Source organism: Malus domestica, chromosome 11 (genome assembly GCF_042453785.1).
Source record: "Malus domestica chromosome 11, GDT2T_hap1".
NCBI classification, from domain to species: domain Eukaryota; kingdom Viridiplantae; phylum Streptophyta; class Magnoliopsida; order Rosales; family Rosaceae; genus Malus; species Malus domestica.
This window is the reverse complement of record NC_091671.1, coordinates 405,435-684,523: the sequence shown is the minus strand read 5'-3', so window position 1 is coordinate 684,523 and position 279,089 is coordinate 405,435. Positions and strand designations below refer to the sequence as shown.

Below are 279,089 nucleotides of genomic sequence, written 5' to 3'. Positions count from 1 at the left end.
CTTGTTACCTATGCGACGGCCCTCACATGATGCGAGATTGCCCACAAAAGAAGGCCCTTAAGGCCATGGCCTTCAAGGAGGACAAGGCCGAGGAGAGTAACGATGCAACGATGGGATGCATCCGTCTACTGAATGCCATCCAGACAACCCTCCCACAACCTAAGGCTCAAGTTGGGGGAGGATCATTGTTCGTCGACGTCAAGACTGGTGACAAGACGACGCGTGTGTTGGTGGACACGGGAGCAACACACAACTTCATGACGTCGGAGGAAGCCACAAGACTTGGCCTCCGAGTCACCAAGGAGCCCGGTAGCGTGAAGACGGTAAATTCCGCTGCCACCCCCATTGTTGGAGTTGCGCGCAATGTACACGTAGACATTGGCACATGGAAGGGAACAATCGACTTCACCGTAGTCAAGATGGACGACTATGGCGTAGTCATTGGGTTAGAGTTCATGGACAAGGTACGAGCCTTTCCCATTCCATTCTACAATATCTTCTGTATCCTATCCGACGGAAGACAACCTTGCCTGGTGCCATTGGAAAGGCAAGCCAAGAAGTGTACCCAGCACTTGTCGGCAATCCAATTTGCCAAGTCTTGGAAGAAAGGCGAGGCCACATTTCTTGCAACCCTAATGTTGAATGAAGGGGAGGAGAAGCACGGGCCTTTGCCGAAACAAGTGGAAGACGTCCTTGTGGAGTTTGCGGACGTGATGCCTAAGGAACTGCCAAAGAAGTTGCCACCAAGGAGAGAGGTCGACCATGCAATTGAGTTGGAGCCTGGTGCTAAGCCTCCCTCCAAATCACCTTATAGGATGTCGCCACCCGAGTTGGAGGAATTGAGGAAGCAACTCAACGAGCTGCTTGATGCTGGCTACATCCAACCCTCCAAGTCCCCATATGGTGCACCTGTCTTGTTCCAACGCAAGAAAGAAGGTAGCCTAAGGTTGTGCATCGACTATAGAGCATTGAACAAGATTACCATCAAGAACAAGTACCCACTTCCGTTGATCGCCGACTTATTCGATCAACTTGGTGAAGCAAGGTACTTCACAAAATTAGATCTTCGATCGGGATACTACCAAGTGAGGATAGCCCCTGGAGACGAATCGAAGACGGCGATGGTGACCAGATATGGAGCGTTCGAGTATAAAGTCATGCCATTTGGTCTAACCAATGCCCCCGCAACATTCTGCACATTGATGAATAAGGTATTCCATCCTTATCTTGACAAGTTTGTCGTGGTTTACATTGATGATATCGTTGTCTATAGCAAGACATTGGAGGAGCACGTCAAGCACTTGCGCATAGTGTTCAAGACCCTTCGGGAGCATGAACTCTATGTCAAGAAGGAGAAATGCTCCTTTGCCACAAAAGAAGTAGAATTTCTTGGCCACAAGATAAAGGAGGGGAAACTTATGATGGAAAAGGGCAAGATCAAGGCCATTCAAGAGTGGGAACCGCCGACCAAGGTACCAACACTACGATCCTTTCTGGGGCTAGCCAACTACTATCGGAGATTCATAAAAGGGTATTCAGCTATAGCGACACCCTTAACAGACCTTCTTAAGAAAAACAAGGCATGGGAATGGACGGACCGGTGTCAAGAGGCCTTTGAGAGGTTGAAGAAGGCCCTAATGGAGGAGCCTGTACTAAGGTTGCCCGACCTTAGTAAGCCATTCGAGTTGCACACTGATGCTTCCGACTTTGCCATAGGAGGAGTGTTGATGCAAGAGGGACATCCGATAGCCTATGAAAGTCGCAAGCTAAACAATGCCGAGAAGAGGTACACGACCCATGAAAAGGAGATGACCGCCATCGTCCATTGCCTTAGAGTTTGGAGGCATTACTTGCTTGGTACCCCATTCGTCATCAAGACGGACAACGTTGCCACTAGCTACTTTCAAACCCAACAAAAGCTCACACCTAAGCAAGCAAGGTGGCAAGAGTTCTTAGCGGAGTTTGATTACAAGCTAGAGTATAAGCAAGGAAAGGAGAACGTGGTGGCCGATGCTCTGAGTAGACGAGTAGAGTTAATGGCTACGGTACTCAAGCCGCAAAGCCATCTCTTGGGCCGTGTCCGAGAAGGTTTATCACATGACGTCCAAGCCAAGAACATTGTGGAGTTTGTCAAGGATGGGAAGACAAGAAGGTTTTGGCTTGAGGACGGCTTGCTATACACCAAGGGCAAGCGGATCTATGTCCCAAAGTGGGGAAGCTTAAGGAAAGAAATCCTTAAGGAGTGCCATGACTCAATGTGGGCAGGACATCCTGGCACTCACCGCACGTTGGCTTTGGTGAGCGATGCTTATTATTGGCCACAAATGCGAGATGATGTAGATTCATACGTGAAGACTTGTCTTGTGTGCCAACAAGACAAAGTGGAACAAAAGCAACCGGGAGGACTGTTGGAACCACTTCCCACCCCATCAAGACCATGGGAATGTTTAACCATGGATTTCATCACACATTTGCCCAAGTCTGATGGATGTGGATCTATCTTCGTCGTGGTCGATAGATTCACCAAGTATGCCACTTTCATACCCGCACCTGTGGAGTGCACAGCCGAAGTAGCTGCACGCTTGTTTTTAAAGCACGTGGTGAAGTATTGGGGAGTTCCGAGAAGCATAGTCAGTGATCGAGATGCTCGCTTCACGGGTAGATTTTGGAAGGAGCTCTTCAAACTACTTGGCTCGAAGTTAGACTTCTCCACAGCTTTTCATCCCCAAACTGATGGACAAACGGAGCGGGTTAATGCATTGTTGGAGACTTATTTGCGGCACTATGTTAGTGCCAATCAACGAGATTGGGCTAAGTTACTTGATGTTGCCCAATTCTCTTATAACTTGCAACGTTCGGAGTCGACGGGGAAAAGTCCGTTCGAGTTGGCTATAGGGCAACAACCCTTGACCCCGAACACGGTCGTGACTGGCTACACAGGGAATAGTCCAGCCGCTTTCAAAACCGCTAAGGAGTGGCAATTAGCCCACGAACTTGCTCGAGCTCATTTGGAGAAGGCTTCAAAGAAGATGAAGAAATGGGCGGATCGCAAGCGAAGGAATGTGGAGTTCCAAACTGGCGACCAAGTCTTTGTGAAGCTCAATGCGTCTCAGCACAAGAGTACTCGTGGCTTGCACAAGAGCTTGTTGCGGAAATATGAGGGACCATTCCCTATCATCAAGAAGGTTGGCAAAGCCGCGTATGTTGTGGAACTCCCACCCCGCCTCAAGTTTCACCCGGTGTTCCATGTAAGCAACTTGAAGCCTTATCATGCAGACAATGAGGAACCAAGCCGAGGTGAGTCTCATCGAGCACCCCCTTTGATGACGGAGGCATTTGACAAAGAAGTGGAGAGCATTGAAGCCAAGCGTGTCGTGGTGCGACCAAGACAACCAAAGCATGTGGAGTACTTTGTCAAATGGAAGGGGCTACCATACTCCGAAGCAACATGGGAGAATGAGACATCCTTATGGCAATATAAGGACTTGATTCAGACATTCGAGAGGCAAGAGTCGACGAGGACGTCGACGGCTTAAGTGGGGGAGGATGTCACGGACCGCATGTTAAAAACAAAGAAAATGCCCAAGACATCATATATCTAAGCCCATGAAGCCATGTCTTCATGGAAGCTTCTGGAATGTCCCGGAGAAATCAAGAACGTGGCGGAGCATTCAAGATAATCTAGGGCATTCCTGAACATTCCACACAAGTGTACATATTTAAGCCTCACCTAGAATAATCTAGATTAGGCAAGTTGTATCTAGAACTATGCTAGATATTTTTGGATGTAAGTAGGGGATTCTAGAACCCTCCATTGAGGAGGTGACTTAGGCCTATAAATAGGAGGTAAGGTCATTTGGCCAAACCATCCAAGAATTGTAAGCAATTGTAAAGCTCTCTTAACTTTCAATACAAAACTTCCTTTCTCCCATCTTCTAAGTGATCTTAGCATTCTCCAAGCTATCTTAGCTTTCTTTGTGATTCAATCCGGGGAAGCGAGGCTTCGAAGGCTTACTTAGCTTGTTCATCGAGGTATTCAAGTCTAAGTGCCGCACGGGCGGAAGGCTTAAAGAGTCATCCCGTGACACTGGGAACAAGAACATAGAAGTGTGTCAAAGCTAGCTATTGCCAGAGGTTAGTCACTCAATCTACATAGTTATTAGCGGCTTACCTGACAAACATGAACCGAAAAGCCGGTCAAAATCACACCCATTGTATAGTTTAATCAACTCCGTTCAAATTATAAACCATATCAGTACTGTAAGACTACTCAAAACCATAAAAGAGCAGAAAAACGGCCTTCTCCAGATACACGATAAATGAAGAACTAATGGGTTCCCACGCATTCAACTTTAACAATACACAAAAAAAATAGACCTCAGTAATCGTGCAACAAAATCACAAACCAAGGGATGCAGCAATTAGGATGTGCTCAGTTATCTTTGAGGAAAAATTCTACATGACCTGCTACAGAGCCGACGTTGGGGGAGTGCGACTAGTTCCATGGCACAAGGTCCCAAAATTTTGGGGGTCCCGAAAAATATTTTTTATTGAGTATAATAATATATATAAAATAATATTATATAGAAATACTAATCAAATCAAAATATATACATATAAAAATCTGATGGGCCAAAAACCATCAGACTACCACCTAAAAGCCATCATAGTCAAACTACTACCTAAAAGGCTAAAAGCCATCAGACTACTAGTAGAATTACCTACAACCTATACGAAAATATATAAAATAATAATTAACGAGGGGCAAATTAATCAATTAAAGTGGAAAACCCATTGACCGAGACAAACAATTCAAAAATAGACTACTTCTCTCATGCCAAAATCTCATCGCTGCGTTCCATTTTTCTTCTTTTCACACCAGACTACCGTCACTACAAAGGCAAACAATTCAGCGCAGAGCACCAGAACGTGTGCCAGTGTGAGTGTCCCAAACTCCCAGTGTAATTCCCTTGTCATATTGTTATATTTCCCATAAATTATTAAACCCTAATTTATAAATTTATGAAATTAAAGAGAAACTTCCAAATCATGATGACAATTCAACTGATCAGAGTGATGTAAACTTCGATCAAAATAAGATATTTACTAATTTAAGTATATTGACTCGCAATTTGAAGATTTGGGTATTTCTCATCTATAATGATTTTTTTTTTCTTTAGTTATTAGTACTATGGTTATTTTGTACCTTTCCTTACATTTAATAATATTTAGAAACAGATGGTCAGTTAGTTTTAAAGTTTATTTCGATATTGTTTTTTAACATCAATACGTTGTTCAATTTTTTTTTTTAAATGTCTTATAAGGAGGGCCCCTTTTATGAATTTCGCACAAAGCCTCCGAAACCTCAAAGACGACCCTCACCTGCCTACCCATCACGCCAGACATGCCAATGGAAACCCCTTTGCCGCAGTCGAAATAAAACTCAATCAACTCCAAATCCATGATCAATATAATGAGTTGAAAAACGAATAAGCTTGCTTGACGCGCACGCTCGAAACCTAATACAGATAAAATGACCTTGGCAGAAGTCTGAAACAAATCATGTTGCAGCACAAATCACTGAAATCAGTTTACGAGTTGAAAGAGGAGAAAACAGCAAAAATAAAAAATAAAAAAGTAAAAAAACATTATATCAGAGCCAGGTTTCGATCCTGGGACCTGTGGGTTATGGGCCCACCACGCTTCCGCTGCGCCACTCTGATTTGTTGATGGTGGAGGCCGAAATGACCTACATATTCCATCTACTGTAGAGTTGAACTCAAACTCATCAACCACCCAAAACTACCAACTTGAGGTACAACAGGATAGCAAAATTTCAAATTTGTACAATATAGAATATGACAGAAAACAAATATTGTTCAAACGACACGAATTTAAATAAGTAACTCAACTATCACCCACTATCAATATATACAATAAATTCATTCATATGTATGGGTAATGTTTTCCTTTTTTTATTCAACATACGAATTTAAAGCTCTAAACTACTATTAAGAAGTCACTTGTAAGCAAGGAAGAAAATATCGGTAATATCGGAAATATCGGTAGTCCGAAAACACGGAAATATCGATGGAAATATCGGGATAATATCGATATCGATAAAAATTACATGGAAACCACGGAAATTGTAAGAAAAACTTGGAAATTTTTATTGAAACTTTGCAGGATGTTTATTTAGTCAATTATCTATTAGTTTATCACAAAAAAATTGGAAGGAAATGCATTGCATGATGGATTTAACTGATTTAAGTTGATTATATAGCGAGCTGGCAAACATTGTAAGTGTAAAAAATATGTAGTAATTAATGAAATAAGTTTAAACACACCATAATCATTTATATATAATGAATTAGTACAATATTTTACACTTTATACATTGTATGGTAAGATATATGAGTGACTTAGTATCACATAGAGTGAACGTGGTGAGTAGTTCAAAAGTAGATACTTGAAAAGAAATTAATCAAATTTTAGTATGATGTAATTATTTGGACTTGATTTAAAATAGAAATTTATCATATATAATATATGTAACTGAAAAAAAAATAATCAAATTTTAATATGATGTAATTATTTGGACTTGATTTAAAATAGAAATTTATCATATAGAATATATGTAACTGAAAAAAAAATAATCAAATTTTAATATGATGTAATTATTTGGACTTGATTTAAAATAGAAATTTATCATATAGAATATATGTAACTGAAAAAAAATTAATCAAATTTTAATATGATGTAATTATTTGGACTTGATTTCTCTTTATACATATATTCTTCTTCCTATTTTCTAGTATTTCAGTTTAGTAAGTGATTTTAAATTTCGGAGACGAAATTCTTTTAAGAGGGGTAGATTGTTACACCCACCCCAATTTAAATTGTATTTTCACTAAGTTTGAGTTTATCTTGCTTTTAAAATTATTTTTAGATCTTAATAGGTGTGCCCAGGGGGCCCACCTTGCTTTTGTGTCCCCGTCTCTCTTTTCTCTCAGATCTCTCTTTTCCCTCACTCTCTCATCTCTACCGTGCTCTCTCTTTGCACTCTCTGCACTCTCTGCACTCTCTCCTTCTCCCCGTGAACCAACCCACACGCCACACCCTCACTTCCACACCACTTCAACGGCAACACCTCCTCATCGCTCTCTGCACTCTCTGCACTCTCTCCTTCTCCCCGTGAACAACCCTCATTCTCCCTCTTCGCCCTCTCTGCACTCTCTGCACTCTCTGCATCTCTGCACTCTCTCCTTCTCCCCGTGAACAACCCACACCCTCACTTCCACACCACATCAACGGCGACACCACCTCATCGCCATCTCCGTCTCTACGTCTCTGTCTCTGCCTCGGTCTCTCCGTCTCCGTCTCTGCCTCGGTCTCTCCGTCTCCGTCTCTCCCTCGGTCTCTCCGTCTCCATCTCTGCCTAGGTCTCTCCGTCTCCGTCTCTCCCTCGGTCTCTCCGTCTTCGTCTCTCCCTCGATCTGGATCCTTCTTCTTCGATCTGGTTTCTGGATCCTTCTTCTTCGATCTGGTTTCTGGATCCATCTTCTTCGATCTGGTTTCTGGATCCCTTTCTCACCTCCCGGCGGCGGCGACGACGACGAATATCGCGATAATATCAGTAATATCGCGATATTTTAAAGATATTTTATTTTTACTAAAAAAAATATCGCCGGGTCAAAAAAACGATATTATCGGTGATATTTCGCCGATAATATCGATATTTAATTCCTTGCTTGTAAGTGAAAGATCTTAATTTCAAAGCTCAAAAATAGTGAATTGGTAACCAGTTTCTTACTGATCCCGAGCCAACTTAGCTATACCCAGCTTTACTTCAATACGGATTATGTTATATGTGCAAACAATGAAAAATTGGTTGCGGGGAGGATAGAATTAGTTTTTCATTGATAAGGTACAAATGAAGTTCTAGTTAAGTTGGTCCGAAAAAATCAAGGTCTAACCACTACATCAGAAATGCCTGCAAAACGAACTACACAAAACTCCCGAGAATTTGCAGAGGTGAAGGAGACAACCTCAGAAGTTGGAAACATAAGCCAAATTAATGAAACAACGTGCGGACATTTCCAATTGTGTCACCAAGCTTGTGCTGTCATACGCCTCCCGGGTCTTCTTCAATCATTTTGATATCTCGAATGTGGTTCTATAACTACGCTCCACGGTAAAAGTAAACTGGATGGAACCTCAAGTCAAAGCAATAGCAATGCGAGAAATGCTGCCGGAATGAGATATTGAAGATTGGAAACTTGTCGATTCGAACTCCAGCCTCCAACAGCGGTTGAAGGTGCAACTGACGCTGGTGTAAGTCCCGTAAATTTGCTTGAATTAGAACTGTATCATAATAGGGCAAGTTTAGAGCCAAACTCATAATTTATCATACAAGTTCTAAAGTTATAATTACGAATATCTGGAAGAGGGTGAGATACTCACCTTCCGGAAAATTTACACGCGCCATAGCCTGTGAACGAATGCCCCAACAAAACGAATATTAGGAGGATAAAGAGAAAATCAATGGAAGGAATATGCTTAACTGTAGAGGTAGCAGAAATGTACAAAGTAACCATGAAAAGAAACAAAAACGAAAAAACTTCTAGGTTGACAAGCAGACCTCAATAGTCAATATTACAATCAGAAACATGAAACCATTTTTCATGTTCAGATGCAAGAGTAGCGCTAATTTAAAAACCACACCGTAGAAACTAGTTAAAGCTGCATTTGCTACAAGCTTACTTTTCTCGGAAAGGTTCTGCAAGCCACTAAACTATTGTTTTGTTTAACCGGAAAACCAATATAAGAAGCATGAGCTTCATTGCAACAAAAAGAGAAACAAAAAATAACGATTGTCGACATTGCAGTTAGGCCTGTTTCCAACTGATAAAACAGCGTAGCTTAATGAAAGGCAATTCAAACTACATTTCTTTTTCTTCAGAAAACTTGTCTTTAAAACTATCACAAAAACAGTGCTTACTGCATCCAGATTCCAAACATACTCAATAGTCGAGGGATAACAAGATGTTGACAGAAACTTACTTGGATCAACAGTAGATATTATGGCGGTGTCATCAAAGTCACATGTTCCGCCAGCACTTTTCATCTTTTGATAATAGTCATTATAAGCATATGAAGCATGATTTACAATAGTATCGGGGAGATAACACCGCTGCCCTCGTTGAATGGGAGTGCAGTTAGCCCCACCTTGCCCACAAGCCCAGTTTATGCCATCCTGCAACTTATCTGGATCTGCATTAGCTTTCGCCGTGCAGAAAACCCCTGAAGAATTCCCAGTAATTTGACTGGAATCACTCAAACTTAAAGGATACACAGCAGACCCATTCGTATACAGCACACCCCAGTTTTTCTCTGACACTGGCCCTGGCCTCTTGTCTTCGTTGAACAACTCGTAAATGTACGTGTTGATGGGCAACTTTGGCTGGCTGGGTGGACCTGAATCATTTAAAACTCGTCGAATCAAATTATTGGTGTAGGTCTGAGCATTTCCTGTGTTGGCATCGGGCTCTTTGGATCCGCCAAACCATGGCCAACCAGTCTCGGTGACAACAACAGAGATCCCAGAGAAATTGAAATCCTCTATAGAATAATAGGTGGCGTCCACCATAGCATCAAACATGCTGTTATAGTGGAAAACAGTGTTCGGGTCAACAATCTGCTTGACAGAGGGAAGTGGTCGGAAAAGAGCATAATCAAGCGGGAAAATTCCATCCCCATTGGTGTAACCATAATAAGGATACGCATTTAGCATGTAATAGGAATTCGTGTTTTTAATAAACTGAAGGATTTGGTAAATGGTGTGTCCCCATGAGTAATTAAAGGTGGCAGTGGACGGGGGGAAAGGCTTTGGGATTATATCCATGGATTGTGGAGTTGAAACTTTGACCTGAAAATTTAGGTTTGAAGCAACTAAGGCTTTATGAAGGTAGTTCATAGCATCGACCAAAACTGGCGCAGCATGAGGGATTGAGGTAATGACCTCACTGCCAACAGCAATGGCGGTAATATTGGTTGAGGGCAAATAAGCTGCAACATTTTTGTTAATCCAGGCAGCTGCTGCTGATGAAGACTCTCCAACACTTAGGACTTCCTCATTTGTGATACCTACCATTACTTCAATTCCACTGTTTGAAAGGGCTTTCAGTATGTGAGCATCAGCATTGTAGAGGCGCACATGTGTAATTTGATGGGCTTTAAGGAGTGCAACTGTATCTGTCTCAGATGGAAGGTCCGAAACATCGGTCCCAATGTTTATCCCTATGAATGCACCTATCAATTTGAAATTGTGATTTCAGTAACTTGTTAGAGTGATAAGACTACAACATGGAACATAGGTATCTCAAAATTCCAAATGGTGCGCTTCCCTTAAAGTAAAGCATTAACATATCAAAAATCCTGAAAATATATAATATCATGTGGACATACTCTAAAATTTCCTACGACCGCATATACCTACAACAGAAAAGCCTACAGATCAAGGCAGGCCTGGAAAATAACATTTTACAAGCAGAAATACGTATTACCAAATCAGAGAAGGTAAAGGGAAAACGACATTCTTTGCAAGTATGAGTGAAATACTATGTAGATGTATGCTTTCCAATTATAACAAGGGCAATAAAAATTTGTTTCTTATTATACTCACTTATCATAAGCCAAGATAAGGATGTACTTTGGAATGCAAATCAACACTGTAAATGATACAGCGCTTAAGAGTAGTAACATAAACATGATGTAGGCAATGAAATATTGAAGAAGTCGATAACAGACCAAAACCTCACGACGAGGAATTCCAAGCAGATGGGAGCTCGAAGTTATACTATATAAAACTGGAATCAACAGAAAACAGAACAAGGTTAGTATGTTACCTTGTACATCAGTAAACATGCCAACTAGAAGGAGAAGCACGCCTCCAATCCATTTTTCACGCATCATTCGTGCTAATAAAACTTCAAATTACACCTCCAGTGTCTTGCGGTTAGCTCGTAAGTCCTAAGCTGCAAAAAATGAACCATATACAAAATGCAATGAGATCCAGATCATGACAAACAAAGCCAAAATTCAGCTAAAGCTTTGGGTATCAAAGACCTTCGTAGTCTGTAATGTGCGGATGAAAAGTGAATTACAAAAATGAGTGGAACAGATTGCCTTCGTAAGCACAACTCACAACAACATTGGCTCATCAGTAGCGAATTCAATTTCGAAGATAAAATGCTAGACGCTAAATCGCATCCCTAAAACCAGAAAATTAAAACCGAACATTCCAATTTAGACATGATATACTTTTATTGTCAACAACTGACAGACAATAGGGAAGTAAATGAGCAACATAAACGAAATCCAAACCAAAACTTGTAATCTCAAGCTCTCAGCTTGAGCAAACTAAATTCCACACAAAACTAAACAAGCTTCGATTTTTCGTGCGAACACGGCACGAGAAATGGCTAGCCAGAGAACACAGATGCAGAAAACCATGAAAAAACCATAGCAGAAGCAACTCGACCACAAACAACACAAACAAAAAGAACCCAGAAACTGAAATTCAAAGAAAAATGACCAGAAAAGCAGTACCCGATTCAACTTCCCCAGCTGCAAAGCAGCCACAAAGTTTACTTCCAACGATTCAAACCAGCTAAGAAAAACAGTAAGGCACACAAGAAACCGAAGCGCCTAGAACCAAGGATCTAAGAAAGATTGTTCATTTGCTTAAAGTTAAAAAAGTAACTCCCTCAAATGTGGAAGCCAGAAGAGCACTAAACCCACATTTCTAGTATCCAGACCCTACAGAAACCCTACATTCACGAAACAATAAAACCTTTATTACAATTTACATCCCAGGAACAAAACAAGCACGATAATTTCCGACAAAATTTGCCCCCACCAGTCCAATCATATTAGCATTATTCATTTGCAAATAAAAAACAATTATAATAATATCAAAAAATAATAGGAAGAGGAAGGTTGTAGGGAGAGAGAGAGGACCTGTAAACGGAAGCTTGAGTAGCAAATGAGCAGCTAATGGAGAGAGTGAGAAGTGAGAACTCAACTGAAGCCAAGTCTTGGAAACTCTGGTTGCTTTGTTTCTTCATTGGTTTGTCTTTTTCTGCATTTTGTTTCTTTTTCTATTTTTATTTTGATTTACTTTTTCGCATAGAAGGGAAATATTCTCTTTTTCAGAGTCATAGGGATCGTTGCCATCTTCTTCTTATTAATTATTTAGAGAAATGTTATTAGTATTTCAAAAATTTTATTCTACACTATTTATAAATGTATTTTTCTTTCCTAATATAGAAAGTTTGAGGTGTATAATGAAAATTTTAAAGTGCTAATAACAATTCCCGTTATTTAATGTATTGATGATTTTATTCGGTTTTCCCTCCAAAAGCCATTTTTCTCAGGTTGAAAGAAAGAAAAAGGTGATGAAAAGTCATCAGATTAGCCGCGTGAAAATGAATGGTGTTTTTTTGTCAAAAGGCAAATGTACGCGGCTGTGGCCCAAGCACAAGATAGACACAAAGGAGATGAACAGTTTTGAACTTAAAATTCAATGCCCTTTTACCAGATTTATAAGGAGTAGGATTCTCTTCCTTTTTTTTTTAGACTTGAATTGTCTGCCCTCTTTCATCTCATCCTTTTATATTTTTGTGGTCACGGTTAAGTCATATCAATATTTTATATTGATTTTTTTATATAAATAATAAGACAAAAAGCAATGAGAATATAAAATATTAACGTGGCTTAACCGTGACCACAGAAATAAGAGAGGAATGAGAAGGGTATGAGATGGGGAGGGCAGATAATTCAGGTTCCTCTTTTTTCCCCTCCCTTCACTTCTCTTTTATTTGAACGGTCATGGTTAAGTCACGTCAACATTTTATATTAATTTTTTATAACAAAAGAAAGATAAAATAAGAAAATGTGAGAGGATAGGATGAAAGGGAATGGAAAGATGAGGGGAAAGAATTCTAATCCGATTTATAATGTCATTAGCACTACAATTATGGCTGAGAGGTGTCAATTCGATTCTTGGGTTTGATAACTAATTATGACTAATATGTTGTGTGATTTAATCTGATTACTTCATATGATCAACAAACTATTATCTTAAAACATGACCTCTCAAGCATTTTTAAAAACGAAAGGCAGACGATTGTAAAAATAAAGTTGAAAATACAGTCACATCACTTCAAAATTAGACATAACTAATACGCGACAATGGATTGAGATCCCAATCGTCAAAAAGTTGTCTGCTTTATTTTGAACAATTTCTGTGCTGACTGACAAGACATTACACCGGATTTGGGTCCCATCCGGATCCAAGTTGTGGAATTCTCACGTCTTAACCATTTATCGTGCATCGTGCGATCATAAATCATTTTAACTTTTTTTATTTAAAATTAAAGACAAATAATACCTGTCAAAAACTGACTACAAAATGTATGATCAACCGTTAAAATGTGAAGATTCCTAAAATCCCCCCACAAAGTAATTTCGGAGAGGATCATCTTCCTATTACACCAAGCCTGAATGAGAAACGCAGGATGTGGAGATTCTCAGCTATTCCTGGTTGCACCTCTCTCTCGCACGAAAAGAGAGATGCCACGGGAGATTGGCTCTCAATAGAGACTGAAACTTAGCAGGACCAACAGAATTTAATGGAACAGAATCGCAAGCTTGACGATAACCAGAAACTCAAGGCAAATAAAAAGAAGCCGAGACAAATAAGATTTGAGTTCAAAATTCTGTCATACATGTCATTCAAATAAAAGCATAAACCTACATATCTTAATCCGAAAGACTACCATAGCTACATATCTTAATCCGAGAGACTACCATAGTCACCCCATCAAACAGTAGCGTCAACATCGCACAGACCAAAATACTATACGAACTCCAACAACAGATGGCATAACAAGTCACTTTCCGCTAACTTAAAGAGAGCAATTTATCTTTTCACTTTTCATGGACTAGGAGATCTGTCTCCAATTGGTGCCCTCGGGTGACCTTCATTGATAGGGCTTCGGCTTCTTCTTATGTTCCGCCTTGGACTATGGCTTCTGCTTCTGCTCCGGCTTGGACCCCTAACTGGGCTCTGACTACGGCTCCTTGACCCCTCATATGGTGGAGGAGATCGAGAAAACGACTTCTCCCTGCTGTACCTTCTCTCTTGGGGTGAGACAGATCTTAAAAAAACAGAAGCGGCAGGAAGCGCAAGGAACCACACATCAGAATAAATACAGGGAACCGCTAGACAGAAGCATCTAAGTAAATACACATACAATATGAAAGGGATTCAGATACAAGAGGTCTACCATATAAAAATGTTAAAGCAGCATTTTTTATCAAACGTCTGGAGGAAATACTACAAGCAATCAATATCGGTATGAATGATTCCACGGGAACCCTTTATTTTTTAAAATCACCGCCGGACAATAGAATACTAGCCATAACCCTAAAGGTCGTACCCAGTGCACAAGGCTCCCGCTTTACGCAGGGTCTGGGAGAGGTGAATGTCGGCTAGCCTTACCCCCATTTATGAAGAGGCTGCTCCCAAGTCTCGAACCCGAGACCTACCGCTCATGGGCGAAGGCACTTGCCATCGCACCAAGTGCGACCTCTCAAAAGTCTAAAACCGAAAAATATATATCTATCTCAAAAGTCTAATGCATCTTATTTGGACTCTAGGAATGACAAACAGCAGGTTGCATAACATGAGTAAGTAGTTTCCACAACCAACATGAAATTGCTTTACCGGAAAGAAGACACAGCTGAGAAGAAACAGAACTACTACCTGGAATAATCCCTTCGTTTTGGAGGAGAGTAATAACCACGGCTGTGAGATCGAGATCTTGCACGGCGTGGAGGTGGAGAACGGGAATATCGTGGAGAGCGAGAATAGCGAGGAGGAGACCGTCTTCGATCACGATATCGACTAGTAGTCCTGGAGCTAAGAGAGAAAATATTTGAAAAGTTAGATGATGATGCAACTCAGAAGCAGAAAAAGTATCATACCAGTTTCTCAATTATACATTATCAAATACCATCTCAATTCACCTTGCACAATGTGTGCTGAATCAAACAAGATAGCAGAACCGTTGCAAGCAAAATTACTAGAATGACTAATTCAAATTTTACATATGATTATCAATATAATATGTATATTCTAATGCATGATCTCTATCATTTCCATTATTGAGAATGAATATGGGCATTTTTTACACTTCCTAAATTGATATACACAGATTGGCAATCCCTTGGTTTTTTTCTTGTTGAAAGACTTTGGTATATGTTAATATACATCGACAAGGAATGTACCAGTGACTTCTATGTTCTTTTAACAAGTTCACAACCACATGAGATGATTACACAAAATTTTGAAGGAAAAGAACATGCAAATAGACATCCAGAAGATATATTAATCGAATTAAACAGCAACCTAACAAGCAATATGAAAAAAAGCAATAGGCAGGTTTGTACCTTGAACGCTCCCTATGCCTCATATCAGATGGCTTCTTCCTGTTCTCCTCTGCAAATACAACAGTTACCTCCCGACCAAGAAGAAGCTGACCATCCATTTGATATTTAGCCTCTTCAGCATCAGCAGGTTCAACAAACTGGACAAAACCAAAGCCACGAGGCTCCCTGTGAAAATAGATGGAAAGAGAAGAAAAACAACAATAGTCACAAAAGGAGTTATACTGAAAAGCAAAATTATGCAAATACTTAAACAGACCCTAAACCTTTCCTAATAAATTTGTCAAAATAATCGCCAAAATATGGACGGTCACTATAAAGAAGCAAGCACTTGGCTGCTGACCTTGCAAGTGTCAGTTTTAAGATGAGTTGAAATTCTTCAAGACTTGGAACATCTTCACAATGTACTCAAATCCAACTTCCTTCAAATCTTCACTACCACTAACATCATCTTCAAAAGAACTCTAATTACTTGATTCTTGTCTTCAAAACTTTAATTTCACTGTTAAACCTCACAAACTTTAATTAACACACCCAACCAATGGTAGCAATTAGAAAAGATCACGTAAAAGAAGCCCCCGTCTTAAGGACAGTATCTAAAAGGAGCAGAGCAGGTCTGCTAGGTAGTCCAATATTGAATTGATTCCTTTAGAAAATAATGAAAATAGCATTGAACATGTTCTCAAAAGCTATGATTTTCTTTAAAATAAAATGTGGGCACAGAAGCATGCAAAAAGCCATCATAGCAAGCACGTACAAGAGAAGTTCAACCGTAGAGATTACATCTACATATATCTAAACTTAATCTAAATTTGCTAAACCAGTGCTGCAAAAGCTTGCCAAATCGTGCCATAGTTTCAGAAATCATGAAAAATAAGCAAGCAGATAACTATAAAATTTCTAATCATAAGGTGAAATATACGTACACTGTACACAAAACAAATAGTTTAACTTATGCAGAAAAACAAAATTATTATCTCAACAAGACATTCGACCAATGTTACTCTGATATGCTCACCCAGTATAGTAATCCTTCGGCAGGTAGATGTCCTTAAGCACGCCAAATTGCCCAAATGGCCTGCGGAGATCTTCTGGCCTGTGATAAAACACATAAAATGACAGCTCATTAATTCATAAATTCAAATGACTTGCCTTTTTCATGCTTTCCCCTTTAAAACAGCCAACACACTCCCTTACGCAAAATTTGCAATGCAATTTGACCATTCGACGAAAAAAGAGATGACATATGGGTTAACCACAACAAACCTGCAATCATGGCGAAGGTTACGAACTAGAAGGCTTGTAGGAAGATCTCTACCACTACCGCGACCACCGCTATAGCGACCCCTGGGGCTAGGACTTCGTTGTCCCCTCCTACCATATCCTCCCCTTGGGGGTGGTGGAGGTGGTGATGGACTGTAACTCCGTCCCCTCATTATATAACTGTCAGAAACCTTCTGAAATTTTTCAAAAATTCATTAGAAACACCAAAGAAAAAGGTTCTCCACTAATCTATAAGTCCTACTATCAAGAAATAAAATTTTCAGGCAAAAACATCCAAACTTTCGAGCCCGGCTATGCATAAAAAATTACTACAAGAACAACAATTCCAAGAAAAAAGCCCCAATTTTTACTTAGATCTTTTCTTCAAAAACTGAAATCGAAACTGAAATTGGCTGCATTAATCACGAATTAGAACCATATACTTGGGAGAAAAGTTACCAATTTGACAAAACTCCTTGCGATTACATAAACCCTAACAGACATAAACTCCCGAACCCTAACCCTAACAATGTGTAAAAGTATTGAACGAACGAGAGAGCGAGAGAGACCTGAAGGCGGAGAATCGGAGAGGATGGATTGTGGTAGAGGAACTCGAACTCGACCGCGGTGCTCTGGTCTTGCTTCGGTTCTGAAAACGCCCAGGCACGGCGTCGATATAGGTGATACGTTTGCAGAAGATGTTATCCGTAGTCGTTTATATAAAAGTGTCTGGGGGTAACAAATTTACGAAACCCAAGCCGCGCGTGCTTTATCATGTTCCCCGTTTTCTTTTGTAGCTTTTATCCCAACAATACCCTTCATTTACAATTCTCCGTCCACACCTCTTTTTTTTGTTTTTGTACATTCCGTTTTTGTGTCTCAAAATTGAACTCAAGAGTCACGTCCTCCTATATAATTATGTTATTTTGTTATCGATGATATGATCCCATTCCCATGGGAAAATCAAATGATATTCCAGTCTTAAAATTTTACTTGAAAACTTCAATTTAAAAAAATTTCCAATTTTTTAGTTCAATTTTAAGGCTTTTCATAACGAGTCGAAAAATTAAGTGTGATGCTAGTGGTATAAGAATCAAACAATGGTCAGAATGATTACAATATAAGAGTGATTTTTATTATTTTAGTTCAACATATTGAAATCACAATATTACCCACATTAGGAGTAGGAGAGTAGATTAAGACTCACAAAACAATAAACTAGTAATAATATAATTTAAATTTGCTTTTGACGAGAATCGAAGATAAGACATCTCACATACAAATAAAACAAAATATCACAAAACTGTAATACAAAATAACAAAAATATTTAACAAATTAAGTAATGTAATACGAATCAAAATCACAATTCTTGTTTTTTATTTTTATAAACGGGCCCTTATATTTTAGTATTTTACCGGTTCTTCTTAAATAATTTTATTCCAAAAATACCATTCTCAAATTCTCCGTTTCATAATCTCCTTCCTCTTTATTGATCATACGTGAGCCGGGAGCAGAGCAGTCCCATTTCTTTCCTTCTGACATTGATTTTCTCTCAGGTAATCTCTCAGGCACCGAACTTGTGATTGAATTTCTGAATTCATTGTCGTTTACTTCGCATCTAGGGTTTTGTTTCTGTTTTTGTGCTTGTGATTCATGCTGATCCGGTGCCGTTTTGTGGCAGTGATGGAGGAGCAGTTCGTGCTCAGAGTCCCACCTTCTGTTGCAGAGCGACTGGACCGCCTTCTGGGCGACAACGCTTCTACTGACGACAAGTCGTTGGATTTGTCTTTCGAAGGTCAGAAAGAAACTCCCTTTTGCTGGATTGAATTGCGTTTTGGTATCAATTAGTTGTAAATTAATCTGTTGTATTGAATGCGTTTTGTTAACGAGGGCCAGTTGATATGAATTAGGGCCAATTGTTATGTAATTAATCAGTATTTAAGGATTAAGATGTTTGTTATTGAGCGGCTTCATTAGCGATTGTATTGGGGGTTTGATTTGAGGGGTAAGAAGCACTTTTGCTCACAAGCGCTTTTATTATAAACAACAACAACAAAGCCTTTTCCCACTAAGTGGGGTCGGCTAAAAAGAAAGTCAAAAATTTTATTCCAAGTTCTTAATGCACTTGCTTTCCCCAGAAAATGATTCTACGACCCACAAACACTTCTAAGTTAGGAAGCGCTTTAGCTCTTTCAGGAGCAGTTCCAATCAAGCCCTAGGTTTGTCAAAAGTATTCTTTGTCGGTTTGAAGCTTTAGTTACGTTGTAGTTTTGATGGTGGCATTTGACAGCCATTTGGTATGTGTGATATTGATGTTATGCATTGTCTTGTTGGATGTGATTCTTGGTCGTGATTTGTGTGATGCCTGGTTTGTATTAATCTTTTCTCCAAACTCGTGAACTGTTAGTGTAATGCAGATTCATGCTGGGTATCGTGCACCTTTTGAGTTTAGTTCGAGCAGATATGTGAGATTTGTTCAAGGCTTTTTGCAGTTATAGAATTTAGGCATGTGTGGAAAGAAAAATTTAAATAAATAAGTCAAATTCATTCTCCACATTCAGGAACCTGCCCATATTCAATCTTTGCCTACTTTTGACTTTAGCTATTTTTTTTAAATCAGTTTCCTGATCAACTTTCATTTCTAGTATATTTTATGGACATGGCACAACTAGTCAACTAGTGATGAACAAGTAACAACGATGAATTCTAGTATATTTGTTTAATACTTGTATTTTTTTCCTTGTTTCACCAAATGTTTCACTTGTAAACTTGAAATATCTTGCAGAGGATGGCAGGACTGGCACATTTGTCGTTGGCAATGACCATTTCCCTGCATCACTGTTTGATCTTCCTTGTGTTGTGGAGTCCTTCAAAACATATGATGATAGCGTGTTAATTAAGACTGCAGACATTGGTCAGGTGTGCCTTGTATATCACTATTTAATCAGCTAAATATAACAGTGCTTGATTTCTAAAGGATTTATCCAAACGTTTGCGGTTTTAACAGATGATTATGGTTAGAGATCCGAGTGATCCAGCTCCAGATACAGTAGAGTACAGGCATGGTCTCACCCCTCCAATGAGGGATGCTCGAAAGCGAAGGTTTCGCAGGGAACCTGATCTCAATGTATCTTAGCCTCTTTACATTGGATTTTTTTTAAGCTTTATCTTATTGCGATGTCCTTTCATACCTGGATGCTTTTACTGATTGCAATATTATTGCATTTTTCCAGCCTGAGCTTGTCCGGCGTGTTGAGGAAGATCTACTGAATATTAGTACAAGCGGACCAGCTGATAATATTGATATCCTCACATATTATGTTTCATTACTTTCTTGTTATCGGTTTGTGCAAAAGGCAATATAGAATTCTTCTGTCAAGTGAGAAATAGGATCCCCACTGCTATTCTTAGGCCTGATTGAATGCCATTTTCTGATGTTTGAGGCTACTTAAATTGCTGACATGCGTTTTACTGCTCTGTTGAACATGTTTCCTCTTTTCCTTTTTCCGATGATACTTCTTTTAAAATTATCATGTTTGTTAGCTTACAATTTGAGATTGTTATGTCAAAGCATGTGACACGTTTGGATTGTCAATGGAGAAATTTCTTGAATGGTGGATTTGACCATGTTGTCTTGTTGCGACACACTAGATTAGTAGATATGTATCATATGTGCAGTCTGCATGGTCTGTTTTACTTATCCTTAATTGAGTAGGCTCACATGTTGAAGCAGCTGAGCAAGAAAAGGATGGAGACGGAAATGCTCGTAATGCAAGTAAAAAGCCTGTTGAAGAACCTGTATCACAACCTGATGTTCCAGAGGCAGCTACAAATGCTGGAGATCCCGATAGAAGTGACTCTGATGAATCCGACGATTCAATTTAACCCAACGCCTCCTGCGGATATGTTTTTCCCTTCAGTCTGCTTGATGCGGTTGCTGAAAACATACCCGAGATTACAGGGATGCTTATCATAGTGGTTTTGTCACTTGGAAAATCTTAAAGAAGAAATGCTTTTGTAATTTGTAGGGTTTGTATTTTATGCAATGGACAACTTGTCCACAACTTTGTATTTGTACAACTTTGTCAATAGATTGTGTTTATCATTTGAATACAATCGATATTCCTACTCTAAACTACAATGAGGGGTGGGGGAGGATTCAAATTCGAGACACAATGGGTTAGAAGATGAAAACCTTAACTACTAAGGAAAAAGAGGAAACAATAACGGGAGCAATTATATGTGCGCCAGTTGCATTTTGGGGCTGGACATTTGTGCTGCGCTGTGCTGTTCATGTTTGGATGACATTACATTTAAAAGGCAGGCCATATGCAATAATTTCCAATGGATGAGAATTATATTTATGGAACTTCAACTAAAACCTATCAGTACCGTTCATTTTAAAAAAAATCATATTTTTACACTAAAAAGTCAATCCTAGTACTATTTACTTCACCCTTTGTTTTGTCCTTATCATTAAAACTCAAAGTTTTCAAGCCATTTTCATTAGTTTTCCTTTATATTTATGCAATAGTAATTAGATCTGCACATTCAAAACCCTAATTCATGTTTTTCATCCTCACAGTTTGACACGTACATAAATTTTTCTTTTTGTTTCTATAAGAAGTCGCTTTGGTACATCCGTACATGCGTCAATGACTCCTTACCAGCAAGGAGTAGTGTTCCGAAAATAAGAACAAAATTTATAAAGAATTCTTCGGTCATAAATCCCCCACCCCCCACCACCCCCCTCCTCTTATTTTGTCATATTCATCCGGCTCCATTTATGTTCCACGGTTCCACCCCCCTCACACAACATAGAATGGCCCACCACCAACCAACGGTAGCCACACCCAAAACCTTCTCCATGAGCAGGGACTGCAGAGCCAGCTAGTATTCTGAGCAAATTGCTGGAAATCATACAGCTTGTCATGAAGACTTAGACATGGTTATCATTATTTCCATGTGATCCATATGCACAGCACAAGCCTAGTTATTAGCAACTTTAATTAATTTCTTTTGCATTGGCAGATCTGATTTTCCGTAGTACCTCATCTCGTACCCTACTTTAACATAAAACTTCGGATTCCTTTGCAGAAACAATGCTCATTAATTCCTAACTTTCAATGTGTCATGCTCTACTTTTTTCTCGAAACCAAACTATAGAAAATAAAACAAATAAGACATCCTGTAATTTACCTTTAATTAAGATTTCTCCTCTTCTTTTTGGGGTGGTGATTAGAATAATCACATGAGACTGTATAACAGTATAAGCCTAGGTAGTGAGAAGGTAAATATATAATTAATCAAGAGCGTTAATGCATGACACAAATTATTTGGTAAAGCTCGTGAGACATATATCTTCCGGTTACTATGCATGCTGAAAGTGTTGAAAACTGTAAAAGTCTCACATTGAGAAATTGACAGGATAAACTATAGTATCTATATCAAATAGTTCTACTTCTAATTGTACAGAAATTTTTTGTGATCAAATAATACAATTGGTCGATAATATTAACGTGATTAGTCGGTATTTTTTAATTACTGTTCAAACTTTTGAGTTTTATTATCTCCGTCTCCATGCAGTGTGAATGGGAATGGGATCGATGCATGGTTGGTGGTTTAATTTATGAAGCATGCCAGCTTGCTCAGTAGGTAAGATCGATCTGCAAGTGTTGACCACATCCACATCCTCTGAGCTAGCTTGAGAGGATGCAATTCTTTTAATTAATTTCTCCAAACTCCTTCCAAGCATGCCATGCAATCTGAATCATCTGATATCCCAAACCACACGGTATCGTTTTTTCTTTATTTTCTATTAGAGATATTTTCTTAATTCCTACACCATCTGCACAGTCAAAACAGATATTGGTTAATCAATAAGAAATAAACACGTTAATTAATATTTAAGTAACCATTTAATCATCAATTTTCATATCATTTAGTTTACAAAATTTTATCTATAAATTTAGTATTCCTAACATTACCTATATACAAAATTTTATGTACAAATTTTGTGCATCTCTGAATGATCGGTCGTAAAGACATTATGTTCAATAATTCTCGTCCTAAAAAGTATCTGATCGATAACAAAATTTTATTGAGGAACAAGAAGTTACAAGAGGTGTCAACATGGTACACCTATTTAAGTGATCAATTCTTTGATTTGAGGGCACAACAAAGAGAGTTAAACTCATACGTATATGGCTATCACATGAAACAAGTACGAACAATATAGATCTGTCAGTAATGATAAATATAACAGATTTATAACCAGAGATGCACAAAATTTATTGGCTAACAAGTGATGCACATCAAGTAATTTTACCGATAATGTCAAGGCACAATCGATGATGAAGCCAACCAAATAAGAATCTGAGAGAAGTTTAAAAACGTAAACAGTAGTTATTCAGAATGAAAATAAAAATTGCTCCTAGATACAACCTAGCTAATGGTCTTTTTTTTTTTCTTTTTCTTTCATACATGTGATTATTAATAAATACAAAAGAAGATTTCCCACCAACCATAATTTACAAATTTCAACTAAGTTGAATAATGAAACAGTTTTTGAGATTGGGTGAAGATAAATTCATCACCTATACGTTTGATAGGTGACAAAATTATAGGTCACTGACCTTTATGTTTTGTGATGCTTAATTTGTTATGTACACATACAATATTAAGTGACAAATGCGGTGTCACTGAAAATGTGTCACATATAGTCAAATGTGACGAATTTACATTTTTAAGTGATGAATTTCTATCATCATGTAATCCATGTTTACTCGTAGTGTCCTTAGTTTATCTCCCCCAACTAATTCAGAGACATGAACGAATTATAAACGGGATTAGGCATAGATCATGACCATGTGCAATTCTGATTGATACAGCCTGCAGGTACAACTATGAAATAACAGAGTACGTTGCCTCAACTTCTTGTTCTTCCCATAGTTTTCAATGTTTTTCTAGTATTATTAGAAGACATCATTAGCATTTATAATTAGTTCAATTTTTCAACTACTAAACATGTTGCTTTGTTTAGTTGTTGGTGTTATCGCATAACGCATGCATGCATGCTCTCTGCTAATTAAGTTGCTGTGTGATTCCGTTTAAGTTCTTAGTTAGTATATTCTTTCATTAGTTAAATTATTTTCTATCAGCTAAAATCGAACTTATACGTCATAAAAGCATAATTATGAGTATTTATAATTATTTCAACTTATTGCTTTTGGTGTGTGCCCTTGGTACTACGTAATTATAATGTACCCTAACGCATACATAAGCATATGGAAATTTCAATTACAAGCCAAATGATCACTTGGCGATGGGATTACTCTCGCATGCATACATCTATATAAACTTATATCCTTTTGATAATATATATATATATATATAATAAACACATGTACCAATTGAAGAACAATTGCATGAGCATATTGCTAGCTATATATGTGAACTTTTAAGTGCATAACTTTGACGATAATATTTTTTATTTGTCAATAAGAGGTTTTAAGTTCTAATTTCGTGAATGGTAAGTTCAAAACTAATTTATTATACCATAATGTAAATATACATCTATATAAACTTATATCCTTTTGATAGTGTGTGTGTATATATATATAATATACACATGTAATAATTGAAGAACAAGTTGCATGAGCACATTGCTAGCTATATATGTGAACTTTTAAGTGCATAACTTTGCCGATAATATTTTAGTGGTAGTTTCCTTCATTTGTTAGTGAAAGCTTTGAAGTCCTAATCTTGTTAATGGTAAGGTCGAAACTAATTTATTCCACCATAGTGTAAATATATCTTTGTATCAAAAAACTTGACAGATAATGTTGGTTGACCTATTACATATATGTAACATGTTTTATATTATATTATGCAAAAACTCTACAAATTCAGTCCAACGACTATCAAAGAAAACTTGAGCCCTAAGGTCATCTCCAACCGAAAGAAGGGCCAAAGGCTCCCTTTAACCCTATAGCCATGCGATAAATTATATTTTAATGAACATTGTCATACCATCTCCAACTGAGGGGGCTAAAGGGCCATAGGCCAAACATAGCCCTTTGACAAAAAATCATCTCCAACCAAGGGGGCCAAAGAGTCATAGGCCAAACATAATTTATTATTTTAATTGAATTAATATAGTTAATTAAATTAAAATACTATATTAAAATAAGGTTTTCGGACATATTTTGAGTGCCACTTGTCACCAAATGAATAATCCTCTGGATTTCTTATCTTTATATAATCTCAATAATTTTTTGGATATGATTTCGAGTAACACGTGTCACTAACATGAGTAACTCTCCAGATTTCTTATCCTTATGTAATCTCAATAATTTTTCGGATAGAATTTCGAGTGACACGTGTCACTAAAGTGAAAAGTATGTGAGAAATGGTGTAGGAATGACTTAGGTATTTATAGGATTTTTTTTTTTAAATTCGTCCAAAAATTTTCAAATTCCAACGGTAACCTGACGACAACATGACGTCAACTAGCTGTTGACGCCAGGTAGTCGTTGGCATTCTAAGCTGAAAGGCTAGCAAAATGTCAAGCTTAACATTCTGGCGCTGGAGGGCTGGCAAAATGTCAAGCTTGACATTTTTGGGCTTGCTGGAAATTGCTAGCCCGCTGGCCTAATTTGGGGGTTTTGGCCCTATGGGTCCACAAGCTATTTGACCTAGCCATTGGTTGGAGATGATTTTCGTGTCATTCAGAGTTATTTTTAGCCGAAGATGGCCTAAGATCCAATTCTGACCATCGTCAAAGAAAAGTGGACAATTATTAGATTGAATCTAAAAATTTTAAGTGGCACCCTTGTAATCGGGTTGTAATTGTGCCTTTGTTTAATGGATTATCGCTAGCGCTTCGGTTCCCAAAAAAAAAAAACCCTTCAAGTGGAGGAGTATTAATTATATGAACCCCGTTCACTTTATATAATAACTCTATCAGATTGAAGTCAAACATAAGCTATATATATATAATAAATCAACTTGGGTGACTATTTGCAATATTATCAATATAACACTAGCTGCATTCAATGTCAACCAACACACACAACTTGTTTGAAGGGTTGAGCTATATAATGCCATGCATCATCAAGTTTTATAAAGATAACTTTGGAAGCAAGTGGCTATGGGGTCTCTGTAAGACTGTCACCACGCATATGACAAGCAAATACACACACACACACACACAGAGGGTGGGTCGAGCATAGCTTATAGCATCTCTAAGAGTTGAGCAGAAATTTTCTTTAGAAATGTCATTTGCTAATTCATTTGGCTCTTTTAGTTTACGTTACGTTTAACTATAGTGGTGGACAAAATATTGACGATATTATCCACAACTATATGCAACTACATATTGACATGTGTAAGTTTATATTAATGAAATAATATTGACAAGATATTAATTATTATTTAGCCTGTTTTTATGCCATGTCCGCATTTAAAAAACTACAACGTAGATAAACTTTATATGTATTATGTATAAGTACAAAGGGGTTTTTCTCCTAGCTAGTTGTTATTAACTACATTGCAGCAATTGATAAATTAAAAGAAGACGAAGAAGAGAATAGGAGTGAAATCTGTGTGTATTGAATGTAGAATGAACATCTTAAAGTTACAAATGAAACTTACGGAGAAAAACAAGTTAGAGAGCACTAGATCTGCTATAACAAACTTACTAACAAAAACCTATACATATTGAGCTGATCAAATCCAATTCACTTATAATCTAACCACTCATTAATCACAAGCTAATACTTGTCAATGGTTGTCCATTTGGAGAGATTTTTCAGTGTAGAACACACTATATATAAGTGATGAGATACTTGTGTTAAAAAATTAACAACTTGAAAATAAAATTTCCCTCTACTTATATAATGATACATGGTATACCACTCATGTTCCGAGCACAATAAAAAATTAATGATCCCTTTGAGGACATTAGAGTATACATGTGTTTGAAAATTTTCAGTGAACCCTTTTGTTACTCTTTTACTTGGTTTATGTTTCAAAAACTGACTTGGTCGCGGTTTTGACAAGCTCTTTGATGGGTACGTGCTGACTTGCTTGACAAGTTATTGTGTTTGTGGATTGGAATATGAATTGGGATTAAATCTAATTTCCCCGACACTGAAACTTAGTTTCTTGGTAAACACCCTTGAAAATTATAGAAACACTTGAAAATTAACCAAGACCAGATGGGTCCCCATGAATGGCATTGAAGAGGTTGAAACAATGTCAACGATCATGACACCACACCCTTACCGACTACCATATGTAGATGGATAAGATATCTTTCTGTGTTGTGTTCGGTGCTACGAAAAATTATGCTCAAAATATAATATTGTTAATGTTGTTCTATTCACACTTATTTTTACTTTCTACATATTCTTGTTAATTTTTATCAATGATTCTCTAATTCATTTAATTCAACGGCTAAATTAAGAAGTTTGTGTGTGAAGTAAAAATCGATGTCTAAATAGCACCAACTCTTGTTAATTTACGCGTTTATAATATAGAATGAATAATTATGTGTGTCTTGTAATATAGTAAGTGAACTAATAACATCATCTAAATATCACATCCTACTGTATATATTTCCAGTCAGTGGTCCAAGTCAATTAATCCATATTTTGCTTTAGTCACCGTCCAATTTTAATAAGTTCAAGCTATATATATATATGGGTGTGATATCCACACATCCCATTTTACTTCTCACATATTTTTTAATTTTCGACCGTCGGATCGAATGAATTGAAGAAGATCAACGGACATAAATTATCAAGGGGTGTGTGAGAAGTAAAATGAGGTGTGTGGATAACACACCCCTATATATATATATATATATATATATATGATGATGTGCAAATTGAGATGAGAATATTTTCTTGGTCGGTCATATGTGGTAAGTAATCGGTAATGTGTATTGAGGTCAAACTTGCCTGTGCGCTTCTGGACCGGTTGGACCGGCAGGATCAACCACGACACACCAAATTTCAAAATGCCAAATCCAGCAAACGTCAACATAATACGATCAATTTTAATCATCGAAAAGCGGATGCAGAATAATTTACAAGTCGAGCTGACTTTTACTTGGTCCGCACTCCTACTACTACGTAAGACCACCATAATGTTTTAATGCAGCAATACATATAATATGTCGGTGCTGTCAAATACTACTCAGTTAGAAACGCGTTTTTATTCTTTGTTTCTTTGGGACTTTTGAAAGTATGGGAGCTTTAGATTTCACTGGGAGTGCCGAAAGGGCACAAACAATTAAGTAGTCAAAGCTTGGCAATATATATGTCCTTTTATTCTTTTTTTTCTTTGGGACTTTTGAAAGTATGGAAGCTTCAGATTTCACTGGGAGTGTCGAAAGGGCACAAACAATTAAGCAGTCAAAGCTTGGCAATATATATGTCCTTTTATGCAAAGTGATTTCCAATTTTTTGGAAAAAAAATGGGGTTTAGGTATTGGGCTCGAACTTCAACGATCCTAAATTTTTATTTTGTAAGTTTCGATTCATATATCATTTTTGCAAAAATTCAATTTAATCCGAAACTATTTGACTATTTAAAAAGCTTCATATATATATATATATATAATATGTATGTATATATAATATGTATGTATGTGTACATGTAGCATGCAGCATATGGCTATATATATATATATATATATATATGTATATATAGCAGCTGGCAAATAATATTTATAGCACCGCGTGCTCTCCAGCTATGTTGTTATGGTCTATGACGGTTACTTACCACCTCAGCTTAATTAGGGATGTATTATTGCTATTTGGATAGCAAGTAGGAAGATGTTATATTATTGTTCATCGGATTAGTAAATAGGAAGACTTTTATTTGTTAATTAGACACCATGCACATAGTTTCCTATGTAACCCCAACTCCATTGAAAGGAAAAGGAACACAGTTTTATGGTTGGTATGAAATGGAGATATACCATTTTCATTAGATCTCAACTCATAATTACATGGACACCTAATTATAACTTTATAACTAATCAAGAAGGAGATGGAAGCTATTGTTGGATATTCTCCAAATAAAAGTCAGAACATGGTTCTTGTGGGCGGTTTAAGAAAACATGTACCAAGTACAAAATCTGCTTTCTATTTGGTACACTTTCTCTTTCCGGTATTCCACCCCTCCTTTATACTCGGTGAATATTTGTTGGTTTTTCCCTAGGGTTCAATAACTCATTCAAGGATTGTTTTTTTTTTTTTTATCAAATCCAATAGAAAAGGCAAATTCCTTATGAGACACTAGATTCAGCTGAATCTTATATAGGGATTTTCTATTAGCAAGAAAAAAATTCCAAAGCGAAGTTACTTGTATACCTAATTGTTGAGACAATGTAATTGATTTACTTTTCTTTATAGTTTTTTGTAATTATTATGATTCAGTTAATTGTATTAGGTTACTTTACTTTTCTTCATACGTAACTGTTATATATACCTCTACAGTGTGACGAATAAGACAATCGTAAAATTTTACCCCAAAAGTTTTGTTGGTATATAATTCTATAGCAATGTGTTACAAATTAAATCTAATGCTTTAACCCACAAACATATATGTACTTAAGCATTTGTTAGGCATCTTTGTGATTATCTAGGGTAGGGTAGGTTTGGCTTAAGTATTACTTCCTCTAAGATTTTTGAGTCATTACACATGGAAAAATGACATATCTCTACTTGTTGCTGTATGAAAGTTCAGTTGTGGAATTTATATACATGTATGCATGTGTGAACAGAAACCAGTCCCGTATATATTATTCAGATCCCTAACATGAGGTGAGCTAAGTGATCATTTATTGCAATCCTTAACAAGAAAATAATGTGGACGAGCGTATAGTCTATAGCAAATGTGGTAGCTACATCGATCTACGTATGAGTGTAATTTACAAAACGAGTGATGGAGAATGAAAATAAACATTGATTAGCTACAAAATAAACATGTACAACACAAGAAAGCGGAACATTTTTTAATATGATAGAAACACGGTCCACTTGTATAGTATTTAATGTACTATAGTGTGCTTTCCGCGTACTGAAAAATCTTCCGGAGCAGATTATCATGGGATTTAGTTGTCTGGGTATTGGGTATGTATGTACCACTCATACCAGGCAGCACATCGTGGTTGACTAACAAGCCAACACGTGTACTGATGCACCAGTAGTCGGCGAGTCCACAGCTTGTACGGTGCAAAGTACCCTTCACCTTTCATGTGCATGGAGATCCGAAAGTGATGACAGTTGGAGGTGACGATGTTATGTCTGATTCACTTTGATTTTTCAATAATTTAATCTTAATTAGCTAATAGCTAGGGTTTTAGCCGGACCAAAATCATAAAGGCTGTATTTTGGGTTGGGGCGGGTGACTTTTGACTTATTAGGGTTTCGAAAACAAGTACAAAACTAAACTAAAAACAGCTGCGCAGTATTTAAGGACGAGGATTTGTTAAGCGGTTCCATTTTCTGACAAACACGTTGCCGATTACAAAAAATGAGTTCTACAAGACTATTTTATGTTCATTTTACAGATCAGACATATATGTGCCAAACTAATGGTACATATATTTTAAAACCTCCATATCCAGAAGGAAGGAAAAAAATCTATATCGGTTTGCGTTTAAATACACTAAGATCTCATATGGATTTGTTAGAACATAAATCTTATATAATATATTGTTGATTGTGTGTCTCATATTACCATTGATTATGATGATCCATGGTGAAACCCCAATTATTTGCCTTATTTGGTGGTTTGTATGAATTGGATTTCAAATCTTGTTCGATTTAAAGTTATAAGATGAAATAGACATGACACTTCAATTTAAAAAAAAAAAATTAAAAGTTGACATCCATTTTTTACTTCAGTATACTTTCATTTAGTGCTCATTCAAAACCAAACGAGGACATAGGATATTGACCTTAACACTTCCATTCCATATGATCTTATGCAGGAGGATTGCGAGTGCATAAACGAAACAACTTAGAGTGCCAGTACTAAACTATAAGGTTGTGTTTGGTATGTGGAAAAGGAGAAATCATTTTCTTTCCCATGTTTGAATGAAAAACACAACAATGCTCTACAAAATGATTTGAAATGCTGATAATTAATAACATTTCCATAATCAAACCCTTTATTTGTCTTTTGGTTACATCGATCGCATCGACCTCCTACTACAAAGTAGTTGAGACTTGGGAAGGGCAGATCTTCTGAACATTTAAATTTCATCTCATTAAAAGCAACATTTTTTAGAGTTTTCATACGGAACTTTTGTATTGAGTTCATGAACTTCGTATACCTAGCTGTCAATGGGTATAACATATATTTCAGAGATATATATTTTGTTGGTGATAGTACGTACAGCCTATTGGTATATGATACTTTACTAATTCATATGCTTTTGTAGACTACTTTCCCACACACACACACACACACACACACACACACATATATATATATATATATATATATGTATATGTATATGTATATAAACTAAGGTTTTTCGGCTACGCGTATATGCACTTTACATGGTTATTCTACGTATGCATGCAATAAAATAATTAAACTTTGATGTGGATAGAAGTTTAAAAATATATAGTACTTCTTATTGAACTAATAAAATCCACTTAAACGAATCCCTTTTGTTGGCCATTAGAGGGCAGATATTCAAAAGTTGTATGTCCAATGGCAGCAAAAATAGCACAAATTTGGCTTCATTATCCATGGCAACAAATACCTATTTCTACTTTTCACACACCTCTCTTAATTTTCGAAAAATTAATAACAGTGTGTGGGGTAAAATTGGGTGTGTGGATAGCAATATCGTAAAAGAAATGACTTTGATTTGGAAAGCACAAGTTTCAATACATGATTACGGCTCGAACCATTTTATGTAACATCCCACATCGCCCAGGGGAGTGAATCCTCTAAGCCTTATATGTATATTCTCATCTCTACCTAACACGAGGCCTTTTGGGAGCTCATTGGCTTCGAGTTCCATCGGAACTCCAAAGTTAAGTGAGTTCACACGAGTGCAATCCCATGATGGGTGACCTACTGGGAAGTTCTCGTATAAGTTCCCAGAAACAAAACCGTGAGGACGTGGTCGGGGCCCAAAGCGGACAATATCGTGCTACGACGGAGTCGAGCCCAGGATATGGTGGGGGCCTAGGCCGGGATGTGACAATTTGGTATCAAAGCCAATCCCTGGCCGAAAGTGTGCCAACGAGGACGTCGGACCCCCAAGGGGGGTGGCTTGTAACATCCCACATCGTCCAGGGGAGTGGATCCTCTAAGCCTTATATGTATATTCTCATCTCTACCTAGCACAAAGGCCTTTTGGGAGCTCATTGGCGGGTTCTATCGGAACTCCGAAGTTAAGCGAGTTCGCGCGAGAGCAATCCAATGATGGGTGACCTACTGGGAAATTCTCATGTGAGTTCCCAAAAACAAAACCGTGAAGGCGTGGTCGGGACCCAAAGCGGACAATATCGTGCTACGACGAAGTCGAGCCCGGGATATGGTGGGGGCCCGGGCCGGGATGTGACATTTTATATATGTCGTTCAAGACACAAAGAGTGATTAGTGTTATACTAATTATTTATTAGCTAATGCTTGAACATTATGGTGTATACACACACACACACACACACACACACACACACACACAAACACATATATCCTTGTTAATCTTTTTTTAAAAAGTAAATGCAACATCCTACCTCTCTCTCCTTATTATAAATAATATCGTTTGTTAAAAAAAAAGAAAAAGAAATGCAACACAAAGAGCACACATTTATATGTATCTCACATTGATTATTAGTGGGGTATAAAGTAGGTTGGCATAACTTAAATAGAAATGTATCGTACCAAAATACATATAGTAGTGTATATATATCATATATGTATTTTTCACACAGACAACCTATATATGTTTAGTTTTTTTTATGGGATACTTTGGATGTGGTCCCTAGTCCCTAACACTATTTGACTAAAACTTTAATGGTATTCAAAGTTTGATCAAAGTCCCTTGACTTTGTACACCTCATTATATTACTATTAATATTAATATTTTTATTGTTTTGACATTAATTGTTTGATATTTTATGAGATTTATAATCCTATAAATTTAAAATCCCTCATTATAATAGTATTAGAAACGGCTACAATAAAAAAATTCAAACATTTTGATTGAATAAATGGACAAAAATTAAGTAACAATAAGAAATAATAAATGGCAAAAGAATATATCCATAGTGTTAAAAAAAATTGGTACATTTTACAAAAAAAAATTGGTACATTTCACATATAACAAAGTGGTACATTAATAAAGAAGAATGGGTACATTATAAATAAATTAGGGTCCAAATAAAAGATTAAAAAATTATGAGTACAAATGAAATTTTAAAATATATGGGCGCAAAAAGAATTTAATACATGGGTACAAATAAAAACTAAAAAGAAAATACTACAAATTTTTAAAAAAGGTTGCAAATTAAAAGTTGGTACAAACTAAAAATATAAATATATGATACAAAGTTTAGCCATAAAACATAAATATACCATATGTAATTTTTCTATCATTGATTAATTATACAATATCACGTGACGGTATGTAACATCTCACATCACCCATGTAAGTGATCCTTAAATGTATATTCTCATCCCTACCTAGCACGAGGCCTTTTAGGAGCTCACTGGCTTTGAGTTTCGTAGGAACTCCGAAGTTAAGCGAGAAGGAGGCCAGAGCACTCCCAGGATGGGTGACCCACTGGGAAGTTGCTCGTGAGTTCCCAAAAACAAAACCGTGAGGGAATGGTAAGCCCAAAGCGAACAATATTGTGCTACGGTGGTGGAACGGGCCTGGGATGTGTGGACCCGGGCTGGGATGTGACACTGTAAACACATGGACACAAATACAAATAAAACTTTAAAAAATATGGGCACAAAAATAAATTAATATATGGGTACAAATTAAAACTGAATTGAAAATTGGTACAAATTAAAAATAAGTACAAACTAAAAATAAAAATATATGATAAAAAATTTAGCCATAAATATAAATATACTAATTGTAACATTTTTAACACTAAAGGAATATATTTAAAAATAAAAAATATTTTATTATTGAAATAATTAATGATGTTATTAATACCCAAATGAATAAGATTTTAATCAATAGAATGACAAAAAGAGGGATGAGAACCTAATTTCTTCTTTTTTTTTATCTTGGACAGATAATATATATATATATATATATATATATATATGTATTTGTAATAATTAAAGATCCATATATTGCATAAGCTTGACTGTTTCTTGTATATGTGGATATTAAACAAAACACAAGCTTTAGACTTTTGAAGGGAGTTTTGTTGTTATTAACCCATCAAACCCCTTTTGCATTTTGGTATATTCAAGTCAACTTGTGGGACATATATAGCTCTAACTTTAGAAGCGAATGCATGGAAGTTTCAAAGACTTTGAGCTCACCCTTTCGAATAAATATATATACACATATATAGAACAAATTCAACACAGACCAATAGAATTAACACAACAATGCAAATTAATATACTCTAACAACTCATCATATCCATCCAAAACACTTCCATCAAACCAACTAATTAAATGCCAATTAGCTAGCTCCCTCTAATTAATCACCATCACAATTTATGTATGAATAGATAGAGAGGGATGTTATTTAAAAACACATTAATTAATACGCGCTAATACAAGCAAAATTTATATACAACAAAAAAATTCACCCATATTAAAACACGTATTAACAAATGCCGCCAATTAAAAGCTTGCGAGTTAAGCAACGTTACCCATATTAGTTGGAGGTACGACGGTTCTATATAATGACATAAATGCTGGCGACTATATGTGAAAGTCAATCTCACTTTGTAAATTAACTATGATTTCAAGTGAAACTGACTGATATATTGTATATAAACAATAAATTATGTGTGAGTTTCCATGAAAATTAGGTTTGATATATATAACATATAGTTCTTATAACTAATTACTTAATTATAATGGAAGAGTGCAAGAAAAGATTGCACCGTGTTCCTTGATTAATTTAACCAATTGTTCAATATTTAAGATCGAAACATCACTATGACTACAAGTCTACAAGTAATCTTTTTTAAATATAATTAATACTTAATTTGTACAAAAACAACAATGTTGGAAAATTATGTTACGCGTATATAGGGCTTGTTTAAATTATGATGAAGTCAAAGACTTATATTTGCTTGAAAAAAGAGGATAATAGGTGACAAGTCACGGTTATCTACCATTTTCGGGTCCAGAGAGGCTATGAAGAATTTCACCCTGCTCGTGGCCACAGTCAAATAAACTCACCAGCTAAGAGCATCGAACCAGGGACCCCCACAATTTTTTTGTCTATTGGGGAGCCGCAATCCGTGCTCTTACCACTGGGTCACTTGTTGTGATTAAGAAGTCAAAAATTTAGAGTAACGCTAAATCAACATGAAAAAATAAAATAGTAAATATTAATCGAAACAATTTTTAGACTTTTTTATTCTAATTGATGTCATACTGTTTTATTTGTTTATGTATATGTAACTTCATCGTGATCTTCATTTTAGTCTATTTAGAACGAGTAATATGTTGTTTTATTTTGTCATTTGTATGGAGTTTGGGGCACATACAAGATTTGCCTACATGGTTAAGTATCAAAATTAGTATTTGTATATGAACTCTTACAATTTCTTAGAAAGAGGGAAGAAGGAAGAGAAAATAGATATACTAAATTGTTTAATATTTAATCACAAGAATAAAGTCTAAAAACCAAAACAACAAACAAACAAATACATAAATTAAAGTTTTTTGGGTAGAACAAAAATAGTTTTAGTTTAGAAGAAAATGAAAATGCTTACAAATTTCGGTTCTTTTCCCAGTAAACCCCCCATGATCACGTGCTTGGAAAATGGACACTCCCTCTCTCCTCTGTGTAAACTCTCTCTCTCTCTCTCTCTCTCTCTCTCTCTCTCTCACTCACCTGTTCCTATATATTATTCATCAATGGAGGGTAGAGTTTGAAAAGCACAAGAGCTTTGTAAGGAAGAAAGAGAGAAACTAACTCCTTTTTAATCCAAACGAATCCTCTCAAACCAAACCAATCAAACCCTCTCACTCACCATTCAAATTCCAAACCTTCACTTCTATTTTTACTCAAAAATCTGTTTCTGCTCCTTCGTTGGCTCGCAAAATCCTCCTTCTAAGGTAACAATGCCCGGCTTTTAATTTCTTGGATGAAAGTTGGGATTTTTATGCTGTTTTGATGAAATGGGTTTTCTGGGTTTGCTCTTGGTTTCATGGAAATGTGCTTGTTTTTTTCATTGATTTTGTGACCTTTTCCGTTGTATACTCAATATTCTTGTAGTTTTTGTAGATCTAATCTCATGGTGGGTTTGTCTGATAGGTTCTTGTTCATGTTGGGATAATTTAACTGCATGCTTACACGGATAACAGCTCGATTTACGTTCATTAATGCTTTTATGCTGTATAATGGGTCGTCTGATATGAAACTAAAGCTCGTTCTTTTTGTTCTCTCAGGAGTCTGAATTGTCTGGGTTGCTAAAACCGAATGGGAATTTCCTTTTCTTGCCCATTTTCGCAGTACAGTGATTTGGAAAGTGGGTTGGATTCGATCATTGTGAAGTCCATAAGCTTTGGAGACAATGAAGTTAAAACTCCGGTCAGATCAGTTAGTTTCAATGGTGGTGATGCAGAACCCACAATAATGAAATCCTTAGGTTCCGGAAGGATGACACTTGAAACTTCTGTTAGCTTTAAAGGTAGAGAGTTGGAGAAAATGATGTTGCTCAAGGTTCCTTCGTTAGAAAAGAGCATGACCGTTGCATCAGTCAGCCCTCTCAGCAAAGAAATGAACGTTCCCTCCCCAAGATCAGATAGTCCTCTGGGAATGATCAGGCCCTTGCAACTTTTGGATCCCACCAGCCCCAAACACATGGCAGCAATTAAGTTGCAGAAAGTATACAAAAGTTTCCGAACCAGACGAAAGCTAGCAGATTGTGCAGTTCTTGTTGAACAGAGCTGGTATGCTTTTCATTATCATGCTCTAATCTTTCCATTTATGTAAAAAAAAATTAATGTGATTTTATCTCATTAATTTTAAATTCTTTGAAATAATGTAGGTGGAAGCTGTTAGATTTCGCTGAGCTCAAGCGGAGTTCTATATCATTCTTTGAAATTGAGAAACATGAAACTGCCATGTCGCGTTGGTCTAGAGCAAGGACCAGAGCCGCCAAGGTAAGACCAGATTGTATACTTACACTTCAAGTTTCTCATAATCTTTTCAGAAAAACTAAGTATTTCTTTGTCACTGCAGGTTGGAAAAGGTCTATCAAAGAATGAAAAGGCACAAAAGCTTGCCTTGCAGCATTGGCTCGAGGCGGTAAGTTGATTGCATTTGACTGTCAATTTTGTTCTTCTTCTATCTGTTATGACTCGAGCCATTACTGATCTCGATTCTTTGTTATTGATTAACAACAGATTGATCCAAGGCATCGGTATGGACATAACCTACACTTTTACTACGTTGAATGGCTTCACTGTCAGAGTAGAGAACCGTTCTTCTACTGGCTAGACATAGGAGAAGGGAAGGAAGTAAATCTTGTTGAAAAATGCGCTCGATCGAAACTTCAACAGCAGTGTATCAAGTACCTTGGACCGGTGAGCTTTATGTCCTTAATCCTTATTGATAATCCTTTAATCTGTTTCTTCTCCCATTTTGTTTACTGATTTTTGTTCTGCTCAATGTAGATGGAAAGAATGGCCTATGAAGTTGTTGTGGAGGATGGAAAATTCTTCTACAAACAATCAGGGGAGCTTCTCCATACAACCGGAGAATCCGATGATACCAAATGGATTTTCGTTCTTAGTGCTTCTAGAACCTTATACGTTGGCAAGAAAAAGAAGGGGACGTTTCAACATTCAAGTTTTTTGGCTGGAGGAGCCACATCTGCTGCCGGGAGATTAGTTGTTGAAAACGGCATCCTTAAGGTATGGCTAGAATACGTACTACTCATAAGATCTTCCTTCTCTTTGCGTACATACCATCGTTTCGACGGCTATCTTTAGATGTTTTGATTGCTTCTAACGTTGATTTATTGTGAATTTCTACAGGCAGTTTGGCCTCACAGTGGTCACTATCGGCCTACAGAAGAAAATTTCAGAGACTTCGTCTCATTCCTTCAAGAGAACAATGTCGATCTCAAAGATGTTAAGGTATAAATTAAGAAAAATAAAATTTTATGTTCTGATTTAATAGGTTTCAAGAGAAAACTAGCGGAATATTTATCCTAAAAAGCTCGCTTTTCTGTATTTTCAGTTAAGTCCGGTTGATGAGGTAGAGGAGGGTTCACTTAGCAAGAAAAGAAGCAGTGCTCATATTAGATGCAACTCATCTGAAGAGGGCTTGATCCCAAATGTATGTGATTTAAAGGCTGAAGAGACCATTGAAGAAGACTTGATTCCGGAGGAGAATGATTCAATAGAACAAGCTGCTGCAGTCGAATCTCATATGTCAAGCCGTCTCCGCTGTGTTAGCAGAAAATTGTCTAATCTTGCAATACCAAACAGGGAAAGGTATTTCGAGAAGGTAGAGAGCGCAACTGAACCCGCTGGTTCAAGTTGCAGCGGTATTCCAGTGGAAACTCCAGTTGATGGTTATGAAACGGTGGATGAAACTCTCCCATCAGAGCAGGATTACATGGTTTCGAAGAAGAACTTGTTCGACGAAAACAATGATGAGACCGAGGGAGAAGCCATTCCTCAAGAATCAATTCTCAAAAGGATTAACTCACACAAAGGAATGAAATCATTCCAACTGGGAAGGCAGTTGTCTTGCAAATGGACAACGGGAGCTGGACCTCGCATTGGCTGTGTGAGGGACTATCCCTCGGAGCTCCAGTTCCGAGCTTTGGAGCATGTGAACTTGTCTCCAAGAAGTGCTGCCCATTCGAGGTCATACTTCTCTCCTCGGACCACCAGAGCGCTGAGTCCAAGGGTGTTGACACCGGCAAAATGTGGCGGGGAGATGGAAGCACGCATAAGCTCCCCAGCACTTGAAAGAGTGAAGCTTTCTGTAAAAAGCATTAACCTTTCTAGAACTCGGTCATCCCAACTATCTACAGGAAGTACAGCAACCGCCATTGCTAATGTCTCGTGACTGAAAAATATAGATTCATATATTAATTTATTCTTTTGTGAATAAAAAAGATGACAAAGCAATTCTTTATCATTCTTTTCCTACACAAATCATGTATAAATTTATTTTTCATTAGTTCATCTTGTACAAAAGGAGATGACAAATCCTAGAATTTTGGTGGGTTTGACGCCCTTTTAATACAAATGATTCAAAATTTTCTTTATTAGATGTGTTTGACACTAATCATGAAATGTGTTGATGTTCTTGTTCAAGGCTCATTTAGATCTCAGAGGTTTTTATTTTTTACAATGATAACGTTAGTGAATTAAATAGTTAAATGTTAGAGGGGTGGAAATCGGTGAGGATTAAACTCTTATCAAAATGCATAGACATTATTATTTTGCACCACTACGGTAAACATTTTGTGTTCTATTTTTACTCTGAATAAAGCCCATTGCTTAACTCCTTTGTGCAAACCATTCTCACCAAGAACTCACGTACACTCGTGTCACTGTACGATATTTTGAACAAGTAACACATTATCACGTGTTAAAAATTGCCCGTGATACAACAATAACAACAACAACAAAGCTTTTTCCTATGAAGTGAGATCAGCTATATGAATTCTAGAACATCATTACGCTTGATTCTGTGTCATGTCCTCCGTTAGATCTAAGTACTCTAAGTCTTTTCTTAGAGTCTCTTCCAAAGTATTCCTAGGTCTTCATCTACCCTTTTGGCCCTAGACCTATGTCCCGTAGTCGCATTTTCTAACCGGATCGTCAGTAGGTCTTCGTTGCACATGTCTAAACCACAGTAATCGATTTTCTCTTATCTTTCCTTCAATTTCGGTTACTCCTATTTTACCTCGGATATCCTCATTCCTAATCTTATCATTTCTCGTGTGCCCACACATCCAACGAAATATCCTCATCTCCGCTACACCCATTTTATGTACGTGTTGATGCTTCACCGCTCAACATTTTGTGATAGTCTGTTAAAATTACATAATGAAATATTTACACACATATGAAACTGTAATTTGTCATTCGTGACATAGAGTCAATTATTTTCGGAAGAGTAAACTGCCGATTTGCCCCCTGAACTATCACCTAACTTTCGATTTCCCCCTGAACTTTTTAATTGGAAAATTAAAGACTTAAACTAATTTTTTTGGCCGATTTGCCCCCTGCTGTTAATTTTGCCCCTGTTGTTAATTTTGCATTCATTCCATCCAAATTTCTGTTAAATAGAAGCATGTGCACAACATGTGTGGGTAGTTCGGTCGCTTCATTCTTTAAAATAATTGAAAACCTTATATTTCTATAATATAAACCTATGCAAATATGTGTGATTCTATATCTTTTGTGTTTGAATGTATAGTGAAGTAACGTTTTTGTTCACAAATGAGAGTTATGTGGTTTGCACATGATAAAAGTTAACGTTAATTTGGATGAAATCTATTAAAAACTAACGGTAGAGATGAAATCAGCCAAAAAAATTAGTTTAAATCCTTAATTTTCCAATTAAAAAAATTAGGAGAAAAATCGAAAGTTGGGTGATAGATCAGAGGTCAAATTGGCAATTTACTATTTTCGGAAAAACAGAAAACGCACACTCTAAACTTTATGCGGTTGGGCATGCATTGAATAGCAAACCAAAACATTATGACCAGTTAAGTCTTGAACCACTTGTCATGTTATCTACTACAGTAGACAAAATTCTCATCCCAAATCTGAACCTCAAGTTTCTTTTTACCGCATGCCAAGTTCAAAGCTTTACACTTTTGAGCCTCCAAGTTCTTACCTTCTTGAGCTCCACACGTGGCAGCAGCCATGGAAGCTCTGAGAATTTCATCTCTTCCCTCACCGCAATTTCCTACCAAATTTGACGAATCCCAACCCAAAAAACTTACCATCTCAGGATTTAACCCATACCCCACTTCGTCTTTTTCACCGTTGAAAGGAACCGCGTCATCAGCGTTCAAGACTTTCACCGCCGTACAATCCTCTGTTTCGACCGAGCCTGCAAACCCACCCGACCCATCACTCGAAAACCCGACCCAGGAGGAGAAATTCGACTGGTACGCCCAATGGTATCCGTTGATGCCGGTTTGCGATCTCGATAAGAGGGTCCCGCATGGAAAGAAGGTTTTGGGGATAGACGTGGTGGTGTGGTGGGACCGGAACGAGAGTGCTTGGAAGGTGTTCGATGATGCTTGTCCCCACAGGTTGGCGCCGTTGTCGGAAGGGAGGATTGATCAGTGGGGCAGGTTGCAGTGCGTCTATCACGGTTGGTGTTTTAATGGCTCCGGTGACTGCAAGTTCATCCCTCAAGCACCAACTGATGGCCCTCCGGTAAATAATCCTTGACTGAAAACCTTCATGCAAGAAAGATATAGATATACGTACAGCTAGTTATTATGGTAAACCTTCGTACAAGTTAATTAGATAGATTGCTAGAGATGTCAAATAATACCATAGTTTTGCATAAAAAGTATGATTTTCCACTTTGATTGCTGTAGTTTCAGTGGTTGTGATTTGACGTCTTTGTGCTGTAGTTTATTAATTGTTGCAGTTCAAGGACGATGGCTTAATTATGTTGGATTTTCAACGGAATTGATGCTAGCTTTTTACACCTCCAAAAAGTCTAATTTTTCCTTTATATATGACGATTGTATGCTAATTATGTCGAAAAAATGACACAATTAAGTCATTGGCCTTCAATTGCAACAATTACACCACTCTTGGTGCCTAGAACGGGAAGGGATAACTTCCTTCGTGATTAATCCATCTAATTCCTAGACTATGACAAAAGTTGGAAGTTGGGGTTCATTTCTTATTTCAGCATTCATAGAATCTAGTGAGTTATCACCCAATCCTAGACACGAACTGTGGCCTTCGTAAACTATAGGGATTAAATCACGTCAATTGAAATATAGGGACCAATTTTAATGAACTTTAAACATTATTTATAGTAATAGTATTCCAAGTTTGAATCGAAACTCCTCTCTTGTTGTTCTTGCAGAAGTGGTTCTGTGGCAATAAACTATATGCTGTGCATGGTTTGTAGTTTAAATAAGATGATAGGGATGACACTTTCAACTTGCAGATTCACACGAATAAGAAAGCATGTGTAGCCGCTTATCCAACAACTGTGCAGAATGGCATTGTGTGGTTTTGGCCAAATTCCGATCCTCAATACAAAGATGTTCTTGCAGAGAAAAAACCTCCCTACATACCTGAACTAGATGATCCATCGTATAGTGGTCCAATGGGAAACAGAGAGATTCCTTACGGGTATGTAAAGATACTTTTTTTTCCTACCAGTTCTGATATGAAACTATTTTTCTACTGAGGCATAATGCTTCTTTATAAGAAACCTTGTGAATCTGCATCCAGGTCTTATTTTGTCTTTCATGTTCAAGAACTTTTAGGTGTATCAATCTGAAATATTGAATTTTCATTTTTCAGTTTTCCTCTTAATAACTTCGCTTAATATCCTTATTGCAATTCCAGGTACGAGGTCTTGATTGAAAATCTTATGGACCCTGCTCATGTTCCATATGCGCATTATGGAATAATGCAAATGAGACAACCCAAAGGCAAATACTAGTTTATGCATCACTTTCATGAAGTTAATTTCACTTTGTATAGGAGGTTCAGGATGATTTAAAGTTCATTTCTTTACAGAGAAAGCTGATAGAGAAGGGGGTAGACCATTGGATTTGAGAGTTGAGAAGTTAGACATAAATGGTTTCATCGCAAAGCAGGAATGGGGTTGGAGTAAATTTTTGCCACCATGTGTATTCTACGGTACTCCACTTGATCCACTTGAGCAGGGTAATGGGGCTGCATCATCAGCTGAAACCAAAAAGGTAGAACATTCTGTTTTTGTTCAAATCCTTTATCTTTAAATCCTTTTGTACATCTCTTTATGTGTATGGTGATTTGTGTAGGTGTCATCAGCCCAGCGGAGAAGTCTTCTAATTTTTATTTGTATCCCAGTTAGTCCGGGTAATAGCAGGTTGATATCGACCTTCCCAAGAAACTTCGGCATTTGGATTGATAAGATTGTTCCGCGGTGGATGTTTCATATTGGACAAAATCTGGTTCTGGACTCCGATATATATCTTCTTCATGTTGAGGTGACTTTTAACTCTTGATAGTAGGTTTAGAAATCTTCTCAAAAAAAATAGTAGGTTTAGAAATTATCTTGCTTTTCACTTGCTGAATGTGTAAGACTTGGTTGAGGCTTTTCTTCTGAACAATAAGAAAAACATTCTATTGAGTTAAAGTGTGCAGCTGCATGACCACAGAATACGAGTCTTTGGTGAATCTCTTATCGCACTTATTCTTGCCTGAGTCTTGAGTTCTTCGTACAGGAACGTAAGATAATGGAAGCTGGCCCTGCCCAGTGGCAAAAAGCATGTTTTGTGCCAACAAAGTCAGATGCCCTTGTGGTTGGTTTCAGAAAATGGTTAAACAAGTACGCTGGCGGTCAGGTAGATTGGAGAGGCAAGTTCAGTGGGGCTCTTCCCCCCACTCCTCCTAGAGAACAGTTGCTGGACAGGTAACTTTCACATAGTTATGAAGCAGGATTCAAACAACAAATTGATTACTTAGTTTCAGAAAATTAGAACAGTTTATATGGGAAATTCTGATGGCATCAAAGTAGATCATAGCGGTCTCGAAAATATGCTAAAATTTGGTGTTCCTGCAACTTTTACAAACCTGATCTGTTATAACACACCTTCAAGCATCTCTCAGTTTGTTCTTCGAGTCTTCAGGCCAGCAAAAGATATAGAAATTTCCAGCACACATTCGAAAAATTTGGGTTTATTAGTTGAAATGCAAGCATTTGCTTTGCCAGGTTGTGTCATGGCCATAAGAACTAAGTTGGAGAGTGTTAAAACTTAAAAGTCCTCTTATTGTTGAATCATCATCGACGGGTGTTTGCACAACCTTTTCAGGTACTGGTCCCATGTGGTAAACTGCAGCAGTTGCAGTGCCGGATACAAAGGTCTGAAAGTGCTCGAAGTTGTATTGCAGTTTGCCGCTTTTGCTGTAGTGGGAATTGTTGCTGCAACCAAGCAGGCTGCCATATCAGTGGCTGCAAGAACTACGCTCGTTGCAGCAGCTATACTATCATTTGCAGCTTCAAAATGGTTGGCATACTTTATCTACAAACAGTTTCACTTTCATGACTACAACCATGCTTTCCGGTGATCTGGTTAATCTTCGCTCACCGTGCGTTTAGCTTAATACAACAATAAACACCGCGCGGGGTAATGTAATTACGAAGCATACGTGATCCGAATGCATGTAAACTAAACACTGTTGAGCATGAGTTTGTACGCCATACAAAGAGTATCATGCTAATGTCAATGTTGTCTATTGGATAATGTGGATCATCTCTCAGTTTGGTAAATGGTTGCATTCCGTATCGTTCGTTGCATAGAGTTAGTTATTTTCCTAAAATCATCACCTAAAAAATAAAAGAAAAAGGGAAAAACAGAAAAGGAACAAAACATTATGTGGTTGGGCATGCATTGAATAGCAAACTAAAACATTATGACCAGTTAAGCCTTGAACCACTTGTCATGTTATCCACTTCTGTCGACAAAATTCTCATCCCAAATCTGCACCTCAAGTTTCTTTTTACTGCATGCCACGTTCAAAGCTTTACACTTTTGAGCCTCCAAGTTCTTACCTCGTTGAGCTCCATTCGTGGCACCAGCCATGGAAGCTCTGAGAATTTCATCTCTTCCCTCACTGCAATTTCCCACCAAATTTGACAAATCCCAACCCAAAAAATTTACTATCTCAGGATTTAACCCGCACCCCACTTCATCTTTTTCACCGTTTCAAGGGACCGCATCATCAGCATTCAAGACTTTCACCGCCGTACAATCCTCTGTTTCGACCGAGCCTGCAAACCCACCGGACCCATCACTCGAAAACCCGACCCAGGAGGAGAAATTCGACTGGTACGCCCAATGGTATCCGTTGATGCCGGTTTGCGATCTCGATAAGAGGGTCCCGCATGGAAAGACGGTTTTGGGGATAGACGTGGTGGTGTGGTGGGACCGGAACGAGAGTGCTTGGAAGGTGTTCGATGATGCTTGTCCGCACAGGTTGGCGCCGTTGTCGGAAGGGAGGATTGATCAGTGGGGCAGGTTGCAGTGCGTCTATCACGGTTGGTGTTTTAATGGCTCCGGCGACTGCAAGTTCATCCCTCAAGCACCAACTGATGGCCCTCCGGTAAATAATCCTTGACTGAAAACCTTCATGCAAGTAAGATATAGATATACGTACAGCTAGTTATTATGGTAAACCTTCGTACAAATTAATTAGATAGACTGCTAGAGATGTCAAATAATACCATAGATTTGCATGAAAAAGTATGATTTTGGTCACTGTAGTTTCTGCGAATTTTCCACTTTGATTCCTGTAGTTTCAGTTGTTATGATTTGACGTCCTTGTGTTGTTGTAGTTTACTAATTGTTGCAGTTCAAGGACGATGGCTTAATTATGTTAGATTTTCAACGGAATTAGTGCGTGAAAGCATGCAGTAATGCTAGCGTTTTACATCTCCAAAAAGTCTAATTTTTCCTTTTTATATGACGATTGTATACTAATTATGTTGAAAAAATGACACAATTAAAGTCATTGGCCTTCAATTGCAACAGTTACACCACTCTTGGTGCCTAGAACGGGAAGGGATAATTTCCTTCGTGATTAATCCATCTAATTCCTCGACTATGACAAAACTTGGAAGTTGGGGTTCCTTTCTTATTTCAGCATTCATAGAATCTAGTGAGTTATCATCCAATCCTAGACACGAACTGTGGCCTTCGTAAGCTGTAGGGATTAAATCATGTCAATTGAAACTATAGGGACCAATTTTAATGAACTTTAAACATTAGTTATAGTAATAGTATTCCAAGTTTGAATCGAAACTCTTTTCTTGTTGTTCCTGCAGAAGTGGTTCTATGGCAATAAACTATATGCTGTGCATGGTTTGTAGTTTAAATAAGATGATAGGGATGACACTTTCAACTTGCAGATTCACACGAATAAGAAAGCATGTGTAGCCGCTTATCCAACAACCGTGCAGAATGGCATTGTGTGGTTTTGGCCAAATTCCGATCCTCAATACAAAGATGTTCTTGCAGAGAAAAAACCTCCCTACATACCTGAACTAGATGATCCTTCGTATAGTGGTCCAATGGGAAACAGAGAGATTCCTTACGGGTATGTAAAGATACTTTTTTTCTACCAGCTCTGATATGAAACTATTTTTCTACTGAGGCATAATGCTCCTTTATAAGCAACCTTGTGAATCTGCATCCAGGTCTTATTTCGTCTTTCATGTTCAAGAACTTTTAGGTGTATCGATCTGAAATATTGAATTTTCATTTTTCAGCTTTTCCTCTTAATAACTTTGTTTAATATCTTTGTTGCAATTCCAGGTACGAGGTCTTGATTGAAAATCTTATGGACCCTGCTCATGTTCCATATGCGCATTATGGAATAATGCAAACGAGACAACCCAAAGGCAAATACCAGTTTATGCATCACTTTCATGAAGTTAATTTCACTTTGTATAGGAGGTTCAGGGTGATTTACAGTTCATTTCTTTACAGAGAAAGCTGATAGAGAAGGGGGTAGACCATTGGATTTGAGGGTTGAGAAGTTAGACATAAATGGTTTCATCGCAAAGCAGGAATGGGGTCGGAGTAAATTTTTGCCACCATGTGTGTTCTACGCTTCTCCACTTGATCCGCTTGAGCAGGGTAATGGGGCCGCATCATCAGCTGAAACCAAAAAGGTAGAACATTCTGTTTCTGTTCAAATCCTTTATCTTTTTATCCTTTTGTACATCTCTTTATGTGTATGGTGATTTGTGTAGGTGTCATCAGCCCAGCGGAGACTTCTTCTAATTTTTATTTGTATCCCAGTTAGTCCGGGTAATAGCAGGTTGATATGGACCTTCCCAAGAAACTTCGGCATTTGGATTGATAAGATTGTTCCGAGGTGGATGTTTCATATTGGACAAAATCTGATTCTGGACTCCGATTTATATCTTCTTCATGTTGAGGTGACTTTTAACTCTTGATAGTAGATTTAGAAATTATCTTGCTTTTCACTTGCTGAATGTGTTAGACGTTACTTTTTCGGTTGAGGCTTTTCTTCTGAACAATAAGAAAAACATTCTATTGAGTTAAAGTGTGCAGATGCATGAACACGGAATAAGAGTCTTTGGTGAATCTCTTATCGTACTTATTCTTACCTGAGTCTTGAGTTCTTCATACAGGAACGTAAGATAATGGAAGCAGGCCCTGCCCAGTGGCAAAAAGCATGTTTTGTGCCAACAAAGTCAGATGCCCTTGTGGTTGGTTTCAGAAAATGGTTAAACAAGTACGCTGGCGGTCAGGTAGATTGGAGAGGCAAGTTCTGTGGGGCTCTTCCCCCCACTCCTCCTAGAGAACAGTTGCTGGACAGGTAACTTTCACATATTAATGAAGCAGGATTCAAACAACAATTTGATTACTTAGTTTCAGAAAATTAGAACGGTTTTTATGGGAAATTCTGATGGCATCAAAGTAGATCATAGCGGTCTTGAAAATATGCTAAAATTTGGTGGTCCTGCAACTTTTAGAAACCAGATCTGTTATAACACACCTTCAAGCATCTCTTAGTTTGTTCTTCAAATCTTGAGGCCAGCAAAAGATAGAAATTTCCAGCACACATTCGAAAATTTTGGGTTTATTAGTTGAAATGCAAGCATTTTCCTTGCCAGGTTGTGTCATGGCCATAAGAAGTTAAGAACTAAGTTGGAGAGTGTTAAAACTTAAAAATCCTCTTATTGTTGAATCATCATCGACGGGTGTTTGCACCACCTTTCAGGTACTGGTCCCATGTGGTAAACTGCAGCAGTTGCAGTGCCGGATACAAAGGTCTGAAAGTGCTCGAAGTTGTATTGCAGTTTGCCGCTTTTGCTTTAGTGGGAATTGTTGCTGCAACCAAGCAAGCTGCCATATCTGTGGCTGCAAGAACTACGCTCGTTGCAGCGGCTATACTATCATTTGCAGCTTCAAAATGGTTGGCTTACTTTATCTACAAACAGTTTCACTTTCATGACTACAACCATGCTTTCCGGTGATCTGGTTAATCTTCGCTCACCGCGCATTTAGCTTAATACAACACTAAACACCGCGCGGGGTAATGTAATTATGATACTACGTGATCCGAATGCATGTAAACTTAAACACTGTTGAGCATGAGTTTGTACACTGTACAAAGAGTATCATGCTAATGTCAATGTTGTCTATTGGGTAATGTGATTGGGTAATGTGGATCATCTCTCAGATTGATAAATGGTTGCATTCCGTTTCGGGAGAACGTCTCGTTTCATATACCCCGAATCTCAATCGCCATTTCCGGTGGAAGATCTTGGATAGTCAAGTGATGTTTAGTAGTCGAACATTCAACTTTAACCAACACTTTCGAACAAAATCTTGCACGATTTTACGAGGTCTTGTTTAGGCCCAAACAAAAAGTATGGTCTAAATTTTAGGCCCTCTCAAATCCATGTATCCAAAAGGGCCCTAACAAAAGTACTTGTCCTACTAGACGACCGACGCGGGCAAATGCAAGCAGTGCAAAGTGGAACATTCACAAAGTCAAGCAAACTAATGTCATCTCCAACCGAAGGGTCTAGAGGGTCAAAAATAACTCGAAAATCTTCTCTAACAGTGGGTCAAGCCAAAGGGCTGGTGGGTCCCAATAAATAAAAAAAGGTCAAATGACCAACCGACTGACCATCTTTAATCAGCTAGCCAGCCCAATAAATAAAAAAAGGTCAAATGACCAACCGACTGACCATCTTTAATCAGCTAGCCAGCGGGCTGGCTAGCCCAATTTCATTTGTTTTTTTGTTCTTTTCCATTTGTCTAGATTACTTTAGGGTTTAGGGCTCAGGTCTTTTTTTTGTCCTAGCCCATTATTTGTTTTTTATACCCAGCCCACTTTTCTGTTTTTTTTTTAATTTGTAATTTTTTTTTCTTACACAATTTCTCACATATTTTTCATCATTTCATACTATCTTACCTCATTTTATTTCAATTCTTCACATTCCATATTATAGCCCTTTGTTCCTTGGTTGGAAACGGTTTTTTGTGACAGGTTTAAAATGAGCTATATGGCTCTAGATTGAAGATGATAAAAAATATAATCCTAAGCTGTTCGTTAAAATATTAATATATTAATTTCTGGAAAAATTGCTTAACCGACAGCTCCCTCGCTGTCGCTTGCAACTGAAGCTCCCCAAGTCCAACGCACTCCTTTACTTCCTCACTCCAAATCTGTCACGCGCGACATTAACAGCCAACCCACCGTCCTCAAAACAAATGTAAACAAAAAAACCAGTGAAGTAAAACTAAAGTAACACACTTTGGTGTCTCTCGCTGCAGATCTCCATTAATCAACTGTAAGTAAATCCCCAGCTCCAAATCTCTGCTTTCTTTCCCCATTCATTTTCTTCCACTTTCTCTAAAAACCCATCATTTTTTTTCATGCATTCATAAGATCCGATCGGTTTTCCCACCTGGGTTTTCTCGATAACCCATGAAAGAATCGAATCCGGCCACCGAGCCCATCGGGCAAAACATCATCAAACTCATCAGCAACCTCTGTTTCTCAGTTTTTGTCTTTTCGGTGCTTATAATCACTGTAATTGCCATCACCTACCAACCCCCAGATCCGTGGCTGGAGTCAGCTCCGGCCTTAACAAAACTCTTCACCGATTCCGAGAACGCCACTTTCAAAGATGACAACTCTGTCCTCACAACCGGCGAGGATTTACCTCTTGCCCCCGCCGTAGCCCCGGTTTCTTCGGGTTTTGCAGTCATTACGGAGTCTGTGATTGCGAAAGCCGAAGCCGAGGTCTCTAATTCGACCAATTCGACCCTGTCGGACGGGTTGAATTGTGAGGATTTGGAGAGAGTGAATTGCTCGGACCCACGGGCTTTGATTGCGGTGGAGAGATTTAATTTGAGGATATTTAAGAACATCGTGTTCTTGGAGTATCAGACGCCGGTTAATGGGTCGAAGGCGGATGAATGTGATGTGTTGTGGAAGTTTAGGAACAAAAAGGAGAAGTCTTGGAGGAAGTATAGGGATTTTAGGAGGTTTAAGCTCGGATTCGGAGTGAATTGTACTTATAAGGTGGTGCACGCCGGAAGGTGGCATTCGGGTATTAATGCGAGGAGAGCGAGGAGGATTAGTAGTAATGGCACCAGGGGTGGTGGGAAGGCTAGAAGCACCCCACCAGTTCGTGATGAACAGATCAATGATACGATCCCTAGCCTGGGATCGGATAAGAATTTTAGGAGGGGGAGGTACTTGTACTATTCGCGCGGAGGGGATTATTGCAAGGGGATGAATCAGTTCCAATGGAGTTTCTTGTGTGGTTTAGGTGAGGCTATGTATTTGAACAGGACATTTGTGATGGATTTGAGTGTCTGCTTGGCAGGGAGTTATACTCTGAGTAATAAAGATGAGGAAGGGAAAGATTTTCGGTATTACTTTGATTATGAACATCTCAAGGAAACTGCCTCAATTGTGGATGAGGATGAATTTCTGCGGGATTGGAAGAAGTGGGATCAGAGCCATAAGAGGAAAGTGCCCATTAAGAAGGTTGCGAGCCATAAGGTGACGCCAATGCAGCTCAAGAAAGAGAGGAGCACTATTATATCGAGGCAGTTTGATGGGCCGGAGCCAGAAAATTACTGGTACAGGGTGTGTGAAGGACAGGCTGCTAAGTACGTTCAGAGGCCGTGGCATGCCTTGTGGAAATCGAAGAGATTGATGAATATTGTTACGGAGATCAGCGGGCGGATGGACTGGGATTTTGATGCTGTTCATGTTGTGCGAGGAGAGAAGGCGCAGAATAAGCAGCTTTGGCCTCACCTTGATTATGATACGTCCCCAGAGATGCTTCTTAACAAGGTCAAGACGATGGTGCAGCCTTGGAGGAATCTGTATATAGCCACTAACGAACGGTTCTACAATTACTTCGATAAACTGAGGTCTCAGTACAAGGTTCATTTGCTTGATGACTACAAAGAACTTTGGAGTAACACGAGTGAGTGGTACAATGAGACTTGCAATTTAAACAACGGACGACCAGTTGAGTTCGATGGATACATGAGGGTTGAAGTCGATACCGAGGTTCTTTACAGGGCAAAGACGCGTGTGGAAACATTCTATAATTTGACGGCAGATTGCAAGGACGGAATCAACACATGCTGACCAGGTTGGAGAAAAATCTAGTTCCCTATTCCATATTTTGATTCGCTTTTCGAATGATACAGTTGAATTCGTGTGAGGCTTATAGCTGTTATTTGCTTGTTCTTCTATTATATTGGATGTTGGCATTTCTTATTCATCACAGCAAAGTCTATATATGTTGTATTATAGATTCAACTCATTTTGTCTTTCACATCAATTTTAGCTCTTACAAGTTGTAGTCAATTCCATTGAACAAAAAACTGAATTGAAAAGTGGAGTCGAAGGTTTAAAACTTTAGATCGATGCAACACATTTAGATTTTCATTTCAACCTGCAGATTCTGAAACTTTTTTCATCGGTTTAACTCCGAAATTCCTCATGTAGCTTTAAATGCTATACTTTTTCTTCAATGCCATATCGTTACTTAAAGCCATCGTTGGCGTCCATAGTTTTACAGAATGCTTAAACAGGTTGTAGTGTTATGCCTACGGGAATGAAGAATTATGATTTAAGAAGCACATTTGTTACTGCATATGAAAGGAAATACTATATATATATCAGTTACATCCCAATCTTAAGAGGAATATTAGATTTCAGAATATCAAATATAACTAAATTCAACCCTTGCTTTTTTTCTAAACCAGTTCATTTGTAAAGTCAGTCATAGATCATTTGCATGGTTTTCTCCGACTTTCCAGTTTTGGGCTGGAGCCACTTGATTATGCAAAGGTATGTATTCCTGCAGAAATAAATAAAAACATGAACCGCTTTTAAGGCGAAAGGCGATGTAAACAAGCTATGTTTTTAACTTCATTTTCCCATCAAAGGTGTTTACACATTGAAGTAGTTTTGGGGTGGGAATGCTTTTGTAAGGGCTAAAAGTGCTTACAAATAACCAAAAAAGCTGTTTTTTTGGTGGTGTACAAGGAAACACCAAGAAGGAAGGAAGCACTTCCGATATTATTTATTAAATATTTGTTGAGCTTTTATGAGAAGCGTTTATGAGCAGAAGTATTTTCTACAAAAGCAAACTAAAACGGGAATTTGATATGGAACAGTATGAAAGCAGAGAGTGATGTCAGTACCTCCATCTTCTGTATCAGCTCTGTGGCAGTTTTTGCAGATATGACAATATTCCTAGCAGATAAAGTGATAAATCCCTCTTCCACACCTTTATCAAACAGACGAAGCAAGCAATCATAATACCCATCAATGTTCAAAAGACCCACCTGATTTGCAGACAAAAAAATGTAAATGTCTTTTTTTTAGAAAATTGGTTCATATGTTAAGTTCAAAGTTACAAACTCAAAAATGACATAAAGTTGGTGGATTATTATGATTTAAAAAGGTGAAATGTCCTTTTCCTAACGCTTTTTTTCTTCAACTTTTGTCCCATAATTTTTACAAGAATATACGAGTGTGAAACGGTTGTTGTGACAAAGGGCATGCTTCTAACGATTTGTCAAGGGAAAGAGTAAGCCTCAATCATATTATATATGGGTTTAAAAATGGTTACCAAGTCTTATCATGGCCATCCGTATCACATATCCTTATTGCTATCAAGCTAAAAACAAAGATCTGACTAGTAACCAAATACAGCTAAGTACTTGCTAGCTAATTCGGATGGATGACAGTTAAGAAAGAGGAGTATTAGGGTCCGTGGTGCGTTGGCACATGAGTACTTTTTGACCTTAAGATGCACCTAGATCTTATACTGACGCGTATATATGATTGGAAATTGTGCACTCATTCAAAGCGATCGATTGTGGCAAGATTCATTTAGAAATTGAAAGTTTATTAGTTTTGAAGATTCTACTGTTTTATCACAAATGATAAGACAATGAAATGTTTGCGCGTGAGCACCTTTTGACTTTGGAGAAATGTTAAGGAGATTCTCAAAGTGTACTGTGATTCTCTGTTACCTCACAATTTAACGTCAATTTTCGTGTCAACATTATAAAATATTGTGCAAAAAACAGGAGGTGATCAGAGATCCATGGAGAGTCCCACTATTAAAAGAAATATAAATTATTAGCAATTATAAACAGCTCAAAAGTGACTAACCATTACAAAATTCATTGAGAAATTGAAAGCTCTATCACCTAAGATCCAGTTCCCTCCATTGCATAGAATGCGGAATGATTTTTCCCACTCAGACCAATAGATTATTTTACTTGCATGCCATCATACAATTTTCAATTCAAGAAGCCTAGGAGCTTATGGGGTGAATATGCATGTTGAAAGAAGATGGGGAGAGCTAGGCAGCGGAGGGCATCATTGTGGTGGATGCAAAGTGGCTAATGCACTACATGAATGTGTAGTGTGGGGTTCTTAGGCGTTACCTTTAGGATGACCCTTTTTATAATCATTTCAAATAAAAAACTTATATAATACCAACAAATTTTCAATTTTAATGAACTTCCACATGTTTGATTAATTAATACTACAATTATAAATGTGACTTGCAAGTGATTGCACATGTTCGAAATTTACATTAACACATTATATCGATGAATAAAATGTTATGCGGTTCTTTGTCACAAAAAGAACATACCAAGTTCTATTTTCTTTTTCCAAATTTGGTGAGACAAATTGGATAATAGTTATGATTAAAGCAAGTTCAGAGTTCAACTCTCTCTTATGTTTAACATTAATTTCACACAAAATTACTTCATAAAGATAACTAGATTTTAAAACGCTTACATGAATTCATTTTGTGCGTACGATAAGATAGCTAGGGGGAATCTTATTGTTTTTTTACAATCATTTTGAAGTTGAAAATTTGTACGAGTTATTTAAATTTTCCAAATATCTGAGTAAACAATAATATCATTGAGGATGCCTATACTTTAGGGTTATTCGTCCTATGGCTCATGCAATCCATGATATATGCTAATTAAATCCAATAATTCTTCTTAGGTTATTGGATACCTAGTAGATCCCAACAAAAAGTTACAACTTTTAACTACTTTGGAGACTATTTACTTAAATTATATTTAACAAATTACGTAACGTGATTCTTGATAATTGAATTATTATGTAAATGTTTGTTTAACGAGTTTATTTACATTAGCTACACAACATATAGTCTGCAAATGTGGTCTAAATAAATAAACTCCCTAACATTTTTCTTTTTGCCCTAAAATAATAAGAGGAAACAATTAATATGTATCAAACTTACTGGTTTATCATGGATTCCAAGCTGAGACCATGTTATCATCTCAAGCAACTCTTCCATGGTTCCATACCCACCTAGTTATTCGCAGATATAAAAAATCCAGGCAAATAAAGAAGTAATTACTAATGAAATGCATGGTATATATCATGCATGCAGTTTAACAATTAATTTATTAATTACCAGAAGTTTAGAGATACTGTTATAATTGTAACTTTAATTAATTTGTTTTTGCTGGTTATAATTCAAATTAAAATTGTTAATAATGAAGGAAAGCACATGATGTATGTGTATATATACCGGGCAATGCAATGAAAGCATCAGCTCGACGAGCCATCTCAGCCTTTCTTTCATGCATGTTCGATACAACGAATACTTGTCCTACTGAATTGCCTGATATCTAAATAACATTCAATCACAACACAAAACAATAATCATCAGTTAGCATATGTATTATACGCACGCAGAAAAACTAGGAGAGAGAGAGAGAGAGAGAGAGAGAGAGAGAGAGAACCTCAAGTGGAATTAGGGCTTTTGGGATTACTCTAGCCAAAGCAAAAAAGAAGAACATTAATCACTTGATTAATTAATTAAAGATTCAAAAATCGTACTAGCTAAGCATATCTTTAAAATCCAAACTCTTGTTTTTATAACTTTCATGCTAATAATATAGTTTGAGGTAGTTATTATTAATTACTTGATCATCCTCATTGGTTAGTTCTTACCCAAGAACATGACATCCGCCATCATAAACCGTTTGAGAAACCAACCCCATCAACCCTACACTTCCTCCTCCATATACCAAATCCATCTTCCTCTCCACCTGCAAAATTAATCGATTAACTAAAAACCCTTGCAGTTAAAACCCTCAAATCCATCAAGCAAATTCACAATAAGTAAACAAAAAAATTTAATTAACTAATTAACCAGTGTGTTTTATCAGCTATATATATCGAGGTTATAAGTACCAACCAGTTCTTTCCCAAGTTGAAGAGCTGCATCACTGAATATCTTTCTGTGCCCAGAATTACTCCCACAAAATACACACACCGTTTTGAACTTACCCATTAATTATTTCTGCTGAATAAGTCGCAGGCCCTCTAACAATAAGAAGTCTACCTATCTCCACACACACACACATATATATATATACTCGATTTAACAATCCTGTACTGTGGAACTTGCATGACACGTGATAGGTGATGTTAACTGATTGGTACATATATAGGCCCCATGTATATGAAAATAATGCAAGTATTGTTCAATTTTCAGTCAAACAAGATTCTGCCTTTCTTTCAATCTCTTGTATTCTATATCTCATTTGTGTTTGGTGGGTGCACCAATAATATATTCCCTTCTCGATCTGCACCTTCATAGAATTTATGTAGAGGAGATTCATCGCTTGCTTTGATTTGGAAAAATCTTAATTGATCAACTATTGAGCTCTTTTATTGTATTCAAATACCAAATGTTGAACTCGTTGATTCTCTTTTCATCAACTATATCGGAAGAGGTTTGAAGTTTGAAAACTCACTCTTAATTGAAGAAAAAAAAAAATCTCTTTTGTTATTTGAAGATAGTTAAGTCGTACCCTCTTTCGCCTTGCTTATATAAAAAAGAAAATATTTATAAAATTACATTTTAATATGATATGGTCTTTTGACAGACCCATCTAGTGGCTAAAAACATATTGACTCAATCGTATTAACTAGTTTAAATGGTATACCTTAATACCTTTTAGTTTTTCATCCTATTGCTTGTTACTACTTTGGGTTTAGTTAGGATCATGCTTCAATCCTTTTTGATAAACTTCATGATTATGGTACTTAACCCCATTGTATAATTTGCAATGCATGCGTGGTTCTCACAAGTAGATGTTTTCTTCAATCCAATATAGGTCAAGGAACTTTAAAGCAAAAATGAAACTTTTGCTATGAATATGGAGAGCAACTTACATCGATCGCAATGTCACAGTAGTGGTTTACCCAATGCATAGATAAGTCTCTCTCATGAATCCTTAAGAACCACATATAGCTCCCATTGCTTGAAACACTTACCAACTTTTTTCTTTTAATATCTTATACTAAATGATCAATGGTGCACACTTGGGCCTTGACCATCCATGATTTAAAAGGCATGATACTAAAATGGGGGAAGAGATTCTCTCTTCCACCAAGGCCATCAGATCAAGTGATCCGGGCCTTCCAAATTTCATCCAACAACAACAACAACAAAACATTTTCCCACTAAGTGGGGTCGGCTATATGAATTCTAGAATGTCATTGCGCTCGGTTTTGTGTCCTTCCAAATTTCAACCAACAGCCAAAAATTATCATAGCTTTTAAGGGATCAAAACAAGTGGGCATTTGGATGAAATTTGGAAGGCCCGGATCACTTGATCCGGTGGCCTTGGTGGAAGATTTCCAGAGAGGATCTCTTTTCCTAAAATGGTGTTCAAGCGTGCATTATTTATGATGATGATGTACAATCACTGTGAGCCCACAACAAGGATTTAATTGAAGAAAATATTTTTGTTCACCAATCTAAAGTGATGGTGATGCTCACTATCTTATTTTTTATCATTTGATGAGTATCACCATCACTTAATTGGGATGGTGGCAAAAATGCACTCCTAATTAAAACGGAACTAGATCCCCTCCAGAGCTTAGGAGGCTGAGCCTCCTGAGCAAAGGATTTGAGCCGTTGAAATTTGATCTAACTGCTGCAATTATTATAACTTTTAAAGGAGTCCCCTGTTTGTAACCGTTGGATCAAATTTCAACGGCCCAGATCCTTTGCTCAGGAGGGGATCCGGTCCCAATTAAAACATCTCTCTCGTGCTTTATTATGATTATGATGCTTGACTAATCATGTTGAAATGCCTTTGGGCTTTGGCAGGCTACCTATAAAGAAATGTAAAACAAAGAACAAAGGCAGGAACCAAAAGAATTCACTTTTCTTTTTTGTTAGGATTGTGGAAGTCGACGTTCCATACCAAATTCATTGTCATTAACTGACAATGAAATGGACAATTTTTCAGTGTAGAACTGCTTTTCACGTCCTCACAGGTGTGTCCGAGGAATACCGTCGTAAGCATGACGGGCCTCCTCATGAGTCATGATCAATCTTTTTTAGTTGGGGTTGGAAGACATACAGTAAAACCAAGGACACATGAACATGTTGGTGAAATGTCTCTGGCTTAATTTTTTCTATTTTTTTCCATTTTATTATGAAGCGGCATTGCTGACTTTATGGCATTTGAATCCTTGAGAGTCTGCATGGATCGTAGTTTTCAAGTGGGAAAAGAAAATACTAAAGGGGACAGTAAAAAGCAAGCACAAAAGACTAGGATCAATGTAATTCGAATGATTGATATAATGACTCAGTTTGTATTAATTGTATTATACTCCTGTGTCCTGTGAGTCCAAGATGCCATGCTTTAACCGGACAGAAACAGTAAAACGCCATATATATGCATCCTAACATGATCTTAACTCTTCAAGTGTTCAAATCATCATACTAGGGACTAACAATCGGGTACTAATTTGAGTGCTAATGAGCATTTATTTTGTTTCTATGAACGGCTCTACAGGAGAGATTCTGTTGTGTCATCGCCCGGTGACACTCCATACTTTTTTCTCCTGCAGATGACATTCAAGTAAACCTATCAACATTGTTTGGAAGTAAAAAGAATAACAAAAAATCCCTTAATGTGATTGTAAGATATACACAAAAACCCCTAAATGTGAATCTTGATATTATATCATTGACTGAAGAGGTGTAAACAGCCATTTTACAAATGTTATTACAAAGAGTGAAAGCTAATGAAAACTTCGTTTTTTTTGGTAAAGAGTACTGTACAACTTGTAAGTGTAAACACTAATGGTGGCATGCCGAGTTCCAGCAACACTTTATTAGTATGCCACGCCATGACCCCGTTAATAAAACGTCAAAATCAATTGCAATCATCGTCATCAGCTATTGCTTCTGGGGAGTAATGGCCTCCAAAAAATCAGCATCTTTGATACATAAAGAAACTGCAACGAGGTGACACGGTATGCATCAGGTAGTCGTGGAAATGCTGGCAGGGAGCGCAGCGTGGCGTGCCACAAAGGACTCGATCAGCGGATTTACAAGGTCAGGTGCTTCATCCTTCAGATCAGACACATTAACAAATTACAAAATCAGCATTTGTTGTCAATGGGAACATTGTCAGTGTTTTTTCTAATCAAAGTCTGGAGTGGGTGATTAATTATATCTGCTAATAGGAAGTCTTTTCCCTATGCGTTTACAATTGGACTAACAAAAACCAGTTTCTCCGAGTCCTTCGGATTTTAGCATGCAATACAGAACCACATTGCATAGCCAACCGTCACAAAAACATATTAAATGACTCCATTAACCTTCATGCATGCAAACTTTTCAAGAGCTAAATTATGACGTCAGAATGTTTGTGAGAGAGAGAGAGAGAGAGAGAGAGAGAGAGAGAGAGACCTGAGGGCAGTGGCCAACATTAGGAAGAACAACGAAGTCTTCTACAGAATCAAATTTTCCATACTCACGTCCGAGTTCAATGGGCTCCCACGGATCCTTGTCACCCCAGCCAATCAAAACAGGGCACTGTAAAGAGAAGGGGGAAAAACAAGCTCCATACGTGTTAGTAATGGTAACTTTGATTGGTGTGACGGTTGGTAGCACACTTAATCATCTGGCGAGACTAACCTTCAATTGAGGCAATAGTTCCTCAGGAAGGGGGCCGCCCGAATAACAAATGAACTCCAGAAACACATCTACAGCACCAGGCTCAAGTCCTGGAAGAAGGATTTTTTGAACTAGTTCCTCTGTCACTTGGGAGGTGTCGTGGTAGCACTGAAATGAAAGTTGCTGTATCAGTAACATAATCAAAGCCAAAATGGCAAGAGTGCATGTTCATAACTTTATAGGTTCTCTAAGGGCAGAAGATAATTTGGAAACAGGTTTCCTAAGGCCAGATGAAAGTTTCTGAGATGTACAATTTGCGCAGCTACATGTTGCTTTAGAGTCTATATGCACATATCTGTTTTCGCTTTGCAACGAAGTTGCAGTACAAAGACTACATTCTTTGAAAAATTCCCGTTGTCTACATAAAAATTTCTGGTCATATGCTATGAATCTATGATTCTCAACCATGACAGAGTCATTAAAACAAAACTATATTTGCTTATCAGATCACCTTGGTTAATGCACTCGTATATTATAAGCTTATGAAAAAATACAATCTTGATATCGAAAAATACCTGGCTAAGGATATTCCTGACAGATTGTGGTGTGGCAACAGTTTTGAAGAAGTATTTGCCCACAGCAGTATTTCTGTCACAACACATGACTATCTTGAAATCCTTTTTTACACTCTAGAACTCTAATATGAAAAACAAACTATTTAATCCGCCTTTACCTCAGCAAGTTCTGAAAGGATTTGATCAATGGTCTCCCGTACCAAGGCTGCTTTGTAATATGCAGCATACGAAGAGAAATATTCAAAAGCATTATGCCCTTGCATAACTGTGGCTCCATAACTGCTGCCTGAAGACCGACAAGTCCTATGTGAAGCCATGAAAAGCACTTGTAAGGTTAGATCTTTTTTTATATCATTCAAAAGAAAAAGTTCAGAAAGATCAAGGGCTCCAAATATCTGTACCTCCGATAGAGTTGCATATAAAGAATGCTTCACCCTTGACAACATCAGTACAAAAATCATTTAGCTGGCTGGCCCATGTCTCAAATGTATAAAACAAAGTTTCCCCGAATTGACGAGGATTTGGTTTGTCTGAGTACCCATAACCAATAAGATCGATAGAGTATACCCTGTGTGATTTTGAAAGAACTGGAAGATTTTTCCTCCAATGATCACTGTAAAGGATAAAATGATTGTCATATGTACCGAAATTGACAAGTTAAAGCATGGGATGAAAGAGATCATGGACAAGATGAGGGTTTAAGTTCTAGATTGCAACAAAACCCAGAAATTCAGAGTTTGGTCTGTTGGTTTGTTCTTAAGCATTAACAACAGTTTCATCAGCTAATGATCTGACTAATTAAATCTAGTTAGCAAAGAATTAACTCTCTCCCAGTTGTGTACAAAATAATCCTACTAGCAAACTAACAGGCAACCAATGTAAACAGTAAAACCATGTACAAGTAAATTTAATGAAACCTCATACCATGCGTCGAGCTAACAAAAATAGATATGTCTCTTGTCTCTGTGTGTGTGAAATCATGACTGTAATTAGCAATTTGTGCATGTAATACCTATAGCAATTAGTTGTCTGCTTATGAGAAGTAATATGTGGATGATGTGGACCTGTTTGCTCCAAAACCATGAATCAAAACTAATGCCGGGCCACTGTTGCCAGCATGCTGATATCGGATAGAATAACCCCTCCAGTTCCATATACTACGGCACACAGAAGAAAGATAGCATTAGAAATATATTCATAAAAATTTCAAATAATTCATATCAATTACAATTCTCATGAATTAAAGGATCAAAGATACAATGCAATGGCAACCGAATCTGGAATACTCTTTAAGGCAACATCTGTGTTCAACTCTCATTAGCGGAACCTATATTGCGTCATATATCAAGTGGGGGATCAAGAACACAAGCTTTATAAAAGCATACGAGCAACTCGATCCGGGTTCACGAGCAACTCCGGGTTCAAGTCTTACTAGAATTCCAACATGAGGCAGAGGCAACTCATCCAAGTTTCTCTTTTCTTCCCACTTCTACTAGTTCATATGAGTTCCATTTACTATGGTTCGACTTAGTTTGCATACGATGTTTTAAAATTCAGCTACCTTCTGTCTCATCTTTTTTCAGTTCATACCGCTATATATGCTGATTTTACCACAATTAAACTTAATATGCATAAATCGGAGTATGATTTATACCAAGTTCAGTCAAAGGTTGTTCAGAAATTTAGTACGAAGGCTTTTTACGGCCTACAAAATAGTTGTCATGCACTCCTTCCTAGGGTGGAGCTATTTCGGAGTACCAATTACAGCTCCCTAACTAAGCTAAATTAAAGTCGTATAATTTGATGATTTGATCCCCAAAGTTCTGTTTGGTTCCCAAGAAACCGGAAACGAAGGACTTCACAAGTGCTTCTGGTATTCCTACTTTGTAAAACCAAACAGAACCATGAAACAAACGAATATGAGAAACTGAAAATATGGTACCTGCTTTGAACTTGGACGTCAGACACATTGTTTACTGAAGTGGTTGCTTCAACACTTGGAGGGTTGGTCTCACCAGTTTGACCATTCAGTGAAGAAAAAAGGATAAACCCGTTTGATTTAGCCCCAGAAAACTTCGACAACCTGCGAGGAATCTTAACTTGATGGAGATTTTGCATTTTTCTTTGAGAGGAAAATAGTGGAAAATCCAGTTTTGACAAGGACAGGGCGGGAGAGCTGGTGCTTGCCATGGCTTTGATGAGAGAGAGAGAGAGAGAGAGTGATGAAGTTTCCACTGAGAGTCTGTGATATGAAGCTCACATGGCGAACATAGATGATTGATTCTTGTGAAAGACAGAAAGCCAACGGTTGTCTAGGCTCGCTCCACGTACCCTACTTGCAACGTACCAATGCCATTGTCCTTCTTATCTTATTTTTAAAAGAAAAAAGTTTGTGGGCTCTTCATTTCTGTTCTCGAAAGTTTGATTCCACCGTTATGTTAGATATTTTTCATTGTGTTCGAAATATGGACAGATATTAAAGTGTAATTATATAAGTGGAGTGAAGTTTTATTTTGGGCAAAAGATAGTTTACTACCTTCATGTTTAGTGATTTTCAACATTTAGTACATTAATTTTTTTTCATCCCAGAGTCATACCTAAAGTGTAAATTTTGGGACAGTCTCATACATCCGTTAATCAAACTGTTAGTTCTCCCGTTAAATGATGACGCGTCACCCTGATTGGGCGCCACATGTCATTAAAAATTTATTTAAATAAAAATAATATTAAAATAATAATTAAAAAAAATTATTCTTCTCTTGTTCTTCTTCTTTTTCTTCTTCTGGGTTCGGTTTCTCTCTTCTTCTTTTTTTCTTCTTCCTCCTCCTTCTCATTCCTCCTCCTTCTTCTTCTCCTTCTTCTTCATCCTCAATAATATTTATAAAAAAAAAAAAAAAAAAACCCACCTGCAAAGAAGGAGAAGGAGGAGGAAGAGAAGAAAAAAACATAATACCCCCAGAAAAAGGAGGAAGAAGGAGGAAGAAGAAGGAGGAGGAGGAGGAGCAGAAGAAGAAGAAAGAAAGGAAAAAAAAATCAAATCCAGAAGGAGGAAGAATAAGAAGAAGAAGGAAGGAGGAGGAGGAGAAGAAGAAGAAGAAGAAAAAAAAAAAACAACCGAATCCAGAAGAAGAAGAGGAAGAAGAAGGAAGAAGAATGAAGAAGGAAGAAGAAGGAAGAAGAAGGAAGAAGGAAGAAGAAAAAAAAAAAAAAAGAGAAACCGAACCCAGAAGAAGAAGAAGAAGAAAAGAAGAAGAAGAGAAGAAGAAGAAGAAAAAAATATATTTATTATTATTATTATTTATTTTAATATTTTTAATATTATTTAATATTATTTTTATTTAAATATTTTTTTAATGACACGTGGCGCACAATCAGAGTGCCACGTTTGACTAACGGATGTATGAGACTGTCCCAAAATTTACACTTTAGGTATGACTCTGGAATGAAAAAAAATGGATGTACTAAATGTTGAAAATCACTAAACATGAGGGTAGTACACTGTCTTTTGCTCTTTTATTTTTTAAGTTGTTAAATTTTTAACACAATTATCTCACTAGTTGTTTAATGATACGGCCACAAGTTTGTTGTTCCTAAATTTTGTGTCTCCTCGTTATCTCTTTTCTAATTGATTGACATGTGTCTTTTCAACTTAACAAAAATAACACTGTTAACTTTTCATTAAAATTTGAATTTCCAAAAATCCTCTGGACACACCCACCTCAACCACCGGGAAAACATAATCATCCTCCAGTCTCTCAAAATCAACAAAAAGTCTTACATAAATTTTCAATACCTCACGGTACGGTAAGAGTGAAAGCAAGTAGATTTTAAAATGATTTTTTTCACAAATTTCCAAAATCGCCTAGAAACCATGATGCGTTACCAAGCAACTTTGAACACCTAAGTTTGTACAATATCTATTTTGTTATTTATTCATACTATAAGTTTATAACACGTGAATTAGTAACATCATGTAATTCTATATTAGTTACAAGTTTATAAATTTGTGAGTGTAAATCAGGCCAATTAGCCAAGGCAATGTTTTCGTCCCCTTACACCAGCGTCGAATCTCTAGCCCTATAAATTAGAGTAGCTCATCAAAAGTACCAATTCTTCAAGTTTGGTGCTATATAAACTTCCAAATATAAAATATCCCTCAAAACTTGTAAGAAAGTTGCGATACAAGCGACAGACAATCATCTTTTATGTCTTGTAAGTTCGAAATCTTGAACAAAATTGATTACATGCAAGGACTAAACTGATGCTACCAACTGAAATCAACATAAAGAAGAATCAAGTCAATCCTATGCATCCCTACCAAAAAATAATAAAGGAAAATAATAAAAAATATCAATCTGGAATGCAGTCATCTCGAGCTGTGGTTCGCATTGTCCAGCGAGATCCCTTCATCTTGATCATGGGACAGAACGAAATCGGGCACCTCTTCAATATCCTCTTCAGGCTGATGGACAATGAAAGGAAGGTAATTAAAAACGGAAATCGTGTTAACGCGGAAATTCAAAGAACTTGCACAGAAACTTTACAACCTTCCATAGTTGCAACAGATGCCATAACAGAAAGTCAATGATCATAACCAAGCAGAAAATCTTTCCAGCCCAAGCTCCACACGAGAGGTATCTACAATAAACAAATTAAGTAATTAGCAACCCTTGCCCCTAAGATGTTTCTGCATTCTCGAGACATCAAGATGGATGAATAATGACTCGAAGTTCTAAATCCATCACTGCCTCCTGATCAAGTTTACGTCTTGCCATCCAATTAAGGCAGCTTAACTAAAAAGCGGTGTCACATTTTATAACAAGAAAGTACACAAACACCCTCTCCTATGCTTGCAATCACTATTAAGCTAATGGATCTAGAGATACAACATTCAGCCTTTGGGATGCAAAAATAACCACTGGTGCATCCTTTTCACCCCAAATGATGAAGAAAAACTCGAGCAGATCACTCTGCTTTTACAGCAATTGATGTGATGAAGAGAATAGATGATCACATTTCTATGCACAACGAATTTGTTATAATAACCAGACTCAGCCAAACATCTCTATGAGCATGCAATTTCGATGTAAATTCCGAAAACACACCGTGAGAGTCGTTGTAAAAGATTTTGATTTGAGCATTTCAACGCACGGTCATAAACAATTTCTGTCCGTTTCGCCACATCATGCCAATTGTACAGTTCCTTCATCTAGAAACGAAGAAGCACGTTTTAACCACTGTACAAGTAGTAATCCTTGTCTAAAGATCACAATCAATGAAAGAGTGCACTCACACGATTGTGCATTTCTTGTGGGTCAATTGTAGGAAGTATAGATATCGCCTTCTCTATTGCTTGAACCATATCACTAGGATCTGGTTTTGCAAGTACAACCATGTCATCTGGAAGTACCTGTGTACAGAAATGAGGTTAGCTAAAAGCTCTAAAAGCTCCAGATCCACAAACACTATTCTACTAAGAGGTGGAAGATTTCACATTTCATACCTCTGGGACACCTCCTACACGTGTACTGACTGTTAATAATCCACAACTGGCGGCCTCTAAGATCGCTATGCAAAAAGCTTCTGTTAAAGAACTGCAATAAGGGTAAAATCCGCATCAGGAAAACATACAACAGAAGCAAATACATGAGAACCATGCCAGTCACAACTACAACTTGTTTGGCCTGAGTGGCGTTTCTCCCTAGTCTCCACAGTAAGCTAGTCAGAAAAAGAACTATGCTCCGATGTATTTGCATGCTATTGCAGCTCCTAATTTACTCATGTTTCAATTTGTTGGTAGGATCACCGCCTTTGGAAACACCACTTTTCAACTTCAGATAGAATCCAATTATAGCTGTTGTGATATTTCTATTAAAGAAAGAGAGAGCCAATTTGACTAGCGGTTAAAGTAAACGACCAAATCCCAACAATTAAAATTTTTTTTTTCACATGATTTGGTGTAGTTACAAAAGAAATTACAGAAACTGCTCTCCACTTCTTGAAGGGAGAGGAATCATGTGAAAGAATATATATACCTGTTTAAGAATATATGGCCAGAAATTAGGACGGATCGTACTTTAGAGTGTTGCACAGCACCTAACATTTCAACTCGATCTTGAAGAGAATGCTTTTCCCTCATTTCTTCCAACCTCACACGTTTAGGTCCATCTCCTCCAACAATGAAACGAACCTAACCACACATTTCTGAATGAGATGATTGAGTGCTAAACAACTATGCCAATAATTACATCCAATAATGCTACGGCTCAAATTTCGAACTACTCTCAACATTTTCGTTATAATAAAAGCACTCCCCTTAGGTTACAGCTTCATGCACCAAAATTGTTTTACAGGTAATGCTGACAAGTTATGAATATATGAACATTTCAATACGCAAATAGGGAAAATATTAGAAATGCAATATTTCATCTAATGCCATGTTAAAATACTCACATTGGGATATAAACGGCATACTTCTGGAATTACTTCAACAAGTAGATCTGCACCCTTTCGGTAAACCAATCTACTTATAACAACAATTACAATTTCATGACTACTCAGTCGTTCGGGTGCAGGCTTGAACATAGCCGTGTCAACTGCATTAGGTATTACAAAGACCTTTTCAGGTGGCAAACCTGACCTTAGCACTGTGTTTTCCTTGCTTGTATGAGAAACACAAATGGCCTGACTTACTTCTGCCAAAGTAAACTGCAATACCTTGTTCATGTGTATGCTTCCGGCATCAGCAAAACCATAGAGTGAATGATCAGTAAATACGACTTTGTACCCCATTGTGCGTGCGTGCATCAAAGCCTCATGGCAAAGAGTTGAGAAAGCTTGATGTCCGTGGACCAGCGATATTTTTTCTCGAATAAGGATAGTCCTTACAATTGGAAGTGTCCCATAAAAGGTGGGAAAAGTATTCTGCATGAGAAATGGTTTCCATGGTACATAATACACTTTCAGACCACCTGTCATATATCTCACACCAGAACGATTGTTGTAGGCATGAGTCATTACCACCACCTAAATAATCAAACAATGAAATTTCACTAGTCAACAACTAATCAAACAAAGGAAGCTGACTTGTATCATGAAAGAACTTCATTACTTTAAATAACTCAAATCACTTGGCAGAGACAATGTTCGGATCATATTAAAAAATAACAAGTATGTATCTGATACATAAGGTGACACCAGCCCCCTCTCATTCCATCGATCGTTACTCTAAACAAAACAGAGTTCCATCCAATGCCCCCCATTACCGAGATGTGAGCTCTGACATCCATGTGATGCAAAACCAACATGATAGTATTGTGAAATAAATCAAACAGCAGTTTCAATTCGAACTTTCGCTTTTCAGTTATATCAAAATAAATAAAGATAGAAGAAACACAGATACTGAACCCAGAAAGTGGAAGTGACAATGTGTTCTGACCTTGTGACCGAGCTTGAGAAGGCATTGTGAGAGATAATAGATGTGATTCTCCACACCACCGAAATTGGGATAGAAAAAATCAGAGACCATCAAAATTCTATGCCTTTTCCTCTCACCCATTTCTTCAATTCAGTTTCCTGCAATTAATTCAACCAGAAAAAAAAAATCAATCTTTATGAGAAAAAAGACACTACCGCTTGTTGTAAATAATGGATTTTTATTATGATCCGAACCCAGATAAAATATATGGCAAACTACATTGCAATTATGTAAAATTCTGTAAAATTCTGAGCTTTGATTAGTCGATGAGCTTAAAAGTATGAAATGGGATTTGTGAAAGAGAACGAGAGAAGCCAAATTACCTGAATATTACAGGGCAGCTGGATCGGAAAAGCTGAAGGCTTCGGTGAATTTGATAAATCGCATCTCAAATTTAAAATCCCTAATTTGAGAAATCGGAATTGGGGGCGGGCCGATGGAGAGAGCGCGCGCTCGCGCGCATGGTCAAATATGGAAGTTCAATTTTTGTGACATTATTTTACGAGTGCTGCTATACGCTCCCAACCAAGATTTAAAATATTGATGATATCGGAAATATCGATAGTCTAAAAACACAGAAATTTCAATGGAAATATTGGAATATTATCGATATCGATAAAAATTGAATAAAAACTACGGAAATTGTAAGAAAAACTTAGAAATTTTTATTAAAACTTTTCATGATGTTTATTTAGTCAATTATCTATTAGTTTATCACAAAAATCGGAAGGAAATGTATTGCATGATGAATTTAACTGATTTAAGTTGATTATATTAGTGTAGAAAATATGTAATAATTAATTAAAGAAGTTTAAACACACCATAATCATTTATATATAATGAATTAGTACAATATTTTATACTTTATACATTACATGGTAAGATACATGAGTGACTTAATACCACATAGAATTCTTATCAAGGTCTAAAATATCGATGATATAGGAAATATCGGTAGTCCAAAAACACGGAAATTTCGATGGAAATATCGATATTTTAGATCTTGCTCTCATCGTCTTTATTTTCTCACTCACCATAAGAATGTGAAAACAAAACTATACCTTTCTTGTTTTGTTCAAAAAAACAATGCCTATGCTCTTTTCCCACCCACCATTGCGAGAGATTACACGGAATGACACACCACGTGTCATTATACAAATTGTGGAATATGTGTGCTAAAAAATTAATAACTTAAAATAAAATTTTCACCATTTCTATTAAAACATGTAATATACCACTTATATTTCCGTTAAAATGAAAATTTTCTCTACCGTTGCCCCCAACACCCTGCTCACTGGCATCCCCATCCGATCCCAATTATTGGCCGCTTAAACAACACCCAATCATATCCTTCTCTTGTAACATGTTTTTATTCTATTTTAAATTCTTTAAATAACATTTTATTATTAATTTTTATTTTAATGTAATTAAACTAGAAAGAAGCAAGACCGCAACCACCATCCGAAACATCTCCAAGATCGACCACAAAGGTGATGCAGTAGGTGAAAAGATAAGACATCGGATGGGTATAGAAGCACTCCATTTTATAGAGCAATGTAAAATATTTTCTTAAGCGAAAAAAATGTGAAAATAATTTTATTATTTTAGGATGTAAATTAACTTTAATTTTTTTCCCCTACTCTCAACAGCTGTATTTTTCAAGTAAAATACTAAAATGCTTTTTGATTGGTCTAACAAAATATTGAAATGTTTATACTTGTCAACTTGTGTACTTATTTTATTCATATAAAATTCTACAAGCTTTGCCAAATAACGTTGTCCTTGTATAAATGTTTTGATGAAATGACACTTTGGAGTCGACAGAGCACACATCTGAGAATTATTTACTTTTAATTTCTTTGAAACGAGTTTATAGCTCAATTAAATACCTAGTTCAAAGGATATATAAAAATTATTTTCCGTTTCTCCTCTCTCAATATCGCATCTTAAAACCTGTTAGGGGGACAATTGTTGAGTAGGGTTCTAAAATTGGTGGCAATTGGATCAAAATTTAGAAAATACAAAGAACCAACTAGTTTGGTAAGTGCTTGGATTTGTGGTTGAAACATAGATCGTAAGAATGTAGAATGTTTCATCAAATTTTGGCATCCCGTATCTAAGTGGGAATTGTATGTTGAGCTGTAGAATGGTAGGTTCCCATGTCCTTTGCTTAGATATGTTTGACTTTTGAACATAAAATAAAATTCTGACTGTCGGTTGAATTGGTGCTAACATGTAAGTACATGCATAAACATACCCAACAGGATCTTTTCCAGATCCTTTTGGTGAGAATCTTGATATCGTGTGGTCAGTTTTTGTCAAGTACTGTTTGTATTTAATTTTAAATAAAAATATTTAAAATAATTTCTGACCGCATGATTTGCGATAAACGGACATGATTCACGAATTCTCGAAATCCTGATAAAGAGGATCCGGATTCTAAGCATACAACATGCAGTTTTCTATAGGCAAGCCAATTTTGGAGCATTGCTCTTTAAACTGTAAGTATTCCAGCAATTGGTTCCATAGTACTCTAATTTGTTCAAAAGTTAATTTACTTTCTCATTTTATAATCAGCATTTTTTTTTAACTTTTAAATCATTCCACATTAAATATATTTAGTTGTCATTCGTAAGCCACGACATTATTGTTTCTGATTTTTCGGCCTAACTGTTATTAAATAACAATTAGGCCCAAAAATTTTAAATTGTCAAGAAATGGGATAGTAATGTATATGAAGCTAACAGTCTCCCTCACATCCAAACCCAACCCGGCCACGGGTCTGCTGTCCCCAAAATATATGTCTCCTTGGTGTCTCTTCGGTAATTTTGCGACACATGTCCAACACTTAACAGAGAATTAACACTGTTAAGTTCCCTTAACAAACCTCCTCTGCTATTTCTTCGTTTGCAACCACGGGGTTAGAGCAAAACCACTTTTTCAGTTTTCATCTCCTTCAGAAATTGATATATATTGGAAACTCAAATTCTACAATTTCGGATTCAAACATAATGTTTTCCAGTCTTTCCAGTTGACCCAACCCATCCTGAGTTGCTTGACTTATTGCATCTTAATTTTATGTCAATTCTGATAACAAAATTTTTTATTCCCTTCCAATTCGCGAAAATTTGTGTTGCTTGAGAGAGATTAACGATAACCGAAAAATTGATTGATGGAGAGATAAAACGAGTTTGAAATTTGAAATATTGAAAGATACAATGACTTGTTTTGACAAATTCGTTGAGATTAGCAGAGTGGACGTTCCTGGTGGCGTGTGCTCGTAGCTGGTGGTCGCTATCTGAATTGAAATCGTCGTTTTGAATTGTGGGCTCTTGCTGGCGGCGGTGAGGTGTGGAGGAGTAGGTGGGGTCACATTGGTATATAAACACAACACTGTTTTGTTGATGATATGAAGAACAAGGCGGCCGGAAGATATGGAGGATGAGTCCATCGGAATGGTCTGGTACCAGTGGGTGCCTTCATAAGAGAGGACTTAAACGTTCGAACCAAAAATAAAAAAAAAGATTTAACAGTGGTAATTATCTGTTAAGTGTTGGACAGGTGTCGTAATATTAAATAAGAGACATGAAGGAGACATATATTTTGGGGACAGCAGATCTGTGGCCAACCCATTATGCCTTTGGAGATCGAAACGACGAACATACACAATGGAAATAAGTATAACCCTTAAAAGGATAACTGAAATATTTGGGGCGCAGGGGTTGGAGGTTTAGGACCTTTATGAAACCAAATCTTTAATACTTGTTAGAGAATGAATCAATAATGTATATCAAACTAACAACCGCTACATTAGCCGAAAACCTAGTTAGGTTAACACATGCACATATTTGAAAGTTAGGTACACATATGGAATCTAGAATTAAATGTTGAGGCAAGTGTTTGACAAGTGTGTAGAGTTCATTGCACTAAATTCTAAAGCACCGAAATCCTCAAATCGAGCAGTTTGGTGCGGACTGCTGAGAACTGCAGAGATAGGTTTATCCCTGCAACGTAGTACACAAAAATACTGCAAGCACATGTTAAAATGTAGGATCTCAAAAAAAATGCGATACAGACTGTGAGTTGATAGGCGGATGGAAGAAGGAAAAGTAAGAATTTGGCAGCAAAAATTTAGACTAGAAAGTTTGGTCCGTCTAACAAAACACTCTTGACCTTTTTCTTTTGGGTTAGAACGTTTGGTTGGGTTTTACATTTTGCTCAGAAATACTAGCCGGTAATCCTCTTGTAAACAAGACAAAATCTACCGGTCAAATCCCAGACATACAATTCCAACTATAAGCCCCCATTGCAATGGCTCTAGCCTCTAGTGAGCTGCAAGTTTTGGCCTGCAACACCTGAAAGACGCGTGTACTTCCCTCTCAAAAACTGCAAAAACTGGGTGCTTAAAGAAAAATGATTGTAAGAGCTTTCTACAACACGAAGTTTCTTTCTTACCACTTTTTCCAGTTTCAACCTTTATTTTAAGTTACTGAGATTTCCATGACCCCATTTGATCATTGCGTCAGCCTCGTAGAGCAGCAATGCATTCGGCGAAGAGGTCTCGAACCACGGAGACCGTGTACAGTTTCCGAGGACAAATATGTTTCGGTAAGTCATGAAAAACTTATGCTTCTTGTTTTCTGTTTAAATGGTGTTTTGCTTTCATCTTGTGATGATACTTGTTTTCTTCAAGTTTGTGAATGTTAAGTGCTTTTTTGAGAAGCTGGATGGATTATGCATGGACATGGTATGCTTTTGCTTATTATCTAAGTTAGCTAGCCTGCCCAACAACGTTAATATCATCATTAAGTTAAATGAGGCTCAAAATTTGTAGCAAATTTCTACCGTGTTTTCTCTCTTTTATCTGTTTTTTCATGTTTATATGTTTTTTTTAGCTACGAGAAAACTCTTGCGAAGCATTCCATCGTCTATGTTCCTTCTTGTTTGCTTTGGTGGTTGTAGAAGTTTAAGATTTGAGGTTAAGAGTTCTTGTGGGATTTACCTTGCTTTTCTTAATTTCGAAGACTTATTTGCATTAGCATGTATGAAGAGAAAAAGCCACACCATGCGTTGTTAGATAAGAAATATAGTTCGAAAAGGATACATATATAGGGTTGGTTAATCCTATCAATAAGAAGAAATTCATGTTATCATTCTATTACCAAATATTTGAATGGAAACTAAATATTTAATCTCATTTTACCATATGAATTACATTTTTATCACCTTTTTGGAATCATTTTTCCATACTAAAAAAATCAATATCACGACCACACATATGATAAAAGTACGCATTGAGCTATTTTTTCACTTTTTAATTTTTTTTATTTTTGGGTTGTTTTCTACCATTTATCCTGTGAAAAAAAAAATGTTATTATAGCTTGAAAAAAGTGCACCATTAATTGTGCCCATTTAAGACCCATTTGAAATTATGACCCACCATAAGACAAATTCTCAAAGCTTGTTGCCTTTGATAAAAAAATTTCAAAGTGCTAGGAATACAAACACGTACACCTAGTGTCATAATACAATTGATTGATATTAAATTTTAAAATTTAAAGTAATTGTATTGTTACATCTGGTATACCGATTGTGTACCAGCACACTGAAAAATCTCTCGCCTTTGACCCCACAAATTTTAATACAAAAACAAGATGATACTCCTTTTTTATGTTCTTCATGAATTGGAATTGACTTGAATAAAAATTTTAACCCTTTACTCCTAGAAGAGTACCCCAAGAAAATAATTTGTAAACTGCAATTTGCTAAGATTACACCTTGATGCATGTTAATGATGATAAGGAACTGCAATTTGCTAAGAAAAATAAAATGACCCTAATATTTGTAAACTGTTTCTTGTACAAGCCATGTTGAGAAGGAAAACTCGAACAAATGGTCTCAAATATAGAGTAGTGAGAGTAAATTTGTTTAATCACTTGAATTGCAAGTCTGTAAATAACAATGAAAAAGAATATCATCATAAAACCGCGTTTTTGGTTGGAAGCTTTCCCACCCAATAGTTGACTATGCAGATATAGGATCTAAAGAGCAAACACGAATGGCTAGCTTAGCTTAGATTGGTAGTTGATACGCTTGTATCAATGTTCACGGACATGGACATCAATGGAGTGTTAGATATATATATATACACACACACACACAGATATATATATATATGTATATGTATATCATGAGGAAATAGAAATTAAGAGAACATAAGTTTTAAATAGTCAAACAAGTTGCAGTAGAAGCTACTGAATTGGTATGCAACAGGTCAACCATCTACCAATCGCAGAAGACTGGTAGTTTGAACCTTAAGGGGAGGGTCAGATGCAACAATTTTGGGATACACAGGTCACCCCACAACGGAAGCCACTAGGAATAGCCTAGTGGTGAGGGTGTGGGTGAGGGGTGGGGTAGATTAGGTCCCAGGATCGAGGCCCGGTGTGGGTGGGGTGGGGTGGAAAAAAAAAAAAAAAAAAAAAGAAAAAAAAAAAGGGTCACACCACAATGGTCCTCAACAGTTAGGAGCCAACAACTATTGTCAGGGCTAAACGGCCCATTTAGAATTCAATGTCAGTTAAAATCAGGCCACATACCCAATACCAGGTAGGCTTCTGTTTCCTTCCCTTCCAGTTTGCTGGAGCTCCAACTCCACCTGGTTAAATTCTTCAAAAATTATTATAGGATAGTAGAAATAAAATGATTGCATGTGCCTCGACAAAGGGATCAAATGCCCTGTGTTTGAGTGAGGGACTTTAGTCCCAAGGAATATAGGTTAAATAAGGAAGAAATAGACTAAAACAGGATTAAAAAAGTAGTGCATAATCATTATGAAGATATATATGTGTGCGTAATTCTCATGGATTGCTTTTGTAATACCCTTTGGCAAAGTTTGGGTAAGGGATTTCCAAGTCATGGGATTGAAAGCCAAATTGTAAAGAGAAAAAAGGTCGTACCCAGTGCATAAGGCTCCCGCTTTACCCAGTGCCAAATTGTAAAGAGAATGATCACAAAATGTTGGATATAATGGATTAGGAAATGTACCGTCCATAGAACATTACAAAGACATGTAAGAGAGATTTGTAAATGATATATTCCACGAATGAATTAGCTAATCCTTCCTATCCAACATTTTGTGATCTTTTTCTTTATAATTTGGCTTTTAATCTTATAACTTGAAAATCCCTTGCGCAAACATAGCATTTATATAATGGTTCATAGTTTTGTTCTTTACTAATTTAGCCTTAATGCCTTGATACTTTGTAAGTCCCTCATCCAAACACAACCCAACCCAACTAATTTTATAGCTCATATTAAAAGACATGAAGTTTGTGAGACCACATGTTTAGAGGAGGTGCTCGTGAAAATATTCAGGCTTTTTATCAACAAAAAGAAAAGTTAGGATTTTAATTGTTGTAATATTTATGGTACATCTATAAACAATATATGCTTTTAGAAGCGAAGATGTAAGTTAAGTTATATAGGGTCTCAGAAAACGAGGCGTAAGCCTTGAGGCGGTGAGGGGTGAACATGTCGTGTCCTTGCTCTATTATGAAAAATGGTAATGTTAAGAATACCAAATTTCTAAGAGTAATGTTAGGAGGTTAAATTTGTAAACAAATTTTACAAACTAAATGATGTTTCATCAATAAGAAATGAACATATTTATCAACGTTTAAGTATTAATCAAATTATCAACTTTCATGTCACTTAGTCTAAAAAAAATTTATTACAAATTTAGTCTCCCTATCATTACTCAATTTCTAAATCAAATTTTGTAAACCACACGACGTGAATGTTAATGATTGGATTATGACTTTGTGTTGATTAACGTGTTTATTTTTTATTAGTGACACATCATTTAATTTAAAATTTTAGTCTCCTAGCATTGTCCTAGCTATGATAAAATATACGAGATGTCATAGAGGGAGATAGGGTGCAATAAGCCATTAGCCAGGTGTGTGAGCCATCTTCTATCTTAAATAATTAGAACGACCATGTTGATGTTATCCAACGGTCAGGATATGATTAACATGCATATATGCATCAAGGGCGTACACTCCACTGATTTCGTTTTATTCTCCATGCATGGTTCTGCAGGAAGCTCACACGACGATCGCATCAGAAATGTTGGGAGGGAGACTGATTGAAAGTAATCAACAAAATCTTGTTCCATAGATGATCAAGTCTACACATTGAAGAATTATATCATGTTCTGCTACGAGTAAGTGACTTTCATCCTTGACATGTATGCATATTGCATAATATTGCATAATATTGCACGATGACTTAATTATATAGCTTCTCGATTATTGGGGTTTGCTGAGAACCTACATATATCGTGTGTGGACTTAACATACTGCGTACTAATTCTATCTAAACACAATCTGCATACCAAATGTTCTAGAACACCCCAAAAATACACTGTTCTGGAAATGTTCATGCTGCAAACCATTTAGCATTTAGCATTTTTACTACGATAGAGATATTTCAGTACCACAGAATAATTCTCAAATATATATGAGTGTTGCTTTAACAAATACCATCTTTGCCTATCAATATACCCTCGACCGCTCACACTCATGGCAATTTAACTGTCACTTTATATTTAACTCCCTATGTTATAGGCTTTGAGAATCGCAACCTGTGTTTTCTGAATGCCATTTTTGTTTCCGATAGCTTCCATCTTTAGTTCTCTCAGTTACCTTCACAATACCCACTTCACTCAAACACGTAGATGAATACGGGATAGATTACGATGTTACACTAATGCCCAAAAATACATGCACACTGTTTCAAATAGACAAATGGCTACAAAAATGCATACCAGAATAGAAAACTGACGAATTATTCATAAAGTAATTGATCACAAGGTTATATATGCTAAGTACCTTTTCATATTGGTATGTGGCCTGGCCTGTGGCAATTGGCCTATGGCCATAGCTATCAGTGGTTTTAGGAATCAGTAACAGTGGCTTAATTAACCCCAGATTTTTCGTAGTATAACTAGCTTGAGTTTAAAGTTATATATACGGTTAGAATTCAAGCCTTTAATAAAATTAATGTCTTCTAAGGTGTATATGTATTAATAGGTTTGAGTACTTATGTTCAAATTACACGGTTATTCACCTTCTACTAATAGAATGCACGAATACGTGCTCACTACTAAAGGTTGCACCAAAACATATTTCTAACTAATACCATGCATTGATCTTTCATTTATAAGAACTTTTTAATCTTTCTTTCTCTTTCTCTTGTTCATTTTACATCAGTAGTTGTGTCTATAACTTTGATACATTGTTGCAATATTCCCTATCCTATCCGTTTAAGTTTTTGGAGCTAGTCATGTATAAGGAAATGATAAACACTACTATGTTTCATGTTTTTGTTATCGCCTCAAATGTTTTTGATGATTTAGATTGTGAATGTGACATCTTATTAATATCTACAATGATTATAACCTTTTATGCACGCATGATCTTTGCCTTGTAACGTATTTTGGAATCATATCTAGCTTCATTTACTCATTTTTCATGCTTACCCTCAACGATCAATTTGTTTAAAATATGGTTGTAGAACTATAGTCTTTTATCTCCCAGATGCATCATATGCTACATGTAATAAGATTTCAGAAAGATGTCAAATATTTACCACGCTTGTGCACAAAATGAAAGCGGATATACCAAAAAACATTAGTACAATATTTATTTAGGATTTAAGAAAAGGAGATTTTTATATGTTCATGTCATATATATGTATATCTGATTGTCATAGATCATTTGTTTCTAATTAGTATATATATGAGATATAAACATCAAAGAATAGATTAAGTCCCAATATTGACCATGAAAGTAAAGTGAAAGCTTCAATGTTTAAGAACTTTCGGGATATTTTGCACCTTCTTCTTCTTCATTGAATTAACATATCGATCCCCCTCCATGAACTTGTGCATGCGGTGAATATCACACTTTAGAAAGAATGAACAGATATATAATTTCCTTCCATGAAGATTAACTTTAATTAAGCATCTTACACTGTATGGATATATGCATGCAAAGTGTTTAAATTCTTTTGTGCATTTGTCATCAGGGTTACAAACCCTATATATGTATGGAAAGTGATAAATGTGGCAGATGTATAAAACATGAAATTGATTCACGCATAAATTACTCTATATACTTCTAAATACAAATTAATTAACATTGATCAAATTTATGTTTGTTTTACAACACCGGTAACATATATAGATAGATAGATGATATTACAAACGTGATCGACAATACATTGATATACGCCCCCATTCGTAGAGCGATGTTGGGGTAGTCGAATAATTAAGAATAGAGATAGCACACACAAAATCACATTTCATATGATATTTCAAACCCTAGCTAGGACTAATTTCTACATATAAATTAACTAATTAAGCAACTGCATTGCTTGTTCAACATGCACAGTGAGATTGATCAATCAAACAGGTGGCTAGCTGCTACTCCGTTTGATCATTAACCCTCTGGTGATCATTTTGGATGAAAGCAGAAGACATGAGCACAGCAGACTCCCAGCCAAATGTTGATGGCGCCGTAGTAGCACTAGTCATATTAATCAAAGGAAGGTTCTCGGAACGAGCAGCAGCTGCGTGTGCACTAACATTCCCATTCTGCAGTACTTGTTGCAATTGGTGTTGTCCAGGAAATGGATCCTCATTGATCAACGAATTCAGAAACGAAGAGAAGACGTCGTCCTCTTCATTTCCTCCTCCCGCAAGTAGTACTCCACCGTGGCTGTTGTTGCTCCTCAAACTCAAAGTACCCGTTGCCGCGGCCGAAGAAGAAGCATCGGGATTGTTGATGGACGTGATCATATTTGCAAAGCCATGGACTATAGTGCCCAGATCATGATCAGCAATTGCGATGTTTCCATCATTACGGCTGTTATTTGGATCCCCTTCTTTATGGACAAGACGATCAGAAGGGGGACTAGGGTTAGGGTTTGAGAACCGATCATTGGCTTTGGAAGAAGAAGCAACAGCAGTTGATTTGTTTGTGTTGTCCACGTCAGCATCATCAGCAGCAGAGTGATGATCTGGATTGAGAGGCTTGTGGGTTCTGGGATCTATGCCTTGGCTTATCAGCTTCTTGCTCAGGTGTGTGTTCCAGTAGTTCTTTATCTCATTGTCCGTACGGCCTGGAATCCTCCCAGCTATCAAAGACCACCTGCACACATCCAAATTAATTAAACCCTAAATTTTATATAATGGATATCAACAGTGAAACCCTAAACCCAAACTAGTAATAAAATGGTGATAAATTTGTTGGGTGGATATATGGATATTGTTTGTCGAAGAAAATCGCGACAAATTAGTTTCTCTGAAATCTAACAAATGTTGTGTGTGTGTAAATGTACCGATTGCCCAGAAGGCGATGGAGGCGAAGGATGAGATCTTCTTCATCGGGGGCGATCTGGCCGCGCTTGACAGAAGGCGGAGATAGTTCATCCAGCGGAGGCGGCAGCTCTTACCGCAGCGGAGCAACCCAGCCCGCTTGGGAAGGGTCCGCCACCGTCCCTCTCCTTCTTTCTTGATGTAATTTGCCAGCAGCTCGTCCTCTTCGGGAGTCCAAGGCCCTCTCTTCAAACCCACCTTTGCGCAACACGGCGTCTTGGTCCCTCCAGCAACCCCAGCCGCCTTGCTCGACGAGGACGACGCTGTTATCGTCGTTTGCATCTTAGCACTTGCTGCTGCCGCTGCTTTCGACGAAGACGATGGGTTCCTCATTGTAAAGCTTTTTCAGTGTTTTTTTTTCTTCTGAGTAGGAGTGGATCGAATGCGAATACAAATGGAGATTTGATATCTTGAGAACCTGATCTTGTTTTTCTTACTTCTGTGAGGTTTTAAGATGCTGCGTTTGTGTGTAGGTGGATTTTAGTTTTGCATCTTTAATTTGTTTGGTAGTGAGGATGGGGGATGAGAGATAGAGAGAGAGAGAGAGATGAGAGATGGGGAGCCGTGACACACAGTGCTGGGTTTTGTTGTAATAATATTCTAATAGGCAGCTAAATATACTCTCACGCACCACTCTATTGCTTTAACACCACTCGCATTATTAGTGCTATATTAATTGAGGGGGTAGCTGAGTGATATTCTTTGGCTCCACCTCTCTCACAAACACAAATATCACTGTCTGCTGCTTTTGGTTAATTCAGCCTCACGTGTTGAGGGGGTAGCTGAGTGATTTGTTGTTGAATTGAATGAATGACTCGATGAGTCTCAGGGCTGGTTTGATATTACTATACTTTGAAAAAAATTACTTTTGCTGTGCTGTGATAATAAGTTTATTTTTGCTGTTTCACGTTATTAGTTTTTTTTTACCCACAATTGTGAAAATAAGTTGTTTTTATATGTTTACCAAATATCTTTTTGAATTCACTTTTTTATACCCATTTTTTTTTATAAAATAATTTCAATACCAAACCAGAATTCACCACATGATCACCTTCCTAAAAAATAATAATATTAAGTAGACCAAATTTTTAAGAGTAAATTGTAGCTATGGTCCCTAAACTTTACTCAAATTGGAGCAATGGTCCTTCAACTAAAAATTCATTACCATTGGTCCTTCAACTCATTAAAACGTGCAGTTATGGTCCCTCAACTAAAAATCCATTACCTTTGGTCCCTCAATTTTAATCAAACTAGAGAAATGGTCCCTTAACTTTATCCCAATTGTAGCTATGGTCCTTCAAATATAACTCGTTTTGACAAATTTTTTTACGTAGTTGACAAAAATGACCATAATTACACACTTTGATGAGTTGAGGGACCCTAATTAAATAAAAGGAAAACTAATGAAAAGGGTTTGAAAACTTTAAATGTTAACCAAAAACCATGTACTAACTTTATTTAATGGTTAGGACAAAGTCCAATACTAAACCAGCCCAATTAAAATGGCCCAAATATTAAATTTCCGATTTTGTCCCTGACGGCAAAGCCTACGTCCGTCTAATATCTCCCTTCATTTATGGAGGATCTCTCTGCTATTGTCCGTCTCCCCCATTTCTTCTTGGCATTCAAAACCTTTCATTTTTCTTTCTAATTTCGCATCGCAGCTCCATCTCTGTCTTTGCCAGTATGCAAAACCCACATATCCGGCCCCAAACTTAATTTTGAGTCGTCTTCATCTCTGTCAAAATCGCAGAAGATCACCGATTCTCTCTCCCAAAATTTCCCAATAAAGATGAGCAAGGGACCTGGACTTTTAACCATCGGCAAAAAAGCAAGGTTAAGCAATCATTTTCACTCTCTCTCTCTCTCTCTCTCTCTCTCTCTCTCTCTCTCTCTCTCTTCGTCTCTGCGATATTTCTACTGTTTTTTCGTCTCTCGATTGCGCGTAATTAGCATCTAAAACCTTGCATTTTGGCTTCTGTTGCAGATCTTCTGACGAATGACTACAGCTCCGATCGGAAATTCACCGTCTCGATTGTGTCAGTTTGGAGTTGTTACTATGTATCATCTCTTTTCTTTGTTTCATATTATTCTAGACTTCGATATTTATGTGCATGCATCTAATATTGACATGGATCCAAGCACAAATCTCAGAAAAAAGAGGTATAAATCTTTGTCTGACTTTTTTATTCAAATTGTTGTGCTTATTGAGCTACAAAACAACCAATGTATGATATATTTGTATGTATAGTTTGTGAATTGGGCATGAACATTTATTTGGGTAAGCTTGAATTCTGCATATAAACTGTTTGTTTAGGTTAATTTGTTGTCTGGAGCTGAAACTTTCCTTGCTGCTATTTATCTATTTCTATTGACCTTTCGCATTAGCGAAAATGATAAATGACAGTATTCATTTAATTACCTTGCCACGATTTAGCTGTACCTCTAAAGACCTATCTTCCTGATGGAGATATTGATTTGATTGCTTTCGGTGTTGTGAATGTTGAGGAGGCGCTGGCCAATGACATTTGCACTGTCCTTGAAAGGGAATATCAAAATATGGCTGCTGAGTTTATGGTGAAAGATGTCTAGTTGATTCGGGCTAAGGTTTTTAGCTTTTACCTCTTAACTTTATTAGATTGATGATAGGTATAAGTTACAACTTAGTGTTGACGCTGCCATCTATGTCTAGTAAAGTTTTTGTGCTGAGTTGATGTTGTGTAACTTGCATTTCCCTTTAATTAAATTATTACGTGCTTGTCTATGTCATTAGTCATTATTTTGATTCTAGTTAACAAACTTTTGATTTTCCTCTGTAAGACTATTTGTTTTTGTTGTGGCAGGTCAAGCTTGTAAAGTGCCTTGTACAAAATATTGGGGTCGATATTTCCTTCACATAGTTTGGAGGGCTATGTACACTATGCTTTCATGTGCAGTCATTCACACAGAGCTAAATTGAAAATGAAGTTCAATTTCTCACAAATGAATTAAATGATTTACCAGATTTCATTCGTATAATCGGATTCTTTTTGGGAAGCTCTGAGTTGTCTAATGAAACTGGTATTTCAAGTCTTCTATTAAAAGTATATGCTGACTTATGCCTTATAAGTTATAACCGATAACCTTGAATGGTATGTAATTAGTCGTACTCTGTTGAGTGGTGACTCCACCTGCTTCTGTTCTTTTCATATAGTTTTACTTTAATCTTATGATATGTTTTTGGTGATCTGAGTGGTTTGTGATTTTTTGGATGTATGTCCCTCGTTATTTAGCTTCCCTAAACATATCCATGATGGGCTCTCATAATAGCACCTTGCTTTAATTAGTATGCTACTGCGTTTGAAAAGATGTTCTTGGTGCCTATCATGGTTTGTTTTCGACATATACTTTGGAGACTTTGGTTCTGTATATTTTCCATCTCTTCCATTCATCGTTGTATGGTCCTCCAGCGGTGAGTGCTTTAACGCTTTAGCACTAGGAAACTACACCAAATCGAATATTTTTATTTTTTTTTATTTTTCTGTTTGGTTGATGAGAAAATGATGAAAAAGTTGGTGCTGAAATCTGTGTGAATTCGTGTATCTTGATTGGCACTTTGATGGAATTTGATCTGACAATGCATGTTGCAGTGGAGGAGAATCACATGCTCGAATAGGAAGGGGGAATGACCATGATGGATATACCAATTAACAGGCTTATAAGATGCCGAGGGTATCAGCCAACGGGAAAAAGCAAATCTAATGCATCTCATGCGGCATGATGAACAACTCTTGTGGGGTACGTTGGACCTTCAGGAAAAATGAAGCTATACAGACAAGCCTTTAACCTTGTGTTTGTGGCCATTCTCAGCTCCTTGGGGTTCCTAAGTTTAGTAGGATATACAACATATGATTATGTAACAAGTAGATATGTTTTCTACAAACAAGTTTCTTCCCTTCAGGGGTGTTGAATTAAGTGTACAAATTAAGCTTGAGCACCCGAATTGGTACTGCTTTCTTGTTCGAGCGCATGTTAACCATGCAGAAATGACCTATTACCGACTTATACATCATGCATGGTCGTCGCCAATAAAGTTAGATGGCGAGTTCAAAATATGTGGAAAGTTTTCTTGAAATTACATCAAATTATTTTTGAGCCTATGAGCAACTAAACTATACAAGCCCTAGTTTAGTTTAGATCAAATGATTTATTAAACCAAACACTAGTATTATCACTATTTTGTAAACTAGTACTGTGACTATTTCGTAAACTAAATACTGACTATTTCTTAAACCAAAAACTAACTATTTCGTAAACTAAATAGATTATTTCTTAAAACATTGAATACTTCTTAAACCGAACACTATTTCTTAAACTAAACATTGACTACTTTTTAAACTGAACAATATTTCTTAAACTAAACACTAACTATTTCTTAAACGGAACACTAATACTATCACTACTTCTTAAACTGAACACTGACTATTTCATAAATTGAACACTAACTATTTCTTAAACTGAACGCTAGTACTATTACTATTTCGTAAACTAAACACTGACTATTTCTTAAACTAAAAACCTTGTAAACTAAACACATTATTTCTTAAACCTAACACTAGTACCATCACTATTTCGTAAACTAAATAGACTATTTATTAAACCAAGTAATAGTACTATCACTATTTTGTAAACTAAGCACTGACTATTTCTTAAACCAAACACTAGTATTATTACTATTATTTTGTAAACTAGTACTGTGACTATTTCGTAAACTAAATACTGACTATTTCTTAAACCAAAAACTAACTATTTCGTAAACTAAACACTGACTATTTCTTAAATTGAACATTGACTACTTCTTAAACCGAACACTATTTCTTAAACTAAACATTGACTACTTTTTAAACTGAACAATATTTCTTAAACTAAACACTAACTATTTCTTAAACGGAACACTAATACTATCACTACTTCTTAAACTGAACACCGACTATTTCATAAATTGAACACTAACTATTTCTTAAACTGAACGCTAGTACTATTACTATTTCCTAAACTAAACACTGACTATTTCTTAAACTAAAAACCTTGTAAACTAAACACATTATTTCTTAAACCTAACACTAGTACTATCACTATTTCGTAAACTAAATAGATTATTTATTAAACCAAGTAATAGTACTATCACCATTTTGTAAACTAAGCACTGACTATTTCTTAAACCAAACACTAGTATTATCACTATTTTGTAAACTAGTACTGTGACTATTTCGTAAACTAAATACTGACTATTTCTTAAACCAAAAACTAACTATTTCGTAAACTAAATAGACTATTTCTTAAATTGAACATTGACTGCTTCTTAAACTGAACACTATTTCTTAAACTAAACATTGACTACTTTTTAAACTGAACAATATTTCTTAAACTAAACACTAACTATTTCTTAAACGGAACACCAATACTATCACTGCTTCTTAAACTGAACACTGACTATTTCATAAATTGAACACTAACTATTTCTTAAACTGAACGCTAGTACTATTACTATTTCGTAAACTAAACACTGACTATTTCTTAAACTAAAAACCTTGTAAACTAAACACATTATTTCTTAAACCTAACACTAGTACTATCACTATTTTGTAAACTAAATAGACAATTTATTAAACCAAGTAATAGTACTATCACTATTTTGTAAACTAAGCACTGACTATTTCTTAAACCAAACACTAACTATTTTGTAAACTAAACACTGACTATTTCTTAAACCAAAAACTAATTATTTCCTACCTGATTTGGATGCCATTTAACATTACATGTTGAGTCGTTTATCAAGTTTCAAGTTACTAAATAGCTAGTCCACTTTTAGAATGTTTTTCTTCGAGTATTTATGTGAACGTACATGGACATGTTTTTGTGGGTGAGAGTGGCTAATTGCCTTTTCTTTTCCTAGACTATTTATTCTCTTGTAGTCCTGGTTTTTCATGTATTTGGTGTTAGGATATATAATTAATAACAATTGCAAACCGAGAGAGAGAGAGAGAGAGAGAGAGAGAGAGAGAGAGAGAGAGAGAGAGAGAGAGAGAGAGAGAGAGAGAGAGAGAGAGAGAGAGAGAGAGAGAAATGGTTAACCAACGATATAGGAGGGAGGATGGATGGGAGGGTGATTGTTCTTGTTTGCAGGGAGTCTCAGTGAATTGCGTCACAATTTTAAGTTTAGTTGGAAGGAAGGAATTGGATCTTGGGTTATAATAGTTTCTTACTTGTCACGTCACATATCTTGTTTACAGAAAATCCAATTTTCTAGATTTTCATGAATTGATTTTTGTGTAATATGAGCTGGATTTTCATGAGCAGACTGCAATTTGACCAACTGTTTACTTAATAGAGGTTAAGCATGTAGAAAGCACAGGGCAAAGTATTTCTCTGTTTGATATCTATGTGATATGAGCTGGATTCCTCTTCAGCATGCAATTTGACCAAAATAACCAACACTATTTCTGAAAGAAAAGAAAACACACGGCAAAGTATTTCTCCGTTTGATATCTGTTCCATTTTAAGAGGTCATGAGCAGACTGCAATGAAGAAGCACCAAAATCTTGGAAACCTTGCTTCACAGCTTGCACTGTGTATGGTATGAACTTCAAAATAGAACCTTTGTCTGCAACTGCCCTAACTACCCCCTGTACAATTTCCAGCTTAGCTGTATTGCCCAAGTACCTCTGATCACTCCCTTTTGTCATTGCTTCAAGAGATTCCATGCCTCGACATTTTTTACTTGGCGACCATTCTAATACAAAACATGAAATCACTTGTATCCAACTGTTTACTTAATAGAGGTTAAGCATGTAGAAAGCTAATCAACAATGACAAAGAAATAACAAACAACATGTTGAAAATCCAATGCAATTTATATATACAACTTTTGCTTTTAGTTTAGAAATAAAGGAAGATGCACATCATTGGGTCGTAGATTAGATTAGCAAAGAGACCCTCTGTTCAAAATTAAAAAAATTCAACCAATTGCTTAATATATGGCAAAATATAGTTGCTCCAAAAATTCCACAATTAACTAGAACAAATTGAGGGACAAACTTTCAAAACGCAACAACTATTACTATTGCTTCAAGGGAACGGGTTTCATGGAAGTGATCTAAAACCCACAAGCAATTCACACAGAAATCGATCTAATCACAAATATCAAACAATTACCACTACCCAGTCCATCAATTCATCCATAAACGAACAAACAAAAAACCATAAAATTTTCAAAAACTTTCAGGAAACTAACATCTAAAGGAATCAGAATCAAATCGAACAAATAGCGGGATTTAATTAAATAAATAATAGTCTGCAGCAAAGAGACAAAGATCTGACCGAACCTAGAACAAGCAGACGAGATCGACTGGAAGATTCAGGGGATTTATTTTCTAGCCAAATCGCAGCAAATCGAGCGCGGTGGGAGACTGCGACGGCGAGCGAGCTGGGATTTAATTAAGCAACTGTAATATTTGCTTTTTCTGTTCTTTTGTTCACTTGAAATGTTGTACAGTTTTTTTACCAGAATTGGCTGACGGAATGGTTCCGTTAGGGGTAAGAATTGGAAAAAAAATTATTCCGTTTTGGGCTTTTAATTCAGCCCATGTGTTTTCAATGTTTGTGAGGTCTAACATAGATTAGTTGTGTCCTTATGATTAAATATGAAGCCCTTTTGGTTAAATAATAATATATGATGGTTTTTGGTTGAACTAAACTTAGCTCAAACCCTTTTCATTAAAGCTCCCTTAAATAAATGGTTATTCCAACATAACATATTTTGACAAAATTTTGAAGAAATTAATGAAAAGGACTATAGCTACACATTTTGATAAGTTGAGGGACCAATGGTAATGGATTTTTAGTTGAGGGACCATTGCTCCAATTTAAGTAAAGTTCAGGGACCATTGCTACAATTTACTCAATTTTTAAACAAATGATATTTCATTAATAGAAAATAAGAATGTTAATCAACAACAGTTAAGTAATAATTAAATTATTAACAACTATTTACAAAATTTAGTTTAAAAATTTATTCTCAATTTAGTGCACTCACAATGTTTTTACTTTTATTGTTTCACAGTATTGGAGTTCTTACATTTAATGTATATCTAATAGTTTTGCATAGTTTTTATATTTATAATTTTTTTAGTTGAATTATGAAAAATAATAGTGACTTGTGAACTTATATGACGACTTTCAGTCATTGATTTCAATCAATTTATTCACTTTTTAAACAGAATACCTCGAATGCATGAGTTAATCATCTTAATTACTTACTAACATACAACCTTTTGCTTTCTTGTTTATAATTTCACACTAACCTTAGTTGAATGCGCGTGGGAGAGTTTTAGACTAACCTTAGTTGAATGCGCGTGGGAGAGTTTTAGACTAACCTTAGTTGAATGCGCGTGGGAGTGTGGGAGTTCGCATCATGAAGTGAAGCAGCAAAGGACAGCGAGGATGGTTCAAGGTGGGACCCGGAGAGCACTCAGCAACCTTTTTCTTTTATTTTCTATATTATTTTTTCAGAAGAAAATTTTAAATAAAAATTATAACCACCCAGTGCCACTCTCAAGTCTTCGCATAATCAACGATCTGGATTTTTCTCTGTTCACGATTAAATCATGCACCGCATACACACCTGATCCCAACCCCCAATCATGAGACAGAGACGCTGAGACTTGCTGCTTCCCACTCCCCAGCAAAACTTTGAGAAATGATGGATCTGAGATCAAGTTTCTCTACCTTCACGGATGAAATTTAAAGCTGATGGGTCACATTTATAGTACAAAAAAATCATCTCAAAACAAAGGATAATACTTGGATGCAATCACAACCCAAGAGTTATCCCGAAAGCAAACCATTTACTCATTTACAAACACTACTGTATAAATTCATGTTGGCAATGTTTCTAATCTCAAGTGCTTGGATTTCTGCTCCGAGTTGAAGCATCTCGCACTTCTGAGAAACCTTTAGAAAGTGCGAGATGCTTCAACTCAGAGCAGAATCAATCTAGTCAAAGAGGCGCACCATCAATACTAGTACCACCTCCTTAATTAACGTCTTATCCACAATTGAATCGGTAAATAACAAGCAAACGGTGGTAGAATCATTCAAAATATACTTTTTATAAATTTTAAGCCATCTGGTGATTGTTGTTATACAGTCGGAGAAACAAACTAAGAATATGGGTGTCTTGAACGTAAGAAATGTTATTTGAGACAAAAACACCACCACCATATAATCACTCGTCTTTGAGCTGTTGCATTAAATTTTTGCAGCAAGAATGCTTTTGGATCCATTTGACCAAGAGGCGTCCCGATACCTGGCAAGATATTCAACATGCTTTCAAGTACTGGGAAGAGATCATTCAAACTCATGAAATTTGGAAATTCAAACTGGCCGAGGAAATTCTCCGTTCCCTCGAAAGTGATAGATCACACTCTTCAGCCTGAAGCCTGAATAACAAAACAAAATCCAGTGATATGTACCGGTCTTCCACATATTCTCCTTAAGTTTGAAAGCAGAAAAACGCAAAATTGAAATGCCATGCAAGATGGAGATGAAAATTAATACATTTTCAGTAATTATACAAGTGCTTAATTAGTTGATAAGCCTGAAAAAGGGAAGCTTGACCATAATAATTCTGGTAACACCGCATAATCATGGTCTTTATTCTTCAGGGTAGAAGTAGTGATGGTCTAGTAATAACAAAAGAGCCATCCTACTATGCAGCTCCTATATAATTAGTTCACCAACGATTCTTCTACTTAATTATAACCAATGTAAACACCAGTGTCTAAGCAGGTTCGAACATTTTTGGCAAGACACTTTTCATCATTGCTTAATCACATAGATGCATAACTGCTTAAAACTCGAAAGTAAAAAAAATTGATCATACCCATTGTGGTATACATGACCTCCATAGGGTAAAGACCAAGTACGCCACACGGTAAGGTCATATCATCATGAAACTACATAAAAGAATAAGTGATGCTCTACGTACAAAAAAACTTAAAGCCAGAAGAAGAAAGTACCACAAGCACAAGATTGAGAGATAGCTTAAATAAGCAGCAAGGGGTCCTGTCTGTAGTTTAACAAAAGAGAGGTATAAGTTAAACCATGCACTGATATCTCTTCTGGTCACATTAGTTACATAACCTGTAGCATTAATAGCTCTAAGGCTCTAACATACAAAAGTGAAGCAGTTAAATTCAAGAAGGAATTGCGAATGGGTTTGGAAGTGTGCTAGAAGGAATGAAATGCACAGAACAAATACCATTTCAGTATATTCATTGAAATCCCAGTGGAAGTAATAAACATAAATAGCAAGGCTAGATAAATGAATAACCTTTGCAAATAGAAGTACCTACAATAACATAATTCCGTCAGATGTTAAAAGAAAGTATATCAATCATTTACAGATTCACCTCTCAAATTCATGTAAGTTTGAGGCTTTGCAAGAAAAACGGGAACTTCACCAACGAAACCTGAAATAACAAACTTCCCTGAACTTCACAAACAAACATGAAAAATGACAATAAACAAAGCAACATCCGCGAAGATTTACATGCCTTGCCCAAGTATAGCTTTGCATTGGACCGTGTTCATTGCAATGCACCAGCAAAAGCATCAATCATCTAAAACCCCGCCTGCTTCAAACAAAAAACGAGAATCTGAAACTTGTTATCGAAACAACAAACACGAAGACTAAAAATCTCAAATTGTGGCCACTAAATGTATAATCTGTAGAATAGTACATTGTGCCTGCCTAGTTCCTTCGTACTTATCGCCGGGATTGCCCAAACCTACAAATAGCCATGGCCTTGGAGCAGCAGTGCAAAAGCAACAGCCGACTTAACCGATTAAGCACCTTCCCCCTCAGACTCAGTGCCTCCCACTACACCTCAGCAACATAATTCATCTAAAAAAATGAACTGGAAACTCGAAAGTCTCCAACCCACCTGCCACTCGCAACTTTTCACGAACAGTTAGACTGCATTCAAAATGTAAACAGCGAGTGAAGTTCTGAACGGAGGGAGTGTAAAAATACTAAAATGTTTGGAGACACAACGGAAACAAAGCCAAAGACAGGTTATATATTTTTACAAGAAGCACAAAATAATAATAATAGTGATGTTAAATCATACTCTGTTGTGGGGTACGATAGAGCTTCAGGCAGTCGTCTTTTTGAAACAAGACCATGTTTGAAGTCTTTAGTTTCTTTTCAAGTTTGAACTTTTTTTTCAAACCCTCTTGCTTGGCTTCCCTAAGTTGTTTACCCGACAGCTTGACACGGATGTCTATTGGACTCGTATCATCTCCGTATTTTTTGTAACCCTGGAGCATGTATTACTGTTTTATTCGAAACTGAAAATAACTACAAATTACAAACCAAATTTGATGTTAACTTTTTATACTGGAAAATTTTACCTTAATGAAAGGATCTTTGGCGTCTGCATTGTGTTCGGCGACTGAATTAAGAAATTTCAAATACTTGTCTGTCCACTTACGGATTGGTAACTCCGTAATCTTTAACATCCCGTTGCTTTCTTGTATGCACCCGTAAGAGGTGTAGTCGCCATCGCTGGACTGGCTACCCTCTATCCTTCCATGAAAACCTTTATACCACGGGCGCATTTCCACTGGCAATTTGTCTACATTCCCTTTGGAATCAATTAAATGTATTATGTTCTTGATGATGTGTATCGGGGGGTAATTGGGGACAATGGTATACCACCCAACTCCAATTCCTTCACAAACATTAACAAGGACCATGGGTATTACTGGAGAACACCTACATGGCAAACAAAAAAATCATCCCAAAGAAAACAATTCAATAATTTACCACCTAAACTTTTAAAGAAGGAAAGAAGAGTAATGTTAGTAAAAATATTCAAACAAACTACGTACCTTCCAGGTTTAACTTCTTTGCCTTGTTGATCTAAGCTTTCGAAAACCACACAAGAGCTTAAACCCTGTCAATGCCGCTAAGTGTTAAATTTGATGGGTCAAGGGTTGGCACGTCTTTATTGTCATCAGGCGGTAAGCTGAAAATATTTATCCTTAAGTAGTTCATTTTCAAGAACTTCTAGATCTTCCAACCATACTGTTGCTGCAGGTTTTTTTACCACCTTTGTAAACTCCTCTTTGACCCTTTCCAAATCTGTTTGAAGGGCTTTCTCACTCTCTATCGTTAAGGATACAAGTTTCAGGGATGCTAGATACTCCGTATTGTCTTTGAAACCTTGACCTTTTAGATATTTCAACAAATCATCTTTCTTTTGCATGTTGTCATCTGATAGAATGATGTTTCCATCACGATATCTTTTAACAAAGTCAAGCTCGCTTCTCAATTCCGAAGCCTTATCTGCGTACAAAAAAAACTTAAAGCCAGAAGAAGAAAGTACCACAAGCACACGATTGAGAGATAGCTTATAATAAGCAGCAAGGGGTCCTGTCTGTAGTTTAACAAAAGAGAGGTACAAGTTAAACCATGCACTGATATATCTTCTAGTCACATTAGTTACATAACCAGTAGCATTAATAGCTCCAAGCCTCTAACATACAAAAGTGAAGCAGTTAATGAATTGCAAATGGCTTTGGAAGTGTGCTAGAAAGAATGAAATGCACAGAACAAATACCATCTCAGTATATTCATTGAAATCCCAGTGGAAGTAATAAACATAAATAGCAAGGCTAGATAAATGAATAACCTTTCCAAATAGAAGTACAAGAACATAATTAAGTACATCAGTCACTTGCAGATTCATCTCTCAAATTCATTTAAGTTTGAGGCTTTGCAAGAAAAACCAGAACTTCACCCACGAAACCTGAAATAACAAACTTCCCTGAACTTCACAAACAAACATGAAAAATGACAATAAACAAAGTAACATACGCAAAGATTTACATGCCTTGCCCAAGTATAGCTTTGCATTGGACCGTGTTCATTGCAATGCCCTGCGAACCAGCAAACGCATCAATCATCTAAAACCCCGCCTGCTTCAAACAAAAAAAAACGAGAATCTGAAACTTGTTATCGAAACAACAAACACAAAAACTAAAACTAAAAATCTCAAATTGTAGCCACTAAAAGTATAATCTGGAATAGTACATTGTGCCTAGTTCCTTGGTACTTATCGCCGGGATTGCCCAAACCTACAAATAGCCATGGCCTCGGAGCAGCAGTGCAAAAGCAACAGCCGACTTAACCGATTAAGCAGCTTCCCCCTCAGACTCAGTGCCTCCCACTACACCTCAGCACCATAATTCATCTAAAAAAATGAACTGGAAACTCGAAAGTCTCCAACCCACCTGCCACTCGCAACTTTTCACGAACAGTTAGACTGCATTCAAAATGTAAACAGCGAGTGAAGTTCTGAACGGAGGGAGTGTAAAAATACTAAAATGTTTGGAGACACAACGGAAACAAAGCCAAAGACAAAAGGCGTATTGCAGAATACAAAGCATATACTTGTCAAGTTTGAGATTAATACCTTGCCTCGCATAACCGGTGAGAGCGTCAGAGAGAAGGGGCGGGCTGGCGTACCGGCGGTGGTGAATTTCGTGAGACAGTCGTCGAGACTGCTAAAGTCACGGTTGATGAAGGCCCAAGCGCACTCGTTCTCTTCGGAGTGTCTGTTTATACTCCGACTGTTACTCTTCCCGCCCACAATTTTTTTTTTTTTTGGTGATAAAAGGTCTATGCCCTTTATTTGTTTGTAAAATTATTTTCGAACCATTTTTATCTTCTGGCACGTTACTTTTTATTTTTAACAACCAAATTGAATAAATTATAAAATATAAAAGTCAAGATTAAGGGATGTGTGAAAGACTACGTAGGTTGTGTGCTTATCATTTAATTATTTTTTGTTGAATACATATGCCCTTTATTGAATTGACAATAAAAGATGTCAAATACTTTAAATGAAAAATAAAAACTTAGCTCTTCTTTGGTACGTCGAGTGGTGTTGATTCGTTTAGTTGAATAAAACATGAAAGACTTGAATCTAGATCGATGTGAGGCTAGTAATTACTTTCTGAGATACCTAATAGGATTTAATATTGAAAAGGAAATAAAACATGTAAGTACAAAATTGGTAAGATTTTAGCAGTTTGAAACAGGAAAGACTTGAACTCTTTTGACCTTTTGATCAAACAATTAATGTCGTGACTTTCCCATAAAAAAAAAAAGGGAAGTACTTGAGAGTGTATTCAAAGAAATCAGGAAATCTATTACTTCTTCTTGGGTAAGTGTTTGCATATAAATATGGGAGTACATCTACCTAACAAACACACCAGCCCAAGCACATCTACGTACGTTTGATTCTCTCAAATATCACACAGCAAAAAACTTTGGAAATTTCAAACCTTTTTCGATTTTGTTGCTTCATTTGTTCAAGAAAGAAGACGATATCTTAGTATAAAAACGAACAAGAGGAATGTCAAGAACAACAAACGAGAGAGACTATGGGTTTGGAGACTGGAAGACCCAAACTTTATGGGTGTACGATAATGAGGAGATGGTTGAACGTCCAGTAAGGTACGCCCTTGGCCTCTACTGGATGTTAAACGACATGTTGACGGATGTCGCGTTGAGGATTAAAAACAAACTGGAAGTTGATATAGGGAAGGTTGATGATGCCATAACTATTTGCTTTGCCAATAAGAGCCACGAGAAGTTTAGTAATTTATGCAAAGAGCTCGAATTGTCAAAGAAGTTTGTTCCTTATTGCACAGAAATCATAGTGTCAAAGGCTGACGGAAATAAATTGCATAAGAAGGTAAAAAGTTTGATATGTTAAATGTGTTGTAATTGTGGCGGCCATCGATTGAGCACACGCGTTCAATAATTTGATTGTTACAAATTTCAGGTATTCTCTAGAGACAATAAGAACCCGCAAACTGACTCCAGCGATCACAAATCAAAGGAACTGTGGGTGAGAATACTATTGAAACCAGATTTGGCAACATATAACATGACAAGCCTTAACGGTGACATTGTTGGTTTGATAAAGAAACGAGTGATTGACATAGCTGGATGCCTCGGAGAAACGGTGGAGGTTAAGCTAAATGGAAGGGATGTCGGCACAATATCATTCTCTACATATGTTGATCTATACTTTAAACCTACAGCTTTTCATTTTGTCAACATTCCAAGGTTATTGTTTATTTGAAACTTTTGGTTCTAAATTTATCTTCTTCTTTTTTCTTATAATTATTTAGAAAGTTTTTTTAACTCAATCTACTCAATTTGCCAGAATAAACATGAAAATTAGTGATGACATGGAGATCTGTGTGACTCTGAGCAACGGACAATTCCAACAGGTTTATTACATATGAGAGCCCTAATATATGCGACTGTTTTGTGCATTTGAATTGTGAGTCTCATGTTGTCGGATTTTATTTCACTACAGGTCAGTTTTGTCAATTTAGTCAATACAAGCCACGGTGGAGATAATGTTGATGTCATTAGCAATGCGATCGCAAAACGTCTTTTCGAAACTATCAAAGAAAAGGACGAGAATTCAACCCTAAATTCAGATGAGAATGAGAATAAGAATGAGAATGAGAATCAAAACCTAAATTCAGATGAGGAAGAGAATCCAAACCAAGATTCAGATGTTGTGAAGAATCATTTATGGATTTTTTTGAACGTTAAATTTCGCAATCCTGTGTTTAATCTCCCAGCAAAAGATACTTTTGATCACCCGCGCCATACAAGAGCATTTACAAAAACATTTGAACTTTCAGAAGATTTCTTAAAGGAAGGTATATATATACATACAAGTAATGCAATGAATGATTCAAGTTCAACTAGTACAGTAAATTGGAATACTCTAACCTTGATTCTCACATTCATATTATTTTTTAGTGGCAGACTCGCCGATTGTCAAAATTTTGAAGAGCCGTTTTGGCATGTATGAAGAAGAAGAAAATATTAAGGTAGAAAACTTGAAGGATGCATATCTTGCCGGGGGGGGAACACTCTAAAGATTGCACCTTGATTATCGTAGAAGGAAATTCAGCTGAGTCACTTGCAGTAAGTCATCTATTTTGTAAATTTTTGTACAGTCAACAAGATAGTTTATTTTATTTGGTTCCCGTTGTATGGTATACTAACTTGGACGAGCCAAATTCAAAAACAGACGACAGGGCTCGGTATTCTGGGTCGGGACACTTTTGGTGTGTTTAGGTTGCAAGGTAAATTGCTCAATGTAAGAGAAAATAGCAAAGACAGTAAGATAACTGACAACATCATCAAAAGTATGGGGATACAGAAGTATAAAATCTCTGAGGGTGAGAATTACACTTATCCATTACGCTATGGCAAAGTGATGATTATGACAGACCAGGTTAGATGCCTTAATTTTCATAGTTTTTTTTTATTATTGCTTACCGTTTATATTGTACCCACTTATTAGTGCGATAAGGTTTTGTTATTGTTGTTTGATTGTTTCTGCTTACCGTTTATATTGTATACGACAACTTCAAATTTTCAATACGTATGGTTTATCTTGATGACTGCTAAGAGGAAGCTTAATGTATGTACTTGTGTAGGATGATGATGGTTTCCACATCAAAGGACTTTTGATTAACCTTTTCCATTGCTTTTGCCCCTCACTTCTTAAAATTGAGGGGTTTTTGGCCGAGTTTATAACTCCTTGTATCAAGGTTAGTTTACATAATTTAACTTGTTTGCCTAATAAATTTGATCGATCAATGGAAGGTTGTCAAGGGCATCTATAACTTGTATTAGAATTTGTACAGGTGACTAAGGAACATGATCAAAAATATTTTTATTCTACCAAACGGCATGAGGAGTGGAAGAAGACACAGGACAACACCGCTCGTGACTGGTCCACTAAGCGCTACAAGGTACGAATTAATTTGTGTCTTCAATTTATTCTAGGGATTGTGCGATGCATAGTCCTAAATAGTTTGTTCTTGTATCATGTCCTTTAGGGTTTGGGAACATTCTCCCCAGAGGAAGAAGGGAAAGACTTTTTTCGAAATCTTGAGAAGCATAGGAAATACTTTATCTGGGATGATGGAGCTGATGAGGCGATTGATCTTGTCTTTAATAAGAAAAGAGTTGACGATAGGAAAGAGTGGCTTAACAACTATATTTGTCTGGAGCTGGAGGAGCAGTGCAGTAACCAAGTTAATGATGAGGATGAGGATGAGGAAAATCACGACGATGAGGATGAGGAGACGCATAAAAACTATACTGACTTTTTTAACAAGAAGTATATTAAGTATTGCATTGCTGCTTTGAAAAGGACAATTCCATCAATAGCTGATGGATTGAAACCTGGTCAAAGGAAAATTTTGTTCTGCGCTTTGAAGAATAAGTTAATTGGAATAACAAAATTGGAAACGTTTTCTAAGTTTGTCGATCACCATAGTTCAAGTAATGTCGCCAGCATAATTATGGGAATGACTCGAAATTATGTGGGAAGCAACAATGTCAATCTCTTTATTCCCCATGGCAATTATGGAACACGAGGCCAGGTAAAAATGTCACTTATTGAACAAGCTTGAATGACGTTCATCATGCGTAATGTAACTCTTAAATTCCATGACAATCTTTTGTTTTACACACATATGTTCCTTTTTCCTTTCTACTTTTAGGGGGGTGAAGACCAATCAGCACCTCGTTATCTACATATTGAGCTTTCTCGTATTACAAGATTGATTTTCCTTGATGATGAAAGCTCAGATGAACGAGGCAAAGAAGAAGTTAAAATTGGAAGGTACGTAGGTTGTTTCAATATTTTTACTAACATTACTCTTCTTTCCTTCTTTAAAAGTTTTGGTGGTAAATTATTGAAATTGTTTTCTTTGGGATGATTTTTTTGTTTGCCATGTAGGTATTTTCCAATAATACCCATGGTCCTTGTGAATGGTTGTGAAGGAATTGGAGTTGGGTGGAGTACCAATGTCCCCAATTACCACCCAATACACATCATCAAGAACATGATGCATTTAATTGCCTACGAAAGGAACATGGAAAAACTGCCGGTGGAAATGTGCCCGTGGTATAAAGGTTTTCGTGGAAGGATTGAGGGTAGCCAATCGGGTGACCGCGACTACACCTCTTACGGGTGCATACAAGAAAGCAACGGAATGTTAAAGATTACAGAGTTGCCAATCCATAAGTGGACGGACAAGTATTTGAAATTTCTTAATTCAGTGGCCGAACACAACGCAGACGCAGAGGCCAAAGATCCTTTCATTAAGGTAAAATTTTCCTGTACAAAAGTTAACATCAAATTTTGGTTTGTCATTTTATGATTATTTTCAATTTCTAATAAAACAGTAATACATGCTCCAGGGGTACAAAAAATACGGAGATGATACGAGTCCAATAGACATCCGTGTCAAGCTGTCTGGTAAACAACTTAGGGAAGCCGAGCAAGAGGGTTTGGAAAAAAAGTTCAAACTTGGAAAGAAAATAAAGACTTCGAACATGGTCTTGTTTGACGAAGACGGCTGGCTTAAGCTCTATAGCACTCCAAAACAGAGTATGACATAACATTATTATTACTATTATTATTTTGTATTTGCTGTAAAAACGTATATAACCTGATTTTAATTTTATATCGTGACTGCAGTTCTTCAGGAATTTTATAAATATGGAATTGAAAAATACAAGAACAGATTGGTGAGTTCATTTTTGGAATTGAATGATATGAGACCAGATTGGTGAGAATTGATGTTTTGCTATCTGTTAACTGATTTTCTATCATGCATGCAGACAAATCTTCAAGAGAAGCACGCCGAAAAGGCTTTGAAAGCGAGAACGGAGCTTGATTTTGTTAAGAGATACCGTCAGGGAAACATCATTCTATCAAAGGACAACATGCAGAAGAAAGATGATTTGGTGAAATATATAAAACATCAAGGTTTCGAAGACAATCCAGAGTATCTAGCATCTCTGAAACTTGTATCCTTAACTGAAGAGAGTGAGAAAGCCCTTGAAAAGGAATTGGAAAAGGCGGAAGAGGAGCTTAAAAAGGTGGAAGATAAGGCTGCAGCCACATCATGGTTGGAAGATCTACAAGTTCTTGAAAATGAACTACTTAAGGATAAACTTTTCCAGCTTACCGCCTGATGACATTAAAGACATGCCAAGCTTTGACCCATCAAATTTGACGCAAAGCAGCCACATTATGGTTGGAAGATCTGCAGGGTGCCACCAGAACCGGACCTTACTCTTCATCTCAGATAAGGCTCTTCTGTGGTTTAGGGTTTAGGGTTTAAGCTCTTCTGTAGTTTTCAAATTCCACGACAGTATTTTTTATTTTTTTATTCGGTCTAATTGAAACGTTGCTCTCTCTGGAAGATCTATAACAAACTAAGAATATGGATGTCTTGAACGTAAGAAATGTTATCTGAGAGTTCCCAAAAAAAACAGAAACGAAATGTTATCTGAGACAAATACACAACCACCATATAATCACTCGTCTTTGGGCAGTTGCATTAAATTTTTGCAGCAAGAATGCTTTTGGATCCATTTGACCAGAATGCGCCTCCCAATACCAGGCAAGAAATTCAACATGCTTTCAAGTACTGGGAAGAGATCATTCAAACTCATGAAATTTGGAAATTCAAACTCACCGATTCTTAGCTGAGGAAATTCTCTGTTCCCTCGAAAGTGATAGATCACACTCTTCAGCCTGAATAACAAAACAAAATCCAGTGATATGTACCGGTCTTCCACATATTCTCCTTAAGTTTGAAAGCAGAAAAACGAAAAATTGAAATCAAGAGGGAGATGAAAATTAATACATTTTCAGAAATTATACGAGTGCTTAATTGGTTGATAAGCCTGAAAAAGGGAAGCTTGACAATAATAATTCTAGTTACACCGCATAATCATGGTCTTTATTCTTCAGGGTAGAAGTAGTGATGGTCTAGTAATAACAAAAGAGCCATACTAATATGCAGCTCCTATACAATTAGTTCACCAACGATTCTTCTACTTAATTATAACCAACGTAAACACCAGTGTCTAGGCAGGTTCTAACATTTTTGTCAAGACACTTTTCATCATTGCTCAATCACGAAAGCAAAAAACAATTGATCATACCCATTGTGGTCTACATGACCTCCATTTGGGTAAAGACAAAGTACCCCACACGGTAAGGTCATATCATCATGAAACTACATAAAAGAATAAATATATAAATACTATAAAGCTATACAAAAGTGAAGCAGTTAAATTCAAGAAGGAATTGCGAATGGGTTTGGAAGTGTGCTAGAAGGAATGAAATGCACAGAACAAATACCATTTCAGTATATTCACTGAAATCCCAGTGGAAGTAATAAACATAAATAGCAAGGCTAGATAAATGAATAACCTTTGCAAATAAAAGTACCTACAATAACATAATTCCGTCAGATGTTAAAAGAAAGTATATCAGTCATTTACAGATTCACCTCTCAAATTCATGTAAGTTTGAGGCTTTGCAAGAAAAACGGGAACTTCACCAACGAAACCTGAAATAACAAACTTCCCTGAACTTCACAAAAAAACATGAAAAATGACAATAAACAAAGTAACATCCGCGAAGATTTACATGCCTTGCCCAAGTATAGCTTTGCATTGGACCGTGTTCATTGCAATGCCCTGCGAACCAGCAAACGCATCAATCATCTAAAACCCCGCCTGCTTCAAACAAAAAAAACGAGAATCTGAAACTTGTTATCGAAACAACAAACACAAAAACTAAAAATCTCAAATTGTAGCTGCTAAAAGTATAATTTGGAATAGTACATTGTGCCTAGTTCCTTGGTACTTATCGCCGGGATTGCCCAAACCTACAAATAGCCATGGCCTCGGAGCAGCAGTGCAAAAGCAACAGCCGACTTAACCGATTAAGCATCTTCCCCCTCAGACTCAGTGCCTCCCACTACACCTCAGCACCATAATTCATCTAAAAAAATGAACTGGAAACTCGAAGGTCTCCAACCCACCTGCCACTCGCAACTTTTCACGAACAGTTAGACTGCATTCAAAATGTAAACAGCGAGTGAAGTTCTGAACGGAGGGAGTGTAAAAATACTAAAATGTTTGGAGACACAACGGAAACAAAGCCAAAGACAAGAGGCGTATTGCAGAATACAAAGCATATACTTGTCAAGTTTGAGATTAATACCTTGCCTCGCATAACCGGTGAGAGCGTCAGAGAGAAGGGGCGGGCTTTGGGTCTGGACGTTTTGGTGCTCTGAAGAGCAACCACGGCGGCGTACCGGCGGTGGTGAATTTCGTGAGACAGTCGTCGAGACTGCTAAAGTCACTGTTGCTGAAGGCCCAAGCGCACTCGTTCTCTTCGGAGTGTCTGTTTATACTCCGACTGTTACTCTTCCCGCCCACAATTATTTTTTTTTTTGGTGATAAAAGGTCTATGCCCTTTATTTGTTTGTAAAATTATTTTCGAACCATTTTTATCTTCTGGCACGTTACTTTTTATTTTTAACAACCAAATTGAATAAATCATAAAAAAATAAAAGTCAAGATTAAAAGTAACTTTTAACAACCAAATTGAATAAATTATAAAAAATAAAAGTCAAGATTAAGGGGATGTGTGAAAGACTACGTAGGTTGTGTGCTTATCATTTATTTATTTATTTTTATCCACATATGCCATTTATTGAATTGACAATAAAAGATGCCAAATACTTAAAATGAAAAATACAAACTTTAAGTCTCCTTTGGTACGTCGAGTGGTGTTGATTCGTTCAGTCGAATAAATTTTTATTTGAGCAATGTTGAATAGATTAATATGTGCATTAAATAGTATATACTATATTATATGATGATACTAGCTTCATTATACTCACGAAGCCGCTCGCTTGAAGCATTTTTTTATTCATGTGGGCTACGCACCCTTAGAGGTGTTACCGTAGTTGTTTTCTATTATTGTATTTTTCAAGGGATTTATTTTGTGTATTTTATGCAAATGCAGAGGATTTTTCTTTATGCTGCAACTTAATGTTAAAAAAGAATCGTGATCACGATCACAATCCATATCTTCAAAGGAATTAGATTAGGCGTTAAATTGTTGTAATTGATTGATTTGTATTTTCCCTTCCATAGCTGTACAATTGACTTGTAGGAAAGAAAATTAAGTTTTTAGCCATTTTTACACTTAATTCGCTAAGTTTGGTCGATTCTGCCATGTAATAGTGATACAACATTGCTCGAATCCATTGAACAAAAGACGCCTTGTTTTTTAATTTTCTAAACTCAACATCTATGCTTTTTAGAGATTTGATTAAACTTTTTTTTTAATATGTGATATGGATATGGATAGACTAATGAGCAAAAACATATCATATAGGTAGATAACACAATTAATTTGAGATAGAAAAATTTGTGATATATAGGTAGATAAAATACAATCAATCTATAACACGGGTAGAATAATAAAATATACAAATAGATTCATTACATAAATATATAACACAGGTAGATAAACAAAGCAATGCATTTCCTATAAAGGTTGAAAAGAAAAATATGTATAATCCAAGTTCAAACTAAATATTAGGAAGACCTGGTTTAAACTCATATTTTCATGGCAATGTTCCCAATCAAAACGACCTAACTAGTGCTATTGTAGGAGGACCTGGTGGGGATGACAAGTAGGAAGATGCAAGATTTGATGCTACAAAACCAAAACCAACCACGTACATCAATGCACCTTTTGTTGGTGTATTGGCATACTTCAAAGCTCTATACCACTGAAAAAAAAATTAGAAATTGTGACCTTGTATTTCAAAAAGGAGGAAGAAATCATAAGAGCTTGAAAGAAGAAGACTGAACAAGAAGGCAGGGGATCGGGGAACACAGCACAAATTGTATAAGGGAGTTATGGAAGAAGAGATATACTTTAAAACTAATTCTACAAGTAGGGAATTATTTAAAGACAAATAATCAATTATAATACTTTATACCTATAAAGCATATATATTTTACTCACTCTATAGAAAGACAAAATTATTTTCTACGTCTACCTATGTATTAGGTATATAAACAAAATAAATAAAGTGCTTTTGCTATAACGTTTTTACTTATAAAAAGAAAAGTTCATATAAACAAACAAAAAACTAAGAAAGAAATTAATAGTGAGAGCCTACAATTATATATACACATCAACACCCACGGTTATGGTTTAGAAGGCTTTCTCCCTAGCCCTGTGGTTAAATGTTCTAGCATGAACATACACGGTTATGGGTTCCAAGGAGTAAGAAGACCACCACGCATAAAAAATAATACTATTTGTACGGGAGTTATGAGGAAGATTATTTCAAACTAATCCTACAATTATGAGATTACTTTAATGATAAATAATCAATTATAATTAATTTCATAATACAAGTAAATCTAGAATTAATGGATAATGTTAATAGAGGGGTAATTTTGACAAAAAATGAAAATAAAATGACGTGGACAATGAGTCAGTGGACTTAAACCAATAATTAAATAAAATTGGACAATATATAGTAATTGCTTACAAATTTGGACTTATTTCAAGTTTATTTTTAACAACCAAATTCAAAAAATTATAAAAAAATAAAAGTCAAGATTAAGGGGAGTGTGAAAGACTACATAGGTTGTGTGCTTATCATTTATTTTTCTTTTGTTGGATACATATGCCCTTTATTGAATTGACAATAAAAGATGCCAAATACTTTAAATGAAAAATAAAAACTTAGCTCTCCTTTGGTACATCGAGTGGTGTTGATTCGTTCAGTCGAATAAATGTTTATTTGACCAATGTTGAATAGATTAAAGGAATTGTTATTAGCACTTCAAAAATCTCATTCTACACTCCTCACAAGTGTATTTTTTTTATAATTATAGAAAGTTTGGAATGACAAATGAGATTTTTAGAGTGCTAATAACAATTTCCTAGATTAATATGTGCATTAAATAGTATATACTTTTGTTGATCGTAAAAAATTGGAATTACCAAAAAGAAAAGAAAAAGATTGTAATGACCTTTTTACCCCTGCATGCGGATGAGATTTTGACAAAAAATTCAATTTGGACTACTATTGATAACGAACTTCACCATAGGATTAAAAGTAGTGTCTCACCGCAGGGATCAATAAAAAAACTTTAGCCTTATTCTTTATATAATGATAATATAAATTTATAAAAAAAACTTTAATTATGTGCCTAGTTGAATATTCTGAGCATATTTGATGAGGGTTTCAGCTGAATTTTCATCTAAGCAGGATACGAGCCAATAGTAATTCATGATATACATGATGAAATACTAGCATGCATGCATCCAAAGTTTAAAGAAAATGACAAAAATATTACTTTTTTTACGGCATGAGAAGCTATTAATTCATTTCTGCTTTTTTCATGCAAGGAGGCAACGATCGTTATTGACATAATGGAAATGGTAAGAGTGCGGGATGCCTCCAAATTTTCGAAAACGAATGATAAAATTTGATCGTTCATGACAGCATAAAAATTCCATGAAAGGAGAAACCTCAAGTTGTGGAGGTATGAATCCAAATGTTTTCACACTTGTGGTGGGTTGCAAACTTGCAATGGAGCGACAATCAAATAAAAACAAGAAAATTAGTTCTAAGTTGAAAAACAAATTAATATGTCTTTGGTGTCAAAATTGTTACAGTTGACACCAACAGTGACAATCAGGTTTATAAAGCCACTGAAAAGGAATGGTGCCCTCAAATCAATGCCCCATAACACATTTTGTTGTAGTAGATCAACATTTCAACACACCAACTTATGCGTGAGTTGTTGGACTAAATATGTGAATATTTACATTTGAATGTGAACATTTAATTCAAAATCAATTAACAAAACGAGGGATATGACCATAAGTTTTCAAACTAATAGCTAGGGAAGGTTTCTATCCTCCAATATAGAAGTTTTTGAGAAATTTCTCAAGTAGAAGGTGTTCATGTGCATTATCAATATAATGAAAAGATCTTGTCAAAACTAAAGGGTTTCTTCTTTCACAAATATTTTGGCTGGAAACTCACAGGTTTTAATCTGTTTTGCGACTATCTACAAAATGCCATCATAAAATCTTTTTTTTTTTTTGTTACTTTCGCCCTAATCAAAGCTTCATTTATGATCATGATCGGAAATTACAAAAGTGTCATGATCAACGAAACTCCCTTCTCACTAGCTATGCTCTGGGCCCTGCTTGAATTTGTTTTTATTACTTAATTTTCAAGCTTAAAAGTTTAATACAAAGCACTTATGTTAGCGCTTCGTAATTACTTATAAATTTTTCTTACAATGTTCACAAATTGGTTAACATATAAATTAAAATTTTCTGTTTGGCTCAATAAATGCTAAGACGCTCTCCAACCATGGGCTAAAAGCCAAATTACTCCATTTATTCCCCCCCTCAAACACCACCCAACCCAAGCTAAAACATTGGGCTAAAAGCCAAATGCTAAAGCTGGGCCAAATACCACCCCCCCCCCCAATGCGTGGACTCGCTGGAACTTGGGCCAGTCTCGGCCCGCCCACACGCCAACGCGCCACACGCAGTAGGTTTGAAATTGTTTCCCGATAGCGTGGGGCCCACTGGTAGGGCCCATGTCGGCCACTTCCCCAAGCCCAACAACTCTTTTGCATATCGGACGACCATCATTTAAGGACAGTTGGTTGATCCAACGTCCAGATTCAATTTTTTTTTAAATATGTTATTTTAAAATACATTGAATCTAACGGCTGAGATCGAATATAATCAAATTTAACGGTAAAAAAAAGATCTAATGACCCAAATTTAAATCCAACGGCCAAAATAATTAAAAAAATATATTTAACTCAAAATTCACCCAAAAACTCTATAAATACCTATGTTGAAGGCTTGCATTGTGGAAAATTTAGTGATTTTTCCATATTTATCGGAATTTAAATATTTTTAGATTAAAATGTTCATAAAATTAATTTACAATAGTCTACATATTTATTAAAAAAAAAATTTAAGAAAAAAAATTAGCCTAAGTTCATTCTTTAATAATCCCGGGCTAAAAATTTAAGCTAGAAGAGTTGGAGCAGAAAAGCTGTTTCTGGGCTAAAAGGTAAATTTTCCGGGCTAAAAAATGTGGCTTTTAGCCCAAGGGTTGGAGATGGTCTAAGGTCACTTCCAAAAGACTGTAAAAAAAAATTTCCTTGCAATGCAAAAGGCTTTTCAAAAACTCAACAATTGAAGCTAATGATCTCAATCATTGAAGCTAATGGCATACTGTATAATTTCCGGTGCATGTATCACGAAACTCCATATATGAATACATATACTATTCCCAAAATAAATTAATGCAGAAACTATACACCATAAACTTTCTCAAAGATACAATGTCCTGCTTCAACATTACTCAAAAGACATTGCTATTAAGAAAATGTGCATCCAGGAGACTTTTTGGTTCAACCTGAATGGAAAATTAACAGATTTTCAGATTCAAACAGTGAGCAAAAATGCATTCAGTGCGACCATTGTCAAACCTGCCACTCTTTCGGATCAACTATAGACTTCTGGCTGTTTTTCCGTTGAGTTACGAACGTGGTGTAAGCTGCCAATTGCGATTGCCTTTTTTTCTCTAGCATTTTTACTAAATTTATAGGGCACCCATTTTTTCTGCACTTTCCTAACCAAACACGATCACAAATTACTTAATCACCACACAAAAAAACGCAAAAGTAGAAAATGCAAGCAGGTAATGGAAACATAGAGCTACATACATAACAAAGAATTAGTGGTGCATATTTGAATGAGAAGAAAAAAAAAAAAAAAAGAGATCTTCAAAAAATACACAAAAATTAGCACAATCATAAATTAAAAGAGTAAGTTGAAAGAAGCTGTAATATGCCATATGGTTTCATCAAATCAAAAGGTCGTGAGCTCATCACAGATGTATTAAATTAGTGCCTATAATTGAAGTATGTATGGACTGCATTTTTAGCATTTGAAATATCAACCATTCGTAGGAGTGCTACGTCACGTGTATGTGCTACTGCAATTTGTTTATGCAAAGTGAGTGTCCCAGCACATGACCAGTTAGGTAGCATACTTAGAATGCATGGTATTTACAGTCAGAACATATCAATGGTCCAACTATTGTGGAGCTCGAATTTATATGAGAAAGGACCAATCCAATCATAAATTAAAATGAAAACATGTAAGTAATTAAGAATTATTACTTGCTAAAGAAACCCCAGCAGTCAGTTCCTTCTTGTTGCTTCAGGGACTATTCAATTGAACAAAATCTGATCAAATTGCATCACCCAACCAAACAAACAAAAATAAAGTTAAAAAAGGAAAATCAGGGAAGCTAAGGAAAAATTTGAAAACACACCAAGAACCAAAATGACATAGGAGTTCTATCTTTCTATCATTTTCCTTCTTCATTTTGAAAGTGAAAAATTCGTACTCTTTACTTTACCCAAGCATTGAACTGTTATACATTTAATAAAGAAAACTGACCTTGAATGGGACCAACCTTGAATTGAGAGATAGCTTATAATAAGCAGCAAGGGGTCCTGTCTGTAGTTTAACAAAAGAGAGGTACAAGTTAAACCATGCACTGATATATCTTCTAGTCACATTAGTTACATAACCCGTAGCATACAAAAGTGAAGCAGTTAATGAATTGCGAATGGGTTTGGAAGTGAGCTAGAAGGAATGAAATGAACAGAACAAATACCATCTCAGTATATTCATTGAAATCCCAGTGGAAGTAATAAACATAAATAGCTAGGCTAGATAAATGAATAACCTTTCCAAATAGAAGTACAACAACATAATTAAGTATATCAGTCACTTACAGATTCATCTCTCAAATTCATTTAAGTTTGAGGCTTTGCAAGAAAAACCAGAACTTCACCCACGAAACCTGAAATAACAAACTTCCCTGAACTTCACAAACAAACATGAAAAATGACAACAAACAAAGTAACATACGCAAGGATTTACATGCCTTGCCCAAGTATAGCTTTGCATTGGACCGTGTTCATTGCAATGCCCTGCGAACCCGCAAACACATCAATCATCTAAAACCCCGCCTGCTTCAAACAAACAAAAATGAGAATCTGAAACTTGGTATCGAAACAACAAACACAAAAACTAAAAATCTCAAATTGTAGCCACTAAAAGTATAATCTGGAATAGTACATTGTGCCTAGTTCCTTCGTACTTATCGCCGGGATTGCCCAAACCTACAAATAGCCATGGCCTCGGAGCAGCAGTGCAAAAGCAACAGCCGACTTAACCGATTAAGCACCTTCCCCCTCAGACTCAGTGCCTCCCACTACACCTCAGCACCATAATTCATCTAAAAAAATGAACTGGAAACTTGAAAGTCTCCAACCCACCTGCCACTCGCAACTTTTCACAAACAGTTACACTGCATTCGAAATGTAAACAGCGAGTGAACTTCTGAACGGAGTGTAAAAATACTAAAATATTAAAATGCTTCACCCACGAAACCTGAAATAACAAACTTCCCTGAACTTCACAAACAAACATGAAAAATGACAATAAACAAAGTAACATAAGCAAAGATTTACATGCCTTGCCCAAGTATAGCTTTGCATTGGACCGTGTTCATTGCAATGCCTGATGACATTAAAGACATGCGAAGCTTTGACCCATCAAATATGACTCTTACCGACATCAGCAGGGTGCTACCAGAACCGGACCTTACTCTTCATCTCAGATAAGGCTCTTCTGTGGTTTAGGGTTTAAGCTCTTCCGTGGTTTTCGAATTCCATGACAGTATTTTTTATTTTTTTTATTCAGTCTATGAAATTGTTTGAAACGTTGCTCTCTCTGGAAGATCTATAAGAAATTCTTAATTTATAGTTCATAGCATTTGCTTATATAATCAATTATCTTTCAAAATCCAATTATATAAAACACAGTTTTTATATAAAACATAAATGAAAGCAGACTTATCTAATTTATAACCTTTCCATGTCCATAGTTTGCATCACTCACAACATCAAATGAGAAACAAAACAAATCACAAGTCTGGAAAACAATAAAAGCATTACAATGGAACGATCCATAAAAACGTCAACATCCCAAGTTTTCCTCACCTTGCAGTTGCAGCTGCATCAAACAATGCCAGCAAATTTCCCGTTACTAGACACTGATGCTTCCAGTAGTAGGGTCAGGTCTCACCAATTTCCCATAATTTTTTAGGGACATTAAGGTCCCATTATAGCTCAAGATGCTTGTATTCCAGATGCGCTTGGGTGGAAATAACTTTACATGACTAATGGAGCCACATCTAAAATCCACAAAGATTGTAATCCTTCTACTTTCTGACATCCCTTGTGATTTAGTGAAGAATATGCCATACTTCCATTCACAACATGTCACGTTAATAAGCTCGCCTCTGACAATTGCGTTTTCTATCTTGTAATCTAGCCTCCATTCTTTTGTATCATAGTTCTTTAACACCCATACCTCAATATAGTCATCTGATAAAGTGTCCACGACGGCCAAAGATCCTTTAAGATTAAGCAAGTGTAGAGACAAAAGGACCATATAGTGCGGAATATACTTACGTTGCATGTGCTCGGGAAGAGGAATAGTCGAGTAAAACTCCTCTTTCTTATAGTCAAAAGAACATATACCGAGTACTCTTCTATTATCATAACTTGAGTGATCAGGTAAATAAAGCAACCAATGCTGATCTCCATGTGCAAATGCATGGTTGTTGCTCAAATTACGAGGAGGGACTGAGGGTATCTCTCGCCACGAGCCGGTACCTAGTACATAAATTTGGGCCCTAAGTTGATATCTCGTCGAATCTTCATCTCCAGAAACACACAGAATCTTGTAAGTGCTGGTTATATCATCAAATCCCATACCATACCATTCCTTGCACGATCCATAAAAACTATATGGAAATTGGATGTCAGTGGTTGGGAGTGGAAGAACTTCTCCCTTTAAAGGATTGAATAAGAAGCATGGACTTCTTTCTTTCTTCTTGTACGGTTGACGACTATAGCCATGATCTCGAAAGAAAAACAAGTTGTAGAAAACAAAACTCAAAGAATAAGAAACACCAATCTTTGTGGACACAATATCAGAAACGATTGCATAGTCTTCGCTTCTCTTCAAGGCAGCGCTGACGCCATCATATTTCAGTGGTGTAAAGGCAAATCCACAAAGAGAGTCGTAGAAAAGGTGATGAAGAAGCATAAACTGATCGGAAGCAAAAGTAGATTGTGCCGAAAGTAAATGTCGCATGTGCTGTGTAACAAAGCAAGGGCAGTCGACTATGTTCTTTGATGTCTTAGAGACACATCTGAGGGTAAAAAGACAGCTTACGGGTAGCCTCAAATAGATGTTGTCAAGGATTTCGATGGGGAGCTCCATCAGCCTTGCATTGTTCATGCAGCAGTGCCCCAATCTCCTCTGATTGCTCCTCACCATATCCATATCCATTTCCATTTCCATCTGAAGGGAAACAAAAAAGAGCATGAAATTTTGAACTGCAAGCATAAAAATAAACCAAGACCAAATCATAAAAACCAATTGAATAAAGAATTACTTGCAAAGATAACGACTGCATGAGAGAGATATATATACGGAATAATAATCCTGTGGTAAAAAAATTCGGATTTGAACCATCGTGGTAAAATCTATTCGGATTTATGCCCCAAAACTTAACTTCAATCCTTTCCCGTTAGCCTGCACGTGAGGGATCCCAAAAGTAGATTGTATGCAAAAGCTGGGATCCCAAAATTACGAATTCCAGGAAAGGGGATCGAGAACAAAAACCCTAAGAACATATAAATAAGAACCCTCATGGATTTTTTTTTCTATTTTTTTTACAATTGACAAGTAACCAAACAAATTTGAGAACCCAAAAGTAAGAATCACCCAACCAAACTTCAGATCCATAATATATTTTCTCAGCATCCAAACAGAGGATAATGCAACACAGGAAGAAATAAGGACGCAAATGAAGAAAAGAAAGGGGATCAAGAAACAGACCACGGTGGGTTTGAACTCCTTGAGCTTCTGCAGCTTCTTCAACTCCATCTGAAGCTTGTCTTGCTCTCGGCCCTTCATTGCTAGATCTTCCTCCTTGGTCTTCAAGATCTCATTCTTCTCCTTCAAGAGCTCCAAGGTTTTCTCCTTCTCGAGCTTCATCGCTTGCAGCTTCTCTTGCATTTCTTCGAGTTCTTTCTCGAATGACGACGGTTGGGTCTTCTTCTGCTTGGCCTGTTTCTTAGAAGCCGCAGCTTTGGCTGACTTCTTGGGGGAGGTGCGAGTCTGAGAGAGGCTCGCGTGGTTCTCCTTCTCTGGGTTGGAGTCCCATGGTGTTTGGATCGGGCTCGGAGCGGCATCCAAGACCTTTCCTGCGAGGATATTGGCTGCATTTCCAGATGGGTTTTTGTCCTTGAGTGCCCTTCGGCTGGCCCTTGGCTTCCTGTTGGGCATTTCGGCGATTACGGTGTAGCGCAGGAAACAACAGAAGCAAGCAGACAGAGAAAGAAACAAATTAGGCAGGTAAAAGAGAAAAAGCAGAGTAAAAAGAAGTGGGAGAGAGGTCGGAGGGCGATCGAAGGATCCAACTATTGCGTATATCCCTCACGTCACGGAAAATGACGGAAGTCAAGGAAAATGACGGAAGGCAATAAAGGAATATTGCCTTTATTTTAGGAAACATCACTTTACACGATTCTCTTTTACAGTTTTACTGATAAGTTTGACTTTTAATGTGGTTCTTGATTTCAATTTTTTTTTTCGGTTTGGGCCGCTGAAAGTTATTGTACTTGTTGCTAATGTTCAGTGAGAATGGATCGTCTCCGTATTCTCCTTATGAATATCTCAGGTATCCATTAATCGTGTATGTTCATCATATATCGTGCGGTCATATCTCATTTTAAATATTTTTATTTAAAATTAAATACAAACAGTACTTGATAAAAATTGACCGTACAATGCACAATGAATGGACACGATTCATAGAGGATTCTCATCAAAAGCATCCGAAAAGGATCCTGTTGAATATTCAGTACATTTGATTCATGAACACAATATTAATTATTACAATTAATTACGTAGATACGTTGAAATGGAAAAATTGCAAGACATTCTAATTTCTCTTTAATTTAGAAGGGTGTAATTAAATTAAGATTTGAAAAAAAAATTAAGACTTTAAAATCAGATAATCAATGAGGATTTTTTAACAAACAATCAATTAGGATTTTAGAGACTTTGAAATCTGTAATCAAAGTAAACTTCGCCATGGCCTACAAATAGCCATGGCCTCGGAGCACCAGCGTCGAATCTCTCTACCTATAAATTAGAATAGCTCATCAAAAGAAAAGTACTAAGTCTTCAAGTTTGGTGCTATATAAACTTTCAAATATAAAATATCCATCAAAACTTGTAAGAAAGTTGCGATACAAGCGACAGACAATGACCTTTTATGTCTTGTATATTCGAAATCTTGAACAAAATTAATTACATGCAAGAAATAAGTAATGTGAATCAGAATAAGTAATTTAGAAGGGTGTAATTACATTTGATGTGGCAATGTCAAATTTTCTCTTTTTCCAACCGATATGTTTCTTTGTCATAAATGATATTTGTAAGACCCATCTTAAAGAAATCAATTAAAATACGTTTTTCAAGATCTATAATTGGTGCATTAATAGGACCCACATAATAAAATAATTTAAAAAAAAATTGACATCATATTTTCTCATATGTCAATACACATAAGATTGACATATCGGTTGGAGCTCACTTCTACCTTCAAGTTTGATTATATGGAATTCCACCTAGGATTTGACATCTCCTTTGGAGATGGTCTTAGATGCCTTAATTTTCATAATTATTTTTTTGTTTTATTGCTTACTGTTTATATTGTACACCATTTAGTGGGATAAGATTTTATTATTGTTTTTTGATTGTTTCTGCTTACTGTTTATATTGTAGACGACAACTTCAAATTTTCAATACATACGGTTTATCTTGATGACTGCTAAGAGAAAGCTTAACATTTGTGCTTGTGTAGGATGATGATGGTTTCCTCATCAAAGAACTTTTGATTAACCTTTTCCATTGTTTTTTTGGCCGAGTTTATAACTCCTTGTAATTTAACTAGTATGCCTAGTAAATTTAAATGATCGATCAATGCAAGATTGTCAAGGGCATCTATAACTTGTATTAGAATTTGTACAGGTGACTAAGGAACACCGCTTGTGACTGGTCCACAAAGCGCTACAAGGTACGTATTAGTTTGTGTCTTCAATTTATTCTCGGAGCAGCAGTGCAAAAGCAACAGCCGACTTAACCGATTAAGCATCTTCCCCCTCAGACTCAGTGCCTCCCACTACACCTCAGCACCATAATTCATCTAAAAAAATGAACTGGAAACTCGAAAGTCTCCAACCCACCTGCCACTCGCAACTTTTCACAAATAGTTAGACTGCATTCAAAATGTAAACAGCGAGTGAATTTCTGAATGGAGTGTAAAATTACTAAAATGTTTGGAGACACACAACGGAAACCAAGCCAAAGGCAAGAGGTGTATTGCAGAATACTAAGCATGTACTTGTAAAGTTTGTGATTAATACCTTGCCTCGCATAACCGGTGAGAGCGTCAGAGAGAAGGGGCGGGCTTTGGGTCTGGACGTTTTGGTGCTCTGAAGAGCAACCACGGCGGCGTACCGGCGGTGCTGAATTTCGTGAGACAGTCGTCGAGACTGCTAAAGTCACGGGAATCAAATATTAGCATTATTTGTAATTGAATTGCATTAAAATTTGAAAACGGGAATTAAACATATTCAGTAACCTCCCACAACTACCCCAAGCCAAACATATACCACCCTAACCAAAGTTAAGACAGTAGGCATAAAAAGGTGATGCCTTTGACGACATTCAAAGTAAATATTAAACATGCTGTGCGATTGTGTACCATCTAACAAAATTAAGAATGAATAGGGGAATACCTCGGTAATGAAATGAGGGAAATACCTTAGTAATGTAGTATTTCTGTTTGTATTTTTGTTTGAATGCTCCACTAATTCACTGCACCAAACCCTGTTTAACCAAAAAGAAATGAGGAGATTGTAGACATGGAATTGATATTAGTAATGCGAACCACTAAATGAAACGCATATATACCCACTACCGATTAATAGTCCAAGTCTGTAATCCCTATTTCATTTATGGGTGACATAAAAATGCATGGACAAAACAGACAGTGTCATTTGGTGAGGCAGATTAGATAATTGTGTCATAGTTTCATTTATGGGCATGGCCTTCCTTTTCTATTCTACTTACTGTGAAAAAAAACTCCACCTGAAGCTTCCATGACATAATCTAACAAAAAGAAGAAATATTTGCATCCAAAATGAAACTAAAAAAGGATATTCCTGACAGATTGTGGTGTGGCAACAGTTTTGAAGAAGTATTTGCCCACATCAGTATTTCTGTCACAACAGCATGACTATCTTGAAATCCTTTTTTACACTATAGAACTCTAATATGGAAAACAAACTATTTAATCCGCCTTTACCTCAGCAAGTTCTGAAAGGATTTGATCAATGGTCTCCCGCACCAAGGCTGCTTTGTAATATGCAGCATACGAAGAGAAATATTCAAAAGCATTATGCCCTTGCATAACTGTGGCTCCATAACTGCTGCCTGAAGACCGACAAGTCCTATGTGAAGCCATGAAAAGCACTTGTAAGGTTAGATCTTTTTTGATATCATTCAAAAGAAAAAGTTCAGAAAGATCAAGGGCTCCAAATATCTGTACCTCCGATAGAGTTGCATATAAAGAATGCTTCACCCTTGACAACGTCAGTACAAAAATCATTTAGCTGGGTGGCCCATGTCTCAAATGTATAAAACAAAGTTTCCCCGAATTGACGAGGATTTGGTTTGTCTGAGTACCCATAACCAATAAGATCGATAGAGTATACCCTGTGTGATTTTGAAAGAACTGGAAGATTTTTCCTCCAATGATCACTGTAAAGGATAAAATGCATGTCATATGTACCGAACTTGACAGGTTAAAGCATGGGATGAAAGAGATCATGGACAAGATGAGGGTTTAAGTTCTAGATTGCAACAAAACCCAGAAATTCAGAGTTTGGTCTGTTGGTTTGTTCTTAAGCATTACCGACAGTTTCATCAGCTAACGATCTGACTTATTAAATCTAGTTAGCAAAGAAATAACTCTCTCCCAGTTGTGTACAAAATAATCCTACCAGCAAACTAACAGGCAACCAATGTAAACAGTAAAACCATGTACAAGTAAATTTAATGAAACCTCAAACCATGCGTCGAGCTAACAAAAAGAGATATGTCTCTTGTCTCCGTGTGTGTGAAATCATGACTGTAATTAGCAATTTGTGCATGTAATACCTATAGCAATTAGTTGTCTGCTTATGAGAAGTAATATGTGGATGATGTGGACCTGTTTGCTCCAAAACCATGAATCAAAACTAATGCCGGGCCACTGTTGCCAGCATGCTGATATCGGATAGAATAACCCCTCCAGTTCCATATACTACGGCACACAGAAGAAAGATAGCATTAGAAATATATTCATAAAAATTTCAAATAATTCATATCAATTACAATTCTCATGAATTAAAGGATCAAAGATACAATGCAATGGCAACCGAATCTGGAATACTCTTTAAGGCAACATCTGTGTTCAACTCTCATTAGCGGAACCTATATTGCGTCATATATCAAGTGGGGGATCAAGAACACAAGCTTTATAAAAGCATACGAGCAACTCGATCCGGGTTCACGAGCAACTCCGGGTTCAAGTCTTACTAGAATTCCAACATGAGGCAGAGGCAACTCATCCAAGTTTCTCTTTTCTTCCCACTTCTACTAGTTCATATGAGTTCCATTTACTATGGTTCGACTTAGTTTGCATACGATGTTTTAAAATTCAGCTACCTTCTGTCTCATCTTTTTTCAGTTCATACCGCTATATATGCTGATTTTACCACAATTAAACTTAATATGCATAAATCGGAGTATGATTTATACCAAGTTCAGTCAAAGGTTGTTCAGAAATTTAGTACGAAGGCTTTTTACGGCCTACAAAATAGTTGTCATGCACTCCTTCCTAGGGTGGAGCTATTTCGGAGTACCAATTACAGCTCCCTAACTAAGCTAAATTAAAGTCGTATAATTTGATGATTTGATCCCCAAAGTTCTGTTTGGTTCCCAAGAAACCGGAAACGAAGGACTTCACAAGTGCTTCTGGTATTCCTACTTTGTAAAACCAAACAGAACCATGAAACAAACGAATAAGAGAAACTGAAAATATGGTACCTGCTTTGAACTTGGACGTCAGACACATTGTTTACTGAAGTGGTTGCTTCAACACTAGGAGGGCTGGTCTCACCAGTTTGACCATTCAGTGAAGAAAAAAGGACAAACCCGTTTGATTTAGCCCCAGAAAACTTCGACAACCTGCGAGGAATCTTAACTTGATGGAGATTTTGCATTTTTCTTTGAGAGGAAAATAGTGGAAAATCCAGTTTTGACAAGGACAGGGCGGGAGAGCTGGTGCTTGCCATGGCTTTGATGAGAGAGAGAGAGAGAGAGAGAGAGAGTGATGAAGTGTCCACTGAGAGTCTGTGATATGAAGCTCACATGGCGAACATAGATGATTGATTCTTGTGAAAGACAGAAAGCCAACGGTTGTCTAGGCTCGCTCCACGTACCCTACTTGCAACGTACCAATGCCATTGTCCTTCTTATCTTATTTTTAAAAGAAAAAAGTTTGTGGGCTCTTCATTTCTGTTCTCGAAAGTTTGATTCCACCTTTATGTTAGATATTTTTCATTGTGTTCGAAATATGGACAGATATTAAATTGTAATTATATAAGTGGAGTGAAGTTTTATTTTGGGCAAAAGATAGTTTACTACCTTCATGTTTAGTAGTTTTCAACATTTAGTACATCAATTTTTTTTCATCCCAGAGTCATAACTAAAGTGTAAATTTTGGGACAATCTCATACATCCGTTAATCAAACTGTTAGTTCTCCCGTTAAGTGATGATGTGGCACCCTGATTGGGCGCCACATGTCATTAAAATTTTATTTAAATAAAAATAATATTAAAATAATAATAAAAAAAATTATTCTTCTCTTCTTCTTCTTTTTCTTCTTCTGGGTTCGGTTTCTCTCTTTTTTTTTTTTTTTTCTTCTTCCTCCTCCTTCTCCTTCTTCTTCTTCTTCCTTCTTCTTCCTCCTCCTCCTTCTTCTCCTTCTTCTTCATCCTCAATAATATTTATAAAAAAAAAAAACCCACCTGCAAAGAAGGAGAAGGAGGAGGAAGAGAAGAAAAAAACATAATACCCGAACCCAGAAAAAGGAGGAAAAAGAAGGAGGAGGAGCAGAAGAAGAAGAAAGAAAGGAAAAAAAAATCGAATCCAGAAGGAGGAAGAATAAGAAGAAGAAGGAAGAAGGAGGAGGAGGAGGAGGAGGAGAAGAAGAAGAAGAAAGAAAAAAAAAAACTGAATCGAGAAGAAGAAGAGGAAGAAGAAGGAAGAAGAATGAAGAAGGAAGAAGAAGAAGGAGGAGAAGGAAAAAAAAAAAACAACCGAACTCGGAAAAGAAGAGGAAGAAGAAGGAAGAAGGAGGAGGAATAAGGAGAAGGAGGAGGAAGAAGAAAAAAAAAAAAAAAAAAAAGAGAAACCGAACCCAGAAGAAGAAAAGAAGAAGAAAGAAGAAGAAAAGAAGAAGAAGAGAAGAAGAAAAAAAAAAAAAAAATTTAATTTTTTTTATTTTAATATTTTAAATATTATTTAATATTATTTTTATTTAAATAAATTTTTAATATTTTTTTAATGACACGTGGTGCACAATCAGAGTGCCACATCATCACTTAACAGGAGAACTAATAGTTTGACTAACGGATGTATGAGACTGTCCCAAAATTTACACTTTAGGTATGACTTTGGGATGAAAAAAAAAATTGATGTACTAAATGTTGAAAATCACTAAACATAATGGTAGTAAACTGTCTTTTGCCCTTTTATTTTTTAAGTTGTTAAATTTTTAACACAATTATATTACTAGTTGTTTAATGATACGGCCACAAGTTTGTTGTTCCTAAATTTTGTGTCTTCTCGTTTTCTCTTTTCTAATTGATTGACATGTGTCTTTTCAACTTAACAAAAATAACACTGTTAACTTTTCATTAAAATTTGAATTTCCAAAAATCCTCTGGGCACACCCACCTCAACCACCGGGAAAACATAATCATCCTCCAGTCTATCTCAAAATCAACAAAAAGTCTTACATAAATTTTCAATACCTCACGGTACGGTGAGAGTGAAAGCAAGTAGATTTTAAAATGATTTTTTTCACAAATTTCCAAAATCGCCTAGAAACCATGATGCATTACCAAGCAACTTTGAACACCTAAGCTTGTACAATATCTAATTTGTCATTTATTCATACTATAAGTTTATAACACGTGAATTAGTAACATCATGTAATTCTATATTAGTTACAAGTTTATAAATTTGTGAGTGTAAATCAGGCCAATTAGCCAAGGCAACGTTTTCGTCCCCTTACACCAGCGTCGAATCTCTAGCCCTATAAATTAGAGTAGCTCATCAAAAGTACCAATTCTTCAAGTTTGGTGCTATATAAACTTCCAAATATAAAATATCCATCAAAACTTGTAAGAAAGTTGCGATACAAGCGACAGACAATCATCTTTTATGTCTTGTAAGTTCGAAATCTTGAACAAAATTGATTACATGCAAGGACTAAACTGATGCTACCAACTGAAATCAACATAAAGAAGAATCAGGTCAATCCTATGCATCCCTACCAAAAAATAATAAAGGAAAATAATAAAAAATGTCAATCTGGAATGCAGTCATCTCGAGCTGTGGTTCGCATTGTCCAGCGAGATCCCTTCATCTTGATCATGGGACAGAACGAAATCGGGCACCTCTTCAATATCCTCTTCAGGCTGATGGACAATGAAAGGAAGGTAATTAAAAACGGAAATCGTGTTAACGCGGAAATTCAAAGAACTTGCACAGAAACTTTACAACCTTCCATAGTTGCAACAGATGCCATAACAGAAAGTCAATGATCATAACCAAGCAGAAAATCTTTCCAGCCCAAGCTCCACACGAGAGGTATCTACAATAAACAAATTAAGTAATTAGCAACCCTTGCCCCTAAGATGTTTCTGCATTCTCGAGACATCAAGATGGATGAATAATGACACGAAGTTCTAAATCCATCACTGCCTCCTGATCAAGTTTACGTCTTGCCATCCAATTAAGGCAGCTTAACTAAAAACCGGTGTCACATTTTATAACAAGAAAGTACACAAACACCCTCTCCTATGTTTGCAATCACTATTAAGCTAATGGATCTAGAGATACAACATTCAGCCTTTGGGATGCAAAAATAACCACTGGTGCATCCTTTTCACCCCAAATGATGAAGAAAAACTCGAGCAGATCACTCTGCTTTTACAGCAATTGATGTGATGAAGAGAATAGATGATCACATTTCTATGCACAATGAATTTGTTATAATAACCAGACTCAGCCAAACATCTCTATGAGTATGCAATTTAGATGTAAATTCTGAAAACACACCGTGAGAGTCGCTGTAAAAGATTTTGATTTGAGCATTTCAACGCACGGTCATAAACAATTTCTGTCCGTTTCGCCACATCATGCCAATTGTACAGTTCCTTCATCTAGAAACGAAGAAGCACATTTTAACCACTGTACAAGTAGTAATCTTTGTCTAAAGATCACAATCAATGAAAGAGTGCACTCACACGATTGTGCATTTCTTGTGGGTCGATTGTAGGAAGTATAGATATTGCCTTCTCTATTGCTTGAACCATATCACTAGGATCTGGTTTTGCAAGTACAACCATGTCATCTGGAAGTACCTATGTACACAAATGAGGTTAGCTAAAAGCTCTAAAAGGTCCAGATCCACAAACACTATTCTACTAAGAGGTGGAAGATTTCACATTTCATACCTCTGGGACACCTCCTACACGTGTACTGACTGTTAATAATCCACAACTGGCAGCCTCTAAGATCGCTATGCAAAAAGCTTCTGTTAAAGAACTGCAATAAGGGTAAAATCCGCATCAGGAAAACATACAACAGAAGCAAATACATGAGAACTATGCCAGTCACAACTATTGGCCTGAGTGGCGTTTCTCCATAGTTTCCATGGTAAGCCAGTCAGAAAAAACAAGCTAGTCAGAAAAAGAACTATGCTACGATGTATTTGCATGCTATTGCAGCTCCTAATTTACTCATGTTTCAATTTGTTGATAGGATCAGCGCCTTTGGAAACACCACTGTTCAACTTCAGATAGAATCAAATTATAGCTGTTGTGATATTTCTATTAAAGAGAGAGCCAATTTGACTAGCGGTTAAAGTAAACGACCAAATCCCAACAATTTAATTTTTTTTCACAAACAAAAGAAATTAGAGAAACTGCCCTCCAGTTGAAAGGAGAGGAATCATGTGAAAGAATATATTGACACGTACCTGTTTAAGAATATATGGCCAGAAATTAGGACGGATCGTACTTTAGAGTGTTGCACGGCACCTAGCATTTCAACTCGATCTTGAAGAGAATGTTTTTCCCTCATTTCTTCCAACCTCACACGTTTAGGTCCATCTCCTCCAACAATGAAACGAACCTAACCACACATTTCTGAATGAGATGATTGAGTGCTAAATAACTATGCCAATAATTACATCCAATAATGCTACGGTTCAAATTTCGAACTACCCTCAACATTTTCGTTATAATAAAAGCATTCCCTTTAGGTTACAGCTTCATGCACCAAAATTGTTTTACAGGTAATGCTGACAAGTTATGAATCTATGAACATTTCAATACACAAATAGGGAAAATATTAGAAATGCAATATTTCATCTAATGCCATGTTAAAATACTCACATTGGGATATAAACGGCATACTTCTGGAATTACTTCAACAAGTAGATCTGCACCCTTTCGGTAAACCAATCTACTTATAACAACAATTACAATTTCATGACTACTCAGTCGTTCGGGTGCAGGCTTGAACATAGCTGTGTCAACTGCATTAGGTATTACAAAGACCTTTTCAGGTGGCAAACCTGACCTTAGCACTGTGTTTTCCTTGCTTGTATGAGAAACACAAATGGCCTGACTTACTTCTGCCAAAGTAAACTGCAATACCTTGTTCATGTGTATGCTTCCGGCATCAGCAAAACCATAGAGTGAATGATCAGTAAATACGACTTTGTACCCCATTGTGCGTGCGTGCATCAAAGCCTCATGGCAAAGAGTTGAGAAAGCTTGATGTCCGTGGACCAGCGATATTTTTTCTCGAATAAGGATAGTCCTTACAATTGGAAGTGTCCCATAAAAGGTGGGAAAAGTATTCTGCATGAGAAATGGTTTCCATGGTACATAATACACTTTCAGACCACCTGTCATATATCTCACACCAGAACGATTGTTGTAGGCATGAGTGACCACCACCTAAATAATCAAACAATGAAATTTCACTAGTCAACAACTAATCAAACAAAGGAAGCTGACTTGTATCATGAAAGAACTTCATTACTTTAAATAACTCAAATCACTTGGCAGAGACAATGTTCGGATCATATTAAAAAAAGAAAAACTAATGAAAAATGTTTGAAAACTTTGAGTTTTAATGATAAGGACAAAATAAAGGGTAAAGTGAATAGTATCAGTATTGATTTTTTAGGGTAAAAATATGGTTTTTCGTTAAAGTGAACAGTCCCGGGTGCTTTTCGTTAAAGTTCCCATTAAAAAATAACAAGTATGTATCTGATACATAAGGTGACACCAGCCGCCTCTCATTCCATCGATCGTTACTCTAAACAAAACAGAGTTCCATCCAATGACCCCCATTACCGAGATGTGAGCTTTGACATCCATGTGATGCAAAACCAACATGATAGCATTGTGAAATAAATCAAACAGCAGTTTCAATTCGAACTTTCGCTTTTCAGTTATATCAAGATAAATAAAGATAGAAGAAACACATATACTGAACCCAGAAAGTGGAAGTGACAATGTGTTCTGACCTTGTGACCGAGCTTGAGAAGGCATTGTGAGAGATAATAGATGTGATTCTCCACACCACCGAAATTGGGATAGAAAAAATCAGAGACCATCAAAATTCTATGCCTTTTCCTCTCACCCATTTCTTCAATTCAATTTCCTGCAATTAATTCAACCAGAAAAAAAAAATATCAATCTTTATGAGAAAAAAGACACTACCGCTTGTTGTAAATAATGGATTTTTGTTATGATCCGAACCCAGATAAAATATATGGCAAACTACATTGCAATTATGTAAAATTCTGTAAAATTCTGAGCTTTGATTAGTCGATGAGCTTAAAAGTATGAAATGGGATTTGTGAAAGAGAACGAGAGAAGCCAAATTACCTGAATATTACAGGGCAGCTGGATCGGAAAAGCTGAAGGCTTCGGTGAATTTGATAAATCGTATCTCAAATTTAAAATCCCTAATTTGAGAAATCGGAATTGGGGGCGGGCCGATGGAGAGAGCGCGCGCTCGCGCGCATGGTCAAATATGGAAGTTCAATTTGTGTGACATTATTTTACGAGTGCGTATACAACGAGGTCTAAAATATCGATAGTTTAAAAATAAAGAAATTTTGATAGAAATATCGGGATATTATCGATATCGATAAAAATTGAATAAAAACTACAAAAATTGTAAGAAAAATTTTGGAAATTTTTATTGAAACTTTGCAGGGTGATTATTTAATCAATTATCTATTAGTTTATCACAAAAAATTGGAAGAAAATGTATTGCATGATGGATTTAACCAATTTAAGTTGATTATATAGCGAGCTGGCAAACATTGTGAGTGTAGAAAATATGTAGTAATTAATGAAAAAAATTAAAACACACCATAATAATTTATATATAATCAATTAGTACAATATTTTACACTTTATACATTGCATGGTAAGATACATAAGTGACTTAGTACCACATAGAGTTCCTATCAAGGTTTAAAATATCAATGATATCAGAAATATCGGTAGTCTAAAAACACAGAAATTTCGATAGAAATATCGATATTTTAGACCTTATTCCCAACGTCTTTATTTTCTCACTCACCAAAAGAATGTGAAAACAAAACTATACCTTTCTTGTTTTGTTCAAAAAAAAAATGCCTATGCTCTTTTCCCACCCACCGTTGCGAGAGTTTTTCAATGTGACCGGTACACAGGATGACACACCACGTGTCATTAAACAAATTATGAAATATGTGTGCTAAAAAATTAATAACTTAAAAATAAAATTTCTACCACTTCTATTAAAACACGTGATTTACTATTTGTATTCTCATTAGAATGAAAATTTTCTCTACCGTTGCCCCCAAGGCCCCAACACCCTGCTCACTGGCATCCCCCCATCCGATCCCAATTATTGGCCGCTTAAACACCCAATCATATCCTTCTCTTGTAACATGTTTTTTATTCTATTTTAAATTCTTTAAATAACATTTTATTATTAATTTTTATTTAAATGTAATTAAACTAGAAAGAAGCAAGACCGCAACCACCATCCGAAACATCTCCAAGATCGACCACAAAGGTGATGGAGTAGGTGAAAAGATAAGACATCGGATGGGTATAGAAGCACTCCATTTTACAGAGCAATGTAAAATATTTTCTTAAGCGAAAAAAATGTGAAAATAATTTTATTATTTTAGGATGTAAATTAACTTTAATTTTTTTCCCTACTCTCAACAGCTGTATTTTTCAAGTAAAATACTAAAATGCTTTTTGATTGGTCTAACAAAATATTGAAATGTTTATACTTGTCAACTTGTGTACTTATTTTATTCATATAAAATTCTACAAGCTTTGCCAAATGACGTTGTCCTTGTATAAATGTTTTGATGAAATGACACTTTGAAGTCGACAGAGCACACATCTGAGAATTATGTACTTTTAATTTCTTTGAAACGAGTTTATAGCTCAATTAAATACCTAGTTCAAAGGATATATAAAAATTATTTTCCGTTTCTCCTCTCTCAATATCGCATCTTAAAACCTGTTAGGGGGACAATTGTTGAGTAGGGTTCTAAAATTGGTGGCAATTGGATCAAAATTTAGAAAATACAAAGAACCAACTAGTTTGGTAAGTGCTTGGATTTGTGGTTGAAACATAGATCGTAAGAATGTAGAATGTTTCATCAAATTTTGGCATCCCGTATCTGAGTGGGAATTGTGTTGAGCTGTAGAATGGTAGGTTCCCATGTCCTTTGCTTAGATGTGTTTGACTTTTGAACATAAAATAAAATTCTGACTGTCGGTTGAATTGGTGCTAACATGTAAGTACATGCATAAACATACCCAACAGGATCCTTTCCGGATCCTTTTGGTGAGAATCCTGATATCGTGTGGTCAGTTTGTATCAAGTACTGTTTGTATTTAATTTTAAATAAAAATATTTAAAATAATTTCTGATCGCATGATTTGCGATGAACGGATACGATTCACGAATTCTCGGGATCCTCATAAAGAGGATCCGGATTCTAAGCATACAACATGCAGTTTTCTATGGGCAAGGCAATTTTGGAGCATTGCTCTTTAAACTGTAAGTATTCCAGCAATTGGTTCCATAGTACTCTAATTTGTACAAAAGTTAATTTACTTTCTCATTTTATAATCAGCATTTTTTTTAACTTTTAAATCATTCCACATTAAACATATTTAGTTGTCATTCATAAGCCGCGACATTATTGTTTCTGATTTTTCGGCCTAACTATTATTAAATAACCATTAGGCCCAAAAAATTTAAATTGTCAAGAAATGAGATAGTAATGTATATGAAACTAACAGTCTCCCTCACATCCAACCCCATTATGCCTTTGGAGATCGAAACGATGAACATACACAATGGAAATAAGTATAACCCTTCGAAGGATAATACCTTGTTAGAGAATAAATCAATAATGTATATCAAGCTAACAATCGCTACATTAGCCGAAAACCTAGTTAGGTTAACACATGCACATATTTGAAAGTTAGGTACACATATGGAATCTAGAATTAAATGTTGAGGCAAGTGTTTGACAAGTGTGTAGAGTTCATTGCACTAAATTCTACGGCACCGAAATCCTCAAATCGAGCAGTTTAGTGCGGACTGCTGAGAACTGCAGAGATAGGTTTATCCCTGCAACGTAGTACACAAAAATACTGCAAGCACATGTTAAAATGTGGGATCTCAAAAAAAAATGCCGATACAGACTCTGAGCTGATAGGCGGATGGAAGAAGGAAAAGTAAGAATTTGGCAGCAAAAGTTTAGACTAGAAAGTTTGGTCCGTCTAACAAAACACTCTTGACCTTTTTCTTTTGGGTTAGAACGTTTGGTTGGGTTTTACATTTTGCTCAGAAATACTAGCCGGTAATCCTCTTGTAAACAAGACAAAATCTACCGGTCAAATCCCAGACATACAATTCCAACTATAAGCCCCCATTGCAATGGCTCTAGCCTCTAGTGAGCTGCAAGTTTTGGCCTGCAACACCTGAAAGACGCGTGTACTTCCCTCTCAAAAACTGCAAAAACTGGGTGCTTAAAGAAAAATGATTGTAAGAGAGCTTTCTACAACACGAAGTTTCTTTCTTACAACTTTTTCCAGTTTCAACCTTTATTTTAAGTTACTGAGATTTCCATGACCCCATTTGATCATTGCGTCAGCCTCGTAGAGCAGCAATGCATTCGGCGAAGAGGTCTCGAACCACGGAGACCGTGTACAGTTTCCGAGGACAAATATGTTTCGGTAAGTCATGAAAAACTTTTGCTTCTTGTTTTCTGTTTAAATGGTGTTTTGCTTTCATCTTGTGATGATACTTGTTTTCTTCAAGTTTGTGAATGTTAAGTGCTTTTTTGAGAAGCTGGATGGATTATGCATGGACATGGTATGCTTTTGCTTATTATATCAGTTAGCTTGCCTGCCCAACAACGTTAATATCATCATTAAGTTAAATGAGGCTCAAAATTTGTAGCAAATTCCTACTGTGTTTTCTCTCCTTTATCTGTTTTTTCATGTTTATATGTTTTTTTTAGCTACGAGAAAACTCTTGCGACGCATTCCATCGTCTATGTTCCTTCTTGTTTGCTTTGGTGGTTGAAGAAGTTTAAGATTTGAGGTTAAGAGTTCTTGTGGGATTTACCTTGTTTTTCTTAAATTTCGAAGACTTATTTGCATTAGCATTTAGGAAGAGAAAAAGCCACACCATGCGATGTTAGATAAGAAATATAGTTCGAAAAGGATACATATATAGGGTTGGTTAATCCTATCAATTAGAAGAAATTCATGTCATCATTCTAGTACCAAATATTTGAATGGAAACTAAATATTTAATCTCATTTTACCATATGAATTACATTTTTATCACCTTTTTGGAATCATTTTTCCATACTAAAAAAATCAATATCACGACCACACATATGATAAAAGTACGCATTGAGCTATTTTTTCACTTTTTTTTTATATAATTTTTGGGTTGTTTTCAACCATTTATCCTGTGAAAAAAGAAAATGTTATTATAGCTTGAAAAAATTGCACCATTAATTGTGCCCATTTAAGACCCATTTGAAATTATGACCCACCATAAGACAAATTCTCAAAGCTTGTTGCCTTTGATAAAAAAATTTCAAGTGCTAGGAATACAAACATGTACACCTACTATCATTATACAATTGATTAAAAATAAAATTTTAAATTTTAAAGTAATTGTATTATTATACCTGGTATAACGATCGTGTGCCCAGCACACTGAAAAATCTCTCGCCCTTGACCCCACGAATTTTAATACAAAAACAAGATGATACTCCTTTTTTATGTTCTTCATGAATTGGAATTGACTTGAATAAAATTTTTAACCCTTTACTCCTAGAAGAGTACCCCAAGAAAATAATTTGTAAACTGCAATTTGCTAAGATTACACCTTGATGCATGTTAATAATGATAAAGAACTGCAATTTGCTAAGAAAATAAAATGACCCTAATATTTGTAAACTGTTTCTTGTACAACCCATGTTGAGAAGGAAGACTCGTACAAATGGTCTCAAATATAGAGTAGTGAAAGTAAATTTGTTTAATCACTTGAATTGCAAGTCTGTAAATAACAATGAAAAAGAATATCATCATAAAACCGCGTTTTTTGTTGGAAGTTTTCCCACCCAATAGTTGACTATGCAGATATAGGATCTAAAGAGCAAACACGAATCGCTAGCTTAGCTTAGATTGTTAGTTGATACGCTTGTATCAATGTTCACGGACATGGACATCAATGGAGTGTTAGATATATATATATATATATATGTGTGTGTGTGTGTGTGTGTATCATGAGGAAATAGAAATTGAGAGAACATAAGTTTTAAATAGTCAAACAAGTTGCAGTAGAAGCTACTGAATTGGTATGCAACAGGTCAACCATCTACCAATCGCAGAAGACTGGTAGTTTGAACTTTAAGGGGAGGGTCAGATGCAACAATTTTGGGATACTCAGGTCGCACCACAATGGAAGCCACTAGGAATAGCCTAGTGGTGTGGGTGAGGGTGTGGGTAAGGGGTGGGATAGATTAGGTCCCAGGATCGAGGCCTGGTGTGGGTGGGGTGGAAATTTTTTTTAAAAAAAAAAAAAGAAAAGAAAAGAAAAGAAAAAAAAAAGGTCACACCATAATGGTCCTCAACAGTTAGGAGACAACAACTATTGTTAGGGCTAAACGGCCCATTTAGAATTCAATGTCAGTTAAAATCAGGCCACATACCCAATACCAAGGTAGGCTTCTGTTTCCTTCCCTTCCAGTTTGCTGGAGCTCCAACTCCACCTGGCTGAATTCTTCAAAAATTATTATAGGATAGTAGAAATAAAATGCTTCCATGTGCCTCGACAAAGGGATCAAATGCCCTGTGTTTGAGTGAGGGACTTTAGTCCCAAGGAATATAGGTTAAATAAGGAAGAAATAGACTAAAACGACAGGATTAAAAAAGTACTGCATAATTATTATGAAGATATATATGTGTGCGTAATTCTCATGGGTTGCATTTGTAATACCCTTTGGCAAAGTTTGGGTAAGGGATTTCCAAGTCATGGGATTGAAAGCCAAATTGTAAAGAGAATGATCACAAAATGTTGGATATAATGGATTACGAAATGTACCGTACGTAGAACATTACAAAGACATGTAAGAGAGATTTGTAAATGATATATTCCACGAATGGATTAGCTAATCCTTCCTATCCAACATTTTGTGATCTTTTTCTTTATAATTTGGCTTTTAATCTTATAACTTGAAAATCCCTTGTGCAAACATAGCATTTATGTAATGGTTCATAGTTTTGTTCTTTATAATTTGCCTTAATGCCTTGATACTTTGTAAGTCCCTCATCCAAACACAACCCAACCCAACTAATTTTATAGCTCATATTAAAAGACATGAAGTTTGTGAACCACATGTTTAGAGGAGGTGCTCGTGAAAATATTTAGGCTTTTTATCAACAAAAAGAAAAGTTAGGATTTTAATTGTTGTAATATTTATTGTACATCTATAAACAATATATGCTTTTAGAAGCGAAGATGTAAGTTAAGTTATATAGGGTCTCAGAAAACGAGGCGTAAGCCTTGAGGCGGTGAGGGGTAAACATGTCGTGTCCTTGCTCTATTATGAAAAAAAGTAATGTTAAGAAGACCAAAATTCTAAAAGTAATGCTAGGGAGGCTAAATCTGTAAACAAATTTTGTAAACTAAATGATGTTTCACCAATAAGAAATGAAAATATTTATCAACACTTAAGTATTAATCCAATTATCAACTTCCATGTCACTTGGTCTAAAAAAATTTATTACAAAATTTGTCTCCCTATCATTACTCAATTTCTAAATCAAATTTTGTAAACCACATGACGTGAATGTTGCTGATTGAATTATGGTTTTGTGTTGATTAATGTGTTTATTTTTTATTGGTGACATATCATTTAATTTAAAATTTTGGTCTCCTAGCATTGTCCTAGCTATGATAAAATATACGAGATGTCATAGAGGGAGATAGGGTGCAATAAGCCATTGGCCAGGTGTGTGAGCCATCTTTTATCTTAAATAATTAGAACGACCATGTTGATGTTATCCAGCGGTCAGCATATGATTAACATGCATATATGCATCTAGGGCGTATACTCCACTGATTTCGTTTTATTCTCCATGCATGATTCTGCAGGAAGCTCACACGACGATCGCATCAGAAATGTTGGGAGGGAGGCTGATTGAAAGTAATCAACAAAATCTTGTTCCACAGATGATCAAGTCTACACATTGAAGAATTATATCATGTTCTGCTACGAGTAAGTGACTTTCATCCTTGACATGTATGCATATTGCATAATATTGCACGATGACTTAATTATATAGCTTCTCGATTAATTGGGGTTTGCTGAGAACCTACATATATCGTGTGTGGACTTAACATACTGCGTACTAATTCTATCTAAACACAATCTGCATACCAAATGTTCTAGAACACCCCAAAAATACACTGTTCTCGAAATGTTCATGCTGCAAACCATTTACCATTTAGCATTTTTACTACGATAGAGATATTTCAGTACCACAGAATAATTCTCAAATATATATGAGTGTTGCTTTAACAAATACCATCTTTGCCTATCAATATACCCTCGACCCCTCAAACTCATGGCAATTTAATTGTCACTTTATATTTAACTCCCTATGTTATAGGCTTTGAGAATCGTCAACCTGTGTTTTCTGAATGCCATTTTTGTTTCCTATAGCTTCCATCTTTAGTTCTCTCTGTTACCTTCACGATACCTACTTCACTCAAACACGTAGATGAATACGGGATAGATTACGATGTTACACTAATGCCCAAAAATACATGCACACTGTTTCAAATAGACAAATGGCTACAAAAATGCATACCAGAATAGAAAACTGACGAATTATTCATAAAGTAGTTGATCACAAGGTTATATATGCTAAGTTCCTTTTCATATTGGTATGTGGCCTGGCCTGTGGTAATTGGCCTACGGCCACAGCTATCAGTGGTTTTAGGAATCAGTAACAGTGGCTTAATTAACCCCAGATTTTTCGTAGTATAACTAGCTTGAGTTTAAAGTTATAAATACGGTTAGAACTTCAAGCCTTTAATCAAATTAATGTCTTCTAAGGTGTATATGTATGAATAGGTTTGAGTACTTATGTTCAAATTAAACGGTTATTCACCTTCTACTAACAGAAAGCAAGAATACGTGCTCACTACTTAAGTTTGCACCAAAACATATTTCTAACTAATACCATGCATTGATCTTTCATATATAAGAACTTTTTAATCTTTCTCTTTCTCTTGTTCATTTTACATCAGTAGTTGTGTCTATAACCTTGATACATTGTTGCAATATTCCCTACCCTATCCGTTTAAGTTTTTGGAGCTAGTCGTGTATAGGGAAATGATAAACACTACTATGTTTCGTGTTTTTGTTATCGCCTCAAATGTTTTTGATGATGTAGATTGTGAATGTGACATCTTAATTTCTACAATGATTATAACCTTTTATGCACGCAAGATCTTTGCCCTGTAACGTATTTTGGAATCATATCTAGCTTTATTTACTCATTTTTCATACTTACCCTCAACGATCAATTTGTTTAAAATATGGTTGTAGAACTAGTCTTTTATCTCCCAGATGTATCATATGCTACATGTAATAAGATTTCAGAAAGATGTCAAATATTTACCACGCTTGTGCACAAAATGAAAGCAGATATACCAAAAAACATTAGTACAAGATTTATTTGGGATTTAAGAAAAGAAGATTTTTATATGTTCATGTCATCTATATATGTATATCTGATTGTCATATATCATTAGTTTCTAGTTAGTATATATATGAGATATAAACATCAAAGAATAGATTAAGTCCCAATATTGATCATGAATGTAAAGTGAAAGCTTCAATGTTTTAAGAACTTTCGGGATATTTTGCACCTTCTTCTTCATTGAATTAACATGTCGATCCCCCTCCATGAACTTGTGCATGCGGTGAATATCACACTTTAGAAAGAATGAACAGATATATAATTTCCTTCCATGAAGATTAACTTTAATTAAGCATCTTACACTGTATGGATGTATGCATGCAAAGTGTTTAAATTATAACCACGGGTCTTTTTTGTGCATTTGTCATCCTTACAAACCCTATATATGTATGCAAAGTGATAAATGTGGTAGATGTATTAAACATGAAATTGATTCACGCATAAATTACTCTATATACTTCTAAATACAAATTAATTAACATTGATCAAATTTATGTTTGTTTTACAATACCGGTAACATATATAGATAGATAGATGATATTACAAACGTGATCGACAATACATTGATATACGCCCCCATTCGTAGAGCGATGTTGGGGTAGTCGAATAATTAAGAATAGAGATAGCACACACAAAATCACATTTCATATGATATTTCAAACCCTAGCTAGGACTAATTTCTACATATAAATTAACTAATTAAGCAACCGCATTGCTTGTTCAACATGCACAGTGCGACTGATCAATCAAACAGGTGGCTAGCTGCTACTCCGTTTGATCATTAACGCTCTGGTGATCATTTTGGATGAAAGCAGAAGACATGAGCACAGCAGACTCCCAGCCAAATGTTGATGGCGCCGTAGTACTAGTCATAGTAATCAAAGGAAGGTTCTCGGAACGAGCAGCAGCTGCGTGTGCACTAACATTCCCATTCTGCAGTACTTGTTGCAATTGGTGTTGTCCAGGAAATGGATCCTCATTGATCAACGAATTCAGAAACGAAGAGAAGACGTCGTCCTCTTCATTTCCTCCTCCCCCAAGTAGTACTCCACCGTGGCTGTTGTTGCTCCTCAAACTCAAAGTACCCGTTGCCGCGGCCGAAGAAGAAGCATCGGGATTGTTGATGGACGTGATCATATTTGCAAAGCCATTGACTATAGTGCCCAGATCATGATCAGCAATTGCGATGTTTCCATCATTACGGCTGTTATTTGGATCCCCTTCTTTATGGACAAGACGATCAGAAGGGGGACTAGGGTTAGGGTTTGAGAACCGATCATTGGCTTTGGAAGAAGAAGCAACAGCAGTTGATTTGTTTGTGTTGTCCACGTCAACATCATCAGCAGCAGAGTGATGATCTGAATTGAGAGGCTTGTGGGTTCTGGGATCTATGCCTTGGCTTATCAGCTTCTTGCTCAGGTGTGTGTTCCAGTAGTTCTTTATCTCATTGTCCGTACGGCCTGGAATCCTCCCAGCTATCAAAGACCACCTGCACACATCCAAATTAATTAAACCCTAAATTTTATATAATGGATATCAACAGTGAAACCCTAAACCCAAACTTGTAATAAAATGGTGATAAATTTGTAGGGTGGATATATGGATATTGTTTGTCGAAGAAAATCGCGACAAATTAGTTTCTCTGAAATCTAACAAATGTTGTGTGTGTGTAAATGTACCGATTGCCCAGAAGGCGATGGAGGCGAAGGATGAGATCTTCTTCATCGGGGGCGATCTGGCCGCGCTTGACAGAGGGGCGGAGATAGTTCATCCAGCGGAGGCGGCAGCTCTTACCGCAGCGGAGCAACCCAGCCCGCTTGGGAAGGGTCCGCCACCGTCCCTCCCCTTCTTTCTTGATGTAATTTGCCAGCAGCTCGTCCTCTTCGGGAGTCCAAGGCCCTCTCTTCAAACCCACCTTTGCGCAACACGGCGTCTTGGTCCCTCCAGCAACCCCAGCCGCCTTGCTCGACGAGGACGACGCTGTTATCGTCGTTTGCATCTTAGCACTTGCTGCTGCTGCTGCTTTCGACGAAGACGATGGGTTCCTCATTGTAAAGCTTTTTCAGTGTTTTTTTTTTCTTCTGAGTAGGAGTGGATCGAATGCGAATACAAATGGAGGTTTGATATCTTGAGAACCTGATCTTGTTTTTCTTACTTCTGTGAGGTTTTAAGATGCTGCGTTTGTGTGTAGGTAGATTTTAGTTTTGCATCTTTAATTTGTTTGGTAGTGAGGATGGGGGATGAGAGATAGAGAGAGAGAGAGAGAGAGAGAGAGAGAGAGAGAGAGAGAGAGAGAGAGAGAGAGAGATGAGAGATGGGGAGCCGTAACACACAGTGCTGGGTTTTGTTGTAATAATATTCTAATAGGCAGCTAAATATACTCTCACGCACCACTCTATTGCTTTAACACCACTCGCATTATCAGTGCCATATTAATTGTGGGGGTAGCTGAGTGATATTCTTTGGCTCCACTCTCTCTCACAAACACAAATATCACTGTCTGCTGCTTTTGGTTAATTAAGCCTCACGTGTTGAGGGGGTAGCTGAGTGATTTGTTGTTGAACCGAATGAATGAGTCGATGAGTCTCAGGGTTGGTTTAGTATTACTATACTTTGAAAAAAAACTACTTCTGCTATACTGTAAGAATAAGTTCATTTTTGCTACTTCACGTTATCAGCTTTTTTTTTATTCAAAACTGTGAAAATAAACTATTTTTATGTGTTTACCAAACATCTTTTTTAATTCAGTTTTTTTTATACCCATATTTTTTATAAAATCACATCATTACCAAACCAAGACTCACTACGTGATCACCTTCCTAAAAATGATAATATTAAGTAGACCAAATTTTTAAACAAATTTGTAAACCAAATGATGTTTCACTAATAGAAAATAAGAATGTTAATCAACAACAGTTAAGTAATAATTAAATTATTAACAACCATTTACAAAATTTAGTTTAAAATTTTATTCTCAACTTAGTGCACTCACAATGTTTTTACTTTTATTGTTTCATAGTATTGGAGTTCTTACATTTAATGTATATCTAATAGTTTTGCATAGTTTTTATATTTATAATTTTCTTATCCGTTGAATTATGAAAAAATAATAGTGACTTGTGCACTTATATGACGACTTTCAGTCATTGATTTCAATCAATTTACTCACTTTTTGAACAGAAAACCTCAAATTCATGAGTTAATCATCTTAATTACTTACTAACATTCAACCTTTTGCTTTTTTGTTTATACTTTCAGACTAACCTTAGTTGAATGCGCGTGGGAGTGTGGGAGTTCGTATCATGAAGTGAAGCAGCAAAGGACAGCGAGGATGGTTCAAGGTGGGACCCGGAGAGCACTCAGCCACCTTTTTCTTTTATTTTCTATATTATTTTTTCAGAAGAAAATTTTAAATAAAAATTATAACCAGCCAGTGCCACTCTCAAGTCTTCGCATAATCAACGATCTGGATTTTTCTCTGTTCACGATTAAATCATGCACCGCATACACACCTGATCCCAACCCCCAATCAAGAGACAGAGACGCTGAGACTTGCTGCTTCCCACTCCCCAGCAAAACTTTGAGAAATGATGGATCTGAGATCAAGTTTCTCTACCTTCACGGATGAAATTTAAAGTTGATGGGTCGCATTTATAGTAAAAAAAATCATCTCAAAACAAAGGATAATACTTGGATGCAATCACAACCCAAGAGTTATCCCGAAAGCCAAACCATTTACTCATTTACAAACGCTACTGTATAAATTCATGTTGGCAATGTTTCTAATCTCAGGTGCTTGGATTTCTGCTCCGAGTTGAAGCATCTCGCACTTTTTTAGAAACCTTTAGAAAGTGCGAGATGCTTCAACTCAGAGCATAATCAATCTAGTTAAAGAGGCGCACCATCAATACTAGTACCACCTCCTTAATTAACGTCTTATCCACAATTGAATCGGTAAATAACAAGCAAACGGTGGTAGAATCATTCAAAATATACTTTTTATAAATTTTAAGCCATCTGGTGATTGTTGTTATACAGTCGGAGAAACAAACTAAGAATATGGGTGTCTTGAACGTAAGAAATGTTATTTGAGACAAAAACACCACCACCATATAATCACTCGTCTTTGAGCTGTTGCATTAAATTTTTGCAGCAAGAATGCTTTTGGATCCATTTGACCAAGAGGCGTCCCGATACCTGGCAAGATATTCAACATGCTTTCAAGTACTGGGAAGAGATCATTCAAACTCATGAAATTTGGAAATTCAAACTGGCCGAGGAAATTCTCTGTTCCCTCGAAAGTGATAGATCACACTCTTCAGCCAGAAGCCTGAATAACAAAACAAAATCCAGTGATATGTACGGTCTTCCACATATTCTCCTTAAGTTTGAAAGCAGAAAAACGCAAAATTGAAATGCCATGCAAGATGGAGATGAAAATTAATACATTTTCAGTAATTATACAAGTGCTTAATTAGTTGATAAGCCTGAAAAAGGGAAGCTTGACCATAATAATTCTGGTAACACCGCATAATCATGGTCTTTATTCTTCAGGGTAGAAGTAGTGATGGTCTAGTAATAACAAAAGAGCCATCCTACTATGCAGCTCCTATATAATTAGTTCACCAACGATTCTTCTACTTAATTATAACCAACGTAAACACCAGTGTCTAGGCAGGTTCTAACATTTTTGGCAAGACACTTTTCATAATTGCTTATCACATAGATGCATAACTGCTTAAAACTCGAAAGTAAAAAAATTGATCATACCCCACACTGTGGTCTACATGACCTCCATTTGGGTAAAGACGAAGTACCCCACACGGTGAGGACATATCATCATGAAACTACATAGAAGAATGAATAAACAAATACTATAAAGCTATACAAAGATGCTCTACATACAAAAAAACTTTAGGCCAGAAGAAGAAAGTACCACAAGCACACGATTGAGAGAGAGCTTATAATAAGCAGCAAGGGGGTCCTGTCTGTAGTTTAACAAAAGAGAGGTACAAGTTAAACCATGCACTGATATCTCTTCTAGTCACATTAGTCACATAACCAGTAGCATTAATAGCTCTAAGCCTCTAACATACAAAAGTGAAGTAGTTAAATTCAAGAAGGAATTGCGAATGGGTTTGGAAGTGTGCTAGCAGGAATGAAATGCACAGAACAAATACCATCTCAGTATATTCATTGAAATCCCAGTGGCAATAATAAACATAAATAGCAAGGCTAGATAAATGAATAACCTTTCCAAATAGAAGTACAACAACATAATTCCGTCAGATGTTAAAAGAAAGTATATCGGTCATTTACAGATTCACCTCTCAAATTCATTTCAATTTGAGGCTTTGCAAGAAAAACCAGAACTTCACCCACGAAACCTGAAATAACAAGCTTCCCTGAACTTCACAAACAAACACGAAAAATGACAATAAACAAAGTAACATCCGCGAAGATTTACATGCCTTGCCCAAGTATAGCTTTGCACTGGACCGTGTTCAATGCAATGCCCTGCGAACCAGCAAACGCATCAATCATCTAAAACCCCGCCTGCTTCAAACAAAAAAACGAGAATCTGAAACTTGTTATCGAAACAACAAACACAAAAACTAAAAATCTCAAATTGTAGCCACTAAAAGTATAATCTGGAATAGTACATTGTGCCTAGTTCCTTGGTACTTATCGCCGGGATTGCCCAAACCTACAAATAGCCATGGCCTCGGAGCAGCAGTGCAAAAGCAACAGCCGACTTAACCGATTAAGCATCTTCCCCCTCAGACTCAGTGCCTCCCACTACACCTCAGCACCATAATTCATCTAAAAAAATGAACTGGAAACTCGAAAGTCTCCAACCCACCTGCCACTCGCAACTTTTCACAAACAGTTACACTGCATTCGAAATGTAAACAGCGAGTGAACTACTTAACGGAGTGTAAAATTACTAAAATTTTTGGAGACACAACGGAAACAAAGCCAAAGACAAGAGGCGTATTGCAGAATGCAAAGCATATACTTGTCAAGTTTGAGATTAATACCTTGCCTCGCATAACCGGTGAGAGAGTCAGAGAGAAGGTGCGGGCTTTGGCTCTGGACGTTTTGGTGCTCTGACGAGCAACCACGGCGGCGTACCGGCGGTGGTGAATTTCGTGAGACAGTCGTCGAGACTGCTAAAGTCACGGTTGCTGAAGGCCCAAGCGCACTCGTTCTCTTCGGAGTTTCTGTTTATACTCCGACTGTTACTCTTCCCGCCCACAATTTTTTATTTTTTTATTTTTTGGTGAGAAAAGGTCACATGCCCCACCCACTAAATTAAAAGAAAATTACTTTTCCACTATGCCCTGTATTTGTTTGTAAAATTATTTTCGAACCATTTTTATCTTCTTGCACGTTACTTTTTATTTTTAACAACTAAATTGAATAAATTATAAAAAATAAAAGTCAAGATTAAGAGATGTGTGAAAGATTACGTAGATTGTGTGCTTATCATTTATTTTTCTTTTGTTGGATGCATATGTCCTTTATTGAATTGACCATAAAAGACGCCAAATATTTAAAATGACAAATAAAAATTTAGCTCTCCTTTGGTACGTGGAGTGGTGTTGATTCGTTTAGTCGAATAACTTTTTATTTGAGCAATGTTGCATACATTAATATGTGCATTAAATAGTATATAATATATTATATGATTATACTAGCTTCATTATACTCACTAAGCCGCTCGCTTTAGGCATTTTTTTTATTCACTTGGGCTACGCACTCTTAGAGGTGTTATCGTAGTTGTTTTCTATTATTGTATTTTTCAAGGGATTTATTTTGTGTATTGTATGCAAATGCAGAGGATTTTTCTTTATGATGCATGATAATCTCACCAAATTTATTGGACGTAATGTTAAAATTGAATCGTGATCACGATCACAATCCATACCTTCAAAGGAATTAGATTAGGCGTTATATTGTTATAAGTGATTGATTTGTATTTTCCCTTCCATAGCTGTACAATTGACTTGTAGGAATGAAAATTAAGTTTTTAGCCATTTTTACACTTAAGTCGTTAAGTTTGGTCAATTCTGCCATATGTAATAGTGATACCCCATTGCTCGATTGTAACCAAGTTAATGATGAGGATGAGGATGAGGAAAATCACGACGATGAGGATGAGGAGATGCATAAAAACTATACTGACTTTTTTAACAAAATGTATATTAAGTATTGCATTGTTGCTCTGAAAAGGACGATTCCATCAATAGTTGATGGATTGAAACCTGGTCAAAGGAAGATTTTGTTCTGCGCTTTGAAGAATAAGTTAATTGGAATAACAAAATTGGAAACGTTTTCTAAGTCTGTCGATCACCATAGTTCAAGTAATGTCGCCAGCATAATTATGGGAATGACTCGAAATTATGTGGGAAGCAACAATGGCAATTATGGAACACGAGGCCAGGTAAAAATGTCACTTATTGAACAAGCTTGAATGACGTTCATCATGCGTAATGTAACTCTTAAATTCCATGACAATCTTTTGTTTTACACACATATGTTCCTTTTTCCTTTCTACTTTTAGGGGGGTGAAGACCAATCAGCACCTCGTTATCTACATATTGAGCTTTCTCGTATTACAAGATTGATTTTCCTTGATAATGAAAGCTCAGATGAACGAGGCAAAGAAGAAGTTAAAATTGGAAGGTACGTAGGTTGTTTCAATATTTTTACTAACATTACTCTTCCTTCCTTCTTTAAAAGTTTTGGTGGTAAATTATTGAAATTGTTTTCTTTGGGATGATTTTTTTGTTTGCCATGTAGGTATTTTCCAATAATACCCATGGTCCTTGTGAATGGTTGTGAAGGAATTGGAGTTGGGTGGAGTACCAATGTCCCCAATTACCACCCAATACACATCATCAAGAACATGATGCATTTAATTGCCTACGAAGGGAACATGGAAAAACTGCCGGTGGAAATGTGCCCGTGGTATAAAGGTTTTCGTGGAAGGATTGAGGGTAGCCAATCGGGTGACCGCGACTACACCTCTTACGGGTGCATACAAGAAAGCAACGGAATGTTAAAGATTACAGAGTTGCCAATCCATAAGTGGACGGACAAGTATTTGAAATTTCTTAATTCAGTGGCCGAACACAATGCAGAGGCCAAAGATCCTTTCATTAAGGTAAAATTTTCCTGACAAAAGTTAACATCAAAATTTGGTTTGTAATTTTATGATTATTTTCAGTTTCTAATAAAACAGTAATACATGCTCCAGGGGTACAAAAAATACGGAGATGATACGAGTCCAATAGACATCCGTGTCAAGCTGTCTGGTAAACAACTTAGGGAAGCCGAGCAAGAGGGTTTGGAAAAAAAGTTCAAACTTGGAAAGAAAATAAAGACTTCGAACATGGTCTTGTTTGACGAAGACGGCCGGCTTAAGCTCTATAGTACTCCAAAACAGAGTATGACATAACATTATTATTACTATTATTATTTTGTATTTGCTGTAAAAACGTATATAACCTGATTTTAATTTTTTATCGTGACTGCAGTTCTTCAGGAATTTTATAAATATGGAATTGAAAAATACAAGAACAGATTGGTGAGTTCATTTTTGGAATTGAACGATATGAGACTAGATTGGTGAGAATTGATGTTTTGCTATCTGTTAACTGATTTTCTATCATGCATGCAGACAAATCTTCAAAAGAAGCACGCCGATAAGGCTTTGAAAGCGAGAATGGAGCTTGATTTTGTTATGAGATACCGTCAGGGAAACATCATTCTATCAAAGGACAACATGCAGAAGAAAGATGATATGGTGAAATTGTTGTGCTAGGATAGCACCAAACCCGTTGGAACCAACTCAAGCTAACCCACATGAAATTTATCAAATGAAAATGCAAGAACAAAATATAAAAAAACACCAGGATTTTAACGAGGTTCCTCAACAGTCAATGTAACTGGAGTACGTCCTCGGAGCAGTAGGAGCTTACCCAATAATCCACTATCAACCAAATGGGAGTTTACAAAGTGTTGGCAATCTCACAACCCAAATAACCCAATACACCCAATAACTCTCACTCATAAAAAAAAAAAACAAATAGAGAGGGAAATATAGTGAATAATTTCATCTCTATACAAAGCTCAAAGCTAATACACAAATACAACTTTGATTGAGTGAGTACCAACAAAGAAAGAAATCACCTTTCTTTCTTCTCTTTCTGCTCTCAGTTTTCTGCTCTCTGCAGCTCTCTTTGCTCTCTCAAAGATGGACTACAAAACAGAAAATGGTGCACACTCCTTCCTCTCTCTTTCTTTCCGTATGCTAACATTCATCCATCATCAACACCCAATAAAAAATTCAAAAACATCATCATGACCATCAACTTTTCTTTTCAATAAACATAATCATGATGCCTCCTCATCATGATGTCTTTCACCTTTTTTTATTTTGGTTTGTTTATTAGCCGAAAGTTGTTTTGTTTTGTTGTCCACTTGGCCACTTGGCCACAATTCAACAATCTCCACCTTGGACAAGTTCCGAAAAACGCCATGATAAGCCAATCAACACAATTAACACACAACATCACTCCAAAACACTAGCAAGAGAACAACTCATGCCGAGCCAAATGCTCCAAAACTCCTACTGCTCAACGCCTTCTTTATATAGGCAAAATGTGAGCCAAGTTCAAACAGTGAACAAACTTGGCTACACCAACAACCTTAGTCAACATATCAGCGGGGTTGTCTTTAGTTGGAATCTTCTGGAGAATGATTTCCCCTTCACCAACAATTTCACGAACAAAGTGATAACGCACATCTATGTGCTTGATCCTCGCATGATGAACCTGATACTTAGCCAAATAAATGGCACTCTGACTATCACAATGTACCTCCACCTGCTTCTGATCAACCCCCAAATCTCTAATCAGCCCATGTATCCAAATGGCCTCCTTTATAGCTTCAGCAACTGCCATATATTCAGCCTCTGTAGTAGACAAGGCAACAGACGACTGCAAAATGGGCCTCCAACAAACTGGTCCTTTAGCCATAGTAAACACATAGCCTGTAGTAGACTTCCTTCCATCCAGATCACCTGCATAATCTGAATCAACATAACCAACTGCAAAATGACCAATACCAGAGTCATCCCTCTCAAAGCATAAACCAACATCTCAAGTACCATGGAGATACCTCAATATCCACTTAGCTGCTTGCCAATGCTCTTTACCTGGATTATGCATATATCGACTCACCATGCCAACTGCATGAGCAATATCCGGTCTAGAGCATACCATTGCATACATCAAACTACCAACCAAATTTGCATATGGTATATTTTTCATTTGCAGCTTCTCTTTATCAGTTTTAGGACATTGTAGAGAACTCAATTTAAAATGAGGAGCCAAAGGGGTACTAACCGGTTTGGTTGAATCATGAACTCCAAACTTCCGAATCAACTTCTCAAGGTATTGTTTTTTATTCAAACTGACGAAACCCTTTGCTCTATCTCTAGTGATCTCCATGCCAAGGATCTTCTTCGCTTCACCAAGATCCTTCATCTCAAACTCATTCTTCATTTGCTTCTTCAATTTCTCAATCTCTTCGACATTCTTTGAGGCAATCAACATATCATCAACATATATCAATAAATAAATGAAAAACCCATCTTGCAACTTCTTGAAGTACACACAATGATCATATTGACTTCTAGAATAATTTTGGCCTCTCATAAATTTATCAAACCTCAAATACCATTGCCTTGGAGATTGCTTCAAGCCATAAAGCGATTTCTTCAATTTGCAAAACAAATTTTCCTCCCCTTTCACTATATACCCATCTGGTTGACACATATAGATCTCTTCATTCAAATCACCATGTAGGAAAGCCGTCTTCACATCAAGTTGCACAAGCTCAAGATCATAATGTGCAACAAGAGCTAACATAATGCGAATTGAGGAGTGTTTCACAACCGGAGAAAAGATTTCATTGTAGTCAATGCCCTCCTTTTGTGCATACCCTTTAGCAACTAATCTTGCTTTAAATCTCACATTGCTTTTCTCATCAGCATCTTCCTTCTTGGCATACACCCATTTGCAACCGATAGCTTTCTTGCCCTTAGGCAATTTAGCTAACTCCCAAGTCTTGTTCTTCAAGAGAGAATTCATCTCATCACCCATGGCATTGCACCACATTTTCTTCTCCTCACTCTCAATAGCTTCCTCAAAATTGGATGGAATCTCATCAGTGATAATAGGAAGAGCAAAAGAAACATAGTCACTATACCGAGCTGGCTTGGTAATTTGTCTCTTTCCTCTGTTCTTGGCAATAGACTCTTGAGGTGAAACTTCCTCTTCAACTTGAATAGAATCTTCAAGTTCAACTTCTTCAACATCCTCATGGTCTCCAACTTCTTCACTTGTAGTGTCTTCGACATCAGCGAAAATAGGATTTGAAGTACCAGAGGCAACTTTCTCAAGCTCCACCTGTTGGACATCTCTCACATTCTTCTCAGAGACTTTGTACATACTTTCTTCATCAAATGTCACATCTCTGCTGATTACAAGTTTTTTCATCTCTGGGCACCACAACCTGTAACCTTTGACACCACTACTAAAACCAAGAAAATTAGCCTTTTTGGCTCTAGGATCAAGTTTATTTTCAGTCACATGAAAATAAGCAGGAAAACCAAAAATACTGATATAGTCATAATCAGAAGAAGGTTTTCCAATCCATACTTCCATTGGTGTCTTACCCTGAACAGCAGCTTATGGTAACCGGTTGATGATGTGACATGCATAATTAACTGCTTCTGCCCAAAATGACTTGCTTAAACCCGACTGAGACAACATACATCTAACCTTCTCAAGCAAGGTTCGATTCAATCTTTCTGCAACTCCATTTTGTTGTGGAGTTCCCCGAACACTAAAATGTCTCACAATTCCTTCCTCTTTGCAAACTTTAAAGAAAGGGTCGGATGTGTATTCACCACCATTATCCGATCTCAAAATCTTAATCTTTCTCCCAGTCTGGTTCTCAACCATTTTCTTCCAACTCAAGAAAATGCTCAATGCCTCACTTTTGTGCTTCATAGTGTAAACCCAAGACCTTCTTGAATAATCATCAACAAAGGTCATGAACCAATGTCTACCACTCAAAGAGGGAGTCTTTATAGGACCCCAAACATCCGAATGCACATAATCAAGAATGTCATTCATCTGATGTACAGCAGTACCAAACTTCACTCTAGTTTGCTTCCCCAAGACACAATGCTCGCAGAAATCAAGCTTACAAGTCGTGGCACCTTTTAGAAGACCTTTTTTCACAAGCCCTTATAGAGCTTTCTCACCGGCATGGCCTAATCTCATATGCCACAATCTAGTAGTATCTGAATCAGATGTGCCCATATTTTCAGAGACTACAGATGCTTCACCTGTCACAATGCTTCCCTGCAATAAATACAAATGGCCACATCTAGGAGCTTTCATCACAACAAGTGCACCATAAGTAACTTTCAATGTCTGTCCATCTGAATGAAACCTGAAGCCCTTGGATTCCAAAGTACCCAAAGAAATAAGATTTTTCTTCAAATTCGGTACATACCGAACACCTGTCAACTCTTTAACCATGCCATCATGCAACTTCAAACGAACTGTACCAATCTCTTTTGTTGTGCAAGGATTGTCATCTCTCATGAACACAACGCCACCATCAAATTCTTTCAAGCTTGAAAACCAATCATTGTGAGGAGTCATATGATGAGTACAACCCGTATCCAACACCCACTTAGTAGCACAATCAAATGATGAGGAAGTGGTTAAAGCAAAATCAGAAAAATCTGTTTCAACCTCAGCAACATTAGCTTCAGAACTTTCTTTGCCTTTGGTCTTCAATTTAGGACAATCTTTCTTCCAATGGCCTTTATTACGACAAAAGGCACATTCATCCATTTCCAAAGGTTTTCTACCTTTAGAGTTTCCTCTAGGTCGAGACTGTGATTTTTTCCTACTAGAAGATGATCTCCTCTCCGATGATCTACCTCTAACAAATAAAGCTTCAGAGGTACTATCATGATTTTTATCTCTATGCCTCATTTCATAATTCATCAAGGCATTTGACACATCTTCAAATTTCACAGTTTCTTTACCATGCATAATAATGGTAACAAAATGCTCATAAGAGTCCGGCAAGGAATTCAACAATATTAAGGCCTTATCTTCATCCTTAATATCCTAATCTAAATTTAACAAGTCGGCAATCAACTTATTAAAAGCATCAAGGTGTCTAATCATTTTTGTACCTTCTTTGTATTGAAAGCGGTAGAGCTTTTTCTTCAAGTGTAGCCGGTTCTCTGCACTCTTCGTCATATACTTGTCTTCCAATTTTTGCCACAACACACTTGCTACCATCTCCCGCATCACAAAATACTTCTGAGTTTTTGCAAGGCACAACCGAATTGAAGAGCAAGCCACAAATTTAATTTTTCTCATTCCGGCTTCGACATAGTTTCCGGCTTCTCTCCCAAAGCGGCAAGTAGATCTTGTTGAGCCAACACATCTTTGACCTCACATTGCCACATCCCGAAGTTGTTTGTGCCATCAAACTTTTCCACTTCGAACTTTGCATTTTGCACCGTCATTCTTGCAAACCCGGAGCTGCTTCCAAAAGGATTTTCATCTTGCCCGTCTGACATCTTTGGCAACTAGACAGTACCCAAGAGCAACCAGTGCTCTGATACCAATTGTTGTGCTAGGATAGCACCAAACCCGTTGGAACCAACTCAAGCTAACCCACATGAAATTTATCAAATGAAAATGCAAGAACAAAATATAAAAGAACACCAAGATCTTAACGAGGTTCCTCAACAGTCAGTGTAACTGGAGTACGTCCTCGGAGCAGTAGGAGCTCACCCAATAATCCACTATCAACCAAATGGGAGTTTACAAAGTGTTGGCAATCTCACAACCCAAATAACCCAATACACCCAATAACTCTCACTCACCAAAGAAACAAATAGAGAGGGAAATATAGTGAATAATTTCCTCTCTATACAAAGCTCAAAGCTAATACACAAATACAACTTTGATTGAGTGAGTACCAACAAAGAAAGAAATCACCTTTCTTTCTTCTCTTTCTGCTCTCAGTTTTCTGCTCTCTGCAGCTCTCTTTGCTCTCTCAAAGATGGACTACAAAACAGAAAATGGTGCACACTCCTTCCTCTCTCTTTCTCACTTCCGTATGCTAACATTCATCCATCATCAACACCCAATAAAAAAATTCAAAAACATCATCATGACCATCAACTTTTCTTTTCAATAAACATAATCATGATGCCTCCTCATCATGATGTCTTTCACCTTTTTTTATTTTGGTTTGTTTATTAGCCGAAAGTTGTTTTGTTTTGTTGTCCACTTGGCCACTTGGCCACAATTCAACAGAAATATATAAAACATCAAGGTTTCGAAGCCAATCCAGAGTATCTAGCATCTCTGAAACTTGTATCCTTAACTGAAGAGAGTGAGAATGCCCTTGAAAAAGAATTGGAAAAGGCGGAAGAGGAGTTTCAAAAGGTGAAAAATAAGGCTGCAGCCACATCATGGTTGGAAGATCTACAAGTTCTTGAAAATGAACTACTTAAGGATAAACTTTTCCAGCTTACTGCCTGATGACATTAAAGACATGCGAAGCTTTGACCCATCAAATTTGACGCATAGCAGCCACATTATGGTTGGAAGATCTGCAGGGTGCCACCAGAACCGGACCTTACTCTTCATCTCAGATATGGCTCTTCTGTGGTTTAGGGTTTAGAGTTTAAGCTTTCTGTGGTTTTCGAATTCCATGACATTATTTTTTTTTATTATTCAGTCTATGAAATTGTTTGGAACATTGCTCTCTCTGGAAGATCTATAAGAAATTCTTAATTTATAGTTCATAGCTTTTGCTTATATAATCAATTATCTTTCAAAATCCAATTATATAAAACACAGTTTTTATATAAAACATAAATGAAAGCAGACTTATCTAATTTATAACCTTTGCATCACTCACAACATCAAATAAAAAACAAAACAAATCACAAGTTTGGAAAACAATAAAAGCATTACAATGGAACGGTCCACCAAAACGTCAACATCGCAAGTTTTCCTTACCTTGCAGTTGCAGCTGCATCAAACATTGCCGGCAAATTTCCCGTTACTAGACACTGATGCTTCCAGTAGTAGGGTCAGGTCTCACCAATTTCCCATAACTTTTTAGGGACATTAAGGTCCCATTATAGCTCAAGATGCTTGTATCCAATAAGCGCTTGGGTGGAAATAAGTTTACATGACTAATGGAGCCACATCTAAAATCCACAAATATTGTAATCCTATTACTTTCTGGCATCTCTTGTGAAGTGAAGAATATGCCATACTCCCACTCACAACATGTCACGTTAATAAGCTTGCCTCTGACAGTTGCGTTTTCTATCTTGTAATCTAGCCTCCACTCTTTTTTATCATAGTTCTTCAACACCCATACCTCAATATAGTCATCTGATACAGTGTCCACGACGGCCAAAGATCCTTTAAGATTAAGCAAGTGAAGACACAAAAGGACCAGATAGTGCGGAGTATACTTACTTTGCATGTGCTCGGGGAAGAGGAATAGTCGAGTAAAACTCCTCTTTCTTGTAGTCAAAAGAACATATACCGAGTGCGTTTCTATTATTACAACTTGAGTGATCAGGTAAATAAAGCAACCAATGCTGGTCTCCATGTGCAAATGCATGGTTGTTGCTTAAATTACGAGGAGGGACTGAGGGTATCTCTCGCCACGAGCCGGTACCTAGTACATAAATTTGGGCCCTAAGTTGACATATCGTCGAATCTTCATCTCCAGAAACACGGAGAATCTTGTAAGTGCTGGTTATATCATCAAATCCCATACCATACCATTCCTTGCACGATCTATAAAAACTATATGGAAATTGGATGTCAGTGGTTGGGAGTGGAAGAACTTCTCCCTTTAAAGGATTGACTAAGAAGCATGGACTTCTTTCTTTCTTCTTGTACGGTTGACGACGACTATAGCCATTATCTTGAAAGAAAAACAAGTTGTAGAAAACAAAACTCAAAGAATATGAAACACCGATCTTTGTGGACACAATATCAGAAACGATTGCACAATCTTCGCTTCTCTTCAAGGCAGCGTTGACGCCATCATATTTTAGTGGTGTAAAGGCAAATCTACGATAAGAGTAAGAGAAAAGGTAATCAAGAAGCATAAACTGATCGGAAGCAAAAGTAGATTTCGCCCAAAGTAAATGTCGCATGTGCTGTGTAACAAAGAAAGGGCGGTCGACTATGTTCTTTGATGTATTAGAGACACATCTAAGGGTAAAAAGACAGCTTATGGGTAGCCTCAAATAGATGTTGTCAAAGATTTCGATGGGGAGCTCCATCAGCCTTGCATTGTTCATGCAGCAGTACCCCAATCTCCTCTGATTGCTCCTCACCATATCCATTTCCATTTCCATTTCCACCTGAAGGGAAACAAAAAAGAGTATGAAATTTTGAACTGCAAGCATAAAAATTGAAAAACCAAGACCAAAAAATAAAAACCAATTGAATAAAGAATTACTTGCAAAGATAACGACTGCATGAGAGAGAGATATATACGGAATAATAATCCTGTGTTAAAAAAATTCGGATTTGAACCTTCGTGGTAAAATCTATTCGGATGTATGCCCCAAAACTTAACTTCAATCCTTTCCCGTTAGCCTGCACGTGAGGGATCCCAAAAGTAGATTGTATGCAAAAGCTGGGATCCCAAAATTACGAATTCCAGGAAAGGGGATCGAGAACAAAAACCCTAAGAACATATAAATAAGAACCCTCATGGATTTTTTTTTCTATTTTTTTTTACAATTGACAAGTAACCAAACAAATTTGAGAACCCAAAAGTAAGAATCACCCAACCAAACTTCAGATCCATAATATATTTTCTCAGCATCCAAACAGAGGATAATGCAACACAGGAAGAAATAAGGACGCAAATGAAGAAAAGAAAGGGGATCAAGAAACAGACCACGGTGGGTTTGAACTCCTTGAGCTTCTGCAGCTTCTTCAACTCCATCTGAAGCTTGTCTTGCTCTCGGCCCTTCATTGCTAGATCTTCCTCCTTGGTCTTCAAGATCTCATTCTTCTCCTTCAAGAGCTCAAAGGGTTTCTCCTTCTCGAGCTTCATCGCTTGCAGCTTCTCTTGCATTTCTTCGAGTTCTTTCTCGAATGACGACGGTTGGGTCTTCTTCTGCTTGGCCTGTTTCTTAGAAGCCGCAGCTTTGGCTGACTTCTTGGGGGAGGTGCGAGTCTGAGAGAGGCTCGCGTGGTTCTCCTTCTCTGGGTTGGAGTCCCATGGTGTTTGGATCGGGCTCGGAGCGGCATCCAAGACCTTTCCTGCGAGGATATTGGCTGCATTTCCAGATGGGTTTTTGTCCTTGAGTGCCCTTCGGCTGGCCCTTGGCTTCCTGTTGGGCATTTCGGCGATTGCGGTGTTAGCGCAGGAAACAACAGAAGCAAGCAGACGGAGACAGAAACAAATTAGGCAGGTAAAAGAGAAAAAGCAGAGTAAAAAGAAGTGGGAGAGAGGTCCGAGGTGGGCAATTGAAGGATCCAACTATTGCGTATCCCTCACGTCACGGAAAATGACGGAAGTCAAGGAATATTGTCATTAACTAACACGATTCTCTTTTACAGTTTTACTGATAAGTTTGACTTTTAATGTGGTTCTTGATTTCAATTTTTTTTTTTCGGTTTGGGCCGCTGAAAGTTATTGTACTTGTTGCTAATGTTCAGTGAGAATGGATCATCTCGGTATTCTCTTTATGAAGATCTCAGGTATCCATTAATCGTGTATGTTCATCATATATCGTGCGGTCATATCTCATTTTAAATATTTTTATTTAAAATTAAATACAAACAGTACTTGACAAAAATTGACCGTACAATGCACGATGAATGGACGCGATTCATAGAGGATTCTCATCAAAAGGATCCGAAGAGGATCCTGTTGAATATTCAGTACATTTGATTCATGAACACAATATTAATTGTTACAATTAATTACGTAGATACGTTGAAATGGAAAAATTGCAAGACATTCTAATTTCTCTTTAATTTAGAAGGGTGTAATTAAATTAAGATTTGAAAAAATTTCAAATTGTAGCCACTAAAAGTATAATCTGGAATAGTACATTGTGCCTAGTTCCTTGGTACTTATCACCGGGATTGCCCAAACCTACAAATAGCCATGGCCTCGGAGCAGCAGTGCAAAAGCAACAGCCGACTTAACCGATTAAGCATGTTCCCCCTCAGACTCAGTGCCTCCCACTACACCTCAGCACCATAATTCATCTAAAAAAATGAACTGGAAACTCGAAAGTCTCCAACCCACCTGCCACTCGCAACTTTTCACAAACAGTTACACTGCATTCGAAATGTAAACAGCGAGTGAACTACTTAACGGAGTGTAAAATTACTAAAATTTTTGGAGACACAACGGAAACAAAGCCAAAGACAAGAGGCGTATTGCAGAATGCAAAGCATATACTTGTCAAGTTTGAGATTAATACCTTGCCTCGCATAACCGGTGAGAGCGTCAGAGAGAAGGTGCGGGCTTTGGCTCTGGACGTTTTGGTGCTCTGACGTGCAACCACGGCGGCGTACCGGCGGTGGTGAATTTCGTGAGACAGTCGTCGAGACTGCTAAAGTCACGGTTGCTGAAGGCCCAAGCGCACTCGTTCTCTTCGGAGTTTCTGTTTATACTCCGACTGTTACTCTTCCCGCCCACAGTTTTTTATTTTTTTATTTTTTGGTGAGAAAAGGTCACATGCCCCACCCACTAAATTAAAAGAAAATTACTTTTCCACTATGCCCTGTATTTGTTTGTAAAATTATTTTCGAACCATTTTTATCTTCTTGCACGTTACTTTTTATTTTTAACAACTAAATAGAATAAATTATAAAAAATAAAAGTCAAGATTAAGAGATGTGTGAAAGATTACGTAGATTGTGTGCTTATCATTTATTTTTCTTTTGTTGGATGCATATGTCCTTTATTGAATTGACCATAAAAGACGCCAAATATTTAAAATGACAAAATAAAAATTTACCTCTCCTTTGGTACGTGGAGTGGTGTTGATTCGTTTAGTCAAATAACTTTTTATTTGAGCAATGTTGCATACATTAATATGTGCATTAAATAGTATATAATATATTATATGATTATACTAGCTTCATTATACTCACTAAGCCGCTCGCTTGAGGCATTTTTTTTTATTCACTTGGGCTACGCACCCTTAGAGGTGTTATAGTAGTTGTTTTCTATTATTGTATTTTTCAAGGGATTTATTTTGTGTATTGTATGCAAATGCAGAGGATTTTTCTTTATGATGCAGGATAATCTCACCAAATTCATTGGACTTAATGTTAAAATTGAATCGTGATCACGATCACAATCCATACCTTCAAAGGAATTAGATTAGGCGTTATACTGTTATAATTGATTGGTTTGTATTTCCCCTTCCATAGCTGTACAATTGACTTGTAGGAATGAAAATTAAGTTCTTAGCCATTTTTACACTTAAATCGTTAAGTTTGGTCAATTCTGCCATATGTAATAGTGATACCCCATTGCTCGATTGTAACCAAGTTAATGATGAGGATGAGGATGAGGAAAATCACGACGATGAGGATGAGGAGATGCATAAAAACTATACTGAATTTTTTAACAAAATGTATATTAAGTATTGCATTGTTGCTCTGAAAAGGACGATTCCATCAATAGCTGATGGATTGAAACCTGGTCAAAGGAAGATTTTGTTCTGCGCTTTGAAGAATAAGTTAATTGGAATAACAAAATTGGAAACGTTTTCTAAGTCTGTCGATCACCATAGTTCAAGTAATGTCGCCAGCATAATTATGGGAATGACTCGAAATTATGTGGGAAGCAACAATGTCAATCTCTTTATTCCCCATGGCAATTATGGAACACGGGGCCAGGTAAAAATGTCACTTATTGAACAAGCTTGAATGACGTTCATCATGCGTAATGTAACTCTTAAATTCCATGACAATCTTTTGTTTTACACACATATGTTCCTTTTTCCTTTCTACTTTTAGGGGGGTGAAGACCAATCAGCACCTCGTTATCTACATATTGAGCTTTCTCGTATTACAAGATTGATTTTCCTTGATGATGAAAGCTCAGATGAACGAGGCAAAGAAGAAGTTAAACCTGGAAGGTATGTAGTTTGTTTCAATATTTTTACTAACATTACTCTTCCTTCCTTCTTTAAAAGTTTTGGTGGTAAATTATTGAAATTGTTTTCTTTGGGATGATTTTTTTGTTTGCCATGTAGGTATTTTCCAATAATACCCATGGTCCTTGTGAATGGTTGTGAAGGAATTGGAGTTGGGTGGAGTACCAATGTCCCCAATTACCACCCAATACACATCATCAAGAACATGATGCATTTAATTGCCTACGAAGGGAACATGGAAAAACTGCCGGTGGAAATGTGCCCGTGGTATAAAGGTTTTCGTGGAAGGATTGAGGTTAGCCAATCGGGTGACCGCGACTACACCTCTTACGTGTGCATACAAGAAAGCAACGGAATGTTAAAGATTACAGAGTTGCCAATCCATAAGTGGACGGACAAGTATTTGAAATTTCTTAATTCAGTGGCCGAACACAATGCAGAGGCCAAAGATCCTTTCATTAAGGTAAAATTTTCCTGACAAAAGTTAACATCAAAATTTGGTTTGTAATTTTATGATTATTTTCAGTTTCTAATAAAACAGTAATACATGCTCCAGGGGTACAAAAAATACGGAGATGATACGAGTCCAATAGACATCCGTGTCAAGCGGTCTGGTAAACAACTTAGGGAAGCCGAGCAAGAGGGTTTGGAAAAAAAGTTCAAACTTGGAAAGAAAATAAAGACTTCGAACATGGTCTTGTTTGACGAAGACGGCCGGCTTAAGCGTATGACATAACATTATTATTACTATTATTATTTTGTATTTGCTGTAAAAACGTATATAACCTGATTTTAATTTTTTTATCGTGACTGCAGTTCTTCAGGAATTTTATAAATATGGAATTGACAAATACAAGAGCAGATTGGTGAGTTCATTTTTGGAATTGAACGATATGAGACTAGATTGGTGAGAATTGATGTTTTGCTATCTGTTAACTGATTTTCTATCATGCATGCAGACAAATCTTCAAAAGAAGCACGCCGATAAGGCTTTGAAAGCGAGAACGGAGCTTCATTTTGTTAAGAGATACCGTCAGGGAAACATCATTCTATCAAAGGACAACATGCAGAAGAAAGATGATTTGCTGAAATATATAAAACATCAAGGTTTCGAAGACAATCCAGAGTATCTAGCATCTCTGAAACTTGTATCCTTAACTGAAGAGAGTGAGAAAGCCCTTGAAAAGGAATTGGAAAAGGCGGAAGAGGAGCTTAAAAAGGTGAAAAATAAGGCTGCAGCCACATCATGGTTGGAAGATCTACAAGTTCTTGAAAATGAACTACTTAAGGATAAACTTTTCCAGCTTACCGCCTGATGACATTAAAGACATGCCAAGCTTTGACCCATCAAATTTGACGCATAGCAGCCACATTATGGTTGGAAGATCTGCAGGGTGCCACCAGAACCGGACCTTACTCTTTATCTCAGATAAGGCTCTTCTGTGGTTTAGGGTTTAGGGTTTAAGCTCTTCTGTGGTTTTCGAATTCCATGACAGTATTTTTCATTTTTTTTATTTGGTCTATGAAATTGTTTGAAACGTTGCTCTCTCTGGAAGATCTATAAGAAATTCTTAATTTATAGTTCATAGCTTTTGCTTATATAATCAATTATCTTTCAAAATCCAATTATATAAAACACAGTTTTTATATAAAACATAAATGAAAGCAGACTTATCTAATGTATAACCTTTGCATCACTCACAACATCAAATGAGAAACAAAACAAATCACAAGTCTGGAAAACAATAAAAGCATTACAATGGAACGGTCCACCAAAACGTCAACATCGCAAGTTTTCCTTACCTTGCAGTTGCAGCTGCATCAAACAATGCCGGCAAATTTCCCGTTACTAGACACTGATGCTTCCAGTAGTAGGGTCAGGTCTCACCAATTTCCCATAATTTTTTAGGGACATTAAGGTCCCATTATAGCTCAAGATGCTTGTATTCCAATAGCGTTTGGGTGGAAATAAGTTTACATGACTAATGGAGCCACATCTAAAATCCACAAAGATAGTAATCCTTATACTTTCTGGCATCTCTTGTGATTTAGTGAAGAATATGCCATACTCCCATTCACAACATGTCACGTTAATAAGCTCGCCTCTGACAATTGCGTTTTCTATCTTGTAATCTAGCCTCCATTCTTTTGTATCATAGTTCTTCAACACCCATACCTCAATATAGTCATCTGATAAAGTGTCCACGACGGCCAAAGGTCCTTTAAGATTAAGCAAGTGAAGACACAAAAGGACCATATAGTGCGGAGTATACTTACTTTGCATGTGCTCGGGAAGAGGAATAGTCGAGTAAAACTCCTCTTTCTTGTAGTCAAAAGAACATATACCGAGTACGTATCTATTATTACAACTTGAGTGATCAGGTAAATAAAGCAACCAATGCTGGTCTCCATGTGCAAATGCATGGTTGTTGCTTAAATTACGAGGAGGGACTGAGGGTATCTCTCGCCACGAGCCGGTACCTAGTACATAAATTTGGGCCCTAAGTTGACATATCGTCGAATCTTCATCTCCAGAAACACGAAGAATCTTGTAAGTGATGGTTATATCATCAAATCCCATACCATACCATTCCTTGCACGATCCAGAAAAACTATATGGAAATTGGATGTCAGTGGTTGGGAGTGGAAGAACTTCTCCCTTTAAAGGATTGAATAAGAAGCATGGACTTCTTTCTTTCTTCTTGTACGGTTGACGACTATAGCCATGATCTCGAAAGAAAAACAAGTTGTAGAAAACAAAACTCAAAGAATAAGAAACACCGATCTTTGTGGACACAATATCAGAAACGATTGCATAGTCTTCGCTTCTCTTCAAGGCAGCGCTGACGCCATCATATTTCAGTGGTGTAAAGGCAAATCCACAAAGAGAGTCGTAGAAAAGGTGATGAAGAAGCATAAACTGATCGGAAGCAAAAGTAGATTGCGCCGAAAGCAAATGTCGCATGTGCTGTGTAACAAAGCAAGGGCGGTCGACTATGTTCTTTGATGTCTTAGAGACACATCTGAGGGTAAAAAGACAGCTTACGGGTAGCCTCAAATAGATGTTGTCAAGGATTTCGATGGGGAGCTCCATCAGCCTTGCATTGTTCATGCAGCAGTGCCCCAATCTCCTCTGATTGCTCCTCACCATATCCATATCCATATCCATATCCATGTCCATTTCCATTTCCATATGAAGGGAAACAAAAAAGAGTATGAAATTTTGAACTGCAAGCATAAAAATAAACCAAGACCAAATCATAAAAACCAATTGAATAAAGAATTACTTGCAAAGATAACGACTGCATGAGAGAGATATATATACGGAATAATAATCCTGTGGTAAAAAAATTCGGATTTGAACCATCGTGGTAAAATCTATTTGGATTTATGCCCCAAAACTTAACTTCAATCCTTTCCCGTTAGCCTGCACGTGAGGGATCCCAAAAGCAGATTGTATGCAAAAGCTGGGATCCCAAAATTACGAATTCCAGGAAAGGGGATCAAGAACAGAAACCCTAAGAACATATAAATAAGAACCCTCGTGGATTTTTTTTTCTATTTTTTTTACAATTGACAAGTAACCAAACAAATTTGAGAACCCAAAAGTAAGAATCACCAAACCAAACTTCAGATCCATAATATATTTTCTCAGCATCCAAACAGAGGATAATGCAACACATGAAGAAATAAGGACGCAAATGAAGAAAAGAAAGGGGATCAAGAAACAGACCATGGTGGGTTTGAACTCCTTGAGCTTCTGCAGCTTCTTCAACTCCATCTGAAGCTTGTCTTGCTCTCGGCCCTTCATTGCGAGATCTTCCTCCTTGGTCTTCAAGATCTCATTCTTCTCCTTCAAGAGCTCCAAGGTTTTCTCATTCTCGAGCTTCATCGCTTGCAGCTTCTCTTGCATTTCTTCGAGTTCTTTCTCGAATGACGACAGTTGGGTCTTCTTCTGCTTGGCCTGTCTCTTAGAAGCCGCAGCTTTGGCTGACTTCTTGGGGGAGGTGCGAGTCTGAGAGAGGCTCGCGTGGTTCTCCTTCTCTGGGTTGGAGTCCCATGGTGTTTGGATCGGGCTCGGAGCGGCATCCAAGACCTTTCCTACGAGGATATTGGCTGCATTTCCAGATGGGTTTTTGTCCTTGAGTGCCCTTCGGCTGGCCCTTGGCTTCCTGTTGGGCATTTCGGCGATTACGGTGTAGCGCAGGAAACAACAGAAGCAAGCAGACAGAGAAAGAAACAAATTAGGCAGGTAAAAGAGAAAAAGCAGAGTAAAAAGAAGTGGGAGAGAGGTCGGAGGGCGATCGAAGGATCCAACTATTGCGTATATCCCTCACGTCACGGAAAATGACGGAAGTCAAGGAAAATGACGGAAGGCAATAAAGGAATATTGCCTTTATTTTAGGAAACATCACTTTACACGATTCTCTTTTACAGTTTTACTGATAAGTTTGACTTTTAATGTGGTTCTTGATTTCAATTTTTTTTTTCCGGTTTGGGCCGCTGAAAGTTATTGTATTTGTTGCTAATGTTTAGTGAGAATGGATCATCTCCGTATTCTCTTTATGAAGATCTCAGGTATCCATTAATCGTGTATGTTCATCATATATCGTGCGATCATATCTCATTTTAAATATTTTTATTTAAAATTAAATACAAACAGTACTTGATAAAAATTGACCGTACAATGCACAATGAATGGACACGATTCATAGAGGATTCTCATCAAAAGCATCCGAAAAGGATCCTGTTGAATATTCAGTACATTTGATTCGTGAACACAATATTAATTGTTACAATTAATTACGTAGATACGTTGAAATGGAAAAATTGCAAGACATTCTAATTTCTCTTTAATTTAGAAGGGTGTAATTAAATTAAGATTTGAAAAAAATTCAAATTGTAGCCACTAAAAGTATAATCTGGAATAGTACATTGTGCCTAGTTCCTTCGTACTTGTCGCGGGGATTGCCCAAACCTACAAATAGCCATGGCCTCGGAGCAGCAGTGCAAAAGCAACAGCCGACTTAACCGATTAAGCATGTTCCCCCTCAGACTCAGTGCCTCCCACTACACCTCAGCACCATAATTCATCTAAAAAAATGAACTGGAAACTCGAAAGTCTCCAACCCACCTGCCACTCGCAACTTTTCACAAACAGTTACACTGCATTCGAAATGTAAACAGCGAGTGAACTACTTAACGGAGTGTAAAATTACTAAAATTTTTGGAGACACAACGGAAACAAAGCCAAAGACAAGAGGCGTATTGCAGAATGCAAAGCATATACTTGTCAAGTTTGAGATTAATACCTTGCCTCGCATAACCGGTGAGAGCGTCAGAGAGAAGGTGCGGGCTTTGGCTCTGGACGTTTTGGTGCTCTGACGAGCAACCACGGCGGCGTACCGGCGGTGGTGAATTTCGTGAGACAGTCGTCGAGACTGCTAAAGTCACGGTTGCTGAAGGCCCAAGCGCACTCGTTCTCTTCGGAGTTTCTGTTTATACTCCGACTGTTACTCTTCCCGCCCACAATTTTTTATTTTTTTATTTTTTGGTGAGAAAAGGTCACATGCCCCACCCACTAAATTAAAAGAAAATTACTTTTCCACTATGCCCTGTATTTGTTTGTAAAATTATTTTCGAACCATTTTTATCTTCTTGCACGTTACTTTTTATTTTTAACAACTAAATTGAATAAATTATAAAAAATAAAAGTCAAGATTAAGAGATGTGTGAAAGATTACGTAGATTGTGTGCTTATCATTTATTTTTCTTTTGTTGGATGCATATGTCCTTTATTGAATTGACCATAAAAGACGCCAAATATTTAAAATGACAAATAAAAATTTAGCTCTCCTTTGGTACGTGGAGTGGTGTTGATTCGTTTAGTCGAATAACTTTTTATTTGAGCAATGTTGCATACATTAATATGTGCATTAAATAGTATATAATATATTATATGATTATACTAGCTTCATTATACTCACTAAGCCGCTCGCTTTAGGCATTTTTTTTATTCACTTGGGCTACGCACTCTTAGAGGTGTTATCGTAGTTGTTTTCTATTATTGTATTTTTCAAGGGATTTATTTTGTGTATTGTATGCAAATGCAGAGGATTTTTCTTTATGATGCATGATAATCTCACCAAATTTATTGGACGTAATGTTAAAATTGAATCGTGATCACGATCACAATCCATACCTTCAAAGGAATTAGATTAGGCGTTATATTGTTATAAGTGATTGATTTGTATTTTCCCTTCCATAGCTGTACAATTGACTTGTAGGAATGAAAATTAAGTTTTTAGCCATTTTTACACTTAAGTCGTTAAGTTTGGTCAATTCTGCCATATGTAATAGTGATACCCCATTGCTCGATTGTAACCAAGTTAATGATGAGGATGAGGATGAGGAAAATCACGACGATGAGGATGAGGAGATGCATAAAAACTATACTTACTTTTTTAACAAAATGTATATTAAGTATTGCATTGTTGCTCTGAAAAGGACGATTCCATCAATAGTTGATGGATTGAAACCTGGTCAAAGGAAGATTTTGTTCTGCGCTTTGAAGAATAAGTTAATTGGAATAACAAAATTGGAAACGTTTTCTAAGTCTGTCGATCACCATAGTTCAAGTAATGTCGCCAGCATAATTATGGGAATGACTCGAAATTATGTGGGAAGCAACAATGGCAATTATGGAACACGAGGCCAGGTAAAAATGTCACTTATTGAACAAGCTTGAATGACGTTCATCATGCGTAATGTAACTCTTAAATTCCATGACAATCTTTTGTTTTACACACATATGTTCCTTTTTCCTTTCTACTTTTAGGGGGGTGAAGACCAATCAGCACCTCGTTATCTACATATTGAGCTTTCTCGTATTACAAGATTGATTTTCCTTGATAATGAAAGCTCAGATGAACGAGGCAAAGAAGAAGTTAAAATTGGAAGGTACGTAGGTTGTTTCAATATTTTTACTAACATTACTCTTCCTTCCTTCTTTAAAAGTTTTGGTGGTAAATTATTGAAATTGTTTTCTTTGGGATGATTTTTTTGTTTGCCATGTAGGTATTTTCCAATAATACCCATGGTCCTTGTGAATGGTTGTGAAGGAATTGGAGTTGGGTGGAGTACCAATGTCCCCAATTACCACCCAATACACATCATCAAGAACATGATGCATTTAATTGCCTACGAAGGGAACATGGAAAAACTGCCGGTGGAAATGTGCCCGTGGTATAAAGGTTTTCGTGGAAGGATTGAGGGTAGCCAATCGGGTGACCGCGACTACACCTCTTACGGGTGCATACAAGAAAGCAACGGAATGTTAAAGATTACAGAGTTGCCAATCCATAAGTGGACGGACAAGTATTTGAAATTTCTTAATTCAGTGGCCGAACACAATGCAGAGGCCAAAGATCCTTTCATTAAGGTAAAATTTTCCTGACAAAAGTTAACATCAAAATTTGGTTTGTAATTTTATGATTATTTTCAGTTTCTAATAAAACAGTAATACATGCTCCAGGGGTACAAAAAATACGGAGATGATACGAGTCCAATAGACATCCGTGTCAAGCTGTCTGGTAAACAACTTAGGGAAGCCGAGCAAGAGGGTTTGGAAAAAAAGTTCAAACTTGGAAAGAAAATAAAGACTTCGAACATGGTCTTGTTTGACGAAGACGGCCGGCTTAAGCTCTATAGTACTCCAAAACAGAGTATGACATAACATTATTATTACTATTATTATTTTGTATTTGCTGTAAAAACGTATATAACCTGATTTTAATTTTTTATCGTGACTGCAGTTCTTCAGGAATTTTATAAATATGGAATTGAAAAATACAAGAACAGATTGGTGAGTTCATTTTTGGAATTGAACGATATGAGACTAGATTGGTGAGAATTGATGTTTTGCTATCTGTTAACTGATTTTCTATCATGCATGCAGACAAATCTTCAAAAGAAGCACGCCGATAAGGCTTTGAAAGCGAGAATGGAGCTTGATTTTGTTATGAGATACCGTCAGGGAAACATCATTCTATCAAAGGACAACATGCAGAAGAAAGATGATATGGTGAAATTGTTGTGCTAGGATAGCACCAAACCCGTTGGAACCAACTCAAGCTAACCCACATGAAATTTATCAAATGAAAATGCAAGAACAAAATATAAAAAAACACCAGGATTTTAACGAGGTTCCTCAACAGTCAATGTAACTGGAGTACGTCCTCGGAGCAGTAGGAGCTTACCCAATAATCCACTATCAACCAAATGGGAGTTTACAAAGTGTTGGCAATCTCACAACCCAAATAACCCAATACACCCAATAACTCTCACTCATAAAAAAAAAACAAATAGAGAGGGAAATATAGTGAATAATTTCATCTCTATACAAAGCTCAAAGCTAATACACAAATACAACTTTGATTGAGTGAGTACCAACAAAGAAAGAAATCACCTTTCTTTCTTCTCTTTCTGCTCTCAGTTTTCTGCTCTCTGCAGCTCTCTTTGCTCTCTCAAAGATGGACTACAAAACAGAAAATGGTGCACACTCCTTCCTCTCTCTTTCTTTCCGTATGCTAACATTCATCCATCATCAACACCCAATAAAAAATTCAAAAACATCATCATGACCATCAACTTTTCTTTTCAATAAACATAATCATGATGCCTCCTCATCATGATGTCTTTCACCTTTTTTTATTTTGGTTTGTTTATTAGCCGAAAGTTGTTTTGTTTTGTTGTCCACTTGGCCACTTGGCCACAATTCAACAATCTCCACCTTGGACAAGTTCCGAAAAACGCCATGATAAGCCAATCAACACAATTAACACACAACATCACTCCAAAACACTAGCAAGAGAACAACTCATGCCGAGCCAAATGCTCCAAAACTCCTACTGCTCAACGCCTTCTTTATATAGGCAAAATGTGAGCCAAGTTCAAACAGTGAACAAACTTGGCTACACCAACAACCTTAGTCAACATATCAGCGGGGTTGTCTTTAGTTGGAATCTTCTGGAGAATGATTTCCCCTTCACCAACAATTTCACGAACAAAGTGATAACGCACATCTATGTGCTTGATCCTCGCATGATGAACCTGATACTTAGCCAAATAAATGGCACTCTGACTATCACAATGTACCTCCACCTGCTTCTGATCAACCCCCAAATCTCTAATCAGCCCATGTATCCAAATGGCCTCCTTTATAGCTTCAGCAACTGCCATATATTCAGCCTCTGTAGTAGACAAGGCAACAGACGACTGCAAAATGGGCCTCCAACAAACTGGTCCTTTAGCCATAGTAAACACATAGCCTGTAGTAGACTTCCTTCCATCCAGATCACCTGCATAATCTGAATCAACATAACCAACTGCAAAATGACCAATACCAGAGTCATCCCTCTCAAAGCATAAACCAACATCTCAAGTACCATGGAGATACCTCAATATCCACTTAGCTGCTTGCCAATGCTCTTTACCTGGATTATGCATATATCGACTCACCATGCCAACTGCATGAGCAATATCCGGTCTAGAGCATACCATTGCATACATCAAACTACCAACCAAATTTGCATATGGTATATTTTTCATTTGCAGCTTCTCTTTATCAGTTTTAGGACATTGTAGAGAACTCAATTTAAAATGAGGAGCCAAAGGGGTACTAACCGGTTTGGTTGAATCATGAACTCCAAACTTCCGAATCAACTTCTCAAGGTATTGTTTTTTATTCAAACTGACGAAACCCTTTGCTCTATCTCTAGTGATCTCCATGCCAAGGATCTTCTTCGCTTCACCAAGATCCTTCATCTCAAACTCATTCTTCATTTGCTTCTTCAATTTCTCAATCTCTTCGACATTCTTTGAGGCAATCAACATATCATCAACATATATCAATAAATAAATGAAAAACCCATCTTGCAATTTCTTGAAGTACACACAATGATCATATTGACTTCTAGAATAATTTTGGCCTCTCATAAATTTATCAAACCTCAAATACCATTGCCTTGGAGATTGCTTCAAGCCATAAAGCGATTTCTTCAATTTGCAAAACAAATTTTCCTCCCCTTTCACTATATACCCATCTGGTTGACACATATAGATCTCTTCATTCAAATCACCATGTAGGAAAGCCGTCTTCACATCAAGTTGCACAAGCTCAAGATCATAATGTGCAACAAGAGCTAACATAATGCGAATTGAGGAGTGTTTCACAACCGGAGAAAAGATTTCATTGTAGTCAATGCCCTCCTTTTGTGCATACCCTTTAGCAACTAATCTTGCTTTAAATCTCACATTGCTTTTCTCATCAGCATCTTCCTTCTTGGCATACACCCATTTGCAACCGATAGCTTTCTTGCCCTTAGGCAATTTAGCTAACTCCCAAGTCTTGTTCTTCAAGAGAGAATTCATCTCATCACCCATGGCATTGCACCACATTTTCTTCTCCTCACTCTCAATAGCTTCCTCAAAATTGGATGGAATCTCATCAGTGATAATAGGAAGAGCAAAAGAAACATAGTCACTATACCGAGCTGGCTTGGTAATTTGTCTCTTTCCTCTGTTCTTGGCAATAGACTCTTGAGGTGAAACTTCCTCTTCAACTTGAATAGAATCTTCAAGTTCAACTTCTTCAACATCCTCATGGTCTCCAACTTCTTCACTTGTAGTGTCTTCGACATCAGCGAAAATAGGATTTGAAGTACCAGAGGCAACTTTCTCAAGCTCCACCTGTTGGACATCTCTCACATTCTTCTCAGAGACTTTGTACATACTTTCTTCATCAAATGTCACATCTCTGCTGATTACAAGTTTTTTCATCTCTGGGCACCACAACCTGTAACCTTTGACACCACTACTAAAACCAAGAAAATTAGCCTTTTTGGCTCTAGGATCAAGTTTATTTTCAGTCACATGAAAATAAGCAGGAAAACCAAAAATACTGATATAGTCATAATCAGAAGAAGGTTTTCCAATCCATACTTCCATTGGTGTCTTACCCTGAACAGCAGCTTATGGTAACCGGTTGATGATGTGACATGCATAATTAACTGCTTCTGCCCAAAATGACTTGCTTAAACCCGACTGAGACAACATACATCTAACCTTCTCAAGCAAGGTTCGATTCAATCTTTCTGCAACTCCATTTTGTTGTGGAGTTCCCCGAACACTAAAATGTCTCACAATTCCTTCCTCTTTGCAAACTTTAAAGAAAGGGTCGGATGTGTATTCACCACCATTATCCGATCTCAAAATCTTAATCTTTCTCCCAGTCTGGTTCTCAACCATTTTCTTCCAACTCAAGAAAATGCTCAATGCCTCACTTTTGTGCTTCATAGTGTAAACCCAAGACCTTCTTGAATAATCATCAACAAAGGTCATGAACCAATGTCTACCACTCAAAGAGGGAGTCTTTATAGGACCCCAAACATCCGAATGCACATAATCAAGAATGTCATTCATCTGATGTACAGCAGTACCAAACTTCACTCTAGTTTGCTTCCCCAAGACACAATGCTCGCAGAAATCAAGCTTACAAGTCGTGGCACCTTTTAGAAGACCTTTTTTCACAAGCCCTTATAGAGCTTTCTCACCGGCATGGCCTAATCTCATATGCCACAATCTAGTAGTATCTGAATCAGATGTGCCCATATTTTCAGAGACTACAGATGCTTCACCTGTCACAATGCTTCCCTGCAATAAATACAAATGGCCACATCTAGGAGCTTTCATCACAACAAGTGCACCATAAGTAACTTTCAATGTCTGTCCATCTGAATGAAACCTGAAGCCCTTGGATTCCAAAGTACCCAAAGAAATAAGATTTTTCTTCAAATTCGGTACATACCGAACACCTGTCAACTCTTTAACCATGCCATCATGCAACTTCAAACGAACTGTACCAATCTCTTTTGTTGTGCAAGGATTGTCATCTCTCATGAACACAACGCCACCATCAAATTCTTTCAAGCTTGAAAACCAATCATTGTGAGGAGTCATATGATGAGTACAACCCGTATCCAACACCCACTTAGTAGCACAATCAAATGATGAGGAAGTGGTTAAAGCAAAATCAGAAAAATCTGTTTCAACCTCAGCAACATTAGCTTCAGAACTTTCTTTGCCTTTGGTCTTCAATTTAGGACAATCTTTCTTCCAATGGCCTTTATTACGACAAAAGGCACATTCATCCATTTCCAAAGGTTTTCTACCTTTAGAGTTTCCTCTAGGTCGAGACTGTGATTTTTTCCTACTAGAAGATGATCTCCTCTCCGATGATCTACCTCTAACAAATAAAGCTTCAGAGGTACTATCATGATTTTTATCTCTATGCCTCATTTCATAATTCATCAAGGCATTTGACACATCTTCAAATTTCACAGTTTCTTTACCATGCATAATAATGGTAACAAAATGCTCATAAGAGTCCGGCAAGGAATTCAACAATATTAAGGCCTTATCTTCATCCTTAATATCCTAATCTAAATTTAACAAGTCGGCAATCAACTTATTAAAAGCATCAAGGTGTCTAATCATTTTTGTACCTTCTTTGTATTGAAAGCGGTAGAGCTTTTTCTTCAAGTGTAGCCGGTTCTCTGCACTCTTCGTCATATACTTGTCTTCCAATTTTTACCACAACACACTTGCTACCATCTCCCGCATCACAAAATACTTCTGAGTTTTTGCAAGGCACAACCGAATTGAAGAGCAAGCCACAAATTTAATTTTTCTCATTCCGGCTTCGACATAGTTTCCGGCTTCTCTCCCAAAGCGGCAAGTAGATCTTGTTGAGCCAACACATCTTTGACCTCACATTGCCACATCCCGAAGTTGTTTGTGCCATCAAACTTTTCCACTTCGAACTTTGCATTTTGCACCGTCATTCTTGCAAACCCGGAGCTGCTTCCAAAAGGATTTTCATCTTGCCCGTCTGACATCTTTGGCAACTAGACAGTACCCAAGAGCAACCAGTGCTCTGATACCAATTGTTGTGCTAGGATAGCACCAAACCCGTTGGAACCAACTCAAGCTAACCCACATGAAATTTATCAAATGAAAATGCAAGAACAAAATATAAAAGAACACCAAGATCTTAACGAGGTTCCTCAACAGTCAGTGTAACTGGAGTACGTCCTCGGAGCAGTAGGAGCTCACCCAATAATCCACTATCAACCAAATGGGAGTTTACAAAGTGTTGGCAATCTCACAACCCAAATAACCCAATACACCCAATAACTCTCACTCACCAAAGAAACAAATAGAGAGGGAAATATAGTGAATAATTTCCTCTCTATACAAAGCTCAAAGCTAATACACAAATACAACTTTGATTGAGTGAGTACCAACAAAGAAAGAAATCACCTTTCTTTCTTCTCTTTCTGCTCTCAGTTTTCTGCTCTCTGCAGCTCTCTTTGCTCTCTCAAAGATGGACTACAAAACAGAAAATGGTGCACACTCCTTCCTCTCTCTTTCTCACTTCCGTATGCTAACATTCATCCATCATCAACACCCAATAAAAAATTCAAAAACATCATCATGACCATCAACTTTTCTTTTCAATAAACATAATCATGATGCCTCCTCATCATGATGTCTTTCACCTTTTTTTATTTTGGTTTGTTTATTAGCCGAAAGTTGTTTTGTTTTGTTGTCCACTTGGCCACTTGGCCACAATTCAACAGAAATATATAAAACATCAAGGTTTCGAAGCCAATCCAGAGTATCTAGCATCTCTGAAACTTGTATCCTTAACTGAAGAGAGTGAGAATGCCCTTGAAAAAGAATTGGAAAAGGCGGAAGAGGAGTTTCAAAAGGTGAAAAATAAGGCTGCAGCCACATCATGGTTGGAAGATCTACAAGTTCTTGAAAATGAACTACTTAAGGATAAACTTTTCCAGCTTACTGCCTGATGACATTAAAGACATGCGAAGCTTTGACCCATCAAATTTGACGCATAGCAGCCACATTATGGTTGGAAGATCTGCAGGGTGCCACCAGAACCGGACCTTACTCTTCATCTCAGATAAGGCTCTTCTGTGGTTTAGGGTTTAGGGTTTAAGCTCTTCTGTGGTTTTCAAATTCCATGACAGTATTTTTTATTTTTTTTATTCGGTCTAATTGAAACATTACTCTCTCTGGAAGATCTACAACAAACTAAGAATATGAATGTCTTGAACGTAAGAAATATATAAAACATCAAGGTTTCGAAGACAATCCAGAGTATCTAGCATCTCTGAAACTTGTATCCTTAACTGAAGAGAGTGAGAAAGCCCTCGAATTCCATGACAATATTTTTTATTTTTTTATTCAGTCTATGAAATTGTTTGAAACGTTGCCCTCGAATTCAGTCTATGAAATTGTCTGAAACTTGTACCTTAAATTAAGAAATTCTTAATTTATACTTCATAGCTTTTGCTTATATACTCAATTATCTTTCAAAATCCAATTATATAAAACACAGTTTTTATATAAAACATAAATGAAAGCAGACTTATCTAATTTATAACCTTTCCTTGTCCATGGTTTGCATCACTCACAACATCAAATGAGAAACAAAACAAATCACAAGTCTGGAAAACAATAAAAGCATTACAATGGAACGGTCCACAAAAACGTCAACATCGCAAGTTTTCCTTACCTTGCAGTTGCAGCTGCATCAAACAATGCCGGCAAATTTCCCGTTACTAGACACTGATGCTTCCAGTAGTAGGGTCAGGTCTCACCAATTTCCCATAATTTTTTAGGGACATTAAGGTCCCATTATAGCTCAAGATGCTTGTATTCAATAAGCGCTTGGGTGGAAATAAGTTTACATGACTAATGGAGCCACATCTAAAATCCACAAAGATTGTAATCCTATTACTTTCTGACATCTCTTGTGAAGTGAAGAATATGCCATACTCCCACTCACAACATGTCACGTTAATAAGCTTGCCTCTGACAGTTGCTTTTTCTATCTTGTAATCTAGCCTCCACTCTTTTGTATCATAGTTCTTCAACACCCATACCTCAATATAGTCATCTGATAAAGTGTCCACGACGGCCAAAGATCCTTTAAGATTAAGCAAGTGAAGACACAAAAGGACCAGATAGTGCGGAGTATACTTACTTTGCATGTGCTCGGGGAAGAGGAATAGTCGAGTAAAACTCCTCTTTCTTGTAGTCAAAAGAACATATACCGAGTGCGTTTCTATTATTACAACTTGAGTGATCAGGTAAATAAAGCAACCAATGCTGGTCTCCATGTGCAAATGCATGGTTGTTGCTTAAATTACGAGGAGGGACTGAGGGTATCTCTCGCCACGAGCCGGTACCTAGTACATAAATTTGGGCCCTAAGTTGACATACCGTCGAATCTTCATCTCCAGAAACACGGAGAATCTTGTAAGTGATGGTTATATCATCAAATCCCATACCATACCATTCCTTGCACGATCTATAAAAACTATATGGAAATTCGATGTCAGTGGTTGGGAGTGGAAGAACTTCTCCCTTTAAAGGATTGACTAAGAAGCATGGACTTCTTTCTTTCTTCTTGTACGGTTGACGACGACTATAGCCATGATCTTGAAAGAAAAACAAGTTGTAGAAAACAAAACTCAAAGAATATGAAACATCGATCTTTGTGGACACAATATCAGAAACGATTGCACAATCTTCGCTTCTCTTCAAGGCAGCGTTGACGCCATCATATTTCAGTGGTGTAAAGGCAAATCTACGATAAGAGTAAGAGAAAAGGTAATCAAGAAGCATAAACTGATCGGAAGCAAAAGTAGATTGCGCCGAAAGTAAATGTCGCATGTGCTGTGTAACAAAGCAAGGGCGGTCGACTATGGTCTTTGATGTATTAGAGACACATCTAAGGGTAAAAAGACAGCTTATGGGTAGCCTCAAATAGATGTTGTCAAGGATTTCGATGGGGAGCTCCATCAGCCTTGCATTTTTCATGCAGCAGTACCCCAATCTCCTCTGATTGCTCCTCACCATTTCCATATCCATGTCCATTTCCATTTCCATTTCCATTTCCACCTGAAGGGAAACAAAAAAGAGTATGAAATTTTGAACTGCAAGCATAAAAATTGAAAAACCAAGACCAAAAAATAACAACCAATTGAATAAAGAATTACTTGCAAAGATAACGACTGCATGAGAGAGATATATATACGGAATAATAATCCTGTGGTTAAAAAATTCGGATTTGAACCATCGTGGTAAAATCTATTCGGATTTATGCCCCAAAACTTAACTTCAATCCTTTCCCGTTAGCCTGCACGTGAGGGATCCCAAAAGCAGATTGTATGCAAAAGCTGGGATCCCAAAATTACGAATTCCAGGAAAAGGGATTGAGAACAGAAACCCTAAGAACATATAAATAAGAACCCTCGTGGATTTTTTTTTCTATTTTTTTTACAATTGACAAGTAACCAAACAAATTTGAGAACCCAAAAGTAAGAATCACCAAACCAAACTTCAGATCCATAATATATTTTCTCAGCATCCAAACAGAGGATAATGCAACACATGAAGAAATAAGGACGCAAATGAAGAAAAGAAAGGGGATCAAGAAACAGACCATGGTGGGTTTGAACTCCTTGAGCTTCTGCAGCTTCTTCAACTCCATCTGAAGCTTGTCTTGCTCTCGGCCCTTCATTGCGAGATCTTCCCCCTTGGTCTTCAAGATCTCATTCTTCTCCTTCAAGAGCTCCAAGGTTTTCTCCTTCTCGAGCTTCATCGCTTGCAGCTTCTCTTGCATTTCTTCGAGTTCTTTCTCGAATGACGACGGTTGGGTCTTCTTCTGCTTGGCCTGTTTCTTAGAAGCCGCAACTTTGGCTGACTTCTTGGGGGAGGTGCGAGTCTGAGAGAGGCTCGCGTGGTTCTCCTTCTCTGGGTTGGAGTCCCATGGTGTTTGGATCGGGCTCGGAGTGGCATCCAAGACCTTTCCTGCGAGGATATTGGCTGCATTTCCAGATGGGTTTTTGTCCTTGAGTGCCCTTCGGCTGGCCCTTGGCTTCCTGTTGGGCATTTCGGCGATTACGGTGTAGCGCAGGAAACAACAGAAGCAAGCAGACAGAGAAAGAAACAAATTAGGCAGGTAAAAGAGAAAAAGCAGAGTAAAAAGAAGTGGGAGAGAGGTCGGAGGGCGATCGAAGGATCCAACTATTGCGTATATCCCTCACGTCACGGAAAATGACGGAAGTCAAGGAAAATGACGGAAGGCAATAAAGGAATATTGCCTTTATTTTAGGAAACATCACTTTACACGATTCTCTTTTACAGTTTTACTGATAAGTTTGACTTTTAATGTGGTTCTTGATTTCAATTTTTTTTTTTCGGTTTGGGCCGCTGAAAGTTATTGTATTTGTTGCTAATGTTCAGTGAGAATGGATCATCTCCGTATTCTCTTTATGAAGATCTCAGGTATCCATTAATTGTGTATGTTCATCATATATCGTGCGATCATATCTCATTTTAAATATTTTTATTTAAAATTAAATACAAACAGTACTTGATAAAAATTGACCGTACAATGTACAATGAATGGACACGATTCATAGATGATTCTCATCAAAAGCATCCGAAAAGGATCCTGTTGAATATTCAGTACATTTGATTCGTGAACACACTATTAATTGTTACAATTAATTACGTAGATACGTTGAAATGGAAAAATTGCAAGACATTCTAATTTCCTCTTTAATTTAGAAGGGTGTAATTAAATTAAGATTTGAAAAAATTTTAAAGACTTTAAAATCAGATAATCAATGAGGATTTTTTAACAAACAATCAATTAGGATTTTAGAGACTTTGAAATCTGTAATCAAAGTAGACTTCGCAGCGGGATGCCGTTGCCAACAATGGCCCATTTGGGCACCTTTTGCATGATATTCATCTCATGCTGCAGCCACTTCCCCACTGGAAGTTCGAATATGTTCCAAAAGAATCGAATAAAGTGGCTCATCGCCGTCATCGGTTGGTGAGAATGGGTATAGTTTTAGTTAATTTGGGCTTTTGGCTTGAGGATCCCTAGATTTAATTTCTGATCTACCATTTGAGGATAGCTATATTAGTTAACTAATTAGTGTGGGACACTCTTTTTTCCTTCCTTCGAGTTGAAGTCCTCGGCAAAGTTTTTATCGAGATCCATTTGTTAGCACCTTACCCCCTTGTTATGTACGTATTTCTTAGTTATTAATGAATATCGTACTTTCACTCAAAAAACAAAAATAATGTATTTTTCTTAACAAACAATATTATCTACGCTAAGGGATGTTTATGTTGCAAGTAAATTGCTCAATGTAGACGACAACTTCAAATTTTCAATACATAAGGTTTATCTTGATGACTGCTAAGAGAAAGCTTAACATTTGTGCTTGTGTAGGATGATGATGGTTTCCCCATCAAAGAGCTTTTGATTAACCTTTTCTATTGCCTTTTTGGCCGAGTTTATAACTCCTTGTAATTTAACTAGTATGCCTAGTAAATTTAAATGATCGATCAATGCAAGATTGTCAAGGGCATCTATAACTTGTATTAGAATTTGTACAGGTGACTAAGGAACGCCGCTTGTGACTGGTCCACAAAGCGCTACAATGTACGTATTAGTTTGTGTCTTCAATTTATTCTCGGAGCAGCAGTGCAAAAGCAACAGCCGACTTAGCCGATTAAGCATCTTCCCCCTCAGACTCAGTGCCTCCCACTACACCTCAGCACCATAATTCATCTAAAAAAATGAACTGGAAACTCGAAAGTCTCCAACCCACCTGCTACTCGCAACTTTTCACAAATAGTTGGACTGCATTCAAAATGTAAACAGCGAGTGAATTTCTGAATGGAGTGTAAAATTACTAAAATGTTTGGCGACACAACGGAAACAAAGCCAAAGACAAAGAGAAGTATTGCAGAATACAAAGCATATACTTGTCAAGTTTGAGATTAATACCTTGCCTCGCATAACCGGCGAGAGCGTCAGAGAGAAGGGGCGAGCTTTGGGTCTGGACGTTTTGGTGCTCTGAAGAGCAACCACGGCGGCGTACCGGTGGTGCTGAATTTCGTGAGACAGTCGTCGAGACTGCTAAAGTCACGGTAGCTGAAGGCCCAAGCGCACTCGTTCTCTTCGGAGCTTCTGTTTATACTCAGACTGTTACTCTTCCCGCCCACAATTTTTTTTTTTGGTGATAAAAAGTCACTTGCCTCGCCCACTAAATTAAAAGAAAATTATTTTTCAACTGTGCTGTATTTGTTTGTAAAATTATTTTCGAACCATTTTTATCTTATGGCACGTTATTTTTTAATTTTAACAACCAAATTGAATACATTATAAAAAATAAAAGTCAAGATTAAGGGGTGTGTGAAAGACTACGTAGGTTGTGTGCTTATCATTTATTTTTCTTTTGTCGGATACATATGCCCTTTATTGAATTGACAATAAAAACACCAAATACTTTAAATGAAAAATAAAAACTTAGCTCTCCTTTGGTACGTCGAGTGGTGTTGATTCGTTCAGTCGAATAAATTTTTATTTGAGCAATGTTGAATAGATTAATATGTGCATTAAATAGTCTATACTATATTATATGATGATACTAGCTTCATTATACTCACTAAGGCCATCTCCAATCGAAGAGTCCAGAGGGTCAGAGGGCCGAAAATAGCCCGAAAAACGTCTCCAACTGAGGGCTAGGCCAGAGGGCTCTGGAATTTGGGAGGGCCCCACGGAATCGGAGAGAGCTGGAGGGCTGACTGCATGCAGCTGGCCATTTTTTTTTTATGTTTTGTTATTTCTGTCAGTTATAGCCAACAGAAATAATATATACTATATTATTAGTGTCGGTTATCGGTTATAACCGACACTAATAGCAATGTTAATATAATATCAGTTTGAACAGTGTCGGTTAAAATCGACACTAATTTGAATTCCAACGGTTAGCCAGTCACTAACCATTGTATTCAAAAAAAAAAAAATTGTTTTTATGAATTTAAACCTTTTTTTTTTCTATAACTTCTTATAACTTTTTTACTATAACTTATATTTTACAACATTTGGTTCATATTTTTTTTAAATTCCATTTTTTTTCCTATAACTTCTATTTCACAAAATTTGTTTCACATTTTTTTTAAATTCCATTTTTTCCTATAACTTCTATTTCACAAAATTTGTTTCATAATTTTTTTCCTATACTTCTATTTCAAAAAATTTATTTCATATTTTTTTAAATTTCATTTTTTTTCCTATAACTTCTATTTCACAAAATTTGTTTCATATTTTTTTTTAAATTTCATTTTTTTCCTATAACTTCTATTTCACAAAATTTGTTTCATATTTTTTTTAAATTCCATTTTTTTCCTGTAACTTTTATTTCACAAAATTTATTTCATATTTTTTTTAAATTTCATTTTTTCCTATAACTTCTATTTCACAAAATTTGTTTCATATTTTTTTTTAAATTCCATTTTTTCCCTATAACTTCCTAAGCCATTATACAACATTAAATTAAATTAAGTAACATGAAACAACATTAAACAATATGAAAAACATTAAATAACATTAACCAACATAAAAATTATACAACATGAAACTTAAACAACATGATGTGTGAATTATATGAAACAAAGTTGGAATTCATTGCAAACTTGAATTGAAAGAGATTGAATTGAAATATATTGAATTCAAAGTTGTGTGAATTATATCCCAATATCCACCCCATTTATAGCAAAAACAAATTCAAATCCAACGGCTAGCTGACGTCAGCATGATGTCAGCTACTAATGGCTAGCTGACGTCACTTAGCCGTTGGATTTGAATTTAAGTTGTAGTTTTTACATAATAAATTATGTTTGGCCCTATGGCCCTTTGGCCCTCGGTTGGAGATGGTTTTTTGTGACAGGGCTAAAACGAGACATCTGGCCCTCGGTTGGAGACTGAGGCAAATATGGCTCTGTACTGTTCATTAAAATATTAATATATTGGAGAATCTTGGAGGGCCAGAGAGTTAAAACGAGCTCTCTAGCCAGCCATCGGTTGGAGATGGCCTAAGCCGCTCGCTTGAGGCATTTTTTTATTCACGTGGGCTACGCACCCTTAGAGGTGTTACCGTAGTTGTTTTCTATTATTGTATTTTTCAAGGGATTTATTTTGTGTATTGTATGCAAATGCAGAGGATTTTTCTTTATGATGCAGGATAATCTCACCAAATTTATTGGACTTAATGTTAAAAAAGAATCGTGACCACGATCACAATCCATACCTTCAAAGGAATTAGATTAGGCGTTAAATTGTTGTAATTGATTGATTTGTATTTTCCCTTCCATAGCTGTACAATTGACTTGTAGGAATGAAAATTAAGTTTTTAGCCATTTTTACACTTAATTCGTTAAGTTTGGTTGATTCTCCCATATGTAATAGTGATACCACATTGCTCGAATCCATTGAACAAATGGCGCCTTGTTTTTGAATTTTCTAGAATCAACATCTATGTTTTTTAGAGATTTGATTAAACTTTTTTTTTAAATAATTTTGGTGCTATATGTATTAGAATTAATCATTTTCTGTACCAAAATTACATCACCTGCCATCCCCTCCTAAAATCTCAGAGCAAAAATGCACATCATATTGAAACAAATTCCCTATAATCTGCTTGTCTATGCCTAATATATTTTTAACAATAATCTCATATTAGAGATAATTGTTAAAAAAAAAGGTGGTTAGATTTAATTTATTTTCAAAATAATCCCTACAATTTAGCTATGATTATCTACGATTTAAAATATATTTTCCAAAACGGTTTAAAATATTTGTAAATCCCACAAATTCAAACGGACTAAAATAAGGAGGTCATGGAATTTAAGTTACATTACGCATTCATGATCAACGTCATTCAAGCTTGTTCAGTAAGTGACATTCTTACCTGGCTTTGTGTTCCATAATTGCCATGGAGAATAAAGAGATTGCATTGTTGCTTCCTACATAATTTCGAGTCATTCCCATAATTATACTGGCGACATTACTCGAACTATGGTGATCAACAAACTTAGAAAACGCTTCCAATTTTGTTATTCCGATTAACTTATTCTTCAAAGCGCTGAACAAAATCTTTCGTTGACCGGGTTTCAATCCATCAACTATTGATGGAATTGTCCTTTTCAGAGCAGCAATGCAATACTTTATATACTTCTTGTTAAATAAGGCAGTATAGTTTTTATGCGTCTCCTCATCCTTGTCGTCGTGATTTTCCTCATCCTCATCATTAACTCAGTTACTACGCTACTCATTCGGCTCCCACTTCAGCTCCAGATGAATATAGTTGTTAAGCCACTCTTTCCTATCATTTGCTCTTTTCTTATTAAAGACAAGATCAATCGCCTCATCAGTTCCATCATCCTAGATAAAGTATTTCCTATGCTTCTCAAGATTTTGAAAAAAAAGTCTTTCCCTTCTTCCTCTGGGGAGAATGTTCCCAAACCCTAATTGACTATAATTTAATTTAGATACATTCTTTTAAATCTTGTTAAATTCTACTTTGGTTATACAATTTTAAAATATTTTAAAATCCTAATTCATACTTGATTTTAAAGTCTTTAAAAAAATCTTTTCAAATCTTAATTTAACTACTCCTTTCTAATTAAAGAAAATATTAGAATCCCCAGCAATGCTATTATTGGTTTCGATCGGTGAACATCCTTAGTGGGGTTACCTATCTCTGTCTATCGCACGAATGGAATGGAAATCATATATATTTAGCATTTAATATTCTGTAGGGGATATTCAAAAGGGCCAAACTGCAAAACAGGGATAGAAAAGATTTTTTAGATAGAAATGGGGGTTCCAAAGTTGGAAAAAGGATAAAGAAAAGGGCAAACGGCAACGTTTTGCTTAAAGGCATAAGCACGGTACAGTAACACAACCCATCTTCTTCATTTTGCGGCAGTCTGCAACTCAAATTCTAGTCTCCGGTGAATAAAACCCAACCAACGCTGGCTTTTATACCTACTAGGAAACTAACTATTATTTTTTCAAAATAATTTATCCATCCAGTCCTTCATCAGCTCTGTTTAGGATTTAGGGTGATACTCCAAAGTACTTCATCACAAGTGTTTCTTCGATCTTTGGAGTGTCCGCGACCACCCCGGTCCATATATGGATATATATATATATATATATATATGTGTTTGGGCCCAAAATATTAATTTGGGCCGAGGGTAGGATCACTCTCGGCCCGGGAGGCCGCTCGGCTAGTGGGCTTCCCAGCCTAGGGCGGTTAGGTCAGAACGCCAGCCGAGTCCTAGTACAATGAGGAGTCTTGACGGGATCAGTAATTCAGAAGGGAAATCCGGCTCAGTTAAGGACTAGATTCATAGTCCTAGTAAAGATAGGACTGGTCGAGGTGACATTGATCCGGAGATGAAAACCTAGTCCGAATAGGATTCTAACTCGGACTTAAGGTCCAGTGCTATAAATAGGGGAAGTTGTGCACCAGGAAAAGCCCCCTGCAAATCAATACAAAATTGCCCTGCGCAAATTCTCACAACTTGTGATTTTTCTTTTTCCTTTTTCGCTGACACATCTTCCGTTGGCATCAACAGCACGGTGGAAGCAACCGGCGATATCTTAAGTCGGCATAGATAGCTCTGTCACCGTAGAGTCAGTCGGTCTCGCAGTATCTTCCGTTGGCATCAACAGCACTGCGGCGAGAACGATTGATTACCTGTCCAAGTCTCGGTCGAGAAGGGTTTCTAAATCCTTATTGGTCAAGGTCATCTCATTAGCCTTCTCGGCGAAGTGAGGTGTTACAGTTATTACATTCGGCACATTGAAAGCCGAATTTGATATTGAACTTCGTAAGAATAGTAACCTTGTCTTCAGGTTCGAGAGCCCAAGAGGCCGAGACGTGTTCCTTTCTCGGCCGCAATCGCAAGACGCAGAAGTCAGTAGCGCGACCCAACGCAACATCAACAAATTTACTCGTCGGCCGAGCTCGGCCGACGAGTTGGCACGCCCCGCATTCACCGAAGGACGTAGTTAGCTTATAGATTACTCGGTCTGCGCGCCACGTAGGCTTTTGTAGTTTCTAGGGTCAACAATATGTATGTATGTATGTATGTATGTATATGTATGTATATGTATGTATATGTATATCTCATACAGTCGTTATCTTTGTAATTGGTTTTTCTGATTTGGTCTTGGTTTTTTAATTTCTATGCTTGCAGTTCAAGATTTCACTCTTTTTGTTTCCTTTCAGATGGAAATGGAAATGGACATGGATATGGTGAGGAGCAATCAGAGTAGATTGGGGCACTGCTGCATGAACAATGCAAGGCTGATGGAGCTCCCCACGGAAATCCTTGACAACATCTCTTTGAGGCTACCCATAAGCTGTCTTTTTTGCCTCAGATGTGTCTCTAAGACATCAAAGAACATAGTCGACTGCCCTTGCTTTTTTACATTACGCATGCAATGTTTACTTTCTGCACAATGTACTGTTGCTTCCAAACGGGTACCTTTGCTTAGCTTCTTGATCACATTTCCTCTGACTCTCATTCTGGATTTGACTTTATACCACTGAAATATGATGGCACCAACGCTGCCTTGAAGAGGAGCGAAGACAATGCAATTGTTTCTAATATTAGGTCCGCAAAAATTAGTGCTTCATATTCCTTGAGTCTTGTTTTCTACAACTTGTTTTTCTTTCTAGATGATGATTATATTTGTCAGCCGCGCAAGAAGAATGATAGAAGTCCATGCTTCTTATTTAATCCTCTAAAGGGAGAAGTTCTTTCGCTCCCAACCACTGACATCCAAATTCCATATACTTTATATGGAATGTACAATGAATGGTTTGGTATGGGATTTGATTATGTAACCAAGACTTACAAGATTGTTCGTGTTTCTGGAGATGAAGATTCGATGATATATAAACTTATGGCCCAAATTTATGTGCTGGGAACATGCTCGTGGAGAGAGATACCCTCAGTCCCTCCTTGCAATTTAAGCAGCAACCATGCATTTGCAGATGGAGAACATCATTGGTTGGTTTTCTTACCTGATCACTCAAGTTGTAATAATAGAAGAGTACTCGGTATATGTTTTTTTTTTTTGGGCAAAATTGGGGGTCAAAAAACCCAAGAAAAACAACTAACTATTAACAAACAGGTATGAGGAAACCCAACAACATCCTCAAAGATCAACCTATCCACAAGAGGAGGCTCATAAAAAAACATGAAGAGCAATGTCAAACTTATGGCCTAAATCTGCCATACCATCAGCCATTCTATTCTTCTCACGATAAACATGTGAAACCGAGCAAATCCAATCACTGCGCAATAACTCCCGGCAAGCAGTAATGAGATGAGCAAGAGGGTGCATAGAGGAATTAAAATCCATTACTAAAGTAATAGCCATAATGGAGTTCAATTCAACAAGCACTGTTCTATAACCCAATCTCCAAGCAAGAGACAGACCATGAAAAAGACCCCATAACTCAGCATTAAGCATACTCCCCACACCAATATTTATAGTGAAACCAGCAATCCACACACCTGCAGCAGCATGTAAAATCCCACCAGCACTAGAGCACCCCTTGCCACTCTTCCTACTGCCATCCACATTCAACTTGACATAATTAGGAGGAGGAGGATCCCAGGCTAAAAAAAACCTACTCTTCACATGCTTAGCACCAAAATTTTGCACCTCAAACCACTCTTTAGCAACTTTAAAAATGAGAATCTGAGGTTGACTTGGGAAAATGAAATCAGACGCAAAAATGCTTAAATTCCTCAATTTCCTTAACCACCAACAAGCAAAGGCAAAAAAAAACCCACAAAGGCAGATTATGGCAGAGCAATATTCTCGAAAAAAGATTCACTCTCATCCAATCATGGAAGTCAATATCAACCGAGGACAGAACAATTGAATGCATACCCAATTGATTCCACACTAACTTTGCACGATCACACTGTCAAAGAATATGATCAATAGATTCAACACAACCATCACAAAAGTCACAATAGGAATTATCAGTCATACCTCTCTTAGCTCTCTGTTCATTGTAAAGCAATCTCCCATGCAGAGTCAGCCATAAAAAATGAAGCACTCGAGGAGGTAGCTTAAGCTTCCATATATCACTCCAACTCCAATCGGCAAAAACTTCATCATCAATACTTGCAAGATAAGCTAATTTAATACTAAAATTTCCATCATTTGAATCTTCCAAATAATACAATCACTATCTCCATCGTTGAGAGCAATAGGAATTGTAGAAATCTTCCAAACATCGGTATATGTTCTTTTGATTTCAAGAAAGAGGTGTTTCACTCGACTATTCCTCTTCCTGAGCACAGGCAAAGTAAGTATATTTGGCACTATCCGGTCCTTGACTGTCTTCATTTGCTTAATCTAAATGGATCTTTGGCCATCGTGGACACTTCATCAGATGACTATATTGAGATATGGGTACGAAAGAATTATGATACAAAAGAGTGGAGGCTAGAGTACAAGATAAATAATGAAACAGTCAAAGGCGAGCTTATTAACGTGGCATGTTGTGAGTGGGAGTACGGCATATTCTTCACTTCACAACATACGACAGAAAGTTATAGGATTACAATCTCTGTGGATTTTAGATTTGGCTCCATGAATCAAGTAAAATTGTTTCCAGCCAGGCGCTTCAGAATTACTAGCATCTTGAGCTACACTGGGACCTTAACATCCCTAAAAAATTATGGGAATTTGGTGCAACCTGAACCTACTACTGGAAGCATCAGTGTCTAGAATATTGTGATTGGCCGACATTGTTTGATGCAGCTGCAACTGCATGGTGAGGAAAACTTGGGATGTAGACGTTTTTGTGGATTTTTCCATTTTAATGTATTTATTGTTTTCTAGACTTGGCAAGTGTCTTCGCCCATGAGCGGTAGGTCTCGGGTTCGAGACTTGGGAGCAGCCTCTCCATAAATGGGGGTAAGGCTAGCCGACATTCACCTCTCCCAGACCCTGCGTAAAGCGGGAGCCTTGTGCACTGGGTACGACCTTTATTGTTTTCTAGACTTCTGATTTGTTTTGCTTCTCATTTGGATGCTTTGATGATGCAAACTAAGGACATGGAAATGTTATAAATTATATAATAACTGTGGTTGTAAAGAAATAACAATGGTATATATTCAATCAAAAGTAGTATTAGTTCAATGAGCCATTCGTTAAGGATACAAGTTTCAGGGATGCTAGACACTTTCCAAATCTTTTTGAAGGGCTTTCTCACTCTCCATCGTTAAGGATACAAGTTTCAGGGATGCTAGACTCTCCGTATTGTCTTTGAAACCTTGACCTTTTAGATATTTCAACAAATCATCTTTTTTTTCTGCATGTTATCGTCTGATAGAATGATGTTTCCATCACGATATCTCTTAACAAAGTCGAGCTTGCTTCTCAATTCCGAAGCCTTATCTGCGTACAAAAAAAACTTAAAGCCAGAAGAAGAAAGTACCACAAGCACACGATTGAGAGATAGCTTATAATAAGCAGCAAGGGGTCCTGTCTGTAGTTTAACAAAAGAGAGGTACAAGTTAAACCATGCACTGATATCTCTTATAGTCACATTAGTTACATAACCAGTAGCATTAATAGCTCCAAGCCTCTAACATACAAAAGTGAAGCAGTTAAATTCAAGAAGGAATTGCGAATGGGTTTGGAAGTGTGCTACAAGGAATGAAATGCACAGAACAAATACCATCTCAGTATATTCATTGAAATCCCAGTGGCAGTAATAAACATAAATAGCAAGGCTAGATAAATGAATAACCTTTGCAAATAGAAGTACAATAACATAATTCCGTCAGATGTTAAAAGAAAGTATATCAGTCACTTACAGATTCATCTCTCAAATTCATTCAAGTTTGAGGCTTTGCAAGAAAAACCGGAACTTCGTCACCCACGAAACCTGAAATAACAAGCTTCCCTGAACTTCACAAACAAACATGAAAAATGACAATAAACAAAGTAACATCCGCGAAGATTTACATGCCTTGCCCAAGCATAGCTTTGCATTGGACCGTGTTCATTGCAATGCCTTACGAATCAGCGAACGCATCAATCATCTAAAACCCCGCCTGCTTCAAACAAACAAAAACGAGAATCTGAAACTTGTTATCGAAACAGACACAAAAACTAAAAATCTCGAATTGTAGCCACTAAATGTATAATCTGGAATAATACGTTGTCCCAACCACCAAATTAAAAGAATATTATTTTTCACTATGCCCTGTATTTGTTTGTAAAATTATTTTCACACCATTTTTAGCTTTTCGTGATTTAATTTCTATTTTGAAACCGAACAAATTAAAAGAAAATAAAAGTCAAGATTAAAGGGTGTGAGAAAGGCTACAGGGAATTTCTTAAAGGCGTATGATCTCTTGGAATGGAATTTCTTAGAACAAATTATGCGACGGATTTTTATTAAAAGAATTAAAATCCAATATGGATTTTTAGTGATTATTTGAAATTGAACGTGTATTCAATACATTTTAAGATAGTTTCTTAAATGTTTAAAAATCCGGATGTGTTGTAGTCCATTTTAACTGATAAGGGGAGGGGGGGGGAAGGGGGTCGGCGACAGAGAGAGGAAGTAGGGAGAGATATGTGTTTGTAAAATTGTAGGGGAATGTGTGTGTTATCCCTCCTACGTAGTGCCTTTATTTATAGTAATAAGGGGAAGAAATCCTTCATCCCCAAGGAATACAAGTTGTAATAGGAAAGGATAATTAGAATCAAATCTAATCTAGGATTTACACAATCACACTTTAATAGGAAGTTTACAACACTCCCCCTTGAGTGTGTAAATACTCAAGGTAGATTTAGCATCATGCAAAAGTTGAGGAAGTCGACTCGTCGACACTGATTCTAAGAAACGCACTATTCTCAAAGGTAGGAACTTGCATAAGTAAGTAAGTCTCACCAAAAACCCTAAAGCTATGGCAAAAACCCGAGTAGGGACAAAATTCATAGTTTAAGGAGAAACGCGTGAGCAATGCAAAGTCAAATGAAACGTCTACAGGACGTCATCAGGGATATGACCAGCTCAAGATGGGTGCCTCATTAAAACCTAGTTAGGTAGCAAAAACCCAATGGGAAAAATGCTGCTAAAAAAACCCAATGGGAAAAATGCTGCTAATCATAAAGAAAAAGAGTACATTAAGATCAATCAAGTATACTTCAAGATACTCCCACTGAGTTTGACACAATTCCAAAGAGAAATAGCAATGTTACAACTCAGAAAGTTTACGCATACCAATTCCTTGAACAAGCTTCTGAAACGTCGTCTTCGGCAGTGATTTGATGAAAAGGTCGGCCAAATTGTCTTGTGAACGGATTTGCGTGACTTCAATCTTCTGATGCTTTTATTGTTGACGTGAGAAGAAGAACTTTTGCACAATGTGTTTGGTGTTGTCTCCTTTAATGTAACCCTTCTTGAGCTATTCGAGGCATGCCGCGTTGTCTTCATAGATCGCCATCAGGACATCCACAATGGGGTAAAGATCGCAGAAGTTTCGAATGTGGCCCACTACTGTTTTCAACCAAAAGCATTCCCGAGTTGCTTGCAATTCATTTAAGGCATGAAAAGAGCAATCAAATCAATGAGGTTTACAACAATATGTGAGTGATCATCCAAAAGGTGTAACTGGTTCATCGGCTTATTTGACTAATCCATCACTCACATATTGTAGTCTCTCTCTAATGACATTTCATCCATGAATGTTCTGCAAATCATTCAATCTTCATACAAAGTAGGTTTGTGTAACTCGATACCAAATTTTCCTGTCAATGATTGATTGGGCAACCCTTCCATGTTGTCCAATCTATTCTCAACCTTTCCCTATTGTCCAATCGATGTTGTTGCGAAGAAAGCTGGGATTGATCTTCGCAAGTTATGATTCTTGGTTTTATTGTTTTTTGTTGTAAGGCATGCTTGATCACTGATCAAACTTCTTTTTGTTTCTACTCTACCCAAATATTGTGTTCAATCTTGATTGAGCTTTAGTTTTCATTACTGCAGCCTACAAGTTCTTGGTTGATCTCTAATGAATGTGCGGAGCATTAAGTCTATTTCTACAACTGCAATATAGTTATGTTGTTTTTTTTAATCTAAAATCAACATATATCGATCAAACAATTTTTAATCATTTTCAAGAGCCACAATATTATTAGTGGGTTTATTAATAAATTTTAATTTTATTGTTATTGTCATCTTGTACTTGATAGTAATTATATAATAGGGTAAAAAGGAAAATTACATTTGAAATTTAAGTTGGGTGTTGAGTAAGGTTATATAGATTCAAATAAAATTTTCCAAGAAAAAGATGTCTAGAAGTTGACTTAATGAAACTTGAGGAGAAAAGAAAAGCAAGTTTATTATGGTAGACATTCTCTCTCATCCCTTATTTTTTTTTACTCTAGTCTGGAGGTTAAGGTCACTCCTGCTAAAAAAAGATTCTAGTTCCATCCCTGCATACGTTGAGAGCTTCATACAACAACTCACAGATGGGAAAACATACTTAAAGATGCGACGATGATAATCGTAGCATGAGTTCATGTCCGTGAATGATGATAAACAATGCAAGTGGATTAGGAATAATATGATAAGAGAGAGAGAAAAAGAAAAAGAAAACATAAGGTTTGCCACAATATTGCATCGGTGTCTAAATTGCATTCAAAATGGAAGTTTTAACGAAAAGTCTATGGTGCTGTTCACTTTAACGAAAAACCACATTTTTACACTAAAAAGTGAAATCTGGTACTATTCACTTTACCTTTTATTTTGTCCTTATCATTAAAACTCAAAAGTTTTCAAACATTTTTCATTAGTTTTTCTATTAAAAATTGGGTTCGTCCAAGAGATGGTTGGCATCTTATGTGATTGGATTTTTTTGACTGTTGGATGTGGGGGATAATGCTCATAAATACCGGAATAATCACTACCTCTGACTTCACAGGTTTTCAAATCTGGAAGAGATCCCTTCCACCTAATCTACCAAACCAACAAATCCGGATTTTTAAAATTTGATCAAACAATTACAATTATTATAACTTGTAAAAAAGTCTTCTGTTTGTAGTCATTTAATCAAATTTCAAGGGTCCGGATTTGTTGGTTTGGTAGATTAGGTGGAAGAGATCCCAAAAGGATCTTTCCTTCAAATCTGGATCTGATGTATAAAAAATTATTAGAACCAGTCAACCTTGGTGTTCTTGTAAATTAATAGTGATTTAAACACCATCGATCCCATTAATTAGTTCATTTGACTAGTTTGCATTATTGGATTTTGTTTAACAATATCGAGTTTGCATGATCAAATATGTTATGTTGAGTACTAGCTGTGACGACAGGTAGTTATTGGATTTTGTTTAACAATATCGAGTTTGCATGATTGAATATGTTATGTTGAGTACTAGCTGTAACGATATATATTCATTTCTTTGACTTTTTATATGACAGTTTGCCTGGAAGTCCTCTCGGAACAACCACCTTGATGAAAACTTTTATATCCAGAAAAGAATGAAATGAAAAACCTCATCTGATTCGCTCCCTGGCTCTGTAGTGTAACTATGGGGATGGAGCATTATAGCTTCTATCTCAACTTCTTGTTGGGCTTTATTGTTTTCGTCATATCCCTCTCTCTCTTAGCATTGGTGCTCTTGTACAGGCACAGATCGCAGTTCAAGGGAAACAACCTACCCCCGGGCAACGTGGGGTACCCTTTGATCGGAGAGAGCTACGATTTCGTGTCCGCGGGATGGAAAGGTCACCCGGAGAAGTTCTTCTTCGACCGCATCGCTAACTACTCTTCTCAAATATTTAAGACATCCCTCTTTGGGAAGCAAGCTGCCTTCTTCTACGGCGCGGCTGGCAACAAGTTCTTGTTCTCCAACGAGAACAGGCTCGTCAATGTTTGGTGGCCCGATCACGTCAACAAGATTTTCCCAACTTCCGCGGACGTTTCTGCAACGGCGGAGGCCAAAAAGTTGAAAAAGCTGATTCACAATTTCATGAAGCCTGAGGCTTTGAAACGGTACATCGGCATCATGGACGCTATTACCCAGAAGCACTTTGCAAACAGTTGGGAAAACAAACAGCAAGTTCATGTATTCCCCCTAGCCAAGAAGTAAGTAATTCTTCTCTATCTCATAACATGCATAAATATAGTTGCAGAGTACACGTCGTCTTACATATATATATATATATGCATGTTAATATGTTATAGGCTTTTTAGCCAAAATGGTCCATGAGATTTACATAACTCATCACTTTGTCTCTGAGATTTGAAATTAATAAAAGTTCCATAAGTTTGTCCACCATCAATCATTTTGGTCATTTCTTGAAAATTATGTTAAATAATGACTAAATGACAAAAATATCTTCAATTTAATAAACAATTGGAAAAAATGATTTGACAAAAGTTGAGGGTATTTTGGTCATTTTATCATTATTTAATGGAGATTTTTTAAGGAATGACTAAAATAATTGATGATGAACAAACTCAGGAACCACTTCTATTGATTTCAAATCTCAGGGACCAAAGTAATGAATTATACAAATATCAGGGACCATTTTGGCTAAAAAAACCATATCATTCAAAAATATCAATATCGTGATTAGTATTAATTTGATGAAATTTCATTTATATAGGTCCTTTTAATTTTAATTAATTGGGCGATTGGAAGGAATGATCATTTGTTTAATTATAGTCTGAAAACACACACATATAAATAATATGTCAAAGAATGAAAACATATTAATCAAGGAAACTGTTATTAGCACTCTAAAAACTCATTCTACACTCCTCACAAGTGTATTCTTGGAGTGCCAAACGAGATTTTTGAATTGCTAATCACAATTCTCTTAATCAATTATCTCACAAATATACTTTCTAATTAATCAATTATCTTACATACACACACACACACACACACATATGTACAGCATGTAAATGCTACTTTTATTGTGTATACATAATATTACTGCAGCTACACCTTGGCGATCGCTGCACGTTTGTTTCTTAGCCTCGAGGACCAAAAGGACATAGACAAACTAGGCCACTCTTTGTATCTGGCTAACGCCGGAGTCATATCGATGCCTATTGACTTTCCTGGGACCCCGCTTCGCAAAGCCATCAAGGCCTCCAAACTCATCAATGGGATGTTGACGGAGATAATAAAGCAGAGGAAGGCTGATTTGGCTGATGGCAAGGCTTCTCCGACACAAGACATTTTGTCACACATGCTCATGACATGCGATAAGGATGGAACCTATATGAAGGAATTGGATATCAGTACTAATATTATGGGGCTGTTAATTGGTGGTTATGAAGCTACTGGTGCTGTTTGCATCCTCATTGTCAAGTTTCTTGCTGAACTCCCTCACATCTACGATGCAGTCTACAAGGGTACGTAATTGCACTAGATGCTCCATAATTTGGGCACTTGGGTTAAATGACATCCAAATTACTAAAAATAATACTTACGGTTTCGTTGTTGTTGGATGCTAAATCAAATACTAATTACAGAGCAAATGGAGATTGCAAATTCGAAAGCCCCTGGAGAGTTGTTACACTGGGATGACATTCAGAAAATGAAGTACTCGTGGAATGTAGCTCAAGAAGTGATGAGATTGACACCACCAATTCAAGGATCCTTCAGGGAAGCCGCAACTGACTTTGTCTTCAATGGATACACAATTCCAAAGGGTTGGATATTATATTGGAGTTCTATCACAACGCACAAGAGTGTAGATTATTTCCAGGAACCCGATAAATTTGATCCGTCGAGGTTTGAAGGAACCGGGCCAGCACCATGCACTTATGTTCCATTTGGAGGAGGGCCAATGATGTGCCCCGGCAAAGAGTATGCCCGGATGGAAATACTTGTGTTCATGCACAACCTGGTCAAGAGGTTCAAATGTGAGAGACTTCTTCCCCAAGAGAAAATTGTAATGGACCCATTGGCCATGCCTGCCAAAGGACTTCCAATCCGCCTTTTCCCTCACAATCACATTAATTGAAACCACCATAACCATCAATTTGTTTGATTACACTGAGATATTAATTTCAATAATTTGTGGTTTTCACTTTGTACAATGATGATGATGTAATAATGTGAATGTGAACTACACATTCTAGCAAGAATGTACTATATGTTGTGTTGATTTACTGCTAGACAACTATCCATCTTATCAAATAAATTTGGGTAAATTACACAAAATTGCCTCAACTATCGGTCAAATCACAATCGTATACCACATGTTTTAAACATTGCAATGTTATACCTCAACTTATGAATTTGTTGCAATGTCAGACCTCCATTAAATTCTTTGTTAATTTGGCTGTTAAATGATGACGTGGCAAGAGTAGAGCCTACTTCTTTGCCAACTGGAATTAAAAATTATTTATTATTAATAAATTATTAATAATATGGTGCATATGTGTACGAAGTTGTGTTTAAGAATGTAGTAGGTCAAAATACAGGAACCAAATCGTAGTTGTGTCTAAGTTTTTTTCCAGTTACAATTCGGGAGCCATTGGCAACTTCTAGGGAACCAAAATTGTTTTCAAGTCAAAATACAGGAACCAAATCGTAACTAGACTAGGAGACTACATTACCAAGGTAGGAAAGTTCAGTCTTGATTCATAGTTTGGCAACATAATATGTATGTAGGATGTTGTTTTAGAACCGCTTGGTAAGTGTTAAATGCATCCTATAAAATGATTGACTAACAAGCATGGTCATTCAGATATACATGCAATTGAGATCACTGACTAAATCAGATTTCTTTTATATTGAAGCAAATCTTGCCTATTAGGTGTTTGTGAAAATTCCCCAGAGAGTTACAAACAAGGATATGATGCAAATCTGAATGTAGGCTGTTTTGGTATGTGTGTGTACGTATAGGGGTGTTATATTGATATGACATGCTGCCTAACTCGTCTATTTTTAGACTGCTAGATCAAAGAAAGAATTTCAATTTATCAAGGATCAAGGTTTGGACTACCAGACAGTACACCGCCTTCGGTTTGAGGTATGGAATTCTCGTGCTTGCAATCTGGCCGCTTATGTGTTTAAATTTCTGGTTTATCAATATGCTCAAGATTTGGTTAGCAGGTAGTTATGCTAACAAATCAAAGTACTTTAAGAATCTGGTTGGTAGTCTTGGTGCCTTCCAGATTTGTGTAAAAATCTAGAGCCATCTGCATAGTGTTATGCTAATGAGCTGCAAGTAAAACTTCAGTAATAATGTGTTTTTGTATTTCTTTCTAGCGATCAGCTCTATGCGCTCGAAATTTGGCGATCAGGACTTGCCTTTGATTTTATTCGGTGCAGCAGAGTTTTGCATCGATTTGTTCATCTTCTTCCAGATTTCTGTTCCCTTTTTTTTATATATATATTGTTTTGGGATATGTGAATGTAATTTTTTGGGTATTTCTTTGCTTCAATTCTCTCTAATTTTTTGCTGTTTAGTTTGAACTCCCATCGCGGCATCATCATCTGCTCTTGCTGCTGATGCCTTTGACTGGTATTTCCCTATTTGCTACCCAAACAACAGTCCTTTCAGATACTACTTGCTTAGAGTACCATATACCAATATAGTAGTTTGAAAGCTGACCTGGTTTGAAGAAACCTAGCTCAAACATCCCACCTGCAGAGACAATGGTTTGATTGCCATAGAGAGATTGGCATGACATAATTAAGCTCTTTGGAAACAGAGTGTTCAAACACTTTTCAAAGTTTGAGTCCCAACATTTGTTCAAAATTGTATAAAAGATCACTTATAGATATTTGTAGTATATTCCTATATCAAAGATATTACAATTTGTTTCCTCACCAAAAAAAAAAAGGAAATATTATATTCAAATCGGGGTGCCCCCGGAGGCATCCCTTCTTTTTAATATTATTTTGCAACTTTGCCACCAATGTGAATTAGGGTGGCATTGTCTGTAGTGACACCAATGCAATATTGGTAGCTATTGTTACAATAGAGTCCTCTACATAGGACATGTTGTCTAGTTTAGTGGCTGCTTGGTGGTCATTGAGGTTTGCCACCAATGAGAGTGTCCACACTTGACAATAGACATCAATGAAAAAGGTGGCTTCTAGCCAAAATTCTATTAGTGTAAAAAAAGTAAGCTAAAATTCTTTGTAAATATGCTCTCTTGTCAACTCTAGGTAGTACTAATTACGCAGATCACAACGTTTCCTGATGAGGATTACGAAAGAGGCTTGGTTCTGTATATGATATGGAGACTGCTATTCAAGTTACTATATGGTGAAAAATCGGTTTTTTGTTCAAATTTAAAGTCTCACTGGTGTTGCTCAAACAAATATGCTATGTCAGACCTTCAACAACAAAATTTTATTTTACTAAGTGGGATTAGTTCTATAAATTCTAGAACGGCATTGTATTTTGTGTCACATTTTCTATTACATTCAAGAACTCAAAAGTCTTTTTTTTTTTTTAAGTCTATTTTTATGTCTTCGGAGGTCTTTGTCCCACCAATGGAGTGAAGAAATTTTTTTCATGTACCAGGAACATAAGGGACTTGGATTGTCTGCCCTCCTAGTTGTGGTGCCCTTCCATGCCCTCCTATTTTGTGCGGTCACGGTTAAGCGACGTCAATATTTTATATTAATTTTTTAATAAGATAATAAGACAAAAAATAATAAAAATATAAAATATTGACGTGGCTTAACCGTGACCGCACAAAATAGGAGGGCATGGAAGGGCACCACAACTAGGAGGGCAGACAATCCAAGTCCGAACATAAGTTGACTTGGAATTCTCAAAGTACGAAGTTTTGTCACCTAGCAGTTTCAATTGAAAAATTGCCACGTTATACCAGCAAACCACCCACTTCAACCGGCGACACCCAATACCTTCTTTCTCCTCTTCTCTCTCTCTCTCTCTCTCTCTCTCTCTCTCTCTTATGTTGAAATCAACGTCTAAAATATCGATATTATCCCGATATTTCCATCGAAATTTCCGTGTTTTTTGACTACCGATATTTCCAATATCATCGATATTTTAGACCTTGATAGTAACTCTATGTGGTACTAAGTCACTCATATATCTTACCATGCAATGTATAAAGTGTAAAATATTATACTAATTCATTATATATAAATGATTATGGTGTGTTTAAACTTCTTTCACTAATTACTACATATTTTCTACACTCACAATGTTTGTCAGCTCGCTATATAATCAACTTAAATCAGTTAAATCCATCATGCAATGCATTTCCTTTCAATTTTTTGTAATAAACTAATAGATAATTGACAAAATAAACATTCTACAAAGTTTCAATAAAAATTTTCAAGTTTTTCTTACAATTTCCGTGATTTTTATTCAATTTTTATCAATATCGATAATATCCCGATATTTCCATTGAAATTTTCGTGTTTTTGGACTACCGATATTTCCGATATCATCGATATTTTATACCTTGGTCGAAATGTAACTCGAGGATAGTCAATGGCACCCTCAGACTTGTTGTTTACAGCCTCCGATTCAAGGGCTTGTGAGGTTAGCGGAATCCCCATCAGTTAAATCATGTTTTTTGTTAGGGATGTGCTATCCACACATCCCATTTTATTTCTCACACTCTCTTGATAATTTATATCCATTGATTTTCTTTAATTCATCCGATCAGACAACCGAAAATTAAAAAAGTGTATAAGAAGTAAAATAGGGTGTGTGGATATCACACCCCTTTTGTTATATTAAATTATTTTTATATTTGATTGATCTAAAAAATGATAAAGCATGATTAAAATTGTAAAGATGAGATTGATGGATTTACGAGAGGAATGGTGGCAATGGTAGCCGGCGCGGATGGGGAAGAAGAAGAAAGGCTGGGGGGGGGGGGGGTCTATCTCAGAAACTGGACTGTTTCTTTATTTATTTAGTCATAATAATTAATTGTTTTGAAGAGTTATCTATTTTAATTGTTATTTTACAGGTGTCAATAGTGATTATTGGAGAACACCACCTGTCATGCATATGTGTGTATATCCGTTACTTTGAAAAATTCCTCAGTGGTGATCTGACCAATGAAGTTTAGACAGGTAACATTGCGACGATTGGTTATTTTTTATTTTTTGAAGTAATTGAGATTGTTAGATGTTTAAAAAAATTTGTTACATGTCAAAATTTTTATTAATCAGATACGGCATGTCAATTGTATACTGGATTGGAAACACAATAGTTCATGTTAAATTATTTATGTCCCTCTTCGACCAGTTTTAACTCTTGGATTAAAATAAAAAAGTTTTGACTTATGAGAGTTTAGGTTTGAACTCAGAAATAATTTTGCTGCTCCAACTCTTTCGGGTTAGATTTACATGCCTTGCCCAAGTATAGCTTTGCGTTGGACCGTGTATAGCGAACCAGCAAAAGGATCAATCATCTGAAACCTCGCCTGCTTCAAACAAAAAAAGGAGGAATCTGAAACTTGTTATCGAAACAACAAACATGAAAACTAAAAATCTCAAATTGTAGACACTAAATGTGTAATCTGGAATAGTACATTGTGCCTAGTTCCTTTGTACTTATCGCCGGGATTGCCCAGACCTACAAATAGCCATGGCCTCGGAGCAGCAGTGCAAAAGCAACGCCGACTTAACCGATTAAGCATCTTCCCCCTTAGCCTCAGTGCCTCCCACTACACCTCAGCACCATAATTCATCGGAAAAAAAAATGAACTGGAAGCTCGAAAGTCTCCAACCCACCTGCCACTCGCAACTTTTCGCAAACAGTTAGACTGCATTCAAAATGTAAACAGCGAGTGAATTTCCGAATGGAGTGTAAAATTACTAAAATGTTTGGAGACACAACGGAAACAAAGCCAAAGACAAGAGGCGTATTGCAGAATACAAAGAATATACTTGTCAAGTTTGAGATTAATACCTTGCCTCGCATAACCGGTGAGAGCGTCAGAGAGAAGGGGCGGGCTTTGGGTCCGGACGTTTTGGTGCTCTGAAGAGCAACCACGGCGGCGTACCGGCGGTGGTGAATTTCGTGAGACAGTCGTCGAGACTGCTAAAGTCACGGTTGCTGAAGGCCCAAGCGCACTCGTTCTCTTCGGAGTTTCTGTTTATACTCTGACTGATACTCTTCCCGCCCACAAATTTTATTTTTTATTTTTTTTGTTGTGATAAAAGATCACTTGCCTCGCCCACTAAATTAAAAGAAAATTATTTTTTTACTATGCCCTGTATTTGTTTGTAAAATTATTTTTGAACCATTTTTATCTTCTGGCACGTTACTTCTTATTTTTAACAACTAAATTGAATAAATTATAAAAAAATAAATGTCAAGATTAAGGGGTGTGTGAAAGACTACGATCTCGTTTGGATGTGCTTTTAAAATAACTGAAAGCACTTTTAAAGAAAATGTTATTTGATTCCAAAAGCACAAATTATGTGCTTCTTATAGGAATCACTTTAAGTGTTTTTCCAGAATTTACTTGTATTTTTACTAAAAATTAGTTCTAAAAATATTTTCACCAAAATCACTTTCAGTCAATTTATTTTTAACATAGGTTGTGTGCTTATCATTTATTTTTCTTTTGTTGGATACATATGCCCTTTATTGAATTCACAATAAAAGACACCAAATACTTAAAATGAAAATAAAAACTTAGCTTTCCTTTGATATGTCGAGCGGTGTTGATTCGTTCAGTCGAATAAATTTTTATTTGACCAATGTTGAATGGATTATATGTGCATTAAATAGTATATAATATATTATATTATACTAGCTTCATCGTACTCAATTGAGGCTTTTTTTTTTTTTTATACACGTGGGCTACGCACCCTTAGAGGTGTTACCGCAGCTGTTTTCTATGTATTTTTCAGGGGATTTATTTGGTGTAGTGTATGCAAATGCAGAGGATTTTTCGTTATGATGCAGGATAATCTCACCAAATTTATTGGACTTAAATGTTAAAAAAGGATCGTGATCACGATCACAATCCATACCTTCAAAGGAATTAGATTAAGCGTTAAATTGTTGTAATTGATTGATTTGTATTTTCCCTTTCATAGCTGTACAATTGACTTGTAGGAATGAAAATTAAGTTTTTAACGATTTTTACACTTAAGTCGTTAAGTTTGATCGATTCTGCCATATGTAATAGTGATACCACATTGCTCGAATCCATTGAACAAAAGACGCCTTGTTTTTTGAATTTTCTAGACTCAACATTTATGCCTTTTAGAGATTTGATTAAACTTTTTTGTAAAATAATTTTGGTGCTATATGTATTAGAATTAATCATTTTCTGTACAAAAATTACATCACTTGCCATCCCTGTCACAGCCCGTCCCGGAATTTTAATTCCGAGGACGTGAAAAGATGAAAATGCCCTTAAACGGGACTAACGGGTGAAAATTTAACAATTTGGATTGAGTTGGACACGTGGGATCCCCACATCCCTCAAAACCTTCCCCAATTCCCGTACCTTGTCCCTCTCTCTCTCCTCCCTCACGAAACTCTCAGTTTTCTCTCCCTCTCCTTCGAACTCACACGGACCACCACAAAACCACCCTAAATCTATACCAACGACGAATCTAAGACCACCATTGGAACCCTGAAGACTTCACGATCACGATGGTATCCATTTCAGGTAAGTTTTGCTTCGGAAAACCCTAGTTTCAAAGTTCCCGTGAAATGGTACTGTTCAGGATCTTTTAAATGGTTACGATTTAGGCTAAAACAAGATCACAGCGAGCTTAGTGAGGTCCCAAGGAAGCTCGGAGTGCTTCGTTGGAACTTTCTAGACGTAAGAACACGGAGATCGACAAGTTCAAAGTTTGACCGGAGCTTTCGAGGCTTTTTCCGGCGAATCCCCGGCGAGTTAGGAGTCGAGGTAGGTATCAATCTCTTCGTCTCGTCAAGTACTACAACTTTCCTTTTTGTTTCACTCAATTTCGTTGAGTATTGAAGAAGTTATACTCATTTGAAAAATACCCAGTTTCCGGCGACCTCCGAGGCTTTCGAGGAAGTTTCCGGCAAAACCACGGCGAACTAGGTGTTGTGCAAGGTATCATTCTCTTTGTCTTTTCAAGGGCTACAACTTCAGTTTTTGAATCACTTGATTTCGTTGAGAAATGACAAAGTTATGGCAATTTGAAAAACTGCCCAGAAAACGGCCGCCGGAAAAACCAGTCCGGCGACCCAAGGAAGAAGAAGGTGCGCGTGGACCCGTGCCTTCCTTGGTGCGTGGGGGCGCGTGCTACAATAAAAAATTATTTTAAAAATTTGTCGACGTCCGTGACGTTAAGTAGGTCAATGTGGTATATTCATATACCCAAATTGAGCACCGTATGAGAAAGTTATTAAGGATTGTTGGTTAGGTGTTCAAATAACGTTTTATAGTTTTTGCATTTAGGTGAAAATATGAATTGACGATCCGACCGTTGGGTCGTTACCAAACTTTGATACGTTGTAATACGTAATATTTGAGGATTATTGGAACTTACGGATTGGGAATCCGAGTTACGGATCTTCCGGAATTGGAATTGTAAGTTCATAAAATAAAATGTTAACCGTCACTTAGTTTTGGAAATTGACGGAGATCCGACCGTTGGATGGTAGTGAAATTTTAGGATGTTATCCTAGAGATATATTGTGGACCTCTGGAAGTTATGGATTTAAAATCTGAGTGGTGGATCTTCCGGATCGAACTACGTAGTGACGTATTTTATATAAGTTATATATTCTATCATTATAAATTCTGAGGTTGGAATTGATTATTGTTTTAGGCGCCGATCGTCATGACGCCTTGGCGTATTGTGCTAGGGAGTTGTAGGGCAAACTCTAGGTGAGTGGGCAGTTTTGTTTTCCGTATATATATACTTGACGTTTCCCCAGAAATCAAAATTAAATGAAAAGTATATTGAAATGTGAATTGAGATGCCATGCATAAAAGTATATGAAAAGTATATAGAAATGTGAATCGAATTGCCATGCATGAAATGATATGAATTGATATATGATGCATATGAATGAATGGTGCGGCGGACGCACAGGTGAGTATTTAATTACTGTTATGATGATGTTGATATATATTGAGCTCAAATCCTGCACCATGGTTTAGTGCTTATAGTATTCACCGCATCGCACGCTCGCCTTGGATCCAAGTAGATGCTGGTCGCACAGTCCACGCGGAGTGGGTGCGACGGGCCAGTTGTAAAGTGTTAGTGAGATTTCGACTGATGGGTGACCTTAGATTATGTGCACAGATGATTGATGAGAAAGCACTAGAGCGTAACTTGTGTGCAGAAGGCCGGACAGGTCACAGAGGTGACTCCGGCAGAGTGAGAGTGATAGATTTTGAGCTCTAGGTTCAACTGTACAGGGCTATTAGAGGGCCTCCGGTTGATTACTTTCTTGCACCTGATATAATTATTGTTGATGCATTCATACTTAACTGTTGAATTCCGACATGGCATGGCATATTTGTACTGAAAAATGTTGAGTTAATGAATTGAAGTATTGAGAATATATATGTATATTTATATTTTACATTTCTGGGAAAGTATACAAGTTTTACGGAGAGGGGTTACAATGTTTTGAGAAAAGTTGGATTTGAAAAGATTTGTTTTACTGACCCACTCAATTTTGGTTTTGCGCCCCTCCAGGTTAAAGAATTGCAGAGGTGTGGTGACTACGAGGAATTCAGCGGGGTTCTGACAGAATGGACCAAATTAGGACGCATCTTCGGGTGTATTAACTTTGAAGTTGTATAATTAAAGCTTTCGTACTGTGCAAATGGTTACGTCACTCTCACGTGACGGCCAGCATGCCCTCCTTCGGGATGGGGTGTGTCAGTTGGTATCAGAGCATGGTTGCAATCTTGGATATTTTGAGAAGTTCTAGTGAATTCTGTCAGAACTACACCGCCTCGTAGCAAACCACGTAGTTAGAGGAATTTAGTCTCCCTGATTTAGCGGTTTGGGGGAAACTATTATTATGGTGATTCAGTATATTATCAAAATGGACATTTTAAGACGGGTTATGAGTTGAATTTGAATCACCTTATGAAATGATGAACCTGAGGGAACGAAGTGACGGTTTAACCGTTTGGAAAAAAAGTTTCGGATTATGCAAGTCAAAGGAATCTTCCTTCTGACAGGGGGTCGAGACGACTACCTGGTTTTGGGTATGAATTTGTATCCTGGTGGAAACAGGATTGTTAATTGTTGTCACCAGAGGAATCAGCCGATTTAAAATTGTTTAAGGACTTGTTTAAGGAAAAGTTTATCCCTCCGGCATTTATCGATGGTAGTAAACAAGAGTTTACAAATATGAGACAAGGAAGGTGATGATCGAGGGATATTATAGAAAGTTTTCAGACTTGCCTCGTTCCATCCAGATATTGTTGTTAATTTGGTGGAGGTGTTATGTTGTTTTAAGCTGGGTGGCAAAAAGGGAAGTGGTATTTTGGGTGACCACTATCCATTGTACTTCTTACCAGGAATATACGAGATGCTGTTGAGTCTTGAGGACTCTGAGAATATGATCAGAGGTTATCTTAATGAGTGGGCATACAAAGTGGATTGAGTCAGGCCGTTATTTATGCTGTGAGAGCAAAGAGATTGTTTTGAAAGGCTGCCCAAAAATACTTAGTTCATGTGGTACTAAAGGATGATGCTCGGAGAAGTGTGAAAAATGAAAAAGGGGTTAGACTTTTCTTGATGTCTTCCCTGAAAGTATACCTGGGTTGTTTTCAGGCAGAGATATGAGGTTCACTATTGAATTGTTGCCAGGTATAAATTTACTGACACACCCCATCCCGACGAAGGGCATGCTGGCCGTCACGTGAGAGTGACGTAACCATTTGCACAGTACGGAAACTTTAATTATACAACTTCAAAGTTAATACACCCGAAGATGCGTCCTAATTTGGTCCATTCTGTCAGAACCCCGCTAAATTCCTCGTAGTCACCACACCTCTGCAATTCTTTAACCTAGAGGGGCGCAAAACCAAAATTGAGTGGGTCAGTAAAACAAATCTTTTCAAATCCAACTTTTCTCAAAACATTGTAACCCCTCTCCGTAAAACTTGTATACTTTCCCAGAAATGTAAAATATAAATATACATATATATTCTCAATACTTCAATTCATTAACTCAACATTTTTCAGTACAAATATGACATGCCATGTCGGAATTCAACAGTTAAGTATGAATGCATCAACAATAATTATATCAGGTGCAAGAAAGTAATCAACCGGAGGCCCTCTAATAGCCCTGTACGGTTGAACCTAGAGCTCAAAATCTATCACTCTCACTCTGCCGGAGTCACCTCTGTGACCTGAACGGCCTTCTGCACACAAGTTACGCTCTAGTGCTTTCTCATCAATCATATGTGCACATAATCTAAGGTCACCCACCAGTCGAAATCTCACTAACACTTTACGACTGGCCCGTCGCACCCACTCCGCGTGGACTGTGCGACCAGCATCTACTTGGATCCAAGGCGAGCGTGCGATGCGATGAATACTATAAGCACTAAACCATGGTGCAGGATTTGAGCTCAATATATATCAACATCATCATAACAGTAATTAAATACTCACCTGATACTCACCTGTGCGTCGCCGCACCATTCATTCATATGCATCATATATCAATTCATATCATTTCATGCATGGCAATTCGATTCACATTTCTATATACTTTTCATATACTTTTATGCATGGCATCTCAATTCACATTTCAATATACTTTTCATTTAATTTTGATTTCTGGGGAAACGTCAAGTATATATATACGGAAAACAAAACTGCCCACTCATCTGGAGTTCGCCCTACAACTCCCTAGCACAATACGCCAAGGCGTCATGACGATCGGCGCCTAAAACAATAATCAATTCCAACCTCAGAATTTATAGTGATAGAATATATAACTTATATAAAATACGTCACTACGTAGTTCGATCCGGAAGATCCACCACTCAGATTTTAAATCCATAACTTCCAGAGGTCCACAATATATCTCTAGGATAACCTCCTAAAATTTCATTACTATCCAACGGTCGGATCTCCGTCAATTTCCAAAACTAAGTGACGGTTAACATTTTATTTTATGAACTTACAATTCCAATTCCGGAAGATCCGTAACTCGGATTCCTAATCCGTAAGTTCCAATAATCCTCAAATATTACGTATTACAACGTATCAAAGTTTGGTAACGATCCAACGGTCGGATCGTCAATTCATATTATCACCTAAATGCAAAAACTATAAAACGTTATTTGAACACCTAAACAACAATCCTTAATAACTTTCTCATACGGTGCTCAATTTGGGTATATGAATATACCACAGTGATCTACTCGACGTCACGGACGTCGACATATTTTTAAAATAATTTTTTACTGTAGCACGCGCCCCCACGCGCCAAGGAAGGCACAGACCTACGCGCCCCCACGCGCACCTTCTTCTTCCTTGGGTCGCCGGACTGGTTTTTTCGGCGAATCCCCGGCGAGTTAGGAGTCGAGGTAGGTATCAATCTCTTCGTCTCGTCAAGTACTACAACTTTCCTTTTTGCTTCACTCAATTTCGTTGAGTATTGAAGAAGTTATACTCATTTGAAAAATACCCAGTTTTCGGCGACTTCCGAGGCTTTCAAGGCAGTTTCCGGCCAAACCACGGCGAACTAGGTGTTGTGCAAGGTACCATTCTCTTTGTCTCTTCAAGGGCTACAACTTTTGTTTTTGAATCACTTGATTTCGTTGAGAAATGACAAAGTTGCGCCCCCACGCGCCAAGGAAGGCACGGACCTACGCGCCCCCACGCGTACCTTCTTCTTCCTTGGGTCGCCGGATTGGTTTTTCCGGCGGCCGTTTTTCAAATTGCCATAACTTTGTCATTTCTCAACGAAATCAAGTGATTCAAAAACGAAAGTTGTAGCCCTTGAAGAGACAAAGAGAATGGTACCTTGCACAACACCTAGTTCGCCGTGGTTTTGCCGGAAACTTCCTCGAAAGCCTCGGAGGTCGCCGAAAACTGGGTATTTTTCAAATGAGTATAACTTATTCAATACTCAACAAAATTGAGTGAAACAAAAAGGAAAGTTGTAGTACTTGACGAGACGAAGAGATTGATACCTACCTCGACTCCTAATTCGCCGGGGATTCGCCGGAAAAAGCCTCGAAAGCTCCGGCCAAACTTTGAACTTGTCGATCTCCGTGTTCTTACGTCCAAAAACTTCCAACGAAGCACTCCGAGCTTCCTTGGGACCTCACTAAGCTCGCTGTGATTTTGTTTTAGCCTAAATCGTAACCATTTAAAAGATCATGAACAGTACCATTTCACGGGAACTTTGAAACTAGGGTTTTTCGAAGCAAAACTTACCTGAAATGGATACCATCGTGATCGTGAAGTCTTCAGGGTTCCAATGGTGGTCTTAGATTCGTCGTTGGTATAGATTTAGGGTGGTTTTGTGGTGGTCCGTGTGAATTCGAAAGAGAGGGAGAGAACTGAGAGTTTCGTGAGGGAGGAGAGAGAGAGAGACAAGGTACGGGAATTGGGGAAGGTTTTGAGGGATGTGGGGATCCCACGTGTCCAACTCAATCCAAATTGTTAAATTTTCGCCCCTTAGTCCCGTTTAAGGGCATTTTCGTCTTTTCACGTCCTCGGAATTAAAATTCCGGGACGGGCTGTGACAATAAAATGGAATTAATAAGGATGGAACTTAGATTTTTAGGTTAAAATTTTGTGGTTTGGAGTTGGGGATTGGAAAATGACCACGTGGGATCCCCACACCCCTCAATCCTCTCCCTATTTTCTGCATGCTGTCTCTCTCTCTCTTCCCACGACTCTCTCACTCTCTCTGTCACTCTTCTTCTCCGTTCGAACAAACCAACCACAAAACAACCTTAAACTTCCACCAACGACGGAGTTAAGACCACCATCAAACTCCTGGAACCTCCACGATCACGATGGTATCCATTTCAGGTAAGTTTTGGTTCGGAAAACCCTAGTTTCAAAATTCTCGTGAAGAGCACTGTTCATGATCTTTTAAATGGTTACGTTTTAGGCTAAAACAAGCTTGTAGGAAGCTTAGTGAGGTCTCAAGGAAGCTCGGAGTGCTTCGTTGGAAGTTTTTGGACGTAAGAACACGGAGATCGACAAGTTCAAAGTTTGGCCGGAGCTTTCGAGGCTTTTTCCGACGAATCCCCGGCGCGTTAGGAGTCGAGGTAGGTATCAATCTCTTCGTCTCGTCAAGTACTACAACTTTCCTTTTTGTTTTGCTCAATTTCGTTGAGTATTGAAGAAGTTATACTCATTTGAAAAATACCCAGTTTCCGGCGACTTCCGAGGCTTTCGAGGAAGTTTCCGGCCAAACCACGGCGAACTAGGTGTTGTGCAAGGTACCATTCTCTTTGTCTCTTCAAGGGCTACAACTTTCGTTTTTAAATCACTTGATTTCGTTGAGAAATGACAAAGTTATGGCAATTTGAAAAACGACCGCCGGAAAAACCAGTCCTGCGACCCAAGGAAGAAGAAGGTGCGCGTGGCGGCGCGTGGACCCGTGCCTTCCCTGGCGCGTGGGGGCGCGTGCTACAGTAAAAAATTATTTTAAAAATATGTCGACGTCCGTGCCTTCCCTGGCGCGTAGGTGAAAATGTGAATTGATGATCAGACCGTTGGATCGTTACCAAACTTTGATACGTTGTAATACGTAATATTTGAGGATTATTGGAACTTACGGATTGGGAATCCGATTTACGGATCTTCCGGAATTGGAGTTGTAAGTTCATAAAATAGAATGTAACCGTCACTTAGTTTTGGAAATTGACGGAGATCCGACCGTTGGATGGTAATGAAATTTTAGGATGTTATCCTAGAGATATATTGTGGACCTCTGGAAGTTATGGATTTAAAATCTGAGTGGTGGATCTCCCGGATCGAACTACGTAGTGACGTATTTTATATAAGTTATATATTCTATCGATATGAATTCTGAGGTTTGAATTGATTATTGTTTTAGGCGCCGATCGTCATGACGCCTTGGCGTATTGTGCTAGGGAGTTGTAGGGCGAACTCCAGGTGAGTGGGCAGTTTTGTTTTCCGTATACATATATACTTACCGTTTTTCCCAGAAATTGAAAATGCATGAAATTATGCTTTAAATGAAAATGTATAAAAGTATATGAGATATATTAGTTGAAATGTCATGCATAGAAGTATGCGAAAAGTATATAAAATTATATGAAAAATGTGAATCGAATTGCCATGCATGAAATGATATGAATTGATATATGATGCATATGTATGAATTGGTGCGGCGGACGCACAGGTGAGTATTTAAATATTGTTATGATGATGTTGATATATATTGAGCTCAAATCCTGCACCATGATTTAGTGCTTATAGTATTCACCGCATCGCACGCTCGCCTTGGATCCAAGTAGATGCTGGTCGCACAGTCCACGCGGAGTGGGTGCGACGGGCCAGTCGTAGAGTGTTAGTGAGATTTCGACTGGTGGGTGATCTTAGATTATGTGCACAGATGATTGATGAGAAAGCACTAGAGCGTAACTTGTGTGCAGAAGGCCGGACAGGTCACAGAGGTGACTCCGGCAGAATGAGAGTGATAGATTTTGAACTCTAGGTTCAACCGTACAGGGCTATTAGAGTGATAGATTTAGACATGGCATGGTATGATTGATAAAGAAAAATGTTGAGATAGTAAAAATGAAGTTTTGAGAATATATATGTATATTTATATTTTACATTTCTAGGAAAGTATACAAGTTTTACGGAGAGGGGTTACAACGTTTTGAGAAATGTTTGGATTTGGAAAAGAATTGTTTTACTGACCCACTCAATTTTGGTTTTGCGCCCCTCCAGGTTCAGGAATCACAAAGGTGTGGTGACTACGAGGAATTCGACGGTGTTATGACAGATTGGACAAAATTAGGACTCACCTTCGGGTGTATCAACTTATAAATTGTATAATTAAAGCTTCCGTACTGTGCAAATGGTTACGTCACTCTCACGTGACGGCCAGCATGCCCTCCTTCGGGACGGGGTGTGTCAGTTGGTATCAGAGGCCAAACATGACATGTTCTTGGGTAAGTTTTTGCATATAAAATACTAAAATTTTTGATATGTTCTGTGTTGTAATCGTGGCGATCGTGGATTGAGCGCACGAGTTCAATAATTTGATTGTTACAAATTTCAGGTATTCTCTAGAAACAATAAGAACCCACAAACTGACTCCAGTGATCACAAATCAAAGAAATTGTGAGTGAGAATACTGTTGAAACCAGATTTGGCAACATCAAACATGACAAGCCTTAATGATGACATTGTTGATTTGATAAAGAAACGAATGATTGACATAGTTGGCTACCTCGGAGTGTGGAGGTTAATCTAAATGGAAAGGACGTCGACACAAAATCATTCTCTACATATGTTGATCTATACTTAAAACCTAGAGCTTTTCATTTTGTCAACATTCCAAGGTTATTGTTTATATGAAACTATTGGTTCTAAATTTATCTTCTTATTTTTTCTTATAGTTATTTAGAAAGTTAACTCAATCCACTCAATTTGCCAGAATTACCATGAAAATTAGTGATGACATGGAGATCTATGTGACTCTAAGTGACAATTCCAACAGGTTTATTAAATATAAGAGCCCAAATATATGCGACTATTTTGTACATTTGAAATTTTGAGTCGGATTTTATTTCACTACAGGTCAGTTTTGTCAACTTAGTCAATACAAGCCATGGTGGAGATAATGTTAAAGTCGTTAGCAAAGCAATCGCAAAACATCTTTTCGAAACTATCAAAGAAAAGGACAAAAATCCAACCCTAAATTCAGATGAGAATGAGAATGAAAATCAAAACCTAAATTTCGATGAGGCCAAGAATCCAAACCTATAGTCACACGAGGACGAGAATCCAAACCAAGCTTTAGATGTTGTGAAGAATCATTTATGGATTTTTTTTTAACATTAAATTTCACAATCTTGTTTTTAATCTCCCAGCAAAAGATACTTTTGATCATCCACGCCATACTAGAGCATTTATCAAAACATTTGAACTTTCAGTAGATTTCTTAAAGGAAGGTATGTATACATATAAGCAATGGGATCAATGATTCAAGTTCAATTACTATAGTAAATAGGAATACTCTAACCTTGATTCTCACATTCATAGTATTTTTCTGTGGTAGAAGGAAATTCAGCTGAGTCGCTTGCTCGTCATATGTTTTGTTAATTTTTGTAGAGTCAACAAAATAATTTATTTTATCCCATTGTATAGTATGTTAACTTAGTTGATCCAAATTCAAAAACAAATGAAAAGGCTCGGTATTCTGGATCGTGACACTTTCAGTGTGTTTAGGTTGCAAGGTAAATTGCTCAATGCAAGAGAAAATAGCAAAGACAATGATATAATTGACAACATCATGACAAGTACAGGGTTACAAAAGAATAAAATCTATGAGGGTGAGGATTACGTTGATTCATTACGCTATGGCAAAGTGATGATTATGACAACTCAGGTTGGATGCCTTAAATTCCATTATTTTTTGTTTTATTGCTTACCATTTATATTGTACCTCACTTAGTGGAATAAGATTTTGTTTTTGTTGTTTGATTGTTTCTACTTACCGTTTATATTGTATAAGACAACTTCAAATTATCAATACATGTGATTTATCATGATGACTGTTAAGAGAAAGCTTAACATATGTGCTTGTGTAGGATGATGATGGTTTCCACGTCAAAGGACTTTTGATTAACCTTTTCCATTGCTTTTGCCCCTCACTTCTTAAAATTGAGAGGTTTTTGGCTGAGTTTATAACTCCTTGTATCAAGGTCAGTTTACATAATTTAGCTAGTATGCTTTGTTACATTACACATGCAACGTTTACCTTCTGAACAATCTACTATTGCTTCCAAACGGGTAACTTTGCTTATACTTCTTAATCACGTTTCCTCTGACTCTCATTGTGGATTTGCCTTTACACCACTGAAATATGATGGCATCAACACTACCTTGAAGAGGGGTGTAGACAATGCAATTGTTTCTAATATTAGGTCTGCAAAGATTAGTGCTTCATATTCCTTTAATATTGTTTTATACAACTTGTTTTTTTTAGATGATTATATTTGTCAACCGCACAAGAAGAAAGATAGAAGCCCATGCTTCTTATTTACTCCTTTAAAGGGAGAAGTTCTTCCACTCTGAACCACTGATATCCAAATTCCATATACTTTTTATGGAACGTACAATGAATGGGTTGGTATGTAATTTGATGATGTAAACAGGACTTACAAGATTGTTCGTGTTTCTAGAGATGAAGATTCGAGGATATTTAAACTTATGGCCCAAATTTATGTATTGGGAACATGCTCGTGTTGAGAGATACTCTTAATCTCTCCTTGCAATTTAAGCAACAACCATGTATTTGTAGATGGAGAACAGCATTGGTTCATTTTCTTACGTGATCACTCAAGTTGTAATAATAGAAGAGTGTATATGTTCTTTTGATTTCAAGAAAGAGGTGTTTTCCTCGACTATACCTCTTTCTAAGCACAGGTAAAGTATATTTGACACTATCCAATCATTTAATGTTTTCATTTGCTTAATCTAAAATGATATTTGGTCATCATGGACACTTTATCAGATGACTATATTAAGATATAGATGGAAGAATTATGATACAAAAGAGTGGAAACTAGAGTACAAGATAAATAATGCAACAGTGAAATGCGAGCTTATTAAGGTGGTATGTTGTGAGTGAGAGTATGACATATTCTTCACTTCACAATAGATGACATAAAGTTATATAATTACAATCTTTGTGAATTTTAGATTTGGCTCTATGAATCATGTAAAATTGTTTCTAGCCAGGCCGTTCATAATTATAAGCATCTTTAGCTATATTGGAAACTACTACTGAAGACATAAGCATCTAGAATATTATGATTGGCTGGCATTGTTTGATGCAGCTGCAACTGCATGGTGAGGAAGGAAGGCTTGGGATGTAGGCATTTTTGTGGATTGTTCCATTTAAATGTTTTTATTGTTTTCTAGATTTCTCATTTCCTAGGTGTGAGATGCGTTTAGGGCAAATCGTTTTCTGATATTTCCATTAAATAAGAAAAAAAATGTATCAAACAACTAAAAGAACAAATTCAGAAATTAATAATTAGCATTCTAATTTCAAACATTACAACAATTACATGTGAAGCAAGGACAAAGTTCAACGCATTGATGCATGGGCTCCAATGCGTATCAAGTTGTGACAAAGTTATAAATTTTGAAGCAAGGGTTACTTACATGGAGGAAATGTGTTGGTCGTTACGATCAACACATTATTTAGTTAAAAGGAAGGCTCAGGGAAGGAAGTGTGTGCTCGTCGTAACTATCAGCATGTATTAATCAGTTAAAAGAAAGGCTCAAGGAGGCCTATCAAAAACCAGATCTCAATGGGCATCGAATCCAAGAGATGGAGCTCAACATACAGGCAATTCGCACTGAAGAAATTTATTGGAAGACTATCTCAAGTACAATGGTTGAATGAAGGCAACACAAATACAAAAAAATTTCATGCCCAAACTACGAAACGAAGGCGATGGAATTGGATTCAAGGGCTTGAGACTAATGATGGGGTATGGTGTTAAGACGTTAAAGGTATGCAAGGAATTGCAATCCATTATTTCTAGTCGTTATTTTCTACAGATCTATAACTTTTACATCCGAAGATGCCATGTATGCCATTATTTGAGTTTGGGGGTTGGTAATTTATCTGTCCTCCGCAAGGTTTAAAGTCCAAATCGTCCACATATATGTTCAGGGTTGATCTAGGTTTTCATTCACTTTTATTACTGGGAGAAGGCATGTTCCAAGTCCAAAATTCTCATCCCCATACAGATCCCAATTTTTTTTCACAACATTTACAATCCCCGGTTATTACTTATATTAAGTTTGGGGGTGGTCTCACAGATAATACATGCATGCCATACTCATTTACAGAAGTTTACACATCCAACATGGATTCCAACAGAGATGAGGGTTTATACCTTTCAGATCCGAAGTCCCGGCAATTTGGAAACTTTTCCATTTTGTCTACCAAATCTGCAGCTTGAGCATTCTATCTCACGGATCCGAGTGTCCTACACAGAGAGCAGAGATATGTGAGTACATGCAGAGACATACTGATATTTTTACAGATCGGAGTGTACTACAATATTTTTACAGATCAACACATGAACACATGATATTTTTACAGATCGGAGCCCAGACACATCAACACATGATATTTTACCTTGTCATCAACGGATCTGTGGTCTCCGAGCGGTTTTCCTTTATTTTTTTCCTTGCCATCAACGGTTCTGGGAGTTTTCGACACAAGATGGCAGTCTATTTAGTTTTCTCGAAGATCCGCCAGTGATTATTCATGTCATGCATAAACGAAGATTGAAGAAGGGGAACTCAGACATTTTACCTTTTATTTTGGATCCACGGCTCATGTGCTCTATCTTCTAGTTTACAACGGCTCTGCGCAGTCCGAGCATTTCCTTTGTTACGCCGTCATCCAAGACATCGGAGTCAGATCCTGTGCAAATCGGAACATGGATGGGTGTTATTTTATTTTTCTTCGACTTTGGGTTATGACCATCAGTGAAAGAATGGAGTTCAGATATTATAATCAGAGCTGGCATTTGGAGGAGACTGAGTTTTTACCTGCAGATGGGGGAGTCTTGGACGATTGGCCATGGATCTGTGAAGTTAGGTGTTGGTGCGCTTCTTTTATTGTGGATACGAGAACACTCGCAGAGAAAGCAGTTCCATGTGTTAGTTCTTTTGTGTTTACATGAAACTAATCCAAAATGGAACTCAATGGCAGCAAAGAGAGATTTTTACCTTTGCGACTTCGGGTTTCGCAGCAGAGATACAGCGATGGTGATGAACCCTATCGAGAGCAATGGAGGCATGATTTGCAGTTTCAATTTGGGAGATCTAGAGAGCAATGGAGGAGCGGCGGCTAAGGGTGAAGGCTAGGTTGTGTTGTTTTGAGAGATAAATGAGACACATCTCTCATATTCAAGAGCACGAGGACCGATGGAAATGTGGAAAAGAGCCTTTTGGCACTGGGTTCGATGCTAAAGAGATGTGGACATCTGGTTGCTGCAAATCATGTTTATATCCATACGCGCTAGGGTTATTGGCAAGCATGTGTCGCACATGCAAAGCTCATCGCCTCTAGTTTATGCTCCCAGGTCACGAGTTCGATCTCAGCGTCCGGTAACTTTGTGCCTTATTTTTCTGTTTTGTTTCCAGCATCTTTCCCCAGCTCCAGGTCATCACTTCGAATCCCAGGTGTGGCAGTTTCCTTGCCTTTTATTTTATGTTTTCTTTGTTATTTTAGGGTGCGTTTGTTACACCAGGACTATCTCGAACTATATTAGCTTTAGGGATTAAGTTGGACTAGTTTAGACTAAACTAAGCTAGACTGGCTTAAACTAGACTAAGCTGTTCTTATTCTGCTATGAGCTGAAGCACAAAATAAAAGGTTCTCGTAGCAAAATCAGTCTTGCTTAATCTAGTTTATCTTTTGTTTTGTGCTATGAGTTGAGCACAAAAGATAATACTCGCAGAAAGTGCAAGATGCTTCAACTCAGAGCAGAAATACAAGCACTTGAGATTAGAAACCTTGCCAACATTAATTTATACAGTAGCGTCTGTAAATGAGTAAATGGTTTTCTTTTGGGATAACTTTTGGGTTGTGATTGTCAAAATATTCATATGGAAATTCAAGAGTCGTTGGATCTATAAACAAGAGGGCACACGCGTGTTAATCTATGTAATCGATTAGCGATATAGTGTTCTAACAACTCACCATACAAGTATTATCTTTTGTTTTGAGATGATTTTGTGTACTATAATTGTGAATCACTAGCTTTAAATTTCGAGTGAGGATCCTCGTCAAATCTTCTTTATGAGGATCTCGATGATTTTCAAATCACATCTTTTTATCGTACATTGTGCGGTCAGAAATCATTGTAAGGATCTTGCACCGACTTGTCGCTCGACCTTGGAGTATGTGACGGTGATAGTGATACCAATCCTCCTCTTCTGTGTTGGGACTATGAGGAATCCACAGTGTTCTAAAAATTGGTTTAGGCGGCCACCTAGGCGCTGAACGGCCGGTTACCGTCGCGATTAAGTCTTAATCGATCACAAAATCGGAAAGCTTATTAGGCGGACACCTGGGGGGGATTAGGCGGGACTAGGCGGGTCTAGATAGGGCTGGGCGAAGCTGAGCGGGATCTAGGCGGGCGTATGTGGAGAACGCCGGAATCTGGAATTTTTTTTGTTGTAGAGCCCAACGTCGCGCGAGGAATAAGATGAAGCTCTTTCGTCTATTTAATTGCACGGTTTTATCATTCAGATGGTCCCTACCATCTTTTCCTTTTACTTAGTTTTAAATTCTTTTATTGTATTTCACTGTTGCTGCTAGTGCTAGGTGCAGGCCTAGGATTGCGTAGAAGACATGCGTGAAGTGAATAACTTAGCAAGCTTTTTTTGGATTTCGTGTTAATTTAATTGGATATAAAATCAATTTGTAATTTGCATGCCTTTTTTTACAAAGGAAAACTAATGAAAAGGGTTTGAAAACTTTAAGTTTTAACGATAAAAACAAAATAAATGGTCAAGTGAATAGTACCATGATTGACTTTTTAGTGTAAAAATGTGGGTTTTCGTTAAGGTAAACAGTACCGGAAGCTTTTTCATTAAAGTTCCCTTTTTACAATTGGTTGGCCTTTTTTAGGGTTAGTATCGTGGGCTTTTTGGTTTCGGAATTTGTAAAGGTCTTTTAACAGATTTGTTGCAAACCAAATAATGTGTACCATGGGCTTGTAACAGATAAGTATTTTACATTATTATATTTCCTTATTTTCCTCTTATTTTGCATTTTATATAGTTTTAAATTGTAAACTTGTTGTACGTGTGTCATCCTCAATACTCCTCACTATGGTTATATGACATATTTGCTTAATGTGTTTTTAAATTTTGGATTTGTTGGATACTCTTTTTGCATTTTATCATTATTTTATTATCTTATCTATGAATTTCATACAAGTATAATTTTTTGTAAGTGTCAATATACACTTATTTACAAAATATACAAGAAATTTACCTAAATCCGCCTAGGCGTTAGGCGACAACCCGTCGCCCGACTAGCGCCTAGCGTTGTTTAGAACCTTGAGAATCCATAGCTTTGTTGCTCTCTTAATCTGAAGAACCTTCACTCATCAGTACCGGTGCACACGCGCACACACAATCATTCAAAATTGGTGCACAATTTGAATTTCCAATATTTGAGTCAACGATCGGTCACTCAAACAAATTCAAGCAATGCAATTCCGAATTCATCATTGGATTCAGAGGTTTCTGGGTTGTTCGGCGCATATGAGGCGTTGACTGGTTATCAAGGTCCAGATCTAGGGATCGCTCGGGATTTGCAGGGGAGGTGGGTGTGGGGTGAGATGGGGGTTTGGGTTGCTGCAAGGGGAAGGGGTCGGGAAAGATGATAAGTAACAGAGAGAATGGAGGGTGGGTGCGAGTTGCAGAGGAGATAAGGATGGGTGGGGTTGTAAATGAGAGAAAGGGGTGGGGGTGAAAAGGAGAAAGGGCTCAAGGAGGAAGATATTTTTTTTAATAGGATCAATTATTATTATAATATTTAAAATGCATAAAAATGATTTTTTTTCCCACGTGGCATAAATTTAGCACATTAGCACAAACGTTGATCACATATTTGCCACATCATCACTTAACGAATTTTCTAACGGATGTATGAAATTGAAATAAAATGATAAGCAAATGTATGAAATTGAAATGTTTTAAAGATGTTGTAATAAATTGAAATCGACCACAAACCTGAGGGGGTGAAATGTAATTTACCCAATTTATAAGTAGGCTTGTTATATTAACATTCCACATATTGTTAAATACACCTCACATACTTACTTCACCTCATATTTGCTTTTTCAATTAAAATTTATCTTAATAGACCCCACATACTTTCCATAATACCCTCAAACCTTACACTATCAACATACACTTTATATTTTCCATACCCCACATTTTCTGCATACACTTCACACTCTTCACACCTAGGTGCAAGTGAAAGATCATGGAAGTATCCTTATTGTTTCAAGATCTTGATGTGTGCACAGAGAGACATGTGGAGAGAGCCAGAAGGTATGTTTAGCTCTTGGGTGCCTGCATCGCTTTAATAAACAACTCACAAGAGACCAACGGAGCAGAACTTATTTGGTATTGTTCAAGGTGACTTAGCTGCTAACAGTGCTCATTTGTCACATAATTCAATGGTCCTCCCTAGAGACATTTCTTAAGTTAAAGACATCCATATTCTTAGTTTGTTTCTGCTACTGCATAATAAGAATTACCACATAGCTAAGAATTTATATAAAGTATATTTTGAAAGATTCTACCACCGTTTGTTTGCTTGTTATTTACTTATTCAATTGTTTCTAAACGTCGTTGCTAGTAATTACTTTCTGAGATAACGATGATGCGCCTCTTTGATCTAGATTGATGCTGCTTTACAAGAGGGAGTTGGTATTGGTTTGGTATTAAGATACTTTTATAAAAAGTGGGTATAAAAAAAAGATGAGCTCCAAAATGTGTTTAATAAACACTTAAAAACATTTTACTTTCACAGTTTTTGGTGAAAAAAACTGAAAATATGAAGCATAAAAAATGAATTTATTCTCATAGTACAACAGAAGCGGTTTTTTTTTCAAAGTACAACAATATTGAACCAGCCAGACTAAAGGTCGTGCTTTATAAAGGCTTTGCAGAAGGTGCAAGATGCTTCAACTCAAAGCAGAAATACAAGCACCTGAGATTAGAAACCTTGCCAACATGAATTTGTAAATGAGTAAATGGTTTTCTTTCAGGATAACTCTTGGGTTGTGATTGTCAGGATATATGGAAAAACCAGAAAAAGAAAGTACCAGAAGCACACGATTGAGAGATAGCTTATAACAAGCAGCAAGAGGTCCTGTCTGTAGTTTAACAAAGAGTTCCGTTGCTCCTGGTTGAGTGATTCCCAGGTTATCTCCCCCATCATTTGATTCGTCCTACGTCACATTACTTACATAACCAGTAGCATTAAATCATAAATCGAAGCCTCTAGCATACAAAAGTGACGCAGTTAAAATCACGTAGGAATAGATGGGTTTGGAAGTGTGCTATAAGGAATGAAATGCACAGAACAAATACCATTTCGGTACGTATATTCATTCAAATCGCAGTGGAAGTAATAAACATAAATAGTTGGCTAGATAAATAAATAACCTTTGCAAATAGAAGTACAATAGCATAGTTCCATCAGATGTTAAAAGAAAGTTTATCAGTCACTTACAGATTCACCACTCAAATGCAAGAAAAACCGGAACTTCACCCACGAAACCTGAAATGACAAACTTCCATGAACTTCACAAACAAAACATAAAAATGACAAAAAACAAAGTAACATATGCAAAGGTTTACGTGCCTTTCCCAAAGATACCATTTCGGTATATATATATATATATATTGATAAGAAAATACAAAGCAATCAAGTATGTCTTTCCCTTTCTAATTTGAATCCCAATTCAATTTGATTTCAATCAAATAGTCTTTCCCACCATTTGTTGTTTAGGTGATTCGTTGCAACGAAAGGACCAAGCAGAGGGAGACATATCATTTCCAATACCAGAAGATGGACAATAAAAGCTCCACAAGTCCCATACGTCCTCTCTCGTCTCCAATACCAGAACTTTCACGCTTCAAAACACACCTAAGGTGGCACGACATGCCACATGAATTACCCCCAAACGGGGGTTATGTGCTACAAACCAACCAAAGGCTCGGGTCCTTGTCGTCATCAAACTTGTATATTTCTTTTCTTTCCCCCATTTCTGCACGTAGGATCTGTAAAATTTCCCGACGGCTCCATGAGTGTAACGCTTCAGAGGCACCATGTCCATGTGACCACTTCGATACTTAATAGACAAGCTCTATTTTTATCCGTACTTAACTTGCAACTATTTGACTGATCAACTCCAAGTCCTAAAAGCCAAGGAGACAGGAACGTATATCAATATTTGGAAAGTAGAAAACAAGCATGAAGATTAGCTCATTATACTCTTATTGTGCCGGCAGACCCCGCGAGCGAGGCGAAGTAAGGTTAGATAAGAGTGTTTAACAGAAAAAGAAAGCTTGAAAAGAAAATCCTACGGTGTAGATGAGATTTTTTTATAGAGACAATGCTAGGGGAGCTACTATATTGCAAAAGAACGGAGAATTAGATAGAGATCTCAACCATAGAATACAAGCTGGATGGATGAAGTGGAAGAGTGCATCTGGTGTGTTGTGTGACCGTCGTATGCCACTGAAGCTCAAGGGAAAATTTTATAGGACGGCAATAAGGCCGGCAATGCTGTATGGCACAGAATGTTGGGCGGTGAAGCATCAACACGTACACAAAATGGGTGTAGGGGAGATGAGGATGCTTCGTTGGATGTGTGGGCACACGAGAAAAGATAAGATTAGGAATGAGGATATCCGGGGTAAAGTAGGAGTAGCCGAAATTGAAGGAAAGATGAGAGAAAATCGGTTACGGTGGTTTGGACATGTGCAAAGAAGGCCTACTGACGCTCTGATTAGAAGATGCGACTATGGGACAGAGGTTCGGGGCCGAATGGGTAGAGGAAGACCTAGGAAAACTTTGGAAGAGACTCTAAGAAAAGACTTAGAGTACTTGGATCTAACGAAGGACATGACACAGGACCGAGCACAATGGCGTTCTAAGATTCATATAGCCGATCCTACTCAGTGACTTGGATTTTCCAAGTCTCCAACCGAGAAGTTTTCCTCACTCGGAAAATTAAGGGAACACTACCCCAACCTACATGCTCCACTCAGAAAGCTTCAACATACAAGCTTCAACAAAAGAAAATTCAAAGAACTTAGCGAAGAAGGCTTTGGTGTATTTAACACAATACGTTGAAATGAAGGAAAACTTATTTATTGATATCCCCGATAAGCTACAAATATGTACATATACATGAGTCAAAATAAACAAACAAGATGGAGCCTTCACAAAGGTTGCTTAGGAGAAGTCTCAGCAGTCGGTAGAGCCCCAGAAAGAGAAGGCATCGAAGGGGGATCATTCGGAGCCTCAGTACTGGACAGAACCCTGGAATGAGGAGGCATCAGAGGTTGATCATTTGGAGCTTCATTACGCGGTACAGCCCCAGAAGACGAAGGCAATAAATGCCTTTGGAACAAACCCACAAATCTCTGATGATCAAGTAAAACCTGACCATCAGTTTCCTTCATCTGGTCAAGCTTCCTCTTCATGTTTGTAGCATAGTCATGTGCGAGCCGGTGCAACTGTTTATTCTCATGCTTGAGCCCTCTAATCTCCTGTTTGAGACTCATCACTTCGGCCGCCAATGATTCAACTTGGCGGGTTCGAGCAAATAGGCGTTGGGCCATATTAGACACAGAACCTGCACACTGAACACTGAGAGCCAGCGAATCCTTAACAGCTAACTCATCAGACCGTTTGGCAAGTAGTCTGTTATCTTTGGAAGTGAGAAGGTTCCTGGCCACCACCGTAGCGGTCATATCATTCTTCATCACGGAATCCCCAACTGTAAGAGGACCAGTAGGGGAGACGAATGATGGGTGCCATATGTTGTCTGGAGAAGGCGGGGCTGCCTCTTCAACAAGGTTCAAGTCAAAACGACGGTCGGATGGGCCAGACATTTTCAAAGGTGTTGAAGAGAGAAGAAGTCGGACAAATCAAGATCTTAGAAGTACAAGAATGAAGCTTCTACTGGTGGAGATTCAAGTGTGCTTTTGAACTTAATGCCAGCCCCTATAAAAAGCTGCACTCGACGGAGCTTCAGACATCGAAGAGGCGCCTGCTCAGAAATCGAAGAGGCGTTTGCTTTCTCAAAAGCTGGGCTGCTTAGAGACCACGAGGGTGATCTCATAAATCGAATAGGTGTTTGCTTTCTCAAAAGTTGGGCTGCTCAAAGACCATGAAAGCCGATCTCAGAAATCGAAGAGGCGCTCACTTTCTCAAAAGCTGGGCTCCTCAGAGACCACGAGGGCTGATCTCAGAAATCGAAAAGGCACCTACTTTTCCAGCCTTGTCGGCACCTGTCACACGCACACTCAGCTTTGCGGAAATTATGAGTATTCTGTCGAAGACTTCTGGGGAAGTAGAAAACACATGAATCTTACTGTCCAATCACCCACTTCCCACACGCAACAATAGCTCATGGGTACCACAGATAACTTTGCCAAAGTTATCTGCCAAAGTTGAGCACGTGAAGCTTGCAACTCCCACTACATCGCTCTGACCAAGAAGGGTAAAAGAATAGCAAAGAAACAGCACTAACAAAGTTTAGACCCATAAATTTTGAAGGTCTAGCTACCATATTATTACCCACAAGGGTAAAGGAACAGTACCACTGCTGGATAATTGGAAAGTCCCTGTGTGTCAACCTCTGTGCCTTGTGGCAAGGTAGACTAGCAAACATGCCCAACCTTTACTCACATTTCGAGAAAACACTCCCAATAAGATTGCTTGCTCCAAAATCGAAGAGGCACCGTCCTCCGAATCTCGAGAGCCAGACTCCCAACATGACTACTTTCTCAAAAATCGAAGAGAGGGTAAATGAACAGTACCATTGCTGGATAATTGGAAAGTCCCTGTGTGTCAACCTCTGTGCTTCGTGGCAAGGTAAACTAGCAAACATGCCCAACCTTTACTCACATTCGAGAAAACACTTCCAACAAGATTGCTTGCTCCAAAATCGAAGAGGCACCGCCCTCCGAATCTCGAGAGCCAGACTCCCAACATGATTACTTTCTCAAAAATCGAAGAGACACTGCTCCCCGAATCTCGAGAGCCAGACCCCCAGCATGATTGCTTTCTCAAAAATCGAAGGGGCATCGTTCTCCGAATCAATCGAAGAGGCGCTCGCTTTCTCAAAAGCTGGGCTACTCAGAGATCACGAGGGCCGATCTCAGAAATCGAAGAGGCACCTATTTTTCTAGCCTTGTCAGCACCTGTCACACGCACACTCAGCTTTGCGGAAATTATGGGCATTCTGTCGAAGACTTCTGGTGAAGTCGAAAGCACATGAATCTTACTGTTCAATCACCCACTTCCCACACGCAACAATAGCTCATGGGTACCACAGATAACTTTGCCAAAGTCTCTGCCAAAGTTGAGCACGTGAAGCTTGCAGCTCCCACTACATCGCTCTGACCAAGAAAGGTAAAAGAATAGCAAAGAAACAGCACTAACAAAGTTTAGACACATAAATTTTGAAGGTCTAGCTACCATATTATTACCCACAAGGGTAAAGGAACAGTACCACAGCTGGATAATTGGAAAGTCCGTGTGTGTCAACCTCCGTGCTTCGTGGCAAGGTAGACTAGCAAACATGCCCAACCTTTACTCACATCCGAGAAAACACTCCCAACAAGATTGCTTACTCCAAAATCGAAGAGGCACCGCCCTCCGAATCTCGAGAGCCAGACTCACAACATGATTACTTTCTCAAAAATCGAAGAGACACTGCTCCCCGAATCTCGAGAGCCAGACCCCCAGCATGATTGCTTTCTCAAAAATCGAAGAAGCATCGTTCTCCGAATCTCGAGAGCCATATACCACATGCCACTTTTTCAAAGTGCTTTGACAGAGTTAAAACATGTGAAGCTGGCAGCTCCCACTACCGTGCTATGACCAAGCAGGGTAAATGAATAGCATTACTACTTGTTGTTAGGGAGACTCCTATATATGTCGACCTCCATCCCCAACAGACAGGCAGACCTGCAAAAATGCTTAACCCTTCCTCATATCTGAGAGGGCACTCCCAACGAAGCCTTTCGAAATATTCAGCTTTCTTTCTCCCCGATAATACCTCTGCAAACAAGCTATACTATAACAAGAATATCTCATATCATCAGGGTTAAAAGCAAGAGTATCCCATATCAAGCTTTTTCCCTGTCTTTTCCTTTGGCCTTGTTTTTACCTGCAAGACAATGAGAAAGAGAGTAATCAGTCAGCACTTGAAATCAAGCTCCCAACCAGGAACTGACTGCCTGGAACCCCTTACCTGATTACTTACCTGCCATTGCTCTCGAGTACTCATCTTCAACATCTTATGTTTCCAGGGAAGATACCACATCTGCTTGAGGAACAGATAGGGCAAGTGCGAAGGATACAAGGAAGCATGTGGAGACAAGCGTAATAGCACACGTGTCTATACATCCACTACTCTGTCAAAAGCAAAAGTATCCCATATCAGCAGGGTCGAACGTACTCTAGATTTGATGGACTTGTTTTGACCCTCAAATTCTTCAGTCGGCCTTATACTCTGGAGGAAACCAGAAAACCCTCCAGCTCAGTTCAAGAATAAGCCTGTGGAAAGCTACTTCTTCAAAAGCAAAAGTATCCCATATCATCTCTTTTCATTTTTCTTCTATTTATCCTTCATGCTGCTGCAAGATGGGGAGAAGGTGAACAATCAGCCGGAGCTCTGATTGCTTACCTTGTCTGTCACCTCTTTCAGCAGATCCCCTAGCTCGGCGACTTGGGGGACTCCTACTACATGGTTTGTATCGCGCTTGACCAAGCCTGAAACTACAAGTAAGCTTCAAGTGAAATTGATATATTACCTTGTGCATCTCCACCAGTTAAAGATACCACCCCTGGATGGAGGAAGAGTACTTCCAGAGAAGCTGCCACATCTACCTATGAGACAGATAAGGCAAGTCAAGATGATACCACACTCCGATACTTAGAAGTTTCGTGATTACGAGATCATTCTCCCACAATATTTCCTAATGTCATTTGTACTCTAATGTCATTTGTACTAAATCATTCACTTGTACTCACTAAAGGAGAGCTTAAACCTATGTACTTGTGTAAACCCTTCACAATTAATGAGAACTCTTCTATTCCGTGGACGTAGCCAATCTGGGTGAACCACGTACATCTTGTGTTTGCTTTCCTATATCTATCCATTTATATACTTATCCACACTAATGACCGGAGCAATCTAACGAAGATCACAAAAAGCGACTGTTTTCGCTACCTAGGATCTATCTTGCAAGAGAACGAAGAATTAGATGGAGATCTCAACTATAGAATACGAGCTGGATGGATGAAGTGTAAGAGTGCATCCGGCGTGTTGTGTGACTGTCGTAGGCCACTGAAGCTCAAGGGAAAATTTTATAGGACGGCAATAAGGCCAGCGATGTTGTATGGCACAGAATGTTGGGCGGTGAAACATCAACACGTACACAAAATGGGTGTAGCGGAGATGAGGATGCTTCGTGGGATGTGTGGGCACACGAGAAAGGATAAGATTGAGAATGAGGATATCCGAGGTAAAGTAGGAGTAGCCGAAATTGAAGGAAAGATGAGAGAAAATCGGTTCCGGTGATTTGGACATGTGCAAAGAAGGCCGACTGACGCTCCGGTTCGAAGATGTGACTACGGGACAGAGGTTCAGGGCCGAAGGGGTAGAGGAAGACCTAGGAAAACTTTGGAAGAGACTCTAAGAAAAGGCTTAGAGTACTTGGATCTAACGGAGGACATGACACAAAACCGAGCGCAATGGCGTTCTAGGATTCATATAGCCGACCCCATTTAGTGGGAAAATGCTTTGTTGTTGTTGTTGTTGTTGTAATGCTAGGGGAGCTAAATTTCTAAACTAAATTTTATAAAAAGGCTTTTAGATTTTAGGATATCAATAAGATTGTTTTTAGATTTTAACCTGAATAGTTTTCAAAATGTAATATAAGTCCATATTTTTAAAACTTACCATATTTAAGTAATTATAGCACATTTAGTATTTGTAACTTTACCATTCGAAATTCTTTACGCATCCATAATTATTATTAAAAAAAAAATTCAACAACAAAACAAAAATAATTTATACATAACTTTCGGTACCTTATTTTATTCATCGGTACGGAAGTTTCGGTACGAATATATAAGTGTATAACTTTAGGTACCTTATTTTATTCATCGATACAGAAGTATCGGTACGAATATATATGTACATAACTTTAGGTACCTTATTTTACTCATAGGTACAAAAGTATCGGTTCATAAGTTTCAATACGAATGTATCAGTACAAATGTATCAGTACGTAGCTATAGTATCAAACATACATATGTACGTAATATGCATATACATATATATGGAGAAATTCATGTACAATGAAAAATATATGATAATATATGAATTTTATTATTATGGTAACTTAATATAACTATCAATGATAAATAACATTTTTTATTATTTATGGGAATCAATATATAACTTACAAACAAAAATCTCAATAATTATTATTAAAAAATTAAAATTAAATGTCAAGGATTAGAATTAGTTTTTAATCTTAGACAAGGTTTTATTCAAAAAGTAATCTTAGACAAGGATTAGAATAGAATCTCCGTTTTATAAACTAAACGACGTAGTTGTTGATGATTGAATTATTATTTTAGTATTGATTAACGTGCTTATTTCCTATTGATGACACATAATTTAGTTTGCCAATTTAGTTTAAATATTTAGTCTCTCTAGCATTACCTTTTTTATAGCCTTTGTGATGTATAAAATTCACTTTCAAATTCTAAATTTTCTTTTACTTAATGAAATTCTTCAAAATCTATGACATTTTGATTACCTACAAATTTGTATGTACTTTACTAAAAGTATTTCAAAATCCTAATTGACTACAATTTAATTTGAATGCATTCTTTTAAATCCTGTTAAATTCTACTTTGGTTATACAATTTTAAAGTATTTTGAAATCCTAATTGATACATGATTTTAAAGTCTTTTAAAAATCTTTTCAAATCTTAATTTAACTACTCCTTTATAATTAAAGAAAAGATTAGAGGAAATGGACTTCCACCTGAGCCAACTGAGCCACAACTTCGGGTCCTTGAAATTTAATTCAAATGCTAAAAACAGAGGATCCCATTAAAAGTTATAATAACTTTAACCGTTGGATCAAATTTAAAAATTTGAATTTTGCGCTCATGTGACTCAGATGGAAGGGATCCGAAGAGAATCCATTTAGAATCCCCAGCAATACACCTCTCTAAATTAAAGAGGAAATTTGAAGAAAGATAGAAGTGGCGCTTAAAGATTAAATATATTCTTTAATGATTTAAAGAAAGAATGTACAAGCACGCGGTTTCTTGCTAACGAGGGAGCCCCACTCTCCTACTCCCACTCCTACTTTTAACGCACCGTACCCTGTCACCGCAGTTGACACCCAAAAAAACCCTAAATTCGAAAACGTTAAGTGAGAGAAAGAGTGAGAAGAGAGAGATAGCCCGCCACCTTCCGCGTCATCCACACCCAAAGTCTCAAAAACCCTACCTGCAACTCTCGACTTCGCTGCAGCAATGGCCGAGTCGACTCAACTACAGCAAGCCCAACTGGCGACGATTCTCGGTCCCGACCCCGCCCCTTTCCAAACTTTAATCGCCCACCTCATGTCCTCCGCTAATGAGCAGCGCTCCCAGGCCGAGCTCCTCTTCAACCTCTGCAAGCAGACCGATCCCAACTCCCTCTGCCTCAAACTCGCTCACCTCCTCCAGTTCTCTCCAGCCGCCGAGGCCCGAGCAATGTCCGCCATTCTCCTCCGCAAGCAGCTCACTCGCGACGACTCCTACCTCTGGCCCCGATTGAATCCGACTACCCAATCCTCGCTGAAGACGATTCTCTTGACCTGTATTCAGCAGGAGGACAACAAATCCATCTCCAAGAAGCTCTGCGATACAATTTCCGAGCTCGCCTCTGGAATCCTGCCCGATAATGGGTGGCCGGAGCTCTTGCCGTTCATGTTCCAATGCGTCTCGTCCGATTCGCCCAAGCTTCAAGAATCGGCGTTTTTGATATTTGCTCTGTTGTCGCAGTATATCGGCGAGACCATGGTGCCGCACATAAAGGAGTTGCACGCCGTGTTCTTGCACAGCCTGGGGAACTCGCCTAGCCCTGACGTTAAAATCGCAGCTTTGAACGCCGTCATCAATTTCATCCAGTGTTTGACAAGCTCTGGCGATAGGGACAGGTTTCAGGACCTGTTGCCGGCGATGATGAAGACGCTGATGGAGTCTTTGAACAACGGGAACGAGGCCACAGCACAGGACGCTCTTGAATTGTTGATTGAATTGGCTGGGACTGAGCCGAGGTTCCTCAGGCGGCAGATTGTGGAGGTTGTTGGGGCAATGCTACAAATTGCCGAGGCGGACACCTTGGAAGAAGCAACCCGGCACTTGGCAATTGAGTTTGTAATCACCCTTGCTGAGGCCAGAGAACGTGCACCAGGGATGATGAGAAAGTTGCCGCAGTTCATAAGCCGATTGTTTGCCATTTTGATGAGGATGCTTCTGGATATTGAGGACGAAGCCTCATGGCATACAGCCGAGACCGAAGATGAGGATGCCGGTGAGACTGGTAATTACAGTGTTGGGCAGGAGTGTTTAGATAGGCTTGCCATATCTCTGGGTGGGAATACCATTGTTCCCGTGGCGTCTGAGCAGTTGCCCGCTTATTTGGCTGCCCCTGAGTGGCAGAAGCACCATGCTGCTTTGATTGCTCTCGCTCAAATTGCAGAGGGTTGTGGCAAGGTATCAATTGTTATTCATGAATACTATTTCCCGGTTAACTAAATGTTGTTGGTTAGTTACACTACAATAGGATTAGTTGTTGTTCAACCACTTTAGATGTTTTTCTGTTGAAGTGATAGAATCTGTGAAATATACACCTTGATTGTCAATGGTTATTGTTTCATTCACACTTGACACACATGAATGAAAGTTTTAATTCCGGATACAATTCAAGTGTAGGGTAAATTGTTTGCACACATACACACACGGCTACATCATCAACTATGGGAAAAGTACAGCGGCAGATAAAACTTTCGTGCAGCATGCTGCTTCTTCCAGTTAAAATCAACTTTCATCTACCTTTTTGTTAATATTTTGTTTTGGTGTTTCAGGTAATGATTAAAAATTTGGAGCAAGTGGTAGCAATGGTCTTGAACTCATTTCAAGATCCACACCCCCGTGTAAGGTGGGCAGCGATTAATGCAATTGGGCAGTTGTCTACAGATTTGGGTCCAGATCTGCAAGTTCAATATCACCAAAGGGTGCTCCCGGCATTGGCTGCAGCTATGGATGATTTTCAGAATCCCCGTGTTCAGGTTAGTTGCTGATTGTGTTTTTTGGTTCTCTTTCTGATTAATTGAATTGGTGAAGGATTTGGTTTTTTCCATGCTAGTGTCATCTTTAACCTACTATAACTAACACTCTTTACCAAAAAAAGGTATGGTTCATGTTGACCTTGTCACCATAAGACAAATACTGACAGACAGTTTCTCTTCTTAATGATTCTTTACAAGTTGTGCACTGTAGAGCATTATGGTGCATATAAAGTTGCTTAAATCAATAATCTAATTAGATGGTTCATCTCACTGACGTTTACTTGTGGAGAGTGTCATGCTTTTAGAATCATTGCTTTCTGTCCTGTTAATCTTTTATTTATTGGGATGCGAGAATTTACATCTTACTTACTGGGATGTAAACTTGTATTAATGATTTGACACCAAAAAAAATAAAAAATAAAAAACTTGTATTAATGCAGTCTCATTATGTTGAAGTGAAAAAACAACTAGGCTTTCATTCATGAGCACTATTTATTGCAAAGTACAGTAGGAAACAATTTGTCATGTGCTTTAGTTTTGTGAGCTTGAGTTGCTTTATATCCTGAATTTGTAATATAGGGTGATTGCTTTTGATATAATATGACATGCCCATTTTATTAGCTCATTATCTTGACCGTATTATTGCATGTGCTAGATTATCTATTCATTAGCGTCCTCTTTGTAATTTGATATCTGCAGGCACATGCTGCTTCAGCATTGCTCAACTTCAGTGAGAATTGTACTCCGGATATTTTGACACCTTATTTGGATGGAGTAGTGAGCAAATTGCTTGTACTTCTGCAGGTATGTGCTTCTTAAGAAAATAACATATTCATCTAATAAAAACACTTGCGTAATAATAATCTTGTTGAACTAGTATTAGTTTACGTTCTTTTAAATATCATGTCTCATGCAGAATGGCAAACAAATGGTGCAAGAGGGAGCCCTTACTGCTTTAGCATCTGTTGCCGATTCATCTCAGGTATTGTTTCTATATAATGTGTATTCTTTTTTAATATTTTTTTTTATGTATGATTAAGTTTGATTGTAATGGGATTTGTAGGAGCATTTCCAAAAATACTATGATGCAGTTATGCCTTACCTGAAAGCTATCTTGGTGAATGCAACTGATAAGTCTAACCGCATGCTTCGTGCAAAATCGATGGAGTGCATTAGCTTGGTTGGAATGGCTGTTGGAAAGGATAAGTTTAGGGATGATGCGAAGCAGGTAAGACACTCATCTTTGTATCCATTTTCACTGTATCAGAGCCTCCTCGTTTTGGAGTTCGTATTGAAATAATTATCTTGCATACCACTGGTTATGGAATGGGTGGAAGAGTATGGACGCTTTGAAGCTTTGGTTTCTTAATTCATTCCCCCTAACCTCCCCCTCACGTCCCAATAGAAATTTGATTTCATTGGAATTGTAACTTTCCCTTTTTCACTCTACAGTTTTCAAATTATATGTTTAAGCTCTTTCTGTTTCTTGTATGGGAATGATAAATTGAATCTTGAACCTGTTAAAATTTTGCTGCCATTTGAAACCGGTTTGGAATATGCTGCCAATTTCTTGTTTTTTGTGTTTGAACTTTTAAGTTGGCTAGTTATATATAGATACAGATTGATCATACCCTTATTCTTTGAAGGTCATGGAAGTGCTGATGGCTTTACAAGGATCTGGAATGGAGGCAGATGATCCAACTACAAGTTACATGCTACAGGTATGTTCTTATTTCTTAAATTGCACAAACATTACTGCACTTCAAACATAGTATTCTCAATAAAAATTGATCTACAATGGTGTAGGCATGGGCAAGACTCTGCAAGTGCTTAGGACAAGATTTCCTCCCCTACATGAGTGTTGTAATGCCTCCTTTGCTTCAGTCTGCTCAACTTAAGCCAGATGTAACCATTACATCTGCAGATGACAATAGTGATATTGATGACTCTGATGATGAAAGGTTAGAATATTTTTCGTTCTGTTTTATGTAAGTTCAATACCAACAGCCATGTATAATGTATGTGAATGTGATATTATTAGCTATTTCTTGCTATCCTTCCTAAAGGTTTGTTATAAATGCATCTGGATTTATTGTTGGTTCATATCACTTTTACCACATTTACATCATTATCTACATGCTGCAAAATGGATAAGCATAATGGCTTTGACATCCATATATGATGTTTCTCTTCTTGAACCTTTGGATTTCATCTGTGTAATGTACCAATTTAGCAATTTAAAGTTTGCAAGGTGTAGTTAGAGTAATTGAATGCAGAAGATAAATACATGTAGCAGTAGTGTTATTATGCTGCTCTTTAGTAGCTGTCTCTCTAAATGTTGCTTTTCCATTACAGTATTGAAACAATTACTCTTGGGGATAAGAGGATTGGAATCAAGACTAGTGTCCTAGAGGAAAAAGCTACTGCTTGCAATATGCTTTGTTGCTATGCTGACGAGTTGAAAGAAGGATTCTTTCCTTGGATTGATCAGGTCTTTCATGGTGTATCATAATTATTTTTCTTAACGGCTTCCTATGAATGATACTTAAAAATGTCATATTTGTGCAGGTTGCCCCAACTTTGGTTCCCCTTCTTAAATTTTATTTTCATGATGAAGTTAGGAAGGCAGCTGTTTCAGGTATATTTTATTTGGGTTTTCTCCTTCTGATAAACATGTAGTTGGAGGTTTGATAAAGAAAGATCTATTTTTTGTCTCTAGCAATGCCAGAGCTGCTGCTTTCTGCAAAATTAGCCATAGAGAAAGGGCAAGCTCAAGGTCGTAATGAAACCTATATAAAGCAATTGTCTGACTACATTGTTCCAGCTCTGGTGGAAGCATTACACAAGGTTGTTTATTGTTTGTCATTTAAGGTTCCTCTATCAGGGTGTAATGATATGATGTTTCTCTGAAGTATGAAATGAGAGTGCAATTTGTGTGCAGGAACCTGATACAGAAATCTGTGCAAATATTTTGGATGCTTTGAATGAATGTTTACAGGTATGCCACATTTTAAAGAAATTTATGAAATTTCCTTTGAGGCCTGGTTTAACTTTTGGTGCTTATTCTGCACGAGTTTAGCTCTGTGGTGATGGAATAGCTAAACCCGATTTGGGCGCCTTGCACAGCGCACCAAAGTGATTTACGCTTCTGACCTGGGATCGAGCCTGCCTCCTTAGAGTGCACAGTGTCTCTCCCATTGGAAGGTTGGTAAGCTAGAGCTGATGCTTTGGTACTGTTCCAGCAAGGGTCACCCTATCGGGTGAGCTTTACTGGTCTCTCGGAGAGGTACCCGATACTCGGAAGATTCGGGATGAAACCAGTGAATTCCCGCAGTTGTGGGAAACTCGGGAAAAATGTTGCCTTAGATCTTGCTGGGCACCAGTGGTCTATGTATCCTGAATGCAATTGGATACTGGATACTCGAGTTACCCTGTTTTTCCACTTTTGTTTAATTTTAACCTCTTGCAAAAGAAAAAAAAAACTGCAGTAACTATAATAAGACTAGTGTATTATTATATTTTTTTATATTAAACTTTGACTTGAAGACAGTTAATGCACCGTAATACGGTTATATAGTTGTTACCCTACTGTCTAAAAAAAATGTTTTATTTTGAGTTTATTCATACTTTTTTGTTCAAAATTGAATAACTTCATTTTGGAATTTCCATCTTTATCATTGCTTAAATATGACACCATTCATGCATTCTTTGCATCTTTTGTTTCAGATAGCTGGACCACTTTTAGATGAAAGCCAGGTCAGATCCATTGTGGAGGAGATAAAGCAGGTGATCACTGCCAGTTCAAGTAGAAAAAGAGAGAGAGCAGAAAGGACCAAAGCAGAAGACTTTGACGATGAGGAAAAGGAGCTAATTAAAGAGGAAAATGAACAAGAGGAAGAAGTTTTTGATCAAGTAAGTTTTTTCAAATACAATCTTTAAGTAGCCCATCAATGATATTGCTGATGTTTTCATTATTTAATTGAACAACCTTTTTTTATTCCAGGTGGGAGAAATCTTAGGAACTCTGATTAAAACATTTAAAGCCTCTTTCTTACCTTTCTTTGACGAGCTATCATCATATCTAACACCAATGTGGGTAAGTTTTGTCTCAAAAGCTTCCCTCTTTAAGATTCCAACTTCTTTTTATTTTTTATATTTGCTTATCATCATTCCCTCTGATTGTCATTTTGAGGAACCAGAATGTTCATTTGTAAAATCTTATGTTCTGTTGTGTCAATCTTGGATTTCGAGTTAGTTTCTTTGTTTTTTAAATAATGCATCCAAATCAATAGGCCAAGGATAAAACACCTGAAGAGAGAAGGATTGCTATATGCATCTTTGATGATGTTGCGGAGCAGTGCCGTGAAGCAGCTTTAAAGTAAGTTTGTTCTATTAGAAATTTTTGGGTGGAAGTAATTCATATTATTGTGAACTCATCTTTTGTTCTGATGTTGTTGGGTCAGATATTATGACACATTTCTTCCTTTTTTATTGGAGGCCTGCAATGATGATAACCCTGATGTTCGACAGGTCTGATCTCAGCAATCTATTTTAATATGTATAAGGGTGCTTTTTTCCGTAAGTGTTACGTGATTCTTTTTGGTTTTTTTTCCTTCAGGCAGCTCTATATGGACTTGGTGTCTGTTTAGAGTTTGGCGGAATAGTAATTAAACCCCTTGTTGGCGGTAAGTCTGCTTGAATTTCTTACAGAGTTGGAATATTTCTGATTGCTTATTGTAACTCTTTCTGATGGCTTTATCCAGAGGCTCTTTCGAGGCTAAATGCTGTGATTCAGCATCCTAATGCCCTACAAGCAGAAAATGTGATGGCATATGACAATGCTGTTTCTGCTTTAGGAAAAATATGTCAATTTCATCGTGACAGTATTGATGCAGCTCAGGTACTAAACTTCATTTATTTATGTTGTGGCATCTGAAATTCATTTGTTTTGTTGTCACTATATGCAGTGTGTGCGCTATCAGTGTTTTCTGAAAACTTTTTTATTACACTACTGTTTTGTCCTAACTTTTATTTCAAGAGTTATTGACATTTATCTTTCAAATCTTTTATTTCTTCGCATTATGGTCTGTCAACTTTCTGTCATTTGGCAGGTCATTCCCGCATGGTTGAACTGTTTACCGATTAAAGGTGACTTGATTGAAGCCAAAGTTGTTCATGACCAACTTTGTTCGATGGTTGAGAGGTAGAGCTTCAGCTGTCTTTTACTTTGTGCCTAATCCTATTACTTGTTGCCTTTTCATGCATTTGAAGTTTAGAACACCTTTACTGGTGAAATTTAGAGGTGCACCTTTGTAATCCATCTGCAGGTCTGACAGAGAACTTTTGGGTCTCAACAATCAGTGTCTTCCCAAAATTGTTGCCGTGTTTGCTGAGGTTTGTGATTCATAAAATGATTTAGCACTCTTATGCCAAGTATTTTACACACTTGGCAAATCATGATATTTGATATTCTCTTTTCCTCAGTAACGCATATCTCATTGTTCTGTTTCATTTATTTATTTTGATGTTTGCATTTTCAATGATTGCTATTGGCTTTAAGAAATTATAGGCACATAATTTGTGATATGGGGATTGATTAACCGATGCGATAAAGTACAAGTTTACAAATTTTTATTGCCTAGTTTGCTTTGTTTTACTGGCCTTGCTGATAGCTGTGAACTTTTTTTTCACAATGATATTGTCCCTTGCTGAATTTGTTTGTAATACATATTCAAGAGTGAGAATATTTACTTTGAAGGGTATGATTGTTCTCTCGTAGGTTCTATGCGCCGGTAAGGATTTAGCAACGGAACAAACTGCAAGCAGAATGATTAATCTGTTAAGGCAGCTTCAGCAGACTTTGCCGCCAGCTACATTGGCCTCAACGTGGTCCTCCTTGCAACCTCAGCAACAGCTTGCACTGCAATCTATCCTCTCCTCATAAGTATTGTGGCTTGGATTGTGCATATTTCTGCTTTCGGATACACAGATCCTCTCGTGTGGTAATTGTGTCACCAATTCTTTTCCTCAAGATGGTTCCCCTCGGTTGGTTTTACAAAGCGTGGAAGTCATCATTGCAATTGGTTATGCAAAGCGTAGAAGTCATCATTGCGATTTGATGGTATACTCCTTTTGGTAAGATGTGTACATGCAAGTGTTAATTATTAAAGCAATTTTGAGTCAGAGAGGAGTGTAGGCGATTGCTGTTTGTGAGGGTCGTTTTTGTTGGTGCCTGAGGTTCGGGAGGGTTGTTCGTTGACAAATTATTGTAGCATTTCTGGTCTGGTCTCCTTGTGTTTTGATGTATTCTATGCCTACGTTTTATATTGTGTGAATCTGTTGACTAGAGGTTGAGAGGTTGATTCTTTCATTATGTTTGCAATTTTGATCGCAAAAGGCAATAAATTGGCTATGGTTTCCTCATCTCCCCAACATTTTCCTCTGTTTCTAACTGAATAATGGTTTAAAATTTAAAAACAAAATAGTTATCGAGCGGGTCTGTAAATTCGCAGAGCTTGTTTCTCAACATTTTGAGTTTGAACAAATCTTAATTCGACACAATTTGTTTTCATGGTACAAACAGCCGTGAGTTTGGAACACTTATGGAAAAATTTGGATTAGAACCATCATAATTCTTGTATGCATTTTATTTTTAAAAAAAATATCCGAATTTGAAATTTCGGATTCGCATGCAAAAATTTTACTTCTAAAATCGGAATTTCAACTTGTACACCTAAGCTACGGTACATTTGAAAAGAATGAGACAATAAATCGAATAATTAAGTGCCATCTCTCATGTACATCAAATATTTATTGTGCTTTACATAGTAATTTTAATGTGTCGCGTGATAGACATATACATTGCTTTTTAGAAATGGATTAATACTGTATGGAGACAATTTATCCGTGAACTCCAAACCGATGTTTGCTTGAATCATAAAAGTCGCATACCTAAGACTCTGTTTGGTATTATTTTTCTCCATTAAAAAGCTGCTTCAATTTAAAGAGAAGTCATTCAGTACTACGGTCTGGTGGTATTCTTCTTCACTTGGAAGTGAGAGATCTTAGGTTTGAATCTCGTGGATGGCGAATTCGATATCAAATTAGGTTGTCCATTGTATGACTTAGCCGAACTTCCCCTCCTCTTAGTATAAAAGTATCTATGTATTCAACAATTCAAAGAGAAGCACTAAAATATGTTTGATAAATATTTATAGGCCTAGAATACCCCTTATGTTTTACCCACTAAAGCACAAGAAATAGAGACATTGAACATTGTTGTAATGTGTTCTTAATTTTTTTTTTTTTTGTATATGCTTATTATATGTTATTGTTGTTTAAAGACATTGAGAAAAAAAATTATTAGTTTATATTTGTTTTCTTTAAAGGACTTTTGTGAATGCAAACTACAAATGTTACAATAATTTGAAGGAAAATGATTAGATACAGTTGAAAGTCATCTTTTTAACAAAATGTTAAATAGAAAAATATTTTTTACATCATACCTATTTTTGTCATTTTACAGAGTTATAGCATTTTTATATTAATATTTACTAAAAGCCTTTATCCTGTTTTTCATACTTACAATAGTTTCAGAAATACAGTTTATTACTTTATTTTGTAACTAATTATTCTTAAAAGAAAAACTTAGTTGCTGAACAATTAGCAGCAATTCATGCTAAAAAGTTAAGTGTGGTTGATCCTTGGTTTGACACCTGTAATTTGTTTTCTTTTCTAAAAGTATTATTCAATATTAAAAATACTCATGTAAAGGACTAGAATACTCTTTTCTAAAAATATTCTTCATAGGCGCCGATATCGTTCAAGTTTCTTCCGTTCATTACTCTTTGTAGACAAAAAGTTAATTCTCTCACCATTTCTAAAGTCATGGATGCTCTTTAATCTTTCTATCTCATCAGCATCATGTATGCATCAGTTTTAGTTTTAATTTTTGGCAAATTATTTAATGGGTTCTTGGTATTAACGAGTGAGTAATTTTTCTACAAAATATGGAATGAAGGAGACTAGTAAGAGAGGGCACTCCTCGAGTAGGATTATCTCCACTTCTATTTCCATCATCTTCCATCCCCTCCTCTCACTCTTTTTTTTTTGTCTTATTCTCTATGTAAAAAAATTCAAAACAAGATGTAAACGTGGCGTAATCGTAACCGTTTAAATAGAAGGGGATGGAAGGGAAGAGAGATTATGAGGGAAGAGAATCATACTCCAATTAGAAGGATATACTTTTCAAAATGAACAATTCTGTAGAGGAAAAAAAAAGGTTGGGGGCGGGGGGAAGAGTCAAACCAAGAGCAACTACATTGGCTTTAGCAGGAATCATGTTAATTGTCCAGCAATGTTTTTTTTAATGTACAACAAAAACTGTTTTAAAAATAAGCACATCAATTCTTCTTTGTCATCTTATATTTTTATACAATATTTTATAATATTGATACAGAAATTGACGTTAAGTTATTACACAGCAGAGAGAATCTCATTCAAAAGATTCTCCTTAGCATTTTTAATGAACGAAGGGAAGCATTTGCATTCTCGCATCATTGCATAACCGCATAATTTACTAGCTAGCATACGTTTCTTCTTGTCAAAAGAGATATTCATAAAATATCCAAAACGAGCCCACAAGCTAGCACATCATTGCAATAACCGCATGACTGACTAGCTAGCCTACTAAAGCCTATCCTAGCCATTATAATACGGTTACATCACTTTGATTTTTTTGAAATTTGGTAGGTATCTTTCTTTCTTTTCTTACAAGAAACGATTGGTTGATATTTATTAATTAATCAAAATAAACATAAATATGTCAATTTGTGCATATTTATGAGTGTGAGTGACTTTAAATTCCACCTTCCAATATAATTAGAGATGAGTGTGACAATGTTTTTTGTTGTCACGTCCCGATCCCAACATACGTTGAAATCGACACATGACAAGGAAAATAATGTTCTTTGAATACGGTATAAGCTACATAATGAAATACTTTAACTGATAACCTAAAATAATGCGAAGGTGGCTAAGTTCTCCGCAAAATATTTACAAATATGTACATCAAAAAAAAAAAAAGCATAATCTGAGCTTTACTAAGAACAAGTATGAGGTGGTCAAAAGAAAGTCCCAAAAGATAAAGTACAAGAGTAGAATAAGGGTAACCTAACGCTCCAAGTCTCTGATAACTGCACTGCTACCCCACCTACACACTTCTCGGAGTCTACTCAAACCTGTCACCTGTACGCTCAGTGCCTACACCATCGTAATGGTGCACCAGGCAAACAACAACCTATATAAGTTGCGAAGCTTAGGAGAGTTACAATAATATCAAGTATGTGATAATAATGCTAATGCCAACCATCAAACACAGTTTACATATCTTAAATATAAATCATTCATAAGAAATCAATACTAACTTTTGTAAACCCCGAAGGAGTCACCCAGACATCCAACGGTTCGTCTGCCACCAATCATAACATCTCATAACCATCTTCCCATACAACACAATGCAAAGTAAGTTTAAGCAACACATTTTGGCCTAAGTCTAAAGCTTTGAATCCATCTCTATTCAAATTCAATAAATTCTAAGGTGAGTAAGATTCCGAACCTTCACTCAACGGAATCATGAAATAAGAGGGATTCCGGACCCTCACTCAACATAACAACTACATGAAACCCAAGTTAGATACGATTCTAAAACATCACTCAATGGAATCACAGAATAAAAAGGATTTCAGACCATTACTCAACGAAATTCGAGTGGATACGATTTCGGACAATTACTCAACGTAATCGTAGAAGACCAACAATCAGAAAGTATATCAGCTCAAAGAAATGAGACAAGCACATGCTACTTAATTTACAAAACTCAACAAAAGAAGATTATGCATCATTACTAAATTTAGAACCGATCACCGAAGCGGAAGATGAAACCATATCAAAGTAATGAATTCCCATCATAATGATTAGCGGTCATTACTAGTCCTCACATTAATCTCAACATGCCAATCATACAAATCAAACCACAATTCTAATATACATGCCACACCCTATTTCATAAACATACTTTTGAGGTCGAAGTATTGGAATAACAATTCAATAGAACATATTCATAAAACCAATTCATATCCACACAGGATCATAATTATGACAACATAGTAAATAACAATATCACATATATTATAACCACTCACCTATAGTCCGTGCTAATGTACCCTAGCACGATAGTCAATGCATCACGTTCTTGTCACCGCCTAACAAAACACAAGTCCTCATTTAGATTTCCTTCGATAAATCACAAACTCAAACATTCTCATATGTCTCCCACAACATTTAATGAGGAATTGAACCGTCATTCTAATGTAGAGTCCATGATCTTACGTCAATTGCTTCGTAAAATCAAATAACTAGATTTTCACTTATAAATCCCTAAGGTCATTAAACAATATCTACAATAGCCTATTAAAATCTTGCCTCAATTCAATGATAAGATTGTCAATTATTCTCTAATCAAGTGGCAGCCTTATTGACAAAATATACACTCAACAACATTTTCATAATTCGAATGTCACAAAACGGAAAATTCAATTTTTTTTTCTTCCAAAAATTCTCAAACTTTACAAGAATGAAGATTTCAACAAGTAGAGTAAACTTTATACATGTGGCTGGGTCCAATTTGGCTAAGAAGGCCCTCAAATTGGCTCGCACCCAACGAAACCAAAGGTGGGTGTTTTTCGATTTGGCTTCATTTGTGTTCCAACGCCCCAAGCACCAGTTGGGTCTTGTTCTTGGGTCCAAGGGAAGTGGATTTAGGGTGATGGTGAATGATGATACTCTCCGAAATAACAATTTGTTGTTGAGAACCCCCGAGTTCTCCTATGGAGTTCTACATGAAATAAACCTTAAAAACCCTTAATTTTTGGTAGAGAGGGAATAAGGAAGGTAATTGAGCAAGTTGCAGGAGAAGGAGGTGGAAAAATGGAGGCATTGGACTGAATTGGCCAGTTTTTCGCTAGAGGACTCACGGTTTCATGAAATATTTGGGGGGGGGGGGGGGAGATATGTGCCGTTCCTTTTTTTTTTACCCAATAGTTCCCTTTCCTTTTTTTTTTCCCAATAGTTCCCTTTCATGTCCTTTTAATAAAAATCTGGCAGGTTCCCTCTTCCATTTTATTTTATTATTATTTTTTCTTTACTAACTTAACCTTTAACCCATGCTTCCCACAAACTATAGTTCACAACTTCAAATATCCGTAATTATACCGTTATAATTCGAACTCGCAAACGGCTTTCGCCTATGCGTTCATGGGTTCAAGATCTATTTAAAAACACTAGTTGTAACTTCGAAATGTCAACGAAAGATAAAAATTGATTATGAAACTTCCATCTCGATAACTAATCAATTTCTAAACTTATAATTAGTAGAATTAAAATTAACTAATAAAGACAACATAATTGCAAATACGAATTTAAATTACGAAATACGTAATAAATGATGAAATTAATGGGTGCATATAGATAATTCTTATCATATTCTTGGCTCGTAAGTGACTCGAATACCATTATGATAACTAATAGCAAATTAATGGGTGCATATAGATAATTCTTATCATATAAAGTATATACAGGGTAAAGTAGAAGGTGACTGCAATTGAAGATAAAATGAGAGAAAATCAGTTAAGGTAATTTGGACACATGAAGACTTACAGATACTCCGATTAAAAGATGCGACTATAAGACGAAGGTTCATGGCAAAAATATTAGAGAAAGATCTAGAAAGACTTGCAAAGACAATAAGAAAGATATAGACTAGCTGACGGAAGATTTGACACAAAACCGAACGTAATTACGTTCTAAAATTCATATAATAGATCACATTTAGTAAGATAAGACTTGATTATTTTTATTGTGTGTGGAGATGATCTTTAATGAATATCTCACTAAGTAATACCATTAATAGCCTTTACGCATGACACGAAATATTTCCTCAATTAGTATTAGTAATTGTAGATAAGTGATGCTAGTAGGCGATCAATTGGTCATCCTAACCTAGTCATTTAGTCGGTTGTATTCAGCTAGTCTGTGTGAGACAGTGTACTGGCATGCGTGACTAATTGGCCAAAACATATCATATATAGCAAAACTTATGTACATTGGATTGGACCAAGTATATAACTTACTTTATGCTATGTTTGGATGGGGTCTTCCAATGTCACAAGAGATTGAGACGCAAATCATCATCATTAATCACATAGGCATGCATGATTCCCCATTAGCACAACACCTACTCTTGTAATGTTCATGTAGCATGTGATAATTTTTCTGTTGAGCTTTTATGAAATAAAGGTGGTAGGTAGTAGCTTGGCTAGTGTACACGTTCTCATCTAATATGTATTTTGTGGTCACTTTGGGTTGTTTTTAACAAAACACTCTAAAAAAAGTGAAAAGACAATTTGGTTTTATATTATAAAATAAAATTATGAACAATAATGTAATTATGCACAAATCATTTTGCATTTTTTTATTTCAAACCTAACCCATATGTCATTATAATATCTCTAATTTAAATAAAAACTCACATTTATCTCAAACTTCTCTCTTTTCCATATTATATTTTCTTTCTTTTCAAATTTAAAGACACAATGTATAAGCTTCATCTAATACGTTTATATATAACGAGACTTCCTTAGAATATAGGGTAATCAGTTTGAGCTACAAAATATTTTTAAGAGCAACTAACGACGCCCATAACATTAATTAAAAAAAATAAAAGATTAAGCAGGTTAGTACAATTTCAATGCTTCCATGAACCAGCAGGAATAATATCTAACGCCCATTTCATTAGTTTTTTTTTTTATAAAAAAAAAAGATTATGCATGTGTTCTTCTCATTTATTCTAAATGTGTTTTTATTAGAGTATCACTGTAAACAGTTATTGATGGTTTAACAGGGGAAGGGTAATTTTACTACTCACTCTTATTGACGGTTCTAAAATTCCCTCATCCCACCCTGATTGAAACACCCCCTCCCTCCAAAGCGCGTATTACAAAATAGTAATTTTACTACTCACTCCCAGCTCAAGGCTAAATGACAAAAATTGAAGCATTATTCCACACCAAAGATAATAGATAAAGGGACTTGCAATTTCATGTGTACAAAAGTTTTATAATTAATGGGATTTGTGTCGGTTGCTGAGGATCACACAAACCTCCACCTTATCATTAACTTCCCAACTTATTCAGTCACCATGAGTGGATTTACAAAAAGTTCATGAAAACCAAGTTCATAATAAAAAAGTTTCATATAGCATCAACATTGGAAGTGGCTGAGAATCTCTTGATATACTGGTAGATTGTATGTAGTAGAGATCAATATAATTTATAAATGATTTTGCATGTACCGCCTTTCCATTTAGCACGACCGTCATAGTTCTAAGGCAACCGGCCATATCAATCACTTGTTTTTTCATCAATGCAACAATGTTGCTATCAAGATTTTTCATGTTATATCTACAACAATCTAGTCTGAATGTTATTGTTGTGATCCATGTAAGGTTTCTCGTCACTTTAAGGTTCTGTCAATGCATAGTCTTTAGAGAACACCTGAAATTTGTTAAGAATCAAACTATTTAGCTCATTAAAAAGATAAACAGTACCTAAGGACGTTAAGATAAGGACATGCAAGAACCAAATTCATCTTAGCCACATGATTATATTAAATCAAATCAAACGGATTAAAATATTTGCCAAATTCGTCCTCACACGATCTTAATTTGAGATCATTAGGTGATATTCATGTCAAAACAATTACCGTTTCATGAAGCTCCTTGCCACTGACATTGTGAACTCATTGCAAAAACAATGAAACTTTGTTCCATCGACATGGATACTTGTGTTGTTACCACAGACGAAGTTCTTGCCGCTAATAGTAATTAAGCTACCACCCTCCTGTATTTGAATTTTCAGTTTGCCGAATGTCTTGGACGAAACACTCAAAAAGATGTCGTGAAACATCCAATAGAGACCGGAAGCATACGTGACAAAATGATTTATCATCTCCTTCTTGTCATAAACCCATAAAGTTTGGGTCAAGTGATTAGCCAACTTGTAGTTCCTCTTATCTGTTTTCGCCGTTTGTTGTGTAATCTATTCAGGAAATCGTAAGAGCATATTTGTGCGATTGTTATGAATACTTTGAGTTTAATCTCTCTCGTTTATGTGTAAATAGTCAAGCCACTACCTAGCTACCACATTTCTTTCATAAGCTAAAAGCTTGTTTGGCATCATGTGATCCCTGTTTACATAGGCTCAAATTGCACATCTTGCGTTACTAGACCACACACACATACATATATATATTGTTTAAGGGGAGGGATCCTCATTCTTTTTTAAATGAGGACACGCTCCCCACCGTTGGATTTAATTTTAATGAAATTGTGTGACCTATGTTTTAATCTCAACCACACAATTTCATTAAAGTTAAATCCAACGATGGGGAGCGTGTCCCTATTAAATAGGAATCCCTCCCCTTAAGTAATATGTGTGTATTGATTAGCATGTGACAGTTTTCTAATAAGCTTTTAGCTTATGAAAGAAATGTGATAGCTAGGTAGTAGCTTGACTATTTACACAAACAGGAGAAAGAGATCAAACTCAAAGAATCCATAACAACCGCACTAGCACAAATACGCGCTTACAATTTCCTTCACAGATTACACAACAAACGACGAGAACAGACAAAAGGAACTATGGTTTGGCTAACCACCTGACACAAACTTTATAAGTTTACGACAAGAAGGAGATGATCAATCGTCTTGTCACGTGTGCTCCCGACCTCTACTGGATGTTTCACGACATCTTTGTGAGTGTCGCATCCAAGACACTCAGCAAACTGAAAGTTCAAATACAGGAGGATGGTAGTTTAATTACTATTAGCGGCAAGAACTTCGTCCGTGGTAACAATAGAAGTATCTATGTCGGTGGAGCAAAATTTAATTGTTTTTGCAATGAGTTCACAATGTCAGTGGCAAGGAGCTTAATGAAACGGTAATTGTTTTAACATGAATATCACCTAATGACCTCAAATTAAGATCCTGTGAGGACGAATTTGGCAAATATTTTAATCCGTTTGATTTGATTTAATATAATCATGTGGCTAAGATGAATTTGGTTCTTGCATGTTCTTATCTTAACGTCCTTGGGTACTATTTTTCTTTTTAATGAGTTAAATAATTTGATTCTAACAAATTTCAGATGTTCTCTAAAGACTATGCATCGACAGAGAACCCTAAAGTGACGAGAAACCCTATGAATCACAAGTATGAGACGAAAATAACATTCAAACTAGATTTTCTAGATACAACATGAAAAATCTTGATAGCAACATTGTTGCATTGATGAAAAAACGAGTGATTGATATGGCCGGTTGCCTTATAATTATGAAGGTCGTGCTGAATGGAAAGACGGTCCAAGCAAAATCATTTATAAATTATGATGAGATCTACTATATACAGCCTACCAATATATCAAGAGTTTCTCAGCCAATTCCAAGGTCGATGCTATATAAAACTTTTTTATTCTAAACTTAATTTTCACAAACTCTCTAAATCTACTCATTATGGGAGAATAAGTTGGGAAGTTAATGATAAGGTAGAGGTTTGTGTGACCCTCAGCGACAGACACAAATCACAGTAATTATATAGTTTTTGTACACTTCAAATTGCAAGTCCCTTTATCTATTCATGTTTGGTGTGGAATAATGCTTCAAATTTGAGTTATTTAGCATTTAGCCTTGAGCTGGGAGTGAGTGTAGTAAAATTACCACTTTCCCTGCTTGATTCCGCATACAACGGCCACAAGTTGTGGGCATTTGTGTAATACACGCTTTGGAGGGAGGGGGTGTTCTGTCGGGTTTCAATTAGAGTGGGTTAAGGGAATTTTGCAGAGTGACAAAGGGTGGATGGGCTTTTCAATTCGGAGGCTATTGTTCCAGTTGATTGGATATGTCATTTAACTGTTAAATGTTGGATGTACTTTTCACTGTTCCGCCTCGTGGCTATAAATAGAGGTTCAATTTGTTATTTTTCAAGAGTTTCTACTCTGAACAAACCTAATTGCAGGTTCAATCCTTGCATTTTCTGCTTCTCAATTGTTTAATCTTTGTTATTTGTTGTGTGTTTAAAGAGTTGATCGCTTTGTTGATGGGTTATTTAATTTATAGTTGATTTTTTGGTTTCCATGTGTTGTACTTGATACATGTTCTGCCATTTTTCACATGCATGGGGTGAGTTTATTTTTCTTTCTGTTATTTTTTTTTGGAAAAAATAGAGCCGTGGGTTCTGTTTGTTTCCTGAGAAATTTAAGAAAAATGAAGAAAAGTAAGTTTTGGATTGTTTATGTTAATTTTTAATTTTCTCACAAACCAAACATAGGCATTATAGGATGCTGACATTACCGAAAGAAAAAGTTTTTAAAGTTAAATTTTGCTGTTATTTAGTTGCCAGATTGCATATCTTTCGAAATTGCTTATGTTCCAAATACAACTCTTTGGTTACCAAATTCCAAATTGCTTCTGTTTCCAAGTTGCTTCAACTCAATAATTTCACGAACCTCAAAAATTACAGAAAGTAAAGGCAACGGCGGTACCTCTCGGGGTCGGGAGGAGGGAGTTCGCTGCAGGCGGGGGAGAAGAGATCGGGAGATCGTTTGAGGGGTTTGAGACTTAGCTTCTTCCATAAACAATACACCTAGAATTCCTCAAGTTTTCAAATGGAAATTAAACATTTACATAGCTTATATAAAAAGCCAAAATATAAAAAATTAATCAAAAGGTTTAGAGAACTCACATCCCAATCATGCTCATTGCTGATATTAACAACCACTGACAGCAGCCCTTGATTTTTGGAATTCCCACGCCCAACTCCACGACCTCTGTCTCTGCCATCGCTCTTTCCCTCACAACCATACCCATTTTGGACCCACCCCGCAATCCCGACTCCAACCCTTGATTTGAGGAGGAAAAAATCAATCCAACACTCTGTTTGGCAAGCCTCACTCCTCCCTCTCCCTTCCCCTCCCTGCCAATCCACGCCCATCTCCCTCGTTGTAGCTCTGCAACCCACGTTTTTTGGCAGACCTCCCTCTCCCTTCCTCTCCATGACATTCCACACCCTCCTCCCCCATTCCGTAAACCCAGCCCAAGCCTTAACCCAACTCCGGCCCCCTCACTTTCTCGAAACCAACTCTCATACCCTATAACGCAGCACTGTCACTCTCTCGCAATCCACTTTGAGTGACACAGATGCAACAACCCTCGCCATCTCTCCCGCCGTCGCCTAACCCCAAAATCGCGATCAACCATGGATTTGTGAACTTTTGGGTGTTGGTGCATCTCTCTTGTTATAGATCCGTTCACTCTCGAAACACAACAGTGCATGCATGTGTTAGATCTTTGATTTTTCAATGCCAACAAACCCAGTGGAACGCAATGGCAGCCATGAAAGATTCTTACCTTTGGGATTTGGGGTTCTGTAACCAGGCTCTAACGAGATGATCTCCAGGAACAGACTCGAGAGCACTAGAACAAATGGCAAGGAAGCTCACGGATGAAGGCTACGTTGTGCGAGGTTGAGAGAGAGAACGGTGCCACATTGCTGTTGAACTGAGATGGAGGAGCAGCTATGGTTCTCCATTGGAGAAAGATGGATGACAGAAATGAAGAGGCTCTTTCGGTTTTTGAAATAAGGACAACAATCGTTTGTCCTTGAAATAATGTGCGAGAGGGTTGGTTTCAGAAATGGGAGAGAGATCTGACCTTTCATTTGGAATCCTAAGGATGCATTGCACTGATGCTTGCCACGTGTCCAAGACTGGTGTTTCCCATGTTTGTTCTGACATGAGTGTTTTGAATTAAAAGAGGGAGGGTTCGGCCCTTGGTTCGAGAATAGTAAACGAGGAATCCAATGTTTTATTCCTACCGGTGCTAGGGTTTTGATACACATGTGCCGTGCACATGGGTTCGCGTGGGCTGGGCAGTTGTTTTGCGGGTTGGGTTTTACCACGAATTGATCTTCCATAGGCCGTGTATGTGTTTCTTCCAGGCCCCACGTTTGTTTCCCAACTGGAGTCCATTTCCAACCCATGTGTGTACATTTCTTATTTTAATTTTTAGATTGTTTTGAGTTTTCTTTTATTTTATATTTGTTTTTTTTTAATATGTCGTTTTTCTTATAGTCAGTTAGCTTTAGATGTTCTTTTTGTTTATTTATTTATTTTCTCACACCTTAAGGATAATGTGTGATTTAAGTTTTGGGGTGGGAGAATAAACTTTTTAATTTTTAATTTTTTAGTCAATAAAAATAAAATTTTTATTCTTTTTAAGTTAATATCCATAGATTATTTTAAACGTTAGAACAAATGGAAAAGTCTCAATCTTAAAAATGGACAGGGTGAAGATTAATCCCACAGTATCAATAATATCGTGAGATGAAACCCAAAAATACTTAAAAATGCTGAAAAGTCTCAATCTTGCGCATAGAGGGATTCGAACCCCTCATTTTGTCAACCACGCACCTAGACCTTATCCAACTCGCTACAAATGTGTTTGTGATTAGTTAATAAATATTAGCTTGCAAGCCTTGCAGACATCTTAACGATTGAGAGCTTTGTAAATTTGAACCTGTAGAATTTTTGATGTGTATTTCATGAAGAAACAATTACAAATGAAACATATATATAGGAAAAGAAAGTAGACATAAGCCTAACTTGCCTAATTTTCTAACTTGCCTAATTTACACAAAGAATGTTGACTAGCCTAACTTCACTAGTCATCCAACATGTTTATTTCATGCATGCATTTTACACAAAGAATGTTGACTAGCCTAACTTCACTAGTCATCCAACATGTTTATTTCATGCATGCATTTTAACACAAGATATGACTTGCATGCATTCTTCCAACACTCCCCCTCAAGCTGGATCGAGGGGATTCACTGAGCCAAGCTTGCCCAATAACCGATGAAACTGAGATGATGCTAGTGCCTTTGTAAAAAGATCTGCTAGTTGATCATGGCTTCGTGTGAACATGGTCCGGATGATTTGCGTTTGAACTTGAGCTCTGATGAAATGACAATCCACTTCAATATGTTTGGTTCTTTCATGGAACACAGGATTGGCAGCAATGTGCATGGCTGCCTGATTATCACACATAAGCATCATAGGAGTAGAACTAGGAAACCCTAAGTCTGAAAGAAGCCCTTTAAGCCAAATGAGTTCACATGCAGTGGCTGCCATGGCTCGATACTCAGCCTCTGCGCTGGAACGAGCAATTACCTGTTGCTTCTTACTCTTCCATGTGACAAGATTTCCACCAACAAATGTACAATAGCCTGTGATTGATTTCCTATCAATTGCATTACCTGCCCAGTCTGCATCTGTGTAGCCACTAATGACAGTGGATTGATTGTTATGCATTGTAATTCCTTGCCCAATTGAACCCTTAAGATAACGAAGGATTCTCTTAACAAAGTTAAGGTGATCAACAGTGGGAGAGTGCATGAACTGACTAGCCAAGCTCACTGCATATGTGATATCTGGACGAGTGATAGTGAGGTATATGAGCTTGCCTACTAATCGTTGATAGTAGCTTACATCATGCATGGCTTCTCCATCTATGCTGAGCTTCAGTTTACAATCAACGGGAGTGATAGCAGGCTTGCAGTCAAGCATTTTGCTTCTTGAAGGAGGTCCAATACATATTTTCGTTGATGTAGAAACAGTCCTTTTGAAGATGTTGCCATTTCGATCCCCAAAAAATACTTTAACCTCCCCAAATCTTTGATAGCGAAAGCTTGATGTAGTGAGAGTTTTAGTGCCTCAATCTCCACGGTATTATCTCCAGTGATGATAAGATCATCAACATAGACGAGGACCACCAACTTCCCCCTGATGCCAGTTCTTACAAATAACGAAGAATCAGCATTACTTCGCATGAATCCAGCCTTTTCCAGAACAGAACTGAGCTTGGCATACCAAGCTCTTGGTGATTGTTTCAATCCGTATATTGCCTTGTGCAATTTACAAACCATGTTGCCTTTAATACCATCATAGCCTGGAGGAGGTTGCATATACACTTCTTCCTGCAGCTCGCCGTGAAGGAAAGCATTATTCACGTCCATTTGGTAGAGTGACCATCCACAATTGATTGCAACTGACAGTAAAACCCTGACTGAGTTCATCTTGGCCACCGGTGCGAATGTTTCCTTATAATCTACACCAAAGGTTTGGGTGAAACCTCGAGCAACAAGTCTAGCCTTGTGTCTCTCGATAGATCCATCAGCTTTGAATTTAGTCTTGTAAATCCAACGACTTCCAACAGCCTTTTTTCCTGGTGGTAGTTGAACTAGGCTCCAGGTGCAATTCTCTTCCAGTGCACGAATCTCTTCTTTCATGGCTTGGTTCCATTGTGGGAGAAGAGAAGCTTCTTGAAAGCTTCTTGGTTCATAGTGCTTATCAATTTCACTGAGAAATGCAGCATGAGATGTTGAGAACTTACTAAAGCTGATACATTCATTGATTGGATGTCGTGAGGCATATGTAACATAGTCCTGCAACCTAGCTGGAGGTTTTCTGATTCGAGGAGGATTTCTTTTAATCACCTGAGATTCTGTAGAGGGCGGAGAAGGATCAGAGTAGAGCTCGTCTTCACTCTCACTGGCAGTAATTTGGTCAGTTTGAACTTCTTCACAATCTGGACTTACAATGACTGATCTCTTTTCCAACATCGGATAATTAAAGTTTTGAGGGAGTGGGAACATGTCAACTAAATCCTCCCCCTGACTTGTAAAATAGGGATAGTCTTCTTCGAACTTCACATCTCTTGAAACTGTGCACTTCTTAGTGACTGGATTGAATCACTTGTATCCCTTTTGAGTGGTCGAGTATCCCATAAACACACACTTGGTTGCCCTGGCATCTAGTTTGTCACGGTTCAAGGTTTGGATGTGAACAAAACACACACAACCAAACACCTTGAGATGTGTCAAATCTATTTTCCTCCCCTTGAGAACTTCATAGGGAGATTTAAACCCTAGCACACGACTTGGAAGTCGATTGATGAGATAAGTGGCAGTAAGGATGGCAAACGACCAAAATTTCTTTGGAACGTGCATGTGAATCATGAGAGCACGAGTTTTTTCCAAGAGATCTCTATTTTTCCTCTCGGCTACTCCATTTTGTTGGGGAGTCCCCACACAGCTGGTTTGATGTATGATACCCTGAGAACTTATGTATTGAAGCATGTTGTTGGATAGAAATTCAGTGCCATTATCTGACCTTAAAACCTTAATGTTTGATTGAAATTGTGTTTTAACATGCATGTGAAAGTCTTTGAAAATGGTAGGGACTTCACTTTTTGATTTCATAAGATATAGAAAACTTGTTCGAGAGAAATCATCAACAAATAGAACAAAATATTTAAAACCTTCCATTGATTCAGTTGCAGGTCCCCATACATCGGTGTGTACCATTTCAAAAGGTTTACTTGTCCTAGACATTGAATTACCAAAAGGTAGCCTAGTAAACTTAGAAAATTGACAAGTATCACAAGTAGGATATGGGTTACAAAAATTTGGAAACAGTTTCGACAAGACAAGTTCAGAGGGGTGAGCTAATCTCCTGTGCCAAAGTTGGTTTTCATCTATGGACTTCGATTGAGCTTGAAGAGCCTGAGTGAAACATGCATTCTTGCACAGGTAGTAAAGTCCATTTATGAAGACCCCTTCACCAATCATCTTCATGGTGAGAACATCCTGAAACATTACTTTATTTGGTGAGAAAATAGCACGGCAGTTTAGGGTGTTGGTGATCTTTCCAATTGACAAAAGTTGGAAGGGAAAGGTTGGTACATAGAGGGCAGTGGAAGGTGTGTTTTGAGAGAGTAAATTTATTTCTCCTTTTCCCAAAACTAAGACATTTTTTCCATTTGCAACAGACACATGTGAGGGGCTTGAAATTTTTTTAAAATGATGTAAATTTGTAACTTTGTTTGTCATATGATCTGTGGCGCCTGAATCAATTATCCAACAATCAATTTCAGTACTAGTTAATAGGGCAGTAGTAAAGGCTTTGAGTATACCTGATGCTTCTCCCTTTGGAACTTTCTCATTTCCAGCAAGAAATCCGGCAAATTGTCCCAACATAGCTGTGTGACTACCCTTTTCATTGCCTTGACCATGTGAGCCTCCTCCGTGCCCCTTACTTTGTAGGTAAGTTGCAAATTCATTGATTAATGACAATGGATTGGCAGTGAACTCCATGGATCCTTGTGAGATAGTAGGAGCGTGAGCATTAGCAAGTTGTGCCTTGAAATGAGGTTGAAATTGTTGTGAGGACCTTGGTATCATCCTTCCATCTTTGCTGAACTTAGGCTTGAGTTCAGGATGAAGTTCCCAACACTTGTCTTCCTCATGACCAACACCATTGCAATATTTGCATTTTAGATGTGTGTTTCTTCCCTTGTATACCTTGGCTTCTGAGTTCTTGTACTTTGATGCATATGCCCGAGTCTCCGTTAATCTAGGATTGTGATCAACATTCATAACCTTCTTCCTTGCTTCTTCTCGTTGGATAGTTGCACAAACATTGTTGAAGGTAGGCAGGTCTTGACTCATCAAGATGTGACTCCTTAGGTCCTCGTACTCAGAGCTCAAACTCCCTAACAGCTGATAAATTTTGTCTTCCTCAGCTCGTTTTAGGAGAATGGTAGGATCTGTGGTATGAGGGAGATATACATCCAACTCATTCCACATGGCTTTGAGGCTCCCAAGGTGTTGAACAAATGTTTTCCCTTCTTGTTGAGCACTGGCAATGTCCTTCTTTAATTGGAAGACCCGTGCATAGTTGTTTTGATTTCCATACATATCCTGCAAAGCTTTCCAAAGGTCATGTGCGGAATTGGAGTAGCTAAAAAATTTCAGCAACATGTTTCTCCATGGTGTTGAGCAGTAAGGACATGACAAGTTGATCTTTGCAGAGCCATGCATTGTATGTAGAGGAAGAACTGTCTGGAGCTTCCACGCTTCCATTTACAAACCCTAACTTCCCTTTGCCTCCGAGAGCTAGTGAAACAGCTCGGGACCAAGGAAGATAATTGAACTCGTTTAAGAGAACTGAACACAAACGTTGATTGGTGTTAACCTCAACGTCTGAGAAGTTTGGAGAGAGATTGTGCCGGGTTTCCTCATCATGGTTCACAGAACTTTCTTCAGTCATGACTTAGACTTTGAAAGAAAGAAAAAATTGCAGCAACAAGAATGGCAGAGACAGGTTACAAATGAACCTGCTCTGATACCATGTAGAATTTTTGATGTGTATTTCATGAAGAAACAATTACAAATGAAACATATATATAGGAAAAGAAAGTAGACATAAGCCTAACTTGCCTAACTTGCCTAATTTACACAAAGAATGTTGACTAGCCTAACTTCACTAGTCATCCAACATGTTTATTTCATGCATGCATTTTACACAAAGAATGTTGACTAGCCTAACTTCACTAGTCATCCAACATGTTTATTTCATACATGCATTTTAACACAAGATATGACTTGCATGCATTCTTCCAACAGAACCCCTCCTTTTGTAGCGAGTTGGGTTTTCACTATAAAAATACCTGAAAAAAGGGTTAGTATATACTCCGTCTACTATTTGCTTACCCTCGTCTAGGAAATCTTGCGGAAGTTCAAATATTTTGGCCAACTTTTGTGTACGAGTTGTCAAAGTTTCCTTTGGAGAATCAAAGGAAGGGTTGACAATATCAACTTTCAAAAAGATCCAAAGATTACTTTTCACATCATCTGCTGTTACTTTTGCATCCTTGTGCTCTGTTTTGATAGTTTTCTGCATACGCTTTGCTATCTTGATTGCAACAAGTTCAACAAATCTCCAAGCTATCATTAATTTTCCGACTCATGCTATGTACCGATCGACATAATCAGAAAATGATTGTTCTTGAAACTTCTTTCCGTTCAAATCTATATGGGAGCTTAGCGCTACTCTTCAAGTAAATGAAAACCTTCCCTCTTGCAGCTTCATCCCAGATTTCTCTAGAACCATAAAGTTCTAGAGACCTAATACTTCCAGTAGTTGTTGGTTCAGCTTCAACCAAACTCCCATACTCTTTTAGGGAAATCAAAGTCCTAGTATAACTCAATATGCTTGAAATCTTCCTGCTATGTCGGTTCTAGGTGGAAATATTTCTACGCGATTCACGGAACCACATCTTAAATCCACAACGAATGTGCTCTCACAAACTTCATGACATCGTGGGTAAGTGAAGTATATGCCATGCTCCCATTCACAACATATCAAGTTCCTAAACTTGCTTGAGTACTGACTTATCTATCTTGTAATCTAGATTCCACTCTTTCATGTCATAATTTTTCAACACCCATATCTCAATATTACAGTCATCAGATGAAGTGCCCACGATGGCCAACGAACCTCTTAGACTAAGCAAATGAAGGTGTTGTGGGATCCTCATGCACCGAACATACTTATTGTGCATGTGCTCGGGAAGAGTAATAGTCCTCCAGTAGAACTCTTCTTTTTCTGAAGTTGAAAGAACATATACTAACTACTCCTCCATAACTGGAAAGTGAAGGATCAGGAAAGCAAACCAACCAATGCTGGTCTCCGTATGCAAATGCGCGGCTGTCGCTTAAATTACAAGGTGGAACCGAGGGTATCTCTCGCCACGAGCTTGTGCCCATTACATAAATTTGGGTCACTAGTTTACATATCATCGATTTTTTATCTCGGGAAACACGAACAATCTTGTAAGTGTTGGTTGCATCATCAAACCCCATAGCAAACCATTCCTCGAACGTGATGATGGAATATCTTGTATCATAGTTTGGAATGAAGATGTCAGTTGTAGGGAGCGGAAGAACTTCCCCCTTCAAAGGATTGAATAAGAAGCATGGACTGCTATCCATCCTCTTGCGCCCTGGATAATTATAAGCGCAATCCCGAAAGAAAAACAAGTTGTAGAAAACAGAAGCCAAAGAATAAAAAGCATTGAAGGAAGTGGATCTAATCTCGTAGACAGCTGCATGTTCGCTCCATGTCAAGGTGGTGTTGCTGCCATTGAATTTGAATTGCAATGGTCTAAAGGTAAATCCAGAATTAGAGAGGCAAAAGTGATCCACACGCATTAGAAGAAATAGATGATGAAGCAGCTTGCGCAGACAGTAAACGTTGCGTGTGCAGTGTACAAAAACTGGGGCAGTCGACTCTACCCTTTGAGGTCTTAGAGACGCATCGGAGGCCAAAAAAAAGAGATTATGGGCAGCCTCAAATGGATGTTGTCAAGGATTTCGGTGGGTAGCTTCATTAGCCTTGAATCATTCCTGCAGCAGGGCCTCAATCTCTGCTGGCTCCTTGCCATCTCCATTACCCCACCGATCAGATCAAAGATCTCTGTCTCAAGTTTTGTTTTGTTATCTTTGGGTGCTGATCACTGACTTGTGTGCTAAGGCTGTCTTAAGGTCTTGAGCTTCTCCATATTTCAATTTCAATCTGAAAGAAACGTCAAATCGTATCGGATTAGAAACCACATCGCTGAAAAAGATAAACTTATCATTTTTCTTCTTTTAATCTCAGCCAGCAGCACACAAGGGAAAGAAAAACTTACAGCAATTATATAAATCCCACCCCAAATCGCAATTGGAAACACACATACAAAAAAATCGAAAAAATTTAAATAAATAAAGCCTACCTATTCAAAACAGCCCCAACTTTGGTTTCGAAAATGATAAAGGAATCCGCATTTTAGAATAAGCTGAATGATAGATGCAGGGAGGATATGCGAGATAATGTTTTTCTTCCTTTCCCAATTGTATATCCTTTTCATTTGATATTAAAACGATATCGTTTCTATTATTAAAATAAAATAAATAAATAAATAAAAAAGCGAAATGCTAGACTCTCCTTACCCGCCTTGTTTTGAAACTTGGTGTAAGGTCGTGTTAGCGGCACACTAAAAAATTTCTACTCTTGTGCACATTCTCTCCTTTCCTCTCTTATCTGTTGCTTCTTCCAGGATCGTTGTGGATGAACAAAAATAAAACCAGAATTCAAAATTATCAAACATGGCTGCCAAGCTACAGTATTACATATAAAAAGTTCACGACCAAACCCCACAACATAACTCTCTGAAAAACGAGAAAAACAAACCAAGATCGGAATTCTATAACCGGAAAGTTATCGGGTTTTTCAATTACAAGAAACATTCCAGAACACAAGTTATGCAATTCTAAGGTCAGAAATCAAGAAATTGTGATGAAGGAATAGCACGAAATTAACTGAGATTAGGGTTTAGGAATTACCTTGAGAAACCAATTCTTTGATTTTATGATGGTGGTTGGTCGTGGAGGTGGACTGGTGGAGGCAATAAACTGGGAGTAAAAGGAAGGAGAGGAGTAGGTTTAGCCTCACAATAGGCCAGTAATGATGTGTTTCAAATTCGTTTTTTACGAGAATTGAACCTAAAACCTCTTACTTACAATTAAAAATGAATACTAATATACAGTAATATTAAGCAACGGTTAACTTCAAAATGAAATAATGCCCTTAAAGTTTTAAAATAATTTAAGGAGAATGTATTCAATTGAGATTTTAAGGGATTTCAATTCTTTTAATGAATCTAGTGATATTCAATTAAGATTTTAAATGATTATCTGAAATTCAAGGTCTATTCAATTAGAATTTTAAGATAGTTTATTAAAATCCTTAGAAATCCGAGTGTATTCAATTAGGATTTTAAAAAAAGTTTAACATTTCAGGTGTATTCAATTAAAAATTGATTTTAAAGAATTTGAGAAAGTTGAGGAATTAAAAGGATTTGGAGATATTTGGTAGTGTATTTTAAGTATCAACAAATCTCACATCTCCTCGTGAGATTTCGAGAGAATTGAATCAAAATTTTATATGGAATCTCTACAAATCAATTAAACTCCACAAAAATCCATGGATTTATAAATCCACTAAATTCTCTCAAATTCTCAATTGAATACATCTCATAAAATAGTTTTTTTTTTCTTTTTTTTTTAATGAAAAAGAATATGGAACATGAGAGGTGGACCAAAGAGACAGTTAAAGCTCTCGAGGCTGATTTGGAAGCTGCAAACAAGGAGTCCGAGAAGCTTATTGGGAAGACTGGCAAATCAATGTGGTTTACATATCTGCAAGATCTTGAAGGGGAACTAAATCCTGGTACCGCCAGATATTTTGTCCGTGACTGGAATGTGAGGCAAATTTATTTTCATCATATAGGCTTTTTCTTATTAAATCTTACACTATGTTTAAATGAACAAGTTTAAGAGTACTAAGGAATTTTAAAATAATAGAAATTGAAATGATGAAATTTTATTTTATAAAATTTGTGAATTTTCTTGTTTAGGTAACATAAAAGAACGATAGAATTGAATATATAATTTGTTGTTTTTAAACTCTCAATTATAGAAATTGGAAAATGATAATTATTTACATAGAATTTAAACTTGGGAATTGGAGGTCACAAATTTCAAGTTTTTTTTCCATGCGGAAATTCTATATTTCTATGTTTATGAATCCAAACAAGAGAATTGATGCATGTCAATTTATAAATTTTTACTTTAATCTAAATTCCAAGTTTATTTATCTCATCCAAACAAACATAGTACCACTTAAAGCTTTTGAGATGCTCAAAGTGATTTGGCAATTTTAAGGAAATATGAACGTCGGCTAATCCGAGCCATACCCTATCTTTATATATGGATAATCTTTCTGGTATTTCTAGACAGAGATCTGAGTCATTTTTTCGGGGTGTTTAGCCCCCATTGTTTACAAGAGGAAAAAAAAACTAATGAAAAGGATTAGGACTTTGAGTTTTAACGATAAAAATAAAATAAATGATAAAGTGAATAGTATCAGGATCAACTTTTTAGTATAAAAATGTAATTTTTTATTAAAGTAAAAAAAAAAAAAACTAGTGAGAACATTCAGACCGCAAGCATGCATAAACTTGTTGTACCAAAGGTCCAGTCCAAAGCTTTCAGATCAACAGTCTGCACTCACAAGGTTTAGGTTTACAGCGCAGGCAGATGCTTTGTACATGAACTTGCCAACGAGAACTAAATAACAAGCATGTAAAGCTTTAAACCAAAAGAAGATGGTTTATGATTTGTTGAATATGGAATGGCCTCAATTGAGTCAGCTTATATATAGTATAGAGGTTCTGAAAGAACCTCAGACGGGGTTGTCGGAAACTGACATTTATACGTAATCATCATTTTTAGACCACGGTTTTGTAAGCCAACTTAAATCTAGAGACAGAGATATCACAATAGAGAAAATATGTATTCTGCTAAAAAGTGATAACAAGATCATGACAAGTCATTCAAAATAAAATACATATAAGAAAGGAAAATGTTCAAATTGAGATACATGAAAATGAAATAAAAGTTTAGAGAAATTGAGACCGTCAACCATACAGCCCCCTCACGCTACTTGTCAAGTAAAAGAAATCCTTCCCGCTTGCAGCTGCATTCGACAATGATTGGGAATCATAATGTCTTAAGGACCTGATGATTCCAGTAGTTGGTTCGGGTTCAACCAAATGCCCATAATTTTTTAGAGAAATCAAAGTCCCAGTAACACTGACGATGCTTGTAACCTCGTCGATGGTCTCAGGTGGGCATGATTTTACACAATTCACGGTGCCACTTCTGAAATTCAAAAAGACTGTAAGCCCAAAATATCTATAACACTCTTGTCTAGTGAAGAATATGCCATGCTCCCATTCACAACAGGAAACATTAACAAGCTTACGTCCGAGTAAAGGAGCATCTATCTTCCACTCTAGCTTCCACTCCTTATCAGAATCGTGCAACACCCATATCTCTATATAGTCATTTGACGAAGTGTCCACAATGGCCTAACATCCTTTCAGAGTAAGCAAGTAAAGGTGATCTGGGACACCAATGGGCCAAACATACTTTTGCATGTGCTCGGGAGGAGTAAGAGTCCAATAGAATTCCTCTTTCTTGAAGTCAAAGGAACATATACCGAATTTTCCTCCATAAATATGAATTGGGCCATCAGGTAAGCAAACCAACCAATGTTGGTCTCCATTTGCAAATGCTGCATGATTGGTTTTGCCTAACCTACGAGGAGGAATCGAGGGTATCTCTCGCCATGAGCTTGTGCCCAGTACATAAACTTGGGCCCTCACCTTAAATGTTAACGAATATAGATGCTCAAAGACACGAACAATCTTGTACGTGTTGGTTGCATCGTCAAATCCCATAGCAAACCATTCCTTGAAGTGGAAAAATGTTTGAGGACGCTCTGGAATTACGATATCAGTTGTTGGGAGCGGAAGAACTTCCCCCTTTAGAGGATTGAATAAGAAGCATGGACTTCGATTCATCCTCTTGCACTCCGGATAACGATGAGAAAAATCGACAAAGAAAAGTAAGTTGTAGAAAACAAAACCCAAAGAATAATTAACATTCAACGAAGTGGACCTAATCTCGGAGACAATGGCATGTTTGCTTATAGTCAAGGTTGTTGGTATATGGTCCAGCCCATGATCAATGTTCTAGATTATTCTAGTAAGCAAGAGAGATGGCTGGAGCATGCTAGACAATTCTAGCATGTTATTAAGTTGATGGAAGAAGCTAGAGAGTACTAGCTTCCTTGGTTGCAAATGGAAAGATCTAGAAGCCACACTTTTGTGGCTAGTCTAGATTTTTCTATACTAGAGGTTTGAAGAAGGAACTAGAAACTAGTAGAATGCCAAGCCCTCACCTATAAATATGGGTGTGATGTAACCAATAGAGAACTAAGAGTGAGTAGCAAAGGATCAAGTCCAAAGCTAGAGTTCCACTCCAAGAGTGAGAGTGAGAGTGTTCCACTACACATTGTGTGAGTGAAGTTTAGAGTGATAGAAAGTGTGTGTTATACTTTCTTGTATCCATCAAGCCTTGTCTTTGGCTTGGTAAGACTACTCTTGTTGTATTCATCTTTTTCATATAGTGAAGATTCCTTGTTTGGTGGACGTAGGCATAAATTGCCGAACCACATAAATTCTTGGCGTCCATTTTCTACTTTACCTTGTGCATTCTCTATCTTGTAGTACCGACATTCCTAACAAATGGTATCAGAGCCCGGTTGGCTCGTACTACGAGATGGAAGGAAGTGGCACTATGATCAAACTCACCAACTCCAATTGGGTAACATGGAAGCCAAGGATGAATGACATTCTCTATTGCAAGGATTTGCATGAGCCAATTGAAGGAGATGCCGCTAAGCCCGAGAGCATGTCCGATGCCGAGTGGAAGAAGATGAATCGCAAGGCTATTGGCACAATTAGACAATGGGTGGATGATAGTGTTTTTCACCATGTGTCTAATGAAACCAATGCTCGCGAGTTTTGGACGAAGCTTGAGTCCTTGTTCGAGAAGAAGACCCCAGCCAAGAAAGCCTTCTTGATCAAAGAGCTCATCAATGTGAAGTACAAGGATGGTTTAAGTGTAGCAGAACACTTGAACAATTTCCAGAATATCATCAACCAGTTGGCTACTATGAAAATGACGATCGAGGACGAGCTACAAGCGCTCTTGTTACTTGGATCCTTGCCAGACAGTTGGGAGACCTTTGTGGTGAGTATAAGTAACTCTGCTTCTAATGGTGTTCTTACTCTTGATAATGTTAAAAATAGCATGCTCAATGAAGAAACAAGGAGAAAGACTTCTGGCACAGATAGCAGCCAAGTATTTGTCACAGAGAATCGCGGAAGAAGCAAGAGTAGAGGGCCTAGAGGTCATGGCAGGAGTCCTAGCCGATCCAAGTCAAGGTTCAGGGGTGCATGCCACCATTGTGGCAAAGAAGGCCATATGAAGAAAAATTGTCGAGTTTGGAAGAGAGAGCAAAGGGAAGGAAACAATCAGAAGAAAGATGATACTGGCAATACCACCGCTGTCATATGTGGTGATGTACCAGAAATATTGTCTGTTGGTGAATGTCTGCATATGGGCAACTCTGACAGAGACATTGAATGGATCTTTGATAATGGAGCTTCCTTCCATGCTACGTCCAAACGGGAGTTCTTCAGTACATACAAAGAAGGTGACTTTGGCATAGTGAAGATGGGGAATGAAAGCTATTCCAAAATTCTTGGAATTGGTGATATCTGCTTAAGAACTAATCTCGGCTGCCAATTGATGTTGAAAGATGTGAGACATATTCCTGATATACGTCTCAATCTGATATCCATCGGTACCCTTGATCGACAAGGATATTATCACCATATTGGCGAAGGAAAATTGAAGCTTACTAAAGGCTTAATGGTGGTAGCAAGAGCACGACTTTGTTGTACGTTGTACCGGTCAAATGCCAAGGTTTTGAAAGGTGAGTTGAATGCTGTGGAAGACTCATCTCTAGACTTGTGGCATAAGAGGCTAGGCCACATGAGCGAGAAAGGCCTACAAGTTTTGGCAAAGAAGTCTCATATTCCCTTTGCCAAAGGTACGTCGTTAAACTCTTGTGAGCATTGTTTATTCGGAAAACAAAGAAGAGTTAGTTTTTCTGTTTCATCTACAAAGAAAGGAAACTTGTTAGATCTTGTTTATTCAGATGTGTGTGGTCCCATGGAAGTCGAGTCACTTGGAAGAAATAAATATTTTGTTACTTATATTGATGATGCTTCACGAAGGGTGTGGGTGTATTTGTTGAAATCCAAAGACCAGGTGTTTCAGACATTCCAGGAGTTCCATGCCATGGTGGAGAGGGAAACTGGAAAACCTCTCAAGTGTCTTCGTAGCGACAACGGCGGCGAGTACACATCTCACCAGTTTAGAGAGTATTGTGTAAAACATGGCATACGTCATGAGAAGACAGTTCCTGGAACTCCACAACATAACGGTGTTGCTGAAAGAATGAACCGAACCATCATGGAGAAAGTCAAGTGTATGTTGAGGACTGCAAAGTTATCTAAGCAGTTCTGGGGTGAAGCTGTAAGGACAGCCTGCTATTTGATCAACCGATCTCCATCAGTACCATTAGGTCTTGATGTTCCAGAGAGAGTATGGACTGGTAATAATGTGTCTTACTCTCATCTGAAGGTGTTTGGTTGCAAAGCTTTTGTGCATGTGCCCAAAGAGCAGAGATCGAAGTTAGACTACAAAGCTATACCGTGCATCTTTCTTGGTTATGGCGGTGAAGATTTTGGTTACAGATTATGGGACCCATACCAGAAGAAGTTTATCCGAAGTAGAGACGTGGTCTTTTATGAAGATCAAACAATTGGGGATTCGGATAAAGAGGCACAACCAGATGGCGCAGTCAGAGGAGTTGATCCATTAGCTTCAGATGAAGAAAGTCACGATGACATCCCTGAAGCAACTGTCAATGAAGTGCCTGCAGAATCAGATAATGCTGATCAAGAGGAGCCTGATCAAGATGTGCCAGACCATGAGATTGCTGATCAGGGGGAGCCTAGTCAAGAAGAGCAGATTCAAGGAGAATCCAATCAGGGGGAGCCTCTAGCCCCGCAAGAGAATGAAGATCAGGTCAGAAGATCCAGCAGAAGTCGAAGACCGTCTACCAAGTATTCTTCATCAGAGTATATCATGTTGACTAATTATGGAGAGCCCGAAACTTATGAGGAGGCCAGAGCTCATAACGACAGTGATAAATGGATGAAGGCAATGGAGTCAGAGATGGATTCCTTATTAAAGAATAATACCTATGAGCTGGTGGAGCTTCCAAAGGGCAGAAAAGCACTGAAAAACAAGTGGGTGTTCAAATTGAAAAATGACGACAACATGACAAGGTACAAGGCTCGTTTGGTTGTCAAAGGTTTTGGTCAAAAGAAAGGAGTTGACTTTGATGAGATTTTCTCACCGGTGGTGAAGATGACTTCCATTCGAGTTATCCTTGGTATGGCAGCAAGCATGGATCTTGAGCTCGAGCAGTTAGACGTTAAAACTGCATTTCTCCACGGTAACTTAGAAGAGGAGATATATATGGAGCAACCCAAAGGCTTTGAAGTCAAGGGTAAAGAAACTTTGGTGTGCAAGCTCAAGAAAAGCTTATATGGTCTTAAGCAGGCTCCGAGACAGTGGAATAAGAAGTTCAACTCATTCATGGTGAGTAATGGGTACAAGAGAACTCATGCTGACTCTTGTGTCTATATCAAACAATTTTCTGGAGGTAAATTCATCATTTTGTTGCTTTATGTTGATGACATGTTGATTGTCGGTCAAGATGCTTTTATGATTAAAAAGCTCAAAGAAGAGTTATCTAAGTCCTTTGACATGAAGGACTTAGGGTCAGCCAAGCAGATTTTGGGCATGGAGATAATTCGTGACAGAAAATCCAAGAAGTTGTGGCTGTCACAAGAAAAGTATGTTGAACGGGTGCTTGAAAGGTTCAACATGAAAGCAGCCAAATCGGTAAGCTCACCTTTAGCCAATCATATCAAGTTGAGCAAAGAGTCGTGTCCAAAAACATATGAAGAAAAGGAGAAAATGGCAGTTGTTCCCTACTCTTCAGCAGTAGGAAGTATCATGTATGCAATGGTGTGCACACGGCCAGATATTGCTCATGCAGTAGGTGTGGTGAGCAGGTTTCTCTCTAATCCAGGGAAAGACCATTGGGAAGCTGTTAAGTGGATTCTCAGATATTTGAAGGGGACTTCTAAGATGTGCTTGTGCTTTGGCGGTTCCAAACCAATCTTGGAAGGATTTACAGATGCTGACATGGGAGGTGACCTGGATGGTAGAAAATCTACGTCTGGGTACTTGTTTACTTTTGCAGGGGGAGCCGTGTCTTGGCAATCCAAGTTGCAAAAGTGTGTTGCTTTGTCTACAACCGAGGCTGAATACATAGCCGCTACAGAAGCATGCAAGGAGTTGTTGTGGCTGAAGCGGTTTCTCCAAGAGTTGGGTTTGAAGCAAAGTGATTATGGCGTTTATTGTGATAGTCAGAGTGCTCTGGATTTGAGCAAGAACACTGCATACCATTCACGCACCAAGCACATTGATATTCGTTATCACTGGATTAGAGATGCTATCGAGAACAAGATGCTACAGCTGAAGAAGATTCATACCGATAATAATTCTTCAGACATGTTGACAAAGGTGGTCACAAAATCAAAGTTGGAATTCTGCATTAAGGCTGCTGGGATGGATTCCAGGTAACTTGGAGTCATGATCGGAATTCCTCCCTCATGGACTGGAGGGGGAGATTGTTGGTATATGGTCCAGCCCATGATCAATGTTCTAGATTATTCTAGTAAGCAAGAGAGATGGCTGGAGCATGCTAGACAATTCTAGCATGTTATTAAGTTGATGGAAGAAGCTAGAGAGTACTAGCTTCCTTGGTTGCAAATGGAAAGATCTAGAAGCCACACTTTTGTGGCTAGTCTAGATCTTTCTATGCTAGAGGTTTGAAGAATACACTAGAAACTAGTAGAATGCCAAACCCTCACCTATAAATATGGGTGTGATGTTGTAGTGAACCAACAAATCAAGAGAAGAGTGAGTAGCAAAGGATCAAGTCCAAAGCTAGAGTTCCACTCCAAGAGTGAGAGTGAGAGTGTTCCACTACACATTGTGTGAGTGAAGTTTAGAGTGATAGAAAGTGTGTGTTATACTTTCTTGTATCCATCAAGCCTTGTCTTTGGCTTGGTAAGACTACTCTTGTTGTATTCATCTTTTTCATATAGTGAAGATTCCTTGTTTGGTGGACGTAGACATAAATTGCCGAACCACATAAATTCTTGGCGTCCATTTTCTACTTTACCTTGTGCATTCTCTATCTTGTAGTACCGACATTCCTAACAAAGGTAACGTTGCTGCCATCATATTTGAATTTCAGTGGCATGAAGGCATATCCAGAATCCAATCTAGAGGTGAAGTGATCAAGAATCAAAATCAGGGGTGCTTGGTTAGAAGCAACAGATGATGCAGCAGCTTCCGCAGAAAGTAAACATCGCGTGTGCAATGTACAAAAACACGGGCAGTCGACTCTGTTTTTTGAAGTCTTGGAGACACATCGGAGGCAAAAAATAGAGCTTATTGGCAGCCTCAAAAGGATGTCGTAAAGAATTTCGGTGGGGAGCTCCACCAGCCTTCCGTTGTTCTTGCAGCAGTGGCCCAATCTCCTGTGCTTCCTCCTCACCAGTTCCATTTCCATTTCCATTTCAATCTGAAAAAGAAAAAAAGAAAAACAAACCGATTGGAAACTATATGCGTATTCAGCAATGCTTGAGGCGCCAATTTTCCATCGTTACAGGCAGGGAAAAAGAGATTGAAAAAACAAGGAAACTCACGTTGGGAAACCCCCTCCAATAAAAAAGCAAACAAATTCGAATCAGAGATTCAAAAAATTAGAAGAACAAAAAGGAAAATAAAGAAGAGAGCAAATATTGTTGTTGCTTTGAGATCTTCGACTCAAGAAATACTACGTGGAAATAAAAATATCTCCACTCAAGAAATACTTAAATGGAGAATAAGCCACTAAAACCATTGACAAGTTGCCAAGAGTTTAGAAATCTTTTCCTTTTTAACTCAAAATATTGTTTTGCTTTGTTGAAAAAAGGGAAAACAATTAAAAATTCAGTATTAGGAGGACGGCATGAAGAAGTTGGGCTTTTGCTTTATAAACTGGTTGGCCCAACTATTTTCCACAGAAATTTTATTTTTTGGTAATTAATAAAATTTCAAGATATGATTTTTGAAAACTTTAACAAAACACTTTAGGTACTGTTTATTTTAATAAAAAAACACATTTTTACCCATAAAAATCAATCATGATACTATTAACTTTATAATTTATTTTGTCATTTTTTCTTCTTTAATATGGTATAAAATCATAAGAAAATTTAGGTACTGTTTATTTTAACGAAAAAACACATTTTTACCCATAAAAATCAATCATGATACTATTAACTTTATAATTTATTTTTTCATTTTTTCTTCTTTAATATGGTATAAAATCATAAGAAAATTTAGGTACTGTTTATTTTAACGAAAAAACACATTTTTACCCATAAAAATCAATCCTGATACTATTAACTTTATAATTTATTTTGTCATTTTTGTTAAAACTCAAAATTTTCAAATATTTTTTATTAGTTTTCTTATGATTTTATACCATATTAAAGAAGAAAAAATGAGTCCCTTCTCCCTTCCCTCCAAAAATAAATTTGGTGGGAAAATTATAGTCATAAATCATGATTGATAACTGACCCACGCCCAGCTAATCATCCATTGGATAATTCCTTGCATTTCTTCCTTTATTTAGGAGCCCCACTCCTCTGCTCCCGCTCCTACTTTAATCCCCCGCACCCCTAAACTCCCCAAAAATCCCGACTTTTGATTTGATTCAAAAGTCTAGAGAGAGAAAGTGAGAGAAAAGGCAGGAATGTTTGGATAGGCTTTCAGGACATATACAATACGCTTATGTAAGATGTTTGCGCATAAGCAATTGTATATTCCTACAATGCAGTTTCCGAGGGGGCACTTTTATATCCTTAAATAAGTGAATAGTACAGCTATAAAGTACTTTTGTGCAGCTTTCTAGTTAATGAATTTCCGTTTAAGTATGGACTTTTTGAAAAGTACAGTTGAAAACTAATCGTTGGGATTTTGTTGTGAATTGTGAGCTATCATTGGTGTCCATAGTTGCAAGCTATCCTCCATTTGAGGTTCTTTATTTTCTGAATTTGGAGAATAGTGGTCGTTTGTGAATGTGCTTTACTCAGCTCGTTATCAAGATCATGTAACTAAACGTGCAAGATTATCTATTCATTGCTTCCTTTTTTGTAATTTGTTATCTGCAGGCACGTGCTGCTTCAGCAATGCTGAATTTCAGTGAGAATTGCACTCCGGATATTTTAACACCGTATTTGGATGGAGTGGTGAGCAAATTGCTAGTACTTCTGCAGGTAATGCTTCCCAAGATTATGTATATATATACAAACACCTTATTCATGATGTAAAATTGTACTTAATTACATGCTTTTGAACTAGTACATTTTACTTGTGTCTGATTTTTCACGTTTCATGCAGAATGGAAAACAAATGGTACAAGAGGGTGCCTTGACTGCTTTGGCATCTGTTGCTGATTCATCTCAGGTATTGGACTATATAATGTGATATTATAGGTGAAATTTTTATTTTATTAATTTTATAGGACGGCAATAAGGCCGGCGATGCTGTATGGCACAGAATGTTGGGCGGTGAAACATCAACACGTACACAAAATGGGTGTAGCGGAGATGAGGATGCTTCGTTGGATGTGTGGGCACACGAGAAAGGATAAGATTAGGAATGAGGATATCCGGGGTAAAGTAGGAGTAGCCGAAATTGAAGGAAAGATGAGAGAAAATCGGTTACGGTGGTTTGGACATGTGCAAAGAAGGCCTACTGACGCTCCGATTAGAAGATGCGACTATGGGACAGAGGTTCAGGGCCGAAGGGGTAGAGGAAGACCTAGGAAAACTTTGGAAGAGACTCTAAGAAAAGACTTAGAGTACTTGGATCTAACGAAGGACATGACACAGGATCGAGCACAATGGCGTTCTAAGATTCATATAGCCGATCCCACTCAGTGACTTGGATTTTCCAAGTCTCCAACCGAGAAGTTTTCCTCACTCGGGAAATTAAGGGAACACTACCCCAACCTACATGCTCCACTCAGAAAGCTTCAACATACAAGCTTCAACAAAAGAAAATTCAAAGAACTTAGCGAAGAAGGCTTTGGTGTATTTAACACAATACGTTGAAATGAAGGAAAGCTTATTTATTGATATCCCCGATCAGCTACAAATATGTACATATACATGAGTCAAAATAAACACACAAGATGGAGCCTTCACAAAGGTTGCTTAGGAGAAGTCTCAGCAGTCGGTAGAGCCCCAGAAAGAGAAGGCACCGGAGGGGGATCATTTGGAGCCTCAGTACTGGACAGAACCCTAGAAGGAGGAGGCATCAGAGGTTGATCATTCGGAGCTTCATTACGCGGTACAGCCCCAGAAGACGAAGGCAATAAATGCCTTTGGAACAAACCCACAAATCTCTGATGATCAAGTAAAACCTGACCATCAGTTTCCTTCATCTGGTCAAGCTTCCTCTTCATGTTTGTAGCATAGTCATGTGCGAGCCGATGCAACTGTTTATTCTCATGCTTGAGCCCTCTAATCTCCTGTTTGAGACTCATCACTTCAGCCGCCAAGGATTCAACTTGGCGGGTTCGAGCAAATAGGCGTTGGGCCATATTAGACACAGAACCTGCACACTGAACACTGAGAGCCAGCGAATCCTTAACAGCTAACTCATCAGACCGTTTGGAAAGTAGTCTGTTATCTTTGGGAGTGAGAAGGTTCCTGGCCACCACCGCAGCGGTCATATCATTCTTCATCACGGAATCCCCAACGGTAAGAGGACCAGTAGGGGAGACGAAGGATGGGCGCCATATGTTGTCTGGAGAAGGCGGGGCTGCCTCTTCAACAAGGTTCAAGTCAAAACGACGGTCGGAGGGGCCAGACATTTTCCAAGGTGTTGAAGAGAGAAGAGGTCGGACAAATCAAGATCTTAGAAGTGCAAGAATGAAGCTTCTACTGGTGGAGATTCAAGTGTGCTTTGGAACTTAATGCCAGCCTCTATAAAAATCTGCACTCGACGGAGCTTCAGAAAGCGAAGAGGCGCCTGCTCAGAAATCGAAGAGGCGTTTGCTTTCTCAAAAGCTGGGCTGCTTAGAGATCACGAGGGTTGATCTCAGAAATCGAAGAGGCGTTTGCTTTCTCAAAAGTTGGGCTGCTCAAAGACCACGAAGGCCGATCTCAGAAATCGAAGAGGCGCTCGCTTTCTCAAAAGCTGGGCTCCTTAGAGACCACGAGGGCCGATCTCAGAAATCGAAGAGGCACCTACTTTTCCAGCCTTGTCAGCACCCGTCACACGCACACTCAGCTTTGCAGAAATTATGGGCATTCTGTCGAAGACTTATGGGGAAGTAGAAAACACATGAATCTTACTGTTCAATCACCCACTTCCCACACGCAACAATAGCTCATGGGTACCACAGATAACTTTGCCAAAGTTCTTTGCCAAAGTTGAGCACGTGAAGCTTGCAGCTCCCACTACATCGCTCTGACCAAGAAGGGTAAAAGAATAGCAAAGAAACAGCACTAACAAAGTTTAGACCCATAAATTTTGAAGGTCTAGCTACCATATTATTACCCACAAGGGTAAAGGAACAGTACCACTGCTGGATAATTGGAAAGTCCCTGTGTGTCAACCTCTGTGCTTCGTGGCAAGGTAGACTAGCAAACATGCCCAACCTTTACTCACATTCGAGAAAACACTCCCAATAAGATTGCTTGCTCCAAAATCGAAGAGGCACCGTCCTCCGAATCTCGAGAGCCAGACTCCCAACATGACTACTTTCTTAAAAATCGAAGAGAGGGTAAAGGAACAGTACCATTGCTGGATAATTGGAAAGTTCCTGTGTGTCAACCTCTGTGCTTCGTGGCAAGGTAGACTAGCAAACATGCCCAACCTTTACTCACATTCGAGAAAACACTCCCAACAAGATTGCTTGCTCCAAAATCGAAGAGGCACCGCCCTCCGAATCTCGAGAGCCAGACTCCCAACGTGATTACTTTCTCAAAAATCGAAGAGACACTGCTCCCCGAATCTTCGAGAGCCAGACCCCCAGCATGATTGCTTTCTCAAAAATCGATGAGGCATCGTTCTCCGAATCAATCGAAGAGGCGCTCGCTTTCTCAAAAGCTGGGCTGCTCAGAGACCACGAGGGCCGATCTCAGAAATCGAAGAGACACCTACTTTTCTAGCCTTATCAACACCTGTCACACGCACACTCAGCTTTGCAGAAATTATGGGCATTCTGTCGAAGGCTTCTGGTGAAGTAGAAAGCACATGAATCTTACTGTTCAATCACCCACTTCCCACACGCAACAATAGCTCATGGGTACCACAAATAACTTTGCCAAAGTTCTCTGCCAAAGTTGAGCACGTGAAGCTTGCAGCTCCCACTACATCGCTCTGACCAAGAAAGGTAAAAGAATAGCAAAGAAACAGCACTAACAAAGTTTTAGACACATAAATTTTGAAGGTCTAGCTACCATATTATTACCCACAAGGGTAAAGGAACAGTACCACTGCTGGATAATTGGAAAGTCCCTGTGTGTCAACCTCTGTGCTTCGTGGCAAGGTAGACTAGCAAACATGCCCAACCTTTACTCACTTTCGAGAAAACACTCCCAACAAGATTGCTTGCTCCAAAATCGAAGAGGCACCGTCCTCCGAATCTCGAGAGCCAGACTCCCAACATGACTACTTTCTCAAAAGCGAAGAGAGGGTAAAGGAACAGTACCATTGCTGGATAATTGGAAAGTCCCTGTGTGTCAACCTTTGTGCTTCGTGGCAAGGTAGACTAGCAAACATGCCCAACCTTTACTCACATTCGAGACAACACTCCCAACAGGATTGCTTGCTCCAAAATCGAAGAGGCACCGCCCTCCGAATCTCGAGAGCCAGACTCCCAACATGATTACTTCCTCAAAAATCGAAGAGACACTGCTCTACGAATCTCGAGAGCCAGACCCCCAGCATGATTGCTTTCTCAAAAATCGAAGAGGCATCGTTCTCCGAATCTCGAGAGCCAGATACCACAGACCACTTTTTCAAAGTGCTCTGACAGAGTTAAAACATGTGAAACTGGCAGCTCCCACTACCGTGCTATGACCAAGCAGGGTAAAGGAATAACATTATTACTTGTTGTTAGGGAGACTCCTATATATGTCGACCTCCATCCCTAACGGACAGGCAGACCTGCAAAAATGCTCAACCCTTCATCATATCTGAGAGGGCACTCCCAACGAAGCCTTTCGAAATATTCAGCTTTCTTTCCCCCCGATAATACCTCTGCAAACAAGCTATACTAGAGCAAGAATATCTCATATCATCAGGGTTAAAAGCAAGAGTATCCCATATCATGCTTTTTCTCTGTCTTTTCCTTTTGCCTTGTTTTTACCTGCAAGACAAGGAGAAAGAGAGCAATCAGTCAGCACTTGGAATCAAGCTTCCAGCCAGGAACTGACTGCCTGGAACCCCTTACCTGATTACTTACCTGGCATTGCTCTCGAGTACTCATCTTCAACATCTTATGTTTCCAGGGAAGATTCCGCATCTGCTTGAGGAACAGATAGGGCAAGTGCGAAGGATACAAGGAAGCATGTGGAGACAAGCGTAACAGCACACGTGCCGATACATCTATTACTCTGTCAAAAGCAAAAGTATCCCATATCAGCAGGGTGGAACGTACTCTAGATTTGATGGACTTGTTTTGACCCTCAAATTCTTCAGTCGGCCTTATACTCTGGAGGAAACCAGAAAACCCTCCAGCTCAGTTCAAGAATAAGCCTGTGGAAAGTTACTTCTTCAAAAGCAAAAGTATCTCATATCATCTCTTCTCATTTTTCTTCTCTTTATCCTTCATGCTGCTGCAAGATGGGGAGAAGGTGAACAATCAGTCGGAGCTCTGATTGCTTACCTTGTCTGTCACCTCTTTCAGCAGACCCCCTAGCTCGGCGACTTGGGGGACTCCTACTACATGGTTTGTATCGCGCTTGACCAAGCCTGAGACTACAAGTAAGCTTCAAGTGAAATTGATACATTACCTTGTGCATCTCCACCAGTTAAAGATACCACCCCTGGATGGAGGAAGAGTACTTCCAGAGAAGATGCCACATCTACCTATGAGACAGATAAGGCAAGTCAAGACGACACCACACTCCGATACTTAGAAGTTTCGTGATTACGAGATCATTCTCCCACAATATTTCCTAATGTCATTTGTACTAAATCATTCACTTGTACTCACTAAAGGAGAGCTTGAACCTATGTACTTGTGTAAACCCTTCACAATTAATGAGAACTCTTCTATTCCGTGGACGTAGCCAATCTGGGTGAACCACGTACATCTTGTGTTTGCTTTCCTATCTCTATCCATTTATATACTTATCCACACTAATGACCGGAGCAATCTAGCGAAGATCACAAAAAGCGACCGTTTTCGCTACCTAGGATCTATCTTGCAAGAGAACGGAGAATTAGATGGAGATCTCAACCATAGAATACGAGCTGGATGGATGAAGTGTAAGAGTGCATCCGGCGTGTTGTGTGACCGTCGTAGGCCACTGAAGCTCAAGGGAAAATTTTATAGGACGGCAATAAGGCCAGCGATGTTGTATGGCACAGAATGTTGGGCGGTGAAGCATCAACACGTACACAAAATGGGTGTAGCGGAGATGAGGATGCTTCGTGGGATGTGTGGGCACACGAGAAAGGATAAGATTGGGAATGAGGATATCCGAGGTAAAGTAGGAGTAGCCGAAATTGTAGGAAAGATGAGAGAAAATCGGCTCCGATGATTTGGACATGTGCAAAGAAGGCCGACTGACGCTCCGGTTCGAAGATGTGACTACGGGACAGAGGTTCAGGGCCAAAGGGGTAGAGGAAGACCTAGGAAAACTTTGGAAGAGACTCTAAGAAAAGACTTAGAGTACTTGGATCTAACGGAGGACATGACACAAAACCGAGCGCAATGGCGTTCTAGGATTCATATAGCCGACCCCACTTAGTGGGAAAAGGCTTTGTTGTTGTTGGATGATTAAGTTTGATGGAATGGGATTTGTAGGATCATTTTCAAAAATATTATGATGCAGTTATGCCTTACCTGAAAGCTATCTTGGTGAATGCCACTGACAAGTCCAATCGCATGCTTCATGCCAAATCGATGGAGTGTATTAATTTGGTTGGAATGGCAGTTGGAAAAGAGAAATTCAGGGAAGATGCTAAGCAAGTAAGGCATTATACATTTAAAACTACATTTACTTTATTGGACTTGGGATATGAATGGCTATTTGATGGATGATGGTTTCATTTTATTTTTTAAGGTGCTTGTTCATGCAGACTTAAATTTTGGCTATTTTGAACCATTTCCTACCTTACTCCTCCCAATAGATTTTAATTTTGTCAAAATTCGGAAATTGACTTCTTCTTTTTTTCCTCTTCGGCACTCTCCTATGCTTAAGTTATATGCATCAGCTCTTTTCTGATTATCCGTTGGGAAATTATAATTTGAGTCTTTCAACCTGTGAACATGCTGCTGCCATTTTGGCCAATCTAAAAACCTAATAGAAAAATGCTGCTGCCATTTTGGCCAATCTAAAAACCTAATAGAAAAATGCTGCTGCCAATTCATCTAAATCACAGACTGGTGTTTACTGTTTCTCTGAAGGTCATGGAAGTGCTGATGGCTTTGCAAGGATCTCACATGGAGACGGATGATCCAACTACAAGTTACATGTTACAAGTATGCCCTTATCTTATAATTGCACTGAAATTACTATAGTAAAGCTTATTGTTTGCAATAAAAATTTATCTACAATGTTGTAGGCCTGGGCTAGACTCTGCAAGTGCCTAGGACAAGATTTCCTCCCACACATGAGTGTGCTAATGCCTCCTTTGCTTCAATCTGCTCAACTTAAGCCAGATGTTACTATCACATCTGCAGATGACGAAAATGATATTGATGACTCTGATGATGATAGGTCTGAAACTTTTCTCATTTCCCTTTTTTGTAAGTTCAATACCAACAGGCATGTATGATATCTCAAATGTTGCATCGCTACCTATTTCTTGTATCCTTCCTAAATTTTGATATGTGATGTACCTGAATCTAGTGTAGAAACTTTCACTGCATGGATAACCAGTGGTTTTAACATCCACATCAACTTTTTTATATGCTTCTATACTTGATAATTATCTGGTTAAGTTACCAAGTACTGATTTGAGTGTTTGAGGTGTAGTTTTGGTGAGTGAGTGTGTAAAAGATATCAAGATCTGGAAATAGGGCTGTTATGTAGCTCTGTATTACTCCTTCTCTAGCTAAAAGCTGCTTTTGTGTTACAGTATGGAAACAATTACTCTTGGGGATAAAAGGATTGGAATCAAGATTAGTGTCTTGGAGGAAAAAGCTACAGCTTGCAATATGCTGTGTTGCTATGCTGATGGGCTGAAAGAAGGATTCTTTCCCTGGATTGATCAGGTATTCGATAGTGTCACGACTATTATTTTTTTGTCCGACTTTGGTTGAATACTTACAAAGGTCATATTTGTGTAGGTTGCCCCAACTTTGGTTCCACTTCTTAAGTTTTATTTCCATGAAGAAGTTAGGAAGGCAGCTGTTTCAGGTACCATTAATTGTTAATACTCAATGTTTTATTTTTCTCTTTCCTCTACAAATTTTGTTGGAGTTTGCTCCGTTTCTTAATGAAGAGATATCTACTTTTTGTTTCTAGCAATGACGGAGCTACTGAGTACTGGATACTAATCATGTTCCATGCTATGCCACTTACTGTTTTATTTTCTTTTCATTGCAGAAGAAAATCATTGGTTTGATTTGCAAGAACTTTTATAATTAAATCTCTGCCTTTTAGATTTTGGGCTTGAACTTGGAAATGCTGGCAGTCACCGCAGTGTAGTACTAATTGATTTGTTTTGAAGTAGCCAATCCTTGATTTTAGTTTGCATGGAAGCAGTGAACGAGCCAACTGTTTTGGGAGAAATGTTTTGTTGAGTTAATCTGAATTTGCTTTGTTCAAAAGACAAAATTTTTTTTTTCGTGTTTTCGTTTTTTTTATTGTGAATCATTTCTTGAGTATGGCCCCGTTCATGCACCTTGTATCTTTGCTTTCAGACATCTGGACCACTTTTAGATGAAAGCCAGGTGAGATCCATCGTGGAGGAGATAAAGCAGGTGATCACTGCCAGTTCTAGTAGAAAAAGAGAGAGAGCAGAAAGGACCAAAGCAGAAGACTTTGATGCCTGAGGAACAGGAGCTGATTAAAGAGGAAAATGAACAAGAGGAAGAAGTTTTTGATCAAGTGAGTTTTTTTAACACAATCCCTAGGTAGCTCGTCAACAACAATATTGCTGATTTTTTAATTTTTGGGCCATCATTTATGTAGTGTGGGACTTTTTGTCCTGGTTCTCTTCAACACATTTTTTAATTGTTTCAGGTTGTTTTTGTGGGCGCGCGCCTGAGGTTCGGGAGTGTTGTTGGTCGACAAATTCTTGTTGCATTTCTGGTCTCCTTGTGTTTTAATGTATTCTATGCCTACTTTTTATATTGTGTGAATCTGTTGACTAGAGGTTGAGAGGTTGATTCTTTCATTGTGTTGGCAATTTTGATCGCAAAAGGCAATAAATTTGGCCATGCTTTTTACAATGGTAGATGCTCTTGTGTTGTGTTGTGCTGGATTGAACTTCCTCATCTCCCCCACATTTTCCTCTGTTTCTAATTGAAGAATAGTTTAAAATTTGAAAGAAAAAAAAATAGTCACCGAGGGGGTCTGTAAATTTGCAGAGCTTGTTTCTCAACATTTTGAGTTTGAACAAATCTTAGTTCGACGCAATTTGTTTTCATGATACAAACAGCCTTGAGTTTGGAATACTTCAGAAAAATTTGGATTAGAACTATCATAATTCTTGTATGCATTTTAATTTTTCAAAAAATATTCGAATTTGAAATTTTCGAGTTCTCATGTGAAAATTTTACTTTTAAAATCGGAAACATCATTTCAACTTGTACGCATAAGTTATGGTACATATGAGAAGAATGAGACACAAGAAATCGGATAAGTGCCATCTCTCATGTACATCAAATATTTATTGTGCTTTACATAGTAGTTTTAATGTGTCACGCGATAGATTTATACATTGTTTTTAAGAAACAGACTAATACTAAATGGAGACAATTTATCTGTAAACTCCAAAACCGATGTTTGCTTGAACCATAAAAGTCGCATACTTAGGCTCTGTTTGGTGTTACATTTTTCCATCAAAAAGCTGCTTCAATTTAAAGAGAAAACACTAAATTTTGTTTGATAAAAATTTATTGGCCTAGAATACCCCTTATATTAATGAATGAGTAATTTTCTACAAAATAAGGAATGAAGGAGACTGGTAAGAGAGGGCATTTGTGTTAGAAGGATACTTTTCAAAATGAACAATTCTGTAGGAAAAAAAAGAAGGAAAAAACGTGTCAAACCAAGAGCAATTACATTGGCTTTTCAGCAGGAACTCCTGCTAATTGTTCAGCAACCAACTTTTGTTTTTCTTAAAGTACAACAAAAGCTATTTTAAAAATAAGCACATCAATTTCTTTTTGTCATCTTATATTTTTGATAGAATATTTTATAATATTGATACATAAATTGACGTTAAATTGTTAGGTAGTAAAAAGATTCTCATTTAAAAGACTCCTTTTAGCATTTTTCAATATTAAATAGACGAAAACATTTGCAATTTTGCATCTTTTCATAACCGCATAACCAACTAGCTAGCCTACGAAGCCTAGCCTAGCCATGATAATACGGTTACTTCACTTTGATTTTTCTGAAATTTGGGTAATGTATTTTTCTTTTCTTTTCTCAATAAACTATTGTTTGATATTCATTAATTAATCAAAATAAATACAAATATGCCAATTTGTGTGTATTTATGAGTGTGACAATGTGACTCTAAATTCAACCTTCCAATATAATTAGAGATGGGTGTGACAATATCTTTTTTGTACACCAAATTAAATTAAAGCTTCCAAAGTATAGTCGATATTCTTGGCTCGTAAGTGACTCGAATGCCATTTAAGACAACTAAAAGCATCTAATTATATATCATATGCCAAATGTTGTTTGTTTTGACAACTAATGTATGAAAATTAATAGGTGCGTATAGATAATTCATATAAGATAAAGTATATATGAGGTAAAGTAGGAGGTGACTGCAATTGAAGATAAAATGAGAGAAAATTAATTAAGGTAGTTTGGACACGTGAATCGAAAACTTACATATATTTTGGTTAAAAGATGCAACTATAAGATGGAAACTCAGGGCAAAAAAAGTAGAGTAAGATCTAGAAAGACTTGCAAATAGACTATAAGAAAAGATATGAACTACTTAGAGCTAATAGAAGATTAGATGCAAAACCGAATACAGTTGCGTACTATAATGCAAATAGCCGATCACATTTAATAGGATAAGAAATATTTCCTCACTTAGTATTAGTAATTGTAGATAACTGATGATAGTAGGCGATCAATTAGTTATCCTAACCTAATCAATTAGTCAGTTGTATTCAGTTAGTCAGTGTGAAACAGTATACAGGCATGCGTGACTATTGGCCAAATCATATCAGATATAGCAAAACTTATGTCATTTGGACTACACGTATAAAACTTACTTTAGGCTATGTTGGATGGGTCTACCAATGTCTCAAGAGATTGAGACGCACATCATCCTTATTATAGAAAATTCTATTTCAATCCTTGAATAATATTACTTCGAGAATAAAAACATATATAAGATTAAAAATTAACTTTAGTCATTGACATTTAATTGTAACAATCAAATACTAATTAAGTTGTAATAGTTATTGAGATTTTATTATTTGACAATTATTATTAAGTTTCCACAAAAACAAAAAAACCATATGTATCATATATTCTTAATTGGTGCGTAAATTTGTCTATATGTATGTATATGCATATTACATTCTTATGTATGTACTATAGTTATGTTCTGATACATTTTGTACTAAAACTTATATACAGATATATTCGTATCGAAACTTATGTACCGATGCAATTGTACCGAAATTTATATACCGATAGTACATTCGTACTAAAACTTATGAACCGATACATTCATACCAAAACTTATATACTCATACTACATTTGTACAGAAACTTATGTACCGATACATTCGTACCAAAACTTATGTACTGATACATTCGTACCGAAACTTATGTACCTAAACTTATGTACCGATGCAATCGTACTAGAACTTATGTACTGATACAATTGTACCGCAACATTCGTATTGAAATTTATGTACCGATACATTCGTGCCGAAACTTATGTACTGATGCAATCGTAAACATCGAAAGTTGTTTCGAAAATAAACATATTAATTCCTCTCTATCACCTTATATTTTTTATGTGATGTTTTACAATATTAATACATAATTTAACGTTAAACTGTTAGGTAGTATAGATATTTCTCTTAGTATTTTTCAATATTAAATGGACGAAAGCATTTGCAATTTTGCATCATTGCATAACCGCATAACTAGCTAGCTTACTAAGCCTAGCCTAGCCTAGCCTAGCCTAGCCATTATTTTATATCACTTTGATTTTTCTGAAATTTGGGTAGGTATTTTTCCTTTTTTATACTTCCGAAAATTGTTTTTTATTTGACCCAGGTCACATTTCTGAATTTATTCAATACAATCAAGGGTAGACCTCTTGTGGATTTCGTGGCAAATAAGATCGCAGAGCATATGGTGAATATTATCGATGAAAAGCAAAATTTCAACCTAACACCCGATGATGTGAAGAAGCATCTATGGATCCTTTTGAAAGCTAATATCAGTAATGCTTCATTTGATGACCTAAAAGAAACTTTCTCATCTCCATGCACAAGATCATTTATGGAATTCTTTTTCACTTCCAAAGGACTCCTATACACAATTTTAATATGCATATCATCATCTTGATGACCACTGAGAAGTTTAACGTATGTGTTTGTGTAGGATCATGATGGTTCCCACATCAAACGGTTTTTGATTAATTTTTTTCATTTTTATTGGTCCTCGCTTCTTAAAATTGACCACCACTTTTTGTTGGGTTTATAACTCCTATTTTGAAGGTTAGTTTATATTGTTTGACTACCATATGCTTAGATAACTTCAATATGAGTTAAAGATTGTTATCAAGTACAAGAATGCACATATGTATTCCTTGTTTTTAACTTGTATGTTTGGAGTGGATCTGTATAGGCGATTAAGAAGGATGGCAGTCAAGATCATCATTCTCGAGCATTTTATTCAATCAGAGAGTTTAAGGACTGGAGAGAAGAGACGGCAATGTTGCTGACTATTCCATCAAGTATTACAAGGTACGTGTTCCTTATGTTTTCAACTTACTCTTCATGCACCATGCATATTGTCATAAGTACTCTTATTCTTGTACAATATATGTACATGCTTTTAGGGGTTGGCTTCATGCAACCTTGAGGAAATGAAAGAATATTTTGAAAATATTGAGGATCATAAGAAATGCTCTCTTTGGGACGATAACGTTGAGGATGTAATCACTCTTGCTTTTAGTAAAAACAGAGTAGAAGATAGAAGAGATTGGCTTGCCAAGTATGCGGATTCACAACCTAGTAGTCATTTTAATCCTCGACAGACATTCAAAACATACAATGACTTTTTCCAAAATGTGTTTAGAGAGTTTTGTAGGGATTATCTGCAAAGATCAATTCCATCAATGGTTGATGGATTGAAACGCGTTCAAAGAAAAATTATGTTATGTGCTTTTAAGAAGAAATTGTTGACGAATGAGAAAAAGTTTCTCGGTTTCCTAGTTATGTTTTAGAGCATTGTTCCTACCACCACAGTGAGGAATATCGCCAATGCTATTGTTGGAATGGCACAAAATCATGTGGGAGATGAGGTAAATATACTGGAGCTTTAGCTTAAATTTGTAGCATACGTGCATACAAATGAGATAAGCATAGTAAAGTCAAATAAAGATGTTGAAGGCAATATTATCTATGTACCGAAAAGGAAGGCTGTTGATCGATGAGCTACAAAAGAAAGATTTATTGCTGGATCACTTGAAGGATGGTGCACCAACCAAAACTTATATACAGATACATTCGTATCGAAACTTATGTACCGATGCAATTGTACCGAAATTTATGTACCAATAGTACATTCGTACTGAAACTTATGAACCGATACATTCGTACCAAAACTTATATACTCATAGTACATTTGTACCGAAACTTATGTACCGATACATTCGTACCAAAACTTATGTACCGATGCAATCGTACTAGAACTTATGTACTGATACAATTGTACCGCAACATTCGTATTGAAATTTATGTATCGATACATTCGTGCCGAAACTTATGTACTGATGCAATCGTAAACATCGAAAGCTGTTTTAAGAATAAGCATATTAATTCTTCTCTATCACCTTATATTTTTTATGTGATGTTTTACAATATTAATACAGAATTTAACGTTAAACTGTTAGGTAGTAGAGATATTTCTCTTAGTATTTTTCAATATTAAATGGACGAAAGCATTTGCAATTTTGCATCATTGCATAACCGCATAACTAGCTAGCTTACTAAGCCTAGCCTAGCCTAGCCATTATTTTACATCACTTTGATTTTTCTGAAATTTGGGTAGGTATTTTTCCTTTTTTATACTTCCGAAAATTGTTTTTTATTTGACGCAAGTCACCTTTCTGAATTTATTCAATACAATCAAGAGTAGACCTCTTGTGGATTTCGTGGCAAATAAGATCGCAGAGCATCTGGTGAATATTATCGATGAAAAGCAAAATTTCAACCTAACACCCGATGATGTGAAGAAGCATCTATGGATCCTTTTGAAAGCTAATATCAGTAATGCTTCATTTGATGACCTAAAAGAAACTTTCTCATCTCCATGCACAAGATCATTTATGGAATTCTTTTTCACTTCCAAAGGACTCCTATACACAATTTTAATATGCATATCATCATCTTGATGACCATTGAGAAGTTTAACGCATGTGTTTGTGTAGGATCATGATGGTTCCCACATCAACCGGCTTTTGATTAATTTTTTTCATTTTTATTGGTCCTCGCTTCTTAAAATTGACCACCACTTTTTGTTGGGTTTATAACTCCTATTTTGAAGGTTAGTTTATATTGTTTGACTACCATATGCTTAGATAACTTCAATATGAGTTAAAGATTGTTATCAAGTACAAGAATGCACATACGTATTCCTTGTTTTTAACTTGTATGTTTGGAGTGGATCTGTATAGGCGATTAAGAAGGATGGCAGTCAAGATCATCATTCTCGAGCATTTTATTCAATCAGAGAGTTTAAGGACGGGAGAGAAGAGACGGACAATGTTGCTGACTATTCCATCAAGTATTACAAGGTACGTGTTCCTTATGTTTTCAACTTACTCTTCATGCACCATGCATATTGTCATAAGTACTCTTATTCTTGTACAATATGTACATGCTTTTAGGGGTTGGCTTCATGCAACCTTGAGGAAATGAAAGAATATTTTGAAAATATTGAGGATCATAAGAAATGCTATCTTTGGGACGATAACGTTGAGGATGTAATCACTCTTGCTTTTAGTAAAAACAGAGTAGAAGATAGAAGAGATTGGCTTGCCCAGTATGCGGATTCACAACCTAGTAGTCCTTTTAATCATCGACAGACATTCAAAACATACAGTGACTTTTTCCAAAATGTGTTTAGAGAGTTTTGCAGGGATTATCTGCAAAGATCAATTCCATCAATGGTTGATGGATTGAAACGCGTTCAAAGAAAAATTATGTTATGTGCTTTTAAGAAGAAATTGTTGACGAATGAGAAAAAGTTTCTCGGTTTCTTAGTTATGTTTTAGAGCATTGTTCCTACCACCACAGTGAGGAATATCGCCAATGCTATTGTTGGAATGGCACAAAATCATGTGGGAGATGAGGTAAATATACTGGAGCTTTAGCTTAAATTTGTAGCATACGTGCATACAAATGAGATAAACATAGTAAAGTCAAATAAAAATGTTGAAGGCAATATTATCTATGTACCGAAAAGGAATGCTGTTGATCGATGAGCTACAAAAGAAAGATTTATTGCTGGATCACTTGAAGGATAGTGCACCAACCAAAACTTATATACAGATACATTCGTATCGAAACTTATGTACCGATGCAATTGTACCGATAATACATTCGTACTGAAACTTATGAACCAATACATTCGTACCAAAACTTATATACTCATAGTACATTTGTACCGAAACTTATGTACCGATACATTCGTACCAAAACTTATGTACTGATACATTCGTACCGAAACTTATGTACCGATGCAATCGTACTAGAACTTATGTACTGATACAATTGTACCGCAACATTCGTATTGAAATTTATGTACCGATACATTCGTGCCGAAACTTATGTACTGATGCAATCGTAAACATCGAAAGCTGTTTTAAAAATAAGCATATTAATTCCTCTCTATCACCTTATATTTTTTATGTGATGTTTTACAATATTAATATAGAAATTAACGTTAAACTGTTAGGTAGTAGAGATATTTCTCTTAGTATTTTTCAATATTAAATGGACGAAAGCATTTGCAATTTTGCATCATTGCATAACCGCATAACTAGCTAGCTTACTAAGCCTAGCCTAGCCTAGCCTAGCCATTATTTTACATCACTTTGATTTTTCTGAAATTTGGGTAGGTATTTTTCCTTTTTTATACTTCCGAAAATTGTTTTTTATTTGACCCAGGTCACCTTTGTGAATTTATTCAATACAATCAAGGGTAGACCTCTTGTGGATTTCGTGGCAAATAAGATCGCAGAGCATCTGGTGAATATTATCGATGAAAAACACAATTTCAACCTAACACCTGATGATGTGAAGAAGCATCTATGGATCGTTTTGAAAGCTAATATCAGTAATGCTTCATTTGATGACCTAAAAGAAACGTTCTCATTTCCATGCACAAGATCATTTATGGAATTCTTTTTCACTTCCAAAGCACTCCTTAAATGAAGGTACTTACTGTTAGCGTGAGTCAACCTTAAATTTCAGGAATGTAATCATATATTTTAGGAATAGGATCACATGATTGATTCATTGTGGGATTCTTGTTTCCTAATTTATAGGACCTCTTGTACAACTATATATGCACCTCCCAGAGAGAAGAATAATTTATTATTAAACCCTAAACACAAAGACTTTTATCTTGGTATCAAGAGCAGGTTTTCGGCCTGTCTCTTCCCAAACCAAACCCTAAAACCAGACAAACGTACAAACTGCAACCAAGGTTGCATCAGAAGCAACTTCTGGTGTTCTTAAAAGTTGAACCCAGGAATCCAAAATCTGTGGCGTTGTAATCATCAAGGCTGCATCAAATTCAACCTTATTAAATTAAAAAAAAAAAAAAACCAATTTGGTCTGATGGCTGAAGAAAGAAAAACTGGTGAGTTGGTTACCATCCAATCCTTGTCCATTCCAAATGAGCCTACCAACATCAGCGGCATTCTGTTTGGATACAGATTGAATGACACAAACTGGAAAGTGTGGTCGAAGATGATGGAGGTTCATGCTTCAGGCCTCGGCAAGCATGGGTATTTAACTGGAAAAATCCCAGCTATCACAGAAGACTCTCCAGGATACACCAAGTGGGTCACTGAAGATGCTATTGTGCGAGGATGGCTATTGAAAACCATGGAACCACACCTGTTGAGTCTCTTCATCGATTTACCGACAGCCAAGGACATCTAGGAAAGTGCAAGCCAGATGTTCTATGACGGATCCGACGAGTCTCAGTATTATGAATTGAGATGCAAGGCGACACGGACTAGACAAGACGATCGTCCGGTAAATTTATATTTCACAGAACTGAAGGGAGTATGGCAAGATCTTGATAGATGGCGTCCTATCAAGATGGTATGCACGGTTGACCTTCGAACCCGCAAGGAAGAGTTGTCAAAGGACAGGGTGTATGATTTCCTTGCCGGACTGGATAATGGATTCGACCAAGTCCGGAGTGAGATCCTAAGAATGAAACCCATCCCTGCGATTGAAGAATGCTTCAGTTTAGTTAGACGTGAAGCACAAAGACAGACCACCATGCTTGGAACAAAAGCCATTACAACAAGCTCCTCTATGGCAATGATCACCAAGTCCCCGTCACCATCCCTCCGTCCATCAGCCACTGAAGCACCTCGTCCAAACCGTACCCAGGAAGACATTGACAAGGACAAGCTTCATTGCAATCATTGCAATGGAAAGAGGCACACTGAAGAAACTTGTTTTGAGATCCACGGGTACCCAGAGTGGTACTGGGAAAGGAAAAAGGAATTGAAGGCAAAGGGGAGACGCACGAGTCAGGCCAAGTTGGCCGAATCTGGAGCTGGAGTGACTGTTGTGGCAGCAGGCCGAATGGGGCCTAAATCCAACCAAGAGCATAATTCTGACCTTGGGAAAGCAGCTGTGGCCGCTGGCCAATCTGGGCCCAAGTCAAATATATTAGCCCACAACCAGGAGGGAAAAATGGAGCCTGCAGCAGTTCATGAAGATACCGATCAAATGTTGTCTTTAATTAGGCAAATTTCACATAATGATCCAGGTAAAATCGGTACTGTACTTATAGCATCTACTAAACGTGACTCTGGCTGGATAATAGACTCTGGGGCTACCGACCATATGACATATGACGCATCATTGTTTCACCACAAGACTTTCCCACCAAAAGAGAATGTGATTACTGCCAATGGTGAAATTGCTTCTGTTACGGGAGCTGGTTCTATAGCCCTTACTCCTTCTCTATCTCTGCACAACACGTTACTTGTTCCATCATTGTCAAATCATTTACTTTCGGTGGGTCAGGTTACGGAACAGTTAGATTGTGTAGTACTAATGTTCCCTACTTTTTGCCTACTTCAGGATATCCAGACACGGGCGATCATTGGGCGTGGTACTAAGAGGAGAGGGTTATACTATGTGGAAGACGTCGTTCCAGGCCGAGTCAATCAAGTGCGTAGCAGCAACAATAATAAAACCAAGGCAGTTTGGTTATGGCATCGTCGACTAGGACATGCATCTTTTGGTTATTTGAAGAAGTTACTTCCGTCTTTATTTAGTGGTGTATCAGATTCTGATTTTCACTGTAATGATTGCATTCTCGCAAAAAGTCATCGTACTTCGTACCGTTTGAGTTTAAATAAAAGAACGATGCCTTTTGAGTTAGTTCACTCTGATGTGTGGGGTCCTTCACCAATAATTACACAACATGGCATTCGTTGGTTTGTTATCTTTGTGGATGATTGCACTAGAATGACATGGCTCTATACGATGAAACAGAAAAGTGATGTTGGTCAAATCTTTCAACAATTTTACCGCATGATTGGAAATCAATTTTCTCTCCCTATTAAAGTTCTCCGATCTGATAACGGTGGAGAATATCTTAATTTCGAACTCTCTCAATTTTTCAGGGAGCATGGCATTCTGCATGAGACTACTTGCCCTCAAACTCCACAACAAAACGGGGTAGCGGAACGTAAGAATCGACATATCTTGGAAACCACTCGAGCTCTTCTGATTGGGGCTCATGCTCCTAACACCTATTGGGCAGATGCTGTCACCTATTCTGTTTATCTCCTAAACCGAATGCCATCAAGAGTTCATAATTTTCGCACCCCTATGGAAGTCCTAACAGATCATGTCACTCTACCATCCTCTCTCCAGTTATCACCTCGCATTTTTGGATGTGTGGCATATGTGCACCTTCAAAAAAATCAACGGAGTAAATTGGACCCATGTGCGGTTCGGTGTGTGTTTTTGGGATTCAATAGCCAACAAAAGGGATATAAGTGTTATCATCCATCGTCTAAACATTTTTACATCACCATGGATGTTACATTCTCTGAAACCGAGATGTTCTTTGCTACTGACCAAACCCACCCTACTCGTCAGGGGGAGATAGATTGTATAGTTGACGATTACAGGTGGCTTGATCTGCCGTTTGAATTGGGCAGTTCGAGTGGGCTTAGCAAAGGGCAGCCTTGTGAAAGACAGCTCATAAAGGACGCTGTCAGCCTAGGTGACCGAAGCCCAAGCACTGAAGCATGTGATGCTGGCCCATGCGTGATGGAGCATGCTGCAAAAAGCAGCGGTGGGTATTGCACACCGAGAGAGACACCTGTGCAGCCCATAGATGGGCCTGAAATTTGTGAGTTAGCAAGTGGGCTAACAGACAGCGCCGAAGTAGCAGCTCCAACACATAATAACCCTCATCCTCCTATGCTGGTACACGCTCATGTCCCCGAGGATATTCAAGAGGTACGTTCTTATAATTCAGATATTGGTGAAAATTCTTATATTTTACCTCCTAGGCAAAATCGTGGGAAACCACCTGACAGGTTCTCTCCGGATGGAAAAGTGAGATATGCAATTGCACAATATATGTCAACACATCGACTATCACCCAAGTATCAAGCCTTGGTGAATCAAATGGCGGGAATCAAGATTCCAACAAAAGTGGAAGAAGCCTTACAAGATCCTCGTTGGAAGGAAGCCATGGAGGTTGAGATGGAGGCTTTACAGAAAAATGAAACATGGAATGTGGTACCACTACCGCATGGGAAGAGACCAGTGGGATGTAAATGGGTATTCACCATAAAACACAAAGCAGACGGATCTATAGATAGATACAAAGCAAGATTGGTAGCAAAAGGGTACACACAGACATTCAGAGTTGATTACCAGGAAACGTTTGCTCCGGTTGCAAAAATGAATACTATTCGAGTTCTTTTGTCCTTAGCTGCAAACTTTGATTGGCCATTGAAACAGTTTGATGTGAAAAATGCTTTCCTACATGGAGATCTGGAAGAAGAAGTATACATGGATTTTCCACCTGGATATGACGTACCAAATGGAGCAGGAAAAGTGTGTAGACTTCTGAAAGCTCTCTATGGACTCAAACAGTCACCCAGAGCGTGGTTTGGAAGGTTCACCCAAGCAATGAAAAGTTATGGCTACAAACAAGGGAATGCAGACCATACTCTGTTTATGAAACGTATGGGAGGTAAAGTTACTTTGTTGATCATTTATGTGGATGATATGGTGGTTACAGGTGATGATACAGAAGAGATAAAAAGACTGCAAAATTACCTTTCCGCAGAATTTGAGATGAAAGATCTAGGGGGCTTGAAATACTTTCTGGGAATTGAAGTTGCTCGTTCTCGTGATGGTATTTACTTGTCTCAGCGGAAGTATGTGCTTGATCTTCTTTCTGAAACTGGGATGTTGGCATGTAAACCAGCAGAGACTCCCATTGTGCAGAATCATCATCTGGCAATATACCAGGATCAAACTCCTACTAATAAAGAGAGGTACCAGAGGTTAGTAGGAAGGTTGATCTACTTATCGCTCACAAGGCCGGATATTGCATATGCAGTTAGTGTTGTAAGCCAGTTTATGCACTCTCCTAGTGAAGATCATATGGCAGCTGTGATGCGTATATTGAGTTATCTGAAAGGTGCACCTGGGAAAGGATTGATTTTCAAGAAACATGGACATATGGAGATAAAAGGGTATACAGATGCCGACTGGGCTGGGAATATTAGTGATCGTCGCTCCACATCTGGTTACTTTACATTTGTGGGAGGGAATCTTGTAACTTGGAGAAGCAAAAAACAAAATGTTGTGGCCAGGTCCACAGCTGAAGCGGAATATCGAGGTATGGCACATGGGATTTGTGAACTATTATGGATCCGGATTCTTCTCACCGAGATAGGATTCAAGCCTCGGGAAACTATGTTATTACACTGTGATAATCAAGCAGCGAGAGAGATAGCGAATAATCCAGTCCAACATGATCGTACAAAACATGTGGAAGTGGATAGACACTTCATCAAAGAGAAGTTAGACGTTAAGTTGATTGACATTCCGTATGTGAGGTCTGAAGAACAGTTAGCTGATGTGTTAACTCATGCAGTGACGGCAAAAGTCTTTAAAGACTCACTTGACAAGTTGGGTTTAGGAGATATCTATGCACCAACTTGAGGGGGAGTGTTAGCGTGAGTCAACCTTAAATTTCAGGAATGTAATCATATATTTTAGGAATAGGATCACATGATTGATTCATTGTGGGATTCTTGTTTCCTAATTTATAGGACCTCTTGTACAACTATATATGCACCTCCCAGAGAGAAGAATAATTTATTATTAAACCCTAAACACAAAGACTTTTATCTCTTACGTGTGCAACGAATTAATTGTTTAACTGTAATACTTTAGCCTTGATTCTCACATTCAGATTATTTTTCAATGGTCGTATCTTAGATTGTGGATATTTTGAAGACATGTACTGCCATATGTAAGAAATGTTTCAAATAAAAGGGTTGACATATTTAGCTGGATGGAAAGACTCTGCAAATTGCACCTTGATTTTGAGGAAAATCTACTAAGGCAGTTATGCATAATTTTGGCATATTAGACAACAAAATTTGTATTTATTTATTGGATTTTGTCCTATATAGTACATATGCTAACATAATTCATTCCAAACAGTTGACAAGGCTCACTTTTTTGGGCAGGCAACATTATGATGTTTTTCCGTTGAAAGGTAAATTGCTCAATGTAAGACAAGCTACCAAAGCTCAACTTATGAATAAGGAGGAAGTTAACAATATCATTAGGATTTTGGGGTTACAAAAAAACAAAAAATGTGAGGGTGTCAAATCATTAGGCTACGATTTGGTGATGATCATGGCAGATCATGTTAGATGCCTCAAACATCTTTATTTTGGTTTTATCCTTTGAAATCCTATACACAATTTTAATATGCATATCATCATCTTGATGACCACTGAGAAGTTTAACGTATGTGTTTGTGTAGGATCATGATGGTTCCCACATCAAACGGCTTTTGATTAATTTTTTTCATTTTTATTGGTCCTCACTTCTTAAAATTGACCACCACTTTTTGTTGGGTTTATAACTCCTATTTTGAAGGTTTGTTTATATTGTTTGACTACCATATGCTTAGATAACTTCAATATGAGTTAAATATTGTTATCAAGTACAAGAATGCACATACGTATTCCTTGTTTTTAACTTGTATGTTTGGAGTGGATCTGTATAGGCGATTAAGAAGGATGGCAGTCAAGATCATCATTCTCGAGCATTTTATTCAATCAGAGAGTTTAAGGACTGGAGAGAAGAGACGGACAATGTTGCTGACTATTCCATCAAGTATTACAAGGTACGTGTTCCTTATGTTTTCAACTTACTCTTCATGCACCATGCATATTGTCATAAGTACTCTTATTCTTGTACAATATATGTACATGCTTTTAGGGGTTGGCTTCATGCAACCTTGAGGAAATGAAAGAATATTTTGAAAATATTGAGGATCATAAGAAATGCTATCTTTGGGACGATAACGTTGAGGATGTAATTACTCTTGCTTTTAGTAAAAACAGAGTAGAAGATAGAAGAGATTGGCTTGCCCAGTATGTGGATTCACAACCTAGTAGTCCTTTTAATCCTCGACAGACATTCAAAACATACAGTGACTTTTTCCAAAATGAGTTTAGAGAGTTTTGCAGGGATTATCTGCAAAGATCAATTCCATCAATGGTTGATGGATTGAAACGCGTTCAAAGAAAAATTATGTTATGTGCTTTTAAGAAGAAATTGTTGACGAATGAGAAAAAGTTTCTCAGTTTCCTAGTTATGTTTTAGAGCATTGTTCCTACCACCACAGTGAGGAATATCGCCAATGCTATTGTTGGAATGGCACAAAATCATGTGGGAGATGAGGTAAATATACTGGAGCTTTAACTTAAATTTGTAGCATACGTGCATACAAATGAGATAAGCATAGTAAAGTCAAATAAAGATGTTGAAGGCAATATTATCTATGTACCGAAAAGGAAGGTTGTTGGTCGATGAGCTACAAAAGAAAGATTTATTGCTGGATCACTTGAAGGATGGTGCACCAACTGAAGCTACAAAACGTTATAAGTTTTTAACATCCATAGATTTTGAGACGCTCAGTGTAGAGGGGCGTGATGCTATTAAAGATGACTAGGATAAGTTTTTAACAAAGTTACAATATGTTGCACATCAAAATTAGTTCTCATATTCAAATTCTAAATATAAAATGTTGTGTTGCACCTGCATGGTTCAGGACAACCATTTTCTGAAGATGTCAATAAAGTAGACATTTATGTCACTATGTCAAAGAATCAACTTTTGGTTGCCAGGACACAAGGTTTGGAAGAAAAGTTCAAGCTTCGAACCAAGATATACACTTCAAACATGAACTTGATTAAGACGGACGACCATCTTCATTTCTATAGTACACCAGAAGAAAGTATGAGTTAACAAAATTTGGCTGGTTTGATCAAACAAATTTGTTGTACAACTTATCTTACCTGTTTGTTTTTCCTTATTGCTTTTCTAAAGGAGTTCTATGACATAAGACCACAACACTACAAGGAGAGATTGGTGAGTTTATTTTTGACCTTAATGCAATATTGTTGATATTTGTTTTTAATATACTTTCTACCAAGATGCAACCATTAACTAGTTCTCTCTATACTTTACACATGAAGCATTACTAAATAAAGTGGAAGATGAGGTAAATATACTAGAGCTTAAGCTTAAATTTGTAGCATACATGCATACAAACGAGATAAGCATAGTAAAGTCAAACAAAGATTTTGAAGGCAATATTATCTATGTACCGAAAAGAAGGCTGAGTTGATCGATGAGCTACAAAAGAAAGATTTATTGCTAGATCACTTCAAGGATGGTGCACCAACTGAAGCTACAAAGCGTTATAAGTTTTTAACATTCATGGATTTTGAGACGTTCAGTGTAGAGGGGCTTGATGCTATTAAAGATGACTAGGATAGGTTTTTAACACAGTTACAATATGTTGCACATCAAAATTAGTTCTCATATTCAAATTCTAATAATAAAATGTTGTGTTGCATTTGCATGGTTCAAGACAACACGTT

General features: G+C 37.3%; 24 protein-coding genes, 8 long non-coding RNA genes, 1 other non-coding gene and 2 pseudogenes across 73 annotated transcripts; 14 read left to right on the top strand and 21 right to left on the bottom strand.

Moving 5' to 3' along the window:
- Positions 1–5,651: 5,651 nt before the first annotated feature.
- On the bottom strand, positions 5,652–5,723 carry TRNAM-CAU (transfer RNA methionine (anticodon CAU)). The gene has a single exon. It is a non-coding gene; the product is annotated as a tRNA-Met (tRNA).
- A 1,414-nt stretch (positions 5,724–7,137) lies between these two features.
- On the bottom strand, positions 7,138–7,560 carry LOC139189241 (uncharacterized). Its single transcript, XM_070807794.1, has one exon. It carries the CDS (start codon positions 7,558–7,560, stop codon positions 7,138–7,140), a length of 423 nt encoding a protein of 140 aa, XP_070663895.1.
- A 340-nt stretch (positions 7,561–7,900) lies between these two features.
- LOC103412647 (glucan endo-1,3-beta-glucosidase 4-like) lies at positions 7,901–12,159 on the bottom strand. Of its 2 annotated transcripts, none has more exons than XM_070807901.1 (5): positions 12,022–12,159; positions 10,908–11,036; positions 9,064–10,311; positions 8,464–8,491; positions 7,901–8,364 (listed from the first exon to the last, which is right to left on the bottom strand). In XM_070807901.1, exons 2-5 carry the CDS (start codon positions 10,972–10,974, stop codon positions 8,223–8,225), a joined length of 1,485 nt encoding a protein of 494 aa, XP_070664002.1. In that variant the 5' UTR covers positions 10,975–11,036; positions 12,022–12,159; the 3' UTR covers positions 7,901–8,222. The 2 variants fall into 2 exon arrangements, with proteins under 2 accessions (XP_070664002.1, XP_070664001.1); XM_070807900.1 differs by lacking the exon at positions 12,022–12,159 and adding an exon at positions 11,611–11,831.
- Positions 12,160–13,741: 1,582 nt separating this feature from the next.
- On the bottom strand, positions 13,742–17,550 carry LOC103412646 (serine/arginine-rich SC35-like splicing factor SCL30A). Of its 2 annotated transcripts, none has more exons than XM_070807837.1 (6): positions 17,346–17,550; positions 16,780–16,967; positions 16,532–16,609; positions 15,517–15,681; positions 14,831–14,986; positions 13,742–14,222 (listed from the first exon to the last, which is right to left on the bottom strand). In XM_070807837.1, the coding sequence occupies exons 2-6, from the start codon at positions 16,947–16,949 to the stop codon at positions 14,000–14,002; spliced, it is 792 nt and encodes a 263-aa protein (XP_070663938.1). In that variant the 5' UTR covers positions 16,950–16,967; positions 17,346–17,550; the 3' UTR covers positions 13,742–13,999. The 2 variants fall into 2 exon arrangements, with proteins under 2 accessions (XP_070663938.1, XP_028943655.1); XM_029087822.2 differs by having other exon boundaries at positions 16,780–16,970; positions 17,346–17,540.
- Positions 17,551–18,199: 649 nt separating this feature from the next.
- On the top strand, positions 18,200–20,912 carry LOC103447003 (transcription initiation factor TFIID subunit 7). The gene is made up of 6 exons (XM_070808019.1): positions 18,200–18,333; positions 18,459–18,572; positions 19,563–19,696; positions 19,785–19,904; positions 20,011–20,082; positions 20,501–20,912. Exons 2-6 carry the CDS (start codon positions 18,461–18,463, stop codon positions 20,660–20,662), a joined length of 600 nt encoding a protein of 199 aa, XP_070664120.1. The 5' UTR covers positions 18,200–18,333; positions 18,459–18,460; the 3' UTR covers positions 20,663–20,912.
- Positions 20,913–35,780: 14,868 nt separating this feature from the next.
- On the top strand, positions 35,781–39,258 carry LOC103429785 (IQ domain-containing protein IQM2-like). The gene is made up of 8 exons (XM_029087819.2): positions 35,781–36,085; positions 36,419–36,922; positions 37,021–37,135; positions 37,215–37,280; positions 37,379–37,558; positions 37,649–37,888; positions 38,012–38,113; positions 38,217–39,258. The coding sequence occupies exons 2-8, from the start codon at positions 36,450–36,452 to the stop codon at positions 39,054–39,056; spliced, it is 2,016 nt and encodes a 671-aa protein (XP_028943652.1). The 5' UTR covers positions 35,781–36,085; positions 36,419–36,449; the 3' UTR covers positions 39,057–39,258.
- A 1,373-nt stretch (positions 39,259–40,631) lies between these two features.
- On the top strand, positions 40,632–44,465 carry LOC103429786 (protochlorophyllide-dependent translocon component 52, chloroplastic-like). The gene is made up of 7 exons (XM_008367916.4): positions 40,632–41,392; positions 42,147–42,334; positions 42,554–42,639; positions 42,728–42,912; positions 42,994–43,182; positions 43,420–43,607; positions 44,008–44,465. Exons 1-7 carry the CDS (start codon positions 40,871–40,873, stop codon positions 44,261–44,263), a joined length of 1,614 nt encoding a protein of 537 aa, XP_008366138.2. The 5' UTR covers positions 40,632–40,870; the 3' UTR covers positions 44,264–44,465.
- Positions 44,466–44,646: 181 nt separating this feature from the next.
- On the top strand, positions 44,647–48,379 carry LOC103422551 (protochlorophyllide-dependent translocon component 52, chloroplastic-like). Its single transcript, XM_029087820.2, has 7 exons — positions 44,647–45,298; positions 46,104–46,291; positions 46,510–46,595; positions 46,684–46,868; positions 46,950–47,138; positions 47,355–47,542; positions 47,948–48,379. The coding sequence occupies exons 1-7, from the start codon at positions 44,777–44,779 to the stop codon at positions 48,201–48,203; spliced, it is 1,614 nt and encodes a 537-aa protein (XP_028943653.1). The 5' UTR covers positions 44,647–44,776; the 3' UTR covers positions 48,204–48,379.
- Positions 48,380–49,323: 944 nt separating this feature from the next.
- On the top strand, positions 49,324–51,628 carry LOC103429787 (uncharacterized). The gene has a single exon (XM_008367917.4). It carries the CDS (start codon positions 49,667–49,669, stop codon positions 51,350–51,352), a length of 1,686 nt encoding a protein of 561 aa, XP_008366139.2. The 5' UTR covers positions 49,324–49,666; the 3' UTR covers positions 51,353–51,628.
- Positions 51,629–51,832: 204 nt separating this feature from the next.
- Positions 51,833–55,631, bottom strand: LOC103429788 (probable cytokinin riboside 5'-monophosphate phosphoribohydrolase LOGL1). Its single transcript, XM_008367919.4, has 7 exons — positions 55,479–55,631; positions 55,232–55,329; positions 55,021–55,051; positions 54,807–54,906; positions 54,513–54,583; positions 52,417–52,560; positions 51,833–52,070 (listed from the first exon to the last, which is right to left on the bottom strand). The coding sequence occupies exons 1-7, from the start codon at positions 55,572–55,574 to the stop codon at positions 51,993–51,995; spliced, it is 618 nt and encodes a 205-aa protein (XP_008366141.2). The 5' UTR covers positions 55,575–55,631; the 3' UTR covers positions 51,833–51,992.
- Positions 51,971–52,699, top strand: LOC139189289 (uncharacterized). The gene is made up of 2 exons (XR_011573040.1): positions 51,971–52,060; positions 52,390–52,699. It is a non-coding gene; the product is annotated as an uncharacterized lncRNA (long non-coding RNA).
- Positions 55,632–58,246: 2,615 nt separating the features above from the next.
- On the bottom strand, positions 58,247–62,175 carry LOC103429789 (uncharacterized). Of its 2 annotated transcripts, none has more exons than XM_008367920.4 (8): positions 61,725–62,175; positions 60,847–60,939; positions 60,184–60,395; positions 59,941–60,085; positions 59,783–59,855; positions 59,229–59,375; positions 59,001–59,126; positions 58,247–58,658 (listed from the first exon to the last, which is right to left on the bottom strand). In XM_008367920.4, exons 1-8 carry the CDS (start codon positions 61,970–61,972, stop codon positions 58,569–58,571), a joined length of 1,134 nt encoding a protein of 377 aa, XP_008366142.2. In that variant the 5' UTR covers positions 61,973–62,175; the 3' UTR covers positions 58,247–58,568. The 2 variants fall into 2 exon arrangements, with proteins under 2 accessions (XP_008366142.2, XP_008366143.2); XM_008367921.4 differs by having other exon boundaries at positions 60,795–60,939; positions 61,725–62,130.
- A 1,717-nt stretch (positions 62,176–63,892) lies between these two features.
- On the bottom strand, positions 63,893–67,768 carry LOC103446996 (phosphatidylinositol N-acetylglucosaminyltransferase subunit A-like). The gene is made up of 9 exons (XM_029087818.2): positions 67,583–67,768; positions 67,221–67,357; positions 66,236–66,808; positions 65,818–65,972; positions 65,286–65,376; positions 65,076–65,192; positions 64,888–64,991; positions 64,330–64,420; positions 63,893–64,244 (listed from the first exon to the last, which is right to left on the bottom strand). Exons 2-9 carry the CDS (start codon positions 67,338–67,340, stop codon positions 64,149–64,151), a joined length of 1,347 nt encoding a protein of 448 aa, XP_028943651.1. The 5' UTR covers positions 67,341–67,357; positions 67,583–67,768; the 3' UTR covers positions 63,893–64,148.
- A 3,742-nt stretch (positions 67,769–71,510) lies between these two features.
- LOC108172765 (uncharacterized) lies at positions 71,511–79,349 on the top strand. Its single transcript, XR_001789344.3, has 5 exons — positions 71,511–71,678; positions 71,786–71,867; positions 75,363–75,486; positions 77,717–78,405; positions 78,677–79,349. It is a non-coding gene; the product is annotated as an uncharacterized lncRNA (long non-coding RNA).
- LOC103429782 (transcription repressor MYB5-like) lies at positions 77,439–79,035 on the bottom strand (annotated as a pseudogene). Its single transcript, XR_011573039.1, has 2 exons — positions 78,666–79,035; positions 77,439–78,475 (listed from the first exon to the last, which is right to left on the bottom strand). The product of XR_011573039.1 is annotated as a transcription repressor MYB5-like (transcript).
- A 1,049-nt stretch (positions 79,350–80,398) lies between the features above and the next one.
- On the top strand, positions 80,399–80,838 carry LOC114821091 (uncharacterized). Its single transcript, XR_003768511.2, has 2 exons — positions 80,399–80,538; positions 80,690–80,838. It is a non-coding gene; the product is annotated as an uncharacterized lncRNA (long non-coding RNA).
- Positions 80,839–84,983: 4,145 nt separating this feature from the next.
- LOC139189731 (uncharacterized) lies at positions 84,984–86,205 on the bottom strand. Its single transcript, XR_011573599.1, has 2 exons — positions 86,067–86,205; positions 84,984–85,474 (listed from the first exon to the last, which is right to left on the bottom strand). It is a non-coding gene; the product is annotated as an uncharacterized lncRNA (long non-coding RNA).
- A 1,622-nt stretch (positions 86,206–87,827) lies between these two features.
- LOC103422554 (DNA topoisomerase 2-like) lies at positions 87,828–100,112 on the bottom strand. 5 transcript variants are annotated; one of them, XM_070807916.1, is made up of 12 exons: positions 92,223–92,401; positions 91,841–92,072; positions 91,641–91,725; positions 91,440–91,556; positions 90,637–91,093; positions 90,157–90,520; positions 89,874–90,063; positions 89,484–89,719; positions 89,298–89,375; positions 89,154–89,213; positions 88,761–88,810; positions 87,828–88,181 (listed from the first exon to the last, which is right to left on the bottom strand). In XM_070807916.1, the coding sequence occupies exons 6-8, from the start codon at positions 90,499–90,501 to the stop codon at positions 89,715–89,717; spliced, it is 540 nt and encodes a 179-aa protein (XP_070664017.1). In that variant the 5' UTR covers positions 90,502–90,520; positions 90,637–91,093; positions 91,440–91,556; positions 91,641–91,725; positions 91,841–92,072; positions 92,223–92,401; the 3' UTR covers positions 87,828–88,181; positions 88,761–88,810; positions 89,154–89,213; positions 89,298–89,375; positions 89,484–89,714. The 5 variants fall into 5 exon arrangements, 2 of the variants coding, with proteins under 2 accessions (XP_070664017.1, XP_028943649.1); XM_029087816.2 differs by lacking the exon at positions 88,761–88,810 and having other exon boundaries at positions 88,045–88,181; XR_011573022.1 differs by lacking the exons at positions 88,761–88,810; positions 89,154–89,213; positions 89,298–89,375; ... (6 more) ...; positions 91,841–92,072; positions 92,223–92,401 and adding exons at positions 91,134–91,184; positions 99,172–99,231; positions 99,316–99,400; positions 99,509–99,740; positions 99,891–100,097.
- Positions 100,113–104,961: 4,849 nt separating this feature from the next.
- Positions 104,962–154,363, bottom strand: LOC103422549 (F-box/kelch-repeat protein At3g06240-like). Of its 4 annotated transcripts, XR_011573019.1 has the most exons (9): positions 109,740–110,428; positions 107,828–109,199; positions 106,902–107,133; positions 106,708–106,792; positions 106,556–106,623; positions 106,215–106,274; positions 105,932–105,997; positions 105,236–105,378; positions 104,962–105,162 (listed from the first exon to the last, which is right to left on the bottom strand). XR_011573019.1 is itself a non-coding variant. In XM_070807914.1 (2 exons), exons 1-2 carry the CDS (start codon positions 110,187–110,189, stop codon positions 107,874–107,876), a joined length of 1,776 nt encoding a protein of 591 aa, XP_070664015.1. In that variant the 5' UTR covers positions 110,190–111,767; the 3' UTR covers positions 107,636–107,873. The 4 variants fall into 4 exon arrangements, 1 of the variants encoding a protein (XP_070664015.1); XR_011573020.1 differs by lacking the exon at positions 109,740–110,428 and adding an exon at positions 153,683–154,363 and having other exon boundaries at positions 104,962–105,378; XR_011573018.1 differs by having other exon boundaries at positions 104,962–105,378.
- LOC139187424 (uncharacterized) lies at positions 111,895–115,572 on the bottom strand. Of its 7 annotated transcripts, none has more exons than XR_011573021.1 (7): positions 115,065–115,483; positions 114,187–114,279; positions 113,524–113,735; positions 113,281–113,425; positions 112,737–113,194; positions 112,337–112,465; positions 111,895–112,188 (listed from the first exon to the last, which is right to left on the bottom strand). XR_011573021.1 is itself a non-coding variant. In XM_029087814.2 (7 exons), the coding sequence occupies exons 1-6, from the start codon at positions 115,310–115,312 to the stop codon at positions 112,363–112,365; spliced, it is 867 nt and encodes a 288-aa protein (XP_028943647.1). In that variant the 5' UTR covers positions 115,313–115,572; the 3' UTR covers positions 111,895–112,169; positions 112,337–112,362. The 7 variants fall into 7 exon arrangements, 6 of the variants coding, with proteins under 6 accessions (XP_028943647.1, XP_028943640.1, XP_028943641.1 ...); XM_029087814.2 differs by having other exon boundaries at positions 111,895–112,169; positions 112,737–112,802; positions 115,065–115,572; XM_029087807.2 differs by having other exon boundaries at positions 112,337–112,468; positions 112,737–112,802.
- LOC103446998 (phosphatidylinositol N-acetylglucosaminyltransferase subunit A-like) lies at positions 117,374–121,409 on the bottom strand. The gene is made up of 9 exons (XM_008386169.4): positions 121,218–121,409; positions 120,854–120,990; positions 119,709–120,278; positions 119,291–119,445; positions 118,767–118,857; positions 118,557–118,673; positions 118,369–118,472; positions 117,811–117,901; positions 117,374–117,725 (listed from the first exon to the last, which is right to left on the bottom strand). Exons 2-9 carry the CDS (start codon positions 120,971–120,973, stop codon positions 117,630–117,632), a joined length of 1,344 nt encoding a protein of 447 aa, XP_008384391.3. The 5' UTR covers positions 120,974–120,990; positions 121,218–121,409; the 3' UTR covers positions 117,374–117,629.
- Positions 130,422–131,706, bottom strand: LOC103412644 (transcription repressor MYB5-like). Its single transcript, NM_001328790.1, is given in 2 exon segments — positions 130,422–131,145; positions 131,336–131,706. Coding segments are annotated over 2 exon segments (1,095 nt in total).
- Positions 133,633–135,945, bottom strand: LOC139187663 (peptidyl-tRNA hydrolase, mitochondrial-like). 12 transcript variants are annotated; one of them, XR_011573025.1, is made up of 6 exons: positions 135,698–135,945; positions 135,320–135,551; positions 135,128–135,212; positions 134,909–135,043; positions 134,593–134,644; positions 133,633–133,986 (listed from the first exon to the last, which is right to left on the bottom strand). XR_011573025.1 is itself a non-coding variant. In XM_070807918.1 (6 exons), the coding sequence occupies exons 3-6, from the start codon at positions 135,198–135,200 to the stop codon at positions 133,905–133,907; spliced, it is 267 nt and encodes an 88-aa protein (XP_070664019.1). In that variant the 5' UTR covers positions 135,201–135,212; positions 135,320–135,551; positions 135,698–135,945; the 3' UTR covers positions 133,633–133,904. The 12 variants fall into 12 exon arrangements, 8 of the variants coding, with proteins under 8 accessions (XP_070664019.1, XP_070664020.1, XP_070664026.1 ...); XM_070807918.1 differs by having other exon boundaries at positions 134,984–135,043; XM_070807919.1 differs by having other exon boundaries at positions 134,984–135,043; positions 135,320–135,532; positions 135,698–135,907.
- On the bottom strand, positions 144,695–147,271 carry LOC139189286 (F-box/kelch-repeat protein At3g06240-like; annotated as a pseudogene).
- Positions 150,544–151,377, top strand: LOC139189285 (uncharacterized). The gene is made up of 3 exons (XM_070807917.1): positions 150,544–150,674; positions 150,766–150,815; positions 150,909–151,377. The coding sequence occupies exons 1-3, from the start codon at positions 150,641–150,643 to the stop codon at positions 151,263–151,265; spliced, it is 441 nt and encodes a 146-aa protein (XP_070664018.1). The 5' UTR covers positions 150,544–150,640; the 3' UTR covers positions 151,266–151,377.
- Positions 154,364–155,542: 1,179 nt separating the features above from the next.
- LOC103422544 (uncharacterized) lies at positions 155,543–204,151 on the bottom strand. 8 transcript variants are annotated; one of them, XR_011573031.1, is made up of 6 exons: positions 203,723–203,864; positions 203,484–203,594; positions 203,304–203,370; positions 203,059–203,151; positions 188,527–188,741; positions 188,206–188,418 (listed from the first exon to the last, which is right to left on the bottom strand). It is a non-coding gene; the product is annotated as an uncharacterized lncRNA (long non-coding RNA). The 8 variants fall into 8 exon arrangements; XR_011573033.1 differs by lacking the exons at positions 188,206–188,418; positions 188,527–188,741 and adding an exon at positions 155,543–155,564; XR_011573034.1 differs by lacking the exon at positions 188,206–188,418 and having other exon boundaries at positions 188,473–188,728.
- Positions 164,429–167,221, bottom strand: LOC103422569 (F-box/kelch-repeat protein At3g06240-like). Its single transcript, XM_070807915.1, has 2 exons — positions 166,541–167,221; positions 164,429–165,996 (listed from the first exon to the last, which is right to left on the bottom strand). The coding sequence occupies exons 1-2, from the start codon at positions 166,988–166,990 to the stop codon at positions 165,073–165,075; spliced, it is 1,374 nt and encodes a 457-aa protein (XP_070664016.1). The 5' UTR covers positions 166,991–167,221; the 3' UTR covers positions 164,429–165,072.
- Positions 168,467–169,285, bottom strand: LOC114819412 (uncharacterized). The gene is made up of 2 exons (XR_003766476.2): positions 168,908–169,285; positions 168,467–168,760 (listed from the first exon to the last, which is right to left on the bottom strand). It is a non-coding gene; the product is annotated as an uncharacterized lncRNA (long non-coding RNA).
- LOC108169263 (beta-amyrin 28-monooxygenase-like) lies at positions 181,318–184,155 on the top strand. Its single transcript, XM_029087802.2, has 4 exons — positions 181,318–181,336; positions 181,446–182,112; positions 182,975–183,393; positions 183,514–184,155. Exons 2-4 carry the CDS (start codon positions 181,556–181,558, stop codon positions 184,005–184,007), a joined length of 1,470 nt encoding a protein of 489 aa, XP_028943635.1. The 5' UTR covers positions 181,318–181,336; positions 181,446–181,555; the 3' UTR covers positions 184,008–184,155.
- LOC139189288 (uncharacterized) lies at positions 190,415–192,835 on the top strand. Its single transcript, XR_011573038.1, has 5 exons — positions 190,415–190,626; positions 190,710–190,869; positions 190,975–191,043; positions 191,765–191,823; positions 192,644–192,835. It is a non-coding gene; the product is annotated as an uncharacterized lncRNA (long non-coding RNA).
- Positions 196,827–199,054, top strand: LOC139189287 (uncharacterized). Its single transcript, XR_011573037.1, has 5 exons — positions 196,827–196,966; positions 197,049–197,208; positions 197,314–197,382; positions 198,003–198,061; positions 198,866–199,054. It is a non-coding gene; the product is annotated as an uncharacterized lncRNA (long non-coding RNA).
- A 12,130-nt stretch (positions 204,152–216,281) lies between the features above and the next one.
- Positions 216,282–224,734, top strand: LOC114819406 (uncharacterized). Its single transcript, XM_029087792.2, has 20 exons — positions 216,282–217,736; positions 218,108–218,311; positions 219,011–219,115; positions 219,228–219,293; positions 219,375–219,539; positions 219,958–220,032; positions 220,118–220,272; positions 220,667–220,802; positions 220,880–220,949; positions 221,031–221,158; positions 221,253–221,309; positions 222,038–222,223; positions 222,315–222,407; positions 222,604–222,689; positions 222,775–222,841; positions 222,930–222,996; positions 223,075–223,211; positions 223,423–223,514; positions 223,639–223,705; positions 224,091–224,734. Exons 1-20 carry the CDS (start codon positions 216,510–216,512, stop codon positions 224,253–224,255), a joined length of 3,348 nt encoding a protein of 1,115 aa, XP_028943625.1. The 5' UTR covers positions 216,282–216,509; the 3' UTR covers positions 224,256–224,734.
- Positions 224,735–227,163: 2,429 nt separating this feature from the next.
- Positions 227,164–236,059, bottom strand: LOC114819409 (uncharacterized). Of its 6 annotated transcripts, none has more exons than XR_003766465.2 (4): positions 235,164–236,059; positions 234,964–235,064; positions 228,514–228,573; positions 227,310–227,572 (listed from the first exon to the last, which is right to left on the bottom strand). XR_003766465.2 is itself a non-coding variant. In XM_029087796.2 (3 exons), the coding sequence occupies exons 1-3, from the start codon at positions 235,473–235,475 to the stop codon at positions 227,573–227,575; spliced, it is 450 nt and encodes a 149-aa protein (XP_028943629.1). In that variant the 5' UTR covers positions 235,476–236,059; the 3' UTR covers positions 227,164–227,572. The 6 variants fall into 6 exon arrangements, 4 of the variants coding, with proteins under 4 accessions (XP_028943629.1, XP_028943631.1, XP_028943630.1 ...); XR_011573583.1 differs by having other exon boundaries at positions 234,964–235,073; positions 235,164–235,395; XM_029087796.2 differs by lacking the exon at positions 228,514–228,573 and having other exon boundaries at positions 227,164–227,609.
- Positions 236,060–246,838: 10,779 nt separating this feature from the next.
- LOC114819547 (uncharacterized) lies at positions 246,839–247,786 on the bottom strand. The gene is made up of 2 exons (XM_029088647.1): positions 247,353–247,786; positions 246,839–247,082 (listed from the first exon to the last, which is right to left on the bottom strand). Exons 1-2 carry the CDS (start codon positions 247,784–247,786, stop codon positions 246,839–246,841), a joined length of 678 nt encoding a protein of 225 aa, XP_028944480.1.
- A 7,406-nt stretch (positions 247,787–255,192) lies between these two features.
- On the top strand, positions 255,193–263,307 carry LOC114819408 (uncharacterized). Its single transcript, XM_029087794.2, has 8 exons — positions 255,193–255,310; positions 255,435–255,500; positions 261,085–261,249; positions 261,688–261,762; positions 261,846–262,000; positions 262,362–262,497; positions 262,573–262,642; positions 263,149–263,307. Exons 1-8 carry the CDS (start codon positions 255,224–255,226, stop codon positions 263,169–263,171), a joined length of 777 nt encoding a protein of 258 aa, XP_028943627.1. The 5' UTR covers positions 255,193–255,223; the 3' UTR covers positions 263,172–263,307.
- Positions 263,308–279,089: the final 15,782 nt, after the last annotated feature.

Bases quoted from the DNA above. Each gene is read 5' to 3' on its own strand.
- LOC139189241 (XM_070807794.1), bottom strand. From the start codon at position 7,560: ATGGATCCAGAAACCAGATCGAAGAAGAAGGATCCAGAAACCAGATCG.
- LOC103412647 (XM_070807901.1), bottom strand. From the start codon at position 10,974: ATGATGCGTGAAAAATGGATTGGAGGCGTGCTTCTCCTTCTAGTTGGC. The intron at 8,492-9,063 runs GTAAGTTTCTGT...ATTCGTTCACAG, and splicing joins AATATCTACTGTTGATCCAA to GCTATGGCGCGTGTAAATTT. The intron at 8,365-8,463 runs GTGAGTATCTCA...ATTATGATACAG, and splicing joins GCGTGTAAATTTTCCGGAAG to TTCTAATTCAAGCAAATTTA.
- LOC103412646 (XM_070807837.1), bottom strand. From the start codon at position 16,949: ATGAGGGGACGGAGTTACAGTCCATCACCACCTCCACCACCCCCAAGG. The intron at 14,987-15,516 runs GTACAAACCTGC...TTTCTCTCTTAG, and splicing joins AGGCATAGGGAGCGTTCAAG to CTCCAGGACTACTAGTCGAT. The intron at 14,223-14,830 runs GTAGTAGTTCTG...TGTTTTTTTAAG, and splicing joins AAACGAAGGGATTATTCCAG to ATCTGTCTCACCCCAAGAGA.
- LOC103447003 (XM_070808019.1), top strand. From the start codon at position 18,461: ATGGAGGAGCAGTTCGTGCTCAGAGTCCCACCTTCTGTTGCAGAGCGA. The intron at 18,573-19,562 runs GTCAGAAAGAAA...AATATCTTGCAG, and splicing joins GTTGGATTTGTCTTTCGAAG to AGGATGGCAGGACTGGCACA. The intron at 19,905-20,010 runs GTATCTTAGCCT...GCATTTTTCCAG, and splicing joins GCAGGGAACCTGATCTCAAT to CCTGAGCTTGTCCGGCGTGT.
- LOC103429785 (XM_029087819.2), top strand. From the start codon at position 36,450: ATGGGAATTTCCTTTTCTTGCCCATTTTCGCAGTACAGTGATTTGGAA. The intron at 37,559-37,648 runs GTGAGCTTTATG...TGCTCAATGTAG, and splicing joins GTATCAAGTACCTTGGACCG to ATGGAAAGAATGGCCTATGA. The intron at 37,889-38,011 runs GTATGGCTAGAA...GAATTTCTACAG, and splicing joins TTGAAAACGGCATCCTTAAG to GCAGTTTGGCCTCACAGTGG.
- LOC103429786 (XM_008367916.4), top strand. From the start codon at position 40,871: ATGGAAGCTCTGAGAATTTCATCTCTTCCCTCACCGCAATTTCCTACC. The intron at 42,335-42,553 runs GTATGTAAAGAT...TTGCAATTCCAG, and splicing joins AACAGAGAGATTCCTTACGG to GTACGAGGTCTTGATTGAAA. The intron at 43,183-43,419 runs GTGACTTTTAAC...TTCTTCGTACAG, and splicing joins TATATCTTCTTCATGTTGAG to GAACGTAAGATAATGGAAGC.
- LOC103422551 (XM_029087820.2), top strand. From the start codon at position 44,777: ATGGAAGCTCTGAGAATTTCATCTCTTCCCTCACTGCAATTTCCCACC. The intron at 46,869-46,949 runs GTAGAACATTCT...TGATTTGTGTAG, and splicing joins CATCAGCTGAAACCAAAAAG to GTGTCATCAGCCCAGCGGAG. The intron at 47,139-47,354 runs GTGACTTTTAAC...TTCTTCATACAG, and splicing joins TATATCTTCTTCATGTTGAG to GAACGTAAGATAATGGAAGC.
- LOC103429787 (XM_008367917.4), top strand. From the start codon at position 49,667: ATGAAAGAATCGAATCCGGCCACCGAGCCCATCGGGCAAAACATCATC.
- LOC103429788 (XM_008367919.4), bottom strand. From the start codon at position 55,574: ATGGGTAAGTTCAAAACGGTGTGTGTATTTTGTGGGAGTAATTCTGGG. The intron at 55,052-55,231 runs GTAAGAACTAAC...TGCTTTGGCTAG, and splicing joins GGCGGATGTCATGTTCTTGG to AGTAATCCCAAAAGCCCTAA. The intron at 52,561-54,512 runs GTAAGTTTGATA...TCTGCAAATCAG, and splicing joins TTGGAATCCATGATAAACCA to GTGGGTCTTTTGAACATTGA.
- LOC103429789 (XM_008367920.4), bottom strand. From the start codon at position 61,972: ATGGCAAGCACCAGCTCTCCCGCCCTGTCCTTGTCAAAACTGGATTTT. The intron at 59,376-59,782 runs GTATTTTTCGAT...CTTTCATTTCAG, and splicing joins TCAGGAATATCCTTAGCCAG to TGCTACCACGACACCTCCCA. The intron at 59,127-59,228 runs GTTAGTCTCGCC...TTCTCTTTACAG, and splicing joins AACTATTGCCTCAATTGAAG to TGCCCTGTTTTGATTGGCTG.
- LOC103446996 (XM_029087818.2), bottom strand. From the start codon at position 67,340: ATGGGTGAGAGGAAAAGGCATAGAATTTTGATGGTCTCTGATTTTTTC. The intron at 65,377-65,817 runs GTATATATATTC...CCCTTATTGCAG, and splicing joins GGCCATATATTCTTAAACAG to TTCTTTAACAGAAGCTTTTT. The intron at 65,193-65,285 runs GTATGAAATGTG...TTCTGTACACAG, and splicing joins GTGTAGGAGGTGTCCCAGAG to GTACTTCCAGATGACATGGT.
- LOC103422554 (XM_070807916.1), bottom strand. From the start codon at position 90,501: ATGGTCCTTGTTAATGTTTGTGAAGGAATTGGAGTTGGGTGGTATACC. The intron at 90,064-90,156 runs GTAAAATTTTCC...TACATGCTCCAG, and splicing joins CCAAAGATCCTTTCATTAAG to GGTTACAAAAAATACGGAGA.
- LOC103422549 (XM_070807914.1), bottom strand. From the start codon at position 110,189: ATGCCCAACAGGAAGCCAAGGGCCAGCCGAAGGGCACTCAAGGACAAA. The intron at 109,200-109,739 runs GTCTGTTTCTTG...GTTTCCCTTCAG, and splicing joins AGGAGTTCAAACCCACCGTG to ATGGAAATGGAAATGGATAT.
- LOC139187424 (XM_029087807.2), bottom strand. From the start codon at position 115,312: ATGGCAAGCACCAGCTCTCCCGCCCTGTCCTTGTCAAAACTGGATTTT. The intron at 113,736-114,186 runs GTCCACATCATC...TATCCTTTACAG, and splicing joins CATGGTTTTGGAGCAAACAG to TGATCATTGGAGGAAAAATC. The intron at 112,803-113,280 runs GTAAAGGCGGAT...TTGGTTAAACAG, and splicing joins TCCTTTCAGAACTTGCTGAG to GGTTTGGTGCAGTGAATTAG.
- LOC103446998 (XM_008386169.4), bottom strand. From the start codon at position 120,973: ATGGGTGAGAGGAAAAGGCATAGAATTTTGATGGTCTCTGATTTTTTC. The intron at 118,858-119,290 runs GTACGTGTCAAT...CCCTTATTGCAG, and splicing joins GGCCATATATTCTTAAACAG to TTCTTTAACAGAAGCTTTTT. The intron at 118,473-118,556 runs GTGAGTGCACTC...CTTCGTTTCTAG, and splicing joins CACAAGAAATGCACAATCGT to ATGAAGGAACTGTACAATTG.
- LOC139187663 (XM_070807918.1), bottom strand. From the start codon at position 135,200: ATGATTGATGCGTTTGCTGGTTCGCAGGGCATTGCATTGAACACGGTC. The intron at 134,645-134,983 runs GTGAATCTGTAA...GTTAAACTACAG, and splicing joins AATTGAAATGAATTTGAGAG to ACAGGACCCCCTTGCTGCTT. The intron at 133,987-134,592 runs GTACTTTCTTCT...TTTGTTATTCAG, and splicing joins CTCTCAATCGTGTGCTTGTG to GCTTCTGGCTGAAGAGTGTG.
- LOC139189285 (XM_070807917.1), top strand. From the start codon at position 150,641: ATGGTCTTGTTTGACGAAGACGGCCGGCTTAAGC. The intron at 150,675-150,765 runs GTATGACATAAC...TCGTGACTGCAG, and splicing joins CGAAGACGGCCGGCTTAAGC to TTCTTCAGGAATTTTATAAA. The intron at 150,816-150,908 runs GTGAGTTCATTT...TCATGCATGCAG, and splicing joins ACAAATACAAGAGCAGATTG to ACAAATCTTCAAAAGAAGCA.
- LOC103422569 (XM_070807915.1), bottom strand. From the start codon at position 166,990: ATGCCCAACAGGAAGCCAAGGGCCAGCCGAAGGGCACTCAAGGACAAA. The intron at 165,997-166,540 runs GTCTGTTTCTTG...GTTTCCCTTCAG, and splicing joins AGGAGTTCAAACCCACCATG to GTGGAAATGGAAATGGAAAT.
- LOC108169263 (XM_029087802.2), top strand. From the start codon at position 181,556: ATGGGGATGGAGCATTATAGCTTCTATCTCAACTTCTTGTTGGGCTTT. The intron at 182,113-182,974 runs GTAAGTAATTCT...ATATTACTGCAG, and splicing joins GTATTCCCCCTAGCCAAGAA to CTACACCTTGGCGATCGCTG. The intron at 183,394-183,513 runs GTACGTAATTGC...TACTAATTACAG, and splicing joins CTACGATGCAGTCTACAAGG to AGCAAATGGAGATTGCAAAT.
- LOC114819406 (XM_029087792.2), top strand. From the start codon at position 216,510: ATGGCCGAGTCGACTCAACTACAGCAAGCCCAACTGGCGACGATTCTC. The intron at 223,515-223,638 runs GTAGAGCTTCAG...ATCCATCTGCAG, and splicing joins CTTTGTTCGATGGTTGAGAG to GTCTGACAGAGAACTTTTGG. The intron at 223,706-224,090 runs GTTTGTGATTCA...GTTCTCTCGTAG, and splicing joins TTGTTGCCGTGTTTGCTGAG to GTTCTATGCGCCGGTAAGGA.
- LOC114819409 (XM_029087795.2), bottom strand. From the start codon at position 235,475: ATGGAGAGGAAGGGAGAGGGAGGTCTGCCAAAAAACGTGGGTTGCAGA. The intron at 235,065-235,163 runs GTGAGTTCTCTA...GAGGAATTCTAG, and splicing joins GCAATGAGCATGATTGGGAT to GTGTATTGTTTATGGAAGAA. The intron at 233,210-234,963 runs GTACCGCCGTTG...TTGAACTTTCAG, and splicing joins CCTCCTCCCGACCCCGAGAG to TTTGCTGAGTGTCTTGGATG.
- LOC114819547 (XM_029088647.1), bottom strand. From the start codon at position 247,786: ATGAATCGAAGTCCATGCTTCTTATTCAATCCTCTAAAGGGGGAAGTT. The intron at 247,083-247,352 runs GTATGTTTGGCC...TTTGAATTTCAG, and splicing joins CCTCCCGAGCACATGCAAAA to AAGTGGCACCGTGAATTGTG.
- LOC114819408 (XM_029087794.2), top strand. From the start codon at position 255,224: ATGCTGAATTTCAGTGAGAATTGCACTCCGGATATTTTAACACCGTAT. The intron at 255,501-261,084 runs GTATTGGACTAT...TGGGATTTGTAG, and splicing joins CTGTTGCTGATTCATCTCAG to GATCATTTTCAAAAATATTA. The intron at 261,250-261,687 runs GTAAGGCATTAT...GTTTCTCTGAAG, and splicing joins TCAGGGAAGATGCTAAGCAA to GTCATGGAAGTGCTGATGGC.